General features: G+C 40.6%; 5 protein-coding genes across 8 annotated transcripts; 1 reads left to right on the top strand and 4 right to left on the bottom strand.

Annotated features, from left to right (window-relative positions):
- Window positions 1-76,529: 76,529 nt before the first annotated feature.
- On the bottom strand, window positions 76,530-193,790 carry LOC132993633 (uncharacterized). The gene is given in 15 exon segments (XM_061063568.1): window positions 76,530-76,599; window positions 76,755-76,762; window positions 77,480-77,609; window positions 91,365-91,459; window positions 184,491-184,613; window positions 185,150-185,248; window positions 185,363-185,400; window positions 187,938-188,022; window positions 188,025-188,072; window positions 189,294-189,319; window positions 192,384-192,514; window positions 192,668-192,721; window positions 193,396-193,428; window positions 193,430-193,518; window positions 193,782-193,790. Coding segments are annotated over 15 exon segments (1,038 nt in total).
- Window positions 193,791-194,676: 886 nt separating this feature from the next.
- colec11 (collectin sub-family member 11) lies at window positions 194,677-198,723 on the bottom strand. 2 transcript variants are annotated; one of them, XM_061063368.1, is made up of 7 exons: window positions 198,613-198,723; window positions 197,909-198,052; window positions 197,728-197,799; window positions 197,011-197,082; window positions 196,873-196,926; window positions 196,686-196,781; window positions 194,677-196,554 (listed from the first exon to the last, which is right to left on the bottom strand). In XM_061063368.1, exons 2-7 carry the CDS (start codon window positions 198,021-198,023, stop codon window positions 196,145-196,147), a joined length of 819 nt encoding a protein of 272 aa, XP_060919351.1. In that variant the 5' UTR covers window positions 198,024-198,052; window positions 198,613-198,723; the 3' UTR covers window positions 194,677-196,144. The 2 variants fall into 2 exon arrangements, with proteins under 2 accessions (XP_060919351.1, XP_060919353.1); XM_061063370.1 differs by having other exon boundaries at window positions 194,677-196,536.
- A 1,994-nt stretch (window positions 198,724-200,717) lies between these two features.
- Window positions 200,718-234,264, top strand: myo6b (myosin VIb). Of its 3 annotated transcripts, none has more exons than XM_061062658.1 (33): window positions 200,718-200,885; window positions 205,278-205,421; window positions 207,849-207,918; window positions 208,031-208,104; window positions 208,543-208,672; window positions 209,346-209,451; window positions 209,781-209,836; window positions 209,952-210,049; window positions 210,146-210,310; window positions 210,828-210,908; window positions 212,228-212,408; window positions 212,900-213,044; window positions 214,450-214,607; window positions 214,936-215,027; window positions 215,473-215,545; window positions 216,901-217,028; window positions 218,055-218,150; window positions 218,714-218,884; window positions 219,808-219,846; window positions 220,068-220,161; window positions 220,741-220,871; window positions 221,093-221,170; window positions 221,286-221,415; window positions 222,513-222,603; window positions 223,721-223,871; window positions 225,312-225,520; window positions 225,639-225,717; window positions 227,994-228,154; window positions 228,286-228,336; window positions 230,275-230,378; window positions 231,248-231,382; window positions 232,299-232,517; window positions 232,910-234,264. In XM_061062658.1, the coding sequence occupies exons 2-33, from the start codon at window positions 205,305-205,307 to the stop codon at window positions 233,107-233,109; spliced, it is 3,813 nt and encodes a 1,270-aa protein (XP_060918641.1). In that variant the 5' UTR covers window positions 200,718-200,885; window positions 205,278-205,304; the 3' UTR covers window positions 233,110-234,264. The 3 variants fall into 3 exon arrangements, with proteins under 3 accessions (XP_060918641.1, XP_060918640.1, XP_060918642.1); XM_061062657.1 differs by having other exon boundaries at window positions 200,719-200,885; window positions 205,275-205,421; XM_061062659.1 differs by lacking the exon at window positions 228,286-228,336 and having other exon boundaries at window positions 200,719-200,885; window positions 205,275-205,421.
- A 514-nt stretch (window positions 234,265-234,778) lies between these two features.
- On the bottom strand, window positions 234,779-266,132 carry impg1b (interphotoreceptor matrix proteoglycan 1b). Its single transcript, XM_061063567.1, has 21 exons — window positions 265,314-266,132; window positions 257,545-257,760; window positions 256,359-256,525; window positions 256,204-256,232; window positions 255,915-255,949; window positions 255,750-255,796; window positions 255,498-255,638; window positions 253,731-253,789; window positions 253,236-253,423; window positions 252,782-253,141; window positions 248,570-248,725; window positions 247,499-247,642; window positions 247,070-247,225; window positions 246,211-246,968; window positions 245,696-245,785; window positions 238,397-238,616; window positions 237,691-237,901; window positions 236,820-237,005; window positions 236,506-236,683; window positions 235,888-235,971; window positions 234,779-235,372 (listed from the first exon to the last, which is right to left on the bottom strand). Exons 1-21 carry the CDS (start codon window positions 265,378-265,380, stop codon window positions 235,289-235,291), a joined length of 3,576 nt encoding a protein of 1,191 aa, XP_060919550.1. The 5' UTR covers window positions 265,381-266,132; the 3' UTR covers window positions 234,779-235,288.
- A 13,936-nt stretch (window positions 266,133-280,068) lies between these two features.
- Window positions 280,069-283,094, bottom strand: htr1b (5-hydroxytryptamine (serotonin) receptor 1B). Its single transcript, XM_061063412.1, has one exon. It carries the CDS (start codon window positions 282,220-282,222, stop codon window positions 281,101-281,103), a length of 1,122 nt encoding a protein of 373 aa, XP_060919395.1. The 5' UTR covers window positions 282,223-283,094; the 3' UTR covers window positions 280,069-281,100.
- Between the last annotated feature and the right edge of the window lie 5,264 nt (window positions 283,095-288,358).

Genomic DNA, 288,358 nt, shown 5'->3' with positions numbered 1-288,358 from the left:
ATATTGCTCATTTGCAGAATCAAACATGCCACGGCACATGCACATAAATAGTCGCCGGGGTCAGGTCACCGCGTAGCATTACTGACACACATTTGGAACACATGTTTGTTCTCCATATAAGCCACACATCAGCCCTTTGACAAGTGAAATGGTGGAATAAAACATATGGGACAGTATCAAGGGTTCATGTGGAGGACAGGGAATTACAGGCTTCCTTCCCCTCTCACACACTCCCTCTCTCTTTGACACACACACACACACACCCGAGAGGGATCCATAGACTGCAAAAAAAAAAATCCCCAAATCCCACACTCCAACAAGCCAATGCAAAAAGCCAATCCGTAATTAAATTTAAGCTAATGAAAAAAGTTTTGCAGTTGTACTTGTAAGGAATGCATTGGGAAACAGCAGGGAGATGTGAAGGAAGGGCCATAGAACAGCTGGAATCAAGAGCATTTTGGGTTCAGTTCAAAGGAATGAAAGTTACATCCGTCTGATTGAATTTTTAATGCATTTCCTCGGGTGATAGGCCTTGGTGTTGTCATCCACAAGCCACAAAATTCAAGAGAGAAAACAATGCTAAGGTCATACTTATGATGTTTGTTCCTGTGTGAATAGATTAGACTCCTTAATTGACTGGCTAAGACCTGTGTTTAGTCCCACAGAGTTCCACCATCAGCAGATCCACACCTGTGACAGGCTCATTAAAAACTTCATTCAGCTCTTCAGCAGGCACCCTGTTGAGTCGCTTTAAAGCAACACGCTCATCGGAATGATAGGTGGCAAATACAGTAGCTGGGGGAAAATTGGACTTGAAAAAGAAAGTCTGTCTCTCCATTTTTTTTAAAGCCTTCCTCTTAATAACCTGTTTTCCCTTTGTACTTTCAAACAAAATGGCTTCTATAGTTGTACACGGTGCCTTTGAAGCTAAGCCGTGACTGGCATACATGGATGTCTTCCTGTTGGGCCTTAATTTGATGCTCGCGCACTGCAGGAAACTCCCTCATGTGTTTGTTGTCTCCTTTTGAAAATAGTAGACTCTCACTTGAGTTAAAGCAAACTGCATTAATTTTTCATGTACCTGTCCTTAGGATCGGCGCTGCTCTTTGAAACCGCGAAAAAGATGATACGTCCCAGATCCTGTGAACCTGAGTTTGCAACTGATGTGTGACCTTGTAACTCTGCTTATCAATGAGCGAAGTGGCTCTCGAGTAGGTAGTGTGTACGATGTCGACAGCAGCAAAAATGAATTCAGTAAAGTGTATTACTCCAGTGATGAGAAATGTTCTGGTAAATTATGACACAAAGCATAATTCATGTGATAAAAAGAGGGAAATATTGCAAAGATGGAGCAGATTATTGGTTTGAAGGCTCGTACCTCCAGGCTATGAATATCTGAACTACCTAGTGTAAGAGATAATAAGCACCATCTTAATGGTTTATGAATCTCATTTGATTTATGGTTATTAACCATAGGAGAATTATAGGGGTGCTGTATTGATGGACAGGGGGTAATTCAGGATAGAGCTCATGTGATTGAAATGGCCCAACCTGCCAGCTTATAGACAGACAGTCATGGTAAGTGCCTGTAAATCGCACAATAACCTGACCTACAAAACTTCATGCTTTTAGTCCTATTCCTGACAATCTTTCCACTGGTTTATACAAGAAACTTTTCCAGACTAACAAGTAGCTTCAAGCCACTCATCACTTCTTTGATTTTTTTTTTTATTGTGAGTGACTCCAGAAGTAGAAGTTAAAAGGAAGGGGGGAGGAAGAGAAGGTTTTATCCAGGGGACCAACACCATTCCTCGTCCTGCACACGCCTCCAAGCAAGCACATCCCCTCGTCGATCCCCTTCCCATCCTAAATTTTTTTTAAGAACAGGCATCAATAAAAGAACTGTGGTGCAGATTGGAGAAGGCATGAGCAGATTTTCAATGGGATTTCGGGAGAATGCACAAGGGGCAGAAATCTTTTGCTTTTGTCTGCTGTTCAAATGGGTCTGATGAGCCTGAAGCTGCAGGCTCTGCTTGTCATAGAGGTCCTGATCTCTTGTGAGAATTGATTTCCATCATTTGGGGGGAGCTGTACAGACTGAGGGGATATTCCTGCCTGGGAGAGCAAGATAAGGGCCAAATGAACTGAGACGGACTTACTGTACAAGAAAAAGCCTGGAAACCCAAAAGAGGAGAAAAAAAACAAAAAAACAAAAAAAAATATGTTAAATTGTTGCACAGCCCATTTTTAAATGTTTATTTCAAAGAGTTGGAAGCCCTGTCCTGTTGTGACGTTTTCTCTGCACCAAGCATTTCATCTGATTATGAGTACTTTGCAATCTGCGACAGCATGATTGATGCTCCACTTTCATGAGGGGAATTTTAACAGCACCTCTTCAGCGCTCAATGCGCACCCAATTATGCGTCTGAGCTGGTAACCTTGAATTTATGTCACCATGGCAACAAAACCCCCGGTCATGCATTATGGATTATCATTGAAATTCTACACCCCTACCTAACATAATGAGAGCCCAGGACTTAATCAAATCAGCCCATTCTGTGTGACACAAAGTGAAGAAGGAGCTCTCATTGTGTTGGGGTTGAGGCTGGGAGAAGCCAGCCAAGCAAGCAGGCAAGCAAGCAGGCAGGCAGGCAGGCAGGCGGGCGGGTGGCAGACTGGGCTGTGACGGCCCCAGCAGCTGCAGGGCTAGCAGCCTGATAGATGGCTCCCATATACATCAGTGAACATATAGACAGATGGCCCTCAATGCCTGGAATTTCCAACCCAGGAAGCAGCTGTTCAGCCTAACCTCTGCTGTCCGTCTCACCTTGTTGTCATGGAACATTGAGCAGAGAAGGAGAATGTGGATGGTGACATGGTACGGAGAGCGGCGGAGCACCACCGAGCTCCAGGGTTGGGACAGAGGAAGGGGCAGGGGTAGTAGGGGCTGAGGCATGGCTTGCTGAATTTACATTAGATTGCACTTTCTCATTCTGTCTCCTCTCTCTAAACCCCTCCTCCTAATTTTTTTTACTTGAGTCTTGCTTTCTTACTCATGACCACAGAAACAGAGATGGAAACCAAAATGTATTCAAACCTCCTTTCTCTCTGTCTATCTCATGGATGACATAATTGTTGTAAATCACTGCGCTGGATTATTGCAATCTATTTTTCATCTCCTCCCTGGTATTCTCCCCCCATCACATTTCCAGGCTCAGTCTGAGGTGTTACATAAAATATTGATCGCTCTTGTATATTTCTCTCATTGTATGTAAGCATTTTTACAAGCTGACTGGTGAGCAAAGAAAACCGGTATTGCTGCCCCCCCTCCCTGATTTTACTCTCTGTAAAAACTTTAAGTAGCTCAGCAGATTTTTGTTCCTCTCTCTTCTGCTTCCCTGCATCATCCCTGAACACCACTGAGAAGATTTGAGCAGGGGAATACTAGAGCTGGAATACAGGAACTATAAAAAATAGGATCTTCTCAAGTAATGCATGAGCAGTTGTGGTCAGTGGGATTCTAAAATGGTGACTTATTTTGTGGAGAGTTTTTGTAACCTCTCATCTGATTAACAAACAAGAAACTTGTATATATTGACATAGAGAAATCTGAGCATTAATTTGTCTTAATAATGTTCCAGAAACTGCTAAAAAAGGACACAAATGTAGTTTGAAAATATGTTCCATGGATACATTTTTAAACCTTCCCAGACATTTCTGGGGAAAAATAAGAATGAAGTCTGGCAGGAATTAAAAAAGAAAACATACACATGTTCTAGATTGACTTTGCAATGATTTAATGTTTTTTTTTTTTTTGCCACAACCATATGTCACTGGGAGGAGCATCCCACTAAATGGTTAATTTGCATAGCTTTTCACAGGCTCTTTTCCAAAGCAATCATGACAGTTTTTGGGATGCTCTCACTGGAAAAAAAAAGAAAGAATGGATGTTTATTGAGTCTATAACAACCGCTTTTGGAAGGAAAACAAAGTCTACTGCGAGCACTCAGGCATATCAAATTTATTCTGAGCACAGCAGTGAAAAGGGACAGTCTATCAGGATCAGAATACTAATATGAAATATTCTGTGGTTAAAAAAAAAAAGGAACAAAGGAAAAGTATTGTGAAGTAATAGAAAAAGTTTATGTAAAACAAATGGGAATAGAGTAATTCATCTACACCCCGGGTCCTCTGCAGCTGTCTCATACATCTGCATATTTGCAATAAACATAACAGGGTAATAAATGTTATTTTCTCTGAAGTAAGCGCATCACAAGTGGAGGTGTCATCTAAAATGTATTTGTGATGTGCTTGATGAAGCCTGCTCATCCCTCTGTAATGACACCCCTGCCTCTCTCATGTGTTATGCATCACATCTTGTTACCGTCTTCCTCTGAGCATGGCTGTCATCGTGTGTCTTCTTAGGCCCCTCCGGAAGCATCGCATCAGCCATGGGGATACATGGCAAAGGGAGAGCGGGGAAAGGGGGGAGCGAAGCGTTATTAGATGCCTCTTCAACTTCTCAAACTCCAGAAGGTGTCATTCTCATCTGTATTTGCTGAGACCACTGTTTTTTCTCGCCGCGCCGTGCCAGACAGATTCATTACAGAGCAGAAAGGAGTCAGTGGAATCAGTGGAGTAGTAGGTGTGAGATCCGTTTGTTTGAGTCCATCCTCACATAAATTCATTATTGATGCTGTATTTTTTTGTTATTAGAACATCTCTCCTGCATTATGCATATCAAGTTCATGGAGAGTATCATCGTTTACCAGCTCTGATGAGTATGAGAACATTTTGGACTCTACTTGAACCTCCTGCATTCAGATTGTATAGGAGCCTTTTATAAAGTTTTGTTTCTGTGAAAACAGATTTCTGTTGGCATTATTTCAGTGTAACGGTGACAAAGTGTGTGAGACTCTTCCCTTATTCACCACTTGTCACTTAAATCTTCATTATGTCAAATCACATTATTCTTTACAGTTGTGTATTTTGCTATTATTTAATTTTGCTTGTGTATCATTGCAGCACTCTCTATCCCAGTTTGGTTTGTGTAACCAAGCAGTAATATGCAGTGTTGAAAAATGAAGCCGATGCAGAAGTGCAAAATCCTGTAGATTGTCGAGTGTCCGCTTGAGGCTGGCTGCCAACGCACAGGAAGTCACATACACACCCCATACAAAAAAGCCAGTTTTTACAGCAGAAATTAACATGTTGACAACCTGGTTCAAATAACGAGATTTGTATGATTGGCTCGTGTCTCGATCGGCACACATTGTACAGGGGTGCATACTGTAAACACTTGCCAAAGTTTGATTTAATTAGAACTTAATTTTTTTTATTTCCTTTGAACTTTTGTTGTTTTTGTTCAGTTAACACGTTTGGCTTAATTCACTGTAAAGAAACGCCTCTTGGGAAAATGAAGTCTTTGGCGTTGCCTTCCTACCACCTTCCATGACACAAGAGCTAAACTACATTACAGAAACAGAGGCCTTTTAGTAAATTGTTAAAATAATTACTTTTTTCTTTGCAATACAGATTTCAAAACCTTCACCTAAGACAGAGTAAAAAAACTAAGTATAGACTTATACAAAAGTTATGTAGCTCAATCTTAATTCGGGGGCCTCCATTCATGTGTGATGGTGAATGTGTCTGCAGAGACCTTGTCCTCCACCTCTATTTTAATGATTTGATTGCCTCCGGACCTTTCTGGGTGGGGATTGGATGTTTCCCCGAGCCAATGACAGAGTGCAGGTGAGTTCGGGAGTGGATACAGTTGCACTATTGGATGCCATTCAAACTAGCAACATTGCGGACACTGACGAAGTGGCATAAAAGAGAAAATATGAGCATAGTGAGGCAAAATGCCACGCGGATAAAGCTCGCTCCAAAATAAGGGTGAACCTTGGACTGGCATTCATCCATGGACGCGGAGTTGGCCTGCTTTCTGCTGGACAGGCAGGTGCCAAACAAATGTGTTTACCCTGCACTCGCGTCCCAAAATATCAGCTTTTCCATTACAACAAATGTAAAATTCTAAGGTAGCTGGTTGCGATTATGTTATCAATACCAGCATTGACACAAGTATCAGTACTGATGCTAACATGACACAGGTAGCAATACTGATATATATGCTGATACCAAGACAGGTTTCTTTACAGATACTAATACCCAAATTTCTATTCATACTGATACTGGTAGCCATACGAGTATAGCCCTACTAGTTATGATACTGTCACTGGTATTTGTATCCAAATATTGTATCCGAAAAGTACGAGAGAAAATGTCTTGCAAGATGCTTTGTCCACTCTACATGTTAAATGTAACCATAATCTACAGAAAATCAGGTCAAGCCAAGATGTTCACTCCATATCACGTGAGGAAAATAAATAATCTCTTATAAATTATGCTTCTTAAGTAGTGCATGCATAATTGATTGCAAGAAACATTACCATGGATTGAGGGATAAACTCAGGTTTTCCATAAAGGGAGTGCATTTATGGCACAAATGCTTGCAGACAGCCTGAATTCTCCAGTGGGTCCTTGTTGTGTATATCTATGCATTTGCAACATAAAGACATGGAAAAGCATAGAAAAGAGCATACATCACGGAAAAGTTACTTTTGAGCATCTTCTCCATTAATCATCAACAGGAAGACTGGATCTATATGGAGGGACTGTTGCAAACTAATGACTTTGCCTCTCTTTGTAACCTTCCTCTGACAGCTTTACTATTGGGTTACAAGGAGAGTCACACCAGTGCAGTCCCCACTGCCTCATTTACATAGAATTAATGATGCATGCATATGCAAATAAGCATTTTAAACAATGTTGATTACTGCCTATGTATTCATAGGCCAACAGTCACACATGTCTGACATGCTACTTCTGCATGTAATTTGCACCACGGTAAAGGGCAACTGGTACTGTCTCTCCCGTACGCTCATCATGGCTGCAGGCGAAGTGATAAACGCTTATCTTTGTCTTCACTGATGTTTATTTATTGGTCTGAATTTCTCCTCTAAAAAGTCACCACATCTCTGATCATCCAAACAGAGTAGAATGAGCTTCCATGTCACTTAAGGCTACATGAAGATAAGCATCATTGACATGTTCCAATAAAGGCTACATGTTTTTCCAAGCCTCAAGTTAATCCTTTTCTGGTTCTTTATGTTCAAGCCCACTGTAAAAAAAAAAAAAAAAACACATCAGAATTTGTCAGACACACACACCCACACACCCGTTTAAATCTCCAACAGCCTTTTCTTCTTTAAGACACAATGAGTCAGGATGGGATCATGTTTTCGACCACAGATGTTCACAACTGTCTGAGCCTGTGGATACATCATAGCATTGCTTTTATCCTGCTCCTGGCCTGCTGAGGCCCGCAGAGGCCCATAGACGCCATCCAGACCAGCCCTCTCATTTGGTTGAGGGCTCTTCAGTTATAGGCCAACAACACTGAGAGCCTCTGCATGTCAATTCCTCCCCCTTGTCTTCCTCTTGTCTCTCTCTCTCTCCCCCCCTACGGGTCCACCCTGTGCTTAGACTGTTGCATATCTAATATCTACATGTCGTGCTATGACTTACCACTGCCCCTACAGCAACAGTCAAGAGTGGAGAATACCATAAAAAGAACTGAGAGATAGAGGGAACTTCATCCACACTGATATAAAGTAAATAGTGATGAAAGCGGTAAATGATGACTATTTCTAGACATCTTAAACCATATAACCAAGTCTGAAGATGTGGCATTATTCTAAAATATAAAAGAGATTGATTGTAATGTTTATTATGGGAAAGACTTGGCTTTTTTTCTCATCTTATTTTCTCTTTACAATCAGGGTCACAACCCCTGCTTTTACAAGGTTCCATTTCGACACGTATTACACTTTACTGTGTCAATATTTACGATCTGGTTGTAACCTGCATGCACATTATATCGGGGCTTTTCACAATTTGCATTTATAGACTTATACTAAATGGCCTATTTCACTTCTATATATTCTTTTAAGGGTATCGGTGAAGTTGTAAGACAATGTTTATAGATCATGGGCTCACAAGGTTTTGCAAACATCAATTTTCTTGTGTTGGCTGACACCTATAAAACACAGTATTAGAATCAATATACTAATGTATTTTTCTACATTTAAAAAAAAAATCTTATTTCTTTAGCCTGTCACAAAATGGTAATGAATGCTCAAGGGATGTTTACCCCATTTAGATTTCATAGAACTTGGTGTCTGCATTGATTAATGTGTGCCTAACCTATGTTTTCATTATGAGAAGAGGTGTGTATGTGCATGTTTGTGTGTGTGGGGGTCTATTTGGTTGCTGGATGGGGGGTTATATTTTGGGGTGGTATGATTGAAACCCCCATGCCTCCATGTGGAGGTAATGAACCTGAAGACAAGCAGCAGCTAGCCTGAAATTTCATGCATTGAGAGAGCGTCAGGGCATACATAAGGCTGGCTTGGTCATTTGTTATCGTTAATCTTTACATTTATGGCTGCAAATATGTTATTAGGAGGTGTGTCCTGAGTATTTCGCTTTGATTGGGCTCTGCTCTAAGAAATATTGATCAGTCGAGTTGGGGAAGGGACAGACAGAAGGCCAAAGTGACCGAGACCTTGACTTTGAACATCTGCACAGGCATGACTGTGAATGTCTGGCTCATATTCGGGATCCCCAGTAATTTTCCTTTGTAGGGGAAACAAGGGCACATAAAGCCCATCACATTCAGACCAACCACTAGCTGGCTGGGTGAGTAAGTGACAGCACACATGAAAACCAAGATAGGGTCCGGCAATGACCAGCAGGCTCCTCCGGATTACATTCCAGGAAATCCTATCCATCTTCATTCAAGCATTTCAGTGCTCAGTGGAATGGTATGGTGGGGTGGACCAGATTCAGATTGGCTATGTGTTTGTGTGTGTCCTTGTATGTATGCATAAGTCATTTCCAAGTCACTGCTACCTCAGACCTCACTTTCTATTCCAGTCGGTTTTGGATAGCTCTTAATATGCACACTTGCACCCCTCCACTGGCTGCAGAATTAAGTCCTAATAAGACGACATGATTCCTGTATTAATCATCCATGGAGATTTTTATAGGTAAGTCGCGACTCACCGGGAGTTTAGGGTCAGAGGCAGCAGCCCTTGCTTTATGCCGCATACAGCTCATGTCTACTGCCATCTAGCAACACCAGGGCTCGGATCTCAATCAATTATACTGCAGTCTGAAGCCATAACAGCACTTACTATTTGCCAATTCAAGCAGCAAATCCCATGATAAAACCAACAGCGACCTATCAAACCCAAAAAGAAAAATGTGCAAGTTAGTTTATTAATGAACCACGTCTAGCGTACCTATTTATGCAGCGGCATTGCTCACACCATATCTGTCTTTGTAAGTCAGAAAACAATATGCCATTATTCATATGAAAATTCAGGGATGGAAAATTTCCAATTCATGAAAAAGGTCTGCATAAACATGCAGAGGTACATTTAGGGGCAATGTTGTGGAACTCACTGATCAGTGTCTGATGAAGGTAACATTTCTCTCTGTCTGCGGTTAGACTAATGTGAAGGGGAAGGCCATTTGGCACAGTGCATCGGGTGACATTTGTGTAGATGTAGTGATTTGTGGAGAAAGACGATTGCAATGGAAAATGTGTGAATCAGCAATCCTCTATGTAATGATGTCATGGTTGCAGTCACTGAGCTCCTTATATGCTTGCATGCAGAACGTGCTTGGTAATTGTGGAATGTGTTTAATCAGAGTCCTGAAATGCTTTGTAATGCAGATAAGGTACTACCATGTGTTGTTTCCTTGTGTGAGACAGCACTTTCTCTCAATTTGGGGCTGTATCCCTGAAGTCATCTTAGTGCTTCATGATTACTCATATTTTTTGGGTGCTATTTATACCCACGTGAATGCAGTGGGATACTTTACGATAAGTTGAAAAAGAGTAGAAAAATATGCAAATAATAAACATCATAACAGTTTGTATAAATTAGAAACAACTCAGTTTTGGTCCAGGTATAAATAAAGACTGTTCAGTGGTGCATGTGATGAGCAAAGTACTTTCCAGCCACAGTGACAGCATACTTTGCCTATTTAAAATGAGGATTAAGCTAGGTGTTGACCCGGCAACCAGGGGACTGCAATCCCAATCCCAACCAGCAGCCATATTTCATGCTAATAACTGCTCATTTTATTAATTTGCTATTAAAAGTGGTGGTGTGTGTATACATATATATAAATAAATTATCATGCTAAATGTCATCAAGATTAATGGAAAGACCAACAGACATTGCATTTATGGAAATTGCAATATTACTCTTAGTAAACCGGCGTCCCCTGCTAATGGATTTTCTGCACCTTTATGGCAGAGAGACACGGCACCTAGAGAATAGAGATCAGGTGGGAAATGTGTAGGTCATTATGCATCTGGACTCCCAACCTTCCTCTCTCCTTAGCCCAGTGCCCAGCTTCAGGCTGTAAATTAGAAGGACAAGTTCTGTGCGACGATCACTGTTTATTGCTCTGCTTAAATTCAGTCTGCATTCAGAACGGTATATTATGGGATGCAGCTTTAAAAAAAAGAAAAAAAAAGAAGGCGGCATTTAATATAAATGATCTGGTGTTGATTGTGATGGATATACTATGCAGAGACACCTTGCCTTCAAGGGCATCGAGGGATAAGCTATCATTTTCTTCCTCTTACGCGTGAAGGGAAGAATGACTGAGGGTCCAATGTCATCACAGTGTCTACAACAATTGCACTGTGCAACTCACAGATCCGCACACAAGCTGATATGCAACAGCAAACTGTTTTCCCAGTCCATTATGGTGGATGGTTTGCATGGGTTGAACTGTTTGCGAGGCACTCAATATAAAGGAAACCTTATTGTAAATTATCTTTAGTAGGCCTTTCATTGCGCAAGAGAAAATAACCCTCTTCTCACTCTTTTCATGAGTGTATGACCTTCTGTCACATATTTGCTGAAGCTACAATAAGTTTAAGTCTCTGTAGTGTTTTACCTCCTCTTACCTTTGCTGATATTTCAATAAAAGGAGTCAAAGTGACCCAGCTTTATAAACCTGTGCTCAGCATAATAAGCCTATGTTACGATTAATGAGATACCCAGGGCATTATTTGTTATCTTATATATCTTATTGATTGCATTGTCTTTCATCTTTGCAGGTTCGCACCCTCTCTCCGTCTCTCTGACTCTCTCCACCGACTCTCTTTCCACCCTCTGGCTGTCTGCTTTGCTCTCTCTCCGTCTCGCTCACTCGTTCTTTCCCCTGAGCCCACTGCTCTTGGTTATATAGGAGCTGTTGAAGGTTGAATAGTCTTGGCATGCAAAGTGCAAGCTTGTATAACTACGGTTCCATTACCTGCAGCGTGTGTGTGCTAATAAGTCATCTTAAGTCAATGACCCGTATATATCAAGCTTCTTAAGAGTAGCGATCCAAGATCACTGCCCATGCAGGTCCTCTTAACCGTCTTATTTATAACAGACTTCAAAGGCTCAACTGATTCTCCATCAGGCCTCACACTTTCAGATGTTGGGTAAAAACGCTAACTGGCTGCAGGGGAATTGACAGGCTCACACACACACAAACATATAAATACATGCACACACATGTGCACCCTCCATACAAGCTGTGCCTTAAGTGTTGATTGACCTGGTCTCAGTTCCAGCATATAAGAGTGATGCCTGCAGGAAGCTTGGCGGCCACAATTCTGTTTGATCCCATCCAGCAGTGCAGCTACTGGCAAATTTTAAATGCTGCTCATTTATTGAAGGAAAGCTCGGTTGTTTAATGGAAGCAGAGGGGATTGGAAGTGACACAGCATAAACAGGAACTGTCAAACAATTTAACAGTGTAAACAGCACAGATGAGCCACTGATGAATCTGGCTGTCGGAAGCCATTTAGTGAGGCTAAACCAAGTCGCCTGAAAGGTGGTTTTATCTTTCTGTCCTTCCATCTGTGTTTGGACCTTACACTGAATTACACAGTTTCTTATAAGGGCTTGCATTAAAGCCTGGACTGTGAAATACTGTGTCTGTTATTCAGTGGTGGACCATGTACACAACTTCAGTCAAAGACACTGAAGTATGATTCCAATAAAAGTGAAAGTTGCTCAGTGGGTTAACTGATACTTGAGTTACAGCGCTGGATTATGATATGCAAAAGTATTCAAACTAGTTTAAAAAAATCTCAAAATATTGTTGTATTTTCACAATGCATGGGTGTACATTCTGCTACGTTAAGTTTATTAATAAAACATAATTTCTATATTTTTACAACACATGCTACAGATTTACAGATTGGGAGCTCCGAAACAAAAGTAACAATAATAGGAACAACCAAAAATACCTGACGTTAAGGGAAAACGTCAACCAGGATTTACACAAGAAACATTAAAACAAATCAAAAAAGCCATTTCAGTAAGTAAGGCCTTTTGAACTGTCTAATTGTGCAGCATATTCCTATTTCCTGGTGCCACTGATGCTCCCTGTCTGCAGCGGTGTTAGCACACAATATATATATTAAAAAAATATAAAAAGAAAAGGACCTCTGTGACAACTTCTCTATTCTGATAAATGAACCTCCTGATCTAAGTGACATTTGCTCTATGTTCAACCACTGAGACGTGCAACGTACCGGTACGGCAACACCACTTAGACAAACCCCACCCAGAACCACACAAACTCAGTTTATTGTCTTTTGGATCCGATTTTAGAAAAGAAAAGAAAATCCAGCTGCCTTCATAGGAAAAGTAACTCGTAACGATATTTGTCTTTCAAATGTAGCAGAGTGACAAGTTTCCCCAAATCATAATAATACTAAAGTACAGATACTAAACAATGTGCTACAGTACAGTATTTGAGTAAATGTACTTTGTTACTGTCCACCACTGCTTTTATTACTAACCATAAAGTCTGAACAAGTTAAGCTTAAAGTGTTGTGTATTTGCTCAAACGTTGCTTTTTTAAGTGATCCTCTTAACTGGTGGAGCCTGTGAATTTGGGAATATGCAATGTAAGCACTATTACTATAAGGCTATTAACCTTGACACCATTATGCAAAGTGGAGAAGATTGGCACTAAATAGAAAGAAAAAGACTTATCCAAATTGGAAAATTTAGATTTAGATTTTTGGAAGTTGAGACCTCTAAGAAAGAGGAAGAAAAAGATTTTTTTTGTTGATGGCTGAACAGTTCCATTGAAGAAATGTTTATTAATGCAGTGTGTCTTTGTTTATGATAAATGAGCGCTCCTCTTTCGTGTCGGGGGCCCTTGACCGACAAATAGCAGGCTAATGACAATGGCCAAAACATATGGTAATGGCCCTTCACAATGCCCTGCTATCAGTAACACCTTAAACCTGCAGGGCAGCTATTCATGTGAACTATACAGCCTTCTTCATATTTAGTGTCTATTGTCTATTGTTAGGGATGATTGAGTATCTGATTAGCATTATGTTTGTTGCTGGTTTATTCACTCCGACCCTTTGTGTCTCATTGAATGAGAAGATGTTAGAAACGATTTCAGCACACAAGAACTAGTGTGGGGCAGTTCTGAAAAGGACATTTTTATTAGTTTTGGATCTTTGTAGTATATAGTCAAAGCCATGAGATAGCATTTTCTGATTAGCAAGCCAGCTGCAACTTCAGTATTAAAAAATGAAACCAATGCATTTAGTGCAAGAAACTGCAGGTCCTCTTAAGTCCACTTGAGGCTGGCTCCAAAAGCCAAAGAAACCCTGTTAGAGCCCATTTTTAAAGAAGTTAATGTTTACAGCTTGCTACAAAAAAAAAGCCTGCTTCTGACTGCATCATTGGGCTTCATAATGACTCTTCAGAAACCAACAGGTGAATACCCACTCAGACTACGCCCATGTTTCATTCTATGTTACCTAGTCAGTCATCATGCCTTTTTTTGGATTGGCCAAATGTATGTCTATATTGCCAAAGATTTCTGTGTAAACACAAAAAAATCAAAGCTGTAATACCGCAGTATGGTCTGCAACTGGGTTTCATGGGATCCAAATCTTCCCAAGTGAATTAGGATCATGTTGCCCATACAGCATATATCTCAAACCTGGATTGGATTAACTTTCTAATCTTCGTTTTAATTCCACTTCAAACATCCTAAATCAGACCCACACACATACACATGCATGCGCTACCTCCCCAAACTCATCTACATCCCATGTCCCAGTTGGCAGTGACCAGAATCCTGAATCCCCTCTTAGCTTGTGTGAAATATAGAGTAGTTCTCCTCTCCCCTGTGCTAATCCAGGCCCATCCTTCCCCACAGCACTGGCCTGTGACAGATACAAAGTTACAAAGCTGCTAATCTCAGTGCCCCTGTAGCCCGAGGGTCAGTGGGGAGCTCCTCTGCCTAAGCAGGGCCACACTGGGAGGCCAAGGCGGGAGATAGCTAGGCCTCAGCCCTCAGCGCCAAGCCCCGCCTGTCAGATTAATGCACCTTGAGGGACATGGTGTTTCTTATGGGCCGCAGGCTCGCAGGATCACAGGCTCACAGGCTCACAACACGCGGGACTCTGTACTTATTACAAGAGCGAGCTGGAGATGTGTGCTATCACACTGCTAGCGTCCAATCCACTTTCACGTTCCGCACTGAGAGATTAAGACCAATGGAAAGAGAGAAAACAACACAGTCAGACAGCTCGTCTGAGGCGTGGAGATAAAATGAGTATGTTATGTTTACATGTTTAAGTTTAAGTGTGAATTTAGCTTAAGGGTAACATGTAGCTCACTAGAGAAGAACTCAAATTGTGCATTAGCCGAGAAAGAAAATGCTCCTGTCCCTGCCCTGGAGGATGCAGCAGTGCACTTACATGATGATGGAGAACTAATTCAATAATTAATGGTGATAACCATCATCAGCAGCCCAAATCGATTCTTATCTTTGCCTGTGTTGAGCAATGCTACATTTTTAATGTTCTTGTCATTTTGATTAAGATCATGTCATTGCCTTTGTCCCTACTTATAGCGTGAGTGAGAGACCTCTGAGAGCAGTTTTTGTGTTTAATTAGCCCTGTCCAGCTCAAAGCATCCTCTAAGCCATACACATGCTTGCTTTACAACATGCTTTAACATTTAAAAATTGAATATATGCATATACATAAAATATGAATGTGTGAATATGTGCTTATATTATTGTCAGAGCTGTGATGGTAAAATAAAAGTACATGAAGCAGCACTTAAATTTTCATGATGTTTGTTACAGCTATAGTGGATGAACAACTAGAGCCTGAATAATATGGATTACTTTTAGGCAGTATACTAAATATTCATTTTAGAAAAAACACCAGTTATCATTTAAGAATAGAATAAATAAATGTTTATTGTCGTTTCACACTGTACAAAAATCTTGCTGTACATCTCCTTAAGCCAAAACAATACTAATTGCCCGTGTGTGTATAACCTCATACACACATGCACATGTTATTGTGATATTAAAACAGCTACATTAAAAACAATGAAGAAAATTGCTGGCCAATACAGTGAATTTTTGAGCTTGAATGAAAACACACCTTTTTAAATGGATAGTGTACAATTTTTAGAACAAAATTATTATGCAGATGGAATCTTCAGAAGACTCCTTTATTTGACAAATAACTTAATCAAATAATATTTGATACTATTTGACAAAGTCAACCAGCTCCACTCTGAATCTACATACACTCCACTGTTGTGTGCCGCTATGTGCTGCAGACAGTGCTTAGAATATTGTCAAGGATAGAAATGGAGGATGCTCAGGTGGTCAAACTAATTGATAGAACTATTTGTAAATCACCTCATCATTATTATTCACATTAAAGGTCCAATACAATTTGATTGCCTAACTGTGTAAATTGGTAAACTTTGATGAATATATGGAATGTTTTCTGATGACCCGATCACTTGCAAAGGCATACATTGGTCCAGCTCTAAAAACAAGATCATGTTGTGTGATTGTTTTGGAGTCTATAAGCTATTGAGTCAAACTCTAACAGAAGCGACCAAACCATTTGAAACGCTTTTAATTAACAGTAAAAGGAAAACTTTAGCCTCACTGTGCTAATTCTTAGCTATTAGTTTGGGGGTATTAAAGTGATCATTTGAAGCAGCAAGTTTAAAATGTCATGTCCTTTTGAACTCGTATGTGCCATGAAAGTAGCTCTGGACAGTGTGCAGCCAACAGACCCAGTCAATCAACAACAAATGTAAAAATCTAATAACCTTCTAGGGCATTAATTCCATTTGTTGACCATTGAGATTAGCTTGCAGGTGAACACTCTGAAGATAGATATGGTATTTATCCAGCTAATTCCTTTTTTCAAATCATGCAACAACATTTTAAACTGGCACACACATCATTTCAAACTAACACACATGCACCTGCGCAGGCAACACAGCAGCATCAGTATCCTGTGGTAGATACACCGCAAATGACTAGAACCCTGAGGGCTCAGGCTGCCATGATGAGGAGGGATTAGGAGTGGTGGGTTGTCAGCAGGATGCATTTGTGAGTGAGCTTGTGTCTGTGTGTCTGTCTGTTAGTGTGTAAGTGTGTATGAGAGAGAGAAATCTTGCTGTTTTGGTATCACATGCCTGCTGAATCTGTTAGGGGGAGGCTTTTCTGGCCTAAGGATGTCCTTGCACATGAAATCCTGAAATCTCGCCTGGAATAGATGAGGTATTAGAAAGGGATACACTGGAAAATCAGGTGTAGGTCTCATATTTTGTTAAACGTGGAAAATCTTGGCAAAAAGCAGAACCTATTATTTTCATTGCATATGCAGGTTCTAGCATACTCACAATATTCCAGGACTGCTATTATATCACATCCATATTCAGATATCAATTCCACTACAGCCAACAAGATAAATGATGGAACGCCAGCTACACCAAATGCTTTCCTGTGTCTCAATTGTAACCCTGTTTCATATTCATAAACTCTCCACATGACATTTTCCCACTCTGGTGTTATATCCTGTGTCCACACGGCACTCTGTTTAGAGTGCCTTCTCATCCAAGCTCTAATTCAAAGCCTAAAATTATGGCGGAGTTAAATGTTCTGTTCCTAATGCACTGAAATAATGCTAAATTACAGATGGCTGGTTTTATTTGTGTGAATAAATTTGTGAGCTTAATGGTTTGTAAAACATGTTTTCTACGCATAGTTTACAAAACAGGAAAGGGTGCTAGAATCTGTGTTATCCCATGAAATACAATTACTGTTCATCTAAGCAACGTACAATAATTAAGGGAAGAACAAAAAAAAAAAACAGTCTAGTTTCCCGCTGTGAGTTGTGAAATTATTCTATAAACAGTTATGACTTGATTTTTTATGGTGATCAAAAACCACTGAAGCATTTTAGTGTCTTTTTTTTTCGGCAACAAAACACACTGTGGCTCACACCCAAATGTGCTTGTTGTAGGACATATTGTACCTACGCTCTGAACACTGAGTTAGCTCCAAATTGGGCTATAAATAAATACAAATTCTCCATTTAGGATGATGATAGTAAATTTGAACCATATCTGATCACTCTGTCTGAAAATGATATCTACTCCTAACAGATGGGAAAACACTGCCCACAATTAGGCAGCACATGGCCAAGATCTGTCCATTTCTGGAAAGTAAAGCTGACATTTTTTCCAGTTATCTGCCAGTATCTGACATTAATCTGGCAATAGAATAAAGCATTTGGCACAGCCTCCAGTGCCAGTACAGTAGTGTGTTTCCTGTCTGCATCATCTCTGTTTGGTAACATATTTTCTTGTTTTCATCAGATTAAAAAACCATATAGAGCTGATTTTGATGTCAATTTCAAGAAACCTGTTGTCATAATTATTCTTAAAAGCATCTGAACAACTGTTGGTAACAAAGTGCAAAAACCTGCAAGCTTGGACGCTCTGCATAATTTTGTTTGCACGGAGCATGCTCATAAGCCCCATATTGGAATTGTCAATTATTTACATAAAGAATGATACGAAAATTATCTCTCAATTTATCAGCGTTACAATGTGTGACATGCTAAATGTGCACCGTTGTTGACAGTGACAGTACAGAACATGGGGGACGGCTGGTAAGCAGACTTGATCAAGATTGAGCGTAGCAATAATCAAACACCATCGGACACAACACCTGCTAACGCTGCAGAGGTCTCAATTGTTCACCCAATGTGGAAAACAAGACGGGTACTATCTAATCAACAGAGCAGGGGTGGTGTGGTGTTGGCAAAGGGTGAGAGGTTATGCCCCCCGCCCCCTTGCCGCCTCCAGTTGTTTTCCACTCACAGCACACACAACTCCTCTCGCGCCGTAGAACACAGGAAAAGGGGGGGGGGGGGGGGGGGGGGGGGTGTTTCAGGCAACCACAAGGAGTCTTTTATTTTTAGTTAATGATTGAACAAACAATTCTCGCCTCAGAGCCATGCCCTCAGGTGGGCGTGGCTGCAGCCCCTGGCTTTGGGAGCTGCTCTCTAATAAGCATCCTTTCTAAAAAAAAAACTCAATATTTGCTCAGCAACTGGAGGAGGACATGGAGGAGCCGTGAGGGAGCAGGATATTGGTTGGCTATGACAATGCACATGAAGAACAAGAGAAGGGGAGGTGGGATTTAGGGATGGATGGAGCGACAGAGAGGGGGGGAAAGGGGAGGAGTAGGAAGGGGATGAAGGAGTGGTGAGTGGTGATGGTTGGGTAGGGGGCCTTTTCTACCACATATAGCACTACGAGGAACAGATGGGGCCTGATAAATCCTGAAAGGGAGGCATTACCTGCCCAAGTCACCAAGCAGCCACAATTATCACAGGGCTCTGGGTTCATTGTCAATTAGAGTGGCAGTTAAAGCCAGGCAGCAGCTGTGGCAGATGGCTGCAATCCAGAGAGGCTGGGGGAGCCGGGACAGAGGCCAGCCCCCAGGCTCTCTCCATCTCTCCTCCTACTTTTTCTCTCCATCTCTCTGAAAGAGAGGGGTCTCTACTTTCTTAGTGCATGTGGCAGTGTGAGAAGGAAATGTGTTGTGAGAGCTAGAGACACCACTCATTAGAGAGATTGCAAGAAAACAGTGTTGTTGACATGGATTTTTTTATTTTTTTTTTATGTGCAGTGCCTGAAATAAATCTTGTATCAACCGAACAGCATTTTTTGTGATGTAGTCAGCAAATAGCGCATAAATTCTTTGAGCGAGCAATTAGTAATTCCAATTTTTGCGGTTCTAGCAAATGTCTTGGCTGACATTGGTGACCGCAAACAGTTATTTATGAAGGTGAGCTCATGATCAATAGTAAAAGAGAAAAAGAAAAAAAAAGGCTGTCCCACCAAACAGGAGAATATACTGACTTTGACAGCTGGGGTATTACATTAACTACACACAATCATATGGTTTCAGTTGCTGATTATTGCGAGTTTGCTCCTTCACACTGCCAGGATTGGAATAATTGAACTGATTACAATTCAGAATACTGTCCTGATGGAGAAAGTGGGACACTCTCTGGGGTGTAGGTTAAGGCTATCGGTTTAGGTGCTTGTGTTCCATCAGTGGGCCTGCCATCTTTTTGGGGGAGTCTATGGGCAACTGAAGGGCAGCCCTTTGCTGAGTTTGTCCCGTGATCTTCCAAGTAGTCTCCCCCTGCCTCCCAGCCTGAGCCAAGGCTCACCAGCAGGCTTCACTTTCAGCAAGTACCACCATTCATCACCAGGCAGGGGTGCTGGAGGAGGAGGGAGGGGGTTAGGGGGTGTGCAGCAGGGGGCCAGTAAGGGGGCAGTGTGTGCCCCTCACCCCTCCTCTTTTCTTCTCTACAGGCTGCTGAGAATACAGGCCTCTGCCACAGACAGCAGCCACACTCCTCTCTTACATCCTCACAATGGAGCTCCAAATTTATTCAGGGGAGGAGAGACCTGCTCCCTTCTATTGCTCCCCTGCTCCTTCACCCTTGTCTCTTGCCCCCTCCTTTTCTGTTTTTTCTCTCGCTGTTGCCCTCTTCCCTTGACTCTCCTCCCTCATACCCTTTCCCCCCCTTCTCCCTCCTCTATGCCATGGTCCCTTTCGTCCTTTTCTCCCCAATGGGGCATCATCCCTCCTACTTTGTTCCGCCAGTCCCAGGCCCAGCGTCTGGGCTGTCCTGATAGCAGAGAAGAAGTAGCAGCCTATCCATCTGCCTGCCCCGGGCCTGCCAATGAAGAAAGAGGTGCAGAGGTCCTCATTCATAACAATGGCCATTAACAATGCTAACAGCTCTGCGGTTGCTGCTATGGAGGCTGGGGAGCAAGAGGTTGCAGCGAATGGGACCGGGGGCTGCACAGCCTGGAACTGCAGGGGCCAGACAGTAAAGTGTGAGCAGGGGTCCTGGGAGGGCCTGTCGCCGGGCAGAGTTGGAGATCGCAGAGATCCGATAGGTTTACGGGACAGACGGCACTCCGAAGCATGTTGTTAGGGCGTTAAGCAAGCCCTCTGAGTCTCCCAGGCCTGTAAAGAAATATTGATTTTTCTTTTTTTTTTTGCCTGTGGTCAGACAGCATGTGAAGTCCTGTCCATGTGAAGCTAGCAGCTTTTTCAGATTGCCTTGTAGCTTCACACACACTTGTTTAGGAGTCAGCGAGTCAGCAGTGTTTGTTTCAGATGCCGGGGATGGTTTTCATTTTTAAAACATTTTGAAAAATGAAAAAACTCAAATTTTAAGCAAAACCTTCTTCTACTGAACTCATAACTTGAAAAGTGATACAAGTGCAGTCTGCATAGCAACATAGCAACACCACAGAAAAATGTACATTCTACCTCAGCAAAAATACAGCAACAATGTGGGGGAACCTACTGACAGCCACACAATAGCTGTAATGATGCCCAAGTAGGCCAAATTTACCTCTGGTACTTCCCCAGCTTCCCTCCTGAGTTTTGACACATTTTCACATTTATCAGGAATGCCTATCTGTCTCCAGTAACAACAAAAGGCACCCCCTCCAAAGAAGCACACGGCATGGAGCCTCCTGTGAAATGGTTACAGTAGGCCCTCCCTCACTGTGCCTCTCATCCCTCCAATCAAACTGTCAAAAAAAGCACAGGGTCCTTTGTATTGAGCTCTTTTAATTAGATTTGGATGGATTTCAAATCTTCTCTTGTTTCCTGGAATGATTCTGAGTGAAAGAAGAAGCCCCTACAACAAGATTAAGCACTAATCATTCCTTTAGTTACAGCTTCTGAAAATGTGTCCATCTGCCCATACATTCAAACAACCAGTGGAGCTTTTGCTTTGGATGTGTAAATGTCTTTGGTTTAGACACAGAATTGATTCATTCTTCATTTTTGAAAAACTCTATACTCTATATATGTGCAGACATAGAGAACATACAGTAGGTATAGTGTATTCTTTCAACATCTCCTATAAGCCACTTGTGTGCAGGCAGTCTAGACTGTTGTGGGTGCAGCTTAATTTGATTAATCGGCCGTGTATCATTCTCCAATCCCTCCTACATGCAGTGTGGTATAGGTATGCACTTGATCCTCACAATCTGCTTTCATCAATACAATTGGATTTGTCCACAGGGCAGTGAAACATACTGTACATCATCAATGATTCTGATCAATATGATCCCGTTATGGCAACTTATTCTAGGTGGCACAATCAATACCGCACATCGTCAACATTGCTGTCTTCCAGACTTATAGTCCTCACTATCGAGTATGGACTTCAGCAATCTCTTTCCAATACCTTTAGTGGACATGGCAAACAGGCTGGAAGTATGATAGCTTGTGAAGGTATGGACAGTTCTCAGCAATGGACCAAGCAAAGCTTAAAGATTTTTCCCTCACAGTGTGTTTTAACTGTTTTCTTTAGCAGCAAACACAGCGGGTAAACAATGATGATGATGTGATGGCTCGTGAGGAAATTGCTTGGAAAAACCTGACACAGACTATGCATAATTTGCTGACAAAATTGTCAATGAGTTAATGATCATGGAGAATTGGCAGAGCGTTTCTGCTTTTCAATCCATCTCTAATGCTTTCATTTCTATTGGCAGGCACTGATCTCTCTCCTCTCTGTGACAACAAAGACCTGGTACAAACACTGAAATGTCTGCAGATCACAGAATGAACCCAGACTGAAATTAAATAGTTTTACTTGCTGTGAGGCCCTTGTTTGAATCTGCCTCCAACACCATTTTGGGTGAAAGTTTCCATTTGATTCCAGTTAGTCATCTCAGTAATGTCCAGCATTGCTTCGGCTTTATGACCCTTTGCTCTTTTGTTGAAACTAATATTACAGGAATATCATGTTGGTTGATAGTTTATGAAACTTTAGGTAGTTAAATACAAATATTATAATTGATAATTTAAATAATTCAAAAGTACCAAAAAGGAAATAACCCCATAAGCCATTTTCCCCATCAGCTGATAGAAAAACTAGGGCTTCTGTAAGTGTGGATTCAGACTGAAAATATTTTCTGCATTAGGACAGCACAGAAACCTGTGTTAGTGGGGGCATGTTTTTTAAGGAACCAGTGCGACAATCAAATACAATCCAACAAGTCCACTTGGAGTATAAGATTTATGTGTTAAGGCTTAAAGACACGGAAACACTGCCCAACTGTTGGTAACACACAACTTGGATTTTAGTAGAAACATATCACCGTTACTATTCTAATTTCCGATGCTATTGGATTCAACATGGTTGATTTGGGTCGAGATATTCTGCTGGTTTATTTGGACTGAGCAAATTTGCTTGTCTGAAAAATGTTAGTGTTATTATTTTGGTGTTAACCCTTTATCTTTTTATAGCACAATGGTTTGTTTGTGCTCAGCTGAAATGCTTTATCCTGCCTTTGGCTTTTGAAACAGCCAACTTCCAGTCAATTTCAGTAGAGAACAGAAAGTAATCCCTGTGTAATTTGGGAGAGTTTGAAAATGAGATGTTGGCTTATTAAAAGGTTTGTAGTGATTTCTTGTTTTATGCTCAAAGTCTGATGATACAGCCACTACAACATGTACCTCTACTACTACATGTACCTCTACTACTAATATTACCACTACTACTACTACTACTATTACTACTACTACTATATGTACCGCTACTAGTACTACTATTACTACTACTACTACTACTACTACTATATGTACCTCTACTACTACTACTATTACTACTACTACAACATGTACCGCTACTACTACTACTATTACTACTACTACTACTACTACTACTACTACTATATGTACCTCTACTACTACTACTACTACTACTACCACTACTACTATATGTACCTCTACTACTACTACTACTATATGTACCTCTACTACTACTACTACTACTACTACTACCACTACTACTATATGTACCTCTACTACTACTACTACTACTACTATATGTACCTCTACTACTACTACTACTACTACAACTGTATGTACCTCTACTATTACTACTACTACTACTATATGTACCTCTACTACTACTACTACTACTATATGTACCTCTACTACTACTACTACTACTATATGTACCTCTACTACTACTACTACTACTACTACTATATGTACCTCTACTACTACTACTACTACATGTACCTCTACTACTACTACTACTACTACTATATGTACCTCTACTACTACTACTACTACATGTACCTCTACTACTACTACTATTAGTACTACTACTACTACTATTAGTACTATTACTATATGTACCTCTACTACTACTACTACTACTACTACATGTACCTCTACTACTACTACTACTACTACTACTACTACTATATGTACTGCTACTACAACATGTACCGCTACTACTACTACGACTACTCTTACTGCTACTATTACTACTACTACTATATGTACCTCTACTACTACTACTACTACTACTACTATTACTACTACTACTACTATTACTACTACTACTATTAGTACTACTACTATATGTACCTCTACTACTACTACTACATGTACCTCTACTACTACTACTACTACTACTACTACAACATGTACCTCTACTACTACTACTATTAGTACTACTACTACTACTACTATTAGTACTATTACTATATGTACCTCTACTACTACTACTACTACTACATGTACCTCTACTACTACTACTACAACATGTACCTCTACTACTACTACTATTACTACATGTACCTCTACTACTACTACTACTATTACGACTACTACAACATGTACCTCTACTACTACTACTACTACTACTACTACATGTACCTCTACTACTACTACTACTACTATTACTACATGTACCTCTACTACTACTACTACTACTACTACTACTACTACTACTACTACTACTACTACTATTAGTACTATTACTATATGTACCTCTACTACTACTACTACTACTACATGTACCTCTACTACTACTACTACAACATGTACCTCTACTACTACTACTACTATTACTACATGTACCTCTACTACTACTACTACTATTACGACTACTACAACATGTACCTCTACTACTACTACTACTACTACTACTACATGTACCTCTACTACTACTACTACTACTATTACTACATGTACCTCTACTACTACTACTACTACTACTACTACTACTATTACTACTACTACAGCATGTATCTCTACTACTACTACTACTACTACATGTACCTCTACTACTACTACTACTACTATTACTACATGTACCTCTACTACTACTACTAATACTATTACTACTACTACTACATGTACCTCTACTACTATTACTACTACTACAACATGTACCTCTACTACTACTACTACTACTGCTACTACTACTACATGTACCTCTACTACTACTACTACTACTACTACTACTAATACAACATGTACCTCTACTACTATTACTACTACTACAGCATGTATCTCTACTACTACTACTACTACTACTACTACTACTACTACTACTACTAATACAACATGTACCTCTACTACTACTACTACTACTACAGCATGTATCTCTACTACTACTACTACTACATGTACCTCTACTACTACTACTACTACAACATGTACCTCTACTACTACTATTACTACTACTACTACATGTACCTCTACTACTACTACTACTACTACTACTACTACTCCTACTACAATGGAGAAACGAGAGGGAAATGTTCATCCAGATTTCTGCTATATAATATTGAAGTTGACTGAGTAAGTTGTCAGAACTTGTCCTGCAGGCTAACTGAAAAAAAAGTGCCTTCCTGAGAAGCCATCTGTGTTTCCTGATGAATTGATTGATGCTACATGGATCCTGTCTGTTCTGTTTTTCGTCCCCCTTCTTTTAAAACTTTAACAGTGAAAAAATGCCCGGTAGAAAGAACTCTGAATCTACCACTTAGAGAACAACTGTGAGACCTTTGATTCAATGAGAACTTTCACTCTATCTTTCGATTTACTACTACTTTCTATCCTGTTAATACTGTCGGCTCTCTAAAAGTAGTATTAGCAGAATCCAAAAGGGTGAGAAGGAAGTTTTGGAAAAATAGAAACAAACAAAAAACATAACTGTGTATCACTGTCTTTCCTCTGCTGCCCTTTAAAAACATCATCATGCATCATGAAGTCAAGTTGTGTGAGGTACTTATCACCAGTCAGTGTATACAGTAGATAGAGGTTAGCGTGGCCCTGGTTTTGGGAATCATCTGGATCTGATACAGTGCACTGTATCCACATAGATATGGATGTTGTATGGTTAAAAAGCAAAGTGCCAAAGAAAATGGCTGACTGATGATATGGTAAAGTGGTGAAATCATTCTAAATGTAGAAAACACTTAACTGGTATTGTTTTTTCTAATTGGCTAAAGGTACCCTTCCACAGTGGATCTACAGGATCTACTGTTTAACACTGACTATTAATAAGAACCTCATACAACCTCACTTAAAAAATCCAAACATCCTTAAGTACATATCATATTGTATATAAATTTCAACTATTTCTTTCCTCATTTAGTTACATAGCCTCACGGGATTCCTGAAGAAAATTAAAAGTTTCCATCTGTCTGATGCTCAGAGTCAATATGCATTCATTTTGTATAGTGTGTAATACTCTAGCGGCTGGTTCGTTCATGCACCTGACTGCTTATTCAGAGCCCAACATCCTCAAAGGTAACTTGTGAGATTCATTATTCAAAAGCATAGAAGCAAATTATTTTCTTATTTGCAATAGCTAAGGGCAGTATTTTCTCCTTAGCTGGGCTTGCCAACAGAATCCAAATCAGAGCCCTGAGGTATACAAAAGCTGGGATTTTCTGTCAGAAGTGGAACAATGTTTTAGGACAGGCTGCACCCTATAGTGCTAACCCTCTGCTATCAGAGCAGGCGGAGGATAATCTACAAAGACATTCTGGCTCCTTATAAAAAAAGGAAGGTTGGCAGGAGAAATGTTATTGCTTTTAGATTATTATGGCAGCTGATATTTGTGGAACATCAGGGTCTTTAAGGAAAAATCAATACTTCCCAATATAGCGCTGCAAGCCTGCTTCTTTACACCCCCCTATCTTGACCCCTCCTACTTCCTTCTAACCCTATGTGCAGAAAAAATATGGTTCTACAAGAATAAACAAGTGCTACTAAATTGCATAACCACATCAAATTGTATTGATATATTGACATTCACAAATTTATTCTAGTCCTTTTTGCAAATCCTCATAAATTGGCTGTAAGCCATTTTTTTTTTTTTTTTAGGTCAGACGGTGACTTATTGCTGGTATCGAAACTGCAGGGCTGACCCTTTCACATAGAACATGAATTCAGCAGACAAGTGCACAGACACAGCTAAAAAGGCTCTTTAATTCCTGCCTGTTTGTCCTTCCACTCTTTGCCCTCTTATAATGTGTTCATCTTCTCAGCATACATAATTTAATTCACTGTCACATTAAAAATGAGAGAAAAAAAAAACATGTAAAAACAGTGACCCTGCTGGAAAAAGGTGCAGCATTTTTCACTTTCACAAATTTAAGGTGCAGGACTGTTCTTGTCTGTTTTTTTTTTCTCTTTTGTGCCCCTTGCCCACAAAATGTCAGTGCACTCCCCCAGACACCTCCAAAAATCTGCTACAAGTAATTTTTTTAACATTATGTGAAAATGAGAATTCCTGTCATTCCCCCCCCCCCCCCCCCCCAAATCAATCCCTGCATTGGATTTTGTGCAGCGGCTGACACTACTCAATAACTGTAAGCTCTTGATACATGTCATAAAGCATGAACTCTGTCTGCTGATAATGAAGCAGGTGACTGCTGTATGGCTTCAGAATGGTCTCAAATGCACAGTTTAATGACTGTGTATGTGTGTGTGTGTCATCCTTGTGTGGCTCCTTCGCAAGGCTCCTGTCAGGTCCGTAATTGACAGTCTAAGTGGGGCAGCCGAGAGGCCAGGCCCTGTTAATTTATTTTCTCAGACTCTCCATCCATATTTATGAGCCCCTGCTGTTTTGTCTATCACCGCCGATCAAACTTACTGTGTAATTGTACTCGCTAAAGCAAGAGAGCCACGTGCGAGTGGTCACTCTGCCCTGCCACATTCACATTAGTCGTTATTATTTCATTAATTCACATCCTCGGACCAGGACTGGAGAGGCGGAGCGGAATAGAGGGAGACAGAGAAAGATGCCAGTGGTGGCCGTGATTAGAGATCAGGAATAGAATAAGCTGCCAGAATCAGGTCATTATGCCAGCACCCTCTGATCTGGCTGAAACTAATTGCTGTGGCTCCTGTGGGTGTGGGTCCCATCTCCTTTTTGCCCTAATAGCTGTGTCTATCACGGTGTGACACAAGCTCATTCATCATTAGTGTAATGACATTCTAAACACAATATACTCTAAGCTTATAGGGAGAATACAACATTATTTCAAGCAATAATAATCAGTGCTATGCATCATCTCGCTTTAATAGAAGATCACCTGCTTTGCATTAAGTCCAATGTATTGTGTTAAATTGCATTATATTTATCTCAACAGGGAAATTCATTGATGGCTGCAAGCTGCACACAGGGCATGTTGCTGTTTACCTCCAGTCATCCACCTTTAATGAATTTAATTTGTTTACAAAGTAACCTCAAGGAAATATTTGCTAGCGAGACCTTGATGTTTGCGGTGTGAGATGGGGGGCATACCTGTATCGTCAGGGGTAATAGTGTAATTATGTGCTATTTTGATCCTGCAAACATACATTCATTTCCATTCATTATGACTTGTTATGTTTTCATCAAAACAACACTGCAGCCTGATGTAAGCATACATAATGGGGATTACAGTAAGAGGCCCCCGGTGTCGGCCAGCTCCAGTTTCTATCTGAAGCTTTGACAACATCAGTTCAGACGAGAAGTTAACACACGTTTGTTCTCACTTCCAGCAAAGTTTTACATCGTGGGATTAAGTGAGATTACTTTTTGTGTGATATCATACTGCTCTGCTGTATTAAATAAGTATTATGAATTTGTTATGTTTTTTTTTGTGCCGGGTCCAGAGACTCAACAATGCATACTTAAAAAGCAGCACTTAATGTGCGCTGGATAAATCATTAAAGTCGCTCGTTTACTTGAGCTCAAAAGCTTTAATTTGCATGTTGTTTTCACATATTCATCCTCACTCTTTCCCCCCCCGTTTTCTCTTTCAGAATCTCTGATTGAGTGCATTTGCTAATGGCTGCGGTGTGAGTTATAAACTACAAATGAATTCTCTTCAGTCCAAATGGAACTTTAGTCTGATATGGGCTCCCAGCATGCATTGATGATTATAGAAACCCTGCCCGTGAAATTGTCTTTGTAATTGTCTCACTGCTCATGGTAAGCTAGATACTTCCCTAATAAACCAAACTGAGGAGCCATCGAAGGCACTTAGATAAACCTTGCAGAGGAAAATTGCTCCCATAAATGTTTTCACTTCTACATTTTACAAACTATCCCCCATTTCATTTGGTTGCTTTTACCAATATATGGAGTGTATCAGTCTTTATTTTCACGTGATCTGCCGGAACTCAAATCACACACCAAACATTACCAACTAAAAGGCAAGAACTACAGAAAACCTTTCCTGCAATCTGTTTCTTTTGTGTTTTAAACTAGCTCTAAAAGGTGTTGATTCTTCAGCTCGAAAAGGCAATGTGGTAACCATTATTGTGTGCGACAACAATGCAAAGCGGTTCTGTGGTTGTCATCAGACAATTAAAGTCAACCAGGCCTGTAATTTCCGCGTCTATAGCCAAACATATAGTGTTTACAGTCTGTTTACCACATATAACACATATCTGTTGTCCTCTCAGGGCACCAGTTCCAGCCTCCATTGAAAATCATCTGTCCTATAAGTCTGGGACCAGACTCCAGTCACGCTGCATTCACTGCCCCATAGTAAAGAAGCAAATTATTATCAATTTGTCTCCTTGCCTAATTAAGTTATTTAATGTTAGTTTTCAACTGCTTCCTTTTACGTCATTACTTTTAAAGACAATGAGGAGAGGGATAAAGGAAAGACATAAAGAAATTAATTAAGGTGGAGGAAGTAACTTTAGAACAGTGGAACGTGCCCCCAGGTGAAAACATGTCATTGGATTGACTTCTCCGAGAACAGAGGTTGAACCTGCGTGCCTTGATTAATCAATGTGCCGTGTTTTCTCCCCTACTTGAACCCAAGGCCGAGCCATATTTCACAGTAACAAATTGAGCGGGGGGGAGGGGGGGAGGGGGGGGGGGACTGACACAGGTCTGACCATAAAACCAAAGGTAATTATGAACCACTGGAAGACGTTCTATGAAAGACAGTGGGTCAGACACATTCAATAAACCCGACGGAGGCTCCACAGAGACAAACAGAACCGCTGCAGACCAAGCAGAGAGACCACAGGAATACAGCGGTTGAAAGAGAGACCAGGCAGTTTTCCCCCGGATCTATTACGAATTCAGTGTGTCGCAAGTGTGCAAATTTTGATAAATAACACCTTCGCATCAGGGTGGTAATTTGATTTCCTGTGCGGTAATCTAAACTAATTGACACGAGAATTGAGAAGGCAACACACTGATGTTAAATCTTCCTGGCGCAACGTTCACAGCGAGATGCCTCCAAAGTGTCAGGATGGTGCAAATACATAACCGCCTGTCTCCTGTGTGATGCCTGTCGGTTTGGTTGAGACAGCCTTCCTCACTCATACAATAACATGCCATCTTCTTACTATGAAGACCTCTCATGCTTCTTGATATGTCTGTCTCCTTTCTGGATTCTTGAGCGTGCGTCATTATGGCAACGCAGATGAGCAACAAAAGAACATTGTGGATAATCTTGCAAGAAAATGAAGCCTCAGTAGAGATAGAGTAGCAGGAAAGGGAGACCTATCTGTTAGTCATTTTGCCTAAATGCCTTCTCTGCAGTACACCACTGGTTAGACGTCTCTTTTTTATTACACCACTGTTATGAAATCTGCCAAGGAGCATCTCTTCTGGCTTTGTGCTTAATGTAGCTCGAACAGCAAATGGTCAGACATCAATTCTTCTGCCTCCCCCTCATTACAGAGAGATGCATAGAAAGAGGGAGTACAGAGTGACTTTTCTTTCCAAGCAAGTATTTTGATGTTTATATGCAGAGGAGAAGAGAGAAAACTGCAGATTGCACTGTAAGCATTTCAGGACAATGATGAAAAAAAAAAAACAGCCACTGTTAAATCTATATTTAGATGTATGGGGTGTAGCAGCACAGATCCTGTTCCATGGGACTCAGTTGCCATATTAATGCCTGCAATTTAATCATCTACAGATCGAGGAAATTGGGAAGTGTCAACATAAAAGAATAAATAGTAATAATAAAAGATGAAGGGGAAGATGAAGGACACCACAATTGCTGTTGTGATGCATAAAAGAGAAAAGACAAATTAAAAGCCTGGGATAAGTTTGTCTTCTATTAATCAAAACCACAATTGTCACTGCAGCAGGAAGTCTCTACACATGCTGGCAGTAATTAAAAAAAAATATATACAAATATCAATCCAACTTCAACGTAAAGCATCATCGCGTTTGTATTCAAGGTTTAACTTCACATTGGTTTACATGTTGAGGTTCGTATGTTAACAAAAAAAAGATGTTGGCAGTTTGATTTTCCAAAATCATGTTATTGGTCAGACTGAGCCGGTTATATCACCAGCGCAGGGTAGCGTGAGAGGCCGCTGTGGCAGTGGAGCAGACCTTCCAGATGGCATCCGCAGCATATGTGGCATGACCTTCTGCAGCGCGGGTACACGGGGGCACCGAGTCACTGTGCAAACAGCAGGCGGGGTCCTCAGATGTGTGTGGCCCCCCCTGGGACACGGCGGCAGAATGAGATGCCCATCACTCTGTGGCTCTGCAGATGCTCCTCACAACTGCCAGGCTTTCGGCTTCATTAGGCCTAGATCAGATACATACAGAGGAGTGCAGCCTGAGGCTATCGCTGCAGCCTCCCTGCGATGCTCACACACACACACACACACACACACACACACACACACATGCATACATACAGGCAATGTCACATTTGGAATCATTTCCAAAAGGAGCCAATTTCATCAGTGGAAAGACGTGATGGTGAGGGATTGCGGCCTTTTTTCAGTTTGGTGTTTTGAACATGTGCAGGGGAGAGGAGATAAAAACCCTTGTGACATGAAGGAGTCAGTGAAAGCACATGAATACAGAAATATTTTAATGAACACAGAGAGGAAATTTGTTTCAAGTTTGACCAAATGATGATGGAAACCAGTGATTAGGGGATGTCGTTCATGTTCACATAGCTTCTTTTAAAAATGTCTCATGGAGTCTTTTTAAAATGAAAAAGACTAACAAGACGCTTGTTCAGACAGCGACAAATAAACAGAAAATGTCTGGTATCAAGAGGTTTTACTCTTGTTCATTTTCCTATTTACAGGGAAGCCAGCTGGATTGATAAAGAGCAACACACACCCTTAGTGAAAAAGGAACACTTCCCTGCGAGCTTTTGGACTTTTATTCATCACCATGCGAGACATTCCCCACCATGCAATGTGTAATTAGTGTGTAATCCCCTGCCTTTTTAAAATGAGACCAAAAAATGATGATGCGGGACCATAATGAGATATTAATTCAGAACACTGCAGATAGGCATTTATTTTCTTTTTTTCCCCTCCCCACCTCAATAAAGCAAAGCTGTATAAGTTATTACAAAGCTTTAATGTAGATATGGTTATTACAGCAATTTGTATGGGCAACCAGAGTTTCATTTCCGCTTCTGTCTGTCTTTTTCTCATTAAAACCTCAATCCCTATCCGTCAGTTGTCTGTTTATTTGGAGTTTCTTTTTGTGAAAGTGGCATCAAGATGATAGTACAGAAGGGAGAGCAGAGATACAAATATTGCGCACATTTCTTGCCAAAAAAATGCACTTTCTTACCCAGCGTAGCTCCCAGAATGTTGTCATGTGTGTCCAATCTCAAGCACTTGGCTCAATCATGTAAAATATGTCCCAGGTGACGGAAGCAGGTGGTCCGCAATTTAAACCCCACTACCCACCCACCCCCACCCCCCCCCCCCCCCCCCACCACCCCCCCCAGTGGCAACATGGTTCCACCCCTGTGAGGTTGTGAATGCATGTATGAGTGTGTCGTCTTCAGTCTGCGATTCTATCCAGTGATTTTAAGATTGAATATTTGAGAAATTACTCCGATGAGCTGACTGAAGATTGAAGGGTTGAGCAGTTACAAATGAAAAACGGCTGCTGAGAACAAGACCGTCTTCCAAATTTGATTAAGATGAAGGGCTGTATTTGAATAATTGTGTTAAAAAATTTGGCCAATCTCTCAAAAAGCCAGAAACAATTTGTCCTTTTGAGAATTCTTCTTGGGAAATTGGCTTGACAGTCATCACTTTTAATGTGAAATGCAGTTTTTTTAACCTAATTGCCCCAAGCACAGTGTTTATACTTTTTTAATAATCACGCACACTCAAAAAAAAAAAACCTTAAAAATTGGAATCATTTAAATCTACATCACATTTTAAATTTATATCAAGAGCCTTTGGACTGCTTTAGCAGATGTTCCTGCTAAATTCTATCTGATATGCATTGGTTTTTCAGCAGGACATTTCAAGCCCATGAAAAGACATTTCCACCTTCCAACACTGATTTGGTGTTTGCACGTGTTGAAATATATTTGTCACCAGAACTGTTTCATATCTCACATTAGAAGGGGCAAAGGTACTCTCAGATTGCATTTTTGGCACCGTGTCAGGAGTGTAATTGACCATGTGTGTTTGTGTGCATGTGTGTTTGTGTGTTTTGGGGTAGAGTGTGAGAGAGTGAGGAGGGTTAAGGGGAGTTGGGTCATCCTGTTGCCTGGTAACAAGCCTCAGATTGACAAAGGAAGAGCAATTTAGGACTACTTTCCCCAGAAATCAATACAACAGGCCTGATGTGATGATGTGAGATTAGCCAAGGGAGAGAAGCCAATGTATTTGGCAGGGGTTACTTCATAACCAAGAGAAGAAGGTGTGGAGGAGATTGCATCTGAAACATTGAATATCAAGATATAAGGTCTGGGCACCTTGCTGCTGAAACTCACTAAAATGAGACTTTTCTAGCCCTTGTCTCCCTCAGGTAATGGGAACTTTAGCAAAGTGAACACTCATGGGGAGGGGAGAATCTGATTGTAGCTTTCTTCTTTAATACCGTCTGTCAGACTGTCGCTAATATTGCCCAGGGCGAGGGGATACAGTGCAGGGCTGTAATATTGGAAAAGATTGGAGTGAGATAGAAATAGTTGATGAATAAAACTTTAGGACAGCTGTAGACATGAGAATCTTTCTTTACATGAAACCTGTTAGCTGACTCCTGATGAGATGAGGAAAATACATTCCCTGAACATGGATTTTTGGAGTTTTTTTTAACCTGAAATTACAAAAATTGAAAACACTTAACCCCTTAAAAGTGTAATATTTTATTTATTTAACAGGGACACGTGCATGAAAGTGTCTAGCCTTAGCTAATTTGCAACCCCTGTACCTGAACAGAACACAGTGCAACTTATAACAACTTCACAATACTAAACTTCTTCCAGAGACATTTTGCTCACTTCTGAACAGAAGTTAGATACAAAAAGGATCAGCAGCAAGCTAAAACAGTTGAAACTACATCAATCACCTTTTAAAGTTCTGTGAGCTGATGGAGTTTGTCAAGCCTGACAACAAGCCATCATCACGGCTAACAGCAGCTACCAGAGTGTGGAAAACATCAGCAAAGTGTTTGTTACTACAGACGTATGGACAGCTCTCACCACAGACAAATGTAACCATTACTTGTCTCTTTGCTCAGAACTGGGATTTGAAGACCGCTGTACTACACACAGTACTAATAAGTAACACACAGCAGTAAACAAAGTGGACCACCAGGAGGTCTGTATCCAATGATATTTTACAGTAAAAGAAATATTAAACCAGTGAGAACCTGAGTACTCTTCGTAAAGGAATTGATAGGACTCTAGCAAAAATGCCTTTCCCTACCAACAACAACAACTACCAACGTGGCTCTGTTTTGCTCTCTACCAGCTTTCAGAAAGAAAACACGTGGCCGTAAAGCTTGTAACATGCTACACATCCTTTAAAAGCTAGGGGTGTCGATGTGCGTTTAGCACAAAGTGTTCTTTTATCAGAGCATTCAAGCGTCAAACAGTTGTGTGCTGTGGCTGGATACATGACTGGTGACAATGTTAAGACTGCACCAGAAATGCGTCTCGCTAAACTTGTTACCCTCTATATAGGAGAGGGGAACTGTAGAGTTGGGTGGTGAATATCTTCGGGGTCATCACAATAAACATCCTAGATATTATGCCTAGTGCTTTGAACCAGTGTTGATAAAAGATAGCAAAAATTACTTTCAGGATGTTTATCTATACAGATAGAAAGCAGATTGCTAATCAACAGCTTTTTGGATACATGTAGTTTTTCATTGAGTACAGGAACTCAGAGAAAGGGTCTTTATGTTGACCACCCTTGAAGTTGGCTCTACGCAGGTTTTCACAGATATCCCGTGGACGTGCAAACAGCTTGTCCAAAGACATCCAGGTTAGGTGAACTGGAAAGGCTAAATTTGCCCTAGGTGTGAATATAAGTGTGAACTTGTTTGTCCATCTATATGCCTAAGCAGTGTGAGGTCTTGGTAACCTGTAAATCTCCTCGGATGCATGCTGGGAGAGGCTAGATGAGGCTGCTGTGACCCTTAAACGAATATGTAGCCAGTGATAAACAGATGACACATTTTTTGTTCAACACTCTTGTACACCTTTCTGCAATCAATGCACGTCAAAATGTTTTGGCAGGGATGAAAATGGGTTATGCCAGACAAAGAAATCCCTTTTTGAATGATTGTAAAACGCTGAGTTCAAAAAGTACTTGTAAAGAAAACAGTGGTTCAAGTTCTTTTAGGAATGCAAACTGTGCTGGAAGGGTGCAAGGTTACATTTTGGTAACAGGCAAAAAACAATAAAAATTATATTTAATGGAAAAAATGTTTGGCCTTGACAGATCCCAAATTAAACCCTAATTAAACTACTCCTATAGAACACATAAGTGGAGGATTAAGCCTTGCCTCGGAGTAAAAGTGACTGAGAAAAGGGCATGAAACAGAGACAGAGAGGTACTCACACTGACCAGAGTGGAGAGAACAGATAAGCAGGTAGAGAGAAAGAAATAGCAGCGACCAGATCACACACAATGGCTAATCTGGGTGACTGGAAGAAGAGATGAAGGATTAGAAAGAGAAACATTCACACAGGCTTCTCTCAGACTATAGCCCGGTGTAACCAGACCCCTGTGAGGCTGGACAGTGGAAACTCTTGATGGGCAGGAATGCAGAGCCCAAGAACACAGAGAGCAGATTGATAGGCACCGAGAAAGGGGAGGAATGTATCAACTCTCGGGCACAGTGGGAACAGAACGGCAGCGCAGGATCACTTTGACCTGTGCTGACACCTCTGTCATCACACGTCCTGTGTCTCAGGCCAGGGAAAAGAGGAGGTAATAGGACGAAGGAAGAACTTGAGGAGGGAAGCAGAGAAGGAGGAAGGGGGCAGAGGTGAAGGGAGGTGGGTGTCCTCAGCCTGACAGCAGGAGGCAGAATGTGTCCAGATCCCCAAGGAAAAGCATGTTGTGCATGCAGTGTGCACTGCAGGGAATCTATACCAGCCTTTGATTGTGAAAGGAGCCTATGCAGACAGACAACACACACAAGCAAACTCTATTTGACTCTAAAGAGGATGGTGCAAAATCTAATTCTTTTTAAATTAAAACGAGATTGGGCCTGTTTAAAACCGACCTTCAAAGATCTTTAACATTTTATCTATGCAGTGCAGACAAAATGTGAATAAAGAGCAAGGTGATGTATTACTTCAAGAGACCGTCACATCAGCTAATCATCTGCTAGCGATTTCATCCAGATTTGTAATCTGCTTTCATATCAAGTCCATAATCAATTCATTGATCAGCGCCTGGGACGAAGTCGGGCAGAAACAGAGTCACCCTGGAGAAATGAACTCTGTAGTCTTTCTGCTTGTCTTCTCTACACAATGATGAGGCAATCAGCACTAATAAGATCGTTCTCTCTCTTCTCTGGCTCTCTCTAACACTGCCCGCCATTTACCAATGTCTGCATCATTAGTCTGCCTGGGTCAGTCCACCTGGACTGATGGCTCTGTGTCAGGACCTGCCGCATTAGATCGCCGCTCAGGTGCTATAACTCACCTCCGTATGGGCAAGGGGTCAATAAAGAGATGAGGCCTGCTGGCCATTAGCTGCTAAGAGAAAGACAGTGAGGTTGTGTCAGGGTCAGCAAGGGTCATAGTTGTTAAGCAGAGTGTTGAAGGAGGGAAGGAAGTCAGGAAGAGGTGTTGGTATTGAAATGAAAGGAATGGAACAAGGTATAAGGTGTGAATTGGTTCATAATGAGGTTTGTGCAGGTTGTCTGAAAGGAAAGGAGGGTGTGAGCTCCGTTGATTTTGGTGCAAAGAGTTGACGAAATAGGGAAGCATTGCTTCAGGCCACCTGGGTGGACATATTATCCAGACTTCACAACTGGTGCTAGTGGATCTAAGAAGTTGTAATAAGGCAGTGTAGCTATTTTTAAGAATTGTATCATGCTCACAGGGGTGAATTACATATTAAAAGCTTTGAATGTCTATATTCGTTGTGTTACACTGAAAACTTGCTTCAAAAACTCTCAACACAGAAAGCATGCTATTTCCTCAGCAACATCTGCTTTATTTATTCATTTTAATACCCAACATTTTACACAACACTGTATGTACTGGGAGGTGTAGAGCAATTGCTACACTCTGAAAATGAGTTTACTTAGTTCATAGTTTACTTTCCTCTTTTTAATAGAAAATTATAGTGGATCATCTTACCTGACAAAATTGTGTTTTTAAGGCAGTAGGGTCAGTTTTAAAGCTAGTATGGGATAGCATACAAATCAAAGCTCACTAGGAAATTGTTCAAAAGTGGACCTTCTTGACAGCAAAGTAATATTTATATTGTCAATAGTAAGTGTATTAGCCACAGGAGAGGCTGGTTAGCTCAACCTTTCATTGAGAAACCGGTCGCTTGTGCTACACTACATACATCGCTGCAGACAGGGCCATAAACAATCTGGAAACATTTTTAGACTTTTAGAGCTGTATTTTTCTGTCACTAAGTTACTTTTCTAGCACTATTACATACAACATAAACCTTCTTGCTGAAAAATTATCAGCTTTTCAGGTCTTTGGGCTTACAAGGAGGCAACAAAAACTACCAAAATACAGCGACTACAACATACCATTTAATGTTGATAGACCAGGATACTTTGATGGACCGGAGTACACAGATTAAACACCTCTTCACATAGAGACTCAACACGTCTAAAATACAGAGGGTAAACTGGACTTCAGTGCACAACTATCATCAGCTCACATTCACCTGCAGTCTGCATCAGTCACCTGCCAGAGTTCCCTGAATGCTTGTGTTTTATGGACCTTCTTCAAGTTTGCAGAAATTTAACTGGGACACCATAAAGGCTGAATGGAAATTTCTCTTCAAAGTAAGTTTTCGGCACGCAATATTATAATTACTCAAAACACACTATGTGTTCGTTGTCGAAAAGGATAACCGGGACAGAACAACAAAATCTTCAGCTATTATTGGCTGTCAGCCGATAATCTTTAAAACATATGATGCTTAAATTCACCTTAAACTGGAACGTAATCAAAATACACAATATAATCATTCTAATTGGTAAAATTCATGTTTACTACACAGTAGACCCAGCGCACAGCAGGCAGAGGAAGACGGTTCGCATAAGGAGTACTAAAACATAGTTGCTTGCTGATGGCAAAGAGCAGAATTTTCTAAAATATAGCACACAGTTACATCATTGATTTTTAGATTGGTTGTCCTTAAAGTTGGCTAAATAACGTGGTACAAATGGCCCCGTCTGCAGAAGTTTACAGCCATAGCTTCAGTTCTGCAACGCCGGCTGCTTTATTCAGCCGACCAGCAGCTCCGGTCGCTTATACACTTACATCGACAAGACCTCATACAACCCCACTTCATAAAAAAAGATTTGTTTGAAGGAATCATCAAAAGTCACATTCAGGGAACACACATTTTAGTACGAAAACTGATCCAGGGAAAAGTTGCCAAACAGAAATGCAGAACTGCTGGTATATGAATATTCATCCTCTGAGAACCTATATGTTCATTTAGAATGGCAATCTATGGCATGGTTGACATATTTAACTCTCCATCCCATAACCAGTACCAACATAGATGTTTAAATGATTGTAGGATTACAGTATTTTGGTTGTATCTGCAGTGTGATCTCATCCCAGTTTTCAAAAAAAATGAAGCAGGCTGGAGCCAAAGGTTAGGAAAACCGATGTTATATGTATTACTAATTTACCATTAACAATGAAAGAATTACAAGCCACTGCTACTTCTTGCTAATTTAGGATTTTTCTAAGTTAGCAGTAGAAGGGAGAGTTGAGACTCAACCTATCTGAGATCATATCACAATGCAAGCATGACCCAGAAAACAGTCCAATCACGACATGTTTTAGGTGGTTGCATCCCATGTGTTAGCGTGCATTTTCCTCATCAGATACAAGTTGCACATAAAGCCTGTAAGTGGTATTGTGGTCCTTGCTGGTCTCATTGTTATGTGGCTCATTCAACACATACACATAGATTGAGATAAATACAGTAACATACAACATCTGATTTCACCGTGCTCTGTTTACTGTCAATTCCCATAAACAAATGACATCATGTATTAGTTGCTGACTGATCATTTTTACCTTTCCTCTTCTGTCTCCTGCAGATCTTTCATGTTTAAAAAAGAAAGAAAAAAAAGGAAAGACCATTAAATAATCGAGTGACTCAGTCTTGGCTGGCAATTGCAGCGACTCAAATATCTGTTAACAGACTGCTTCCTGGCAGAGTTACATCAGCTCTGGCACCAGCCAGGCACACAGAGAGAGCCATTAGTCAGCACGATTCTCTCTCAGGCTACAGCTCCTGCACCGCATCCGGCGATGGGTTCACAGATCAGCTGATAACTCATAGTTAGTGTCATTTATTGTAATCTGGGTCACTTACAGAATCATATTGGAGGCTACGGCTATATTATCTATTGCCAAGTTTGGATATAGAGTCCAGGCCCCTCTTGTCTAAGAAAGCCGTCCTAATAGAAGCGCTGTTTGTGGATGTATGCTAAGAATGACTTGCTTTGTTTTATTAACCCCTGTTCATGCATGCATGTGGTTTTATACATGTGTGTTTACAAACACTATATATGCAAACCACACTGTATGTCACTCCTGTAACATGACAGTTGCACAGTGTTTTCAGTGTTTTGCAGGCAGGGCCTCTTCCTTGATAGAGCCTATTATTCTATAGTAAATTGCTTAATGCTGGCATTGAAGGCGAGGTGACAGGGAGAATGCAAGGAATGAATCCTCTGCTTGTAATCTGAGGCGGGATGTGTCACGCTCCGGAGTGTTATCACCAACACAGCATGGGATGAATTCCGCCATTTTCTCTCCACAGGGCCATGACAGAGCTCTCCTTTCTAGCAGGCCCCGAGGGGGGGAGGAAGAAGGAAAAGGACCCCAGAGAAGAGAGCACAAAGAAAGAGGAACGGATTGACTAGGCGCTGTTGATAAACTTTGAGAATAGTGCTCTGTTGGAAATGGCTCAGGGTCCCCATCGTGAAAGAAGGAAGAAGAAAAAGTGTGGAGAAAAACTCGCAGACTGAGGGGTTTCCTTTGGCTCATTCAGAAGCAGCTGAGTGAAGGGGACCAGTTTGGGAACAAGTGCCGTTTCACTTTTTGGGCTGTGTTTCAAATTGTGTTCAAAATCAATACGACTGTAGCCTGTAAAGGGCTCATAATGTAGATGCATTTTTTGCATGCATTCTCAATAGTTATTTTGCCTCTAGGAACCTAACCAATAATTTCCTCCTTGGTTTATTTACATATTCATAGAACCTGTCAGAACTGTGTTTCCTTAAATGAGTCATCAAAAATGTCGCCATCAATCAAACACAATTTGGTGTTCTGATCCTTCACGAGAACTTGACCGGTCCTCGTAATTCAACTTCCCAAGTAATGCTTCAATAATGACTTCTCCTAATTATAATTGCCAAGGAGTGTTATGCATTCTTTTTCGATAGCAATTCTCTAATTAGCATATTTTCATTATCCTGGAAAATTAATAATTTAGAGGGTCTGTAGTAGACATGAATTATTAGACTTTGGTACAGTGATGGATTTAAAGGGGCGCTACACTCAATTTGTGTCGCAATCCCTCCCAGGGTGACATGAATAATTAGAGGAAAAGCTGTCCTCCTGTGAGGCTTTGGGTGGATGGAAGTGAATGTTGCTTAAGGGAGTGAATGAAATCTTTAAAAATACTCGACACTTTACGTTGTCTATTGACCATTCTGCGCTTTTAAGTTTGCGTTAATCAGAGCAAGTTACAGATATGAGAAACATAAAAAGAAATATGCAGTGTCTTATCTTCTGTGTACTTTCATCTTAAAGTCTTATTTGTTCTCTTTTGTTATTTTTTTGTTTTTTTTCCGAGTTAAACTGATGATTTCTTAAATTATGTAATCATGTTTCAGGGCATGCAGAAATTAAATATGAGGTGAAAAACGTGTTTCTTCCCCTCTCTCTCACTACCCTTCTCCGTCTGTCCCTCCAGGTGTCACTTCCAATCCCTCTTGCTCTTTTCCTGATTGTCACTTCCACTTTCCAACTCCCACTTTCTTGACCATTTCTTTCTGGTCCGGTTCTAAACAGACTCTGTCAGGGTGAGATGAAAATAAAATGATTTATGTTGTCCCCCTCCCCACTTGTTCAAAGTAATGAGATTCCATATTTCAACTCGCTTGACAGATGGATTGGAAATTAAAAGCCTTAGATAAGTAATGCCTTTTTGATGTTGGACTGTGAATAACTCACACGGGCTGATTGATTTCAAAACTCTCGTGACAAAGTGCACATGCTGTACAGCGGACAACATGCCCATACCACTACATGTCACACATTAGGTAATGTGGAGGCTCTGTCTCACAGAAAGCACTTTCGAGGAAGCCTTATTTTCATTCATTGAAGTACATTAGAATAGTATTGGGTCGATATTTATAGGAGTGATTGTTGCCAAACCGAGGGGAGAGGCAATGCATTATGTAGGAGTAGGCGTTTCGCCTGGAATAGTAGTGCAGCATTAGTCTAACTTCCATGTTAGATACTGTACTTTCCATCTTTAAAGGCGCATACAGTTTGATTCAGAGCTTTTACTGCAGTGCGACAGCTCTATATTTTACAAATGAAGCACTAAACATCTGATGTCAATATCAGGAAGTGATTTTGCACACATTTTCCAAGAACTTTAACATTCTTCTGTAAGAGCTTTTCTCTCTTTAACGTCTCCTCTGCTGTGATTGGAACAGATTCAATAAGGGAAATCAATAAGGGATGATGGCTTTAACTCGCTTGCTTTAAATGTATTTCAATGGCCTTCCTCATGAAAGGAGTAAAAGCTCCTATGATTTTATGCATTTAGCCTGCGGTATTCAGCTAAGCTATGCACATTATTCCATTTCTGCATATGACCTTTGCTTGCTCTAAATCTGCTCTTGTTCTCCACAGAAGCCGGCACTAGTAGGCTTTCATTACATCAGCACCTGCAGTCAATTTGTGAGAACAGACAGCTGTCTATTGCCTCGCAGGAGACGGAGTGAGAATATCGAACCGACTCATTCCACAGAGAGACAACACCACCGACATAACAGTGATTCATCAAAAAAAGTGCTTGACGGGCAGAGTCGTCCCTCCACTTTCTATTTTTCATCAAACATTTCAGCCGCAAAAAGTAATTCCTGATATGAAGCAGAGGAGCGCGGCTATCTGAATGAATGGTATTAATGGTAATCCAAGCTGTCACCTGCTGCTGAAAGACAGAATTTTAAAACATGTGACTGAGTGATTGATTATGCCAATGTGTTTCCTAGAGGTCATATCGATTGGGGTTGTATGAGGTAAACTCCTTTTTTACTTCCTGACCAAACTGTCACTTTACTGAACCCACACCACACATCTCCATACTTACACTCAGAAAAGACCTGAAAAGAACTAAAACAAGTTGGTACAGTGATTTATAATACAGCAAGTTTTGAACAAGTAATCTGATTGGACAAGAGATGTTCAATAGTTGCTGACATACAGTGCAATATCACAGGGACTTTCAAATATATATTATCACAGGCGCTTTGAATACCTTTATTAACAATATAGAAAGTTTGTTATCAAAGAATCACACAATCTATCAGTATGAGTGTGTCTGTACACTGAGCTGTGGATTCCTGTGGGTCTGTGACTCTTTCCGACACTCCACCTGGTTCCCACCTGTCTTCTGCTTTTCAAACTTTGGATAGTTTGCTTATACAGATTAATACCTGTTGCCAAACCTGTGGCTTCAGGCACCAAGTCCCCTGTCTCTTGCTACATGGTACCAATGTTGATCTTTAGTGAGTGTGTATGTGTGTGTGTGTGTGTGTGTGTGTGTGTGTGTGTGTGTGTGTGTGTGTGTGTGTGTGTGTGTGTGTGTGTGTGTGTGTGTCTATGTTACTCCTGCTCTACACTCTTATGTTCTCTGGGTTCGGTCCGCTTAGCTTGAGCCCAAAGATTATAAGAGAGACTCTTACGGGTTCTTAAGAAAAAATAACATATGACCTCAAGACTGAGAGAATCGAACCTCTAGGATGCGGTCATCTCAGGGGAAGTGCGTACCAAACCAGCCTTCAGTTTTGAAAAGAAGCCAGTAGGCCAACTCGGTACTGTTTGATAGGATGGATGAGGCTAAGAGATGGAAGTGGCCTCATCTCCACTGGCGATATTATTCATTACAGATTGCGACACAACGTAAGGCTGTACAGCTATCAGTGTCATTATTGTCTCATGTTTAACAGCTTTACCAGGTGAAGAAAGTCAGCATATTCGTTATGTCTCAGGTCTGCATACAAATATAGTCGATAAATAAATCCATTGCCTAAAAGTTGTCTTCTTCCTTGCCGATCTACGAAGGATCCTTACAAAACTATCTCAACTAACATCTAATACATAATCCTTTCCAAAGTTGCCATTCAGCCAAGGCCCATAGACTTCACGGCAACAGTTGAGTACACAAACTGTACATACTCCACATGCAAACAGTTGGCTGACGACGCTTGCAGAGTCATATTTGCAAAATCTGGTAATATTACAGTACCTTGTCCGTCGACATGGTTGTTTGGTTTTTCACAAGGTTTCTGCTGGCTCTGCAGCCTCTGTCTGTCAACAGATGCTTATTGTCTAAGAGGGGTAGGCGAAGCAGCACTGTGTGTGTTTTAGGACAGTGCAGTTGCATGCAGAGATCTTCGGAGGGTGCCAAACACGTCGATTTCTACACATTGTTGCTTTAACTTACTTAGCAACATTCTAGTTCCAGTCAAGTTGCTGTTCTAGTTGTGTTGGCCGAGAAAATCTAGAGATAAATGTATCAAATGTTACTACAACCGCAATACTACACTCAAGGTTCTTCTGTGGTAAAACACTTTTATTAGCTTCTTTCAATCGCAGCCATGCTGGTATTCAGTACAAAGGCATTCCCACTTGTGTGATATTGCTTCATGGTATGCAGCTGTGTTTTTGTAAAGATAGGTGGAATCATAGACGATCACACTTTGCAGTTAAGGTTTGAATTCAGCAACTGATAACGTGTATCTATTTTTCGATTTAAAAAAAAAACAAGCAAATGACTGCTGTTAGACATAGCTCACCTTTGTAGTGCCACAGGTGCATAATTCCTACACTGGACCATGTTGTATATGGGCTTTTATGAGAGCTACAAATAGTCTGCTTGGAGTAAAAACAACAACGGATATACACAGCTCTCCAGAAATAGACACAAAAAAGTCAACAAGCCAGTGAAAGTTTTGTAGGTCTCCCTCAAAAAATGAGACGGTTCCACAAATAATCCATCACGAAGACAAATACATACGAATAAATAAATGAAGTTGTAGAGTCCAAGATTTGCCTGCCAAGCTTATTCCTTGTGTCTGTGAGAACCAGTGGGCTCTCTCATTAGGCACAGGGACGACATCTAGTTATTCATTATCTGCTCCATGCAAAACCCTGCTATTAAAACTCTAAAAGCCATTAGAGAAATCCATAATGAAACCCACAAGCAGCAGCAGGTGCACGTGGGGGGCTGGCTCTCGGAGATGACACAAACAACATTGCAACATGACAGTTTGTAGCCCATTAGCATCACCACCTCTGCTGCTAGGACCATTCTAAGTGCAGTTTAATGTCAGGTGGTTTTAAGTAGCTGGGTTTTGAGGCAAGACTCCCTGCTACTCACTTCATTTGACATGCAGTGCAAGTCAGGAAGGTGCTGGTTGTTGGCATGGCATGGCGATGTTAGTCAAACATGGTGTGACAGTATTGACTGCAGCCTGTTTACTGAAAGGAGTCCAGAACAGGATCAGCTAAACATACATTATGGTAGATCGATACTGGCTGAAGAACTGAGCAATGAGCTTGATATTAGTCTGGCTTCACTACCAGCCAACACTCGGCCACTTAAGACTTCCCTTTCCTGCAGCTTTTTTCCCATCTCTACACGGCCCAATAACTGCTGGAGGGGGAATTATTCTTCTAAGGTACCACGGATTGATCTGGTGTGAATCTGGTCTGAGGCTAAATAAGCAACCATCTAGAGCGCAGCCAATATAAATACAAAAAATCAGCAAATGCAAAACAGAGAGCAGGAAGGAGAGAGAGAGAGAGAGGAAAATGTGTATTTGGTCTCCTGGGTCTTGGCTCCTCATCATTATAACCTTAGTCATACTTCATACTTCCTTCCCTTTTATCTTTGACACACTCCATCTGTTTCTCATCACGTTAAAACCCCAATATAAATACAGTACCAGGCCTGTGTATGCACAGGGCACTTTGTGTTCAACATACAGTTCTACTCACACTATGTCTGAACTAAAACTTCCAATCATATATTTTTAAGGGGGTTTAGAGCTTAACATTGTCAAGCAAGCAATCCCCAAGGACTACAGCACAAATAAAGAAAAATTAGAATCTGGGTTATACAATGTACAGGAGCATTAAATCCACATACAAACTGACTGACAGTCATACACCACAGGTAACTCCCCAGTCTGCAACCCTTCCATGTCAGAACACAATGGTCACATTGACCTCCTAGGAGAGCACAGTTCAAGACCAACTGACCCCTAAGTTCCCCATCAAACACGGAAGCAAAACAAGTGTGTTTCACGCCGGGGTCGCTGAGAAAGCCGCCCTGCCTTTAGCCCCCACAACCTGCAAAGGTGTGTGGGTGGACGGAGGAGTGATCCTTTGGGGGGGGGGGGGGGGGGGGGGGGGGGGGGGGGCTACAGATGAAGTATGTCCTGGGTGCCTGTGATTGCCCTACCACGGTGAACCTCATCTGTACCTCATCCCTTCTTCCAGGGTATGCAACCATGAAGTCAATCAGCACGACACCAGGGCATCAATCACTCAAGCTCCCTTTGGGGTGACCTGCTTGCTCCTAGAAAGCATACAGAGAAAAAAACTCATATATTCCAGAAAAAGGGTGGCATGGGGTAGCTTTTTCCTGCCTGTTTCAAATAGGCTGCACAATGCAAGTCATCAGGGTTGCATTTATCACATTAGTGATACCTTTTTAATGTCATTGCTGCACATATTGCATTATTTGATGAGAGTATTTTGAAATAAGAACACTACTTTCTGTCTGGATCCTCATATTATATTCCTATTTCACATTGTGCTAAAGGAGAGAAAATCTGTCCCTATCCCTGTCCCCCCCCCCCCCCTTCTTGATTATCCTGTGAGCAGTTTTGCATCCTCCTACAAACAAATCTCCTGCACCAAAGGGCCCTGGCCCCATTAATAATTCCCTCTCTAATCTCCCCCTTCCATCTGATCAGGTCTTTTCTTCACAGCCCCTCTCCATTTCTCACCTGCCCAGAAACTCCATCAACACCTCCTCCTCTCCCTCTGTGCAGGGTTCACCGCTTTTGATGTCCTGTTGTTAGCTTAAAATGAGCTTTAACAACTGTATAATCTGAAATAACACTGCCTCGGCCAATACCTGGAAAGGAGGTGGGTGAAAAGAAGAAGAGAAGACGAAGGAGAAGAAAGAGCGTGTGCTGAGCTAATGGATGTTCCCTGGATGTGTAATGTAATAATTTTGGGTGAAAAGGAGCAGGAGAGTGTATGGAGGAGGAAGGGAAAAATGAAATGGATGGATGAGTAGGGAATAGATGAATAGAGGTGAAGGGAAAGAGTGAGAAAGGAAAGAGGGGAAAGCAGATGGAGCCTGAAAGAGGTCGGGCTGATTTAATCTATTTGCAGGGCCTGTGGTTGTTCCTCTCAGTCCACTCTGACAGGCAGGAGGGATTTGGCAGGCCGATCAAAATTATAATCTCATACTCTTCTCACATCACATTGGCAGATGGCACGCATGTGGTCGCTCTGCTAAGTTCTTCCTGCCAGTGATGCCATTGAGTATGCGATAATAGTTGATGACCTCTTTCTGTTAAGTGCTTGACTTGATTTCGTCTCGCTCTCAAAGTGTATTTCTCGCCTTGGTTCTGCAGTCTGAAAGAGCCGATTTTAAATTATTCTCTATCTGAATTGTTGATGTACCCGGAGTTAAAATGTATCTCTGTGAGCTTGCATGCTTGGCTGGAAGTTCCTCTGATGTTTAATTCATAATCATTACGCAACTCAGCGCTGGACTAGCCTTTGCTCGACCTCAGTAATCTTTGAGGATTTCATTATTAGAGATAGCAATCTCCAATGCTGCGTAGGAGAAAAAAAAAGAAAAAAGAAAAAAAGGGACCACGCTCTAATTCACTCTTCCATGACTCATCATTACACTCTAGAGCCTCAGCAAGTAGCCGCACCACCTCCTCGCCAGCCTCATCACGACTAATTCCCCCATTTCCTTCTTCCCTTTACCTTGCATTAAGTAGCCGGCCCCACTCCCTCTCTCTGTTCAAACCCTTGGTGTTGGATGTCACTAACAGCACTTACTGCTCCTGCAATACTGCAAAGAAGCCTGCAGCTGCCTCGCCAACAGTCCCTGGTGTGGTCAGAGTAGGAGGCCTATTGTGGCCGAGCCATTGATCGAGAGGAGTAATGGATCTGGCAAAGGCTGATAATGCATGATGTAATTGTCAGAGGAGTTTAATTATATGCTTATTACATGAGGCACTGAGTATTCACGCTCCCTGCCTATTTACTGCACACGCTCCGTGAAGGCCATAAGGAAAAAGGAGATGGGGGGAAAGAAATCATGTGTCATTTAGAAGTATGATTAAAAGGTCTTATATGCTGCCCTTTGCATTTTAGCCATTGGACAACAAATTAACTGTAAGCTTTAATAATAATAATACAAATTACAAACAATTCTTCATGGATATCACACCACTGTATAATTGTGGGTTCTGAGATTCTTGATAGCACACACAGGTATTTCAAGTTTACCTATTGACATTGAGGAGTGTGAGGGTCCCAGTTAATCTAAAATTTCTATCATGGCACGCAGCCCTGCTATCCTTCCTATCCGCTCATCCCTCCAGGCCATGCTGAACCGTAATGGTGGCCTCATCGCATGTCTGAGTGCATACGCTACACTGAGCAATGCTTTTCAATTACCTGCGCTGGAGCCCTAGATGAAAATACATAGCACATATTTCTGAGGCAAAATGCTTAGGTCAGACGCGCTGAGAAATAAAATATACCTTATGTCATTTAATTTGACAGTTGTCCTTTCCCGGCTACTGAATAGAGGTCGTCACATGTAAAGCTGTGGTAGCAGAGCTGTGTACAGTGTAGTGGATGTCTGCAGTCAATGCAGATGTGTAATATGAAGCATGTCAGTGCATGCTGGGGTTAAACTTAAAACACTTCGTGAATCCACACATAGAAGCCTCGGCTGGTGAGAAAAACAACACAGCTCTTATCACATCATCAACACCTGTGTGGAGAAACCACACAGTGCAGTTTCTGTATCCTCTACATGAAACACAGGAAGACTGGATCCTCATCATTAGCAACAAATATGAAGCAATCACAAACTTCCTAACCCTATCAGAGCATATGTGGAAAGGACACAGAGGGATTTAAGGCTGTTAGGTAACATAGTAAGACAAGACGTGCTAACTAGCATGCCAGGAAAAAAAAATATAAACAGTCTAGACAGATTTATGGTAGAAAGGAGGAAGGAGTGAAGAACACGGAGAACAAATAAACCAGATATTAGAAGGAACACTAACAAGCACGTTGGCTGTCCAAATAGTCTTTAAGTGTTTGTGAAACATGCTACTTCAACAGTGAATCTCAACAGGCCATATTTAGAAAAAATCCGTCATGGGACAGCAGCTTACTTCACTGTTTATGGTCTCATCTGAAAATGACCCCCCACTGATTCATAATGTGTGAGACAGAAATGTGTCAGCGCTGCACTAAGTCATGCCCGGCAACGCTCAGGCCAGTTTTACAGGGGGTTCACTTCGCTACATAAATCCCATTAATCATGTTTTTTTTTTGGGGGGGGGGATAAAAAAGAAAGGGTGGGAGGGAAGAAGAGAGGAGAGGGAGGGGTTGGAAATCTGGTGTCCACCCATGTCGGAGGCTGCATTAATGAGCTTCAAGTAGGGAACAGAGGCTGAGGCCAGGTCTGTAATGGTGTCCGCCTGGAATAGATGAGTTTGTGTTTTTGTATCTGTATGTGTGTATGTGTGTGTGTGTGTGTGTGTGTGTGTGTGTGTGTGTGTGTGTGTGTGTGTTTAAGAGAGAGCGAGAGGGGGGCAGAAAGTGAGTTAGAATACACGGGGTTGTTTGTAAGGGGTGAAACAGGAAACCTCTGATCTCTCACACACAAATCATAGAAGAGATCACTGGCTCTGACTGCTGCAGTCCGCTCTATGCATGTGTCTCTCTGCACACCATCCAGCTGGGCTGGCACTGCTGTTTACGAGGTTGGCAAAGACCCAGCTATGCAGCGTTGTAGTCACTGTGTTTCTGATACGGAATCACAGGGGCTCCGACGAAGATACACATACGCCTGATTGCACATACAAACTTTGGAAAACAGAGATAAAAAACACAGTGAGGTGTTTGAACTGAAACATAACATCCAGTCAACTTGTGAACATTAGTTTGGAGGTTACACTCCAGCCCTATTTGCAGCATTTAGCAATTAGGTGGAAATGCTCCGATCAAATATGGAACAACAAACACTAGCAGTTATCTTTTTATAATCTCATGTATGGAAATGAGTGTTTGATTTTCTCCTCATGCAAATTAGATTTTCAATTAACTAAAAAAAAAAAACTGGGGCTTGGCAGAGCGTTGCACGTTTGTCTATTGTGTCCTCCCCACACAGAAATAAATTATGAATACCTAAATAGCATTTCACATTTGAGATAATTATGGTGCCGAGAGTGAGAGCGAGAGAGCGAGAGAGAGAGAGAGAGAGGGGGCATCTTTAAACATGCAAATAAAATATACCACATTTGTTTTCTCTTGCAGAGATCAATCATAATTGGGCAGGTACACACAATCACAGGGGTAATTTGATGACCCACTTCATTTTTTGGATCACACAACCCAAATCTCTGTGCTCCTCTCCCATGTGTGCTGCTCTGAGTGTACTATGCATTTGCCGAATAGAAAGTCTGATTATCAAAGCCGCTCTGTGCTGACAGCACAGCACACAGACGCTTTCATTGTATTTTCCTGTTCACTACTTCAATAAGTTAACCCCAACTTTTTTTTTTCTTTTCTTCTGTAAGGAAGAGCACCCTGATTCACTTTTCAGCTTCTCTGGTTCTATTTGGGAGTCTTTCTGCTTTTTTCCAATAGTGGAGGAGTAATTGAATTGAGTTGCACTCTGATCTCTAGTCATTCCGAAATCGCAGTGTCTGAGTTCAAAAGATAAGGGGTTACACTGCAGAGCAGCTCCTTATGCACTTTTAATGAATGTTCCAACTGTGAGATGAAAGAAGCACCAGACAAAGCATTAACAATGGATAGTAAAAAACATACAGAGAACAAATGTACAGTGCATTATATAAACACACAAAGAGAGACCCACCCACCAACCCACTGACTCACACACACAGACAGTTCATATTCCATGATTGCCGGGACAATTAGGCTGTACAAGGGTTGACATAAACATTAAAGAGCCTTGTATCTGTCCTCCCTTAGGGCTGCTGGGTTGTGACTCGGGACTGGCCTTATGTAAGTTGCCTCCCTTGCCTTCTTCACACTCCCTGTGGGCTTTGTGAACAGTAAAGAGTTTGCTGTCTCTAATGTAATCTTAGAGACTCTGGGGGAAAAAGACCAGAGCTCTAAAAAAAAAAAAAAGAAAAAAAAAAAGAGAAATGGGACGAGGTCATTCAAAGTCATGTCGGAAAAGGGAACATCAAGAACTCCTACGACCAAAGGCTCACAAAGCGGTGAAAGGCTGAAACATACTGTATGTCGCCCATGTGTACAGTGCATGCCTGTCAACACATGTTTGCACATGCCTGTGCGCACATCTTGTACATGGCAGAGTTGCTAACAGGAGGAGGCGTCTCTGTGGTTTTAGAAGCGCTAAAAGCAAAATGACCAGGCGAAAAGATGACCCTAAGAGTGCTGAAGTCAGCTTCAGGGATGTCTGTGTTTAGTGTACAGTATAACAGTCGACACTGACCACTTCAGTGAGTCAAACACTTAGAGATATGAGTGTATGTGTGTGTACACTGCAAATCGAGAGTGCTGAGATTGATGCGAGCACCTTTGAGAGCTGCTGGGTGTGTTTACCAGTGGATTTCCACTGTACCGGGGGCTAATTCTGCAGGCCTCTACACACTCACATGTATCAATCTTCTCTGACCTGGCCTGGAGCCCTCATCCTCCCAGAGGAAGTAACTCTCTCCTTCTTCCTCCCTCTCTGTCTACCTCACTCGTTCTCTTTCCCTTCTCCTTTTCTCTCACAGCCTCTCTTTATTTCCCCTCCTTCTCTTATTTCCCATTTCCTTTGACTCACTCTCCTTCTCGCTCTCCCTCTTACCCTCCATCTCTCTCTCTCTCTCTATCTGACCTCATCCCTCCACTAAATCTCTCTGCTGTCAAGCGATGCACCAGGAACGCGGAAGTTGTGAACTTGTGAGGAGTGGGATCAATAAAGCAAGGACAGGCTGAACGATCTACCCAGAGACAATGCGATGTTTTGTGCCGGGGGATTGGGCACCGAGGGCCATAAATTCTGCCATCCGGGCTGTCTGCTGGGCAGAAAAGAGCACCGGTCGTCATCATCATCGTCCTCGTCACATGGGGGAGCAGAGGAGTCACAGTAAACAGTTACGTCAGCCATCCCATCACTGCCAGTGGAAGTGATAAATCCATATTAGCGGGAGTGATGAAAGAGACTTTGATGCATGCTCATAACCAAGTGGCGTCAGTGAAATATGAGTGGGCTGTGTCATATATGTCAGGACAACATACTGGAGATGGGGTTTTGTCTGAAGGAGGGACACACACTGGTAGGGATGAGCTGTTGATGATAAGTGTGATTGGCGATGGAGCGGAAGCGTAATCTGCAACCTCGGAGAACTTGAACGCATCTTTGACCTTTTATATGACTCTCTGTGATGATCCATGTTATTGTAGATGCAGGCTGATCTACTGACGGATGACAGAAATGTAAAATCACAAAACACACAAGTAGTCACAAATAAAAGTCTTGTTAAAAAAATGGAGCAACTTTTTTTCGGGGATATTTTGTGTGTTTGTGTGTGTGTGGGGGGGGGGAGGGGGGTGAAGAGAACCCTCACAAAATATTTTATTTATATTCCATACATAAATAGTAGGCTGTTTGGTCCCGTCCCAGCAGTCTTCATATTTCCTGGTGACATTATCAGCTGTCTCCATCGTGTGCAGCGCGGGAAATAAATTGCATTTTTGCTGTTGGTTCTGTGGCTGCAGACTGCAGGAGGAGCATTATAATATAAAACATGAATAAACAAAATCACTCATGAGCAAATGTGCAGGAGCATGGGGAGGTAATCTCCTTTAGGCATGGTCCTTGAAATTAACTCAAAGAATCTGCACATGAAACGTGTTAAGAAGATTAATCAAATATTTCTCCTCGCCTTCACACCAACCAACTCCTGCTTCCATTCAAAGTTCGCCTTCTTCTCTTTTTTTTAAACTCCAACATTATGGTAATGACTTATTATTGTGCTTACTTTAGGAAGATTGCTTGGCCACAGGTGAATTGGAGTGAGGCAAAGGATAATGCTATATGTGTGAAATTGTCATATCATCTATTTTCTAATGTGGCTTAGGCATGAGGGTGCCAAATGTGAGCGATGTGCATGGCTGTATAGTGTGCACAGGTGCAGCAAGCTTGAAAAGCCTAAGAGGCTGAACTTGGCAGATAATACTTTAGAGTGAAAAAAAAAAAAAGGGTTTTGAATCACAAAGTACTTTTCTTGTGTCAAGCGCCAGATCAACCTCATTGCATATCCCATAATGCATCTGTGTCCTAGTGGGTGAGATTTGTAAGATAAACATCGTTCCCTGTATCTTGCACCTCTGCACAGTGCTACATCAATTACAGCATATGATGTGATCTATGTTCAGGAGCTAAAGTTAAAGAATACACGATCAGATGCCACTCATACATCCTTCAGCTAAAATGGCTGTCAGACATGAGCGCAGGTAAATCACTCATCTGTCCACATAATCATGCAAATTTGGATTATCCCTCATGTCCCACACAGCTCTTGTCACTCATTTATGCGTGTCTTCTTCGTACCTAATCGCCCACATCGTGTTGGACAAACGCTGTTCAAAAACATACAATGTGTGTTTCCTGCTACAGTATCAAGGGAATTTCAGTCTGCTGGTCTGAGATGCAATCATCACATCTGGATGGATTGCTATAAGAGGAGGCGCAGACATTCCTGACAACCTGCTCTTGATTTTTCTTCTAGGGTTGCCACCAGACTTTTAAACTAAAAAAGAAAAACTAGTTAAAAAATTATGCCCGAAAGCTGTTTCTATACCGTGGAAACGCAGATAGAAGTCTTACAGTAGGTACCCAATGTTGAGAAACGCCTTAGGGATGTTCAAACCCCAAATTTTAATTCAGACTAATTTTTAAAGATAAAACACTTAGAAAACAGTTAACACTGAGCACAATATATATTGGCTAAACACGATATCACAGCGTCGGCAGGTAAACAATGTCATATTGAATTGTGGTTAGAGGTGCTAGCAGTGCCAGCCTTTGGTTTTCCTTGCATGTTAAATATGGTTAAGCGATGCTTTGGTTGAGTTGTTGTATGCAGGTTTAACCTCACACAGTCCATATGCAACCTTATTTCCATTTTCAATATCAAAATACTGCAAAATCACGATGCTATCTGTCCAATGTGGTTGTTACATGCAGGTTACATGCCAACAAATCTCAATCACTATCTTTGAGATTTATACTGAAGTGAAATCAAATGATAGCGAGCTATGATTTTGTCTATCAATGGCATAATCCCCATTGAAATCAGCATTAATTACCCAATGTTTATGCTAGCATGGTATATACAGTTCTTAAGGTATTGTCCCTTTATTGTATTGGGCAAAGATAACATTTATATATACTATTATTTTTGTCAGAAAAATTGTCAGTTTCATATTTGAATATATATTTGAAGGCTTACCAATACAACACACTGAAAGGTACTCCATAACAGCTACCTCACAAGCATCAAAGCTATAAATAAAAGTATGAAAATCCATCTAAAAGAAGCAGCCAGTGTGACAAAACAAGCCTCTTTCGCCTTCACTTTCATACACAATCTTGGCAGTGACAGAATTTTGAAAAGCAAAGTCAAACCCAGACCTTGGAATATGTTATGCTTTGGTTTCAGCAGCGACTATGGATATTGGTATGGATATAGGAGAGGAAGAGCGAGGGTGGGGTTGAGTTTGTGAATGTCCCTAGTGACCAGAGAGAGTGCATGCCTGATCACTCCGTGGCCTGGTCTGGTCTGCGATGACTGATGAGTTGGCAGTGGACCTTGGAGGTTTGGGTGATAGCCTTTCAGTGTGTGATTCACGGGGAGCGCACGGTGCACTGACATCCCCTCGCACTGTGATTGAGTTCACAATCCTGTGCCATTCCTCCCCAAGTATATATGGCTCCCAAATAAATAAATGGCAGAATCATGAGATCCCAACAGACTGTAACCAGCTGTAACAGTCCAGGATAAATCCACTATGGAGCGGACAAGATTAGCCATAAAAGTACCTTTTTTTTGTTTACTATGTCTACTCATACTTCTGCATACTTGTAATAATTCTGAAAGTTTGATATGATCAACATTGAGGTAGATAAGCTGTGGTTCCAGCAGCCTCTTGGCTAAGCTAAGCGTGAAGACTGGAAACCTTAAAAAATATACCACCAGCTTTAAAGGTTTTATTCATGGATAACCTCTATTTGTTTAATTTCTACAAAAGATGTTTAAAGAAATGTGAAAAACAACAACAAAACAACAAAATAGTGGATTTATGGAAACGTATGTGTCAAAATGAAACATCCAGGACATGAAAAAACTAGATTAAGCAAATCAAGTATCATGCAACAAGTAACAACAACAAGGAAAACACTATGCTAACAAACATCCCAACATATAAGGCAAACAACCTCCTTAAATCCACAAATTGTTGTTTCAGAAAAAACTTTTTGAACATTCAAAATCTTAATTAAATGAGGTAATGAGGGGCCTTACAGGTGCCAGTATGATGACTCTACCTAAAGAGTCAGGGCAAGCTGTTTCTGTTTACTTTTAGTCTTAATGCTAAGCTAGGCTTAGAATCTTTAGGATGAAATGTCATACAAAACTTGAGATGTAAGAATGCTATCAATCTTGTCCCCATAATGGTAAATGCCATGTTGTCCCTAAACGGATAGAACTAGGCCACGCTATTCCTTCAAACTCATCTAAAAATGTAAATATGCCCTCGTTAATCAAAGCTGTCAACTTTTGCTTTTGAACAGCTTGTACTCGTTAGTGCACTCTTGACCTCACCATGGCTGATGTCAGCATCCTCGTTATCCGTCTCATCGCCATCTTCTCTCCTCCCTCTATTGTATTAATACTCGGTGAACTCCTTGAATCACTCAGGTTCTTTAAGAGCCTCGACAGGCTGATTGTCTCCTCTGCTCCTTGGCGCACAGACCTCTGGCAGAGCATTTGATATCATGCAAAAGAGGATTTGCACAAATAACTCCATAATCTCCAACTGCCAGTAACAGGGTGACGTAATTGTTGCTGTTAGTGAATAACGAGGCAGAATGAAGGTGAGTCACTCCTCAGTGAGAATGGGGTCTTAGCCAAAGTCTTTAAGCAGATAAGCCTGTTTGGACTAATGAATGGGCAGAATCGGAGATGTCATCCGAGATTTTCCTCTTCCTTGTGAAAACAGCAACCGGACATATTGATGAAGGGCAAACAAGTGCACCAGTATAAAACTGTTAGGGTCAATAAAGGATAAGAGGATCTACAGTTTCACAATTCATATAATGTTAAATCTTGTTAAAAAAAGATCATCTTGCACCTTTATTATGAACACGAGGCACATAAAAAAAAAGACAACTGTCTTTGAAGTAGACAATAAAGACTTCCGGCTTGCATGACTAGCCAGCCGCTGTTGTACTACTATCAAAGCTTTACTATCAGCACAGCAACATTTGTTTTCCACCACAGCACTCTTATTAAGGGTGAAATTAGCTGTGCTTGAAAAGATTGAGAGCTGCATACTGAACTCTTCATAATGCCTCAGCCGTGAACAGAGATAGGGATCAGGGGGAAAGCAGGATACGCCGTCTGTCCAGACCTCAGATGTTCAATGTGAGAGCTGCTCGTCTTATCAGTCCCCTGAAATGCCCCTCTAATTGGGGACATGTTTCTATGAAATGTGTATAAATTGACGGTAATTGCTTTTGTATGCATGGAAATGCTAATTTTCCTCTATAATAGCTATCAAGAGAAACATACAAACTAGTTCAGTGGGTTCCTGTATCATGGACAAGAGAACAATAAATAAATGCAGGCCATGTGCAAAGTCCTAATGTAAAGCAAATGCAAATTTGCAACAGAACTACAATAGCTCATCCTTTCGAGTGCTCCTATGGTAATTACTAACTAAAACATACACGACTGCGGCCTCGCCATCTCTTGTTTTCTCTCCAGAGAATAGGACGCGGACATGAAACGTGGCATCAGAACACTTTTCTGAGGCAATGCACCCACTTGAGATGCTGACTGCTTGTGATAACTCCTGGGTTCAACGTCCCATAGGCAGAGCTTTGGAATAATCCATTCTCCATACAGATTTCTCCCACGGAAGCTGCTTTATCCCATTATCACAGGCATTATACAAATGTATACCGCTGTAATCCACACACTTAGAGCCCGATGCTTTCTGAAACAGCCGTGTTGTTGATGACAAACAGCTTGTGAAGCATATAGCACAAACACAGTCACGTTGGTACAAGTCAGATCATTCACTAGAGGTACACTATGTTCACAAATTTGACTTTGGTTGTTAGTGTTCATGCACAGTATGTGTACGTGTGTATACACATGTGTTGGTGCAGTTGACTGCACCAAGCAAACTATTTTCTGAGGGAGATGCCGCGTGTAGAAAAACTTGGTCTTGGCCGTATGGGGGTGTTTAACATATCCAAGGTTTCCAGCAGAGACATACAGAGACACAAGCGGGTCACGGGGGATGCTGATAGCTCTGTGAACTCAGCAGGTGGTTGAGCTCAAGATGTGATAACTAGATGTTCTCGATGACAACAGTGGTGGAGCTGGGCTGTCCCTAATGTACTGTATTTGCCTAATAACACAGCAGGCAGCAGAGGTCTGGGTGTGATGAGGAAGAACCCCCCCCCAATCACAAACAGAGAAGAAGACATACAGACATGCCCCATATACCCTCCAGGCCATGTGACCCATGAAGGACAAAGAACGAAGAAAAAACTGTTTCTGTATATCAAAGAAAGAGAGGGAAGACGAAAGAAAGACATAGAACGACAGAAAATCCCTCGTGAAGGTAATCCAGCAAATTATATTTTTCAGCCACTGTACACAAAAGAAGGTGCCTACCAGACAGGCTTTCGGTGTGGCTTGTTAAGGTGAAGCTTGCCAACTGATGGTGGAGATTTATGCTTCATTGGCTTGCACAGTGCTGGGGGAGACATCATCCACTGGCAGATGTGCACAGCTCACCAGTCTCTGCCACCTCTGTAATTGACATCTGCATGTAAGAGAATGGCAGCGGCATCAGTCTGTGCCATGTTTCTGGGAAATAAGGCAGAGAATAAGCAGAGCACATCCTGAGAGGTTTGAATCAACTGTCTCCGTAATGCCTGTGAGTGCTCTGGCATTAATGGAACATATTATGCTTCAAATTATGGAATCATATACAGCAGCTGTTGATCCAATTTGGATGTGGTGCTACAGCTTAAACAAGTCCCTCCAGGGAAGATGTCTAGGTTTGGTTTATGCGGCAAGATTGTGATCTGTTCAGCTGGCGTCCATCGTGCATTTCATGGCTTTATGCAAAAAGCCCTCCATTACTTTCCAAAAGGATAAAGACATGCCTCTGATGATGGAAGTGCACAACTAACTACAATGGAATGATCAATAGAACAAGCAATCTGCAGAGAACAAGCCATTACATTCCAGTGATTAAATCCATACAAGTGCATCCTGTTATTGGTTCAAATCTCGGGCTATTGGGTTCACCCAGACGTAACAACTGTCACAGAGCGGGCTGATGACTTAATATTTCTTTTCCTTTTTTTATGCAATTCTATTCTCCAATGATTAAAGCCCTCTGTTTACATAAAAACATATACCCAGACACACATTCAACAAAATTCCCAGTACTATATATTTTAAAAGCAGCTGCAAAAAAAACATACTGTTTTTCCTATCTTGAATAATTGCATATACACTGGACAAAATGAACTTCTACCTTCCACATGGATTAAGTACAGCCACCGTAACTAATCAGATTTCAATGGCGGAGAGAATTCATCGAGATTTACTGTGGGCACCCCTCCATTTGGGGTTAATGAGTGTCTTCCACAGCCTCCTCATAGCCATTTCATACCTCGGGGATTTGAATAATTCCCATTGATAGTTTCAAAATCTCAAATGAGACAGGATTAATCAAAAGCACAAAAAGTAAAGCTGATGAGGGTGAAGCGGCGTATGAGGATGAGGATGTCCAAATCAGGAGGAAGGTGACTAGTTATACACAGTGGGTAACATATTCACATTATTTTAATAGCTGGTGGGGGTCTGTGACTAAAACAGAGTAAGGCGCTTCAGTATAATGATATTTAGAGCTCAAAGTGGGCTTCCCAGCTTTAATCAAAGGACATTTCTCCACACTATAGCTGTCATTTTCAATAAAAAGTGAAGCTAGCCCATGGTATCACCTTTTTTTCCTGCTAAGGTTCAAACATGGGAAATTCATTATGGTGATACTTAATTGGAGACTGGCTGTTCTGCTCTCACAATTCAGAGTCAGATGTAAAAGAAGCCATTTGTCTTTGTAAAAATCAGTGTTGACGAAATAACACTTGAGAAACTACTTTAAGTAAAGACAAGCTGTGACAAATTAAAGGTCATTCATATCATAATGAAAACATTTGGGTGATTTTACCGACATGCTGTATCTGCAATCGTTTTGCATGTACATTATTCTTTGTAAGGTCCAAGCGTTTCAGACTACTCAGAATAACCATCGATGTCTATTTCCCTACAAGCGTTCATTCATCTTAGACAAGTCAATTTCATTATTCACAGCAGGGCTGTTGAAAAGCATGTAGAAGTTGAGCGCTTGCAGGGTGGTAGCCCTATGTGGTATGGGCATTGGTATTTAAGTTCCCTGGGATAAATCATTTATGTCAATTCAGTTACTGATGAGGCATGAATACATATGGCGAATTCTGTTCAGAGTCTTCAGACGTGATTTATTTTAATTGTCACACTGGGACCTGCTATTACACTGCTGCAGAATGGGTCACTGCATTAGAAAATTAAAGCAGAGGCTCTAATTTGAAATCTATTTGTAAATTCTGGCCTGTGGGATAAAGATGTGCTGAGCGCATATAAATGCCCTCCCATAGTGGCGTGAACTTCCTCTAGACTGGCGAACAGTCACCTGGGTACGTCACTCCCTCCCAGGCGCACCCCCGCCGCTGTGCTCAGTCTGAGGAAACTCAAATTAAGCTGCAGCAAAGGCACACGTCTTACATGAATGAGCATATGTGTGCGCTGTCTGGGGTGTGAGGTCAGCAAGTGTGTAGCATGCTGGAGGCTACTTATGTTCTGAGTTTCATGGCCCCCATTTCCATGGATCATTTAATACTTTCCCTCATCCACTATTGGGGATATATCAGTGGAAGTTACAGCTTGCAGTTGGCAGTGATCCTTAAACAACTTGGGACTCATGCAATTAAAAAGTGCCAAACTACTGTGAGTCTGACTCTGTATTTACCCCTGTTATTTAAAACGGTTACTTCTTGATGTGACAGTAGTTGTCAAGAACAGTTATCATCTGAACTGCTTACTGTTTGTCAAAGTCTAACCTTCCAACTGTGTAGTTTCAGACTGTTCCCAAAAGGTATGCTCCCTGGTGGCTTGTCATATCAGCTGGCAGACAGCCACGGACCCCCAAAAACCCTGCCTGACAGGTTAGAGAGCACAGAGTGGCTTAGGAAACTGCTCTTTCACATGGCCTTTTGTCTTTTGTTGTCATCAGTGTCTCCTCTGCTTTGATTTTTTTCATACAGTATGGGAACACAATACTCCAGACTCACTGTACTTGCTTTAAGGGTGACACAGAGGTCATGGTTTTTGTTTAGACAGTCTGGAAACTTCTCCCTGCTATCTCTGGCAACTTGACGGCATCACTGCTCAAGCTAAGATCAATCAGAATACAACCCTAACTGGCAATAATACAATGAAAACCCAGACAGTTCTATTAGGGTAAATATGCAGAGGTGTTTAGGAAACCCAGTACATTGTGATTGCGATAAAATATTGGGACACTGTTGATGATTCTGCTACAATACAATAAAGAGCATCATTTAGAGTATATTTTTCACAGTCAAATATACACTGAATCAAACTATGTTCATTCATAGCTGTATGCAGATTTAAGGAATATACAGCATCTTAGTTTTGCTTATTGTGAGCACAGTGCTCGTGCTGTAAATCCATAACTCAGTAACAACCAAGCGGCGACCACCGTTTCGCCAATAAAGAAGTGTAAAAAACTGCAGTTCCTGGAGGCTTGAGGCTAGTGCTGGGTGATAAATCGATTTATTTAGTTTAATTCAAATTTATAGTTTTGGACGATTTTGAAAAATGTAAATCTATTTTCACTTTAACATGGATAATTACGGTAAACAACCTCCGCTGCTTCTCTGGGCTCCCGTAGACCATAGTAACACCCCCTCCCCCGGAAATGTATCTCCCAAACTAGTGAGTGAAAATGTCAACATGGCAGCATGCGCGAATAAAAGTGAGAAGTTTGTTTCCCAAAAAAAGGCCCTGTCTCCTCAGTCGTCTGGCAGTAGTTCGGTTTTGCAGCGTCCCAACTCGAGCAAACCGCTGTCCGATGAAAAGTCTGTCTAAAGCCTGTCGCAACTAAAGGCAGCAGTACAAACAGAGACATGCAGCCGAGTAGGAGAAGTGTGTGGCCCAGCGAGCACAAGACCGCCACAGTCCTAAAGCACCTGCTTCATTCAGGAGAAATCCCGGAGTTTTGCAAGTATTTGACATCCATAATGTGGAAGAATGACTGGAGCATACTAACAGTATCCTTAATAGCATCTGGATTGCGTGATGGGAAAGAAATGTCTTACAGGCTCAATTTAACACTTAATTGAGAATCGACACACCTTCAGCTTCTACTACTGTAACTTTTTTGAATGAAAAAAACTACATCAAGCCTTAATTATGAGCAGGTTTTACGTGCAAGAGTGAAAGGTCCATCACAGCACCTGCAAGAGAAAAAAAACATGGTTTCCTTTACTCTGTGAAGACTTTGATTATCATGTTTTAAAACAGATCTCTGTATCTTTTCTTTTCTAAAGCAGAAATCACTGGCTTCCAAATGGGCCTTTTTTTTGATAACGATCAATCATGAGCAGAGTGAGCGGTGGGTCTGAAATAATGAGATCCTATTTCCCTTTCATTCTACCTTTGCCTTGCAATAGTAAAGTCAAGTTTAAGTAGAGAGAGGGAGGATGATAGATTAGTTGAGAGGGTTCCTGACAAGAGGGGGTAGAAAGAGATAAAGAGAAAAAGAAACCAGGGAACGGCAGCTGTTCCATCAAGCTTGGATAAAAGTGCTGCGTAATGTGCCCCCCTTTTGAAATGCCGCGGTACCTCTAGATCCCCCATCGACATCTCAGCAAGCAAAGGAGGAAGTACAAATGAGATCATGACAATTGGAAAAATTCCCTGGAATGTCATTCAAATCTAAAAATAAAAAGCGAGGCAAATCAATTATCCAGTCTGTGGCCTATAAAACAGACTGTTTGAAAGCGCACCAAGCTCAAGAAACACAGCTCTGAAATAAGCATGTCAGGGCTTCTGAGGACTATAGGAATGATGGGCGTGCAAATGTGTGTAAATCTGCCAAAAGACATTTCACTTTGTGTGCTATGTCCCCTCATAAACTCGTAAATCAGCACGCAAAGCGTCATAATTTACATATACACACATTTCTGCTGTTGATATTTCAGTTCCTTGATGTCAAACGTTGTATCTTCCATCAAAAATCTCAAACATCTGATAACATCAAATTGTGTGGGAATGGACTGTCCAATGTGGAACACGTCCAAATAATGTAAATGTCCTGATCTGTACCTGTAGTTGTTGTGGAAATCAGAAGAACTGGGTTAAAAAAGACCAAAGTTGCAAGCCTGATCATTTATTAACTTCAAGCAGGTTAAAGATTATAGGGAAAGATGTATTTCTTCTAATTAACTTGTGAAACTTTGAACATTCAACTGTCTACTTATCTAATACACGGCCATAGAAAGCAATTTTTTGATTTAACATGGCATAAAAATCAGAAACCAGTGGAAGACTTCAAGTAAGTCTACACTATCTAAAGGTAATTAAATCCACCTTCATTGTGAAATTAACTGTACTTTTCTATGACGGGGGGGCATTGTTCTCAGCCAGGGTCCAAAATGACCTAAGTATGCTACAATTACTCAAGTCTCTGTACAAGTACTGTACTATACCTACACATTTCTACCAGATGTGTCTATATTCTTCTACCCTACTTCAATAAGGAGACATACTGTATAGTGTACTTTGACTGTACTACATTTATTGAAAGGTGATGGAAATACGTTTAGTAAACTTACAGTATGTGTTGGAGTGATAAGAGCAAACTTCCATTGGTGGCTAACTTCATTTATTTTCTTTTTTCCCACATTTAGTGAGTTGCCTGTACTACATATCAACCCTGATATAAGCACAATTTACTTAAGAGCTAATTTGTTTTTCCAATATGAGTACATCTAAAAAAAAGGTGTACTTATTAGCTTTAGCTCGAGAGTAGCATAGAACAAGGTAATGGTATCGAGTCACACTATGTTGCAGGTTATTATTGTGATGACAGTAGTCTTTGAGAGTTACAATCATTGTCTCAGAAACTCTTATTCTACAGTGTTTGGGGGATTTATATACTCACATTTTGTTATAGCATTGTCTCAAAATGAAAAAAGAAAAAGCTGTAGACCTGCTTCTTACGAAACAAGCATTGAGAATTCATAAGTCTGCCTCCTACTCTGGGTGAAATGAGAAATATTACAACAACAACAACCACTTCTTTGACTTGAAATAGGATTTGAATCATGTGAATAAATGTGTTTGGATTTCTATGCTAAGGTGGTTCCACATTTCAAATGCTGTGATTGCTTCTCAGGCGGTGTATAATACAGAAGTCGCAGATGTCCCAACCTGGAAGCCATGTTGCCTGCATGATAATCAGTAATCCACTTTGCTCTGGCTCTGGCCTGGCCACTGACCCCTGCTGACCTCCTTGGAATTGATTTTGCGCTTGAACCCAAAGCAGGCACAAATTAAGCCAAGATATCAGCAAGAGTGAAGAAGAAAGGCAAGTGACTGAGAAAGAGAGAGGAGTGGAGGAGAAAACAAAAGAGACAGGAGAGAAGAGAACAGCTTTATTTGGGGGTTCTACTGAAAGAAAGTATTTAGCTATGGGAAAGATAGATGTACATTGATATAACATCTGTAGGAAAGCAGGCAAAATGACAAGAGCCTTGTGAAAAGCTTAATAGCCTAATTTCCTTCACAGCCCGGCAGAAGTATCTGTCTGATGCTGACAGCTGATGAAAATGCACCAGGATTTGATTTTCTCCCAAGTGCAGAACAAGTTAAGACCTATCTCTCGCTCTGTAAGGTCCCGCAGGCGATATTGTGTGTGAGTGTGTGCTAGAGAGAAAGACAAAATTTCTGGCCGTGTCTGCTTCCTCCTCAGGGCTAATGACAAATTTAGTGATAATCGTCATGTTTTAATTGATGTTTCCGCACCAACGACTCAAACCACCGGTGGATTACATCAGGGGGATGAAAAGATATGAGTAGTTTGTGTGTCTGCATGGCCCGCAGTTCTTTTTATTGCACAGGCTCACATCCGATCTGTCCATCGCTCAAGGCTTTAATGTACAGCCCACCTCTGGGACAGCGCAGCCTGCTCACAGCCGCCGCATGAGGTAGATGGTACATGCTGTCCCATCTCCACGCCGCCTCTGTTGGACTGCGTCAAAAGCAGCGCTGTACGTGTGGCAAGCTGCTTGATTGCCCGGCGGCCCCCCAGCGAGACGCGCTATGGAGAGGACTAATGTATTTATAACCCCTCTCATATGTGCACAGGGAACAAATTAGAGACAAATGAGGCAGGATTCCTCCACTCGCCCCGGAAAGCCATGAAATTAGGACAGCATTGTTTACAAGTAGCACCAGATCTCAGCAGCAAACTGATGCAAAGTTCAATATGCTTCTATAAGTACAGTCCATTGTGTATTATTGTACCATCTTACTATGCAGTGTTCCCCATTAATTAACTGGACTGTGGCGGCCCGCCATATCTGTCACTCCGCAGCTAAACTGCTCACCTGTTGTCTTGAAAAACTGCAATTTAACATTAGATCAGACCTTTTTTCAAGACTTTCTCTTCCTCATTATGTCAAAAACGTGCATTTAAAGATTAAGGTGGGTCCGTGGACCGCACTTGAGAGGGAGAGAGAGAGAGAGCTATACGTGCGAGCGAGAGTCCGTGAACGTGCCATTGCGCATGTAAGTGGACGTACTGTACAAGAAACAAAAAGTTAAATTGATCATTACTCTACAGTTTACATTTTAACCTGTGAACTACATGGCTGACTGCAGTCTCTGTTAACAGACTGATGGCAGTGGTCCTCTGTACGTCACCCTCCCTGCTTATTAAAAAGTATATAAACTGGTCATAAACCAGGTCTGAACGTTTTGATTTTGAAATGTTCTTAAATCGTCTGAGCTGCTGTTAATACTCTAAATATTTATTATACTGAACATTACAATTAATTAATAAAATGTGCTTTTGCGCAGCAAATTGTATGACGTCATCAAATAGAAGCATGATGTGGAGGAATGATCCAAATGTGGAAAAGAGGCTGGAGAGGAGCGATAATCATAACTGAAAGTGGAGTAGGAACAGTATGCCTGCTGGAGGGTCTCTATGGGCCAAGCCTAAAGCCATTTAACTTCCATGGGCATTGGATTTTATGTTTTGACAATTTGTGCACGACAAGAGCACACAATTGTTAGAAGATACTAGTTTTTTCATACATTTAACCTCAAAATGTATGCATCTAACTTTAAAATGTACAATTTTTTCTCCTGGGGGTGCATGCCCCCGGACCCCCCTAGAGGGTTCGGTATCCCCCCACCATAGTCTTATGAAATCCTGTGTGAAACACTGGTGATGCAATCATTGTACCATGTTTGGTCTGACATGATATGTACAGTCTGATATATTCTGCTTATCAGCAGTAAATAAATACATTTTACTGGAACGGTACCCTAGACGAGTTTAAAGGTATATAACATTTCAACATACCTTTAATTCTTCTTGCTTGCTTTCAGTTTTACTGCGCCCAAATGGCTTACCTTGTATCCAAGTTCTCGTAGAGGCTTTCATCATCTCATCTGGAATATGAAGATATAATGATTTACTTTATTTAATATTCTGTAAGCGTTCAAAATTGATTTTAACCATCAAGGTGTTACATTTTCTTTAGTTTTTTAAATATATTTAATTGAAATTGCTACCTTATTGTGTATGCCATGACAAAGTTCAATGCAAATAAAAAAGTCATATCAGGAATGCTTAGTCCAGGCGTCACATCCTTTTTTCTGAAGTAAATTTTTATAGTGCTGAAACTATCATCCTTGTTGTATCATAAAAACCCTCTTCAAAGTGACAGAGAATGTCACATTTTCAATAGTTCACTTCCAGACACACAGTGTCTGCTCAGCAACAAACAACAAACTCTCTATATATGTAAATCAGATCAATAGGATATCCATACAAACGGCCTGCAGCTGTGTGTTGCCATCAAGCAGCTCACCTAATGTAATAAGGAACATCAATAGTTGATTTTCAAACCTAGTGGTGCAGAGAAAGAAAACGAGGATGATGAGATTAGCGCAGCTTGGCTCCAACGGCGAGCTTCATTTTATAAACAGTCACAATTAACAGAGACTGTCATTATGCAGGGGACAATGAGATGAGTTGGGGAGAACAGATTAATAACTTCACTGCGTGAGTCAAACTATGCTGCACTACTAAGACATGCTCGTATTTGTTTCTCAGAGTCAACGCTGACATTTGGACGTTTGAATATGATAATTAATCATGATCAGCTGAACGCTCACAGGCAGACAGAAGGTGGTGTGCAGTGGCTTACACATCTATTGTATGTTGCTCTTCAGACAGGTGGAATAATGCAGTTTGACAATCACCCGCACTATATGATAATAATAAATTAGCAGGTGTGCTCTACAGAAAAAATGAATCCATTAAGGGTACATCCTGGGCTGAGTTCCCTGAGGTGGATTAAGTATGGTTTTAACTAATTACATTTTGCAGGGAACAGACATAGTTTTCATGGATTTAGTATTTTCAGTTGAAGATTTATTCAGAAACACTAAAGCCAATATGAGGTAACGCTGTTAAAGGAAGAATGTGCAACATTTTACAGATAAATACAGCAGAAATCAAGTATACTATCTAAATGTCTCTCTGAGTCATGACTGTCTACAATGAGTGACAAGCCCGAGTCCCGCTGGCTGTGTTGTTGTCAGAGCCGTGTTTACATCATGTTTACATGGACGGGACGGCCCTGCGTATAAAGCTGTTTCAGTCAAAGACTGGAGAAAAGAAGAATAACATACTCACTGCTTATTCGGATGTGAAGTAAGTGTCTTTAGCTTACAGTCATTCCATGTCAATTTATGTGCAATATGAAGCTATGAGTTAACCAAAGTGTGCTAACATTAGCCTGCTAACACAACATTGCAGGGCCACAGGCAATTTCAGCTCGAGCAAAGGACAATTCTGTCCTCGCCTGGCACTTAATGGTGCATTCTTATTCATAACTCATTCGTGCGAACGCGAGTGGAGAGGGGTCGGAGGTCTGCCGCTGGAGGAGAGCGGAGGCTTCACAATAGCCGAGGTGTCGCCAAACAGCAGTTTGTTTTGGATTAATGCTGGTGCTCAAGGGTGACATCTACTGGATCAAAAGTCACACATTCTTCCTTTAAAGACTTTATTTTGTTTCATTTTGAATTAAAGGAATTAATTGTAGTTCATTTTCTTCAACCAGTGTTAATCTTGGTCCCTGATTTGGACTTAGTGTTGGTCCTCTCCCACATATCCGAAACTTATTTACATTTGAGTTTTGTGGAAGGCAAGGACACACTTCTGTTGATTGTATTTAGGCAAACAAGGTTTCTCTTGTATGCTCCTCCTCGTGAAAGGTCCACACGGAAAGGCAATATACCAAATCGCATTAAATTAAAAGAATATATTAGTAATCTATATCAACCATGTACACAAAAAGTATTATGCTTTTAACTCACATACCTGCAGTTTTTGTGAGGAAAGATCACAAGGTTTCTCTGGTATATCTGCTGTCTGCACCTGTGTACCATCATGAGTACAGTCACTAAATACATCTATTCTAGTGTTGGTAGCTACATGGCAGAACCAAAACACACAGAGATCAGCAAACATTTCCCACTCTTAACAAGAAATAAAATATCCACTATTAAGATTAGCATTTTAATGCAATAATTGTACGTGTTTTAAGTGACGTTACTCCATGAGGTGAAAAGAAACGTGTACCTTCCAACGAGAGGTCCAGGCACATCCGGAGAAGGCCTCAGGCAAAGTGCAGATACTGCAGTTCATAAAATATATGTTGATTTTCCTTACATGGGTAAGTGTTCAATCTTAACACAAAAACCGACACACTTAGTTTCATCGTTTTATAAAAGCATGCGAAATGTAAACAAAAGTTAAGGAACAAAGCTGATACCGGAAATGCCAACGTCACACCTTCAAAATAAAAGTCGGTGTTTTGAACTTCAAAGAATTTGCTCATGTATGCATTTATCATAAAATAACGAAAAACACCCACTTCCTGACCAATACAACTTTTACTACTTTTTGGTTGAGACACATTTTCGAGGAATTTAAGTGTTATTTACTTCAACATTAGTCTATGAATGTAGAGATTTTAACTCGTATGCTGCAGCTGTCTCTTTTGAATACTGTTATCATGTAGGCCAAAAAAAATAGGGAACGCAGGCCTACTGTTTCATGCGTCTACCAAACTGTACATGTTCACATTCATACACCGTCCAGGCAATAGCTTTCTTCACAAAAAGACATCTCTTTTCTTTTGTATAATAGCCTACATAACTGAAGTTTAAACATTGTGGGTTCCTTTTATAGCTTTCTAATAAATATAGTAAGATAAAATATATATATAGTTACAGTGAAGTAAAATAAAAGCATGTGTTTTCACAAACTCTGATGCTCAGCATAAAAAATACATTTGGCTTATCAATGTATTATCTCTTTTAAATCCATGATCTATGTCATTTTAAGGTATTTATGAAGCTGCCATCTATGTTGTACAAAACCACCAAAGGCTCTCACTGTTCAAGTGCTTAATTAGTCTACCTTTCCTTTTATGATCATGTTCAACTTCCACTTCTTGCTTCGACTCTCCCACACGTTGAGACAAAGTGAGAGGAGAAGCAGAGTGTACACTCATAATCCTCAGCTTCCTGCATAGCCAGGGGCTGTGTTTGGAGTGTTTTTACTAGAGAAGGGTGTCTGAAGGAGATGAAGCTCTCAGGCCTTCTCTCTCACTTTCTCTCTCTCTCTCTCGGCTACATTGGATTAGTCAGTGCATGGTGAATCAGCCGTTTGTCACTGACACAGTAAAGGCCTACCAGTGGATTTTATAGGCACCAGGTGAACCAGTAAAAAACTCAGCTACGGTATCCTTAGGCCAATAGAGAGGCAATTTATCTAACAGCAAGTGCATGAAAAAAGCTCTGTTAAACATCTTACCTGAGGGGTGTTTCAGGGTTTTCTGTATCTTATTTCCGATTTCCCAACAATTCCACTCCCGCCAGTTACATGTATTAAAAAATTACCCTTAAGAGGAAAAACACATGCATTTTATGAAAGATATTAGAAAATGAACTCCGCCAGAAGAGATGGAGAGCTAACTTCATTTAAAAGTAAATGTGTGTTTACATGGATGTGAGTTAGCAGCCTGGCAGGTTGTAGAAGCATTGTCTGCTCTAATTGTGTTTGGTAATGTGTTTCTGAAGCGCTGTTATTGCTATTCATGGTATTCAAGCAGGAGCAAATGGCTCTTCCTGCCCATGGACACATAATTGAGGAGCCCCAAGGAAGATTAACGCTGTGCAGGAATAAAACAGCGCTGCGAGAAAAAGACAGTTGGCTAGAGGATGAAGCAACAGCCAAAAAAGAAGATGAAAAAAAATAGGGGAAGAAAAAGCGGGGCAGCGAGAGACAAAATATGTTTGGAAAGTGTTCAACCACATGTCTCCAATTCATAATTAACTTTTTAGAACCTTCACAAAGCTACAGGAGTGGGGCTCATGCCAGCCGAGCTATTCCTTTTCACTGGCAGATGTGACTGGGCTGTGTTTTATTGTGTTTATTTACATGTTTTCTCAGTGCCAACCGTACATGAGGTAGTCAGAGGAAACACATGTTGCCAGTGGGCCAACAGACACACACTTTGTCTGCAGGAGGAAAGCAGCAGTCCTTAAATGAGACACTTGTTTAGTAGATGACTTGCAGCTCCCTTGGACAGGAAAATCAAATGTTTTTTTTTTTTTTTGCCTTTTGTATTTGAAGGCAGCGCTGGAAAAGCTGAATGTTGGTATTTCCATATTAATTGCAACACCTTAGGCAGCCATCAGGTAAGTTAGGTACACAACTAATAAAATGTTGATTGTGCAAATTAGATGTTGTGGATCCCTCGCTGAGTCAGGCAATCATCACCCACCCCTGCACATGGTTAAAAAATCATTGGGTTGCTGGTTAATGATGTTGACTCATGGGCTTGATCATCGCTTGCCGCTTTGTGAAGAGGCAGTGGTGAGTCATGGACCAACAGAGGCAATCAGTAGCTCTGAAACACTTTCTGCATTCTTATAAATGTTGCATTTTATTTTGTCTTTAAAAAAAAAGGAAGAAAAACTGATGATATCTCTCCTGTCTTGAAGAAACTGTTCTAATCACTGACCGGTGGCTTTTGAGTGACGGGCACATGGCCCCTCGTTAATCCTTCCCCTTTTTTCTTTGCAATAAATTATGCATCAGAAAAAGCTTTTTCCACCTGAATGGATGTGTCCCCTAATCCCTGGCTCCTAAAACCTGCTTAATCTGAACTAAGTCATTAAAACAGTAAAGGGATATCACAAAGGACTTTTCAAGCCAATTGGCTTAACGGTAACGTGATTAGATCATTGATCTCTTGGCAAAGCCATGGGCTTCCAGGTGCGAAATGACTATTTAATGAAATCAGAGAAATCTCGTTACTAGAAAATTACTGATCAAAGTTAAGACCAGGTGACTCGGGGTGGCATTGGTATCCATGTATCTGGGTGAAGGTATTTATTCTCCAGATCCCCTCTTGACATTACCAAGAATGCATGCAGCTGGAATGAAAGATCATGTTCTTAATCCCTTACCGGCCACTATCCATTTCTCTATGCATCTTTAACAGGGATTGCTGCTTGAAGCTTTGATAGTGATCACCATTGATAATACACAAAAAGGAAGTGGACTAATATTATTACACCCTGATTAATGCAAGTACCATCTTACCAGCCCCCTACAATAGGGTGTTTTTGTCCTGTAGTCTCCTGAATCAAGATTACACCTTTGATGTTATAAGCTTGATGGTTAATACCAAATATACACCTTGCTGGATTGTAGCTATCAAGCATCAATAAGCTCTGAAAATCTCTGGAACCTCACTTGAACATGCGGATGACAAGGAGCTAGCATAGTGCTAGAGATTTATCCGCACCACCCCCCTCACCTGATGTGTGAAAACACCTGACATTGCTGAGAGGATTATGGCTGTCCTCTCCTATCGCTTGAAATAAATAATTATATCGCAGAAGACCTCTTTTCTAATTAATGAGAAGAGATGAAATATCACTTAATTTCAAATTTAATTATGAGCCATAATATTTCCTTCATTGGACTGCCTGCTAATGCAGGTCCCTGATGCTGATGAATGCGCGGTGCATTAAAAACACGCACATTTACAGGTCCCTGGACCGCATGTGAGATTTCCCATGATCAGAGCGTTGTGTGGGAGGTGAAAATACCAGGAGGGCCACAAACACACACACACACACACACACACACACAACCATTGTCATAATAAACAGACTACCATCAGGGCTACACAAGATAGAAAGGTTAATAAACATTTGGTAATGAAAATTAATGACACAAATCATACACAGGCCCTGACACACTTTTCCCTGTTTAATTGCAATGGCTGAGACACACTCATTTTAATTACCCATACTGCAGCATTGATGTCCTTCAGTGTCAGGCCTCAAAGTTTCTCCTGTGCGTATCACTACAGATGAGCATTTAAGGCCATTATCATAACCATGACAAAGGTATTGACTTCTACCCTCAAATGAGTTTTGCTTATGCAATAAGAATTGTCATTAATTGGGGTAATGAGGCTTGCATACTGACTTTCATCACTACTTTTGGTCTCAATCATATAGTGATGATGTTGCATAAAGGGGATTGGCTGAAGGCCCAGCTGTGGTCATTAGTAATGTATGGTTGTCATTTACACCTACTTTAAATGGAGAACACTTCGAACAGCTTCTCTACAATCCTGCAAAAAAAAAAAACCGGATGAGATACCTCGGGGAACTATTTGTTGAGCTTCATGACAGTGGCTGCTGTTTTTTTTTTTTTCACAGAAACAAGATAGAAAATGACTCTTAGAGGACTGTAAATGCTTTCCTTTATTAAACAGCACAAATTGACATTTGCACCTTACTCAGCAAGGTTACAATATGTCAATCAGCGATCAATATAACTGACAAATGCGCTTTAAAATGAATTAGCAGCCACACGCGCATCGAAAATAGATGAATATTGTGTGAGTTAGAATTCCACAAAGGCTGAAGCTAAATTGTTTACCAACGACTGTCTGGTTTCATCTCATGGGAGCTAGTGCACAACTTGCCGATTTAGCACTTTGCTGCAAAATCATAATAAAGAAAATAACATGAGGGCCTGCTGCTGGCTACAATTTGATGATGGGTTTTGAATAATGCAAATATGATAAATTAGCTAACACATAGCATTCTAGTAATTAATTATAATTAATCATGTTGAAGTTTTCAGAGGTGTAGTCAGTGATAATGTTGTCTGTTTGATGTATTGCCCATATGAAGCCCAGCGTGTGGATCAACCCTCTGTCTCTGGGCAGAAGACTGGTCCTCAGAACCATGGTTTGTGTTTGTGTGTGTATCATTGAATGCGTCCTCCTCATTCCACTCCACAGATGGGATTTCATTTTAATTGACAGTTACCTATATCCATTCGTCAAGATGACAAGCTTAGGGAGGGGGACTGTCGAGGAGCACCCTGACTGTACTCAGCAAGGTATGGCGGTGGAAGCGTTCCATTTCCGTCTAATCCTGTGTTTGTCTATATGTCTTTCTCAAGTTTTTCTGACGGGCTCCAGATAGGTCGATCTCAACATCAAACTGCAGCGTTGTGTGTTTTCTGGAGTGTGTACGTGTGCGCTTGTGTGCGCTTGTTGTTTGTGAGCAAAGGGTGCATAGCCCGTCGATCCATTGATCTCAAGCTTCCTCTGTGAAGTCTGGCCTTTGTCTGCCAGATCTACCTCTCCTGCCGTCTTTCTTTTCCGCTGTCATTCCCTGACACACGGCTCTGACACATCCTGAATGTTGCACCGGTGGGAAAATAACACATATCTCTGACCTCTTGAACTCTTTCTTCTCCCAAAGCCCTGGAGAAAGAATGCTTTAGCTGCCCACGCCTCTTTAAATGTCTACCAAGGGACATGGCTATTGAGACAAGGGGGGTAGAGAGACATTTCAAGACAGGTATAGATCTTCAGCTGGTGTCAGGTATGGGTATCGAGCAAAACACCCCAGGATTTACTGCATGCACACTTCATGTACTGTGCATGGACTGCAGAGAGCGCAGAGTAATGGGCAGTGTTGTCAGCAGTTCTCTGCCTGAGCTCTGTTCAGTGTTAAATCACAGACTGTGTACAAAGCTGGTCAATGTTTTTCCGGGCCGCTGCGCTCACTGTTTACTGTATCGTGCGTAAGATCCCAAACAAATTGACATGCGGAACACCTTTATTAAATGAACAAGCAAGGAACCAAGAGATTGAGTTAAATGGAAATGCTTAGTTAACATAAATAGCCTCAGATGATGGGCTGTCACATGTCATATCGGCCCCTCATGAGGCCCGCTCACTATTCTGCTCACACAGTAGGTGACAAATAGCCCAACACACCCAGCATCAGGCGATCCGAGCTCTAAAAAGGAGTTTTTTGGATTGAGGGGGGGGGGATAAGTGGGGGTAGGGAGGCGGGGGTTAGGGGTTCTGAACGGTAACACGATGTTGTCTTTGGATCGGCCCAAGGAAGCGATGTCACAGATCACTCACAGAGCCGGTGTTGTATACATTAAGCAAGGAAGGGGCGGGGATTGGTGGAGGCCTCTCCACAGCAACAGAGGACAGCCTATGGAAAATGCCCCTGCTACCTAGCCAAGACGGTGATGTCATCAGAGTGGAGCATGCATTTCCACACGCTGTCTCCTGTGCTGCATGTGTGTGCGTGTGCGGTGGGAGGTATAAATGAACACACGCGTATACACCTCCTACATGCTGCATCACCTTCAGGCCGTCCTCAGCTGTACCACATTGATGTTGCCTCTTGAATGATTCCCTCATGTATATTGAATGAACTGCACAACAAGCTCATGTTCATGGGTGATTTATCTTAAGCAGGTGTGATAATGTCAATATATTGATTAATCAAGCCATGATTGAGGACCATATGCTCTGCTGATGATTAATATTGATAACTACCTGCCGCCCAGCACTTGACAATACAGATTAAATCGCACACAGCCATGTTACAAAACGCAAGGTTGAGCGTGTGTGTGTGTTTAAGAACGTCTTACCATGTGTAACTGGTGACCTGAGGGATTACATCTCCCCCGTAAAGCTCCGGCTCTCATTGTGCACCAGCAATAGTGTATTGTGTCACCGTGGGCAGCATCTTAAAGAAGTTTGAAAATGTGTGCAGCTTGCTCTTTATTCCCCTCTTTCTAATCCGTTTTTGGCACACAATGGCGCTTTACTCAACAATAGTCAAAGCAGTGAAAAGGGACAACTGCAAGCGTGGCCGCAGCCTCTGAGTGCTGATTTCATGCGTAGAAAAAAGAAAAAAGTGTGTTTGTTCATTTGCACATGTGTGTGTGTGTGTGTGTGTGTGTGTACAGGTCCACTACTTGAAAGGGCCAGTAAGTTAGCAAGAGACACTGTTACCGTTCCCTGCGCCCTTTGCACACAGCAGAAGAAGTACACTCGTCGTCAGTGTTGGCAACATGTTAATCGAGTTAGAGGGAGTGTTTGAATGGCAGCATGCGTGACGGGTTTGTGTTTAACAATATATCTCTTTAAGTCTCTGCTCCCTGTGTTTTCACAGCTGCCGAAACTTGGCATGGGACAAGTGACAAAAGGAAGAAGTAGGCATCAGTGCATTGGCAACCAGGCCGTGAAAGAAAAAAAAAAAAAAAAAACTTTTGGTAATCCACAAGCTGTCAGGCTGCATTTTTAAATGTACCCACTTTGCAGAGTGTTTTATAAAAGATCTAAAGGTCTAAAGCAGCAGCTTATCAGGATAGAAAGGCCAGAATGTTGAACAAAACAAATTTATTCACATTACTTTTGCCTTAATCAGGTATTAATGTGGCACATCCAAGTGTTCAAACTCTAAATCTGACAGCACTTTGATGCCGGATCAGTCCCTCATTAGTCGGAGCGAGTCATACTGAGGTATGTGAGTGGGTGTCTTGTTTCCAGCAGCTGTGACACAGTTCCCTTTTTCCAGCACTCGGCCCCGGACAAGTCGAGCTGTGGCTGAGCTGATTTGTTGCGCTGCATTACGCTGACAGATCGACTGATTGTTGACAAACAGCTCAGCTCAATGCCAGCGCCACCACGGTCATCTCCACTCGACTGCCTGACTGTTTGCTGTTGTGCGGTGATTTGCTGGAGCTCCCCCAGATGACAACCTTGCTTCATCCCTCACTTTCATTGCGCCATAAAAGGCTCCTCTGCGGTGCTGGATGCTGCTGTTTACTTGTTAGTCTTTGTCATCATTACGGTGTCAGAGACAGGATAACCAGAATGAGAGAAGGGGTGTGAGGAGAGGACAGTCAGAGGGTGGAGGGGAGGGGGGGGGGGGGGGGGGGGAGAGACTGTGTAACCATAGCTGGGCCAGGAGTCACCCAGGTCCGCAGGAATCAGATCATATGCCCATTCATCTTCATACACCTGAATCCCCAATGGCAACTGAGCACTTGGTGACCCAGGGGGGAGGGGGAGACACAGACCAGTGGCCAGACTGACACGCATCTGATAAAGCTAAATCTTCATTGAGAAGCAGCTAAGGGGCTACAATAGCCTGTTTTTGTTAGACACACAAAAAAAACCCTCTTCTGTCTGGATTTGTGTTCGCATTAAAACCGGGAGTCATTCAGTAAGTTATAAAAAGATTTAAACTGAATAAGCTCTCGGAGTTACAAGGATTCTTTGATGTAGAAAATGATTTGTATGCTCTGTGATCACACAGCAAACACCACAGGGTGTTTTTGAGATTTGCAAGTTACCAAATGTCTGTGTATATTTGTGTCTCTCTGTTTGTATGTGTGTGTATTTAAAGCCTGCTACTGATTTTTCTTTTTTTTTCTCCGCACCTGAAATAGAGGCTTCACCTGTGGATGAACCTGAGCTCAGCTTTGTGTTTTTTTCTTTTTTTTTCGGGTTGAGTGGGTTGCAAACTTAACCCGAGTTTCACATATTGCCCTGACTGTGGATCCTTCGGGTCCTGCAGCAGTCTCCTCTGATACTGGGATAGCGGGGGGGCTCTGATCTCATCGTGCCGGGAAGGACGGGATGATGTAATGCTGCTCATGCGGCACCGGGACGCACTTATCAGATGCTCTACAGAGGAGAGAGGCTGAGGAAGTAACGCAACAATAACACCCTCACTCTGATTTTACGAGGCTTCATCATCTTTATCAGAAGCATGATTACTGTAACAACCATCATCATTCTCTGTTTATAAAATACAACTGGTGTACATCTCTTTACATTACCTCACTTCCTATAAATGGACATAAAGGGGTTATTTCACTGTTGAATAAGGATAATGCTGGTTTTAAAATGTATATTGCACCCTTTTTTTACATTTACAACTATCTTCAAAATACCCGCACTACAGCAATATAGAAACGCGACAAATGTGTTGTGATAATGCAGAGCACATCCTCCAGAGATTCCGTGCATGCAAAGCCATCTAAAGTTAAGAATGATGTGTTGGACAGTTTAATGGCGATTCACATATTCCATCCAGTTCACCTTCTACTGAAATGTATAAATTACCAAATTAATTGATTGCTTTTTACAGCAACCTACAAAAGAGCCCATCCATTTACATTACCTTCATCTTTCCCCTTGCTGCCGAACGAGACAGTCACCTCCAGAGAATCATACGACTCCAGTCCTGTATAACACTGGGGTGAGAATATTATGCTGTGGATTTTATGCTAGGCAATTAAAGAGATCACTGTTTTATGTCCTAGGCTGGGATGGACCTTCCCTGATTCACAACCCTACACACTAAAGTGGAATAGCCTTGTTCTACTCTTGACTCCTCGAGTTTAATTGCCCTTTGTGTCCGGCTTATTTCTTTTCTAACAGCTCTAATATATGATACACTGAGTGCAGATATTAAAGGGCTATAGATGCACTGAAGCAAAGTATCGCACCTGTCAAAGAGTGATGATGAGTGAGACTGCATCACCTGCCTCTGCCCTCTTACCTCACCTCCTTTTCGCATGGTCTTGGCATAGTTTACCAGCATGACTGAACTTAGCAACCGCAGCAAACGCCCCGGCTCCAGCTTGTCCTGTCCGGCCCTCCTCTCCGAGGTGAAGCATGTGTCAGGGGGCCTGAGATGAAGCCAGAACGCGGGAGATGAGTCAGATGAACACTTGTCAGGTGATGTCATCTCCAGCGAGCGCTGATGACCGGCCCCAGCTGTTTGGGTGCACTGATGCACACTCTGCAGCACCTGTCTGACGGCGTTTCAGCTCACACAACTGCAGCAGAGAACAGGCCTGCTACACATAGCGCTTTCATAACTCCCTGGTGATGAAGTCAACGGAGGTCATACAGGGCAGACAGCACATCTTCAACAGAGCATGGTCCCATACACAAGTGTGGTTAAGAGCTAAAGCAGATGGAGAATATAACTGTCTTTGAGAACAAAGTGTCAATAGGTGTATTTACTTGAAGGCTAAATGTAACCCTCTATTATTCAGTTAGTTCTGCGTTGTTTGGCTCATTCGTATGAAGATGAAAGGGTCATAATCAAAGGCTTGTACTCATGGTGTTTTAATGACATGATTGCCTTTCATGATCAACATAGACTATGAGGTCTACACATGTGCATGGGAACAGTATAGTCTGTGAAAGTCCAGAGTTCATAACTTGTCTCCTGCCTGCAGTTAATTTAAAGACCAAAGCCTTGGTAGCTTTAGGAAATCATAACATTTCAACTTTTTACATCCATAACATCCAGAGGCCGATGCCTTATGAAGAGATCATGATCCACGCTACATACAGCAAACTACAGCTAAATAGATTCTAAACGACACTGTATAGTCTTTGTGAGGCCCATTCAAGTATTTTCAGAGTTTCCATTACTTAACAAAAACATCACACTTATGATATCTGTGTTAACACATAATTATTATTCCATCTATCTTGATCGAAACCTCCTCACTCACTTCAGCTATTCTCTTCATGCTAAGGTTTCACGTTGTTGAAATGTCTGCTGAATTATCAGCCACAACTTTGACTGCAATCTCTCAAACTCTTAGAACTAAAAGAAGTCTGACATATTTCTTTCAAAGTCATACAAATATCCCCCCTTTAAAATACTAGCGTTGCACACATACATGGTGTTAAACAAGAGATTTTAGCAATGAGTCACAGGTGTTAGTACTGCCTGGATGATACCACCATGAGCACTTCTGATGACATCATATATCTGACACATCCTGATAGGTCATCTGCGTTACGCAAAGATTTAGTCATACATCCACGTCGTCCCTAGAAAAACTTACATTCAATAAAATAAAGTAGACAAAGTTGATTGTTATGCATTGATATTTTGTACTTGCCTGCCTCAGGGGGGGAAATAGAAATGCAAATACTTGCTGTGAAATAAGAAAATGTATTTGCAAACACTGGATAAAGATTGAATCCCCTGGATTGAACTACACATGTAGACATATTTCACAACGCACCTGCATACACGATGCATCCACAAACACGCAGCTGACTAATATACGCTACTTCAAAGCAGCCGAACCTCTCTCATAGTAAATCAAGAACTGTTTCACTGTAATAGCTGTACTTTGTAATAGCCATTGCAGTGGAATAACTCTGATTTAATCTAGCAAGCAATCAATACTTTCTGACTGCTATGATTGATGAGTATTAAGTAGGACTATTAACAGGGAGAAAAAAAAGTGTCCCAGCCTGATTCCCACTGCCTGCCGCTCAGTCAAAGTGCTAATGTGAAAAGGAATAATTTGTCTGCTAATTCACAAATAGGCTTAGAACTGTGGACATACTTTCTTAATGAATATGTGAATTACTTGTGCATTGATTTCTATTGTGTGGGAAAATGGGAAATGTATAAAGAACTGTCTGCACCGGCGCCTGCAGACACACTTCATTGACGTTTCACTTGGAGACTGCGAGAAATATTGCATATGCTGAAACCAGCAGATTGTGTATTTAAAGCCTCTGGTGGATCAAGGTCGCGGCAGTGACCCTTTTAGTAGTAGCCTGTCATACATTTAGCAGAGCAAGGGATCATTTCAAACTGTCCTCCATCACATTATGACAGATCTTAATTGACTACCGATACAGCTTTGCTGAGTTGACGGAAAAAATCGGATTTTAATCTAATCACTGCAATATACCTGATTGGCTCCAAGCAACACTCTGGCATATTAAAACATTTGCATTGCAGAAATGGGTCAGAGAGCTTGTGAACAGCTAAATCCTACACATTGTATATCAGGTTCCCAAATGAATTCATTATGGCTTTTATATCTATAGACACTGTCTGAGCAAAATCTGTCCTTATGTGCACATTTAATGTATGCTAAAGGTTTGGATGTCTGACTTTTTTTTTTTTTACAATGTTCTTATAGTAAGTCTCCATCACTTTAGGGTTTCTTTAAATGAGTCCCCACTGCTGGAAAACATCTTTCATACTCTTTGTAATGCAAACATTTGGGGAATGAGAAAGTTTAACAGTTTAAAGCATTGAACTTCGGTTACCCTCTGTCTATATGCTTTCCTCCAGCAGCCTCTCTTCAATGTGTCCTTTTTTTTTCTTGCTTTTCCCTCGCACACCGAGACAATTTTCAGTCAGTCAGTCAGTCTTCCCAGGTTTATCACTGAACCACATCATTAAGAAGTGCCCCATGGATCCCTGTCTCAACTGCATGTCGACTAGCTGCCGCCAGCTCCCTGGATAAAAAGCCCAAGGCTGAGCAAACTGACATTCCCCTGCACAAAGGTAAATGATGGCACAGAGGATGGTGGTCCAGAGTCCCCTCAGTGGTCTTGTGGGAGAAGACAGAGAAGGAGAATGATGATAGATTGCATGGAGAGTGGGCTGAGTGGATGGATCAGGCCTCTCGTACCCAAAGAGCACCATCTGCTGTCAGTTTGGGTGACTCATTCAACTGCGCTGACATGTGCATGTAAAGGAGCACGCTGAGAACACATCAGACTGCCGTCAGCCGGGCTGGTGATGGGCTGAATATGAAGGAGAGAAACAGAGAGGGGAGGGGGTGTGGATAGGGGAGCGCTGTGGAAAGAGACAGGTGGGGTACTAAAAGCACCATCTCTTTTATCTTCACAGAGAAATTTTGCATTCAACCAAACAAACAACTCAGATTTTTCAATAATATATGTTTGCTTTATTTTTTTCTTGTTTTTCTCCGATCATGTTTTTCCATCAAGCTTGCTTTAAGTTCATTGTTGCAGCAGAGAAATTTCAAAGAATGATGCGAACAGCGAAAGCTACTGTAAAAAAAAATATTGTATCTTGTACTTGAAAGCAAAATGAGACCATTATAATGCACTTTAACATTAATATTCACCATAAGTTTTAAGCCCAAGCTCTTAACATTTCCCCTTGTGTACAATAAAACTCTACAGATATCTTTCCTTAGCAGTTTCTGCTTATCTTATGCTCCTTATATTTCATCTGAAATGTGAAAGTGAAATAACAGGATAGCTACAGAGCGAGAAGCTGCTCTAGTGCTGGTATCAAATGGCCGTGTCCGGGCCCTCCTATAACAATGAGCTAAAAAAAAAAAGCGAAAGTACTTCTGACTGCTGCATTCGCCGGACAACTCCAACAGCTTTGAACGTTGGAGAGGGAAGAATAGAAAGAGATTGCCTTATGTGATTATTAAGACTCACAATAACATAAAAAAAAACATAATGCCTGCCTGCTGGATATCTCTTGTTGAACATACAGGAGAATCCTTATGTCATATTGCCATGTTTGCGTTTATAAGTTATATTCAGCGTATCTGTCAATCACTATCATTTTATTGCTTCCTTGATAATGACCAATTAAATGTAAACAGTGAAGATCCACAATTAAATCTGGCCATATTTTAAGTTGAAAAAGAACATGTCAGATGATCTGTTAGCTTTTGTTAAGAATAGCTAGCATAAGCATTCATCCTTTTCCTAGCATACTGTTCGTTAGCTGGATTTTTTTTATTTTTTTTTAACGTGTAGAGTAATCTAGGAATTAAATTTTCTACTGTTAGGTGTGAAAAAACTTAATCCTTGTATTAGCTTTCTGCCCCTCCCTTAGCTAGCTGTGGTTGAATGCTAACATTAGCTGTCATCTGGCAGGTTGCGGATTAATTGATAAAGCATGGACTCTATAAAACATTGACTTATTCTCAGTGATGTCACACATTGATTTTTTTTTTGTGAAACAGAGTTTTGAAGTTGAATGAAGGTCACCACATTGGAAATGCTATCTGTAAAAAGTTGTAGTAAGCTAGGCCTTCAGACTGGCAAACCACTACAACACTGTTACTGTCACTACAACACGCCCACCTGTCAGTCAAATCAGCAACGCCCCTAAATATTTGAATTCATGAATAACTCAAAGACAAAACAAATGAGTCATAGATAAATTCACATTTTCACATGTATGTTAATGGGGATTCTGGGCCTTTGGAGCAAGCCCCAAGTGGACACTCAAGGAACTGCAGCTTTTTGCACTTTGGGCTTCTTTTGTCAAAACTGAATTATGTCGCTTTGAATATGGTCACTTTAATTCTACTTTAATTCAATATTATCTTTAACTTGCTGTCTGTTTGTTTCTATCATTTTTTCTCATTCTGTCTCTTCCGCCATCCAACTTTTTCTTCCCAAACAGTCGCAGCAGATGGTGGTTCACTAATAAGACTGGCTCTGCTAGAGGTTTCTGGTTGTTAAAAAGGATGTTTTTTCTTGCCACTGTTGCTCAGTGCTTGCTCATGGTGGATAAATGTTGAGTTGCTCTAAATAACATAACAAAGATGTTATTTTTGTAATGTCATGAGACTGCTTCTGTTGTGATTTGGAGCTAAATAGTAAAACTTGTTTGATTGGTTTCTCATCACCCGCAAAAAATTACCTGTTTTTTTTCAATTTTATATATATATATATAAAAAATCCTACCGAGGTGCCACAATTCAATATTTCTTGAATGAGGTGTTAGGTCAGATTCAAACACAGGGTCTTGTGATCTCAGATTTCATTTCAGGAGGTCCAGAGGAGCCTAATTGTCAATAAGCAGCAGCTCCATTGACACCTGTGACACAGCGCTGCATGGTTCAACTCCTACAGCTCCTTTGCTCTGCCCACTGGAGAGAGCCACGATTACACCACTGTCTCCTGCAGTGACGAAGCATGCCAATACTAAAAAGGTTGCAATTTATGAGAGGCCGTGACATCAAAGCGCTGATCAATGGCTTCCATAGGCCCAAACAGAGCGCTGCGATTGATTCTATAGGTGATATTGTTACTGGAGATCTGCGGACGTGCTGCAAGTGTCAAGAGGGGACACACGCTCGAGTTCAAAACAGGCAATTCTATAGGATTTGCGTCAGTCAGACGAGGTGGTTGGACAGTGATGGGGGACCCCGCTGACCCCACAGGATGATGCACGCTTGTCAGTGTGAGACAGGTTTAAAGTGCAGACTACAGGGAGAATATTATATTATGGTGAATAGCCGGGCAATCAAACAGCCTCTCTGGGCTATAAGACCGTTTTATTACGGACAATGACGGCGGTTTAAGGCCGTGCACGATGGGATGGATGGATGTATAGGATTCTGATGAGATGATCCAGACAGATCTACCCAAGGGGAGGTGGAGTACATTAGTGAACATCAATGCCAGAGGAGAGGCGCTTACTGCGAAGATCCCCACAAACTGTTTAATGCACACATACAGGATCAGTCTCCTGAGAGTGAGACTGCCCTAAGGAACATGGAATCTTTTCCTGCATCAAATATATTGAAAAAATATATAGCATACATATATAAACATTTAAAAATAAGGAGAAGCTGGTCTAATTTATAATGGATATTTTTGAGGTTGACCATGGAAAACAATGTTGGCAGCATGATGGCATTTTGTTCCTTTTTTGTCCGGTGTTTTTAATAAAAGATAATGTAGGAGCATTACTTCCTAGTATATTCCAGTAAATTACATACAAGGATGTACACACACACATACACACACACACACACACACACACACACACACACACACATACACAGGTGCAAACACAAAATGCACCCTCCACAGAGCATACACAACCACTACGTTTGCGATCAGGAGATGTCGTTAGAGTAGGGTCCATGTCTGTACAAAAAAACAGTGACAGAAACACTGAAGCCATGTCTGGAATGGACAGGAGGACTCCGGGGCATCATGAATAAATGATTACACTCAAAAAGCAAGCGTTCCTTTGTTTTCGATGTATTTGTTTGATGCTGGCAGAAGCACAAGGCTGTGGGTGCAGGGCTGGCTAGCAAGCAAATAAATAAATAAGTATCATGTTCAGAAAGTGCAAGCTGTTGTTAAGTCTGTGCGACTTACAAGCAGGGTCCAGTGTTGAATTACTTTAGCTCTGCACATTTAGGTCTGTTAGCCTTTCTCTGAGGACTCACTTTGTTTTTCTCTTTGTTTTTTGTTTTTTTGCAATTGTCCATGACCATTTTCTCAGATTTATTTTATTATTGAACATTTGGTGCATGAATCAAAAGAATCAGGCGTGTTACACCTAAAAATATAACAATACATTTGATTACCTTGACAGCTAACGCTCTGACCCATCAGCAAGATAGGAAATCTCTCATCTTTTGATAAATTACAGCGCTATTATAAATAAATAAACAAGACTGATGGTGTGGAATAAATCCAATTTACCATGCAGAAGATAATCAATACATTAACCTGGAATCCCATGCTAAAGCACCTTTAGCCGACAGTACAGTATGTGCTTGTTGACTTTAATTGCAACAGTGTAGGATGCAGAAGCCGTGGGCAGACAATTGATAGTAGCCATTAGCAAATGATTAGGTGGACAGAGATGAACTCTCCCACATTGATCTGGCTGGCTTACATTTCCGACTTTTGCAGGGGAATAAATAAATTCACAAGCAAATCTATAATGCATGACTTTATATTCATAATTTCCACCGGAGACGCTTCTTCGCTGCCTGCTTTCTGTCGTCTACACAGCCAGGCTGGCAGCTCGCTGAAGTGAGGCATCCATGGTGTCTGCTTTGTGCCAAATCATAAGTGTTTATTCAGCCAAACACAGCATTTTAAAATGTATCGCTGTGAGATTTATAATGAGACTGAGATGGTGAAGTGAAACCACAGGTTTCCCTTCGTACTGCTTTCCAGACACGGCCGAGCCTGTGACATATCAAAGATGTTCTTTATCGTTCCCAATTATTGAGATATATTGTCATTTGAGCCAGCTGAAGCACCAGGTCTAATTTGTTTACTTCAAGTGCTTTGGAAGCAGCTTTAATGTTTTGAATGAGATCCATTCCCTGTGGGTTGTCTCCTGCCCTGAAAACAAATGACAGATTGCAGAGGAGAAGGCCTTACTTTTCTACAATAACAGACACATAAGACCCTTTTCTTCCCATTGAGACGCTGCACACTGCCAAGTACCTTACTTCACTGTCTCAACATGGCTGCTATTCTTCAAAATCCTGCATTTGTTTTACCACATAAGGTCTCAATCAATACAGGATGTTTGTGCTAAAAAGTAAGACGGTGGCTGAATTACACTGCTCGTACGTTCACCTTCAGATTCTCAACATTAACTCACCAGTGCGCTGTGTTTTCGTTGTTGGTCCATGTTCCAGGGCACATGGGTAGGCAGTAATCAAATAGAGGGGGTCTCAGCGTATGGCGTCCTCAAACCTAATTTGGCTGCTCGCAGCTCTGACCTCTTGATCTTTGACATTCCAACCCCACCAGCTAAGGTACCGAATCATTTATTTACTTTGTCAAGACATAAGCCAGATGAGGGGATCTCAGCCCTTATGGCAAGAATCTCTGGAACTCAAAACACAAATAAAAGCTGAGTTAAAATGTAAACAGCAGAGGCTATTTAATAGACGACCTCACAATAACAGTCTGGCTCTTTTGGGCCATAATCAGTATTGATTTCCAAAGAAACATCTTTGCTTTTTTAAACCAGTAATTTTGTGGATTCCCATTGAGCAAGACCAATGAAATCAATGATTTGGGCAATGAGTTGCGGTGGCAGCCAATACTCGTCAATAAGAATTGTTGAACTGCAGAGAGAACTGAGTCCATTGGGGCTAATATACATATCAATACCAGAGCTATTTCTTTTGCATGTTCACAAAGAATCTGTTGTGTTCAACAAACTGCATTAATCGACGATCATTCTGAGGTCAGAGGTGAAACACTGAGAGAAGAAACCATGAGGAAGAGAGAGCACTTATGACCTCAATGACAAAAAAAGCAGCAGAGTCCTCTCTCTCTCTCTCTCGCTTCCCATCATCCTCTCATTCTCTTCACATTGCCTCTGCCTTTGCTAGATTCTAACCATGTCCCCAGAGGATTATGCAACAGTGGCTTGCTACATATCTTTTTTTTTCCAGGGCTATACTTGTGCAGCTCCACTTACCCTTTACACAAACTCTCAAGGCACACCCAACATTAAAAAAAAGGACTTTTTAGAGTTAACAGCGCCTCTCTACAAACTATTCATCTCCAGCACTCTTGTTCTCCTGCTGAGCTCTCTCTACTTCTTCAACAGTCAGCCCTGCAGCAAATCCACATGTGCTGCTCAACATGTCCCCCCCCCCCCCCCACACACACACACACACACACACACACACACACACACCCCGCCTCTCCCTCCAGCCCCTGTATATCCTAAAATAGACCCAACGCTGGGCCTCTCTGAATGTTCGTCTGTTTCCTTCCTCCCATCTTGTCCACGCCTGTTAGAGGGTTACAGCTGCTCTCTTGCTGACCACAGTTTCCATTGCTCATCACTGTTTAACTCCCAGACCCCTTCTGGAGTCCATTACCAAGGCTAACTTTCCCAGATTTATCACCGCTATGACCTGCGGCAGCCAAAACAACAGCAGGGTGAATGTGCTGAATGCTGAATGGGCTCTTCTTACTAAGTACAAACTCAAAGGAAATCCAAAGCTGTGAAGAAATGAGGCTTTTTCGTTTATTAAAAGTATAGTTCAAGGAGTCTTCCTTTACACAGTCTGTCTGAGTCTACGCAGTGTTGTCTGTGTTTTTGTCAAAGAATGACTTGCAATACTTGAGAGCTGCAGCAAAGATGTCTTTGATGATGGGATCGCTGCCATTTATTTCTTTTAACTTCATCCATGGTTCTTTTGAGCTATATTTAAAAGTGTTTGAAACTTACTTGAATCAAAAATGGAAGAAGAAGAGGAAGAAATATGTTCCCAACATAAGCCCTAAGACGCCCAATTCCAGTGTGAAGTTCCCAGAGAGCCATGAGCTTGTCACATCCCTTTAATGTTACTGAAAGGACAAGAATTCAAACCACATTGCCATATTGCAAAGGGCTCATCAGCACTACTTCATCTTGGGTTGGTTGACACTTCAGTAGTCACAGCACAACAACAAATGGAACCCCTATATGCAATGCACACTGGGTGAGTCACTACTAGTGATGGTCAATAGATCTCACTGACCTACACCACAGTCTCTGATTGTTTTCTTCGCAAACTAACTTGTATTATGCATAATGCATTTCCAATATCATGGATTCTTCCAAAAGTTAAAAACACAGTTAGGGAAGAGGAGAGAGAGACGGAGCAGATTTATGCTGTTAGATTATGTATCCCCTGAAAAAGAGCTTTTGGGGGAAACAATGAGTCTTGAGATGCAACGCTACAGTATTTCTGTTTTACATGATAGGCTTATTCATCACACTAATGACTCATGTGATGGTTAGCAAAGCAAGAGGAATCAGGAGTAAACAAGTGCAGACGATAAGCTGAGGATAAGGCCGTCTCAGACTCAATCTGAGAAGAAGAAGAAGAGGGGACGTTATGTTGGAGGAGTTACTGTGACACACTGATAAAAGTCCAGCCTTTCAATTTACATCTTTGTTTGCTCCGTCTTAATCGGCTTGTTTGCATGTTTGTTTGCTTGTTTGCCTTCTTCATTTGATGACGTGCTTTATAATATGGTAAAAAGCTAGTTGTGCCTCTAAGTAATTACACTGTAATTGATGAGCTAATAGACGTGTAAATTATGCAGCAGTGTGTCGGCAGAATAGAAAGAGTGGAGTGTGTTGTATAATTACAAACTCCAGCTGCCACGCTCCTGTACAGGAGTCATAAATTAAGCACACAAAATTTGAATAACTAAGATTGGAGCTCTTTTTTTTGTGTGTGTGCGTGCGTCTGCTTGTGTGTGCTTGTGTGTGTGTGTGTGTGTGTGTGTGTGTGTGTGTGTGTGTGTGTGTGTGTGTGCGCGCGCCATATATGGATGGTAAATCCATGTGTTTTCTATATGCTCACGGTGTCTTTTGCAAACTCGTGGCTCACCTTTACAAGGTGCAAAACCATGTGGTACAATGCGGTGAAGTTGATAAAGCATGTGGTTGTCATGGGTTAGGAGTTCAATTCCCAGTGGGGTCACAAAAATGCACTCACATTACTGTAAGGGTCTTTTGGTGGAGCCATCTGCAAACAGCAGGGCGGCCTATTTAACTGCTTTTGCTGCACAAGTCGGTTTTAGGATCGTCTTTTTTTAATAATATTTGTGCAATAATGATGCTTTGACTCTAACTGTATGTCTACAGTGATTTAAATCAAAGTCGTTTTTCATGATCTGCAGTCATATGTTAGCATTAGGTACTTTTCATTCAGGAGCAGCTCGAGGCACGTTTAAAGAGGCTACGCAATTATTGAAGCAATTCATCATATTTCTGAATGAAACCAAAACCCCCCCTTTTTTTTTTGCAGAGAGATTAACATTTGCAGCCAGCCGTACTCTCAAAGAAGAAGCGGGTTCCACTGTTTGTGTTTACAATATTCAGCTCAAACCTGTTGGAGGCAGTGAAATAAAGAGGCCCGCTGGCATCAGAGGAGTCATCAGTACAGGCTGACAGCTTGTAGAGCTCTCACACTATCTGTTACTCCTACTGTCCTGGTCCTCCTCTGTGCTCCTGTACGTAATTACAGCGGTTAATCTTCTGCCTCTCCCCTGTCTCCTGCCCACTCTCTGCCTTCCTTATTAGCCCTTCCCTTTGCCCACCTGAGATTTTTTTTGTCTTCTTCCTCTCAGATTTTTCCCCCCCTCCTAGCAGCAGAGTAGTCCAATCAGAGTTGCCATTGTTTATTGTGATAAGTTGGGATAATGAACAAATGACCTGCCACCTGGAGCACTTAGAGCCTGGTGTTAAACTCGGGTTATAAAAACCTCTTCCAGCTCTATTGATTTACTGGCAACATTTGATTGTACCCACGGGGCAGAAGGGGGGGGCTGCAAGGCTGCACAGAGCTCTTACTGTTTTACAGTCCTTATTACACCAAACAAATAAATCTCCTGACCATTAATTCACTGCCTGTGCCCTCACTCTGCAGACTGATAGGCCAAAAATCAGAACGGATTCAGGGCTGCGTGGCGGACTCAGCCAGATAACTAGGTAGTTAGAGGCACTGTTTCTTCTCTACGTGCCCCCTTCCATATTGGATTAGCAGACCGCAGACAACTTTGAGTGTTCTCGGAAGATTTTTACGACCGTTCTGGATAAATACATGAGGAAATGATTTGAGTTGGGCTGTCCTGTTCTTGCAAACAACAGTCATTATTTCAATATCCTGTGAGGTTCTTTTACGATGCCCCCACTGTGTTTTCTTTTTTTTGGGTTGCTTCTCCTCTTTACACAGAACAGGGATGTGGCACCTCATAGTTAAAGAAGTCAGCCGTACAGCGAGTCAGACCAGGTTGATTTTAACAACGAGAGGCAACTGTAAACACTCAGGGGGCCCCGACAAATGGAACTGAGAGGAGTTACACGCTAAAGGCCGAATTAGCCATAAGTTCAGCCTGGACAGTAATCTGAGAATGAGGCAATACTCTTGTAAAACATTCATAAATTGCAGTCCAATATATCTGCTCCACCAATTAATGAACTAACCTTCGTGTTTTTGCCCTCCCTTGCCCTTTAAATACACACACACACACACACACACACACACACACACACACACACACACACACACACACACACACACAAACTGCACATGCTGTACAACCCCAACACAACCTCTCTAGGCCTCAAAGTATACAGTACTGTGCCAGAATGATGAATACACACAGAAGATGAAAGATTCTCTGATTAGTTCTTGCCAACATGTTTACCATAGCTTGAATCACAACCATATCCACTGATTGTAGACTTATGTAATGCAGGTTTAAATACACTTTCCATCCTACCCACTGGTTTCCCTGTGGAAACTAGGGCATAATTGTGAGCACATGTACATCAAAACACACACACACACACGCACGCACACACACTCCTCACAGTGATGTCACCTTCAAACGAAAGACCAAAAAACTGCCAAAACCGCGCAAAACTCCACGACTGGCTCAGATTTAAAAGCTCGGCTTGCACACACACACACACACACACACACACACACACAAACACACTTAAATAAATACATTTGCAAACACACATGCATGCATTTACCTCCTAACATACACAGCCTTCATATCTAGGAAGGGGTCCCATTCGGTTCTGATTTCTTCATCATCCAAGAGAGAGCTGTGCTGCAGGACAGAGACGCCTGCTTATCATGCAGGACTCAGCGGCCACAACATGAAGGTGGCTTTGAAGACTTAAGCTCCACCGGATACACACAGGCTTTCTACACCTGGAAGGTATAGAAGATGCTGGCTCAAAGATATACCTCTGACTCCAACTGAAGGAGAAATCTGTTTTCCCTTGTGGCCAAACATGGCATGTAAATATTCATACACATACATCAGTGCAGTTATGATCAGTGCAAACATTTAGAGACAGCATAATCCATCGCAACCTTTCAGGGAACTCGGTCCAGATCAAAAGTAGCAGAAGTAGGTCTGCTCCTCCTCCGCCGTCACTACACACCACTTGGGACTGCTGCCATTACGATGTGCTTAGTCAGGGCACTCTAGTCACTGGATAAAAGACAAGACCACCAGACAGCTAACCAGCTAATCTCCCGAATATTCTGTTAATCTGACAGGCCGTGTTGAATAATGAATATGTACATTATCACAGAGGGAGGTATCACAGGGGACGTGGGGGGGGGGGGGATTGCTCGCCATGTGGAAGGGAAGGTGGACACGACATGTATGTTATCAGCGTGATTTCTAATGAGTTAATTCACAGGTGAGTATGGGTAATTATGACACAGATGGAGCCGTATCTTGATCAAGGACATACTGTACTTTTGAATTTACAAGTGATGAGGCTTTTAGTGCCCGGCTCAGAGCATTAAATGTTGAAAAAAGAAAAGAAAAAAAAAGCAACCTCTGATCGATTTGTGTGTGTGCTTGTGTAGGTGCATATGTTCAGGCCATTAATGTAGCTCTGAACCTGCCAACTGTCTAATCACCAATCTAGAACAATATGACCCATGAATGATAAATGAAAGCATGCAGGCCGCTATGACAAAAGACCTCGTCTTGTCAGCTGTAGCAGCAGTGAACGGCTCTCTCTGTGATTTACGTCAGCTCTTTCTATGGTTGAAATTAAATGCACATTTGATTGTTTACTTATTGATTATTGGGATTCTTTTCTGAGCTCCGTGACTTTTTACAGCCCCACATTTGACTGACAGGCTTTTGTAAAGTTCAAACTGAACACAAGACAACTAGGTGTCAACATCCACAACCTATTTTCATACATTTCTTTTCTCATCCCAGTGCCCCCTCCCCTGCCTGATTGGCCCTCATTTCATTCCATTTCCTACTGGGAGTTGGGCCCTACCTTACCTTTCAACCACGACACGCTACCTGTCACCGCGCAGAACACACACACACACACCTACACATCCCTGAGCGTGGTGCAAGAGGCATGTGACATCTGTTCTCTCTCCGGTGGGCTCCTCATGTCCTCGACCTCATCCACATCGTTTCTGAGCACCTGGGAGAAGAAAAGAGGAGGGGGTGTATGACAAGGAGACATACTAAAGAAAAAGGGGATGAAAGGGAATAGGTTTTGTGTGTGTGTGTGTGTGTGTGTGTGTGTGTGTGTGTGTGTGTGTGTGTGTGTGTGTGTGTGTGTGTGTGTGTGTGTGTGTGTGCCCGCGTTTGTTAGAGGCAGAGCAGTCAACCACATCATCAGTCAAGACTGCCACCATCCTTCCTCCAGCCATCACTAAGTTTTCCCTCCCTGACCTTGACCTGAGTTTGGTGCTTTTTGACAGTGCAGGTCCTTGTTGACACCAGCTGTGCCTACACACTGTGCCAGATGCACACAATGTAAGCTACAGCGAGGTGGGAGTGACATTATGTTCTATAGTCTACATGCACGGTGAAGAATATAGCGCTGCAGCTCAGTGACCTCAGTGCCGCAGATAGTCTGATATGAGCTTAAAAAAAGGAACAGCTTTGCAGACTTTTAGTGGTTTGAAAAGTGAGGGGCATGAAAAGCCAAAGCTAAAAACCATCAGAGCAGGGAAAAGTAAATGCACCCACCCTCCCAAAGAGCTACTATGTTGGTGCCCTCTAGCAACATAACTGCTTGAGTCATACTGCTTAGCAGCAAGCAGCGACCATTAGGGTTCACCACTGAAGTCAGCGCAGAATTGCCTTCAGCTGCAGCTCCAGTAATTGTTGGTAGCTGCTGGCCCAAAAAAAACTCTCTGTAGCAGTCTGCGCTAAAGGCAGGAGGAAACATTGTGATGTGCAATCAATGACATTATTGAAATGACAATACGATGTGCCAACAAGCTATAACATACAAGTTCCTACGTGTTTCTACTGTAGTTTTACAGAATACAAGACTGACAAATTGTCTTTTTTGAGTCTATAATAACAGAAAGTTAAATCTCCTCCTATTACCACCAAGCCAGCTAAGCCATGTCATGTATCCAGGGCTCCATCTGATTGGCCATCGTTTTGCATGCTAAGTTAAGGTGCATATGTACATGAACCATGATTTTATATTTAATGTGTTTGAATAACTGTTTTGGGATTTCTTTAGTGCACATGGTTAGCTCAAAATGACAATGAAAATGCAACTTACTGTACAGCCCTAAATCGCCCAATTAGCATCACAAAGTTCGGTGCTCAAAAGTTATTGCCGCTCTTCTAACTTGTGTTAAGACATTTCTACATCTGAGAACCAAAACAATTAGCTAAGAGATGCAAAAACACTCTTCAAACCTGATAGGGCTTGCAGATTGGACCATCATTCTCTGAGTTTTTCTCTTCCAGTAGCACATTATAATTTGAGCCTTTGTGCAAGATTTATATTTAAATGTAAATTAACATTTACAGCATATACATGTTTATTCTAGATGTAATTCCCGTACAAGCTGGTTTATTCAAACCTCATCTAATGTATTCTCCTTAATTCCATACGTCGTCGTCTATGCCATATTTCCGTGTTGTGAGTAAGTGAAATTGCCTGGAGCAGAGCATGTGTCTGCTTAGCACATTGACTCAGCAGGGTCACGAGTTCATTGGCTCAGGTTCAGCTCCCTAACAGCCTTTTCAAATCATTAAGTAATGAAGTGGGTGCCATTCAAATATAAATGTATCCACAAGCCAGGATCCTTTCATGTTTCAAACCATAAATACTCTTGGATTTTCCTCTGGGCCAATATACCTATCAAAGCCATTTCCAACATCTGTTATCCCTGCTGAAAAAAAAAAAAAAAAGGTGCAGGACACCGGGCCAACTGCTGTAACTGTGCAGCAAAGTGTTCTATAATGCATGGGATACACGACAGTTATGCTTAGTTTTTCTTAATTTGTTAATTGATTATTGCCTTATCTGTCAACGATCCTGGCTCAAAACCCTTGTGACTGCTGGGGTTGAGTTTGAAGTGGCAAAAATAACACAAAAACATGCGCACACACACACACACACACACACACGCACGCACGCATGCACACACGCAGGCAGTGAGATAAGCAAACCTCCAGATCTGAGTCTCTTGATACTTGCTGATTATTGTGAGTGCAGCCACCACTGACCTTGGCACAGCAAGCTCCATCCCTTTCCATCCATCTCCCCCATGCCTCTCTCAGTGGAGTGGCCCCTGGCCCGCAGCTTATTGGGGGGGCCTGGAGCCAGCTTCCCATCTCAGACAGGCCCTAATCTGGGAGGCAAATGATAAGGCTGAGGTTTACAGGATGGGCTTTGCACACTCACCAAAATTTGCATTTAAAGGCCCTCAAGTAATCTTTATAGGCTTATTTAAATCTCAGCAAGACACCGGCAGGAGAGATGTAGTGGGGAATTCTGCACATCCACCTCCAGTGCTCCTTCTTTCCCATGGTACACCAAATCCCCACCATAAATGAGCCAGGATGTGGATCGCTTTGGAGTTGTCACAGCAGCCCGTCTCTACATTATCAATGGCATTTCATTGAAAGATAATTTTTTTTTATCCACATCCACATAAAAAACGCCATGTGGGACAAAAGCTCCAACTGTCTCTGTAAAGCAGCTTGTGAAGGCCATTTTTTTCCCCCCACCAGAACACAAACACAGCTATTGACATACTGTACAACTGGCAGAGCTGGAATAGATTTTTCTTTTGCTTACTTTTTTGTTAGGGTTGTTTAACATGAGTGGGTTTGAATATGTATTTTTATTTTTTTTTAAACATTCTTTGTTCATGTGATGATAAAAAGTACAAAAGAAACATTTGCATGTGCTTTAAGCTCTCTGCTTCAGTACGGCCACCTAAGCAAGACAGTATTACAGTATGTGTGTGTGTTCTTTATGTGTTATTTTAAAGCCTCTTTCACATTTTCTCCTGTGTTACGTTCGACTTTCAATATTTTCTAAAACTACTCAGAATTATTCATTAGCTGCAAAATCCAAAAATGGAAAAAAACAATGATTAAATCAGCAAACAGTGGCTGGCACTCTGCTAGAATCTACTCTGTCCTACTTCTTGTTTATGTTTATTTACCACCAGCTACAGCTATAGTACTGAAGGTACTGTTTTTCTGTCAGCATATTAACTAGTTTACCGGCATCACATCCTGCAGTATGTATACCATAACAGCACAATGCTTCTGCTCAGCCAATTCGCGTCAGCGTCAGGGGGGTTATTTTCAGTGTGGAATTGTATGGTGCATCCTACACATCCAGAAGGGATTTGAAAGATTAATCCTCACCTATCCAACTGAATGTATGTAATTTGGTTTGACAAACACCAGCCCTACAGGGACGTTTTCTTCATTAATACTTGACAATGTGCCTTGCGTCTCAGGCCTGAGGAGATGTAGTGGTGTGACGGACGAGAGCTTTAAAGTGACCCAGATTCAATCTTTCTTCCTTTACTTGCAAGCTTTTAACACTTAGCATGGCACCTGTGATACAAAATTCAGTCGAGAAAGCAACAAAGACTGGGTGTTAACCGCCAATACAACCGTCCACACAGATGAGGCAGGATCTGATGATCCTCTCAGGCCGCCACTGCACTGAAATATTAAAGAAGCCTGAGAAATGTTTAGGAGACGATTGTGAGGACCTTAAAATATGACAACCTTATGTACTGTACAAGCTAACAGTATGAAACAGTTATTAATATGGCAATGTTTTAATCTACAGTTAGATATGTTTATTTTTCATTGTAGATCATTTGCATAGGAAGTATTGATCCACAAAGATTTGACATTTCATGTTCTCTGCTCTAAGATATCGAAAAGTGCTCCCTGCGCTCAGCTACAGCTGCAACTTAACTTAACATTTATACATTATTCATGTTTTTTTTTGTTGTAACAATTAAAACATATATCAGAAACATCACTCAAAAACAGGTTAGCTCTTGTGATACTGGAAAGTTAATTAACCGCTAGAGGGAAACTAGCTTGTTTTTATCCAATAAATGAACACACATTTGTTTGGAGTTGCTTTTACCCTGGCTTAGCTTCAAATGTTTGTCACTAAAAGTGATTTTTATTGACTTTTGATTGATATTTCATGAACACCTACGCACTTAATCATATTGATGATGGTGATTATGATTTTGATGATGACGATGGTTTTGTTGAATATTGATGATGTAACATTAAAGATGGTTTCCATGCTGATTAGAAGTCTCAAGAACAGATGTTGATGTGTTTTTTGCCTCTGTCCATTGCCCGTCAACATCTGAATGTCCAATCAAACTTAAAGTTGCTTGTTTGCACTTACTGACGCTGTTTCCTCCTCTCTAGAGCCTTACTTGTGTTGTACTTACTCTCTGATTTATGTCGCTTTGGCTAAAAGCGTCTGCTAAGTGAATCGCAGAATTGTAGTAGAATTGTGATATTTCTCTCTCTTAAACATCCTGATCGGTTGAATCACTTTTAACACGTTTTAGTATGTTAAGGTAGTTTTTATTTTCTCTTGTGTTTTTTTCTCGTAAGAGCACTTTTTTAGTTGAGTGCAATTATTGATGTCACCATATTGCTGCTTGCAAAGAAAATCTACCTAGAGGTACATATAAAGCAACCTGAACCTGAAGCTAACATAAGCTAAGTGGCTGCTAGCTGTGGACTTACATTTACAAAACTGACACAGAAGTAATCTATCTTTTCTTCCTACCATGAGCAAGAAAGCAAGCTAGCTTTTTTTATAAAAAAAAAATGTTACACAAAGGCCTTAAATAATGGTGTAGGTTTTGTCATTGTCAAACAGCTATTGGAAATAAAGTTCATAAAGAAGTACTTTAGGTGTCTTTACTCCACCAAAGTGTAAAATACATATTTACAAAAACTCACACTGTATATATTTCAAACCATCAATAAGACAACATTTAGGCACAGGGAGGAGCTACATTTGATATCATATTCAATATTCTGCATGATTTCCTCTTTTGCATAACCCGATTCACAGCCTGAAGACAGGTCAAATCAAGCTCATGCATATAAAAGCTGTTGCCCCTAGGCAAAGATTTAACCAGCCTGGATGAGTCCCCGGGCTGAGTGTAGTGAACAAAAAACACCCTTGCTGCCGTTCTAGCTCTGAGATATATGAGCAGATGCAAGGAAAGAAATCTGGACATGAGCCTCGCCCCCCCTCCCAACCTCTTCATCCCCATCTCTGAAACTAACCGTTATAGCTTAGCTTCCCCAGTCACACACTGAGGATCCTGCTCGCTCTTCCATGCCGTGGCCACTTCCTGCTGGCTCTAAACAATGCAGACTCCATTTGGGCCGCCGTAATGGCTGACTGCTTGACATAACCCTTGTCAGTGAGAGCTGAGATAGGTGACACTTGACAGATGTGTAATTGCTGGAAGAGCTCACTGACAGGTGGATGAGCTTAAAGACACCTGATATGCTTCTGAGGCTGTTGACGCAGGATGGGATTACACCTTTGAGCCTCGCCGGATTCCCAAGGTGTTGGTAGTTTTTTCTTCCCCGTGTGCTTCCAGATAGAAAAAAAAAAAATGCTCGGGTAATATATTCAAGTGAAATTGGTTTGATTTGTTTGAGCCAAGATATGAGCCAAGCGTGACAGTGAGAAAGGTTAAGTCTCCTGCAATAACCCTCATTTAATAGATCCAGATGTATATTCGCTGTGAGGTAACGTATGGCTCTGGCATCATCTAGGGCTGCTTGTAAAGCCTGCGGTTGAGGTGTGATAGCTTTCCCCCCTCGGGTCAGCCCAGGTGAGGTGGGTACTAGAAGCCCGAGATAACACTCCACCCCTATAAAAGACAGGAAGTGAGATAAACATTCACTCCTTGATTAGGATTCGGGGTGTGGGCTGCCAAGTGGGAGGCGGTGCAGTCATAGGGGTGGAACAGTGAGATCTGGATGAGGGCGTGTGTGTGTGTGTGTGTGTGTGTGTGTGTGTGTGTGGGTGTGTGTGTGTGTGTGTGGGAAGAGAGCGGGTTGTGTTTTATGTGTGGGACTGTAATGCAAATCAATGATCTCCTCCAGTGCAAAGCAGAACAGCACAATGCCTGCACACCTGTCCATCATTCAACATCTCCTGTTCCACCTCTTGAAGCTGGGTGCAAGAAAAAAAAAAAAAATCACTTTAACTCACAGTCGAAGGGGTTGAAAGCAGGGGAGGGGGGCGCAGAGGAGTCGTGCTTAGAAGCCCAGACATTCACTTTTCTTTTTCCTTTTTCCGAGAAGACCACGTTATTAGAACTACAGTTACTAAATTGAGAAGAGGGAGACCGATGCTTTTGGATGTGACCTCAATTGCACCGGCACACTATCTCTACCAAAGTCTCATTTCACCAAGAAAGAGAAGAAGAGAAATTGACAATATCTTTTGTACCATCATGCATAGACAGAGTATAGAGATTTAGCGATGATATAGGGGTGGGGGGGGGGGGGGGGGGGGGGGTTGGTGGCTGTAGCTGCACCCAAGAAGCTCAGCTCAGTTCACTTGGGGTATTTTCACTTATAATTGGGCTAGCTTTCATCTTGCCTGCCAAAAGGCGTAGCAGCGAAGAAGAGCACCAAGAGGGAGCTATCACTTCCCCTATTTCCTGGCCCCAGACAAAGGCATCCAGGCAGGCAGCCTGCTGAAGATGATGTATTTCTGATCAAAGAGCCTGGAGTTGTCAGCAGCTAGGGCCTAGCGCAGCAACCTGATTGCTCCTGGATAGATTTGTCCCTTTGATCAGAGCAGACTCTGACTGCAGGCACTGTTTATGCAAAGAAAAGACGGCAGAGCAAAATCTACCCGGTGTTATGTGGAAACAGGCGTTGGGACTGGGGGAAGGACTTTAGCTTGGGGATATGTTGATTCGCACAATAATACAAGATGATATCTGTTATAATTACAGCTAATGAGATAACATTGCAAAAAAAAAAAAAAAAAAGCTTTCCTGCAACTTGTTGCTGTGATGGTTTTGCGCTGACAGCAAAAAAAAATCTCACTTGTATGTTACCCTTGATCTGATAAAAGAATATGTCTAATTACAACAACATACATGAGATATACGAGTGTGATAATGTAATGGACTTGAGCAAGCGGTACTTTATACAAAATGATCAGCTAGTCACACTATGCAAACATATTACACATAATGCAAATAACCGCCGGCTATGAATCTATGTGGACTTGGAAAGGCACATCATTTTTCAATAATATATTGCTTTGAATTCTCATGGCTAGTGTTAAGATTAGTAGTATAAATGTGCTACAAAGAAATATTAATGCCGTCAGTCTGCGTGAGTGTGTACCGACAAATCCCACCGTGACCTCGGCCATGTTTTGTCTGAAGAGACCTGTCTTGCGCAGGGGTTACATGAGTTCAAACACGAGAATGTCAAACACACTTGACTTTAAAAGAGTCCAGGAAGGTTATGATGGCGTGAGATAATACTGGGAGACCCAGACAGCAGAGCAACATAGAAAACAGGGGGTTTCGGGTTTGCTTTTCTTCACCTTCAATGTTGAGGCTACAACTCCTAAGATGTTGAAAGGGGTCGTCTCAATTTACTACTTGCTATTTTTATAGATCATTTTTAATGGCAGAAACATGCATTGCCTCTGAGTAACAAAGCTTGAATGGAATAAAATTAAGTGCTAAGTTTATTGTAGGAAGAGTGATATCAGAATTGTTTACATCCCTGAAAATATCTCCATAAATACATATTTAATTACAGCTGTCGAAATATTTCTTCAAAGACGAAGAAATAAAAGGCGATTGTCAAACAACATTTGCCTTGTTTTTCCTCTCCCTCACTCGTGCATATTAGATAAGTTCAGGTCAGAGCTTTCAGGGACATCAGCCTTTGCTGTTTCCCTGTCTCTCCTGTCATGTTAAACATTAAAAAGGTACAGCTCAGCACACCTCCCACTGAGACACGTCAAAGTCAAGGTTAACTTATGGATGCAAAATACCTCATCTGGAGTTTCAAATTCCTTATATCCCCTTTGTCTTTATTTTTGTTTAGCTTTTGACAGGTGCTACTTAAAGGGGTTTCAGGCACGCGTGTACACGCTGTTTAAGTCGGCGAAAAGAGCACCGAGTGGTTATGTAAGCTGTGATTAGCATATCTGACGGCTGCATTTGGGTCAAACAGTGATGGGTAATTCAGGTCATTTCTGACAGCTGATGAAAACAGAAATCATCATGGCGGGCGGTGGGCGTAATTATGTATTTATGAGTGCAAGAGGACCTTGGGGGTAGCGAGCAGAAGAGACGAGCGTACACACAGAAGTGCCTGAGTGCTGCTTGCTACTGTAATGACAGCTCATTTCCCTGTGTGGATGTTTTTCTCAGCTCGGCGCCGAGCTTTTGTTAATCCCACCAGTTTACTGTACCTGCCAGACCCGGCCTTTTATGGACTATACAGGAGGGTTAAGTGTTATATTATTAAGGGATGAATGCTCTGCTGAGACCCCGGCCAAGGAGAAGGAAAGTGTGTAGGTCGCACCCAAAGGGCCCTACATGGCAGCTTGTTTGTGTTGTGAGAAACACTACTGGGGTTTAGACACACTTAAAGATGCATTTGATGTTGAATTACTGTATATAGGGTTCATGAATACATACATACATCAACTTCAAGCACTCAATAGATATTTCCCTTAATGCAGTATCTAATTGTTGTATATCCTTGGAAATACATATACTTAAAAACTGCCTATAAATGTAGAGATCTTACTCATAAAATCTAGTTTATGCCCTGAAGTATTCTCAAGTTCTCTGTAGTACTGGAATACCAAACACAAAGGCAGAATGAATAAAGGCAAATGCAAATAACCCTGGAGTTAAATCAAAGCCAATCTTCAAATCAAACCCCCAGCAACGCTCCCTCTCCTCTCTCCGTCAGTCCGCTGTGACATTTGTGATACGGGCAACACTTTCAATCTATAGCTGCCTACTCCATTGGCCGTGTAAAGTTTAATGAGCACCTTTTGTGGAGTGATATGAATAATGTATACATTACAGAGCTTTAAAGCGCCCATGGTGCATCTGTCTCCAGGATGGACGGACGCCACGGGAAGGACCGGTGAAAATTAAAAAGCCTGAGGGTAAAGAAGAGAGAGAGAGAGAGAGAGAGAGAAAAGCATAAAGTTGAAGGCAGTCCCATTAATTTGAATGTGCCACTTTTAATGCAAAGCAGAAGTCATCAGAACAACCCCCCCCCCCCATCTCTACAACCTACCTCTTGTCTGTTGCTCATCTGTGTTAACTCGCTTTTCACATTTTTACACAAACTGAATGCACAGCGAGGACTTTCTTTGCAAAATTCTTGAGACTGCAGCAGTAGATGGGAGTAAAAAAAACAAGTCAGTATAAAGCATACAATCCTGATCCAGCACTCCTGTAGATGGCACTGATCTGTGATGTATAAAGGAAGATGGAGATGCACTGTACCCTGAATGACAAGCGCACTATTGTAAAGGAAAAACACTCCAGCAGGGCACATTAAACGCAAAACACAAGAAGAGCAGAAGGACAGTAATTACTTCAAAGTTTACAGAACGCGAGGGAAAAAAAAAATTATTTCACATAAACTCAAATTCAATGTCCTATGAGTTTCCACTTATATAAGAACGGAGTCTATTCAGTTGCAAGCATAAAAGCAGGTTGATTTTTTTCATGCACTTGTCGCTCATATTTTCCTCAGAACATACTCTTATTGAAGGAGAAGTACCCGAGCCCGAGTCAGCCATAGCTCTTCCTCTGCTCATCCAGACCACTCTGTCACAAACCCCTCAGCTCAGACAAAATTAGAAATCTCCGCCACCCCCACACCCCCCTCAAACCCTCCTCCCATCCCCCCAAATTCAAAAGATTGGTGGGCCTCTATCTTCTTGGAGATCTGTTCCCTGTTGAATAAGCAATGGAGCGTTCCCACTTCACTTGTCCATGCCGGGCTGGCCTAAGCGACCCCTTCCCTCCCTCACCCTCTTTCTCTAACCCCAGTTTCCATCTCCACATATTGACCCCCCCCCCCCTCCTAGTACCACCTCCCATCCCTATTCCATCCTCCCACCTCCTCCCTCGACCCTCGCTCTTAGCCGACATGGACACACAAAAGAGGGCTCCGGCTTAGTGGCCTTGTGATGGATGCATTTTCATAGGCCAATCTCTGTTATCTTGGTGAAACAGGTCTCAGCCTCCATTCTCTCAGGGCTTTACAGTTCTCTCTCTGCCACTCACCCCGCCCACTCTTTCCAGTCCCTTATATTTTTCCACCTCCCTCCCTTTCTCCCTCCCTCCCTCCATCCATCCATCCATCCCTCCGTCCTCCTCCACCATTTCCCGAAGGTCACTCATTAATACTCCTGAGCATTGATGCTGACCCAGTGACCCTGAGCTTGAAAGCCCGGCTCGCCCATATTGAGCAAACCAAGCCCTCCTCGTCCCGTGCATTCTCACCCGGGCCGGAGTGGAGCGGATGGCCTGGACCCCAACGGCTCAACCCTTTTCAAGGTCAAGGACTGGGTGACATCGTGGCCTTCTAAACAAAAGGAGGCCCTTCCTCTTCGCATCCCCGCGGACGCCCCCTGGCTTGTCCCTCTTTGGATTGATTGGCTATGCACCAACATCTCCAAGTCAATCAATTGTATTCATTTAATGCAGATGCTCCAAAGTTGTGATTTTTTTAACAACGGGTTTCAAGTCTCCCTGAAAACAGAAAATCTGACTTTTAATGGTTTCACCCATCACAATACGGATGAAAACAAGTAGTCTCAAATGTTGCACTTCATTATCTTTAAATTTACATTTTGAGAAAATTGGATGCCGCTTGCTTTCCTTTTTAATGAATTTACCTCGTACCTTTTTCAGTGTTATCTCTTTATTTATTCGTAAATGATTGAAAGTAAGAAAGGTGCAAATTATATGCAAAGCTTGTGACAGACCTTCATGGCAGCTTTTTTTCAAAGAGAAGATATACAACACTACAATGCATTGCGATGTGAAAGTAAGCATCAAAAGATGAAACTTCTTGGCTTCAATCTCACAATACAGCAACCTTGATTCAACCCCCACATACTGTAGGAATTGTGGTGTTAAAAATCCCCCCTTACAACAAGCTCCTTCATTTTCTGCTCACTCTGCACTCTGCAGCCTCCTCATTTCCCAGCCGTGGAGTTTCACTAGGCCTTGATGTATCATATATCTCTCTGTTTTTCCTGCGTGGCTCTTTTTTGGCCTAAGGTCAGGGGGTGAAATAAAGCAGACCCCATTTTGAAGCTGACAGGGTCTCCAAAGCCTGAACCCGAGGGCAGTCCCCCCCCCCCCACACACACACACCCATTCTCCCCAAAGCCCCGGCCTGACAGGGGCCACGTCCGACAAAGGTGCAGTTTGTTACAAGCTTCTGAGGGGAAAAAAAAGAAACACAACAGGGAGGGTTATTTGGTGTTCCTTTGACCCCTTAAGCCCTCTGAGATGAAAAGGCTTTCAATTTTTACCAGACGAGGAAGACCACTTCAGCACAGAACACCAGTATGAGCTTCAAAGCTCAGCAGAAATTTTAATCAGAGACAAATTACTGTATATTGTGTGGTGTACTGTGCTCTGACGCCACAGTCTGAGGGGGCAAAAGGGCAAAAATAGTGCAGCTTTAGACGAACGAGAAATGGTGTAGTATTCCTGCAGGCGAGTGAAGAGTGAGTGAAGATTGCATGGTCACTGTCTTTTTAAATCCAGAAAAATCCACTATGAGATTATGTCAGAGCAGTTAGCTGTGAAAGGTACTGGAGGTAAAAGCCTGATGGACATGCATGTATCTGCCATCTTAAATCATGCAAGCTGAAGGCCAATATCAATAGCACAATGCTGCTTAAAACAGCATTCTGCCTAATAAAAACATATCTATCATTTACAACATCCGCCAAAGAGAAAAAAAAAGCCCATGAGTGCACTGCGCCTTATGCCATTTACTAAACATTTTATCAAATTTTACAAAGCCTGCTTAATATTTAAAGCCTCGGTCATGCAGCCTAATGGTGCAGGGCAGGAATAAGCTATTCAGGGGTCAATTGTTTTATTAAGATTAATGAGGGGGAGCAAGAGGGTACGTCATATCTGCACTGCTTTTCCCTCTTTCTCTGAGCACCAGTCAGGCATATTAAACCAAGTGAGTAAGGTTTGCCACTTAGCTTATCTGCGTAAGTGGCTTATGGATGTATTTGTCTGGGACATCGAAGGTACATTTTTTTCATCAATTCATTTTTCATCAAGTGATGAACTTACTTCCCCCACTGAATATATCAAGAAAGGCTTCAATCCACTGATATGAAGCACAAAGCATGTTAGATTAGCATATGAAAAAGGCATATTAGGCACTTTCTGATACAATTACATAGTCTGTATAAGTTTCCTATATGCTTCTCTATTCTCAAATACACTGATTCATTTAAAAAAAAAAATAAGTTATTTCTATCCTAACAAGGCTTAAAAATAAAGAACAACAAGGCCAAATGTGTGTCTTTCAGAAACTATCAAAAATGCTCCAAGGTTGGGGTGCCAGTGGCCAATTAGTTACTTTGTGCGCCCCGTGTACAGAGGTTGTTGTCCTCGAAGCAGGCAGCCTGGGTTTGAATACAGCCTGCTGCTCCTTTCCCACATATCATTCCACTCTCTCGCTCTCTCTCTCTCTCTCTCCCTGATTTCCAACTCTATCCACTGTCCCATCTCTCAAATAAGTACACTTTTAATTGATCGTTGATTTTTTTCCCAACGTGTGGTTTAAAAATGCTCACAACAAAATTTTAAAAAAGGCCCACAAGCAGGACACAACAACAGAAAATACATGTGCAAGACCGCAAATTAAACACTTGATACGGTTTGCTAGTCACAAACTGTCATCTTTAATGAACGCAGCAGCTCAAAGTCCCATGACTCCGATTGGACCGTCTTTTGTCCAAGACATGTCCACTTTGATGCGTCAGGAAACGGAGCAGATGGAAGTGCAGAGTAGGCGGTGACAACTCAAAAGCTGGTGGGCGTTCATCTCTGTGGACGTTTACACTCCGTCAGCCATATACGCCCCAAACCACCCTGATGTCAGCGCTGTAATCGCTTTGACACTTTGAAATTGCTTATGCTGTTTGGACAGCGACCTAAGCTGTATGGAAAGAGGGGACACTCTGGTTACGTCCATCTTTGCGACTGTTCCTACTGGCCAACATGACTTTTGTTTATGAAAATGGGAGGCACCAGTTTAATAGACCTGATGTGTTCCCCTGTGGTAAAAAAAAAAAAAATCACATTAAATGTTACTCAAATCCCTGCTTCATCGAATGGAAATAGAAGTGTTAAAAAAGGAATGTTTTTGAATGTGCAGTGTCTCTTTTTGCACTCTGATCTAACGTGATCTGGCATTGGGAATGTTTTTGGTTGGAGCTGAATGACAGGGCTTGTTGTGAGAACTGTTTTTATTCTGGGGTTGCAGTTAAACTTAGCTTGAAAAAGCTGCTGTGGGAGTATTTACATGAGGCTATCAAGTATCTATTGCCAAAGAAGATTATTAATTTATTTTCAGGCCACAAATAGACTGAAAGCAGAAGCTTAATTCCTGCTGCTGGGATAGTGGTCGGATCACAGGTTGGAAAACAAAGATGTCACATGACAGCAGGTCCACAGGGGTCACTTCATTTCCACTGGACTGCCCGTCTTTTCTTTAGGCCGAGCATAATGTGAACAGTGTTTCAGGCGGCCATCTTCAAGCCTCCATCTTCACAACATGCAAGCCTTTCATGTGTCTGTCTCCCTCTCCGTCCTCTCCAGCACGCCTGCATGCACCCTGACACGTTGACAAGCTGGGAGCGAGTCAATGTTGTGGTTGACCCGCGAGGCCAGGCCAGAGAGGTCTGGTTCTCAGAGTGAGAGGTAGACAACAAAGTGCAGTGAACTAAAATGCCCCCAGCCAACCTTTAGTCCTGGTCAACATCTGCAGGCAGGTGGAGCCTGGAAGAAGGAAACTCTACCCTCAGCTCTCCAGACCACAACGATTGTGCTAAACATGACAGCTCCTGTTAAACCTGGCTACATCAGTTTGAAATCTGTTGAAAGGCTATTTTCATTCCTTTATGTATCAACTAGAACTAATGTGTATGCCATTATCTTTTGTCATGTAGTTTCTGATCATTTTTGAGCATTTATGAGTGCTACAACACCCACAATGTTTCGTACAAGAAATCGCTCCAGTTGCTTCACAAATGATTAAGAATATGAAAAATCTAAATAAAAAAAGACTTGCACATCGCTCAGTGGTTGCTGGATCCAAAAAACACGATTAGTTAAGGAAAGCAAAACAAGATCCACACACGAAGAAGCTCCCGTTTAAAGGATTTATTAAGTCAGGTTTTGAGCCATGTGAGGACACACAAGTTATAAACTTCATTATCCTTTTTTCACAAATAAAAAATAGAAATAAGCAGATTGTTGCCATGTTAAATTGGAAATATGAGTATTTAGAAATCTTTTAAAAAAACATATATCCTTTCTTTAATTCTTTTTAAAAAGGATATTCTATGCTATATTTTCTGAACTAAATACACAAACTTTATTCAAAGAAGAAGATGGTTCACTGGAACACTGTTTGGAGCTAAAAAGCTACCAGGAGAGTTACAGTTTCACTGTTACGGGCCCTCCACCATAACTTCTCGCGTAGCATTTTATCTTCAACCAGTGCTCCAGGGACAACATTTTCCTCTGAGGACAGATTTGTATAGAGTTATGAACATATACCACAGAGTCTGGACTCTTCTCCAACTTTCACATTTCTTTACCAAAACTACATAGTGCGCCTTTAATGTAATTCAGATGTTAAGTTAAGTCGATGATATTCAACAGGATGTTTGGTTGACCCTTTACATTTCTGATTCCAGGTAACGTTCATACAAAGGAGTTGATGAGAATAATTTTGTATTGTTGGAAGTGGAATAACATTAAGAATTCAATTTATCTCCATGGTGTTGAGATATGTGTTGAAAGAAAAAAAAAAAAAAAAAGTTTGGCACACCAACATACCTCTTCACCCGAATGAATCCAGGTGTTTACATAATGAAATTAATATTGGTATAGTGACTGTCTGCAATGATTATAATTATTTTATGTTTTTCTACTTATGGCTGCCAATAAACTTGAGTTCCAAAACTTGAAAATACAAATTCCCTATATGCATGTTCGTCATCTACACAGTGCTTGAGATTACAGCCTTCGATGTGGACAGGAGGAAAAAGGGACAAAATATTACAGAGAATCGCTCCATATCTGCTGGGGAAGAAGGTAGGTGAAAGATTTCAAAATCAATATTTAGAAGCAGATTTCAAAACTGAGGACGACAGTGGTGCGTGTGAGTGTGAGCTCATGTAGTGTTGAAGATAGTTTTGTTTGTTTGTCTAATTGAATGGTTGCCATGCAGTTTATTTTGGTTTCATGTGCTGTAGTCAAAGTGAGATATCCACTAATGACAATCTTATACAACTAAGCTAAATGGAATTTGTGATGCAATGTTAAAATGATTTTAAATGTCTTGATCAATAGACAGCAATGATAATAAGATTTCACGATTGAAAAGCAGGCCTTAGGCATTTCTTTCAAAGGCATAAAATAAATCTCATCAAATGCTCTCTTTTCGATGTTCAGGTTTTCATGCAAAGAGCGAGCATATCACACAACTCCTGGCTGCTGTTTGCTACAGCTGTTTGGCTTTGGAAACATCAGCGAGTGAAACAATAAACTCAACCACGGCTTGAGATAATATGTAAATGATCAATATTTCTAATTGCAGAGCAGAAACGATTGCCATGATTATGTTGACTCTCTAATGAGTCCACCTGTTGGCTTCATGCAGAAAACAATTTTCCACTTGAAGAAACATAGCGTATGTAAACTCACATAAAATGTAAAATCCATGCTCTGGCAGCTGCAGCCTACAATTATGCAGCGGTCGGGGATAACTTGAATACCAATCTGACAAAAACTGACAGACACGGGATGATGTTTATTTTATGCACAGCGAGAAAAGTTATACAGAACATCAGTAAAAGCCAGAGAATCCATTTTATTACTATGAATTTATTGAAATTTCAATCTCAAGCTCCTACAGAGAGATTCAAACTGAAGGAACTGATTTTATGAGACACGTTTGGAAGACTGTTGGGAACATCAAAAAAAAAAAACCTGAAGTTTGATACTTGGTTTATAAAGTCGGTGAAACATCAAAACATACATTACTATACACCTACTGTAACTGCACTGCTCACTTCAAAGGCTTGTCCTGAAATTCAGGAGGACAGTTATCGATTGGATCCCCCGATGAATCAGTAATTGATAACTGGACACGCTTCAGAATGCACTTTTATGTCTTCTCACTTTGAAGCTCTCTTCTCCCCTCCATCTTGGGGGATATTATTCGATGCAAGAGCCTCCTAAATGTTTGAAACGCTCCCCTCCTCCAGCTCGGTTTCACCAATATTTCCAAGACTTGTCTCCCTTCATTTTCACATGGGGAATCATTGTTCAGAATGTAAATGTAAATGAGCATTAGGCACGACAAAAGCTACCCTTCTTTCTTTTTGGATGAGTGGGAACAGGGCAGGCTCAGGTCAGGTGGAGTGAAAGAAGAACCCCGTACTCTCTGTCTCCTCCTTTTTTACTGTCTTTGCACACCCCGCCAAACCATCTTTCTCAATATCCCACTGAGGCCTCTCTAACCCTCAACATCTGTCCCACTTTAGCACTGCGTTGCTAGAGAGCCAGCATGAAGTATGATGGGCACACTGCTGCACTGTTTTTGGGGTTTCGGCAACTGCTTCCAGACATCTCAGAAGTGCTGTCATGAGCAATTTTGTGCATTTACTCGTACTATTGATTTGTCTGCAATTCACCGCAACTAATCACAGGTGTGTTTGCATTATCTTTGTGCCAGCATTTGTAAGGGTAAAACACACACATGAGGACCTCGTTGTTTGTCAGTGAAACATGTTGAATTACAAGAGCTGTTTTCTTATTCATCTCATACTGGGAAAAGCTCTGATTCTTGACATTCTGTTTTCTATCCTTTTCACAGCTGGTGAAAAAAAAAACTGGAGGTCGATTTATAGAGCCGTATTTTTTCCAAACAGTCGACTGAATCACCCATAGGGGACATAAAGGGAAACACCCTTGGTACACAAGCTACTCTGTGGTGCCATGTCAGACATCATAAACTCATGTAAGTCAAAAACAGGATGCTATATATTTTGTGAAGGATGTTTGGGGCAGCAACAACATTATAATTGCATGCCAGTTTTTCCCTATGGGAGAAAATACCTTTCCCCATATGTGGCGGTGATAAAGTATAGGTTTCTGCTGTCTGCCAAGAAAAGGTATATCTGCCCTCTAACTAGACAAGGGGGAGCAGAGGGGAGAGAGAGGCAGACAGACAGGTAGAGAAAGACAGGAAAAAAAGAAGAAGAATCCGTACAGTTAGAAGGTCTGAGGTGATGAGGGACAGCAGGGAGCTCCATTTACATTGTAGCTGCAGAATAAAAAGCAGCTTTGGTTTGTCAGTTTTCTGACTAGCATCATGAACCGGGAGATGCCCATGGCTGCTCGTTCTACCCCAACGCAGTTCAATACCTGCCATCCTTACCCTTCCAAGAGAGGAGTACACACACACGCAGGGTCCCTCTGGTGTGTTTTTTGTTTCTGTTTGTGAGCATTTGTTCCGAATCAGGCACCTGGCATCTTTTGGGAGAGCGCGCTTCACCGATGAGGCCCCCTCTGGACTGTCATATGTTTGGATGCAGACCAATACCCATCACGGAGAACTGATCAAAAGCAAAAAGGGATTGTGCAACCCTTGAACTTCACAGTGCAATATGCATCCCTGTTGCTTATTATATTCACACACACACACACACACACACACACACACACACACACACACACACACACACACACAGGCAGGAGATCACAGCGTGCAACCACATGAACATCTCTCCGCTCATCAAGTATTCCAGAAAGCAATTTTTCCTCTTGTTTTCACGTAGAATTGAAATTCACGGCAGGTTAAATTGCATCCCTCTCTCTCTCCTAGACTGCTGTAATACCACATAGTAGGTATAATCAAAGTAATTACAACAACACACAGGTGTTCCGATGCCGCACGCCACTGAACACAGCACAAAAAAGTGACAGCAGATGGATAGGATAAACAACCTTAAAAAAAAAAAAGGAGATTAATCCAAATCAAGTCTTATTATGGCTACTTTATCGACAGGCAGTAAGTGCACAAACAAATGGTGTTTTTTGTCATCTGGTGGTTAATATGAACGTTTGATGCTTTGCTGTTCACATCGCTTTGTTGACATTTTTCAATCATGATCATCTAAATCAGGTAGAATGAATCATAGAGGGAAGACATCAGGTTTAAGCTCTGCAACAGGGAAAAGAGATGTAAAGTATCAGCAACACCAGTCCCGCACTATTGCAATTGTACATGCGTGTCTTTTTTTTTCTCTTTTAACAATAAAACTGCTAAAATGTACCACTGAGAGTTTAGAAATGCTGTTTCATTTTAGCTTTTTGATATATCTTAGGCTGTGATCGGAGATGAGATATGCAATCACATTAAAAGCTCCCCATCTGCATCTTCACATCTTATGTGTGTATGTGTGTGTGTGTGTGTGTGTGTGTGTGTGTGTGGGGGGGGGGGTAGAGAATAGAGAGAGAGAGAAAAGGGGAGAAAAGGTGCAATTACCAAGAGCGTAGTCTGAAGGATCAACTTCACTTCAAAGAGGGGCCGGGCCCCTGTGTCCTGTGCTCCACACAGCCCCGAGTATAGCAGTGTTGTGCGGGTAGGTAAACATGAGCAGATCACAAGACTGTTAATAGCAGCCAGATCTGAAGAGGTCTCCACCTTGTGCCTTCTTGCCTGCCTCTTAGATTCTCCGACAAGCCCTTGCCTGGAAGGATCAGATTCACTCTGCACACTCAGCTACTTACTCTGTGTGAGTTTCTGTGTATGTGAGCTTTTTTTTTTTTTTTTTTTTTTCATGAAGAGCACAAGCACACAACTCTTTCTAATAGCATGCAAAACCAACAGCTGCCATGCAAATGCTTGAAATATCTGCACTTTACATTTCCCCATCAAAGTGGTAATTATGCTCACTTTATTTATTTTTTAAGCAGCATAGTTTCTTACGAAAATGCAAAACCTATGTATTTGTTGTGTCACTGAATGATTACAGTGTTCACTGCGAAACACGCTGCAGAGAATTATCTTGTTCCAGTTTGCAGCCGGCTCAGTCACTAGACTTTCATTCATCTTTTTTTTGTCAAAAAAACCAAAACAAAAAAACGATGATACTCTGCTCCCCTCCCTCCCCTCTAAAACTGGCTGCACCAATCCGGGGCGACGTCTACTGTATGTGAAGTGCATTTAACGCCCACTAATCTGTCATCACTGGATAAATAAGATAAGGAGAGCAGCCATTCCACAGAAGTTGACGGCTAAACAGGATTAAATGGCTGCATTTGTGAAATTGCAAAAAAAAAAAAAAAAAATGAAATTCAGTGTTTTTCAAGGGTTAGGACAGAGTAGACCTCCTTAAGTACAACATTTTTTCTTTTCCCTCAAACAACTGTGATTGCAAGGTTGCATATTCCATGGGCTTTTTCTAACCACATGACCAGGCTTTAATCCCGCATGTCAGGACGCATTCACCCTGTCGAAGTGTCATTGAACAAGACACCGGGTCCCTACCAGCTCCGGGTGAGGTGGGGGGGTTTAGCTGGATCTGACCCCGCACTCTGACCTCCCCCAGAGGGACGAAGCAAAAAAAAAGAAGAAGAAGAGCCTTTCTCCCTGGGGGGATCAATAAAGAATTACATTAACATACATGATGTATATCAAAGTAAATCCTCAGACCAGCGTGCCTTCTGCATTGCTAATTCTGAGTCTGAGCGTCTGAGGCGGCACTGCTTTTTTTGAACAGCTATTTAAAAGGAAATCGACTAGAAAGGGTGACATCTGTTGGCTCTTAGTGGTAACTGCAACTGAAGGGATCTTGGTGGACAAGATGAGGAGGCAGCCGGGTGTTATTGCACCAAGGTTTGAAACAGTTGCCCTGCAAGAAGAGAGCAGAAAACACTTAAAGAGACACGAGGGGGGCAAAACTCCAGAGTCATGAACCGAGATGAAAAAAATATGCCTTCAGGCTAACCTCACAGCTGAAGCGGAATCTCCCTGAGTGCTTTTAGTGTGCGTTTCTCCTCGGATGTCGTTTGTTAAGAGAGCAAAGCCTCCTTCATGCCTGTGTGAAACTTAATTCCCCTGTCTGTCCTTGAGCAGTAAACTCTCACCCTCTCCGCTGGGCAGCCGAGAGTGACCCCTCTGTTAAAAAACACACACTCCTCCTCCTCCTCCTCCTTCTCTTCTCCTCTTCGTCTCCCACAACGCCAGATGTTACTTCTCGTCTGTGATTTATCGCACAGTTTAGATAAGGGTAAACAAATAGTCATCACAGTCATAACTGCAAACACACCGCTTTTCAGTTGGGGGGCTTATCGCAGGTCACACAGCGCACAAAGTTAGCCGACGTTAGGAGGGAGGCTGGAGAAGAAAATGACAAAATTGCATTTTTTTTTTTCTCCGAGCATAAACACACACAAAGTCCTCCTGCCCACACACACACACAGACGAACACACGCACAAATATAACCCTGAGCCCTGACCTGTAGGAATGTGTGCTCTCTGTGGAGGACGATTAGCCGGCCAGCCTCTTAGCTCCTCCAACACAGAAAGCTCATTGTGATAAAGCCCAGTCAATGTTTGCTGACACACGTTATCTCCCTGTCCCCACTCTCTCTCTCTCTCTCTCTCTCTCTCGCTCTCTCTCTCTGGGCCTCCGGTCGAATCGAGCTGCCACAGCTCTTTACAACGATTTAGGGAGCCATTTGTTTTTCAAGGAGCTGTTTACACAATGGCCGCCTACCACACAGGGGACAGAGGCAGAGGGACAGGAGAGGGAGTCGTTTGAAATATAAATCACACCCGAGTTTCAAGCTTTTATCAGCAACAGCTCGGCCTTTTTTTGTTTTTATGATCTTCTTTTTGCATTTTTCATCACACAGTTTTGTCAGCAGGTATGTGGTAACTATAGAAGAAAAGAGGGAAAAGAAACACTTATCTTAGTGTGTGTGTGTGTGTGTGTGTGTGTGTGTGTGTGTGTGTGTGTGTGTGTGTGTGTGTGCGTGTGTGTGTGTGTGTGTGTGCGTGTGTGCGTGTAGAGGAGGGGAGGTGATAAAAGAGAATATTCTTCAAAAAGGATCAATAGTTGTTATTCAGACCTGCATGGGTCCCTCCGTAGGAAGCTCTGACACTGTCCTAAGAGTCTGCCGGCAGTATTGATTTTAATTTATTTTTAACTTAGTGATGGATATGGGACGTGTCACCAGAGAGAGGCATTGGTCAAATAATTACCAGCATCTATTCATTAATTGGGAGGCAAAAGAGATAGACCACTCAATATTCATTAAGGTCTGCAAAGACTTTGCAAATGTGCTGCCTGACACGAGGATGTCACAGAAATATGTCGATCACCTAATCACACAATGCAAATCTGTGCCTTTGGATGGAAGTGGACACCGCTTACTGTTTTTCTTTCCTTTCGAATGGTATGTTGTACAAACTGCGTAAAGATTACACATTTTATTATTGTTATACCTTTAATTTAAAAATAGTTATTTATTATATGCTCTTAGCATTTAAGCTGTTTTGTTAATGCTTTGTTCAAATCTTAAGATATACGTGTATAAAACCATATAGGTGCATATACACATGTTTATGCTGCAATTACAGGCAAATTAAATTTTGTTATATTTTAGATGTAACGAAAGATAAAGAATCATCTCAACATCTAACAATGTATTAATCTATCTGACAAACCATCCATCCATCTATCTATTCATCATGTTATCCGCCCTTTTCTAAACTACAATTCCCTGATATTTACAGTATATTAATTAATATTAAACTTCCATTAAATACAACATCTTACAAAATGATTTGTTCCACAGTTATGCTGATGATACACAGTTATACCTACATTTTAAATAACAACCATCCCAATTGCCTCATCCCCTCAGAAACGGTACGGAAGCGATCAAAAGCTGGATGTCAAGAAAAAAATCAAAGTGTTGGTTATTCATAGCAGATAGCCAGAAGCCAGGTTTTACAGGAGCTATAGGGGATTTATCCCCTTAAAGGATACGAGTATCGAGAAAATGTGACTGTCTTTACACCTGTCTCAGCAAAAACTTTATCAAAAGTCTCCAGCTTGTTGAAAGTCCAGCAGCAAGAATTTAACTAGTTCTAAATGTGGAGATCATTCAGTATCAATCCTGTTTTAACTCACCTTCACTGGATCCTTGTTAGTTTTAGAATTGATTTTAAGATTTTACTGATTGCATATAAGGCACAGAAAGGTCTTGCCCTTGGCGTTATCACAAAACTTTTAACTTTTAGTCAGCCAGCTCACACCTTAGTTGTTCACAAGTCCAGGCTCAAGACAAAATGTGACAGATTTTTCTGTTAGAGCGCCTTTCCTATGAAGCCAGAGAAAATGAGGCTGGCACAGTTTCATTGTTACACACGTCTGTAGTTCTTTAGGGTGTCAGTAATGCCTCTCCCTCCTGTTGATATGTTTTTCACCTCTGAAGAATTCTTGTTTCTCCAAGTTACAAGTTCTTACGAGTTGATAGAAAGCATTCAAACATTTGATCAAGGATATAGGTGACACCCCAAGATTTAAATATGCACTCTAGTTTGGCTCGTGTGAAATCAGTGTGGTAAGCCACTGTGCCTATTATTCTTGTGGTTCTTTCAAATTTCTAATGTTTATATTTTTTATGACAGATGTTTAGGAGGACAGAAAGTCTAAGTATTTATTTTAGACAGTTTTGTATGGTACATATGCCTTGTTTTTTTCGTTTGCCTTTTACATTAGCAATCATTCTATTCCATTAAGTTTAAACTTTAAATCTCTTCACAGAACAAACTCTTACAAACAGGATTTTATGTCAACCTTTTTTCTCTAATATTTGAACCAACACCTGTTTCTAATTCTCACTGCTGATGTGACTAATAAAAATGATAATGTTTTATTTTCCATTATCATGAAAGGGTACTGTACATATACATTATTTTTATTATTATTATTATCATGGTCATTGTCATCATCATTATTATAATAATTATTATTATCACATTTAATATATAAATGAAATGATTAATGACTGAAGTCAGTAAAAATCTATAGCAGCATTTTCAAAATCTTTTTCCTTGTTCTGGTCAAACATGGTGAAAAAGAGACTCACACCTTGTGTTCGGTCAGTAGGTACCAGGAAGACAGAGGCAGAGAAGGCAGAAACAGGATATTTAAATGGGATGTTTTCTGAGAAGCTTACACATTTCTTTCTAAGCTAATCCTTTCAAAATCCACTTTATGAAATTCAATCCCAAATAATGAGCTGCAATTACACTCAAACACTCTATGAGGTACATCTAATTAAAGAGCGTGTGAAAAGTGATCATATGACAATGTTTCGGACCACAACCTTGGAAGTTTCTGGCCTCCGCAGGCTGTGAGTGTCTGTGTTCAGCAGATGGGAGGTGCGGCTGTTGTTTGCTGTTACAGAATCAGCAGTCTTGTCATACATATGCTGCATAAATATATCATCAAAACCCCCTCGTAACCTGAAATAATTCGCTTGATTGGCTCAGCGAGTGCAAGTTCCTTTGGTGTTGCATCAAGTCAAACTGACCAAAGTGGCCTATGGGTGCTTGCAGACAGGCGCCCGTGGTTCTTGAGTACAATCACAACACTAATTATCCTGCATGCAAGCTACTGCTGGGCTCTGCCCTTTGAGAGAAGCAATCAAACAGCTGACGAAAGGCTGAATAATCAAACCGCACTCGATGTGCTGGGCATAGCATGTGTGTGTGTGTGTGTGTGTGTGTGTGTGTGTGTGTGTGTGTGCATGTGTGTGCGCGTGTGTGTTTGTGTGTGTGCATTTATTCAATCAAGTAGGTGTCACTAGCATGAACGGAATACTTCAAGTTATATCAGGATTAAAAAAGAAAATTAAAAAAGAAAACACACAAAGTTGTAATTTTAAGTTCAAGGGGATTTATGAAAAAGTGTTAAATTATGTGTGTGTGTGTTAAGAAAGAGTGTGTGAGATCTTACTGTGTGTATTTTTGAAGTTAGAGTTATCTATGTGTTTACATCTGTGTGTGTACATTTGATATGTGGTGTTATTTCAGGGTTATTGTTGTCATCCATTGTTTGTGTGTGTGTCTCACATTTCACATTCAATCTCTCATTGCGCTTTTCTCCCGGTGAAAAAGGGAGTTCCTCTGTGTCGTTATTACATTACTTGTCGAGATTCCTTTTAGGTGAGAGAGCGAAAACATTGGAAGATTGTTATGATCAGTTAAACAGAAGAACATCATCCTGCCTGCCTTTAATTAAGTTTGGTGATAAAAAAGTGTCTAACTAACTTTTCCAGTGAAATGGAGAAATGTAGAGTTTATTCTTCAGTTTGTGTTCGTTTTGGGATTGCGCTGAGAGAAAAAGCCAAAAAGGCAGCGCATCCGTGTGAACAACCAAATCAGCGACCTCCAGGAGCTCCTATCTCGCCTTGTGTTGCATCATAAGCAATGCTACAGTCTCCTTTTTCCCAGCAAATCTCAGGCCAAGGTCGTGGTTAAGTTATGATTGCAGTATGATGCACTCGGCGAAGACATGCAATAAAGAGGTCTCTGCTGAACCATAAAACTGTCGAGATACATCACAGAAGTGTCAGATGCACCACGCACAACATCACAACAAAGAAGAAAAAAACTCGCGTTCTGTCTCCCACTCTCATCACCTCCTCAACTTGACACAGGCTGAATATTTCATTAAATGAATATGTGTTGGAGGGCAAAGAAACTTCATTGATTTGAAGCCCCTGGGTTCTTCCTTAGTGCCATGTACAGTAATGATCAATTATTTGGCCTCAGACTGGCGCTTCTTAGAAGATTCTTTCCCCCCCTAACAGCTAGACAGTATGAAGCCTGTTCTCACCACGCTAAGCCACCAAAGAGAATCCATTGATTTAATCCTCGCCTGTTCAACTGCAGCTCTTCTTTATCTTTGCATTAATGCTCCAATCATGCACCAAACTGGAGAGAGTCAGGTTCTGTCTGGAGACCAAGGATAACAGCTGGATTTCAATGTAGCACACATACTGTACTCTAAGTACAGACAGTGCTGTGTAGCTGTAAGAATAAGCACATTTGAAAAGAGAAGCCTTGTATATTTATATGTAGAGAACCTTGCATATAGTATTAACCACTCAAAGATCTTTCTACATTTTTACGTTGTTACACTTTGGGCTAGTTTTTTTTCCATTTGACCGACAAACAACAGCATCCAAGACGCAAACTTGAGTTGAATGCAAAAGTCAAACCTCAATGTTTGGTGTCAGGTGATCTTACACAGTTAAGGGGTTCACAGAAAAGCACTCAAAGCTTTTCAGATTGTTACTAGAAGACAAATCATGTATCCCACGTCATTTTAACCCACCCTCACTTTATGATTCTAGAATATTATGTGCTGGTCTATAAAATACAACCACAACTAAATAATGTAATGATGGCCAATCATGCCTTATTTCCCATCATGCATTGCGCTGGGCTGAGCAGCTAGTCAACTTTGCTTATGTTCCAAACATGCTTATGTAACTTATCAGTTGTGTTTGTTATGTGTCAAATGTGCAATATGTAGAACTAAAATCTCTAAACGTATTCAAATTTCACTAAAATTGTTACATATTTGTTTTTGTTGATTACCTCAAATATTTCCAAGAGTTATCACAGCCAGAGAAGTCCTTCATTTTACCGTTGTCGCCATGACAGCTCTGACAGACACGACATGTTTATAGTTGCCGTGGAAACACGTTGAAAACACCGGATGTTTTGTCAAAGACATAAGGAAGCGGGAGCTGCTACTGAAAGCTGCCGTACTGTCGCTGTTTGTGCTGCTGTGATGAACATGTGATGTAAATTATACTTGGATATATCGTCAGTGAACAGATTCTCTTCCTCAGGTCTGTTATGTTCGTTTATCTTGCAGTCAACACAGAGTTTGTTTTCATCGGGGGTGGGGGTTGGAGTAGCAGAGAGAACCACTCCCATGATTCCCCGCCACCCTCGACGTCATCTTTTGTTATTGTTTTGAATGAGGAGGCAAAAATTTGCATCCTAAATATGTTGTTTTATGCAGTAAGGGGGATTTCTGTGTTGGTGTATAGTTGTATTTTGTAACCCCAGCTCTATTTTGCATGTGTCTTTTGGAAACGTTGCCACCACTGTCATTTAGAAGGGCTGACTTGCTTTTTGTATCTTTTTTTGGGGTGATTTCTATGTTATATTTACATTTTCGGTTGTAACTTGAAATATAAAGGAAAAGTTCAAGTGCTGTGGATATCTGTGCAATGCTCTGAATATGTTTGTTAGACCTCTAAGAGTGAAGAAAAGACTGATAAGCGTCAAGCTGATTTCTGCTGCTGTTCATTAAATGTTACCACATAGGGTGTCTTTTTCCTACTTTAAAATCTAACATAACTCGGAAAAAATGTGCCATTTCACTTCACTAACACCTGCCATGCTCTCATTTCAGGCTGATTAAGATACTTATCAAACTTATTTTCCAGGAAAAAAACATCAGCGAGCAGTTGAGGATTATTATTTTTTTTGCCAAGGTTCCTACTGTGACCAAATTTTGACACATTTCCACACTCGGTTTGAAGCACATCGATAAATTACACTTCACCACAGGGGCCATGAAGCAAACTGCACTCCGGTCCAATTTTTAAGCCTCACTATAACCTCCCTTCCTCCTCCTCCTCCTCCTCCTCCCTCTCCACCTCTTTCTGCTCCTCAATCCACTCGCCCAATGGAGGGAGGCAGCCTAAATGCACCATCAGCACTGAGGTTTGGCTGCGCTGCTACAAGGGTATTATGTTCCAAATTCTCTCCAGCTGGAGTGTGGAGTGACTCGCCCATCTCCTTCTTTAACCAAAATCACACAAAAAAAAATTACTCTGGCTTCTTTTTCCTGTCCATCCACACTTTTTCCTTTCTCTATCTCCACAATCCAATGTTTAAACAACCGCAGGAGAAGTAGCGTCAAACACTTGTTAGGCATCAGAAAAGGCCTTCTTACATTGGTTGAGTGGGGGGTGGGGGTGTGTGGGAAGAGAAAAAACAGAGAAAAAAGTGAGGAAAGGGGGAGGGGGGGTTGAGTGGGAAAGAATAGTGGAGAGGGAGAGAGAGCTGCTGGGGCAGGTGAAAGCCGTCCGCATACAAGTTGGCGATTAGGGGAAAGTGGCCCTGTGTGAGGCAAGAGGAACATCTGTGCCTATTACCGCAGCACACAAAAGACTAGGAGAGGGGGGGCAGGGGGAAAGACCATGGTCTCCAACATGAACAGGGCCTCACCAAACACCACAGGCTGAATTGCAAGGCCCAATTTGAGGCTTTCAGCGCTGCTCGTCATTAGCATATGAAAAAGCCAGGCAGGAGCTAGCTCAGTGAGGTCGGAGCAGGAGAGTGACTTAAGAGCTTGAAGGAGGTAGAAGCATCATCCCACACACACACACACACACACACACACACACACACACCAAAAGCCCTTAAGCACCTTTCAGAGGGAGGTCTGTTGAATGGAACAGGTTGTGGATTCATATATAGAATTTGGCTGTTGAAGATTATGGATGATTATGTAAGAATAAAAAAATGATGGAAAAATGGAATGGAGTTTGGTAGAGAAATGGCTTCAATCTCTGTTGCTATTTCACCGCTGATCAATGAAATGTTGGCACAAAAAAAAGGCACATAATCAACGATTTTCAGATGCCATCAAATCCAAGTTATCATGTCAACTGTATACCTCAAGCATCTAACCACCAACTCAGTTTCTCTGGAGAGGAAAAAAATAAACGCAAAGGCTTTGATGCATGCACTGCATCCATATGCATCGTTGCGTACCGTATCTCAGAATGGCAAATGAATGTTCGATTTGACTCCAACATTTTGAAGAACTGTATCTCCCAGAGTGTCAACCTGGTTGGAAAACACCGCTAATGGATGGTAAAAGCATGAAAAATAAAACACTCATTCTGGTGAGCGGCCGCATCAAACTTGTATACTGGATTGCACTCCTTTTTTTTTTTTCCAGAATTGAGAACACTTGGGAAGGAGATGTATTACTTATTTAAATGCCACGAGGCATATATCTGTTTGCTTAAATATTCCAATTTATTCCAAGACAGTAAGTGCCTTGCTGGAGTGAATTATGGATGGTAAATCAAGACGCTGAGTTATTAGTTATGACACCATAAGGTTCTGTCTTAGTCGATATGTCTCTGCTCGAGATTGGAATTTAACTGTTCAAGCTAATGAGCAATCCGGATTTGAGGGCCACAACTACACCTCATCTACGAGCAAAGAGAGCCACAGTGATATGCTATAAACACAGGAATCAAAACTTGGCATCAGCATAATAAAAAAACCCAGAGGTCTTTTTTTTCTGCTGTCAGCTTTTTAAATTGATTTAACAGACCGGTTTCACAGCAAAGCAACAGAGAAGAATTTGTTATGAAAGGATTCACTGTTAACTAAGACCACTGTGGTTTCATTCGCCCATAAGGAAGGTCAAACCAGCAGCAGCCGTGCAGTGTGTTAGCATGCAGCAGAGACATATGGGTGGACTTCAGGCTTCTTCACACCCTGGAAGTTCTTTTGAAAAATTACCTTCCTTTTTTTTTTTTTTTTTTGCCACAAGGCCGGTGCCCAGTAAGTCTCTCTGTGGGACTCATCTGTGAGAACAAACACGGTGCCTCTAACAGCCCCGAGCGACGCAGTCTGTGTTGAAAAAAGAGAGAGAAAAAAAGTGTTCAATATTTTGAGGTATTGTATTAAATGAATATAGCCTTAGGTTTTACTTTAAGCACCTAAACATTCATTTGGGTTCTAGGTCACTGTGCACACATTGTACGCTTTAATTGAGAACTTTTAATTTGCAAACTTCAGATTGTGTGCTTGAAGGCTAAAAAATACCTGATTTACTTCATCTGAAAATCAATCTATAATACTGACCTATGTTTTTGAGAAAAGTTATAAAATATGTTGACAACATTTAAACGGTAAAACATAAATCTGTATTTTAAAGTTTCTTTTCAAACATATCTATAAGTTTAAATCATTTCTGCAGCATCTTAAGAACTGTAACAGAAGTATGCCTGATCTTTGGGTTGGGTTTCATATAAAGTTTACAGAAGCCCAATTAGTTCAGTGACATGTGATCAGTGACAACGATGTATTGATGTGAAGCTGATAAGAAAGGTTGCATCTGAAGATCAATAATGTCACAGTGGCACGTTGAAAGCTTTCCTATCTCGTAGGCTCCTTCAAACAAGGCGGCCAAATTTGTCCTACTACGGAGGATCCATCTGGTGCATCCTTCATGGCCTAGCACAAACCCCGATATTCACTCCATGGCAATACAAACGAGTGGACTCTCAAGCTGCCAAGTAATAATTTTAAAAAGTAAAAGTAATTAATTTTGTTTCTACCTGAGTTGTCTACGCAGGCTACAAGGCTTGGGTCCTTAGATAGATAAGTAGATGCTACCCCCGAATTGGGACACAGCTATAGACTGTATTAAACAGATTGACGACATGACAGCTTCTCAAAAGTGAACCCAACACCTCGTTAGTTGGTGAAGTTGTGCCAGAAAATCCTCTGCTTCAAAAGTGAACCCATAACATTTAGAGCTCTCCCTATTGACTGGCTGCAGTACAGGTTATAGGCCCCGCCTTCTCCATGGGACATGGTTCACACTATAAAATGAAAATACACGTAAAACAGTGTATCTTAAATATTTTTTCTGCAGTTAAATTAAGTTCTTATCGTGCTGGTTTACATTCGAGAGTCTATCTGAGAAGTTAAGTTCTAACTCTTAATAAGATTTTTTTTTTTTAAGATTATAAATCCATGATTGACAGCTCTGTAGACAAATGCGTCTCCTGCAACGCTGTATGCACCACATTAATAGATTAGACTAGAAATGGCACAAGGAAATATAATGATAAACACTAACACAAGAGTCATTTAACTTTCTATAACTGTGAGTGTCTGCATTAAAGCAACACAAAGATCAGTTCTGTTTTGGACAGCAATGTACAGAGGTATATTTAAACTCTTATTGTTAAGTTAAGTGTGTGGTTTGGTTAGCTGAAAGGGAGGGGCGTCAATACCACAGCTCCAACAGCTGATCTCAGCCTGGCTCCAAGTGAGCTGAAGCAGTGTGGATTATGGTAAAAGGGCTGCATAAGAAAGTTATTAATCTGCCTCCTGCTGTTTATTTCTAACAACATTGATCCAACGACCGCAAAACGAACCCTCATGTTGCAATATTTTGTTGTTAAGGATGACATCACAGATCCATAGTTGCACAGCTGGAGTACAGTGGTAACCTGTGCAGTACCATTACACAGTAGCTGATGAAACTCCAAAATCCAGCATAATTGCTCTCAGTTGTAACGTTAGAAATCACTTTGCTATCACAAATATAGGCAGCATTAACGGATGGGAACACAATGGGTTACATTCAGTGGGAAATGAGCAGGAAGAGCTGACCTTTTTTCTTCCACGTAAGTACATTTTCTTGATCTTGAGCTAGATGTGTAAAGACGTAACAATACATTATGCATGTCGGAGAAGTAATTTGGCCCTATCTGATGAAATCCTGCATTAGTGAACATTAAAGCAGGTAGGTTCAAAGGCAGGTCTTCACGCAACTATGACCATGCATGCTGAAAGGACCAACAAGCAGGCATGAGCTTCCCTGTTACTGCTACTGGAATTACAGTATGTGGATTTTTTTTCATCATTAGGCTGTTTTTGTTAGGAGGCCAAGAGGTGACAGAGGTGAAACGGTGAAGCAGAGGTTTGATCTGAATATTAAAATCGGCCCATTTCATTTTTTGAGCGACTGCTTTCAAAGGGTTTCAGGATTTCAGGGCACATAAATGTTTGATATGCTGCTGGAGTGATGCATGTGGGCTGCATTGTGCTTGGGAAGCACGCAGGCTGAAGGTCATCAGATCTAATTGTCAGATGGACCAAGTCTTGATTGCTGCAACAAATCCCCACAAGGTCCACAGGAAGCCCGATATAAGGAACCTGCAGGGTGTGTTGTCAGCACAATTTCATGTTTACTGGAAAAAAAGCTAAACAGAGGGCAATCAGGTCAAGTATTCTAACATGAAATACAATGGAAACATGTCACTTTTTCTCTAAAACGACCGTGAATAAGTGCATGCTTTGACTGAATATATACGTATATATATATATATATACGTATATATATATATGTGTGTGTTTGTTTCCACACTTGTAGAAGAAAATAGTTATTTGCATCCTTTGCAAATAGCGATCAATGCATTCTAGCAGTGCACTAACCTCTCCATCAGTGCAGCAAAGCATGCACTTTTTTCCTCAGCATGATGTAAATGTTCTGTGGTGCACACTTAATGTGATGTCATTGTACTATTGACATCCAGCGATGGACCGGTGGCCGAGGCTGATTTGTTTAATATCTAGTCGAGAGAATTCTATTGACTTTCCCTTTTCCTCATCTGCTGGCAAGATGAAAACATATCTTCCCACCCAGAAGCTTTGACCTAATATGCCTTTCCAATGTTTTCTAGAAGGACATGCTATATTGCATACGTGTGTGTGTGTGGGGGTGTGTGTGTTTGTGTGCACTGCATGTTTATATATGGGTGTGTTTAGCTCTGTTCAGGACTTATATCGATATAAACCCAGCTTAATCCTTTCACTCTGATGGCTTCAATGACAGCGGCACACCATCAGATAAGAGGTCATTGAACTGCAGCAGCCACCTCTTCATTCAGAATAAATGGGGTGCACCAAGAGTGCACCTTACTATGTGCTGTATTGCTCTGGTCATAATGAAAATGTAATGCATTTTGGGTTCCAGCTGCCATCGCTACTGCACTACACAGAGCTGATTCTGTTGATATTACTCTTATAACTTGGCCAATTTGTTCCCACAAACGATGCACACACAAAAGGAGACATTACAGCACTCTGTGTGTATGAATTTACTCTCCAGGTTTCTTTTTTTTTTTAAATAGATTTCAATTCAACATATTTGTGAGGCTCTTCGCTTAATCTGGGCTGCATTTTGAGTGCACATTTCAATTGCATTGGTTTTGTTTTCGGGGTTTTCATCCTGAGATTGAAAAATGAAGTGTACCATCTAAATTTGAAATATCAACCTTGAGGCCAATATGAGTCATGCATCATCAAAGTCCAAGTCAGCCTAATGCTCTTTCTGATATCTTGGCACAGCATGACCATATGGAGCTGGGGATGTTTCCTCTTGCTAACCAGTCAAGTTGAAAGGAGAGAGAGAGAGAGAGAGAGAGAGAATTCTGTCTGAAAACCATCTAATATCCATACGGATGTTGCTTCTTTTTTTTTTTTTTTTTTACCCCGTCTCCAATCCCACCACAGGGACACGAAAACCAGAGAGCACAGACAACCTTGATTGAGGCGCAGCTGAAACATGCTAATGCCCTGATTTTGTTTTCATTGGGAGGGCTCCCTGGCTGTGGCATATCATTTGATTCTTGCATGCATCAAATCACTCCGTGTGAACTGTCACAACATGTGTTTCCTTCTGCTGACGCCTCGACGAGCACCTCTCTTTGAGCAATCACCTGGGGACAACACAGGGTGTTTATTTTGGCAGGAATCCCATCATGCATTCATGCCCATTTCCTTTGGTCCGAGTAGCAGCTCTGCATGTCATCATAAACTAGACTGAAAATAGAATATGCACACATACAGAAACCTAAGCTGTGCACAAACAGAACGATTTGAAGATCCCCACAAGCTTTAAGGAGCCACAGAGCCAGAGCAATTTGCAGTAAACTAATTATAATCCAATTTTCTAATCTCTCCCTCGTTTTCGCTGCTATTTTGCACCTCTTTCTCGTGCTCTCTGCAGTCTCACTAGTTTAAGACCTGGCCCATTAAAACAACCAGCGCTTTAATGGCAGCATGTTAAAAGGAAGATTCTCCTTTGCCTTTTCTTCATTTAAATTCAATTATCGCTGAGAACAGTTAGACAGCAAGGGAATAATAATAATGAGGGGTGTGCACAGGATGAAGGTGTGCAATGGCCACATCTTTTGTTCTGTTTTTTTGGATTGGCAAGATAATGACGAGGGGCTGCCGCGAGGGGGGCCCGGGAAAAGTGGAGCTCGCCACGCAGGTTATCTTTCATAGTGTACAGGATAATCACAGAGTGGTGAAAGCCGGGGAGCAGCGGAGACATATCTTCTTGGAGATCAAGGTCAAAACAACTCAAAGGAAGGTGGAAATTCAGTTTCAAAAACACTCACAGCTGCCTGAAACATATTGATCTCGCTCCTCTTCCCCTACCTCCAAAGTCATTTCTCTGATAGACTCGGGTAGAAATACATTATTTTCTTGTCATAGGCACCACAATGGATCACTGTTAAGAATACACTGCACTTATAGAGAGAGGGAGAGAGAGAGAGGGAGGAATGTTAAGAGCATGGCGGGCTATATTTTGAAATAACAATTCAGAGAGTGACCTCTGCTTCCCATCACTCTGCTCACACTTTCACGTTGCACAAGCTGAAATTTCCATCAATCTCAAACACATGACTACAAATTAAGACCATCAAGAAGTGGACATGTGAGAGCGGTGATAAGCCAGGTGAGCTCAGAAAGCGACAATTTGTCAAGCGTGGAATTGCTATAATTAGGGTTTAGGGTATAGATAAATGTTACGTGTCCAGTCTGGACTCCGGTCTGGCTTTAAAAATGCATAGCTGCTTTATACACAGAATCACTGTGCAGAAACTTTACACAGACAGATCAATAACAACGCCGAGCTCTGAGTCCTCCAAGGCATTGCAGTAAGCTCAGCCACTGATGTATCTGAGCCAAGTGGCCTTTGCAACAAAGGAATCGCAACTCCCTCTTATGCCTTTGATTTATGCCCTTGGAAGTTGGCACATATTCCCACCAAAGAGTGTCTAACTATCTGATAGAAGTGCTAGATGTCGTGCAAAATTGTTATCCTTAATTCTCAGACAGTTTGGGATCAAAGTCAATTAGACAGGCCTTTAGTGAGCAGATAATTTTGCATTTGATTTTAAGTCTGTCAAACTCTAAACTCAAAAAGTCGATGTCAATGCTAAGCTAGAAGTGACGGACTGTGACAATGTTTCTGAGGAGCCACATTAAACTACTTCATATGTAGTTAGGAATTTAAAGCTCCTATGAGGAGTTTTTAGTTGGTTATGAAACAGACAGATATTAATACTGATGGCTCGTTATAGACCATGGAAGCAAAAGACACCATCAGGAAGAGGACTGAATATTTCTAAGTAGTTATTTTGAATGCTGCAGCAGGGTAGGTGTCAGACAAGACCTTTAACAGCACGCTAAACATGCATTATTTTTGAACAGAAAAGATTCTTTCTGACATTCACAGTGAATGTTTAGCCCTTTTCAGACTGCTTTTTTTCCATAAAAGTGCCGTAACTGAGCTCAGCCGTCATTAAGTCTGGGTCTCCCAGTCTGCTATCACATTGCGTTTCGGGGTTGCAGAAGCTCTACATAGAAACGCAGTCAGACATGCATGCACACACAGCGCTGTGTTCCCTGCTGGCTCCGCAGCAACAGTCTTGCCTCGGTTTCTACCTCTGAAGACGTTACAGAGGGGGGGGATCACTTTGTCCCCCCATTACGTCTCCACAACATTCAGATTGAAGGCAAAACATCACAGGGGCGTAAATATTGCGACTTGAAACAGCAGTCTGAATAGGGCTTTTGACTGTTAAAAGACAACAGGATATACATTTTTGTCAGAAAACACAATTTTTCACATGTACAGGACAGGATCAGCATGGATAGAAATGCACAACTTGACCATAGGGGGTGCCAAAATCAACACAAACTGATAAACTAACTGTTTGCAATCTATAGGCATTTATTATCTTGTTAATATTCAATTCAACATAAAATAACAGTCTGCTGGATGTTGACTAAGTCATTTTGTCATCGTAATATATACTTCAATGTTACTACTTAAAGCTCTTGTGTGGAACTTTAGGTTTATGTTGATTTTGATGACCCCTGTGGTCAAAGTGGTACCCTCTTATCTCTTTGCAGAACTTGACCCGAGCAGTGTTTCCTGACAAAAAAAAAAAAGTGAATGTATCAGCAATCCTGCAGATTTACTTTAGAAGATTTCAAATAAGGTTGTTTTATAAAGCCAGTTGTTAATGGACTAGACTTGACACCCACCCCTGTTGGCAGTGATTGAAGGCATGAAGACTGGCATTATAGAAATATTGCATTTTGTCGCTTATAGTCTTGTTTGCTTTAGTAGGTCATGAAAAGGTATCAGTAATATTTTCTGTCTGTTTCCAAACCTGCCAAAACTCCTCATAGGATCTTTAAATCTTTTTTTTGTAATTCAATTATTTTATTTGCTTTCTTTCCTCCTCTGTCCTCTGCAATACTACTAAATAAACTAATTTAACTCTTTATTTTCTACCTGGCCGATATATTAAAGAGTTACCAAATAGGACAGCCAGATGTATAGTAAGGAATTTACCTCTGTTTTTCCTCTTAAAATCATTTATTCTAGTGTGTGTTATTTAACTCATCTCAGGCCGAATGTCTGCTGGATGTTGTTCAGACAGTGTCCCTCCTCGAGTCCTCCACCTCTCCTTCTTTGTTCTGAGCCACAATCCTTCTTTTATTATCCAGGCAGCAGCGTAAGGTCCTGACCCCACTTCCACATTGCAGTTTCCTCCATGTTTGAAGCCCGCCTCCCCCTCTCTTGGATTATCGTAATACTCTATGCACTTGCTTTGATCTAATAACTATGTGCAACTTGTAGTCGGCGATGAATTCGGTGGAGCAATGACCTGACAGACGAGAGAGCGCAACAGACAGCGTGTGTCAAATGTATTTTTACGTGTTTGGATTTGTCATACAAGAATCTATTCTTACAGGGATTTGTCTGAATACAATGCTTTTTGTGTTGTCTTATTTTTAAACACGTGTATGAATATAATAGTCACTTCTTCTTACAGTATGTCGAGTGACTTCCAGTGAATACCACAATCTACATATTGCTGCCATTAATAACCTTGAATATATTGAGTGAGCAGCAACTTAAAAATAAACAATGCTAATAATTAATGCAGCCTGGTTTACTTTCATCTGTCTAAATGTATGGATTCTATCATTTAATCAATTTGTCAAAGTCAAATTTAGAAGTATGTGGAGACGTGTACTGTATATATACAGTATCTGTTATTATCTTCTGCCAGTTTAATTTATCGACTGAGGATTTAATTGATTTACTGACACTACCCTCAAAGTCACCTCATCTGAAATGTTCCACAAGAACAGTGGTGCTGCAGTAGAGTAGCTTTTCCAACTAATTAGCTGTTGTTAATCAGATGAAAATTTATCTAATCATCTGTTTATGAGATAAACCTCTCACACAAATGTCACAGCTGATGTGAAGCAAAACAACAAAGCAGATACTGACGACTGGAATGATACCATTGAGTAATACTGGCATGAGTTATCATGGACATAACCAGCAGTTACATTCAATGCATGCGATGGCCATTGTCCTTATGCTCTGCTGGGACTAAAATGTTCTGGAAATGAATTGTGTACCAGGATGAAAATTGTACACAGAGGGCCAGATTTACTAAAGGTTTGCGTGTCTTAAAACGTGTGCAAACTTGATACCACCAGCAAAAAAAGTGCTATCTGATCTACTAACGGCGCGCAGTGAGGATTGCGTCTTTCAAATGAGCAAAAAAACACCCATTGACCATTTAGTATGTTTGCCTTAATGAATATGCAATATGGGGCGTTTCTGCCCTAACGTGCAAAATACTGGGAGGAGAAAATGCAAACAAGTTAATTTAGTACACGCATTGAGATTTACCGAGCCTGACAAAAATTGAGGTGATTGTGTGTCTGTATTAAACACCTTTGAAAAGAACGTGCTAACCCAGGAGACCAGCGTTACGCACAACAGGCTGCTGTTATTGAAGTTAGGAGGAGACATAGGCAAAATAAAATAAGGCATAAAGATCACGTTATTCCCCACAAGTGTTTACATGTTTCAAATGACAGAAAAATAAATGGCATGCATTTATTTTTTAATTTGATTGAATATTCCAATCGTTAAGGAAGAGAAACACCATGATTAAACTATAAGCTATTGTTGCCATAGCCTACAGCCAAACAAAACTGAACATTCACAGCCTCTGCACTCTACAGAATTTCAACATTGATATTTATTTCTTCTTATTTCCCTCTTTTCGCCAACATTACATTTTAAACTGGGGATTTAATTTTTCTCGGGTCGCACGTCTCTCCCCCAGCTCGCCCCCTCTGGTGCGCTCCTCTCCATAATGCGCGCGTCACCTCCCTCTAAAGCCCGCTGCTGCTACTCTGTAGGACGCTTGGATTGGGGGACCTCACCACTGCTTGTACCCCCGTCTTCGATACCTTTTTCCAGGGCATTTATGTCCGATCAGACACAGTGCTGGCCAGCTGTCTGGTGCGCAACAACGGCCCGAGTGTAGAGCGCCAGTAACTACCACAGAGGAGACAGCTCGCACCTCCTGCGCAATGTATGACACTTCATTCTTAAGATTAAGGGAAGAAAAGATAGGTAGCACAACATTGACGGCAGTCAGTATAGAAACCATCTTATAAGTCATCGTTATCAAACAAAAACAATCGTCACAACCATCATCATCATCAATGATATTGAGACCATCATCATTAAGTTAGTAGGTATTCATGAAAGAGCTGGGTCTTTAGCTTTTTCTTAAAGGTGCAGAGGGACTCTGCAGATTGAATGGAGTTTGGAAGTTCATTCCACCACCGGGGGGCGAGAGAGGAGAAGAGTTTAGTCAGAGACTTAGGACCCTGTTGGGAAGGTTGGATCAGACGCCTTTCATTGGCAGAGCGTAGTGGGCGGGAGGGAGTGGAGACCTGGATGAGAGAGTTAAAGTAAGGAGGAGCCGTTTTTGTCGCTGTTTTGTAAGCGAGCAGCAGAGTTTTACATTTGATGCGAGCAGTAACTGGCAGCCAGTGTAAGGAGATGAACAGCGGAGTGACATGTGCCCTTTTAGGAAGGTTGAAGACCAGTCATGCTGCTGCATTTTGTATCATCTACAGGGGTTTGATAGTGCATATAGGAAGACCTGCCAGTAGAGAGTTGCAATAGTCAATGCGTGATATCACAAGAGCCTGTACCAGGAGCTGTGTAGCATGTTCTGACAGGTAAGGTCTGATCTTCCTGATGTTGTACAGGGCAAATCGACATGACCGGGCAATCGCGGCTACTTGAACCTTATAACTTAGCTGGTCATCAATCATGACACCCAGGTTCTGGGCAGACTTTGTGGGCATGAATTTGGTTGTTCCAAGCTGGATATTGATCTGTGGTTGCATAGAGGGACTGGCTGGGATGACAAGGAGCTCAGTCTTTGAAAGATTGAGTTGAAGGTGACGTTCATTCATCCATTTAGAGATATCAGCAAGGCATGGCGAGATGAGATTTATCATCAACTAATAATACAATAGAAAGTTTAAATCTGGAGGGACATCCGGCCACATTTAGAGGTAAGGAATCTTTTCTGATTACCCATTAGCTAAAGAAGCTTATGTTAGCACTCAACCACTTCTTAGCTAAGGTATCTGTTAGCTCCTGTAGCATTGAAGCATTACCTAATACATTAGAAAGGCATACACTACTTGCTAACATTAAGGTTAGCTCCTGCAGTGTTAGCACTTGAAGTGTTAGCAAGAAAATTAGACTGAATTCCCCTGATATCAGGTGACACCATCACATTTTACTGTTAGCTAGGAAGTAAGCTGTTGTCTGTTGTTAGCTAATGAGTTATCTTTAAAAATCAACCGTGTCCCTTCTTATTATCGCTATTTACAACTTTGTATTTGCTGGTGTATTGAGAAGCAGTGAAATTAAATGTAAGACTTCCCATTATTGTACAAATAGAACAACTAGTTGCAACATAGAATTCTGCTAGATAACATTTCAATAGCTTTTGAGCAGCACCCTGTATGAATACGGTCAATCGACATCCTTCTCAATCTGAGCATCGACATGGATACTGTGAGCCAACAACATATCACTCTCCTCAAGGTTGAGGCCTTTTTTTCTCGATAGTGTGGAAAAGAAATAAATTGCTTATGGCCAAAGCCCTGACTTCAAACAGCACAGCTGACAAGGAAGTCAATAAATGGGTCACATCAGGCAATGCTGGGAGCAGGCAAGGCCAGGCTATTCTCAGATCAGAACCCCCGACCGAATGCGAGGTATTCTAGGTGACTGAGTTCACGTTGATGAAACTCACCAATGTTGGGATCTGACAGGGCAGTTCTACAGAGATTTGGACATGTCAGTCATTAATACGAGGCATGTAGCTTCTTTGGCTTAGTGGGGACCTGCATGAGACGGTGACACAAGCATGCATTCTTTGACACTTTCTCCCTGGCTTCAAAAAGACTCATGTGCAGGTATGCACCTCACCTACACATACACCAACATGCAGCTTTCCTCAGTGGAATAATTATGTGCCACCCCCGGCTGTCGAGCTCGGTCAGTGTCTCGTTAGCGCAGGTATCGGCTGGGTCGTAGCTGTAAGCATCAGGAAAGGTCAGAGTGGCACTGTCTGCGCTGTCACACTGAGCACAGGCTGGACTGACACAGCAGGGTCTGCCCCGTCTGTCGATTCAGGCCTGATCCATGCTGACTGAGGTTTTACACAAACACTTCAAAAAGGAGCCAATCTGTTTGGTTACATCTTGTCAGCCGTAAACACTATCTTAGAGTGAAGAAATACAATTTAAAAGCAAAAACATATTTTTAAGTAAGAGTTTATACAAGTTCAGCCCGTCAATGTCCAGAAGACAAACATGTAGACATATTTTCATATGCCCCTGCTGGCAGCAGGACATCAAATGTCAATGCTTTAGAAAAGATTATGATTTTCTGCTCCGAATAAACCACTTTCAAAATGTCAAAATACTAGGACAAGGTTTTGTTAGGCTAGGGTTTATATGGATAAACAGAATTTGCATATGAATGCAGAATCTATAGTCAAGTGACACCATCTTTGGTGGCAGAATCACACTTGTTTCTATAAGCATGAATTTACTTTTTCAGATTCAGATAAGGATCATAGTTTGGTGTAAAGTGACTTTTTTTTGTTTATGTGTGAGTTTGCATGCTCACTTGTATCCTACTAAAGGGGTTTTTACTTTCCCTGTTTGTGTATTCTGCATGTAAACATTGCATCCTGCTTTCAGAAATGTGAATAAGCCCTTTTCCGTGGTTTTTGAGAAACCCGAATAACTTTCCTGGAATGTCTTATGAAACTCTAATGTAAACCAGGATACTGTAGCGTGTAAACACCTCATTCATGATTCTGATCAGTTTCTGATGGGACAGAGCTCAGGGACTGACATTGTTAGAAATGAAGACACAACTGCAGACAGAAAAACTGGGAAACTGGCTTGATGATGGATACTGAGCATGAAAAAAAATATTTTTCCATGTTCATGAAAACATTACGTCCACAATATGATCAAAACCAGGATGCTAACAACCATGGAAAAGCAGTAAATGTTTTGGAACTTTTTGACACTTAAGTTAGGGAATTATCATGATGTCCCAAATTTGGAAGTCAGTAGGCAAAAAGGAAACAAATAACAGTCTCCCATGTTAGAGCGAAGTCAGCTGTAAAGATTTGAGCTAGTTTTTTAACGTGTTCATCAGCTTTTTGCTGTAAATCTCTACCTATTTCATTTTTTTTAGGACAAGTTTACAACGATAGATCCTTTGTACGGTACATTCTTCACAATATTTCTCTCCTACGGCATTTTTTTAAAGTTCACAACCGTTATATTTAAAGATCATTTCACAAGCTCAGTATCCTTTAACCCTTTTTGGAGAGATACCATATAATTGTGTTATTATAGTTCTTCTCCAAATCAGGAAATAAAAAGTGATATGGATGTTATTATGGCTCATTTTCAAAGAGTGTCCCTCATGTAGATAAAGTGCTCCGATCAGCTGATATTGCATGATTCACACTGCTGTGCTCCCACTGTCTCGTTTCTCTCCTTCACACATCGCCTTGCATAAGCAGCTCCGAATGTGTTTGAGTTCTTTTTTTTTTTTTTTTTCAAACGGTGATGATAACAGTATTCTGGTTGGGGAGTGGATGAAGGCTGACAGGTGGAGAGACACAAACAGGAAACCTTGCTGATGCCCTGTCTGCCAAAGCCCTCTGATACACGTCCAAAACTCTGACGGAGGCTGAGACAAAAAATAGATAGACCCAATTTATTTCCCTCTGTTGCTACAGCCTTTCATTTTTGTGACTGCCCTGTGTGCTTATCAACTGCAGAACTATTAGCCACGTCAAATCAATGTGTTCTTTGCTCTCTCTCTCTCTCTCTCTCTTGCCTAGCCTCTTTTTTCTCTCTCCTCACCTCCTGTCCCCCTCTCTCTCTCTCTCTCTCTCTCTCTCTCTCTCTCTCTCTCTTTCTCTCTCTCTCTCTCCCTCTCTCTGCCAGACAGGTCAGATATTAGAAACCTGTATTATCAGGTCTTCCCAGGATGCTGGTGGAAAAGTTGATTTGCAACGCTCGATTGAATCTACTTATCCTTCATCCCTTTCCAACCCCCAGCCAGCTGCCCCGGCAGACAGGAGCCCAATGGCCTATCTTCTCAGAGGTGCCAAGGAATAAAAATATCTATCTAGAGAAAGAGGGGGAGGAAAGGAAAGGGAGGGAGAAACGAAGAGAGGGACAGAGTCTCTGCCCACATGTCACAGCTTTGGACAGCTCTGGGTGGGAGGGGTGTGGATGTATTCCTCGCCTCTTCCCAACCAAACACAAGCCTTGTCCCCTTCCCAAACCTTTATCTGCCAGCATTATACATCCATTTATCAGACAGCAAACAAAACTTGTCAAATCCCCCAACCCTGAATCCCACCAGCTTCAGCCAGACACACACACACACAGACACACACACACACACACACACACACACATCTTTAAGACCTAAAGCTAAATTAGTTAAATCCCTGAAAGAAAGCGAGCAGAGCAAAGGTCACAGAGGAAATTCATTAAACGACTTTAACTTCTGCTAATTGAAGCTAGCTTGTGATAAAGAGAAAATGGAGGAAAGGATTATTTATCTGTTGACTGGGCTGACAGGGCTGAGTGGCCGTCAGTTGCACAAAGAGAGCCATTACGGCTTTATCTTCTTAAATACAGGGAAAAGTGAGTCTTGGCTGCAGACGGACAGAGGGATGAAGGGATGACGGAGGAGAACGGAGCGAGTGGGGGGGCTGAGTGATGAGGAGAATGTGGAACTGTGGCTGTTCCCAACGGGGGGGGGGGGGGGGGGGGTATATACAGATTGGCAGCAGAGGGGGAAAAGCTCCAGAAAAGAAGGCGATGGCAGGGTGTGTGTGTGTGTGTGTGTGTGTGTGTGTGTGCTCAATTTGTGAATGCAATTACTGTCGACCTCCCAAGTCTGACTACTGAATCGAATCAACACTGTGGTGGCAACTCGAGTGCCTGATTTCATTCAGTGTGCCCTTCATTCACGAGACAAAACAGACAATTAGAGTAATGACGATGGCAGGTGTCCACACATAAAGAGGTGTCACCCAAAAAAACTTGCCTGTGAGTGCGACGGCTTCGACAGGCGAGAAACACCGAGCTGTGGAGAAATGACTGACTCGGAGATTTGTGTTCCGCAGCAGCGACACAGCCAAAGATCTAAGAGGACAGCTGTCAATGCAGACACAGATGTCAGCAGGATAGAAAACTACATTTCGGACAAGGCTTAGTGAAGTTTAGCTCTTTGACTTTAATTTCAGACACAGTTCCTGCCCCTGACATATTCTCCCTGTGCAGAGATCATTGAGCTATTGCCTGGTTGCACCTGCAATTAAAGCCCCCAAAACAAACCCCATCACCGCCACAGTGTCTTTTTGACTTACCTGCAGACGCTTTCTGACACCTGAGCCAAATGATGTTTGACTTTTGGGCTCTGGAAACTTTTAATGGAGTTCATTCTGCAATCAACCTGGCCGGCAGAGCCAAGTGAACTCTGACTTTGTTGTATTGATCTCCTTCAATGTGTTTACTGGCTGAGGTCACCAGAATCCCTGCTCAGGGCCTGTAAAGGGGTCAATAATGTCAATACAGTAAATTAGGTAATTCTGCTGTAAAACATCCCTGGATGGTCAATTTCCATTTTAGCAAACTTTATATGCGTGACATACAATTACGTCCACATGTCAACGTGTCATGCTGTCAGCTGCTTTTCACGGGACAGAGAGATTGGATCTGGACCAGACGGTGTGTATAACTAAAGGGGGGGATCTGTGAGTAAACAAATCACCTTTTTGTCAAGTCCAATGATAAATCAGTCCCCTATTGAAGATGGAGGATTAATGGCATTTAACCCTTTACTGCCTGGCCTCTGAAGAGATAAGGGTCAATACAGGAAGAGGTGTTGCTAGGCAGAAACAGTAGATTTCTGCTCTGTTGTCAGGTGAACTTAGTAATGCATTGGTCACATTAAGAGGGAAAAAATGTACAAAAAATCACAGCTAAAGAGCCTATGAAAGAGTATACATACAAAGGCAGACTTCTACAGTTCCATGTGTTTTAAATCAATTCATAAGCAATAGTCATATAATTAGGAAAAGTATTCAAACTAAGTCAGCCTTGAATCAAGTTTGGTGTCTTTTATATAATCTTAGGATTTAGATTGCTTTTAGATTGTTTTGATTGTGATAATAGAGAACCACATAAAAAAAGGTTATAGCTATGGAATGTAACGAAGGGCCACAGCCAATTGGAGATATTTGTTGGTGTTATGGGTACACAAGGAGTTTTGTACTTTCAAAAAACGTAAGGACTTGTAGAGGACACATTTTGAAAAGGAGATGTCAGAATTGGAGCAGCAAAGGCCTACGACTTTTAGATTGTTGGTCAACTCAAGTTCCTTAATGGTACTCAAAAGTTTGCTTTATTTCTTATCTGATTTAGCTTCTTTTTTTCCCCACTTCACATCTTAAAATGTGTAATAGCACCTTTTTTTGTTTGATATCTAAAATGTGGAGTCAAGGCAGAGAGAACCATGCAAACTCCCTCCAGATCCACAGAAGGCATGATTCTACTTTTTCAAAACCTGATCAAAATTTAGGTTGACAAAATGTATGTTTAGCAGGGTAGTGCCTTCAGTTACCTACCTAGAGTTCTGAGAACTTACGGTGAATGTGTAACTGGGGCTGTGGATGGGAGTATCGAAAGTCCTCACTGCAATCAGCAATCTGTTTTATTTTTTTAGGCAACACAAAAGGTTTCTTTTTTTACTTTTAGGGAAAGAAGGATGATTAAACCATGAATCCGGATCTCAAGACATGACATTACTCAACAGCAATTTATAGAGTCTGGAAAAAAGAAAAAAACAACACTCCAGGGAACACATTATGTGGGCACCAGAGGAATAACAAAGAGGTAGAGTAAGCGTAATAAATATGAAAACGCACCGAAGAGAAATATTCCTCCATGTGCCACAGTTGAATTTACATAAAACTTGCAGCATGTAATAATGGTAACACAGATCCAGACATAACTTCTGCCACTTTTTTTGGGGGGGGGGGGAAATAAAGACTACTGATAAGGAGGATAGGATTCTTTGTAGCTGAACGAATCGTAGAGTGTCATCTGTGATGGAGAGACTAGAGGGTTCTGAATTACACATATGCCATTTTTCATCGCCTCTCTGCAAGATACTTCAAAATTCGACACCAGGATATAAAAAGATGGTAAAAAAAAATATTGCCACAATTTGAGGAAATAACTACTCCTTTAGTTCTGCTCAAGGTGGACACAAAAGGTTGAGCCTGTGGTAACCATTGGAAAAGCTAGGAGTAGGGCTTGTATAATCATTGGGAATGGACGGGGGGGCGGACAGAAGCATCAAGCTCCTGCAAAGCACTCCAGACAGACACACATCACACCGGGCCTTCTGAGACAGGAGTCCTGGGCAGGGCCTATTGCTCGGTACCACAGGGGAAATAAAGTGCCTAAAATAGGCACGAGGGCAGGAAATGGATTTTATTGGAGAACTAATCAAGGGGGCCGTTTTAGTGGGGCACAATTTAGATTTTGATTGGATTCCTACTGACATTGGGGTTATCAATGTGTCTCATACTGGGAGGTGTAATTTGATCTTTGATGTCCACGCGGTGGTCTTGATGTATGTCCTGCTGCATGGGCAATGACTGCTGTGCATGTGTTTGCTGCAGCAGCATGTGTGTGTGTGTGTGTGTGTAGGGGGATGCCAGTGTGAATGGGCTCTGTCTGTGGGTAGATGTCAAAAGCAGGGGGTGCAGATTATTGGCTATTGTGGCCAAAACAACCGCTCTCTTTGGTTGGAGTGCCCCTCTAGTCATAAAACAAATACATAGAAATGGTATCTTATTAATTTTAATAGCACTGAAGAAAAAAGAAACAAGCATCGGGGTGTTTTTAGCAATGAAGTCTTCCTCCTTGTCTCAGCATGTATTTGTTACAGGACTTAAAAAAAAAGGACCACTGGCTGAGCTGAGGAAGAACTGTGCTGATGTACTCCTTTCCGTGTGTCATTTGGGACATTTACTCTCCTTACTAAATCATGTTCACTTCAGATGGTCAGATATGTCCACCAATCAAATCACTGAAAAATTAATTTCTACATAAACCTGTCAGGACCAAATGATTTCCTCAATCACTAAGTGGCAAGTGTTTATGCACTCATGTTTGTCTTTGCTTTGGATAATTATCACATCAGAAACGAGCAGATATGTTTGTAGCATTAACCCACTCTGGCTTTAAACAGAACTTCTGAAAAACAGCATGAAGCTGGTTGATCTTAGAAATCAATAATGAATCACATTAATTGTTGCATTAATAAATGATGGGTTGAATCTTAGTTGCAATGACGTCTTTTCACCGCTGATTGTGCCTATTTGCAATTTTATTCCATCACTGACGCTCAAAGAGAACGGACTTTCTGACAGGCTGAGTGATGATTGTATAATAGCATTAATAGGAGCTGTTTTCTATTTCAAAACACACACAATGTATGTGAATGTTTTCAAAATAAGAGCGTTTTGAGTCAGCCTTTTTATTTATGCAGTAAAAGGAGCTGAGATTTTTTATGTCTGGCTTTAGTACCAAGAGGCTGTAAAACTGTTTACTTTCATTTATTTTATTCAATTTATTTACTAATTTTTTCATCAAGCAATACGCTTTATGCCAAGCACCAATTATGTCAAAAATTAAAAAACTAAACTTAATGTTGTTATCATAAAGCAGGATAGATAAAGATCAGTTCGATATGAAAGGGAAGACAATATTTACCCTTATCTGTTCGGAGGGAAGACGCAGAAGATTTCTTACAGCTTTGCATTAACAGCATAATCTGTCTGTGTAACTTAAATCTCTATAAAGAGTTAAAGGTATAATGTGTAGAATTGTATTACAATGTTTACATTAAAATATCTTAATTGGTGCAAAATTGACTATAACTTCTGTTTTTTTTGTTAAGTCCTTACATTTCCTCAAATATGTCCAATAATGATCAAAGCCAGATAAGTCAATAATTTTATAATTGTAAGGGGTTTGTTGGTTTGTCTTGTTATGTCAGCCGCCATGATAGACTCAACATGTTTATTGTTGCTATGGAAACACCGGATGTTACGTCAAAGACCGCTGCATAAGGAAGCAGCGAATGCTACTGAAAGCTACCGTTCTGTTGCTGTCTTTGCTGCTGTGATAAAAACGTAAACATATTCTCTTTCTCAGGTCTGTTTCCCCCCTTTCGTCTTGACTCCGGTCAACTTAGAGTTTGTTTTCATCGGAGGTGGGGGGAGAAGAGAGAACTCCCATGATTCCCCGCCAGCCTGGACATCATCTTTTGTCATTGTTTTGATTGAGAGCCCCCTGGTGGTGGAATCTACATACTGTGCATTTAATTTCTCCATGATTAAAAAATAAAAAGGAATTTGTTGGTGATCAATATTTCTCTACTTTTGTTACTGGGTATCTTTTCCATCCTTTAGTGATGTTCCAGAAATGACCAAATGCAGCTTATACCCCTCCCACCAACCAAAAAATAGTAGTTCATGCTACCTCAGTAATGGGCTGCTGCATCCTCATCACGAATCAATATTTCAGCCAAAACTAGCCCATCTTGGCAGTTTGAGACAATAATTAAAAAACAGAATAAGCAATGAATTGGCAGCTTGCAACAATGTAAATGAACATCTGTGAGCAGTGTGCACTGACTTTGCTTTCATTTAAAAACTGGCTTCAAAACTTCACTTGTCAGTTCTGCATTTCTACTATCAGGTGTCTGAAGATTGTTTTTTAAATTTAATTTGACATCTGGTGTGCTGACTGGCAATATCTGAACCCAATTTAACTTGCATAATTACGGCACGCAGTGAGCGTTCAGTAAAGGAGGACTGGACGGTAACTGGAATGGGGATGTAGTGAATCTTATCTGGTCCATATGTCTATGATATTGATGGTGTAAAAATAGATTGGAATAAAAGGATGTGATGACACACAAGTAAACCATGATATGTGTTAAGTTTAGAGAGATTTTTTCTTTGCTTTTTTTTTTTTGAATATGTAAAATTTCAGCCTTGAAGTTTTGACATTGAGGAGTGCTCATAATTTCCTGTTAGGCTAAGATGAAGAGCAGCGGCCTCCTTTAACAGGCAACACTCTAATCCCATTTAAGTTGCAGCCAACACAGAGCAGTGCCAAAATATCATCAAAACCAGGCGGCTTTGAAGCAGGGGCCAAGACTTTAAAGACAGAGGAATGTGGTAGAGGGGGCGTGTGCCAGGTGGATACCACAGTGTAATTAGGCCTGAATCGAATTATAAAGCAGCATGTAAAATCTAATGTCACTTATTAACAGCATATTTTAAGTGTGTTACTGTTACCAAGAGTGCAGATACTCGAGGAATGATACAGAGAAACCACAATAAAAGTACAAAGGGTCGAACGGTCCTCTGGACATGAAAAGAAAAAAATAATTTTAGTGATCCATATGAGCGAGAAACACGTGCTCCGAAGAAGGTGTCAACAATTCAGACCAAACTGGGTAATGACTTTGGAGATTTGAAAAGGAGGAGACTGGCGTAGCCAGGCGTCAAGTCTTCAAAAGAACACGCTGACCCAAACTTCTTTTCATGGCTTGACAGCTCATTCCCGAGTCCACATGAAATCTATGCAACTATTTTCATGGAGTGGGATGTTTGCGAGATTAAAAGCACTTCAACGCAACATGCAGTGTTTGCATGTGAATAGAAGCCATACAGGGAATGTCACATCACTTATCTTTTGCATAAAACTGCGGTGTTCCTCTTGTCAGCTGCAAATAAGCCCATTGTATCCTGCTGATAAAAGGCAATCAAACAAAGTATATAATTGCGAAGTCAAGCATTAATAGCCTGTATAACTACCGCCTAATGCTGAAATAATTAAGAATGTCTCTTACTGGGGACTGGCAATGCAATTATCACCTTGATGACTATGCCATACAAAGACATTCAGAGGAGGGACGCGGAGAAGCAAATAACTAAAATGACGGGATAATACAATTAGAACGTGGCAGAGAGGGGAAGGCAACAAAGGGGAGACAGCCTGAAGGCTTTCTCCAACAGGGTTGCCATGTCTACACACTTCATTTGTATCCTTATAATGTCGCACAATTATACAAGATAATCATCTAAAGCTGTGCGGAAAGCCTGTGCAGCTCTTGCATAACTATTTTAGCATCTTTATTTCCTCCATCACCTTGGAAACATTCAAAGTTAACTCCAACAGACATTTAAAAAGTGAGCAGGTGTCAAGCACATTTTTGATTCACTACATCTCAACGACAGCCAAAACGCCCTGAAGCAGTGGCGTTATATCCATAGCAGGAAGTGCCATTTTTTAATAACACCTGTATACTAAAGCGTGCAAAGCAATATGTGATACATACAATAGTGGACAAAGTCATCAAAATCATCTATAGGAAAAAAAAGGGGCAAATGTTCTATTCCTCATTTTGCATTATTAAAGGCGGAGATCAAATGAAATATTCAACAGATGATATGCTGCTTTAATATTCATAGAAATGAACTTTATATTAGAGAACACATTTTTATGGGAAGTAGACTGGAGGCCACTGATTAAATTTCATTGTTTGATCACTATGCAAGGACATTACGGGGTATTACGAGGTCCAGTCCGTGCCCCCCTTCAGCAAACATTTAGGGGCAGCCTGCGAGCGCCACACCACTTCAGCAGAGCACATCACAAGTTTGCTACACTTACATGAGTTGCAAAGCATTTTAAAAAAGGCTTGTATTTGAATGCGGCTCCTTAAACCTCCTTGCATACATAAAAACAGTCGATGTGTGGGAAATCAGTAAGTCTGAGCAAGTCTCAAAAAGTAGTCATGCATATTCATGAGTGTACTGACGACGATTTCACCTACGGCGATCAGGATTCTGTAAATAGGAATAAATCAGAAAGGTCCCCATAGTGCAGTTTCTGTTCTTTTATACACCAGAGTGGCCCGTGTGTTGTTTTGATTTTATTATGTGTTGTTGTGTTTACATAAGAGTATTAAAGAGTTAATTAAGTTTAAACTGAGAGCAAACAGAAGCTCTGGTTCATAACTATCAGGAGAGCTTTCAGATGCTGATCTATGATTCAGGACCGTTTATCCCTTTGTGTGTCTCTTTTTCAAACACAAATACACGCACACAAAAAAAAAAAACGCACCCTGGTCTGAGAATCGAAGACAAGGGGGACAGGGGTCCCTGCTGTGACTCTTAACAAGATGGCATTCTCAGAGGTTGCGTAGGTTGCCAGAGTTCGTGTCTACTTTTAAGGGACGTGAAACTCTACTCACGCTTTCTAACAGTTATCTAATTGGATTAGGCCTCAAAGGAGGCCCCTCTTTTCATCCCTGCCCTTTGTCCATTCGCCTCACCGTCGAATAGAGCTTAGAAGGCTCCAGACACCGAGGAGGACAGGCGATGGATTAGATGAGGTATTCTGACCAATTAAGACGAGGCCAGGTGTCATGCTGATTGCAGGAAAATTGAGACCTCGGCCGACATGCGTCTAATTCCCCGCTCGCTTCCCCACAACCACTCATTTCCCTGCTTCCTTTTTTCTCCCTCCCCTCCTCCTCTCCCTTTCCTCCTCAGCCAAGTAAGGTAACCTGAGCCGCCTTCCTTTGACCCTTCTCTTCCGTGGAGAGCTAATCAGACCCACCTGGAGCTCCCCGGGGCTCTGTTAGCTGCTGTCTCATCTAGCAACAGCTGATCCAGGAAGGAATCCCCGGGGCAAACGCCACAGGCCGGGCACCCAACACACAATGAGTCAGGATCAACGGAGGAGATTTTCCAGCTGATAGTTCATTGAACCTGGAGCAGAATCACCACCAAGCAAGGATAAGGAAGTGTGTGTGGAGTGAGTGTACCTGTTCCAACTAAAGATTGTTATGTCCAACCTCTTTGGGATTACAAGTCCCTAGTGTATTCACTCAGCAGAAATACAGCGTTTAGAAACTCTTTTGAGAATATAAATTACATTTGGCAGTATAATTTATCTATGTAAAATGTGTAAGTAAATTAGTTATCAGAAAAGGCAATAAAGATGAAAAGAACCTACTTCTTGAGAAACCTTATTTGATACTAAATGTCACCTGCTCAGCACAAAACAGAATACAGGCGGACACATTTAGCTTAGCAGAGTTAGCTTTAACGTTAAGCTTTTCCTGTCAGATGTTTATAAGAGACAAGAGCTGAGCTGAAAGTTCAGTGAATGTTGTCGTAACATTCTCAGGTGACCAGAAGCAAGACTCTAGATTAACGCTTATGCTACTGCTGCTGGATATAGAAAAAGGCAACTGCTTGCTCACTCGCGAGCCGAATCAGCCTAAGTGCAGATGTCAGTGTCAACAGCTTGTTTCCACAGCTTGTACACGACCCCCCCCCCCCAAAAAAAGTTATTGTATTTACATTAACACAGTGTATTTGCGCAAGTGTTTCATTTTAGAGATGCTAGTTGAGAATATTTTTCTCACCTTTAACCTCATTAATGTGTTCACAATGAAACGATAATATGAAAAAAAAATTGGATTCAGAAAATGTCTTTTTAACCCCCTTTAATAATTAACAAAACATTTCTTTTTTCATTTTAAGACATGTACAGTATGTGTATGCACATATACACATTAGATGCAGTAATAATAACAATAACATAAGGATTCTCACAAAGGCATTAGGCTCCCTCTCAGAGCTGTGAACTATCGTAAACAAAAGTCCTACACAAAACATACATAACATATAAACATTTTAGAGTAAATAGAAAAGGTTGTCAGACTTTGTAATGAAAACAGATAAACAGTAAGAGTGTAGTGTAATGCCTTTAACATAGAAGTGTTAGTGAGTTAACTATAGCAGATGGAGCTGGAATAATTACCAAGTTTTACTACATTCATGCTGCAGTGTTCCAGAGGGAATGCATGTGAAGTGCAGGTGTGCTGAACTAAGCAGCTACAAACCAGGTCAAATATTTAAACAAGTGGTTAGTCTCTCAGCTGATTAAAGATCAGATATTTTCTTTATTCTAATGAGTGTTAACTAGGTCTGAGTATATCTGCAAAATGATACACGCTAAAACAACAGCTTTTCAAGTGCTACTGAACCACGGCCACACCATTGCTTTTTTTCACTATGGCACTGCACTACTTACTGACGTTACTGGTGCTGCTTCTGTCTTTAACGGTCCAACACATTCCTGACTACCTGAAAATGCTGTCGGATGTTACAGTATGGACAAAGAAATGACTGCATATATGTCAGCACCGTAAACACCGTCATTTCTTGGAAAAGAAAGTCTTGCTTTGAAGTCTTTTAAAGCTAACTGCTCGTTTCAAATGCATTTCAGAGGAATTCTAGGTGTATCATCTAGCAGACGATAATTGCCAGGGGGTTCCAAGACTGCCCCTGTCCTTTAATTTCATTTTACTTTATTTCATTATTTGAACCATTAAACTGATAGTAGTAATCAGACAACATTTTATTTAGTTTATTACAAGTTGAAAGGTAAATAATTAACACACCATGTCATATAAAAGTATAACATTAAGGATGCTAGGAATTATGGCTGTACGATATATCGTTTCAGCATCGTCATAGCGATGTGAAGAGAAAAAAAATCCATCTGGAGCCGAAAAAAATATATTTGAGCCTTTCAATTAAGTTTATGTAGCCTCATTCATTTATATTTTTTACCACATTATGCGACAACTCGCATGGTTAGAGCACCTGTCATCTCACCTGATGTTATCAGGGTCGGGCAGAGCGACGTGCAGCGTGAGTGGACGAGCGACTGAGAGAGAGGGAGCTGTGAATGTGAGCGGAGCATAGCAGGGATTTTGACAGTTTGCTTATAGTTAATATCACATAAGGGGCTATACTTAACACTTAAGGGCAGCGTTTCGATCTTCTGATATCCCATTTTATTGTTTATTTCACGTCCTCCTTCCCACGCCTTACGATTTCATGAGCTGCCATAAAACTTGAAACAGTCAAAGTTTAATGTCGAAGTAATCCGTTGCTTAAAGCTTGCTTTGCTTCCTGCAGAAATCGCCCTTTTTCTCTTTCCAAGGCGGACCATCTTCACAAAATGCGTTGTGCTTGCTCTAGAAATGTCTCTAAACATCACTTTTCATTGATTCACATCTCTGGCAACAGATTACTCAAGCCTACAAAAAAGGCAAAACACAGGAGGAGGACAAACTCTGTGAGCCTATTGCGCGTCTGCTCAGTCTGTATGTATGTGTGCGCTCCCGCTGTGTGTCTCTCTCGCGCGCAGGCTGGAGGGGCGCAGCACGTTAACATATTCAATAAATATCCCCGTAATATTATTTGGTCACGGAGGGAAACTTAAATGATGGAACCTCAGTGCATGAGCACGTTATTAAAAAGTCTGACCTGATGTGAGAAGAATGACTTGCAGGAAATAGAATAGAATAGAATGGAATAGAATATTATAGATCAATATCAAGAATTAACAGATATCAACATGATTAAGACTCTTAATATGTCTGCCTCTGTCTCTCAATGCCTCCGTGAACGCAATTGAGAGACAGAGGCAGACAGGTGAGAGTCTGTAATCATCATTTCAGGGAGACTTCAGCTAAACGGAGTGAAGCAGTAAACAGTAAAAAAATATTGCAATATATATAGCAGGAAACAAAAATATTTGCAATGTCATTTTTTTCCCAATATCGTGCAGCCCTACTAGGAATTGAGCCAAACATGAAGATAGCCTTATTGGGGGGGGGGGGGAAAAGCCTAACTGTCCAATTGTCTCCATAGGACAAACGGTAAAACTCTGTATTATTTCATGTGAAATATGCAGCATTGCACTGACACATCCATATAGAAATCAAAAAGAATGATTCATATAAAGTTTGCTTTACACACTTTCTGTTAGCCTCCTGTGCTGACACAGGCAAAGAGCTCCCTGACATCATAGTCAAACAACTGTCACGTGCAAACGACCTCATACTCTATAAAACATGTAACACTCATTCCCTTAACTATTCATCAAAAAAAGCAATAATAACAACAGCTTTTCGTCACATTATTTGGAGCATTAAATTATTCTAATATAGCCAAAGGCCAACTGAAATGGAATGGGGAACATGCAGATCTAGTCCATTATGCATTGTTAAACATTGATCTATGGTTTAATATTGGCTCCCCAACAGCACTGACAATGTGTTATTACCTTGACGGAGAGCCGTAATGTGCGCTGACGTGCCGGTGATTATTTAAATAAGCCGCGACAATAAATACGTCTCCGCATGATCTGGAATATGAGCCTGGCAGAGGAAATGTGCAGACGGAGAAGAAGTACATTTCAAGTTTGGAGCTGATGTTGAGAGAGAAAATATCAGCGAGGTGTATCAGAAAATCATTGTTATAGTGATAATAGACTCCAGAACAAAGCTCGAGTATAATATAACAGGAAATGATATGAATGATTTAAGACTTAAACATGTCAGAGCAAAGAACATTTTGATTATCTTTGTTGTCAACATAGAAATAACTAGTCCTATATGCCCACAGCCTAAGGAGTTAGTGAATATGTAGGGCTGCTTATACATTGTTTAATCCCCACAGCTGTGCAGCAGTGCCTCTGTCTCTTTCTCTATGTGCAGAAGTTTCTTGTAAATAGTTGCCCAACGATTCTAAATCAACATCAGATTGTTGCTGGAAGTTTCAAAAAGTGGTTGTGGACTGGAAATGTGTCTTGGAGCAGTTGGCGTCCACATCCACCGGGGACGCACACATTTCAGTTCAACCAAGGCTGCAAAAAACTATTCCTTTTGACAGAGACACAATAAGTAGCAAAGCATCAGCTAAAACAAACATAAAAGCCTCTTGCCAAACACCAACTGTTATGAAAGGCAGCCGGTAGCGAGCATACTGGCATCCGCGGCAATTAGAGGAGAGGGGTTAGCGCGGACTCCGCCTCCCCCAGACTCGCACGCCCGCTCCCACACCTGTTTTTCTGCTCCCGGTACAAACCAGAGAAAGAGAGAGAGAGGCTGGTTACTTTGTCACAGTGCCACCTTAGACCGGCATCGTCTAATGAGATTAGATGGTTCACTAATGAGCTCTACAGTCAGGAGAGTCAACTGTGAAGTGAAGGTCAGAAATTTCATCACCCAAATGTGCTGTTGGATTTCAAGAGTCATTAACTAATAACAAACAAATGATTTGAAGGAATGGTATTTTTGTTGGCCTCCTGAGACTTTCTCTCCCCTCTCTCCGTTTTTAATGAGCTTCTAAAGTCTGGAAGTGAAATATAAACACAGAGTTGCTGCACTTCTCTAATGGAATTGATTTGGAACAATGTGTCAAATGCTTTTTCTATAGGAAGCCGCTATGTACAAAAAAACATTCTGGACATTATGTTCATCAAGATTATTCAAGTCATAGCTTAAAGAGATGTTGGAGAGTACCAGCATCAGGCACGAAGAATGACACACTGAACACAAGACTTTGGGCACAAATATTCTTGTTTTAGGTAAAGGAAACTACACTTATTGGTTAAGTTAAGGGAAAGATCTTGGCAACTTTAAGCTACAGTAGGCATTGTCATTTTTCATTATAATTTTCGATAACATAAATGATAACTGAAAAAAACACCCCAGTGAAATGCTTCTTCTAAATCAACGTTTGCATCTGAGCCGCCACTCCTTTGTGTATTCCTTTTAAAATCAGACAACCAATCAGGGTTAGCTTGCACGTAATTAGCCAATCAAAGCCACTCTGTATAAATTTGAATCATCCAGCTTCTGAGTGATTTGTTTTCGGCAGCTCTGTGCAGCACACACCGGTTGCTACTTTTTAAACTTTTTTGGGTGTATATTGTGACAAGCGGTTATGTTATGCCTTCTTTCTCTTGTGTTACAGGTACATGCAATAGGTAAGCATGGCTGTCCAATCAGCCTGACTGGGAGCATCTGGTCCCAGCGCTCCCAGTCACTATAAAAGCTGCCAACTTAGAAACTTTCTGCATGTTCTGTGTTTGGTTACTTCATGTTCTTTTTTCATCTAACACATGCACATTACACTCTTTGCACCCACTCACTTCCACAATTGACTCTACTGACATCCACATCTCATCTCTAAACATATTAACCATCCTTTTTTGTGGTTTTCATTTACTTTTCGATCCAAAATGAGATATCTTTTCCCGTGGTTAAGTTAATGTGGTAGCCTTCGGACTACCACAGGTTCGGTTCTGTATGATCTTTTTTAAAGCTAAAAGAAAGTAAAGAACCCTTAGCTGAAAACAGTATAAAATGCTAAAATTAACGTGAACTATTTGTAAAGCTGCCCATTTGTAACAACTCGAAATGCGCCGAAATGATTGTGTTTATTTGACAACTCACACTGCAGCCTACTTTCCCTGCAGACTTTTTGAATACTCTTAATACTTCCTATGAAGCAGTGGTTCTCAACTTGTCCACCACCAACTCATTCATGAAAATCATTACCCAAATTTCTGATATTTTTTTCAACCCATCAGTTTTATTAAAAAAAATAATACAGTTTGGATCTCCGATGGTACGAAACATGTAACAGAATAAAGAGAAGGAACAAAACCAGAATGTTTTAAGATCGCTTCAAAGACATTTTTTTTTCCAGTCACATGTTCGCCACCTACTGAAAACACCACCATGACCCACTTTTGTGTCCTGACCCACCAGTTGAGAACCAATGCTATAAAGTGAATGATTTGCTTCTGTCAGATTTGTGCCGGCCACTTAATTACAGGTTGTAAAAAGTTACTTTAACAGACAACCCAAAAATATTTTGTAAGTACAGTGTGGCATAAAGATGTTAAACGTTACCTGTCAACTGACAAGGCACATTTCTGTAATGTTTTGTGCAGAATTAAATCCAATTACACAAGTAAGCATATTGTATTCATTGAAGTCCTTTGATAGGATCGCCCTTCACACTCTGCTGAAAAAGACTGCAAGCTTTCTGCATTACTTGTGTTTTTTTTTTTCTAACTGCGATCTTTCTTTGACGTCCCAGCGGTGAGGTAAGCATCAGGGCAAGGAGGCACCTTTCGTAATGTGCTGACATCAAGTCATACATGTTTAACCAGGTAATTGAAGGCTGTAAAATAATGATCCATATCGCCTTTTAAGACAAGGTATTAATCTCCAGCATCCTTTTTGCCCCTTTTCTCTGCCACTCCGTTCAGCGAGGGTTAGAACAGATTGACCTCCCTTCAAATAAAATTAATTGTTTTTGGTGTTTATTTTATTTGCCACAGAGAAAAAAATGCAAAGCCTGTGAAATGTTTATCCACATGTCAGCATTTCTCGTTATTGGCACACAACTAAATGTTTGCATTTTTTTTTTATTCCGGGAGGATTTCTTATTACGTGTAAAATCTCTGTTAACCAATGATAAATAAATTTCATTTCAGCAATATCAGGAAGATGTAATCAATGTGCAATTTGCTTAAGTGCACAGAACTATCATTTTTGTTAGCTCTGCATATTTACTGAAGAAATATTGCATGCCAGAGTGTATTAAGACAAGGAGCATGCCATGCATCTTTTGTATCAGACCTGAGAGTTCCTTGTCACCACTATCTCCTGTAATCTGTTTAATACTGTTTATGTCTGTCCAAATTGAACATGTGGTATGGAATGACTAATGTCAGACTCATAATTTAGTCATAACACTCTGGATGTACCCTATAGGGGCCATCTATGGATGCTCAGTCCACGAGTGCACTGCATGAATAGTGATCCATTCACCCCTCACCTTTAAAAGCCCTTATGGCAAGCCCCATTCAGCTGCTAGCGCTCTATCAGGCCCAGACCATCCTTCAGATAAAACAATAAAGATCCAATGTGGACATGTGTGTGTGTGTGTGTGTGTGGTGGGGGGGTGTAGGAGCTAGTTCCTATGTGGGGATGATCTCACTGACCCATGTGCTGAAGGAGAAAGAAAAAGAGAGCGCTGGAGGTGATGACTTCTCCACTCACTTAGAGAACTTTGACTTATGAGGTGCGCTGCATTTAGCCAAGCTAATGCAAGTGAGGGCTGTGCCATTAACCTCGGGAAGAGAGGCAGGCCCAGGCAGTATGATGCATTCAGATTGGCAGAGGACAATATTTCACCATGACAGGCATTACCAATGAATAATTAAGTGTTTAATATAATGATCTTGAGAGAGAGAGAGAAGACAGGAAGAGAGAGACAGAGACAGAGAGGAGAGAAAATGGTAATTCCACAATTCATTGCCCTTAAAACCTATCTGGCATTATTACCCAGCAGCATTGCATGGGGGAGAGGGGCTTTTGTTGAAACAAATAGGTTTTTGATGGCTCCGCCAGAGTAGTAACGGTTATTAGGTTTGAGAACTCTTTCATGATGGAAGTGGTATCCTGCCGAGCGGAGATCATGAAATTTTAAGTGGGGAATTTACAGCAGAAAGAACTGCGGGACAGTGAGGCCGTCTGGGCCATGCCTGGGGACACATGTGTTTTGGTGAGGCACAATGTCGGTCTAATGTCACAGCAAATAAATAGTTAACAAGCTGGAGATAGTTGTGCTCGTTGGAAGTGCAGCCTGGCTCATGAAAAATATCTCTTGTCTTTTTTTTTCTCTTTTTTTTTCCAAGAGGAAGTTGGGTTTAGATAGAAGTGATGAGTCAATTGGGAGAGCTGAAACATCCACAACAGGGAAAACTCTTTCTTTAACAAAATCATGTCAAGTAGCAGAGTCTGCCAAAGAGGTTGTTCAATCAACTGCCAAAAAACACAAAAAACTTAAAATAGGCAGATCAAAAACAAAACTGCTAAGTTTTCTCCAGTGTGGCTAACATCGTGTCAATGAAGTGCAGATATCTAACTCTGCACATTTGTTTCAAAAGAAAAACTACAAAACATTTAGAGTTTTATGTAAATATTGTATTACAAGGGGAGTGACCAGAGATCAGGGACCACTTTCAAACATCCTTTAACTCCAACTTTAAAGCTGATTCTGAACAATGCGGTATTACGACTGTAACTGATACATAAAGTAAAAGTATTTGTTTCCAACATTAACAAATTCACATTTCAGAGATATTTTCCTCAAATTTGTTCAAAACAGACTTTTGGACAAGATACGGACAATGCAGCACATGGTATAGCATGGCTGTCTCTATTTTTGGGCTTTACGTTTAATCAGTCATTTCAGGTTGTTTGTGATGCTTTAAAAATGTGTTTTTGCCATTTAGAATAGTTTGTTTTGGGGATGGATGGGTGGTACTTTAGAATATCATGACCAGTATTTCTGTTAAAGGCAGAATATGCGATTTTTTGATCCAGTAGATGTCGCCCTTGAGCACCAGCATGAAACCAAAACAACTCGTGCTGCATTGTTGTGTTAGCATGCTAATGCTAGCGATCTTTATTATGCTCGTATCTTCACGCTGCATGTAAATTTACCCGAAATGACCGTGATCTAAAAACGTAGTTAAGCAGTGAGTACAGTATGTTATTCTTCTTTTCTCTAGTCCCTCAATTAAACAACTTTTATACGCCGGGGGATGACTCACAGAGTTATTTTCAGAGGATATACTTGATTTCTGCTACATTTAAGTGTGAAAAATCGCATATTCTGCCTTTAAAGGGCAGTTTGTCAAAAACTAGCACTGTTTATTGGTTGTGAAATAAACGCGTTCTATTGCTATCCAGTGAGCAAACTTTTTTTCAAACAACATTAGGGTATATGTTGTTGTACCATCAAGTAAAAAAAAAGTATGTAAATCATGACAGAGCAGTGGCCTTTCACAAAAATAAAGCACAAAATGCATTTTTAATCAAGACCCCTTTTTAACATAACGTTTACCTTATCTGGCTGTAATTAAAGTATTCCCCCATATAATCAAACATCCATTCTGACACAGACCTTTCTCTTGTTACACATCTATGTAAGGATAGGAATTTTATTCACCAAGTGTCAGGTTGTTTGTGATTGTTGTTTTTAGTTTTCATTCTGGTTGAAGCCACTGATTAAATTCCAGAAGATGAGTATTAAAATGTCGTTAACAAAAGCAGATTTATTGGAAGGATAACCCCTTGAGATGCACCATCTCGTTTTCAAGGAGGGTCCCTTACACAGAGATAAAGCCTTATTGACGATTGTGCTATTTAGACAAAAAAATATGAATACACATTTGTTTAGAATCATATCTCCTGTGTAACACAGATTTATTTGCAATTTCCACCAACTGACTAACACTTTCCTCAACTTCTTGCAAAAACAAATATAACCAAGTGGCCAAACTTCTCAATCAATGTCGTCCTCTAAAAGTGAGCAAAGGACTGCATTCACACATTGGCATGATTCACAGTCCACCCACGCTCTCCAAACACAGTCTTACATGTCTCCAAATGCCCAACCGAGAGCTAATTTCACTCCTCACACTGGTGACCTTTGGCATCATATATATGTAGTGCTCGCTGCCTGCATGACAGATTCCCATGCATATTCATACCTACATATGGCCCGCCAAAATGAAGCCTGTCTACTCGCTGCAGTTTCTGCAGAGCACATGAGGCAGTTCATTACTGAACGTTCTCAAACGGGTCCAGTTGAACCCCAAGGATTTGCCTGTGTGTGTCTGTGAGGGGCTAATGGTGGGATCATTTTTGGTTGTATGTGCATGTGTGTGTGGGAGGGGGATGTATCCATGTGTGTTTGGATGGGATGGGGGTTGCAAGGGAGAGTGGGATTGTGTTGTAAAAGGGGGGGGGGGATAAGTGTGTTTGTGTGTCTGTGTGTGGTGGAAGTGACGGCTGTGGTGGGAAGTGTGCAAGTAAATGGTGGGGGTGGTACATGTCTGCGATTGTGCATGTGCTTGTGTCTTTGAGCGCTGTGTGGGAGTGTGTTTGTGCGCGCTGTGGCACACGCTCACAGGCTTCACTTGTTTGTGAGGTGAGAAGAGAGAAAAGTGGAGTCCCTCAGCATGCCTCCACCTCCTCTTGCTCCATCTGCCCATTTCGCTCAGTTCTCCATAAATTAAAAACGCTCTACATCTGCTTTGGGGTACATAGTTAGTTGTGTGCATTCGGTGGTTCCTCTGTTTATGAAAAATTAAACACTTTTCTTGCATTTGATTATTCCCCAACTCCCGAAAGCCCCTCTGCAGCAAACAGACAGAGGCCTCATGCTTCACCCCAACATAGGGAGACGACCAGGGTCTGCATCTACGGGAGTGAGGAACATCTCAAGCAAAGTGAAAAAAAAAAAGAAGGAGTAATTAACATCTGTTCATGGTAATAGTAAACACATGTGTGAGGCTGGCATGACGGTCTGCTTTTACAGCAGTATTTTAATACAGCTTTATAAAACAAGACAACAGAATCAAGTGTGCTGCATGTGTTTGCACATTTCTTTGAGCTGTTGTTTAACTTGCATGTTAAAAAAAAAAGAATGCAAAAGAACATATCGAGTCATTACATCGAATGGAGGCCTGCAAAAACACGCACAACTGCTAAAATGAAAGTCCTTCCGACGCTTTTTCACTTCAACTGTCAATTTTTATGGCCCCTATGTGGTGCACACCTCCCAAATGTGCACTTGTTTCCTTCCCTAAATGGATTCAGTGACAAAAGGACTGCCCTTATGAAAGACGCTTTCCAGTAATTCAGAGCATCTGTATGCGTGACGATGTGTAGCGGCAGATGAATAGACATTTTAGGGGACAGTGCAGTTAATTGGGACAAAAGGGACCGCAGGATGCCCCCTCACAGCAGCCAGCCCGGGGTGGAATAATGAGTGTAATCAGAGGTTGTGGTCACAATGTCGGCCTATACAGAACACCCAGGCCACTGGGGAGGACCTGTGTTTGTCTTTGACATCAACACACGGGGCTGCAGGGCAGTCATATTTGGCCATGGTTTGGTAACTGTGAGCCTTGCAGCAGAACAGGTGTAGCAGGCCGACGAGGCCATCAATCTCTCACTGGCTTGTCTCGGTAGGATTCAGGGTTAATTATCGTCAAATAAGCTATTAAGGAGAAAGATGAAGGTGCAGAGGATGAGGGGATGCTAACCTTGGCAAGAGGGGGACAGCTGGGTGGAAGAGTTGGGTTAACTTGGTTTTGATTGTGTTGCCAAGTTACGGTTCACGTGTGTGTGTACTGACAATTCACAGCTTTCAGGTGACGTCACACACTGATGGAACCGCCCACCTGGTGGGCAAAAAAAATACTTTCTACAGCTGCATGCGACAGAAAATGTATCAGTCCCACTTGCCGTCTACTGTGTGTTTTTTTTTTTTCAGTTTTACTTTATTATTTAGAAATGACAGACAGTTGTTGGTGAATGTGATGCACTAACCAACGTGGAAACAGGCCAGGGTTGGGCTTCTACAGAATTTAATTGTTCCTGTGAGGGAACAAAAGAACCGACTTCTCCTAATCCTGACATAAAATATTGTGTTAACTTGAGCAAAGTATTCCTGCCTTTGAACTAACATTACTGCCCCAGAACACTGACTGAAAGTGACAGCTGACAGTGAGCCTGATACTATTGTTAGGTAACTTTAACTGGCTAACGTTAGCTAATTATCACTCACCGTTGCTTTGATGATGAAGACATGTCTTGCCTTTCACTTTCCAAACGGCATCCTTATTGACCCAGCCACATCAAGAATACATAAAGCTGTATGTACTTTTGTAGACTTTCATATTACAGTGGTGTAAGGGGAAGGATTCTCCTCTTTATATAAGCAAACATCAATGAAGTGATGTTCTGGTGTTCTGGTTTAAAGCGTGACCATGTTAACTGGCAAGTTTCAGACAAATGGGAGTGCAAGTGTCCTAACAGATGCCTCTCTGTTCAGTATTTGTATTATCATAATGTAAAAAAATACTAAAACGGCATTTATTAAGACACTTTCCGTCTCACAACCAGGTGCATCCGGTTTAAAGTTGCCAGTTAACATAGTTACTTTTTAAGACGTAACACCGGCAATGACTTTGCCGTTTTTAGCGATTGAAATAGTGTCCAGTGTGCTGTATATGGGTGCCAAGTGCCCAAAACTTGCAGTTCATCTTAATATCTCTGTTTTTCTGTGGTTTTCAGGTGATGTTCCCAAGCGTCGTATTGAAGAGATGGAAAATTAAAAAGCCTGTGCTGCAGTTCTACAGTGTTTTCGATGGTGGCTGCTTTCTGCCCTCCAGCCCTCCGCGCTGGTCAAGTGACTGAAAGCTATGAATATATAACTCCTTTTTGTCCTAAAAAATGACACCAGCTATGAATTACAAATAAAGAATATTATGAGTCACTGGTATTTGTACATTCAATGCTTGTTCATATTTTGAAGTTAGTGTAGTTCTAGCTACAAGCTAATTTAAGAATACTAACTAAACTGGGTAATGCTTTTAAAATAAAACAAGTATTTAAGCTGGTCCTGCATTACATAATATGGATTCAAGTAGAAGGAAACAAGTATCTGCACACAAGCACACATTACTTTAGATTGTATGATTGTTTGAGACTTTGTCTTTCCTTTGGTGATTCGAAAATGAATGACTGTGTTAACCAAAACAGATATTTAGTAGTTTACCTGAATGTTGAATGTTTTGTAATTTGTGGCGTGTTTAACTAGTATTGTAAAATAAAATTCTAAATGTTTCCCCGTTCACTTTTACGTTAAAGCCCGATGAAGTCAGTCAAATATAAAAATGTCATTCTATGGTTTAAAAGGTCAATATTTGTTAATATTAGTTTGGTCAGTTGCTCACTACTAAATGATTCAACTCAACAGTAACTGGGTGTAAATCATCAACTGCTAATCACTTTGTATGACACAGACTGTGTGGAGTGATTCATATGACTTATAAGGATATGCTTTAACTTCCAAAGAGCTGTTCTAACAGGATCTGGTAAGGCTGCAGGATCCAGTATATAGTGATAGACTTTAAAATAATTTGACCGCTGTGCTCTAGTTATCAAGAGGGAACACATTCTCAGGTAAAAAGTAATGACCGGAAGCATCAAAGGTTTGAGTCTATGTTAGAATTATATAGATTCATACCTATATAAAACACCTTCATAAAGAGCTCCTTTTTATTGCAGTGCCCCTTTAGTCTTACAGGTATCCATCTCATCTTGGAATACTTCCTAATGCATAAATGGAAAATGCCATTAAGGTTTCTTTTCATGCCCTTAACATATTAATTGGCGTTGCAGGGAATGTCAGAGCATACAGTAAATTGTATCCAGTGAAGTCAGCGACACCTGACCTATTGAAAATTTTACAGTGTGCTTATACCTTCATTTATCTACTCAATGTGCCCATGAATATTTAAGGTTGACAATTAAACCCCAGCTGACCTGCAGGATGGAGCCGGACCAGCGCTGTCAATGTGAGGCAGCATAAATGCACCCACGCAATCACACTCATCAAAAACCCCAAAATGCAACTGACCCCCCTCGCCCCCCAATGTCCCCACCTCACATTGATACACACACAAAAATTACGCATAGGCACACATGCTCTGTCACAATGTCACTCGGTCACAGTGACATGGCCTGTGTGTGACAGGTGCATCACATATGTGTCATGTTTATTGGGGCATCCACAGCCGTGGTTTGCGTTTGGTGTATGTAAATGTTTGGGCAGGGTCACAGTTAATGCATGTCAGTATCCTGCTTCACCTTGGTTTGGTAATGCAGAGATGAATGTGTGTGGGGGTAGGAACGCTAAAACTGAATACTGAACACTATGATAGCATGAAAAGTGCACCGTACTGTGTCTTACACTAACATGGGTTTGCAGAAAAACACATTTGCAAAAAAATACAACCTAAAATTATTTATATTGAGGCATGAAAGTGGATGTGTAAAAGCGCTTTAAATCAGTTTTTTGTAAAACAATGGATCACATGTTAACTAGTATGTGAAAGCATAGACTTCAATGTGACTAGAAATTATCTCCTGACAACGAAGCCTCCTATGCTCAAAAAACATTTGATCATTTATTTTGATCATCATTTTAGCTAACGTTAGTTATTGGTTGACACTTGCCCCTTTTATCAAGCGAAGCTTAGACCAAAGCATACATCTGTTTTTCAGTGTGATCGGGCATTTTTGGTTTGCTCTACAACCCTAAAGCAGGCAACATACACGTCACCAAGTTCAGACAAACAAAATCCACAGGTAAAAAATGTACATTAAGTAGCTGAAAAGACCAATGGTTCCCCTACAGAAGGTGGACGAGACACAGAATGGCTAAAAGTGGAATAATCATGGACTTAAATTTTAGTTGTTAAACAGTAAGTTAATATGGCTTTGTGTAAGATGTGTTAAAATGCAATCCTCTGCTAATGAATCTACCATACAATCATTAAGGTTGATTCTTTTAAATATAAGCTTGTTCCTGTTGCTGCCAGAAGGCTCAGAAACCACTTCATTCAAGGTTATGAATAGAAAATGAAGTTGTGTAATCTTTAATGACAGGAGAATTATTTGGTGAAAATATTGGATATAATCGCTTCATGATAAGAAGTGTTTGCAAAACATCAAATTATTAACTGCTCCGCAATGCAGTGAAAATTGAAAGAGACACATCACTACAGTAATAATGTATAGAGTTCAACCAATGCCTTCCTGATGTCAAACTCTAGAGCTATATCTGATGTGATCTCCCTCTTACAGCATGCCATATTCCCTGACAGATATCCATATATACAGCCTAAATGTAATGGCCATTACATTATGCTAGACTGATCCGGCTGATTCAAGATGTTTCTTCCCAGAGAGCCATGCTGTCACCTTATTTCCATCTGCAGCCTTGTATTAGTGCATTTGTCCCTTTAATATGGGATATAGAGTGGTCTTGGTTTTTAATGACGTAAATAATGCAGCAATTCCATTGAAATTAAGCAGCCTTATACAGATGTCGTCCTGCCTTCTTTCATATCCAGCGTGAGCCACGGTGTCTATAGGTCAGATTACATTTTCAAATGGTATGAAATATAAATGAACTAAAGCTTTCTACCCCTTAATCACTTCCTTATATTTTTATCACAGTGGCCGTGAGGATGGAGAGGGAATGACTTCCCATTCTAATCATATCGTCATACCCTGAGGTTAGGACTTCCATTTTGCATACCAGAAGAAAATGGCATTGAAAGCGAGCCGTGATATACCGTTAGTGTTAAATATATGTAAAAATTATTCCACTTATCCATGCTTCAGTGGTGCATTATGTCAAACGTAAACCCATCAATCAAAAGAATCATTTAGGACAAGCCAGATATAAAAAAAGTTGCTCAAAGTTCTTCTAGTCCATCAACAAGTCTTTCAAACTTTCATGGATTGACTGATTCTAGCCAGGCATGAACTCTATTACCTTTCAAGCATCCCAAGCATCCATGATGCAGCAATTTGGTACAAAAACATTTTTCTCCAAATTGTCTCACACTTTGATACCCAATCCTGATTCTTTTTCAAACCAAAGTTTCCATTTATGAAAAATGTCTGGTTAGGGATCTATCATTACAGCAATCACTCGCTCACAGTTGTATCATTTTATGTCGAACACACATCTCATCTAGAAGCCTGTGGGCGCTACCACAGCCGGTATTTCCAAATACACTATTATTTTGCACAAACGGCGATCTCCACAGGCAATCTGCATCTAGCTGTGTCGTGTGTTTGCCAAGGGAATTGAAATCAAGACACCTGTCGGTGGGCAGGGATTTTTTTTCCCCCCTCTACTATACAAAAACCAGCCAGGCATATCAAAGCAGCCGAGTGAAAATGTCTCCTTGTGGAGTAGGGGGAAGTTAGGTTGTAAAATCGGAGAGGTGATGTGGTTGTCTGGCTTTAGGGACTAATATAACACTCCTTATTGTTGCCTCCATCATCACTGACATCTGGGACAGTAATCATAGCTTAAATGGAATCGCCACAATGATGACAGCTTTGTGAGTTTATCATTTTCTCTAAATACCTCTACAATGCATTATCGTGTTTTAAAATGTATCAGAAACAGGCTATCAATACTGTGGACTAAAAGTAAAGGATTATACATTGCTCAAAAAATAGACATAACACCTTTCTGATGACCCAGTGGATTTGAAAATACCATGTTTATGTATTCTCTTTCCCATTTTGTGCATAAATAACGTTTAAAAATCCTACATTGTGACAACTGATAGGGTCTCTTCTAGCTATTTCTATCTCTTTATCTTTATCTTTTCCCCTCATTCAAGTCCGTTAAAGCAGAAGGGTGACATTCAGGTTTGAGTTACCTGCAGTCTGGACCGCTCTGTTGTCTAAATGTGTCCCCAGAGGATTGTTTCAAATGTGTGGTTGCCTGTCCTGGGGGAAATAACAGCAGTTGTGAATGCTATATTGACGTTGTTCTTTGCCCCTGTGTCTTCACTGTGAGATCAGGATCCACTGTACAGCCAAGGAAACATAATGTCAAAGGGTCAGAGAATTGAATCCATGGAAACTGAAAAAGTAGATCGTCTGAAGACAACATGAAGAAAAATAGCTTTATGGATTAATAGCACGTTTCTCCAAAACAACTTTAAGAGAGAGATATTTTAAAAAATTAACAATTCCAATTGAGAAGCTCAAGACACCAAAAATATATTTATATCATCATGGGAGTTAGTAGTCTCAATTTTTATACAGAAAAAACTATGCATTGTTTTATTGGTAACTATACAACCTCATACTCTAATAAAGAACAATTAAAGTATTTTTATATTAAAAGAAATTAATATATTTCTTAATATATTTTCATTGTCAAAGAATTGAAATGAAAACAACATATTTATTCAAAAACCCAGTAAGTACATTTTATTTATAATAATTAGTTAACAGGTAAATAATCTAATTTGATCTAAATAACTCAAAATAATCGTTATTAAGAATTGTCTCTTCCCGTAGTTGTTACGGTACAATATGTGTGCTCTCAGTCAGGAAGCTGTTGTTTGTTTGTTTGTGTGCTGATTCAGAGCTGATGTCATAATGATGATTTGTTGAAGGCTTATAATCAGTTATTAAAATCACCTATTTAAAATGTCTTGCCCGTTTTGACACACTGTTTGCCTGATGCAGGTCTAATACTGAAGTGTTGCCATTAAATGTGTGTTTGCAAGTCAGACAGTGTGCGGGGGTTTACCTGTACGTTTTTGATGGACACATTACTCTCCTACGCACCTGTCCAATAAAATAGAGGTACAAAGGATTTTTCTATTTATAAAAAATAGAGAATCATAGATTTATATTGTGATAAAATTGTATCCTGAACCTTGTATCGTTATACGTATCTTATTGTGAGTTGATTTTATGGTGAGTTGTGTTACATTCTACTTTATCCCCTTTAGCTCTCTTTTCCTTGTCATCTAAAACAAAGTTCTTTCCTACTGCTCTGAATCTTTCATAGCTCTATATTTAATATAAATAGTGTAACTGAACTCTACCATAGTATTTTATTTCACTCTAAAATGTGCCACATTACTGGAGATAAACATGCGCAAACTGCTATTTCTGGGTCTTTAATTAGACAACTACAAACTATGCAAACTGTGCAATGTTATTTGTTCACTTGGTGCAAACCGTTACAACTGAGGCGTGTTGTAGTGCACTATGAGTCAAGTCAACAGGTAAGACCTGAGTGTATTCTCCCTGATTTACACTTCCTACATTACATTCTACTAATTCTTGATGAGAGTCGTATGCAAATTCAACCGCTCTTATCTCAGAGACTTCATTAATCTGCAGTTGTGTCCATGCCAGCCTACTCCTTGATCAGCTTGGGCTTCATTAGTTGAACCTTTTTCCAGGAAATATTCAATCTTAACGTGAGCCAGGTCAAGCAGGACCACACGGCCAGGGAATGTGATTCTAATCATGTCGAGGAGGACAACATACACCCATACTTGCTTAATTGGCTCATATAGTCATGTTAAGCAGGTGCTGATAACATCTTGCATGCACTGTTTTTTTCATAAGTGTGCGGCTCCTCCACCATCACCCTCCTCGGGCTCAAGAGAAGCAAAGAGGGCATGTAAATGGATAGTTGGGCTTGAGATATCCTCTGAGTAATTTCACCCTGTACGTTTGAGGCTTCATTTGGAGAACCCTTCCCCCAGTCTCCCCACTCAACACAGACACTATTATATAAAAAACATTATCAATATTCACCAGAAATTACTAAGAAGAGCATGAGAGCATCGCCATATCCAGATGGATGCCCCTTAAATCTGTCTTCAATTAGTCTCCACTAACTTACATCTTCCAGTTGAATTCTGATTAGCTGATCTGGCAATTTGCTGAGCCCAGCTGGAGAGCACTTGGTCCCTCTCTTGAGTGCAACCTAGCTGCCTTTGAGTATTGTGAACCTTTGATCAGTGCCCCCTTATTACCTGTAAAAGCCACTACCATTAAATTTTGTATCGCCTCATCTCCTTGTACATAATGCTTTCCCCTCTTCTATCTCAAAGATCATAGGCTCATGTAATAGAAAAAATATATATATCTGGTGTTATATAAAAGTAAAGCAGATCATAATACCTTTTCGTTAATATATCTCAATCTCCCCTGTGTGATTATGAACCTGTGTCCTGTGTTCCATCTCAGTAGCTAGCTACTTCCCTCTTGTGGCCAACCAGGACACTGAGATGCCTGAGACGCTCACTGAGGTCAACATGTTCACTTTCCTCCTTCCTGCATTTTTTAAAGCAGGAAGAAGAAGATTAGAAATGTGTATAACACAAGAACACTCCATTGACATTCATCTTACCCCCCCCCCCCCCCCCCCCCCCCTTCGTCCCTGCAGGAAGTGGATCACCAGGGGAGCTAAATCCTGCCCATTATCATATAGAGTCTTTATTTAAATCCCATTCACTTTGCCATCCATTTAGAAGAGTAATGCCACCAGGTTACAGCAATGGCATTGCGCGAGGCCCTGATTGAGCTCCAATTTGATCATTTTATCTGATTGCGAGGTAAACAGCATCATGATTGATAAGATCTCATTACAATAGGAAAGTGAGAGTTTAATTTCCTGTACATGTTCCATCTTTATTAATGTCAGAGGCAGCGGGTCGTCAATTGCATTACAGGCCTCGGTTCTCTGGCTATAGGCATCCGGTTTGACATAAACAAGGCCGGCAAGCCAGCTTAAAGGGATTACATTTGGCACGATCCTCCAGCCAATCTAGGTTTGGTTCTGACATTGATAGGGCAAGTACCGGTGTAAATTCTTTACAACTTTGAGCGTAAAAAGAAATTGAAAACATTGAGTGTTTTCCCGTTTAATTAATCCACATTATTGTTGTCTGAGCGAGTATCTGCCTGATGTGTCGAAACGGCTGCCAAAGTGGCAAGACACCAGCTGGTGTAGAATCAGCAGAACTGTTTGTCTGTCAAGAAGGGAAACTACAGACAGAGACAGCGACTATCACACTCTGACAACTTCCCGTCCAGTGAAGGAACAAGTGCAGAGAGAAAAAAAACAAAAACTTCAATAATAAACCTGTCAACACTCCAATCTGAATACCCAGGAGTCACAACTGTCTCGACTCTCCTCCCTTGGCGATAGTCATCATCACGGACACTCTCCTGAGAGACAGCATCCCATCTATCAGTCAGTCACACACACATTCACACACACAACCCCCTCATCACATCATCTCTATTTGTCCCATTATATCCTTAACACGCTCTAAAATACCTCTGCTTCTCCAGGAAGGCAACTGTGCAGGGTTGAGGGCTGTTAAGGTGTGTGTGTGTGTGTGTGTGTGTGTGTGTGTGTGTGCCGTCAGTGGCTTCATTACCAGCGTCGGCTATTGCCTGTGCCTGTCGCTAAGACTCTGAGACAGCCTTGTTTGTTTGTTTCCCCATCGCTGTAATCCTCAGCTGAGGTTTGACGTGCAGCACCGAGCGTTGGCTGTGTTACCCGAGGGCCTCTGGGAGCTGGGGCGCCGTGGCATGTACCAAGAAAAAGGGAGAGAGAGAGAGGCACAGGAGACTTGCACCCCCTGCACCTGATCATTACCATGCTAAATTTATATTGATTGCTGTAGCTTAAGAGCTAAATGTGAGTTATTCCCCCAACGCAGGTCCCTGTAAAGGATCTGTGGTGGTGTGCTGCTGGGTAATCCTGAGAAACCACAACATGTGCTCTGTGTTTGGTCATACATTCGACAGAACATTATATACTGCCAGAGGGCATTAATGCAAACCTCATCACCCCTTCTAGCAATGCCTTCTTCAGGTGGGTTTGCACCAAAAGCAAAGAAATATTATCCTTATGTTGGAGTAGGAGCTCATAATCATGGATGTTTTTAAACCAAAAGAAAAGTAGATATTCATCCCTCCAAATGTCAGTAAATGATTCTCTGATTGAAACCAGATAGTGTTCCATTTCAGTAGAGGAGCAGAAGTTTATTTTTTGATTGTGAGCGTCAGATTCCCTGTAACAAGTAAACAAAACAGAGGCAGAAACTTGTGATGTATTTTTTGTGATTAAGGGCTCTTTGGTTTGCCAAAATGACAAGATCATTATGCTGATTTGTAAAAAAGCAAAAACAATATTCTGCAGATCTAGAAAACAACTTTAAAAATGCTGTTTGTTGGATCCATCGCATCTGATGCATCCCAAGAAATCTCAGTGATTGACATTAAGCAAGTTTTGCAGCTTTAGGGGACCTTTTTGAAGTTGAAATGAACTCGGGGGTTGAATGGTGATGCAGTGGTTCGCCCTTTAGCCTCACACAGCAAGAAGGTTCCTGCTTTTAATCCGAACAGTGCTTTTCTGTGTGGACTTTGCATGTTCTTCCAGTGCATGCATGGGTGTTCTCCCACAGTTCAAAAACATGCTTGTTAAGTTAGGTTGACTGGTTATCTGTTTCTATGGCTGTGTTCACACTGCAAGCCTCAATACTCAATCCTTATTTCTTGATTACTGATTTTCTTGTTGGGCTGTTTGAATTGCTTTTTTAAATGTTGACTGTATCATACTGTGGTGGGAGTCAACATATGAAAGTGGCACAAATCTGATTTGAAAAGATCAGATTTTATGTGTCTTATGCTGTTCACACAGTCATAAAAAAATCAGATTCAGGTCAGTTTTGGCCTCAGAGTGAAAGCAGTCTATTTGTCAGGCCTGTGAATGACTGGCAACTGGTCCAGGGAGTACCCTGCCTCTTACCCAATGACAGCTGGGATCAACTCAAGCCCCCTTGTGACCCCGATAAGCCGTAAAGATATTGGATGGATGGATGAAATTACCTCGCACAAATAAGCTAACAACTCATTTTACATGTTCACTTCACAGAATTTGCGTCTCTACTCGGAAACAGGAAATTTGGTTTGCTTTTGTTCTGAACACAACTTATATAAAAGCTCTTGGATTTCTCATTACTTCCAACCCTGCTTGCAGAGACTTAAATAGGGACGGGGCAGACAAGAAGAAGCAGTAGTAGTAGTGGGTAATTAGATGGTTCTTGAAGTAATTCCCATCCCTTCCCACCCTCCCTCTGCTGGATAAAGTTGTGTATTTGCGCTGTCTCTCTGCTCCTGCAGGCCAGCTTTCATCACACATATGCATATGTGCTTGCCCTTGACATTATCATCAGCAGATTTGTGCTAAGGGGCCCCGAGGTAAGGTTGAAATACTGCTGAGGCTTCTGAGAGAGTGGCCCGCTTTAGAGCGAGTGTCCAAGGGCTAAATACGCACCCAGAGACAGAGGCAGAGGAAGGGAAAAGGCTCAGTAACTGAACCTAACAGAGCAGCCCTCAGGGGACAGCAGTAATTAAACAGTGATTAAATTAAGGGGCAATGCGGGCAAAACGCAGACTGATTGACACTCTGCTGGCTCCTCTCTCTCTCTTCATCTCTTTCTCTCTCTCTCTCTCTCTCTCTCTCTCTGCGGGTTTAGCTTTGTCGTGGAGCATTGCTTTTCATTGACCTCCAATTACTCACCCACTCTGAATTCTTCAAGGTCCAATTTTCAAAACTATTCTCTTAACTGTGTTAAGAGCATGGATCGCTGCACATTTGTTTCTTAGAAGGCTGAGCTGCAGGACTGGAGCCACAGAAGTTGGGTAAAGGAGAAAGAACAAACACTTAAAGCATCGCGCCTTTGTGCTTCCAATCCTATCAATGTTTACTTCAGATAAACTCACAAACTACAACTGCTTCAGCATTGCACCCAGAGTGCTATCAGTCTTTACAACAGATAGATTCACAAAAGTACAATCACAAGAAGCTGCTGGTGATTTAGAAACCTTGCTTTTTTTTTTTTTTCAAGCTTGTGGCCGGGCAGCTTTAGAAGTGCCTTATCAAATACTCTCCTAGGGGGGGGGAATACTATAAATTACCTTTGGCGACTCCTTAAACCCAGAGCAAATAGACAGACAGAGGAGCTGAGCAACAGCAATAAAACCAGCTTTAACAAAACAATCAGAAAAACCAAGACGCTGAAATTGCCTTCCTCCAAATCTACGATTCTTTGCACGTTCTCGGCTTACCCTGTTTGCCACAGTGCACCGGGTCCTCAGGCCTCTTGTATAGATTTTTATAAAGCGGGTCTTGTGCTTATGAAAATACGTACTGAGGGTCCTTAAACAATCTGTTAAGTCTTCTGATCGTGAAGAAGGTCCTCTTAGTGTGTAATACAAATTCAAATAGCTCTATGGAGATGGATTACGGGGCAGACAAAGAACAGGGGCCCACTTTAGAGGATGAGTTCAAGATGACAGGTATTGATTAAGTGTTCAATGAGAGCACGCCTATGAAAAAGCCAGCCACCACACAGCTCATGAAAGAATCATATAGCTCATACACCACACGCGCGGCAAACATACAGGCGTGGAGGGGAGGCGGGCGCACATTCAAGCTTGTCGTATCGCAGGCCAAACAGTTGGCAACCTGCTCGCTTTTCTGCGCTTAAAAGTCATTAAAAAATGATAGCAAACTTTCCTTATGTATTTGAAACCCTATAAGCACCTTTCTATGAAAAACTATTGAAGGAAACAGACATCAACAGCAGGCAGATAAGTGGGTTTATGTGGCTTTCCCGAGAAAGACAGAAGTGATTCCTTATGCCAGAATCCATTACTCTTTGGTTTGAGCAGTGCAGTTTGACACCACACATTGCTTTACTCCTGACACCACTATTGGAGGGGGGGGGGAAAAAAGGAAGGATGTTCTCAAAGATAACATGTGAATTTAATTTCTTGGCGAAACAGCGGAATCTAAAAGACTTAGCCCTCCCGAGCATAAATTGTGCAGGTTGTCAGGGTTTGTGATGATGCCGTGCGAAGACAGCCGTAATCGCAACCACGCTTGCCATCCTGACCCACCTCATCATCCTTGACATTTAGCACAGAGCTGTTTCTCTTTCTTTCCCTCTCTCCCTCTCTTCTTTACAGTAAACAAATATGTTTTCACCCTGATTTGTATCAGTGGAAGAAGAGGACATGGAATGACAAAGTGGGGAAACTGCTAAGAGAGTTGGAGAAAGACTGGGAGATAAAAACAAGGAAGAAGGGAGAGGGAAAGTAAAGTTAGGAGTGAGGAAAAGAAAAGATCCCCAAAAAAAAAGGAAAAAGAGGGAGAGAAAGCAGACATGTTTTGAAAGCAAGCTTGCCAGACTACCACCTTACAGGGGGTATCTGAGACTAATCTCTAAGGAAAGCTGTCAGGTCTCTGCAGACTATGTTCTGATGGAAAGTACGCAATAAATGCTTCTTTAAGCCATCATAAATATGCAGCTCTGCCTCACAAACCTGGGTCCAAGCTCATTATCCTCTGTCTGTACTGGCAGGTTTGCATGCCAAGTTTCAGGCAGGATCACTAAAAGCCCCTCAACGTTGGCCTCAGTGGGAAATGTGGCTCACTCGCGGGACTAGAAGGCAGCCTCGTCGAATCAGATAAGTATTTTTTTTTTCTGCAGATACATAAGCTGAGTTGGGGAAGAAAAAAAAAATCCACACTTGACATCTGAGGTTTGGTTAATTTTCCATATGCACTCAAACAAGCCGTAATTGTTCAATGAGCAGTAAGACTTTCAGAGTGAAAACCCAAACATTAAGAATGTATGGTTTCTATTTTGTCCATAATGTATGGAGCTATATGTGGTATCAAGGTGGATCATATTAATAATCAAAGAGAATGGAAACAGCTCCAGTTCAATGAAATGTGTCAGAAAAGAGCACTTTACTGACCCATCACCCAAATCCTTTCAATATACAATTTGAGATCTATGAATAGCATTGACAAAAGGCACATTTGACTTGATTACCTCTTGACATTTCCCTTCGTCAGTGAAGGCAGCAGTAGATAAGGCAATCACAGCGTTGACACAGTGTAAATATATAAATATGCTCATTTATCCTGGTCTCCAGATGAAGACATAAGGGCATAAGAACGCATGAATGGACAACGTCTCTGAACAGCCTCCCTGCTTTCCCTGCCTGTCTGTCTGTAGACTCTGACAGTACAGCAGCGTGCCCTTCATTATCACTGGGTAATGCTCATCACAACGGCCGTGGCTTTTCTCCATAAAAACCCCCAAGTCTCACTCACAATGAGAAATAGGGGAGATAAGGTGCGGGAGACCATTTCTCTTGACATTCTCGACGGCAAACTCATCAGTCATGCTGTCAAAGGCACTGGTCCTGGCTAGTTTGGGATTTATGAGAAATAATGATGGGTCGAAAATAGCCGGTGAGGGGCTTTTGCTTTTACCTTTGGTTTGGGAGTGTTGTGTATTGAGGCACGCTCTGCATAAAACCCAATTTCTTTTGTCAGTGACCCTTGCACTGATTTCACATCCAATCTCAGCATGTTTGGGAGGTTTGGCTGAGCCCTGTTTGAGTTGGCGCTGACATTTCCGCCTCACATGATAAAGGACCACGGCTGTATTAAGTTTATTTGAAAGAAAGCACATCACCATGAGCATTAGGAATGGGAGCCGCTGCCTTCTGGGTATTATTCAAGGGAGGGTCAAGGCCTCTAGTGCTATTAATCTCACTTTGATTCATCTTAAGGAAACCACACAGCTCTGACTTCAAAAGAACTTTAACATGAACCTGTCTTCCCTGGGACCATATCTAAAAAAGAGACAACAACAAAACAGTAATAGCATGTGTCAAACCCACACATTTTCTCTTCAAACTAGTGACAGGCACGGCTGTGACAGATACTCCCAGAGCGATTCTCTTTGTAAATATTCTGGGACACACTAGCATTCACATTGCAGCAGTTATTGTGACGTTTCAAGGGGTCTACAAACTTAATGTAAATTATTCATTCCAAAGTCATTTGAAAGTGGATTGTAATACTGTTGCAAGGGCAGCATGGCTGAAGCATGTAGCACAACTTCACAACTATAGATAATAGTCAGTAGGACTTTTAATGGGATCCCTATGGGACCATACTGCAGGGATGTCCTCAAGCACCAAATTATTAGTCAATTTCAGATTATCAAGTTTATTAATTACTATTCTTAATATATCTAATGAAAGTGCCAGGAGATATGGCCTAACTACCTAAAAGCTGCAAATGAAATGCTCGACATACAATTAGTTTAATTTTATTAACGAAATATTTGATTGGCTTGATGTAGAGCTCGCCTCCCGCTTGAAAGTTCATGATCCAGAATGAAGGCGCACCTGCTGAAATTACTCAAAGTGCAACGTTGCGTATAACCAAAGTGTTGTGAAATTACTGGACAAGAGAGTTTGGGGCAATTTTGATTCAAGTATGCGAATGAGACCCCTTAAAGCTCGAGGGTGCTTGGATCTGTGTGGAAATTAAGCCATGAGATTGTAGCCGAGGGGATGGGGGATTGACAGCGACATTAGCCCCTCAGCACCTCTGCTATATCACAGTGTGGCTCTGTATAAAAAGATGGACAGGAATAGCAAATTAAATCTTCTTAAGGGGAGCAAGGGATGTACACTCAGGTTGGTTTGAACTGCAGGATTGTACAAGAGCAGGGCATGAAGGGTGGTGTTTTTAGTGGAATAAAATGAAGTGGCTATGAAGTGTTTTGGTTAATGGGCCTACTCCAACCAACTTCCTACTGAAGGCAATGTCATGTTTTTATCCATTTCAAATGCAGCCCTATTCTTAAAACAAGTTCAAAGGTCTTGTTTCATTCTTTGCCATTAATTGGGATACATTTATTCAATTCACTACATGACTAACATCAAGAGACACTAAAGAGTTACTCAGTGGTAACAGAGTGAGAAAACACTCGTAGCTCTTACACGAGTTGCCTTTAGTTGTGGCTTTTGTTGACGGTTTTCTCTCTAACTGTTTTTTTTTTCCTTTCCAGGTTCAGTGACACCACATTGCAGTGCCACAAAGACTAACCTTAATGTAGACAAAGCCAAGTCGGCAAATCTTTGCACAAGCAACACGCATGAACGCACACACTTTTAACAGTAGGAGGTACACAGAGGGAGCAAGGCGTTTTTCAATGCATTTAGATGAGACCTTTAACAAAGGTCCCTAATGCAGATATCAATGAAGCAAGGGACTAGGCTATCGGAGTGAAATTGGCTGACGGAGGGATGTCACCTCTGTGCATGAAAAATGATGGATCCCATTTGTAAACTTCTCTTCTACCCATACTGCCCCTCCTCTACTGCTCCTCTCCCTGCACATGGACACACACTTTACCCTCCTTCACCACCTCCTCCGCCATTGGTTATTAAACAAGGAAGCAAACCTATGACTTTGCTGGCAAATAACAAGTGGTCTGGTAAAATTGGCACTTTACAGGCCATTTCATCTGACTGTCAGAGAGCCCACAGAGGACCTGTGAGTTCTCAGTGATGACAGAATAGATTAACATCATGGACTTTGTTTTTCATCTGCCTTTCATTTTCCATTCTATTCTCCCCAGACATCAACAACATGAAACCAATATCCATGAACCTGCAAACACAGCTTTCATAGTATTAGATTTAGTGTTTTTGTGTTTTTGATTGGACAATCTAGTGATATGACCCTCCTTGTAAAAATGATGTGGAAGCAAGTTATTACAAATGATATTCACATTTTTTTAGCAAGGTGACAAACGTGAGAGGTTGTAAGAGTTATAGCTGAAGCAAAACAGTAAGTCAGGCGTTGTTGTTTAAAAAGCAAGAAAAGGGAAGAGATCAGAGTAAATGGGTCAAACTCCAGAATTTCCCCCAGACATCTGTTGAGGTCGTATGTGTAGCTTAACCCAAAGTCAACATTGTTTTTTATGAAAGATAAAAAAGTAGCATAACTTTAAGTAGTGTAACGTAAAATAGAGTAAAATAACATACAATGACTTAACATACTGTGACTTAATGTACCATATTTACATTCCCACATCTAAGGCATTATTGGAACAACCACCCCCACACAACCAAATGCAGCATTACTTAACACATTGTATCTTAAAGATGAATAGCTAAAAACTGATGACATTGTAGCATGACTGAACTACCTAACATAGGATGAATTAACTTAGCGGTTTGGCTTCACTTGAAATTGAACATAGCCAGACTTTATGTAGTGTAACTTAACTTACCAGAACTTGATGTAAAAAGAACATTATGTAGAACTTAATCTAACAGCATACCTTAACATAGAGAGTTATTGTAGCCTAACTCAACCTATGCTAACTTAATGTAGCCTCACTTAGCATAGCCAAACTTTAGTGTAATTTATCATAACATAACCTAGTGTAGCATAACTTATTGTAGATCAGCTTAATATTGCATAACTATGTTGCATACCTGTATGTAGCTTAATTTATCATAGCATAATTTATGGCGTAACTTACCACAGCGTCACTGAATGTAGCATCACTTAACCTAGCCTAACTTAACATGGGGTGACTTAATGTAGTGTTACTTAATGTAGTACAGCTTAATTTGATGTAGCCTCACTTCTGATATTGTTTTGGTCCAAACCACCAAACCAAATTATCTGTAACCCAGTTTGTATGGTATACTAGTTGCACTACAACTGTCTGGGCTGACTGGGAGTCACAGACAGCCAGAGTATTCAGCTGTTCAGTCTTAAGGATGTGTTGTTTTCGTCTCACTAAGTCCAATGTTGTGCTTAACTGAGAGGCAAGGCTAAATATGATAAGAGCCGCACTTTTTGCACCCTTGTAAATAGAATTATGTTTCATATAAACTTCTTGCTCTCTGGAAGTTTGGGTCAAAGGTCTGAATGCAAACATCCACCCAAACGATATAACGCAGGTCATACATAATAGATGAGAATACAGGAATACAAAGCTTGCAGAAATCAAGCTCAGCATATAAAGCATGATAAGCAACATAATATGCATACAGAGCATTTCTAAGGAAACAATGATATATTGCTAATCATCCTAGAATGAATTACTGCAATGTTTATAAGCGGTGTGTTGAGTCAAAGGTGTAGAGGTTAATACAGGCAAACAGGCATCTCTGCAGGAAAATGAAAACTTCCCAGTGGAGTGGGATGGCCGGTCTAAATGCTGACATTGTGGTTTCAGTGATGGAGTGACTTTGGGAAGGTTTGTGGTCTGCCAGTGTTCAAAGCTGTGCCTTGAGGGTAAGGGGTAAATTTGCTAAGTTAATCACATAATGAGGCCAATTAAACATGGGAGAAGCCAGGTGAAATGGGAGCTGCCACAGAGCCTCCAACAAATGAGGCTATCTGGACAGGGGCTGGGCAACCCAGATTCAGTGCCAAAGATCCTCTACTAAGTATTCACTTCAACATTTATACAGTACGTCTTATAAATGTATGTACATTATACTGGATAATGCCTCAGGATTGGGTGAATTAATTTAGCAGAAATGTGTACATTAATGTCCAGGGGAGCCTGGATTAGGGCTGCGACCAACGATTATTTTCATTATACATTAATGTGTAGATTATTTCTGCAGGCAATTGAGCATGTTTACTCATTGAAAACTGACAGATAATGTGAAAAATGTCCAATAAGTGTTTCATTAATTTTTTAGCACAAGTCTGGATCATTCTGATGATGTTCAGGAGTGATGCACAGTGTGGAACTTAACCCTTTAACCTCACCTGACTCATTTCACCTGAACTTTAACTGAAATTAATCAAATATTTCTAAACATTGTACCTCTTGTGGTAGCCTGCCAGCAGTAGAAATGTTTGATTATAACTGCTGGAATATGTTGTTGACTAGAGAATCGGAGTGTTTGAGACCTCTCGGGGGGGTCTTAAGGAGGATAAATCACTTCGGCAGCAATTAGGCTTCCCTGAGGGCTTCCCACATACCTATACCTCCAAGGTACAGTAGGTCTGACGTTCAGTATCCTGAGGGTTATACACTGAACAAGATGAATGGCCAAGAAACAGTATACTATGGGCAATACTTTTACACATATGATAAGAATGCTAAAAGTGTAAAAATCTTGCAGTGTCTCCCCCTTCTAAACAGTCTCTACCACATGTGGAGTTTGAAGGGAGTTTAAATTCTAAACGCAGGCAATGACAAGCAAAGCATTGAATATCTTGCTTGGAAGCTTAAGGGCCACCGTAGATGAAAAGCTGCATCACTGTCATGGACCCAACACAAAGCAATAAGGAACTGCAGAGAGAGCAGTGCATTAAAACAAGAATACACAAGGAGACATTAGGACAGTAATGAAAGAAGATTTCATCGCCATCAAGGGTTTATAAAAGGCCCAGCAATCTGCCCACCACGATTCCGCTAATCTGGATGTAGAGGATTTGTGCAGAGTAAGATGGACAAGCGAAATTAAGGCAGGCACATTTTTTTACCAGATCATATTGCCATGATTTGTTAATAAAATGCAAAGCGACAGGCTAGATATGAGACAGCGACTAAAGCATGCCCATGATTTAGACTTAATCCGTCATTATCCCGCCTTTGAAGTGACCTCGCTGTGCGTGTTCCCACTGTGACCCAGAAGCGCACTCACAGCTTCTTCATTAGCCGGGATGAAATAGAGCCACAGCTAACATGACTTTGATGTCCCGTCCTGTCCAAACACAAACACACACACACACACACACACACACACACACACACACACACACACACACACACACACACACTGGACACCTAAATACATACACATGCACACATCACAGATATCCTTATCACTGACTACAGCGAGGCATGGAAAAACATTATGGTTTTTAATCAATTATGGCTCCCACCTTTGGGGCAGCACATCCATTACATATGATAGGAACAGCTAAGAGACAATATTCCAACTGCGTGCTGAGATTGAAATGAAAGAAATTGTATGGTTAGAGGGTAGGCAAAGACTGCAATTTTGAGAAAGCTGAACATCCCTTCCTGGATTTACATATGTGCACACAAAACACCTTAACAGCATGTGATATTCCTGATAAAATTGATGTGTAGCCAGTGATTTATTATCCTTCGATCACTGAGAAGAAATCAAGCACAGAGCTCCTTAAGAGGTCCACACATGCTGCCAGAAAATGATAGCTGTTATAAAAGTTTATCATGGCAATGAAATGGAACAAATCAATCAAAAAGGCACAGGTCGCCGCCGTTCAAAACGGTGCCAATCAGTATCAGTAGGAGGTTAAAAAAAAGATTAAACACATGCAGAACATGCATGCAGCACGACTAATCTTTGTTAAAAAGCAATCAGAATAGATATATTGTAATTGAAAGAGACAAGTGGGGGATTATTCATTAATTGTGAACAGGTAGTTTCATTTAATTTTCAGGGGATGTTCGACAAAGTATGTCAGATGTGCTTATTATTAACTATTATTCACTGGTATCAAAATCACACATCTGTCCAATGAGCTTCTGACTTAACAACAGCAAACTCAGCTCATGTTTAAGTGATTTACTAAATCCACTTTTAATGATATATTACATACAGAACCAAATGAGTTCTGAGATGCAATACACAGTCATTTTGTGTGACACCATTTTCTACTTGTTCTATATCCTTTCCAATGTTATTTTACAGATCTTGAATGTACAGTATAACTTTTTAGTATGTAAAGGCTGACATTTTGAAACATCTGGTAATATCAATGGTAAGTAAGAATGCATCTCAAATGGACAAGAGTTTTTATTCTAACACAAAACTTGCTGAGGGCACAAAATGTCAGGATACAAAAATACTCATTGCCAATCACAAAACTCTTACTGGAGTAAAAATTAGGCAAGAAGAGTCTTTGCATTCATGCAGTCCTAAACTAGTCTTCTTTTGGGGGTGTTAAAAAAATCATCACTTTTCTTTTTGTCATTTTTCCCTTTGACCAGCACAGGGATAATGTCAGTAATTCCAATAGAAGCTAGAATGAAATGGGACGCACCATATTGGTTTGTAAATCAAAACCCTGAAAAAAAATAATGCAAATGAGTGTGTATTATAAAGTATATTAAAGCTTTCCTATTTAAACAACTGTGATCCTTAAAAGAAAGAACCCATCTGTGTATTTGGCATACAGTCTACTAGTCTACTCCCTTACAAAAAAAAAAGCTGTGAGCACCCATGCGGTTAGCTGCACAACACACCACGTCTGCTGCACTGTGTAGCAGTAGAGTCCTTTCCCCAGGCAATGGCCCATCAGGCCAGACAAGGGGGCTGGGTGTTAAAGTGTGAGCCGGGTACACAGAGTAACAACAGGGCCATCTGCCCTGGGAATGCGCACATCCATCTTTCTAAGGACAGCCAGTCTGGGAGCAGATAAAGGAGAACAAGAGGGGGAGAGAGAGACCGAGGGGACACGAGAGGAGGGAGGCAGACAAGGAAGCAGGAAAAAGGAAAGTGGAAAAAGAAATTGTGCATGGACACGTGTGGCGAGAGGACAAGGTGAGAGAAAAGTGAAGGGGGGTAGTTGGTATCAGTAATCTAGACTGGTGGAACCATCTGCAGATAGTGATGGCTGAGCAAATTACACAAGCATAATAAGCTCTTTTTTCTTCTTTCATACAGCTGTGATTTTCCAGGTGCTAAAAAAAAGCCTAGAGGGGACATAATCACCTACAATTCATATTAGCTGTAGTTTGTCAGGGAAAAGACGGCATGTTACCGAGGGATAAACATTTCCCATAAATCACAGCTTTAAGACACATTAGGAACCAAGAATATTTGTTTTAATCTAATAGTCACACTTGTGTTCAAAACAAATTACAGTGCACTGTATTTTATCAAGCGTGACATCAGGAAGGTCAGTCAAGAGGACAGCAGTAAGCCTCGGCTCCCATCGTCATCCCGCTCCATAACCATCTGGATGCGACTCCAAACACTGGAGTCAGCAATCTGGGTGCGGTGATATCATCTCGCACTCTCCATTTGTTTTTATTTTTAGCCCATTTCCTCATCACTGTATAATCAGTATATATGGTTCCATTGATATAGCACTCCTTTTTTTCCCCCCTCTCCCTCTCTGTCTGTCTGACTCCACATTACCTTATCACACTGAGAGCTTTTAGCTGTGCTTCCAGCCATTAGATTCAGACAGTGGGTAGCTTGAGAGAGAGAGAGAGAGAGAGAGAGAGAGAGAGAAAGGAGAAAGTGGCCTCCTGGTGGCTCAGGGTGATGTCAGTGGTGAAATAGGTCTTTTTATAACACCACCTGTCCATCTCATGTGCATGCAGGCTCAATATGGGTCTCAAGGCATGCCGAGCCTCTCTATAAAATGACCTTCAGCAATTTTCATTTCACTTATATAGCATTTGAAAGTTCACAGACACTTTGTTTGATTCTGCCTGTGGAGTGTCCTTTAAAACTTCCAAAGCAGACACTCTCATACTTTGTGCAAGCCACTGAACCTGTAATTGCTCAACGGCAGGAAGTAAGTATTACAAGTGGTAGCATATCAGACATATTTATATATGAAACTATAGAAAGAGAGATTAAGTAAAGTAAAGCTTCTTTGACTTTTCACTAACCAGTGTATCACAATCATAACTTCAGAATCCTGTTTAAATCAGTAAAAGCTATGACTGGCCCGCCACATGGCCAGTCTGTCGAATCCTCGCCATAGAAAAGTGAACAATTTCTCCTTTATTCACTAACAAAATTGCAAATATTCATCAACATTTAACACTGAATTCAGGGAGCAGAAAGATTCAATAGTCACTAGACCACTTCAGTTAAATCTCTTTGGCAACTTTAGAGCATACTACTGCACTTTAAATCATCCACCTGCGTTCCTATTGGTCTCTGAAAGCTGTGATTCAGACGGTTGGTCCAGATATTTTAACTGCTCACTGTCATCTGGGGTTTTCCCCGCCTTTCTTAAAGATACAACAGTTTACCCCCTTATAATAAACTGTGTCCACTCAGGATTTCCAACCATTTACCCTCGCAGTTGACTCTGGGCTGTACACTCATTCTTCTTGACCTCAGCTCATCCTTTGATACAGTGGACTACATTGTCTTAATCAGCTGTCTGGAGTACACTGTTGGCATCAGCGGTGTGGTGAAGAGTTGTACGGTATAACGAAATGTGTACTTGTCGGTACTTTTATTCAAAACGGTTTTGTACGACCTTTGTTACTTTTCATAGATCAAATGTTGCTCTAGCGGAAGTGACTGATAAGAGTATGATCAAGCCTGAGAGTAATAAAAATTATTATCCGTATCTCCCCTAGGCAGCAGGATGAGCAAGGTAGTCAAGTGAGAACTTTAATGGTCAAGTAGACACCAGCCATTTATTTATGTTTATACACCGTGAGCCTCCGCCACGAGAGAGAAGCATTGCCTCTGCCTTAACATTATCCACAACCGACGACAACAACAAGGAGTCCTCTTCCATGACAGGCTGCCTACGTCTCCATGGGACTACTTTTCCTACTGAGCCGACGCTGTTGGCGAACCTACTGACTTATCGAACCTGTATGCTGAAGGTTCTACAAAACAGAGTTGTAGCAGCAAGCAGACAATTCAAACCTCACCAAGCGTCTCACCCAGAACTCTCCATGAGGTACAAAACACCACAGGTGTGCATTGAAGCTAGCTGGCTAGCCCGCTAGTAGGATGGTGATTAGCTGCTAAATTATGTTAAATGTGATATGTAATGTTAGCGTTAGCATAGCGTCAGTAATGGTGTGTCACTAACACTATAATGAGAATATTTGTCTTTGTATCAATGATATGCTATTACAGAATCACACTATCATCATCAGAGCTGAGTACATTTAAATATAGGTTCTAATGAGAGTTGACTCACTTTTTGAGTCAGCTTTACATATTCAAACACTCAATTTAAGATAGTTATTACTTCTTGCATCTAAAGAATGTTTTCCAAATAACTTTTTTGAATAGTTCATTCACCTGGGTAAAGGTCAAAAAGGCAAATTTCCGCTATGAATATACTTTCCATCAACTATTAATCCAAGTGCTGCACTCCACTATATAATCAATCATTTATAATCACTGCAATTGTATCCAAGCAAGAGAGCAGAATTAGTATAAGGCCATTATTTCCAGACTACTCGCTGGAACTGTGGCTGAAACACTTTGGCTCTCAGAGCAGAATAACTGATTTAACATCACATCGAGAACAATTGTTCAGCCGCTTACTGAAGCGTTTCAGCTGGTCAGAGTGCCAGCCGTGTGAGATGCGTGACGCGTTATTGACAGATGGCCAGGCTCCTGCCCTCCACAGGAGACTTCTTAACCAAACAACTACTGGATACACCAAGGTGATCTTCACGTCGATATCAATCAATTATTCACATATTTGTGCTGGCTCGCGAAAAGCAGCTTAACTGCGCTTCATGAGTGCCAGACCGACATGCATTTTGTAGGAGGCCGCCAGGCTATTACCCTGTGTTTGATCCTGCAGTTGTGGTGAACTTAGTTTCACAGTGACACAGAGCTGCAATTAAGTGGGTCAGTGATTCTTATTGTCTGCGTTAAAGCCATACGCTTTTATGGAAGAATACATCATGTGAACCAGTTTCATATTTGAAGCAACACACAGAGAAGCTTGTTTTATTCATTTTCAAATTTCTTTTGACTCAAAAGCGAGGTCAAGCCTTAAACTTTTCCTGCATATTAAGTGCACTTGAGCTGAATACATAACTAGGGAGGAATGTTTTTGTGTGGGCGCCTCAGTTACAGTACACGCTGGAAAGTAAGAGAAGCTGTAGTTATACAGTACAAGCAGCTGTGTCTGGTGGCTTTGGCAGCACTTGAGGGAGATCTAGTTTACTATTCCTTGTTTAGTCAGCCTCTCTGGACTTTTTCCTTGAAGTGCTTCATATGAAGTAAAGCAAATCTACCCTGTGTTTAATACGAGGATCTTTGGTTTGCTTTAGTACATACCATCACATGCTCTCTTTCTTCATCTCCCTCCCTTGTGTTTTCGCAAGAAGAAATATTAAAACTGCCCTGAGGTCAGCGGCAACAGCCCTCGTTCCCGCCATCACTGTGCCCTTGTGTTTTTCACAGCCACCACTATGAGGGGCCATGATTCATTCTTTTGATCCACTCCAATATCATTAAGTTATTAGTTGATTTCAGCGGATTTAATCAGCATAGTAATTCCCCTCCATGGAAAGATAAGTCTCTCTCAAGAGCAGTTACGCCGTCCACTACGCCTGCTGATTAGACACAAGCCCCCCAAAATAATTCATCAGAAAACTGCAAAAAATAATTTATCAAAAGTGCTTCTCACAAAACCCGCTCAGGACCTTTGCTTCTTAATAATTAAACTCCGCAATTAGGCATCTTACCATGCACTCAGTGTGGGGCTCCATGCAATATTCATAACCGTACATAATTATGCAATATATTCACCGAAATAAGAGGCCATATATTCACGGTGGGGCTGTCAAGAGGCAAGACATTTTTATTTGGCTTATAACACCGTTTCATCTTATACATGAGCAGCTAGATGCTGGAGACAGAAGAGAAAGAGGACGTCTGGTCCTCGACGGTCCAACACAGGCTAACACTGTATTCTGTGGCTTTTGGATTCAAGAGGAAAGAGAGCAGAGAAAAATGCAGGAAGGGTGAGAGAGAGAGAGAGAGAGAGAGATAGATCAGTACTGAAGGTTGATGCTCTCATCATAGGAAACACTACACACAAGTGAGACTTGTACACCACAACAAGTCTCTCTGCTGGACACACAGAAATACACACCTTAGTGGAATCTTGCATTGACTACAATCATCACAAGATGTAGAAAGAAAAGAACTGGCATTCAATTAGAAGGGAGTGCAGATGGGGTGCTGTCTCGGGATGTATTGTATGATAAATTATACATAATGCTCGCCCCAGCATGGTACAGAACTAAAGAAGAAAAATAGTCCCGAAGCCCTTGATGGTGCCTGAAGCAAATAAGCAACAGCAGCGGTCTACAGTGGACACACTGTGGACAAGGTTGGCTTTCATCTTGCGATGCGGTTCAAAGCTACGAGCTGCGCAGAGAACAAACTGGCAATCAAAGCTAATGTGTAACTGGGCAGTGGTGCACTTCACAGAGCTGTCGTCTCGAGTGCAGCAGAGATCACACACAGATGCCTCTCTCACATCACAATGGCTGATTTTCGACACACGAGTCTTTTGGAACTTGTTATTTTTCACCATGTAAATGTAGAAAAAAAAAGAGCGGCTCGCTGCTGGGAGCTGTAGCCTTTTTGAAAGCCTCACATGATGTGTTTAAGATGAACGAGAAGAAAAGCATACTGTCTCTTGCTACTTTGCTATATGTAACAAAAGCTGCTCAGTCTCCTTAAGAGTAGCCATTCTCAAGGATACGCTCCCCGTCTGTTTGTATAAGAAATACATATACGGCATCATAAGAGGAATTTTACTGGTCTAACATCTATAGAATATGAGATGACTGTCTTGTTGTAAATATCATGAGGGGATTACATAAGCATTTAATATCCACACCCAGCATTTGTAGTGCTAACAAGTTGTTATAATATGCTAAAATACCAAGAACCAGCTGTGTGCATTAACACCCCTGTGCTCTATATGCAGCTTATCACACTCGGCATTATGTTTTATGTATTTGAGATTACAAGTTGAATCAATGAGACGTTTGATGATACCATTTGTATAGGACACACCTTTTCAATGACTGTGGTGTGGAACAAAGACTGTAAAAAAAAAAGATAGGAGAAAGGAAAATTACACATTTATATTTCAAAATAAAAGCATCAAGCATAAACACTTATTATTCTTTGTGATAAACAAACCAGCATGTTTTTCTGTCCCTATCACATGCTGCACTGATAACAATGACCTTTTAGGGTATGACACAATTTTACTGTCGGTATAATGCAGATGTGATTAACATAAATAAGACTTAAAGTCAAATAGGCGTAAAGGTCGTCACTCAGGACTGGTGTCGGGTCCGCAAGGTGATTTACAACAACTTAATTTGACGGTGCGGAGTAATTTATCTGTGACAGAGCACGTTGTGCGACTCTCTGCATGTCGCGCTCACATACAAGCGACAATATGCCATGACTGCACACATCTCATATCTACCCAATCAGTCAAGATGCTTTACAACTTCTGTCAGAGGCCCTAACAGTTCTCATAAATTACAAGGCCATTGTACACGATGCCAATAACTTTTGAAGGAGAACCTCAGCCGAATAGAACCGGGTAGAATAGTATCTCTTTCTTCTATACATGGAAGTCAAGATGGAATACCCCTGGTGAAGTATAAGAAGGAGACACTGCAAGTACTTTGATAGTTGATTTGCTTTTAGGAAAAAGGCCTCGATCTTTTCCCCCATCTTACAGACTCCTTTCAAGGATAAAGACGACCCAGACATTGACATTCTGATGCAAAGCAGGTGGCAGATTCTGTTAGAGATCACTTGCATTTCGCTTCACATCTCACTTCCCTCCGAGGCAGCAGATGCACTGACAGCTAGGGAATATGCGGCATGAATGATGCACAGCCATTCATAAACAGCAACAACAGCATGATGCCATAGGGACAGAAAAATGAAGACGTGATTCTTGAATGTGCGAGCAATAATATACTGCGATATGTTCCAGATGCCCCCCGCAATGTCCATGTATATTCTGCGGGGAAATCAGGGCAAGAACTGGAGTGTGCATCTCCACCTCTGGTGCAATCGATATGAAGATAATTGACAGAGAATACATGTATATGCCTGAAAAACATGCACATTGCACATGCAACAAAAACATTTGCTGCCTGTAAGATAACTGTGCTCATATGTTACATGTACATGTAGGTGTATTGGTGTACGTTTCTGATGGTATAGGTGCCACGTGTGCAAGGGATGGAGCCTGCTGTGAGCGCAGGATGCAGTGATTTTCCTGGTGTAAGACTGACAGGGTGAGGCACCGATTGAAGGGCAGACTGTGATAACCACATGCAGCGATTCACATCCTGTTCCATTTAGTCACCTTAGGAATTTTCACAGGGAAAAATTGAAGATGCTGGGAAGGCACTGGACGGGCCTCACAGCCAAAGCCTGTGTTTTGTAGGCAATTAGAATGAAATTGCCTGAACTAGCTGAAAGGCACATTCTGCCAACAAAAGAGAATGTCAACTTTACATCATTGCTTTGGTTTGCGTTTAACACTATGTTATCTTCTCCCCCACCCCCCCATAATCAAATGAATGCAGCTTTTATTTTGTATTTCTTCACATGTTTTTCTCTAGATCAATCAAGTAAGAGCCAGGCCATGCAGCTCTACTTAGAAGATTTCCATAGTAACAAGGGACATGGGACCCTCCCATTCTGTCTGAGACGTTCCAAGTTACAAACGAGCGGTGAATAATCTCCGGCCGTAGTATGGCACACCTTGATGTGCAGGTGCCTTTAATACTAGAATAAGTCATTTGAGATTGGGGAGGCAGAAAAACCCACTCAACCAGATGGTCTCCATAAAGCACGGCGTAAAGCTCTCCCAGATGTTGAGAGGTGGTTGCGGATCCGGTGACATGCAATGTGAGGGAGGAACTGGTAATGCAGAGTGTATTAGTGGTCTCTTTATGGGTGCATTAGGTGCTGTGGAGGGGAACAAGGGGGGGGGGGGGGGGGGGCCGCCAATGCTGCTGCTGCTGCCAGTGAGCTACTACCGGGCTTTATGCTTTGATGAACCTACCCTTGAAAAAGCGGGACATCCGTGACCGTAGTGTGCGAAGAACGGGGCACAGCTCCCTCTCCTTAGGCTCCTGGAAAGCATAAATCAGTTTCTCATATCATCATCTAGTCATACTCAATGCATATGCAGCTCTAATCGGTAAATCTGTCAGCTTCCTCCCCTTTTAGTGATATATCAGATTCGTAATACTCTCCCACATAAACAGTAAATCTCTGACAAAGCCTATCTCTTTTTAGATTCAAAGACGAGGCTGCATGAAGCAGAGAACTTCACTTGAAAACAGATAGAGAGCGGAGAAGCAGTTCAGTTTAGGACGTCTCTCTATTGAAAGCTTTGGTGCATTCCAAAGTGTCATCTCTCTTCATAGCATTAAACAGTGGCCCAGACAAGAAGTCAGAATACATTCCCCCACTTCATTGTCCCTGCTGAAGACTAGCAGAACATCGCCGCCTGATTAATGGCTGTACACTGTCTAATGAACAGTAATTGAATGGTATAATGCAGAAGGTCCTTAAAAGCCCAGAGGAGTCATCTTCCTCTACCTAGCTCTGTGGAGATTCAAGGCAGTGACATTGTCTACAGTTGATTATAGTTGACCTTGCATGGGAAGAATAAGGCCTTTGAAATGGCTAAACTAAGCTTTGGGGAATAGGAGCAGGGAAAAACAAGTGAAAGACAAATGAAATGGACTTGCATTGGAAAAGGAAAGGAATGGATCAATGCAGCGGTCAATAACCATTCGATTTTTTATCACAAAATTCTTAAGAAGAGGAAGACGATTGATCAAACATCCCTGGACGTATTGGCATTTCTAACAATATTAATTAAGAAAAAATGCTTAGCTGACTGGTTGATAAATCAGCCAATATTGTTAAATCAAAACAAATGATAGTTGTAAACACAAAACCACAGCAGTGAGTACAAATCTACCCTTGTCCGCATTTCCTCAAAGTGTATGACATCTACAACATAGACGGACCCCCCCCCCCCCCCCCCCCCCCCAAACCCCACCCTCCTCATGAAATCAATCAGCTCCTTAACAGAGTGCACTCTAAAGGAAACACCAACCTTCAGAGAGCCCAACAAAAGTCAGTCAAGTGATTATAAGAAATGCTTTGATAAATGTGCATCAGGCTCCAGCCCGCCATCCTCTCGCTCTCTTCCAGTGAGATAGCCTGCCTTCACTCCCAGCGGACATCTCCACTTGGCAGAGATGCTGAATCTCGTTATTCTTTATTTGGCCTGGACCACACAGGTCAATACCGCATGCAGGCAACCACCTCACCGGTGTACTGTTTCTAAATGTATTCACTATTTAAATTCAATACAATAAATCATTTAAAGCTTGGGCTGAAAATGTAATCATGTAATTGAATTTGGTCATCAATATCTACCATATACATGCACATACACAGAGTACACGGGGCATTTCACGAGCACATTTGAGCAAAGGAGTGGGAGGAAATCAGTCCCAACTCAGCTCAAAGTATGAGTCATAGCAGCGCAGTTATCCCTCATTATTATTCACAGTGCTCTAAATGATGAGGGTGCTGTAGACAATGAGACAGCGATGGTCTGTTTGGCCTCAGAGGGAAAAGAGGGGAGCATTTGTCAATGATGGGAAGACTATAAGTTTGTAAAGTGTCACCTGCAGCCTCATTATTACAGGTCTGATGACAACTTTAACAAAAGAAACCTAGAGTCCTCTAGGTATGAACGTAGAAACTAATTTGCTGCAAAGCTAAATTTCGGTGAGGTAGAAGATGTTTTGCTGTACAAAAGTTTAACTTTCTATAGTCACGGATAACTTGACATTTTAAATGTAGCGCTTATATAAATAATACGTCAGTATAAACTGGATTTCACATTGGAGCTGTGTTCTGGGATGCTACCTTCTCCTTGTGTCACTCTTCATTAGCAGACAAATCAGAAACTACCCGGCAGGATGTTTATGACAAAAAAGTAGCTGAGTCTGTCCCAGGGATTATTATTATTATTTTCCATTATCTAATTGTGTGTCCCTTCAATCCATAGCCAATCTGAATCAGCAACATTCATGTATGACTAAAAGCAATAAGTAATGAATTAAGCTATTGATGAGGTCTTTAGCCCGGGTCATAACTGGCCCCCAGAAGTCAATAATTACCCCGATAAGAATATCTTTATTGCAAAAGTGCATACGGCAGCAAAACCATCACCACACCAAAACATTCCCCTATGGTGTAATTGCCACTGCTTGAAATTATAGTTTTCATTAAAACAAAATGTTCAAGGTTATTGATTGCTTAAATAAGACTCAATATCTTCTCATTTCAAAGCCGCATGAAATTGCTTGGAATAGTAATATCAGCCAACTATTGTGTGCATTCATCACAGTTACACTGCTCCACATGGCTGTCCCTCGGGGATTATCAGGGCAAAATAAGTGTATTTAAATGAGTGTAATTTCTGGGGAGCACAGATCCATGCAAAAACATCTGTAGACACATCCCAGTCATACTTCATCACTCGGAATATATGTAATAACCAGACTATATTGCAGTGCAGACATTGGATACGACCGCATGCTGTTATGGAGCTCTACTCTAATCACAAATACACACTTGGATGTATTTTTTCAAGCTGGAAGCTGTGATATATTCAGCATCTGTGGCCTCGGCTAAGCTCTGTAAACTCATAGCACATAGAGTTGTACCTCAGGCGCAGGTGTCTTTAATCCTGCGTCTTCACTACCAGCTCTGTGTCCTGTGCCTTTCACTGCCTTCCCTTGCCTCCAAGAAAAGCTGGGCTGGTTAACACACAGCAAACAATTCACGGAGAGAACCATGGAGACAGAAAAGCAGGTTACACACACAGAGGATGTAAGTATAGTTGCTTGAAGCATTTAACGCTCTTGCAATTATGGAAAATGGTGATTACAATAATTGCAGCTTAGACCATTTTTTTATGCGACCTTATCCCTGGCAAATGAAAAAATTGGACTTAATAATAAAGTAAAATGGACTAAACATGAAGTATTATCTACATGGAACTCATAATAAGGGTATTTACATCCTTCCTGGAACCTGCAGACAATGACCTCTGCAGACACAAGCCGTCTGAATCATGGAGGGAGGCCTTGCAGGGACTCGCACAGCAACTCTCCTCCTCCTCATCGACTGTCTTGGCCTCAACCTGCAGGCGGGGAGAAAACAAGATCCCCCCCCTGGCTTAGACTGTACTGTACTGCTGTATTGATTTTGCTAAATATTTATATATTTATGTAACTCGTTCTGCTGAGCAGTCATGAGCCGTATTCTGGCAGAAAAAAAAAATATTAGGAGGAGTGGGAGTTTATTCTCAATTCTTTTTGAAGCTGAAAAACACACAGAGAGCTTAGTGGGAGGAAGACGGGGAGAGGATGTTGTGGCAGCAGACACCTTTTTCCATCTAACCCATACATTTTACATCAAAAGTTAACTTTTTTTTGTGGCGCTCATCAACTTTTAGATTCAACTTTTGCTCTTCACTGACAAACAAGAGCAGTAAGAGGCATGTATTAAAGGAAAGGAATCAGCACATGGCCAGGTGGATATGTTTGTCTATGGCAAAGTTGAATATAGTGTTTTTAGACTTCTTACTTCCTTTAGGTAAACAGGATCATGCTTTTAAAAGATTGTATGCCAATGACCTCATGAGGCTGCAGTGCTGTATTGGAGCTTGTGTTTTACCAGATCAATCGTCAGGTCCACCTTCAACTGGCTGTCTTCTGGTACTCCATCCGCTCCCTCCATCTCACTTCTTTTGTTTTGTGCATTGAACACGCCGCCCTCCGCGAAAAGTGATTAATCACAATTACCTCATCTGCTGGCAGTCACAGCCGTGTTCTTCTGCACACTCATTCCCTCTCTCTCTCTCGCTCTCCATGCCCTTCCATCCCTCACTGCACTCCTGTCCACTCCCTTTGCTTCCCCCTGTCCAACTTCACGAGAGATCAATGTTGCTGTCAAGCCATTTATTTATTTAGAGCGGTCCCACAGACGAAAGGGCCACAGAAAGCCACAGCTGCCCTGACACAAATATGGCCAGCCAGCGTGAACTTCCAGTCCGGGGTGAGCTCCTGACAGTGACAGGTTGCTCTTGATGCATGTGGGGGGAATTGCTTATACAGCAATGTTACATTGTTGTTGTTCCCTGTAAACAAACTCATTTTGTTGTCCTCCTTTTTCTTGGCTACTGGATCTGATACAGGCTGGATTGTGAATAATTAAACACACTGTTGCGCTTGAATCTGAGAGACTTCATTTAAATATTAGATAACAAAGCATGGTAGATTAATCAGAGACGGAATAAACGAACAATGTATAGAAAATGGATGAGGCTGATGGGTTCAGCTCAAAGGCAAATATACAGCTACAAATCATCTAGACTACGTGAAGTTTTTTCAGTCTAGCATTACTTTTGAATGCCTTTCTAGATACGTTTGTGAACACTACTCAGGAAAAAAAAACATTCAGAAAAAGTCTAAGATTTGTGAGCATCACCTTTTTTTCGAGTGCCGTTAGCGTTGGGTTTTGTGGGTAGAAATAATATTAGATATGATATAGGGCTGTCTTGTTGGAGAAAAAATCCCCTGCAGTGATTTTATTTGGTTAAAGATGGCTTTAAAAGAAGCACCAGGGTATTGTATTTTTAAAGTTCTTTATTTTTCAAGATTTTAGTGTCAATATGACTAGGCTAAGTGGAACTATCTTCTGAAACAAATTTTCTTTAACAGTTATCTAAAAGCCTTGGGAACACAAAGCCTTGAGCTACTTCCTGACTGTTGAGTGACAGCTGCCTGTTCCTTCACTGTTGAGCTCATTTTGCAAATGATACTAAAAACAGCAGCTGCAGGTTATAGGTAGTTGATGGGCCTTCTAATGAATACATTACTCCATTTTAACAGGGACCCTTTAGCCCAGATTTAGTATATTTCTAACCTGTTGTTACACTAGGATTACAGCCAAGGCTGGCAACGTTATATTTAGTTTTCTTCCTAAACAGCTGCCATTGTTTTTTTTTTTAATAACAAAGAATTAAACTATTCAGCTCCGGAAGAGAACAAACATTTGGTTGGGAAACTTAGGCCCTGTGTCCACCAAGCATTTTTTTTCTGAGCGCCAGCGTCTTTTTTCAATTGTTTTTTTTTACGGAGGAGAGAGCATTTGCAGCAGAAAGTGGACGCCTGCAGAAGAGCCAAGGGCCCAGCGTCATTTTTCCGACCACTTTTTTGTACGGACGTTTCCGAGCGCTCAAGCTGAAAATCTTTCAACTTTTCAGAAAGGCACTGTTGACGTCACCTGCGCTCTTTTTGTGTATGTTTTGTCGCCTACGGATCGTGTCTTGTACCCACATCCTCTTTGCTCCATGTCTGATCTAAATTAAAAACATAAAGCAAAAAGTCACGGAGCAGTGTCAGTCATACAGCGGCCGTTGTCAACAGACTGTTGTCATAGAGACAAAATGGACGAGCATCGCTTTTCTTCTCAGCGCACAAACACTTTGTGCAAGTGCAAGTGCACAGCCAGCGCTTTTCTACCTGGAAAAAACGCTATGAGGACCTGCTGCCTTAGACTCTTAACTCTTCTTTTTATTCTACATTTATTTAACATTCAATAATCCTACACTGAAAACTTAAAAAAGAAACAGCATCAAAATAGAAAAAAACGTAATCATAGCAATCGACAGCTCAGTATTAAAATGTTGCTATAGCTGTGGAATCATATCATGTAATGTTCGATGTGGTATATTATGAGTTTTTAAGTGAAGTATTAGTGAACACAGATGGCCAAAATAAAACAACTTTTGAAAAAACTGTGAGCAACATTACTGTGTATCAATGATTAATAGAGCGTCATTTTAAAGCAGCGCAAATGCCTTAATGTTCAAACCCATCAATCCAAAGCCGTATTTTGTCACTTTTATGTTCCTCTATGGGCATCATCTGTGATTAATAACGTATTACCATTTTTTATCCACACATGAGGAGCAAATTAGAGCATTTTGTTTTCCCCCCACGTTGTTAACAAGGCTTTCTGGATTAATATTCAACAAAATGGCCTGATTGAATTCATCTATGATTTAAGCCCCCTTGATTTGTGTTTGAAGTCTTGTTCTGTTTAATATTCACAATGGTTTGTTTTTTTCTCACAGAGCAAAGGGGGGCTGTGTGTCTGGTTGGACTTAAAAGAACAGGTTGAGAATCCGAAGGAAGCTCCTTCACCTGCCAAATGCTAGTTTTGTTTATGAAAAAACATGCTTTAATTCAGATCTACTTTGAACACCTAAAGGAATGCATAACTGTGCATCCATTTTTATGTGTGCTAACATTTGTCATCAAGAGCCAACAGGTTTCTTCATGTTGGCATAGTGAAAAAGGAGGTGTTGTGGTGGTGGTGGGGTGGGGGGGGGGGGGTTGCACTATGACAAAGGTGGGGACAGGAGAGATAGTTATTTCTATAGAATTGCTCTGCTTACCCCCTGTTGAGAAGAGAACCGGGTTCCTGGACACCTGCCTCTGTTGTTTGGTTCTCTCCGGCTTGGCTGAGTCTTTTTTTTCACGCAGCCCCTGGCTGTGTGCTCAAGGTCCTCTCTAAAGCCTGTGTGAGCAAACTACATGAAGAGACAAAAGAGAGCAGAAAACACAGGCACAGATTAAGGCACATTGCCTCAGATTTCTCTGTGATTCATCATCGACTTTTTGCTGTTGTTTTGTAAAGCGGAAGACGAAACAAAAAAAAGACAAAACACAGCAGGGCAAAAACTTGTTCTCCTCTTTTTTCTTTTTTATCCTTTTTTTACATTTTCCTTTGACCTCAATTTTTCATGAGCTGATATGCTTTGTAGCTCCCCTGCGACTCCTACTGTATTGAATTCATCTGGTTCCAATACATCCTGTGCACAACCTATCAATCACCAGGGAGCGTGGCAAACTAATCATTTATTGATGAAATGGGGCAGCCATGAATTTCTAACTGCATTTGTCTTATTTATCAAGCCAGATCAAACAATGAAAATCCAAACAAGCTTAAAGGGAAAAGGGAGGGAGTCACAGGGAATAAGTTATTCTTCAGCAGTAGACAGCAGAAGGTTATTGATGAAGAGGGGAGGAAGGAGAGAGGGTTGGGACTTAGTTGCAGAGAGGAGGAGAGAGAGCAGTGGGGAGAGTTCAGAGTGATGTTCAGACAGCAGGGTACACATCTGAATTAATGCTTCCACAAAAGGCAATTTTCTCCTCACAGGCTCCTCATCCCCTCTGTAGGTAGCGAGGTGAGGTATGTCTCCCTCACAAAGAATGAGAGACACAGACACAGGGAGCGCGAGAGAGCAGACTTAATGTTTCTTTTCAGTTACAGCGCTCCTTACTGCGGCTGCCTGGCTGGATCCCTGGGCTGGCTTGGGGGATACTGTAGTGATCTCAGGCTTCCACCAGAATACACTTCTGGCAGTGGTGTTTGCAAGCTCACTAACATGGACTCTGGGGAGAAGCCGAATTGTTTCTTCACTTGTTTGCTTTCTTTAATGCAGAGGCAAAGTCTGTTGATATTCTTTTGAATTTCTACAGCCGTTGGTGGGCCGAGGGAGAGAAATAAAACAACAAAAGGAGAGTGAAGTTTGCCGTGTATATTCAGCGAAAACGGAAGAGTTGAAACAGAGTTCACACTCTAGCGCTGTAGTGGCCACATAACCACACAAGATCAAAGGGAAAAAGGCACTGTCGCAGCGGTAAGCTGTTAATTCAGTTTTCCTAACCTCATTCGTGTGTGACTGATGCAAAACAACTTCACGGTAAAGTTCAGAATCAAAATACATCTGGGCAATCAAAAATTGAACAGCTTGTTTGGCATATTTACAGCCTGCTGGTGAGATGTAAATAGATCTTATTTAAATCAACATAGTTAAATCAAGGCTGTCTCACTTGGGGAGGTGAAATCAGAGGACGAGGGGCGCCTCAGAGCTGGGAGAGTACAGTACAAGGAGCAACAGCAGTGGAAACATGTCGGTGGAAAAGCTTAGGTCATCCCAGCTCTCGTTCTGCATTACATATCTACAGTTCCATGTCCTGTGGGAGCAGCCAACTGTGTGTATCTGGAGGCCTCAGAGAGAGAGAGAGAGAGAGAGAGAGAGTGTTACAGTTAGTATGAAGGGGGCTCAGGGGGACCGAGCAGCAAGTAATCTGTGGCCCTCTCAAGTGGCAGGGAACAGGAGTCAACAAGAGGACAGCAAGATATGATAGCAAAGGGAAAACTGGGGTCCCAACCAATTGGACCGACCAGCCTCTAGCAATGCGGGATGTGGTATCAGTAGAAGCCACTCCTAGGGCCGGGTCCTCAGTGAGCAGACAAGCTGGCAGCATTGAGTGGAGGGGGGTAGAGTTTTCCACGGGGCATTGCTACTTCCTCCCACCAGTGACATCATGCAGAAACAGTAGGGGAGAGTGGAGCAGCAGCAAGTCATCAATGATGTCAGGGAGTGCAGATTTTAAAGGTTTAGTCAGCCTTTCTGGACACATTTGGAGCACAACTGCACTGCTCATCATTATTGCGGCAATATGAAAGTACTTTGCTATGATGCGCATCATTATTCCCTTTCTTTCTCACTCTCTTTTAATTCCTCTCCATCCAATTAATCTCCTCTTCATGCTATAGCTACCTCAAGAGTTTCTACCTCATCATGCCTGTGAACAGCTAACTCAGCAACACACGCTCGCTTCCGCTGGGAACGCGGTGTGCTGTAGAGTTTCAATACACTCCACAGAGCCGTCAGTTAAGACTTCAGCGGCTGCTCTACACCAGATGTCCCATTCAGCAGCGCAGAAACGCTCCGCTGCCGGTGCAGACCAGAAAGGACAGACACCATTTCCAATGCAGCCGGGTTGCAAGATCAAGGTTACATTTTACACAGCCCGAGTGGGCATCTTTAAAGGATCATTTTACAGGCGTTTCAAACCAGACTGCTGTTGTTTTGTGAGGTCAAACTGAAATTAATGACGGACATGACCCTATAAATGTATGTATAATCAGTAAGCTAAAAAGCTGACAGATCAAGATAGAGTGGGCAATTTTTGTCACATGCATCTTCTACCTCTGAAAGGTCCTTATTAACTGGTCAAATCATGTTTACAAATTCATGAGGGACCAGACGAAGAGGCAGGGGCGGTGGGGGGGGGATTTGTGGCAGCATCATGTCCATTGAATGAGTATTACTACCATGAGCAGATGGATGCAAAACACAGCCATAGCTCTGTCTCTGTCTCCACCTTATGGTAATATGTGAAATGGCAAAGAAGACATTGATTCAAGTTTTTTCTACCTAAGACTGAAACTCATGTACAAGCTTTATGGCTCTTACATATTATGTTTTTATTTCAAAGATGTCAAAGAGATTTTTTATTTTATTTTTTAAATCTGACTTAAAATCAGGCCACTGTGAGGTTATCAAAATGTTTGACACTTTTTGATACCGCATGTTTTTAAAACGATACACCCTCCAGTATTTGAATGGCCAATCCAAAAATGTATCAACCTAAAAAAAAAAATACAGTTCAATCATGTTTTTCACCAAATGCTGCTGCCAGAGACACAAAAAGAGCACTGTCTGAACTGCACAAATACACAGGCGAAATTTCGGTTCCAAAAAAGTTGCCAATATGTGAAGAAGTTTGCTTGTGCAATTTTTGTTGAGGTGGTATCAAACACATATCGATATAGTCTGATTAACTAGAATCGTATCAAGGTTTAAAAAACTGATATTGTTACACTCCTAGGCTTCTGCATTTTAAATGATTCCATAACATTACTTGTAAATATTCTACACATTTCCGACTTCAGCAATATCAATATACCGGCAATATCAACCGCAGATGTAGCAAGAGATAAGGAATTTTTCTCCATCTGAAAAATCATTGACATCTGCTACAGTACTGTCATCTTTCATGGTTAGAAGAATCAGATGTCAGACACATCTCTCACTGGGGGGCCCCCATCGCTACCTCAACCTGCTGAGTGGGCATGTTCTCATCTTCACTGTGTAATATGGTGTTCGGCTCGAGACCCACAGCAGCGTAATCCTCATATGGATTCAACGCACTTCACTGTCTACTTAATCACAATACAAATTGTCCCGGTTCTGGTTTGAATAAGATTTTTTTTTTTTTTGTGAAGTCCCCCTGGTGCATATGATCTGTCTATGAGGCTCACTGCACTTGATCAAGTGGGCCGGCCTGTCTCTGTGGGGACTACCCATCAAAGTAAAAAGCAAAGGTAACTCAATGCCTACTGCAGACAGTGATGGATGATAGCGCGGTTTCATAAGGAATTGCACCCCCACAATAAGTCTTGCACATGGGAAATGTTAATTGAAATGCTGCGTGTGCAAAGATATGCCGTTCCACTGTGATACTACCAAGGTGTTGCAGCAATGAACAAGAAGGACGCTCCCATGCTGCAAAAAAAGTCAGCAACCAGATGGTAAAATGCGCCCAACTCTGATGCACAAGTAATCGCCACATCCTTTGCTTACTGTGGCTTATAGTTTGAATGTCTCCAGTAACTCCTAGAAATATTTAAAGACTTGTTTCAGTGATCAAAAATTAGGTTTCATACCATTAGAGATTGTTGTTTTCCTTGGTCATGTCCCTGCCATGTGTCTCATATGGGAGGGCTTTAAACTTTTCTGTGATATAATGCTGGTTGTACAGTAGTTCAGTCGGATCACTCACAGGACGTCCATGTAAAGTGCAGAGCCTGGAAACACAAGGAGGACAATATTTCTGTTATGATTCATGACATTTTTTATACAAAAATGTAAAATATGTGTTAGTTTCTGTCTTTCAAGAAAAGAACAACAGGGTAAACTGGCTGCACTCCATGTTGCACATTACTTATTAAAAAGGGTTAACATTTTACAGAGACAAAGGATTACCTGTTACACAGCAAGTGTGGAGACGCACTTTCTCTTTCACCGTGGATAAAACATTTTCCAAGCTTCTCAGAGTACACTTTGGTATCCTTATTCCAACTGGAGGAGCCAAAACATATCCAATGATAAAGCCACTGAAAAACAAAAAAGAATGAGACAAAAACATGAACACTCTTCTAGTTGATAAGGAAACAGGGAAATAAGACATCACTTCTTCAACCGCATTTGTAACAGCAAATACCTTTTTTGTGCTTAATATTTACACTTTTCTTATAATTTACACTCACTTAATTGTGCAATTCTCATCAGTTTGTCTCCAGAGAGCAAAAACTACCAGCTCACTGTGATAAACTTATCATAACTTAACATTTCAAAACCAAGGGTCATTAGATGTAGGCCTGTATGGAAAAGTGATAAATAAAAAAATAGGTTTTTAGGCTGGCTCAAGCTCTTAAGCTATATGTGACAAAAGGACGTTTTCAGGGTGTTATTTAGATTACTTAGCAGTCACATTTGAAGGCATTTGTGTTGCATTATCAAACTTTAAAGCCTTGATATAGCTCTATTACATGTAGTATTATCAGCATACAGTAATATAATAGCTAAAATATTTAAGACTCAGTCATGCCTGCTATGTCCTCATAACGATTTTTGAATAAAAAATGACCTTTAAAAAAGCTAGTAACAGGAAGGTTTGAAAAGAAGTGTTTAGTTACATGAAAACAAAACTGGGCCTTCAAACTGTAACAGGAGACTGTGAACCCAAAGTTTGACTTCATTTTGGGTATTGAGTTAGTGAAATGTAGACTTATCTTAAATATTAAAGAATTTAAATATCCAACCAACAAAAGGCGAAAACACCGCAATAAACTCTACTTATAATGTACTGTAGCTTTCGTAAATGTGGCCAGAGCCAAGATAAAGCAGTCACCGGCTACATAAAGTCCACAAACATATCAAGACAGTCCATTATTACTGTATTGAGCACATCTTACACTTACAGCCTGTTACCTACTCCAGCGTTTTGAACTGCTTCCTGGCTGCATCCATACACGCTGCCATGCTTCAGTTCGTCCAAACACTGTACTTTGTGGCCCTCATCCTTCTGACGGCACCAGTAGTAGACTAGGCTACTTAACTTAAGTATGATGAAAACGTTTTGGTGATGTTAAAGATATCGTTGCTGTGGGATATTTCTGCATCCTCCAGCCCTTGCCTTGGATCAGAGCCTGGACTGCCTGGACACGTTTCGTCTATGGTGCCGGAAAATGGGGTAGGCCTACGTTTTTAAATGGAAGATATCGTTACAAAAAAGTATTGGCTCTAAAAAGTGGTACATGGTTGGTGTAGACATGGATGGTGTTTGGTACAGGCTATTGAGTTTCTCATTTCCATGCCTACTGTAGCCATATCTTCCATTTACAGGCGTTTTTCTCCCACCACAGATTATCTGCCTGTCCACTGTTAGACAGAGATGTCCAAATTGTTTACCTCAAAGGTAACCAGAGATTGCACCAACAATGGCATCTAATTGGTTTATGCCAGACAACTCCTGGTCAATTAAATGCATAATTCATCTCAGCATTAATTATTCATTTCTTAAGGGACCAGGGCTGTGTGCTTTATTAGGGGAACTGAATCATGCATATTCAAATTGCTCCTCTTTAAGGGACTGAATAGGATATTATCTCAGCTGGGATGCCCATCCCAAAAAACAATAACAGCCACAATGTAAGACAACTTCTATTAATCACACAACTAAACCATAGAGGATGTATGGAGATGAAAACAACACATTAACCTTATGTAGCCCATGTGATGTCTTGTTTTTGTCATTCAGTGTACATCGCTCCATCCTATTGTTTATTATTTGAAACTCTTTGTGTTTTTAAATAAACATTATTTTTGAATAATAAAAACATCAAAACAATCTGTTTGAATACATTTAATTCAGTATTGTGTTTACTCAGCATATTCAGATTGGATTTATGGATTTTAGTATTATAAATATAGAATAATCTACAATTTTGTCTAAATAAATCTGCTGTAAAAAAAATCAACAAAATGCAACAAATTTTTTTAGATCTCACAAATGTACTGAATGCATTTCCTTCCTCCTTTAACCTTTAATAAAGCCATTTTTATTTAGAGTATCCTCCCTTTGCTGCACATCTTCATTTATAGCCGTCAAATAGTGTGACAGCACCAGAAACACAAAACAAATACATGGGACACATTGTATTAGAGTTTGTTTTTTCACAGACACCCAGCAGCACTAATTCACCATAAGCACGTATTGGGGGAAATGGAAAAGAAAAACTTTATTTGAACAGGCAGAAACATTGAGCAGAAACAGACACATTGGTAAACAGCCAACTGCTAGACTGGATGGACCAACAGAGTGTCATAGTGCTACCAGAGATTGAAAACATCACATATGACCTTTAAGTTAATACTTGAGAGCATTTAAAAAACGTTCCAATGTACATCGGGAGGCCTTACCTATTATCAGTGAGTTATGGTATGGAATTAAAGATATACAGAGATAAGACTCTGCTACAGTGTGTTACAACATAGTTGAGAGAATAACCTTACATACTCAGTGTTTATATTATACATGTACCCTTTAGAAAAGATTAATAATCAACAGAGGTCCAAGCATAAAACCTTGAGCAGAACCAGACTTGTTATTGGACAGCCATGTGAGACAGTGTGTGTTATAGTGCTCTCAGAGATCGAGAACATCCGGTGACCTGCAAGTCAGACATTCCATATTGTATGTATCTATCTGGTCTTTATTTCAGATACTTGCATTATGTGAAGACAACTTTTAAACAGAATATTTTTAAAAGTAGGGAAAGCCCAAGGTGTATGTACAAAGAGTGCATGATGGCTGAATCTTTAACAGCTTTGATTTCAGAGTCAAAACAGAGTGTGCTACAGAAGCATTGATATTTTATTATTAACCCTTTTCCTTTATTTATGACAAATGAAATACTCATAGTAAATAAAATACCTAGGGAGGGAACAGACAAACCCAGTTTCTTTTTTTAATCCCAGTGTTACAGTGCAGTTTAGTTTTAATCCACTGGGTGGGGCTGTCTCACTGATGGATATGGTTTAGCCTTTTAGCCTTCAGTTGCTGCACTACGAGTGTCTGCTCATAGGCATAAAATATAGGCAGATACTGTCTCTCCTTTTCTAATTAATTGTGAATCTATTTTACAACAAGTGACACATAACATATTTTAAAACTATGAATATAGTACCTAACTTCTCTGATTGGCTGCACCCATAAAACCAAAAGTTCTTCAATTTCATCTTTTATTCGCAAACTACAGCGCTCTATATGGGCTTATTATTCTTGTTTAATGACAGCACTGCTGCAAATAAGTGCTCAGTGAATAGTTTGTATAACATAGCAAAAGCCCAATACATTAGCTGGCATGCTGTGTGAATGAAATGAAGCAGAGTGTGACATTAAGTGGGTTCTTAAAATAAGGAACATTCCCCTAAAAGAACAAATAGGCCTACTCCAGATGTTTTATGAGCTAAGAAATAAATAGATTATTGGGGGAAAATAGAAAATACACTAGGTTAAAGAACTTATAGATGGATAGATAACTCATTGTCTGTCCCAACAAGGGTCAAACCATTGAGCATGCCATTTTGTCATCCTATTTACAGAGAAAAGAAACAGAATATATCGAACTTCTTTGTTAAATTTTCCCATTTTTATGCAGTATGTTTAACATAGACTGAACTCAGACACTGTCCTTGTCAAATTCACAAACAAAGTACATGGTAGGGCTGCACGCCACATCCGTCCACTCCCCAGAAGCCACCATCTCAACACAGTCCTCGTCGTCATAGGCATTGTTGGGCTCTCCTTTCCTCCATTTGCTGAAAGTGGTCATGGGAGAGAGGTCGGCGTAGGTGAACACGCCCTCACGTTGCTGGTCATGGATCCCAATGTAGACCCTGCTTAGACCCGCTTCGGTAATGTACCCGCCGATGGCTGCGTTGGCTCCCTCATCTTTGGGCATGGCCATATGCCCTCCCCTCGTCCGACAGTAGATCTCAGCGTCGGCGTAGCGTTTCTCCTCCTTCACCAACAGATACACCTTACTGTCTGTCTCTTTTATGCCAGCAACAGCTGCAGGGGAGGGCAGTGCTGAAAAATGAGCACTTGTATTTCTATAAACTTCACTTTGACATTCCCACCATGTGCAATTTTATGATTATAGCAAGTGACATCAAAAGTACAGAGACAGAATGTTGCTTAGGTGAATGCTGAGATCTTACCATTTTTTAAGAATTTCAGTTCAGAAGAGAGCTGGTCCACAATAATGTCCATTTCTCCGATCATCTTCCTCAGTGGTGTGCACTCACACGGAACACCTGAAATGTGGAGGATTCACACACATACCACCAAATATTTTTGTATAATCCTGCAATAATTTATTCTACAATCTGAATCAAATGATCTCACCTGGATCTCCATTAGGGCCCCTTGGACCTGGATCACCCATGTAGCCCTTCACCCCTGAGATTTGATATGTAATTATTCATAAACATCACATAGGAACATACTGTAATATACTGCATGTTTCTGCATTTTTTAAATTACCTTTCATTCCACTTGGGCCCACTTTTCCATAACGTCCCATTATGCCTTTCTGACCTTTAAAACCAGGTTGACCTGAAAAAAGTATATTATAGGGATTGTTTTTGTTAATGTGTGATCTACTTAAAAAAGGCACTGAGGCGGCTGTGGCTCAGTAGAATTGGTCGTCTCTCAACCGGAAGGTCGGGGGTTCGATCTCCAGCTCCTGCAGCAACATGTCCGATGTGTCCTTGGGTAAGACACTTAACCCCAAATTGCTCCTGCTGCTTCGTCAGCGGTGTATGAATGTGTATGAATGGTATTGGTTACTTCTGATAGTATCGCATTTACCCATAATCTCTGTTTTTGTGTCTGAACAAATTAAAATATACCACATTAGCTTCCAGTATTCACCTTGGAAGATTAAATACAATTCTGAGTCTATGTAAGCTCCATAAAAAGTATGTCAACAGCCTCCACTCCTCATTAGGTTCTTCAGTAAACACTCGTTCACAGCAGTGGATTCCTCATATCATCTCTCCGCCAACCTCTCACCCCAACGTAAACACTAAGCCATCTCTGGATGGCCCGCTGGTGATGTAACAGCACATTATCAGCTCAAGAAATGTGATCTTTACCCCAGTTCTTTTAGTTTCAGGTTAGCGATAGTGCAGAGCGCGGGAATGCATACATTTGAGTGTGATGAATGTTTTTCAGTGCATAAGTATCAAAAACTTGTACCTGTCTCTCCAGCAGGTCCTACTCTTCCTGGACGCCCTGGTACTCCTTTTTGTCCCTTTTCTCCTGGCTCTCCTTTTTTTTTTTTGCAGAAGATAGTAGAGGAAAAAAAAAAGACATCATGAAGAAAGGGTCCCATTTTTCTTTCCTTTCTATGGTGTGTTTAAGAAAGATTGCAGAATGCCTTTAAGTCCAGGGACCAGGATCTGAACAGTGCAGGAGTCCTCTGTGAATTGCTGCCCATATGATGTCAGCACAGACATTAGTATCATGGGCAGTAACAGCTGCTTTCCTACCATCCTTCACATGGGCTGAGTGGTATGCTTTACTGGAGAATCAAAGAAGATAAGAATATTCCGAATCATTTAAAAACAGTTCAATTTGACCCAGATGTCTGTTCTCTATTATTTTATATAAGAAACAAAGTGGTGGCTTCAGAAGTTCAAGTTTGTTTCAGCAGCAGAGAAGTATTACAGGTCAATTCTGTTCTATATTTTTTGTACATTCAGCAGACAATACATTTGTTTTTTGCAATTTAACCGTTGCCCAATACAGTGAGTGAACATCCTGTTTTGATAAAAACCAATAAAAGCAACATTGTGCCAAAAAAAAGACAACTTTTTATGCTGAAAAACTTCTGGTAGATGCACACCTACACCACACATCGAAGCAATAAATCCAAGTTAAAGAGAAAAATAATCTTTATCTGAGAATTCATACAGAACTTCTAGATGGATTACTGCTTGATTCAAAGGACGCAACATCCATCAGACTATAGATCAGGTTATATATTTCCGTTATAAACTTAGCAACACTGATATTAAAAAAATAAACCCCCTTAAAAAAACACTGAGAAGATAAGAGTATTCCAAAATCCGGATGGCCTACCAGTAGAGTTGTTTCAGGAATGAAGTAGAGCAATATTCGCCAGCTCGCATGGACTTGTAGGAGATTTGAACGCTGGTGGTCCTACAGAAACATTTCATGTTCCTCCACTGGCTCCACAGAATGTGTGTGATAGGAAATTTGTAAACAGTTTGCTGATAAAGTCTAAAGCAGCTCGGGCCTCACAGATAATTGGCTGGGAAAATAGTGAAGTGATTGACAGAGGAGGTGCCGGATAAATGCACTGACCCAACTTCAAACTCAGTCCAAGAATTAGAAAAGTTATTTAATGTGTCGACTTGTAATGGAATTGAATGAATAAAACAAACATTTTGATAACTGTATAGATTTATTCTAGGTATTTGTTTTGATGCATAGCCCTCCTGTACTTTACCACAACTATGAAAAATGATTGTATTGAATGAACTTCAATGGGCAAAATTGGCTAAAGAAATTCAGCCTAGATGATAATATAGCTTCAACTGCAAGCGATGGTTTATATAATATGATCGCAAATGACTTAATTCTCTTAAGGTATTCTGAAAATAGAAATGTGTAAAGCCTATTTCTGTATTCATACATAAATAAATTATGCAAGTTTAACCTAAATATTTAAATGAAAGGACGTAACTGTAAAATTTGATAAAATGTTGGCACATGCCTCTTCAAAAATCTTACCAAGACTTGAATCAAATTTTTTATCATAATTTGAATTAGGTGTGGTTAAATGCTTAGAAACGGCGCAGAGTCTGCCCTCAAGCCAAAGCTTCATTCTCCAACATTAAATGTACTTTATTTAATGCAAGAGTTATCGTATCAATCATGTTCATTTCATCTAAGGCTTGACTGCAAGATTTGTGTAATTCAATTTGTCAAAGAGCTCATCAAGTGAAGCATTAAGGATTTTACTTGACTACAATATTGATGCATGCTTGCACAGCATTTTTGCTGCCATCATTTCCCTGGAGTACACTGGTTCCTGATGATGATCATCTCTCCAGAGCATCTTGTCTATTCTCTTTTGCTCTGCCCTCATGTAAGCAAGTTAATTGGTTTGGGATTTGGTTCCTGATAAATAGATCTGTGTGTCCTCTTTGTAGCCACATGAGGGAGCCATTGTCCATAGAAGAGCAGTGCTTTGAGTACTGGTTTAGATTTTAAAAACTGAGCATTTACTGGTACATTCTCATTAAATAACATCAATTACAATAAATGAGAGTATGGAATGCACAATAAGTATTTTAAGATTTAGACATAAAAGTTTGCAGGATCTAAAAACACTAATACTATTTTCTGCATTAGTGGCTAATAAATATAACCATTTTTCAAAATATATTCTTTATACTGTATCCCATGTTTGCTTTATGGGTTATTTATGACGTCATGCAAATACTAACTGGGGCTTTAACTTGTTAACAAAAAATGTCATGTTAATGTTTACATGCTGTCATCTAGAGTCAGTAAACAGATACGGTCCAATACAGGAGTGTCAGATATCCTAATTAGATTTACAAACCCAGTGGCAGCTTTCAATGGAGGATTGGATGTCTCCTTCAAAAATCCCCCCAAAAGCTTCGGATTACCTGTCTATAAAGTATTCATGACTCTCAAGGCAACATTTGCTGTCTTTTCACTACAGCCAGAAACAAAGCGTACGGGTACTTAATGTAACCTTCAACTAGTTTTATGCTAAAATAAAATAAAAAGTATGGGTTGTAAAAGAAAAAGGTCTTTAAACTGACATACTGAATAATATTTAAACATTCCATGAAAAAAAAAAAAAAGTAACAACTGGGTCCAAGCAAAGTTTTATCAAAAACATTTCTTATCATTTTTTCTGTCTTTTTTTAAGATAGTTAGGCTACATGCTCTCTCTTTTTTAAGGATTCAATTAATTCATTAATTCTTCATGTAGTTAGCAGATGGATACATGACGTATTGGGATATATATTTTTTAGATACAAATTAATACCTCTCCTCTGCTGCACTACAGAGGGTAATAGCCATTAAAAACTACCTGACATGAGTACGAGCAGTACTTCAACGCACCTTCGTCAATACAGTAGCCTACGGTCGCAGTGACGTCACTCGGGCTCACCGGAGCGCGAGCACAGACTGTCATCCAGGCAGCTTGACGCTCCGGTGGCCTTTCCTTCCCCGGGAAGAGAAAGAGCGAGGAAGTTGGACTACTGCTACAGCTACACATCTGTATGAGGGACTTAAAACTCACAAGTGTCGCCCTGAACATACATTTCACAGTTTAAAGGATACGAGTCGTAAGTACCGCATCTTTTGACCAACTTTTGCATTTGTTTTTTTGACCGAACAGCCAGTCAGGTTCAGAGATAGCTCTAAGTGCTTTGCAACAGTGAGTGTTGTTTCTGTTGTATACTGTGTGTATGACTTAATATAATTTAATTAATAACAAGCCTTACCTGCATAGTGCACCTGCTCCTGCTAGACTCCCAAAGGAGTTATAATGACCTTTTTTTAAGTGGTTACATTTAGGGGCTACTTGTACAAAAGAGGTCGATAAGGTCTAAATGTATTTATTAAGGATGTTGTTTAGAACATAGGTTACTCGCAAGATTACAGTATGATGGTAAATATTGTTGATTTTTTTGCCTTCATGAAATCATAAAAGCTTTACTTTCGTTTGTTTATAGAAGCTACATTATGTTTGTACTTTATTCAAGGGAATAAAGTCATGTATTGGCCTTACATAGTCATGTAAGGCCAATTCTATTTTGTTTTCACTGTGTTTCTCTTTTGGTTGCTTAATTCTACCTTATCTGACATGTATTTACACCTTAGCTAAATACGCCTCTTTAAAACCAAATATCTATTCATCCTGTAGGCTATGTATAATACATTTTCCATGTCCCATTCGCCTGGCTGAGAACAGGAAACGAGGCAGGAAACAGGAGGCGTGCTTTTTGTGTCCCCCTTTAACTCTTTAACTGGTGTCCAGTCAAGTTTAATTTTTCCTTTTCTCTGTTGCGTCTGTGTTTCTGTGGATATGTGTCAGGATCTCTTCTGCTTCACAAATGATCACTGACTTGTATTTGCTAAGCTTGGCTCTCACCTCTCGCCTCCCATTCTGGATTAGGGTCAGACACTAAGAGGATTGAGGCCTGCAGAGTCGAAGATACTCATCATGAGGGACAGGTCTTTGTTTGCCTACACTCGGTTATGCCTCTGTAGACTTTTAGGTTGAAGAACATTTCCCTAAGAGATTAAACAGATTGTTTGGCTGTCTCTGAAAGTAGAAGGAGAATCCCAAAGCGCCTGGTGCATTGAGCTGGGCTGTGTATAAGAAAGACAGATGTGTAGAACTGAGTTTGTTACAGACTAACGTGACAAAAAGCATGAACTTTGTCTTCATTGTAAAGTTCCAGTTTTACTCAAGATGTGTAGTTATTAAGGCTTTTGAATTGCATGTTGTTTTGAACCCTGTGGCCTTGCAATAGTTATACTCTGAAGAAGGGAACCACAGATGAACAGAATTTATCAGTCATCTAACAAAGGCATACAGTTGTTATGATACCAGCATTTTAAACTTTGATATACTTGTAAAAATATACTTGTAAAAAAAACACACATCTGCAGCACAAAAAAACAACCATAATCACCCATATTGGATAATTTCTTGCTTTTAATGACCAAAAAATTTAAGCAAACTTCTGCAAACTCTTTAAATAGTCACCTTCTCTACCCTCTGTCTATTTGTGAGAGACATACATTTGGTAACATAACTTTAGGATCTTCATGAAATGCCAAAAGGACATGAGAAATGTCAGTATTTGTTGACAAATGTTTGACCGACAACCGCTGCTCTCTTTCAATCTTTGGTTCTTTTCAATACTATATCTCGTATAAAATTCAGAGGTTGTATCATTTTAAAACATATGCTATCAAAGTAAAAGTAAGTTAAATATATCGGACAGGGAGATTGATCTATTCCTCCTCCTTTCCATTTAAGTTAATGCTTATTTTGAAATGTGTTTTAAAATTAGCATGCTGGGTCAACCCTACAGTTATAAAAAAAGAACTATTCAAATGATCACCACTGGTACTTTGCATATAGCATTAAATTAGTGTACACAAATGAATGCTGCAGAATCCCATTTATATATCAACCTTCAGTGACTGGTTTACAAACCCCTGTGTGTAAACAAGACATGATCTGCATTCTAAATAAAAGGTTCAAGAAGCCTTAAGTATATTACTGAAGTAATTGTAAATAATAATGTAATAAATGTGCAATTCTAGCTCAAAAAGATTGCATTTGTAAGTAGTCATGAATATTTCTTCTCAGTGAATTGTTATGTTGTCCCTGTTAAGGCCTCAATGGCAGGTCTTTGATGGGTCACATACCCCCCTGTTCTATTGTCAGCCCACACAGGGCGAAGATTTTTTGCTCCAATATTTTATAGGCCATGTAACCATAAACTGAGACAACTGCATCCCTTATATTACATTCATTGTTCATGGAGAAAATGATAACATCCAGCCCTGATTTGCATTTGGAATGAGCTCCAGTGAAGTAATTTACTTTAGATAAGATAGATGGCATTTGTTTGTTTCTGTATACTTATATATTATATATGTTAGATGCAATGTGATTGCATTTGATTAATTGTTTTTTTTAAAGAATGCAGTGGGAACAATAGATTTCCAACAACTTTCACTTTTATCTACATTTTTTAATAAGTTATCCATTTTAGCCTGCACTTCTCCGAGTGACTGGAAATATGTTGTGTATTGTGTATTGGCCAAATGTAGGTTTATGGACCATATCACATGATCTTCAAGATGTAGCAGTAAAAGTCTGGTCTGATTGCTCTCACTTGTACTTTTATCAGTGTAAGTGCAAACATGAAAGGTATCTTTTGTTCAGCGAAAAAGGAAATGGGTTGTCTTGGCTTGCAAATAAGTTCTTATGGAACACCACAGAATCACGTATTTAGAAAAGCTCTTCAATGTATTGTTTCGTTACAACTTATCTGTAGATATAGTGATCATAAATGTTAAATGATGGAACATCATGCATAAGACACGCATTAACTACGGTAGGTTCAAAAGAGACCATCTCTTGTCTTTTTTTCTGTGTTGGATAAGCCATTGCCCATTAAATTGATGTTCCTGTTAAACTTTAGTCCTTTTGGAACGCTGCATCAGCAACTTGCAGCACCTATCCTTTCCTTGACCCAAATCCCTAAAGCTAATTGGATACTCAAGCATACCAATCCGAACGTTTTACTTGCAGAACCCTTTACATGTTGTATTAAATGCCAAAGAACTGTTAACATGTAAAAACACATTTGACTGAAGATGCCCTAAAACAAAAGATTCAGACGGAACTTGCTTGTTCTTCACAGTTGGTAATGTTTTTGTCTTCCAAATTATACCCAGACGGTTGGTGACTTAGGATTCTTAAATCAACTTAAGGCTTTGAAATTGGCTTATTTTGGGCTTTAGTTGTGTAACACAGTTTTTGGTTCATCTTCTTTAGCTCGTACACTGAACAGTCCGGACATACTCCGACAGACCTGAGATCTTTTGTCTTCCTGGGTAGTTTATGTCAGGTCACTGGGGGTTGTGTCGTCTCGCTAGAGATTGCAAGAATCCCTCAGGTGACAACTCCAGTCTAGGCCCAGTTGAAAATCTGCTCTTACAAGATCAGGAGGTGAAGTAACAAATTAATGAAATGCGAAGCAGACAGCAGCAGTGGGTCCTAATCAAATCTTGCAGATGGCAGAGTAATGCCAAAGTAGAAAAGGAAATGAATTAGTTGTTACAGCACATTTCTCTCTTTGCTAAGACTGATTCCAAAATCTAGACTTGAGCGTCGATCTATACTGAGTATTTGCTCTGATACCACAGGGCCATTAAACACATATAATTGGTGAAAAACCACTGATTACTTACATTTTGCTAGGTTTGATCATTGATTGTAAATAAAGATGGGGAATGCTTCTTCACTTCCTCCTATTGTACAAAAAATGAAGCCAAACTACCGCCTGTGATGGGTACTGATATATTGCACTGGTTACTTCACTTGGAAGTAGAGTTGAATGTTAGAGACCAACCAATGGATCATAAAAATTGATTTTACTATAATTAAAGAAGCCATGTAATGTGTATTTTAATTTTACAGTATGAGCCATGTCCCAACAATTAACATGGAGGAGGCTTATGACCTATTCTGCATGCAGTCAGTAGTGGAGCTCCAAATGTTTTGGTTTCAATTTCGGGGATCTGTTATGTTGTCCATCTTTTTATACTGTCTATGTCTTTGACTAACATTATACCCTGAACTAGCACTGCACTGCAGTTGTTTCTCACAACCTGAATCATTTGATATTCGAGGGGGCTAATACATTGTTTCAGGTGATTAGTGCATTAACTGGCATACTTGCAGAACACTAGTGTAGAGAGTAATACAGGGTATAATCTTTCCTCTGTTGTTACATCACTGAACTTCAACTTTTGTTTGTCAGTTGTGATGGAAAGAGGAACTGTGTAACTATACGAACCTTGGGGAGCAGGCAATGGGACCAGTTTGTTTGAAGTACACCAGTGAAAATGCAAAACTGTGTACACTAGTTTGCATACATATTTTATAAAACATGTATGCTTTCTTCACCTTTTTCGTCTCCTAGTAGTGTGGTCGTGCTGACCGGAGGTAAACCATGGAGGATGGGAAGCCAGTTTGGGCGCCCCACCCCACCGACGGGTTCCAGCTGGGCATGATCATTGACATAGGAGCCGACACGCTTACCATAGAGCCACTGAACCAGAAGGGCAAGGTGGGTCATCGCACTCACACACACACTTAGACGCACACTCACCCTAGCTTTCCACTTACAGGCAAAGTGAGTCCAACTTGAATAATGGGTGAAGGTCTCGTGCTTGTTCTCCTTTCCTTTGGGTCTGCAAATTCATGGGAGAATTGCACATTCATTAACTGGGTCACATACTTACCATCTTGTTTGCCCAAAAAATCCCAGGAGGGTCCATGCAACAGACACAAATAATAAGTGCACAAGACTTTGTGAAGACTTCTAATGTGAGAAATGAAAGAGCATGTTTTCTGTAATTTCCTCTTACTTGTTTTAAAGTGTGATTTCAGGTAGAAAGGCGTCAGTTTAACAATGTGTAAAATTCGAGAAACATGAGAGACCGCATGTTCAGAGGCATGAATAAATAAAGAGAGCAGCAGCAGGTGTGCTGATAGTGTTGCCTGGCGGGAGAGCTTCTCATTAGGAGGTAAAAGCCACCTGTTACACCTGAGCCGTCGCATGTCCCCAACAGCAAGCAGGCCTCTGATGTTTACAACTAAGTGTACTCTGAATTTGTTTAGTTTGAAGGGTTTTTATGGCAGATAACATATAGACCTTTCTCACCTGTGACATTTTGGCTTGCTACAGAAGTAAAAATGGACAGGTGTCATTCAAATAAAGGACAATGGTATGTAACGGACTCAGTCAATCATGGCAGTATTGCAGTCATCCAGCATGCACAATACCCGGACCCTGAGGCAGGAGCAACTAAATCCAACCATCATTCTTTTTGAATAATTCATTTGAGTATTTTTCCCTATGTTTGACCCATTGATACACACCAATATTTTGTCCATTAAAGAAGCATATTAAAGTGTTCCAGTAAGCAATACCATTGACTCTGCATGCACAATAACAGCTAAACGAAATGTATCCATTCATAATGTCAAACAGAACACCTGAGGTGTCTATTACCAGGTCTGATATCTTCTGGTTCCTCTAAATCATGTGTTTCAAACAGCTTTGTGTGTTTCTGGTTTTAAAAAAAAAAGTCAATTATTAGTATGAATTCCTTGCACTTTCCTAGAAAAAATCTTTATCATATGGGTTAGAGTTGTCTGAAGTTAAGAATCTAGCGATATGATCCATATCACTCTACAGGGGTTACAATTAAATATATTGTTTTATTGTAAGCAGCAGGCTATATTCCGATTTAACAAATCCAAATACGATAAAAAATGAAATTGGAACTCCTTCATTCTGATCTCAGCATGTCACCAGTTGCGTGCTGAATCAAAGTTGCATTGAAAATGAGCAATTATCTCAAGCTACTGACAGACAACTGCATACTATTAACACTCTGCACCACTCTAAATGACTCATGAAGATACACATTTATAGCTACACTTCACTGAGTTTAAAGTGAATCTCATTTCAAGTAGTTGTGAGCTTGGAATGAACATGTTTGTTGTTAAGAGGCATAAACTTAGCCTCATTCACTATGTGGATGAAAGGCTCATTGAGAGCCTGTTTTTACTGCAGTGTGGAGCTCATTAGTGCCTCAGCACAACACAACCCTCAGCATGGCCGCCTCTTCTTCTTTGTCATTTCTATTGGTTCGACATCTCTCACATTATTATTATTATTATTGTGTCCAGAAATGAGCCCTGGCACACAAAGCTTTTTCTGTTTATGCTGCCAGCCTCTTTGTGGTAATAAATCATGCATCACAGCACACACTGAGACAAAATTACACATGCAAGCATTTGTCTTATGTGGGGAGTTTATGAATGACTAAACAAATGATCAACATTTGAAAAATCAGCTTCATTGATGTCACTTGGTTTGTTTTTAGAGGCACCATTTATCTATTTACTGTACTGGGCCTGTTTAAATGCCAGCAGTAGAATTTGGTTAATTCTAATACGTCATTGAATTTATTGGTTCCTACAAGTTCAGCTCAGACATTGTACCGCACACACCCACCTCATACACTTACTCACTCAGGTGTTCAGATCCAGTTGCTCCCCCACCAAATTATTCATTACCCTGCCATGTCTGCCCTTGTTTCTCTCACAGCCGGCTTGTTCCATTGACTTTATTTCCATTAACTCAGTCTCCTAAAACAATAGTCTGAGAATATCAGTAGCTAACTTAGGCTGGGAACATGTCACACCAAACATTTACATGACTGTGATCTTTAAGCATGATGAATGAGTCATGTTTGTGCATGCTTGCTTAGCTTTTATGATGTCTAATTTGTTTACCTGTTTTTTGACGCTAATCAACCTCTGTTTTGTCTCATAAGCTTTTTAGCGAACATGTGGCAAACAATGATTTATCCTGTATATAAAGTTGGCAAGGATAAGAAGAGAGAAATTGTCACTTGGCACATGTTTGTTTGTCCAGAATATGTCATGCTCTGACTTCATAATGAAAACTCTTGTGTTACAGACCTTTCTCGCTCCGATGAGCCAAGTCTTTCCAGCAGAAGATGATGTAAACAAACTTGTAGATGACAACTGTAAGTGGACTTACGTTTCAGTTATGACAAAACAAATTTAAGGCTTTTTTGTAGCAAGGGCCATTTTCTAAAACATAACTAAATTTTGTCTTGTTATTTTTTCTGTTTTCAGGTTCACTGATGTACTTGAATGAAGCCACTCTTCTCAACAACGTCAGAGTGCGGTACAATAAAGACCACATCTATGTAAGTTTTCTTTATCTGAATTACTCTGCATTCTCACAACTCTAAATCCTTTAGTTAGCTGCTGTTGCAGTCGTTAAACGTCACATTTATCCGTTTGCATAATAAGGAGAAACAGCAACAGGTTTTAGGACAGACGGAGAGAGGATACTTGTCCTCTTCTCCCTGGGGGGAAAGTAGCAGGTGGTAAAGAGGGAAGGCAGGTTAGAAAAGGGTCACAAAGTCAGAGTTGCAAACCCAATCCTGATCCCAACACTCACTAAGGAAATAAGGGACAGCTGGTAGATGAGAAAAGCAAGACAGGGCGACATGTTAAGGTGTGTCACTTAGACTTGACTCGTTTTCCTCTCTGTTGTCTCCTATTAGTTAATAATTTATGTGTTTTTTGATATTCTGTTAATGTAATGACACTAATCATACCTGTATGTATGTCTCTTGCAGACTTATGTGGCCAACATCTTGATAGCTGTGAATCCTTACAATGACATCCCCAAACTCTATGGAGCTGAATCTCTAAAGTCGTACAGGGGGAAGTCCCTCGGAACTCTGCCCCCTCATGTGTACGCCATCGGTAAGAGCCCATACCTTCTAATCACTGATGAATAATACTGCAATCTCTAATTAGAAACTGAACTTAAAAAGAGTATCGGTTATACTTGGAACATAATGAAAAGTAACAAGAAGGGCGCCACATGGCCTAGTAGTAAGGTCGTGCCTCATGTATGGAAGATGTAGTCCTCCAAGCCGGCGACCCGGGTTCAAGTCCGACCCACAGCGACAAAGAATGAAGTATACATACTCAACAACACCAACATCATCAGTTAGTTTATAAAGGGCAATGTGTCCTTACATTGTCACAGTATTCCAGTAGCTGGTGTTCTAATGTGGATCCAATTGTTACATACAAGAGAAACTTGTTGCATATTGTGGATACCTTTTTTCCATGTTAGAAAAAAAGAAAAATCTCAAATTAGAAATATAGAGTCATTTAATGTGTTATCTTTTAGGAGTGATTTTCTCTGAATGCTGCTGTGACTGTGTTTGTTCCTGATTGTTGTCTTTGCTTCGTTCAAAGACTCGGTAGGCTGTGAAACTTAATTGCCCTTCTGGGATTAATTTAAAAGTTGTCTGAATCAGAATCGGAATCAAATTGGCATCCTTTGAAGCAGCTCAACCACTACATTTTTGCAAAGCTTTATTAAACATAATATGACCATCATATGATAATATTTTTTATGTTTTAGCTGACAAAGCGTACAGGGACATGAAGGTCCTCAAGATGAGCCAATCCATCATCGTCTCTGGTGAATCTGGTGCTGGAAAGACTGAAAACACCAAGTTTGTTCTAAGGTATGAGCAACACATGATTTAGGCTGTGTCCATGCTTTTTACTTCCTGTCCTTCATCTTCACTTGATACTGTGAGTTCACATGACATAAAGTCGTGTTCAAATTGGTCAAAATAGCCTTTAGTTCTTCATTATTGTCAATGCAAAGAATACATCTGTTGAGCAGCTGCAGCAGCTCTGCAAGCGAAAGCTTCTGTTGAAGTCTTTACTGATTGACTTGTTGATTTGGTTTTGGTGAGTGTGTTTGAAGTGATTTAATCCTCTTGTGATTTACTTTATATACTTATCATTGTTGATGTCATTGGTATCTAATATCCTCCCCATCCTGCAGATATCTCACCACAACGTATGGAAGTGGCCAAGATATTGACGAGAGAATTGTAGAAGGTACTCTTTTACATTTATAAGACATGAAAAACATCAAATACTATTAATAAAGATATACATTAATGTTGTGGGTTTAGTTTAATCCTGATTGTTTTTGTTCCATTTCAAATCTTAGCCAATCCCCTCCTTGAAGCCTTTGGGAATGCAAAAACAGTCCGGAATAATAACAGCAGTCGCTTCGGGAAGTTTGTAGAAATCCACTTCAATGAAAAGGTAATCAGGGATCACTGATTAAATTCTGGATTGGTCTATAAGCAGCTGTGTGTCCAGCAAGATTTGTAAAACATGATTCTTCTCCTTTGACACCAGAATGCAGTTGTGGGAGGATTTGTGTCGCATTACCTGCTGGAGAAATCAAGGATTTGCATGCAAAGTAACGACGAACGGAACTACCACATCTTCTACAGGCTGTGTGCAGGGGCGTCCGATGACATAAAGAAGAGGCTGCACCTGGACTCTCCAGACAGCTTCAGGGTCAGTGGGCTTAGAGAGATGCAGTCTCAGATGCAGAAATCAGCATTTTGAAGCTAATTTCACTTGGGGTTATTTTGTTCTGTGAAAGCCCACTGGATGTCACATTCATTTATTTTTATATTTCAGTCCTCCCAGAGGGGAATTTCAATCCCCTCTTTAACAAAATATTTTACAATTGAAATCCTTCTTTCAAATACAATCATAAACCCAGCATGGGCAAAATCAGAGAGCATAAAGGTGTTTTCCCCGGCCCTTGTTTTCTCCACACCGAGTGGAACAACAAGCAGCTCAAGCTGTTCCTTTAGATGTTTATCATGCTGTCATTACGTATCAGGTCCCTGAGGTGACACTCACATCAACAGAGGCAATTACTTCATGTGATTCACCACTAGTCAGCTGTGGAGCAATATCAGAAGACAGCAAAGTGAATCTTATAGATGCTGAAAAAATAGATTTTAATGTATTAAAATACTAATTATGTTTGAATGTTATTAAAGCTAATTCTTCTCTATTACAGTACCTGAACCGGGGATGCACCAGATACTTTGCCAGTAAAGACTCTGATAAACAGATCATGCAGAACAGGAAGAGTCCAGAGGTAATGTGATGATCGGTCTTCACTCAATCTCAATCAATCTTTATTTGTATACCGCCAATTCACAACAAATGTAATCTCAACACACTTTACGAAAAGCAGCTATAAAACCGTACTCTGTCACTCCAATGCAGTACATTCTTTATCTGGACACACAACATGTAACATTAGTATGAGAACATTAAAATGTCAAGGAGCAAAGGCAGTGACATGGTGTTAATTCTTTCATCTGCCTTTGTACTGAAAGTTTCTAGATTGAATTGATTGATTGATTATTTTTAGATGTTCCAGTCCTGCTTTTTACCTGTTCTTTTTAAACTAGAAGTATCTCATTGGTCCATTTCCTGTCATTGTTTTTGAGTGGTTATTTTAGAATTTGAAAATGTAAACATTATCTTATGTAGATCCTGTTTAAAAACGGAAAGATCTTTGGTATTGATCACGGTGTGCTCATAGAATCAATAAACAGCACCTAAGTAGTGGAAGTTTATGTAAGCTGTGTGGTTGTTAAGAACGTTACGAGTTAATATGTTGCTAATGAAATCATTGTACGTCTGCCTGTCCTTCCACATGTCTGTTATGTAGGACAATAAGGTGAATCTCCCTTCTCTTAACACAGCTTTGTGCTTCCTGCCCTGATCCTGTTTGTTTCCTGACGTAAACTCTGACACGCTCAGGTTTACGTGCTGCTGTGTGTAGTCCAAACAGGAAATCAGAGTGCATGCTTCCTTTTTTCCCCGCATGTGTCTGTAGAGCTTGTGTCGGGTTGGGCCTGTTTGATGCTTGAATAGAAATGTACTAAGTATGTTTGCTTATTCAGGTCGTATGATGCAAGGCTGCATAATTATTCTATAATTCCCCGGGTTAATGAAGCAGAGTGGGCGTTTGCTCCAGCAACAATTGTAGTAAGAAGATCAACTTTATTAACAAATTAGACCGATGAAGGCCACAAGCTGAAACGACCTCTATAATTCCTCGGGTTCACAGTTAATATTTGTTTATAAGACATCGCCCAGTAGAGGGACCCTTGAGTGATCTTCTCTCTAACTGTATATTCTACATAAATAATTAATTATGCAGCCCTTGTTCATTACACATCTATACTGCTATTGCCACGTTCTTCTGATGTCTTCATCCCTGAGTTATCCCTAGGTTCAGGGTGTATAAAGACAAACTGTAGCAGAGCAGCCATAGTTGGTAGCATGCTGTGCTTGCAGTGTGATGGTGGAGGTTCTTTGAACACATTCATGTTGAATATTTTTGAAGTCTATCAAAGTTAAGTGTGGGCTAAATCATTAAAAACGTTCTCTCATGTGCTGTAGCATCTGAAGGCGGGCGCTCTGAAGGATCCTCTTCTGGACGACCAAGGAGACTTCAACAGGATGTGTGGGGCCATGAAGAAGATCGGTCTGGATGACACTGAGAAGCTGGACCTGTTCAGGGTGGTCGCTGGTGTTCTGCATCTTGGCAACATTGACTTTGAGGAAACAGGGAGCTCCTCAGGTCAGTACGATGCTGTAACAACTAATCATTTTAAATCTTTTTGTACTATTTCTGGATAACACTTTGACTGTGTTACCTTATTGTTCCGTTGTTATGTGTTTCCTCCATATTTTTTTTTCTGTTTGTGATGCTTTTTTACATGTAGCATGTATACGTTTATCTTTGAATGCGCACAACAAGTCCTCAGTTTGTTTGGTTTGGTTTTCATTAGATGGGAACACAGAATTTCAAAGATGTGTGTTACAGAATTTGATCAATATTAAATATTGAAGAACAGATTTTCTCTCCTTTGATATCAGTATTATGAAGTCTCCAACGGAGAAAAAAACTGCTACAGAGATAGATTTCTCTGTCTCCCTGTTTCTGGCTTATCATTTTTCTTTCTGTCTCTACAGTCAAAGTCTCTGTTCAATAAGTAAACCTGCACAGTGGAAAATAAATGATCTTTCACTTCTTAAGAACTAAATGTTATATGATGGGGAATGTTTCAGGTGGTTGTGTCCTGAAGAATCAGTCCGGTCAGACTCTGGAGTACTGCGCTGATCTGCTCGGCCTGGACAAGGATGATTTGCATGTCAGTCTCACAACCAGAGTCATGCTCACAACAGCAGGGGGCGCCAAAGGAACAGTTATCAAGTAAGCATTGAATTCACTGATCTCTGTGCAACTTCTTTTAAAAAAATGTTTTTGTTGAGACAAAACGATCCTCTTACTTTACTCAGTGGTCACAGTTGTTGTTGGCGGGATAATTTAATCTTGTAACAGTTGCAGAGAGTTGATGCAATGTCTTAAACTACCTAATAATACTGGACAGAGATAAACCAAGTATAATTTAACTGATGTAAGCAGAAACAAAGCTGTTGTTGTTTACATTAAGAGGAAACATTTAGAGATCTCTTTTGTGTAAAATTATGAGATTGAATACTATCATTTAAAATAACCTTTTTTTCTACGACCTTAAGCTTTATACTATTTCTTGAGGGGATATTTTTCATAGTTACACTTCATTGCATGAAATGTGGTGCAGAATTGTCACTGTCCCTATGTTTTGGTGGTGATGGAGCCAGGTTTGATAGATTAATATTTAAGGAGGGCCAGATGCCGGCCTGGCCTGGAAGTGTTTTCTCCACATTAATAATGCAACCCGTATCTAAGGAGGCAGGCGAGCATGGCTGCTGTACAGTAAAGGGCCCCAGCGTCTGGGGAGCAGGTGGAGCGAAGGGGCGAAGGGGGGGGGGGGGGGGGGGGTGCTGGCATTGTCATTAGGCCCAGACAGATCCACCCCTACCCCTGTGAGGCTGAGGGTTACAGAGGAGGTGGTGGAGACGATAGCATCAGGAATGAGTCCCTATCAAGTTTGAACATGTAAACACTGCAATGGATAAAAATACCTCTTACTTCGATAAAATGTAAGGATCACATGTTTTTAAAAATACTAAATCTAAGACTGACTAAGGTCATAATGAGGTGGAGAAAATACAGCCTATTGTCAGGCTGAATGGGGTGCCTAACTTTTGCATTGGTGGTCTGGTCTGTTTTGCATTAGATTACTTTTTTTTTCTTTTTTAAGGAGAACTGGTCGCTATGAATATCAAAAGAAAAAAGTCAATAAGGATCATTCATATCAAACAACGGACCTTTTATTTTAAATTCACCTTTCTCCCAGCTGAGACAGCGAGGCTGAACTCTGGGTCTCTTTGGAACTGCACTTTGTCCTTACGCTCAACCCCTCTGAATGATTAAAATTGAAGGTGTGTCAAAGCGCCTTAAGGGAATCACGTAGAGTTCAGGGTTCACATTTTAGTTTTAATACCTCATCTTTGACCCTAATTTAAAAAGGATGGCACAGCTTTACAAAAGAGGTCAGAGGGGGAATGACACTATGCGGCAAAAAAAAGTCACATCAACACAGCCAAAGTTTTGCTGCCGCATGAAAAATGGGCTGATTGGAATAAAAATAAAAAGAGGGAGGTTTGACAAGAGGCTAGCTTGTCCCAGTTTCGGACCGTCTCTCACTGCCCCACTTTGTGTTTCCCTCCAGGGTGCCTCTGAAGGTGGAACAAGCAAACAATGCCCGTGATGCCCTGGCCAAGGCAGTGTACAGTCGCCTCTTTGATCATGTGGTGAAAAGAGTCAATCAGTGTTTCCCCTTCAAGACCTCCTCCAACTTCATCGGGGTGTTGGACATAGCTGGGTTTGGTAATGAAATGCAGTTAGTGTTAAAAAAAATGTTCATGTTCCAGTTAAACTTAATTAAATAGACTTAGCATGAGTATAAATATGAAAATATCCTACATCTGTTTTTTTATAATTCCTTCTTATAAAGAGACACTTGTCTGTGCGGCTTGTTTCGTAATATAAGTATCCAAATGCATACACTCACTTCATTACCAGTGCTCTTACTTGAGAATTAATTTCCCCAGGCTGCCGTGTAATTAAGCACAGGCTTTGCAAAAAAATCTTCATTTTAGAAAATTAATTGAAATATGTTTTTTTTTCTGCTTCTCCTATTTTTTCCTCCTTGTAGAGTATTTTGAACATAACAGCTTTGAGCAGTTCTGTATCAATTACTGCAACGAGAAACTGCAGCAGTTCTTCAATGAGCGTATCCTGAAAGAGGTGGGTGAGCAGCATGTGGATGCAAATGATTTCTTTCATTTTGAATCCTTGGAAACCTGCCATGTCATGTGAGTCCAAACTTTTCTGACTCTTTCATAACAAGACAGGAGGAAGAGATTGGCTACTCCGTCTTACCATCTCCGGTTTCTTACTTATATTTTCCCCTCGTCTCTCCTGCTCTTTCTCATTAGAATGCTAATTTCTCAAGGGACACGATGAGGCTTGTTTCTCTCCTGTGATCTCTTAACGTTATTCTGCTCCAAGGTCTCCAATTAATGCAACACGATTCTGGTTAAAGCCTCTTTCTAATTATCTGAATTGTCTGTTTTTCAGTTTGAAATCTTGTGTTTGTTTTTTAACTAAGATGATTGTCTGAAACCACTTGGACAATTATGAAGCAGTTGTACATCAGGGAAGTTTGAAACATTTTTCCATGTCTGTGCAGGAGCAAGAGCTGTACCAAAAGGAGGGGCTGGGAGTGAATGAGGTGCATTATGTTGACAACCAGGATTGCATAGGTAAGTCTCTTTGTGAGTCCTCCTGCTAGCACCCTGTTGACCCTCAAACTCAGTAAGTTTTTTAAATGTCACTACTTTCAAAAGTTTCTCTGAAAAAGTAAAACTTCAAGAACAAATCTTGGCATTGCCTTCTAAAAAAAATAAGGAAGGGGAAAATAATATGTGACTTTAATTTATCTCATGTTAAAGCTAATGAGATGTCTGCTTTCCTCTGACCAGACTTAAAGGTAGACATGTAGGAGTTTGTGTTCATGTGCTGGTATAATAGTTGACCTTTGGAAACAGGATAGTCCAATCACACCCAGGGACATCATTAAGATGAAGTGTTGCCTTTGAAGACTTGTGTTGCAAAACACAAAATGACGGACAGCGTGTGCCCCTCTGTAGCGCCTACACACACACCAAAAGCATTTGAGTTCGGTTCAAATGGAACATCAGCTCACCCACATTCATTTGGGCTGTTCCTTCTGCTCGGGGCCACACGTCAGAGCAACGAGACTACACCTGTCAGGGGGACAAAAATACCAACTTCTCATTATTGCAGACACAAGCATATCCATGTGTCTGAAGGGAGCAAGCCTAATGAGGTTTTGTGGGTTTTATGGCCTTTCTTTGTGCAAAGAGAATCCAGAGAAATAATAACCCCTTGTTTGGGTCGTCTGTCCTCAAGTGTTTCCTAGCATTAATAGGATGAAGTAGTCAGAGTATCAAGGTGAGGCAGTTTGATTTGTATTTCAAAGGCTGCGATTATTCCGGTGTGAGGTTAACTGACAGCCATGAATATCATTTATGACTTGCAAATGACCATTTGGGTTGGCCATTAATTCACTCATCAATCTTCAGGATTTATGCACAGGTGCTTGTTCATGCAGATTATTTTTTTCAGGAGGTCCTTGGCTATTAGACTGTATTGCAAACACAGGATGCAATATGAATAATTCAGATGTTTGGCTAAATGAGGATCCTGATGAACATGTTTTTTGTGCTTGAATATTCAGAACCAGAAACAGTAAACAGGAGGAATTTCCAATGAGTGTCAAAGTCAGAAGCAGTTTCTGTGTGTGTGTTTAAAAAAAAACGTCTCTGTGAAAGGCCACTGTGATTCCCTCCTTACCGCTAAAAACCTAAACAGAGATTCAAATATTTTATTGTTATTCCCAAACATGCCCTGACGCATTCAATGAAACGTACACGTGTAAATATAACTAGTTCTGACATGTTGAGAAGAAGTATTTCACATTTTGGCACAAACCTGTGACATCTTTTGGGGATATACTTTTAATACTAGTGCTTCACCGCACTCCACCATGAATCACAATAATGTTGCTTATACATACATGATGTTCTGTTTTTAGACCTGGTGGAAGCAAAGCTGGTGGGAGTCCTGGATATTTTGGATGAAGAGAACCGTCTTCCTCAGCCCAGCGACCAACACTTTGCTTTGGCTGTTCACAGCAAACATAAAGACCACTTCAGACTAACGGTCAGACCTCTTAAGCTGTGCTCTCTTTCCCTCTCCCTCCCTCCCTTCCTCTCTCTTCTTTCACCCTGCATCTCATTTTCGAAACCAATTCAAAGGCGTTGCAGGCATCTCTCTGCTTCTGTCATTGTTTTCTCTCCAGTATTCTGCTATTATTCTCCCTCTTTGTGCACTGAGGCCCTTCTAAAAGGGATGAGGCAACAATACACTTTAGTTTTTTTTTATCATTGTGATCATTTTTTACCGTGCCTGTGTGTAACAGTAGTTTGGTGAATGACACACAGTCCCTCCCTCTGTCTCTGCCATTGTCATTATTGTTCCTCTCTCTGCCTGTGTCTCTGCAAGCATGAAATCCTTTTAGAAGTGCAGCCTTGACACCAATTCAAGTTTAAGATTAGAGGTGGCTGGCTGCAGCTTTACTCTACTGCAGGAGGAGTTATAGCTCAAATAAAAGGTTGTTTTGTCCATTTAATATGGTGAAAAACATTCATCTTAAGCTAAAGTGCCTGAATATGCTGTGATATGGCATTTTTTATTTACAGTTTCCACTCTTTAAATATGATTTATTATGGTTCCTGATGAAGCTAAAGGAGTCTGGAAATGTTAGGTGCTATTGTTTTTTTTGTACCCTGAACAATAATGTTAGTCATGGATTTTTTTTTTTTTTTATCAATTGGCCCATGTGAGATGAATGTGGCATTAAAACATAAATAAGTAAATGTGTTTGGTTGTTATTCCTCCTGTGTATCAATGCAAGTAAACATGGTAAATTACTACAAATAACCCATCCACAGCCTGTGAGATTTTGTCTGTATTTATGACATAATTTCAAGCTTTTCCGCTGGATTTCTCTGCAAGTCATTGATCCGAATGTTTCACTCTCCAGTCCAGCTATCCTCATTCAATAGTGGTGTGGATAAACACGATTCAGCTGTAGAGATGGTGATGGATTGGATGAGAGTGAAATCAATATATATGTGTTTTAGCACTGTCATTAAATCTGATTTGCTTTCTTCCCGTCCCACTTAGGTTCCAAGGAAGTCGAAGTTGACCATTCACAGGAATCTGCGGGATGACGAAGGCTTTATCATCAGGCACTTTGCTGGAGCGGTCTGCTATGAAACGGTACTTTATAACACAGATTTCATTATACAGAGCTGTTAGAGCAGGGTGGTATTAGAGATTAGAGCTTTTTTTTTTTTTTTTTTTACCAAAATGCATCTGTCAATATTGTTTCCTATATAGCTGGCTGTTCAAATAAGATGGGGGAGAATCTAGCAGCTAAAGCAAACTAAATCTTAATCACAGATATGCAGCCTTGAACTGTTTATTCTGTTAAGCATTCTTTAAAGTATCTGTAACATTTCAGAATGTCTGTCATCCTTTAAAGTGTTGCATTACTTAGTAAACACTTCAAATGTGTTAAATGATTTACTGATCATCAAGCTATTTGGTGTCATTTTATCATCTTCTATTAATCAACTACCAGATTTATTGATAACTAATTACAGCTCCAATACATTTCACTTATTGTACAATGATACCAGCAGTATGGCTCACACATGCTTTAATTATGTGATTTGAATGCAGAAGGGACTGAGGCATCCATTTGTTTTTTTGCATTTTCTTACATTAATAAAAATGTTGCCCCTGCCTACATGTGTTTTTTTACATGTGTGTGTCCATAGACTCGTTTTGTGGAGAAGAACAATGACGCCCTGCACATGTCCTTGGAGAGTTTAGTGAGTGAATCCAAAGACAAATTTGTTCGGGAGCTGTTTGAGAACTCCAACACTGCCAAGGACTCCAAACAGAAAGCAGGCAAACTCAGCTTCATCAGCGTTGGCAACAAGTTCAAGGTCAGGGCGTCTGTCAAAGTCTGTTTTTGTATGCTCATGAAATATCCCTGAATTCAGTACGATTAAATATGACTAAAAAAGTGAGTTCAAATTTCAACAGAGGTTTTTAATTTCAGTATTGTCACAACTATAAGAAAATATTTAATGATTTTCCTGCTAATTTGTTCCAACTTTATTTCCCCACAGGCAAACACTTAATAATGGATGTTATAGTAGATTCTCATGTACTTCATTGTAAGACAGATGTATAAACAATTTGGATAGCTCTATTTAATATTAGATCATTTTCCCAACTGAACTGTTGTAGGACTCATTGTACAGTGTGCATTCCAAATAAAATAAAAAAAGAAATTCTCACAAAAAAAAACAATAACAAGAGGTCCGCAAGCAGATTTCCCATATTGAACTAGCTTCTTGTTAATGTGTTCATGTAACATGTTCATGCTAAACTGTATGTGTATACATAAACATTCACAGACACCTTGTTTTTAACTCTTTGAAGACAGATTTTTTTATTGGTTATTTAATTCCTTGGCATGCAAAAATGTCCCTAAGTTCCCCAAGACTCTGCTGCCAGTCCTCTTCAGTTCAACAGTTATATGCTCATTTTGGAAAACTATGAATTATATTCACGTTTAAACAGTATCACCAGGTGACTATGGTCCCATAGAGTAGATTTAGTGAATAAAACAAATCACATAATAATCATACTTCACCCAGAAGCCTTTGTTTCGTATATAAAGCACCTTGGATTTCCTTGTTTAAGGTGTCTCTGTCCTTGCTCGACTGAACTGTTTCCCTCTTTACTCACCTGTGACAAAGATGTATGACACGACAACCTAATCTTAGATCTATCTGGGTTATCTTCTTCACAAACATTAACAACAAACCATGAAATGCTTCCTTCTGTCCTAAACACACAGACTCAACTGAACCTGCTGCTGGAAAAACTTCGAAGTACTGTGAGTAATATTTTGTTATTTGTAACTTCAACTTCACATTTTTTAGAAAACTTCTTTGCTTTCATGCTCACACTCAAGCTAAAATGACTAACCTTTTAAAGTACAGAGAAGCATTGGAATATATTTTTGCTGCAGAACTATTACAAACCAAAGGAAAGAGAGCAGGCAAAGATTGAGAAGTTCTGTGGTGAGACTAGTCATTTTATATTTCTTTCTTGCAGGGCTCAAGTTTTATTCGCTGTGTCAAACCCAACCTGAAGATGGTCAGCCATCAATTTGAAGGAGCTTTGATTCTCTCGCAGCTGCAGTGCTCAGGTAGGACTCAGTGTACTGTGACTCAATTGTGAGTGAAACTCATGGTCAAACACACTGTTCTTATTTAAATAAACAATATTTCAGTGTGGGTTTGTCCTTGTTCAGCACACTGAGCCTGTCACTGTGAAGACTTTAAGATTCCTGAATCATTTAGATGTTTTTGTTGCACCTGCACTTGAGTCATGGGCTATTATGGAAGTAGAAGTGTTTGTGTTGCTATACAGTGATTAATTAATAATCTTCCAGTCCATGCACACAGCTTATTAAAGCAGAAGTTAGTATGGTGCTGCAACACACGTTTCAAAGTAATTACATCAAAGTAACATTTGGCTTTCATGAAGGCTATGGTAATTTTTTCACTTCTATAGACACGATCTAAGCTCATTTTCGTACACACAAATGAATACAATAGCCTTTGGTTAGGTACATGTAAGACATGAAGCAGAAGATTCAGTGTATGCTGTTTGGAGACAGATTATCTCTTTAAATGTAAAATGTTCCTCTGATAAATGAAGTGCACATTTATCAGTGAGTTGTAACACCTCAATCATATTCTCTCCGTCTGTTTCTCGTAATTAGGCATGGTGTCAGTGTTGGACCTGATGCAGGGGGGTTTCCCCTCCAGAGCCCCCTTCCATGAACTCTATAACATGTATAAACAGTACATGCCTGACAAGCTCACACGCCTGAATCCACGACTCTTCTGCAAGGTAGGCTTACATAAATGTATTTTTTTTCTTCTTCGCTGGATAAATAGGAAATCTGTTAAATGACTAAAACAATCTAAACCAATTACTGTAGTTGTTTAAAAAAGCCTTGAGCCACATTGTCCTATTTAAGAAATTATGAGCTAACAAACAGTTTTGTGCTCTACATTTGTAACCACATTTACAATGCTGTGTGACTAAAGGTAATATGTGTTCCTCTGTAGGCTTTGTTCAAAGCTCTGGGCCTAAACGACAATGACTTCAAGTTTGGATTGACACGAGTGTTCTTTCGCCCTGGAAAGGTACAAACAAGTCAATGAATGACACATGTGATGTAGAACTCAATATATCATGAACATCTTTCAAACTAAGAGCATCAAAGTTTGATTAGTGTTTTTCTCTCTGTTTGTAAATCAGTTTGCAGAGTTCGACCAGATCATGAAGTCTGATCCAGACCACCTGGCAGAGCTGCTTAAGAAAGTCAACACATGGCTGTTGTGTAGCCGTTGGAAGAAGGTTCAGTGGTGCAGCTTGTCTGTCATCAAACGTAGGTTAAAGGAGTATAAATGAAATTATTGAGATCCTTCTGACAGCCAACATCAATTCATTAAATGTTTTAGAATAGATCATTTAACACTCTTACATGTAACATTGTCTCTGCATGGCTTCCCAAACAGATGGAGACATTAAGTCATTTCATAACTTATTTTTTCATTTTAGCTATTTCTGAAAAGAAAGAGTCCAATCTGCCCTTACAATGAAAAATAAGCTTCATCAAATGAGACTACATCAACCGGATTCAAAATCAGTTATTGAATAAATGTTAGCAGCATAACTTACTTGTGTTGGCAAACTTTTCTCACTTTGCAGAGGTCGACTTTGTCATTTCCTGACAGTTTATAAAACAACTCTGATAGCTTTACTAAATCATATTTCACACTTTCCCATTCATTCTGAATATTGAAAGCAGCAGCCTGCAGCAGTATGGAGAAGTACTCTAAAACCAGTTCCTCAAACCATTACATTGTGTGCCAAGTTATTGATTTCCACCACATAACAAAGTGCAGGCTTCTGCTTATTTGTGTAAAAGCATCACATGAAACTACATTAGAGTTAGAACAGAACCTCTGTGTGATTTGTTGACCTGTAACCTGAGGAAATGTACGTCTCCACCTTATTATCACAGTGGTGTATCTGATTTCTATTATCACTTTACTTGTCAATGTGTAGTAGCCATTATCGCCGTCAACACAAAGCTGTATCATAATTTTTTAGGTGCATGTTTATGCAGATCATATATGAATTTTAAAAATCAATTTCTACATTTCCATCATATTTGAATAAAAGAGGACATTATTGAACTTCTCGGTATTTGCAGATGAGCATCTCAATGCATCAGAGAACAATGAAGTATGCTGTGCAAATGCAAATTATTTATTTTAGATTTTTGCATTTCCTTTAATCGAGAGACTAAGTTTGAGTAGAAACAACATAAGGGGTTAGAGAAATAGGGAACAGCAATGTTAGAAGTCCCAGAGCACATTCAATCAGGGGGGAAGTTTCAGTTCATGTTCAGAACTTGAACCCCCCTGAAGACGACTTTAAGATCTCATTAAGTCTTTGTGTGAATCTTTTTCTATACAGTTCGCAACAAGATGAGTTACAGAGCTTCGGCTTGCATCAAGATTCAAAAGACCGTCCGCATGTGGTTGTGTAAGAAGAAGCATAAGCCCCGGTGAGTCTCTGCCTAGCATTTGTCCTTAACTAACACAAAGACACACACACACAGACAGACAAACACACACACACACACACACACACACACACACACACACACACACACAGACACACACACATACAGAGAGAGACACACACATGCATGATTTTACACCTTCTTCCTCTCTGTCTGTGCCCTCTGCTCTCGTATCTTTTCATATCACCCTGCACGCTTTGCGTTCTTTCTCTTTAAACTGATTCATGCTTGGTTGGTTTTGATGGCTTTCTCGCATTGTGAATTTAGAAGTTCAAATCCATCTCGAAAGTCATCTGTGGAGAAATGATGTCTCACTGTACTGCTCGGGAAAATACAGCGTGTCTTTCTGTATTGAAGTTGCATTTGGAAAAATGGCTCTGGTAAAAGCAGCCATCTGTGTCAGACACTTTGAGTGACAGAATGTGTGTGGATGAAAGAGGAAACGTTTGATACCAACAGACACACATGATCATCTTATGTACTTCAATATGGAGACTGTTATTTTTTAAGATTTATATATCCATCTTTCATGACAACTAAGGAAGGATAACGCTGCATAAGATATCTTTATATGTTTGAAATCTATTGAAAAAAGTTTAATTGTCCAGGTTTCAATGAAACGCTCATTATAGGGTATAGCATGGCAATCACAGGGTGATTCAGAGCTGTAAAGGAGCACCCAAACTTCTCTCACCAACTTTATAGAGCGGCAGGAATAGAAGGGATGAGGGACAAATGAGAACATTTTGAACACAATAGAGCTTTCTTGCAAAGTTTTTGCCAACTGTGATCCAAAAACTCACCTGGCAGCATTTTTACATGTCAATTTGGATACAAAGATCCTCAAGCTAACGGCTAAGAGCAATGTTAAAAGATGGCTGGTGAAAGTTTGTAAACTCAAATCACATTTGAGCAGAACACTATAATGTGTGCCCCTGTGTTTAAGATAAGTCCTCAAAGATGTCTACAGGATGTTATTTTACATGAATAGATTTTTAATGGAAATAAATGTAGTCATTTTAAGTTGTAGAAAACTCCTTATGGTCTAATTTGTTCCTGGAATATTTGTGTAAGACTGTATTTTTCCTGTCTCTCGTAGTATCGACGGTATGGTGAAGGTTCGTGGCCTGAAGAAGCACATGGAGCGATTCAACGAGGTGGTGAACGGGCTAAAGGAGGGCAAGCAGGAGATGGCCAAAAAGGTCCAGGAGCTGGCTGCCTCCATAGATGCTCTGTCAGCAAAGATAAAGGTGAGTCATCAGGCCTGACTGTGTTCACCTCTGTCTACCTGTACAGCCATAGGATTATTTCTCTATTGATTTTTTTAAGCTGCTTAGCCATCAGTTTGCTTTTTTTGAGCATGGTTTATGGTTATGGAAAGAGTATACTTAAGACGTTTTTTTTTTTTTTATGTTTGAATCTGAGGAAGATCTTCACAGCACAAACATTCCTTTAAACAAGTCAGCATAGGATTTATATGTTTCTCTTCTACAATCACACCTGTAGCTCCCTGCCAGTAACAGGCTGTCCTGTTGTTCACTGTGGCTTTTCTGCAGCGGGCCCACCCTTCTCTCTCTCTCTCTCTCTCAATCTCACAGAATCAATATTTTCAATCACCACAGGATAAAAAGCTGCTTGAAGAAAAACAAACCTCTCTCTGACAACATAATGTAGTGGAGCTGTTTTTGCTAAATTATCCAACATGCTTAGTGAAATTCCTGCTCTCCCTCCCTGTGCAATAAACAGTCACCACAAACACTTCCACCAGGCATCTATGCACTAAATGTACTAATTCACTGTTTGTGTCTGACAAATTGTTTGCTGTATATCATCACCTGAATGCAATCAACTGGTTGTAGATAGGTTCCTCAAGGTTTCCTGATTGATGATGATGATGCACATGCGACTCCTGACCCTGCCAATCAGCCTCTCTTTCTTCCTTATGCCCCTCTGTTAGCCTATTAGCATCCCAACTGTGGACACTCATGGCGTTCTGAGTGCTTAGAAATTGCTCCTGGCGTGACATCTCCTCTTGAATAATGCATGAGGTGACAACGGCTGTCATTCAGACTTCAAGACGTCGGGGACAAGGCCTTGTCATGTCACCTCTCTGTGTCAGACTCCTTCTGGTGAATCTTCACTATCTGGTGACCTCTTCTCCTCTCGTTGATTGTGTGTAAAGTGGGCAGTTGAACATTTTGGCTGCCATGTACAAGTGACAGATACTGTGCCAGTCATTATTTTTGCCTGGTTACCACATGGATAGGTTGTGCCATGGTCGTGGTTTCAAAACACTACACACAGTGTTTTGAAAAACGTCCATACATTAAGACACATTATTCATAACTGAAAGCCTGTGTGTGTTAATTGCTAAACATTGCCACTGAAACATCACACTCGGTTAACAATCTCCTGAACTTTGGAGACACATGTAACCAATCAGATCACACAGAAGTCGGAGCTTGAATACGGGAGTTAGGTTTGCTTTTTTGTGTGCACAACAATCGGGAACAATTTTGAAGTAGGAGGAAGAGGAGCAAGATGAGAAAGAGGCTGAGGAGAAGGAGGGTAGTCATTTCAAAAACTTTTTTTATTCAATAGTGAAAAACTGTAGGATTATAATTCATTGATCAGTATTTCTGTTTTAAGTGACCATCACCGGCCACTCTGGTGTTCCTCTTTTTCACTAGTCTACATTGATGACCTGGAAAGAGATTGACACTGAGTACCAGGGGCTGGTGAAACGCTCCGAGCAGCTGCTCTCCTCGATGCAAAAGAAGAAGCAGGAGCAGGAAGAGAGCGAGAGGCTGAAACACATCGAGGAGGAAATGGAGAAAGAGAGGAAGAGGAGGGACAAAGAGGAGCAGAGGCGCAAACAGGAGGAAGAGGACAGGAGGCTGTAAGTTGGAGCCGGGGAACATTATGAGGAAAGATTTAGGCATGTGCTTTGTTTAAAGTATGAAAAGTGAGTTGTTTGTTATTTGTTTCAGTTAAGTGATTTTCTTCTTACATTTCAGGAAAGCAGAGATGGAGATCAAGAGAAAGCTGGAGGAGGAGGATAGAAAGAAGAGGGAGGGGGAAGAGAAAGTGATCCAGGTTTGGAGCCTCCCAAAATGTAGTTTTTTGATTGTTGTTTCACTTCACTGCAACAAAATAAAATCAGCCAGGCAGAAATTCAAGAAAGCCCTCAAGAAAACCCAACCATTATTAGTTTGAATCTCATGTTGTATACACACTTACCCTCTTTTCAAAGATGTTCTACTGTTGATACATTTAATTTTTAGTTGTAAATATATTAGAAACAGATGGCATTGTTCTTAGTCTTTTGTTTAACCCTAATGAGGTAACTGACCACTCCACCCCTGCAGTGTTTTAGTGCTCATACCCTGATATTTTAATTACATTCAAGCAAGATAGCTCCCCAGACTTAATCCTAATCCTAGACTAAGTGGGACCTTCATTCAGTCATTTTCAACAGTATCAAGGTCTATGTTGTTGCTGGAAGAATACTACATTTCTCATTTTTTTATATTTAAAGTTAAACAAATAGGGCTAAAACCACTTGTCAGGAAATAAATGGATCAGTTTGATCAGTAGGTGCAACAATTATTAATTATTTAATTGTTTAAATAATATTTTGAAGAAGTTAAAGCAGCCAACATTGTGTGTTTCCACCTTCAGGATTATGTGTTGTTTCTCTGACTTTCTTAAGGGTTTGGCAAGCACTAAGTTATTCAAGCAACTTTGTCTGACCTACGACCTTTTAGAAAACACTAAAGCAACTGAATCATTGAGAATGTTATTCCATAATAAAATACATTGATTAAGGGTCAGAATTTTTAGTTGCTCCCCAAGACAACAAACAAAACAAATGTTTGGTGGTGTCACATAAGAAGTCGCTCGACAAGCACACATGGCCCTTAGGTTTTCTCTTAAATATTTAAAAATACAAAAAAGAACTCACAACAGCATCATAGTATGTAAATATGAATGTCCTGTTTCTTAAAGTTGATTTTTGCACAACAAAATCCTGATCCTATAGTAGGATCGTATAGCTTCCACTTCCTGCTTAGTTTCTCATTTCTAAACATACTTATCTGTATGTGCATTATCTTTTGTTTTCATATCAAGCCTCCTACTCTCATCTTCACCGAGACACCTTTATCCACCTCTGTCTTATTACCTTTCATCACCCTCTACTCATCCACCTGTGACATGCACAACACACCTTCTGTTTATCTTTAGCCTTTTTTATTCACCCATGACCTGTTAGACAGTTGCATTTGTACCTTTCTTTCTAGCAGTTAGACAGTGGACACCAGGCTGTCACAGGCCACATGTCCCAGTAGACTCTTTGTTTGTGTATCCACAGCTTTGAGGCTGAGAGCTGCAGCAGTAAACTTTCTAAGGTTTTCTGCTGTGAGTTCCACTGCATTTTATTCTGTTGTTTTGCGTCAAAAGTCAAGTTCTGCACTTTCTTACTCTCTTTAACCCTTTCAACCTCACTTTACTTTTTCTACAACATCTAGATTTCAACACTGGAGTATTTATATTTTTAGAGGGTAACACCACTAATTACAGGTTTTCACTGTATAAATCCTCTCACTCAAAACAGTTTAACGAATGCTTGTGAGCACAAACAACTCTCTCTTTTGTGTCTGGGGGGAAATATAGTTAAATGAACTGGGAGAGAGTAAGGCTCAGCTTTAAATACCTGCTTCAGAGCTTGTGTAATAAAGCTATTTTGAGCAGGATCAACAGGTGTCTATAAGACACAGCACAAATAAAACTACAGCACAAAGGAGCTGAACATTCAAACTGACGTCATTACAGTTTAAAGTATTGGTTCTCATGCTTCCCCCACGTATCACAGCTGCAGATTTGACTGTCCGGCATTATGAATAATGTATTCTCAACTGGAGGCCATTCATATTTAAAGCTCCTATGAGAAAAGCACCCGCTGTTGACTTCATTAGTGGCTTTCAGTAAGGAGATGGAGATTATATACTATGTATACTGATAGATATGTAACTCAATTCATCTCATTCTATGTATTATCAGCAGAAAGCTTATATGTCCACGTTTAAACCATGCAGTTTGAATCAGGTTCAGCTCTTGAAAGAGTGTCCCTCCTGATAGTTCAAAATGTGTTTGTTTATTTACCGGTTGTGTACAGATTGATGACCAATGAAGCTCGTTTAGAAGCACTTCCACCTGGCTTAATAGGTTTAAGCAGGTTTGGGTGCCCAGAAGAGCCCTCATTGTTATGAAGGGTTTGGCACACAGGGCTGCATCATTATTAAGACATGATCCAGCTTTTTGTCGATTTTACAACACATTAAGAGGAGAAGTGTTTTGTTGTGTGCTTACAGGCCGAGTTGGATATTCAGCTGGCTCTGGAGCGCGAGGAGCAGGTCCAGCGCAGCGCAATACTGGAGCAGGAGAGACGAGACAGAGAGTTAGCGATGAGGATCGCTCAGAGCGAGGCGGAGCTCATCACAGAGGAGGGGCAAATAGATGCCAGCCTGCGCAGGTAATGTGCATTTTAGCACAATATTGAATGATTGTGAGCACCGCACAGACAGAACAATAAAGAAAAAATGTCATTTTGGCCTCAGCATGTGTGTGTAACTGCATTTCATCCGTTGCTGTGTTTTCTCCCAGTGATGACTCTCTTTCAGATCTTCCTATCTCTTCATCCTCAGCCAGAGCCATGTAAGATACCAGCAGGGATTTCTGTATCCGAGTAAACCTATCACCAACAATAATCACCCACTCCCTCCCTCGCTGTCTGTCCTAATCTCTGTCGTAGACCTAAATGTCTGAGCTCCTTTAATTAAATTCAGCATGATACCAGCAATGCAAAGCCAACAGCGAGATTCTATTATCGAAACAAATCAAATTTTGATGCATGGTTTACTTTGGCATGAATCATTAGAAAAGTCAGTTCGAGGATAATTATGTGTGATCATTGGTTACTGAGAAATGAGGATGGTGAAACATAAATGAGCGTTGGATCAGAATGTGCAGTATGTGATCTTTTGTTTCTCAGATCTTAATTGGCTCTGCGTGAGCAGTTACGTCTGAAGTCTTTGCAGTGCTGACGCAAAGCACAACCTATGTGCTTCCCCTCACCCATACATGGAGTTTTTATCCAACCTGTTCATATACCACCATGACAATAACTGTAACATTCAGATTTTTCACTTTGATGTTAGACATTTTAAAGGTACCAAGTTTTCTCTATGTAATCTCCTGTGTTATAAATGAGTTTAACTCTATTATCTGTGTCTATATAGAGACAAAAAATAATTGACAAAGTGAAGGGAAAAGGGTAGAAGTAGTGTACGCTCAGCAGAAATATGCTTTACGATTCTCCCTGAATACAGCAACATAAGCATCCCTGTCACAGCTTCCCAGTTTATTCTCATTGGTCTTGAACTTGGCAGAATAGTCTGCCCTGAATATCCACAAACTCATACAAGAGTTAAAAGCCAGGAGAAAGCCTGCTTGCACCTTGCAGGTCCGTTGAGCTCTAAATTACATCTGAGCCAATATCCCATTATCTTGTCAGTGTTGACTCAGGCATGCCGTGGCCTCGTTGCATGTCTGATTCAATCCCTGTCAGCTGACTGCTGGAAACTAAAGGGAGATCTGTTACAAGAGAGAAAGTCCAAATGCAGCGTGTGTTACATGTGCACGCCACAGAGCTCCAAACTCATGAAAAACACATGTGCCGTAACAGTAAACACTCTGGCAGGCTTTGCTGGCCTACAGTAGAAGCTGGAGGATCATCTCCATCTTTCTTCCACCATCCATTTCCTGCACACACCCCTGCCAAAAAACAAAATCCTGAAAGAAAGATACACTTTCACTTCTTTTTTTTCCCCCTGGCTGCAACACACTGGCTCATGTCTCTGCTGGAATGACGATAATCCCGAATCAGTTTCATCTCTCCAGCCAGTATGAATTATAAATGGTAATGGTAATCTGGCTAATGATTCGTACATCAGTAATCCTCTGCCCTGAAACATTAGCAACTATGCCGACTGTAAATAGAGGAGCTAAGTCCTGAGTATTAAAGCATTAGCAGCCTCAACTCAGCAGGGAAGCTGGAGACACGCCTGACATGTACTCAGACTTCTTCCAGCAGTCATTTAAGAAGCTGTAATCTTTGCACTATAACTTTGATTTATATACCGACGAACTGCATCATTTCACCTTTGTTTTAAAAGAAGACTGTAAAAAATAACACTCAGATCAATGCTGTTATCCGGAGAGATGTGACATTAGAAGCTCTTTGCATCTTTATGGCCAAGTTCTGCTCGTCAGCTCTCCCGCTGAGCTGCTTCTGATGTGGATTTAATTGGCTGAGACAACGACGGGCAGGGCTGTCAAAGCAACTGTTTTCATTTCTCAATACAGCGAGCATTTTAAATTCTGTCAAACTTAACATGTTCATATTTTGTCTGCCCTTGAAATTGCACAGCACACGAACTCATCATAGAAAAATCATAGAACCAGCAGAGTTACACTCAGGTCATCCCACTTAATCACTGTCTTAGCTGTCTGTACACTTTTCTTTACTCTCTCTCTCTCTCTCTCTCTCTCTCTCTCTCTCTCTCTCACATGTTCATCTGTTCTGTGCCACAGGGGTCCTCAGGTGCAGGCAACCAAAGCTGCTGCCGGTGTGAAAAAGTACGACCTCAGCAAGTGGAAGTATGCTGAGCTGCGAGATGTCATCAACACTTCCTGTGGTGAGAAAACACACCCATGTTCAGCGAGATGCCGCTCTTATCAACTTCACTGAGGTGGTTTGCACTGACCCAGCCTTTACAAGAAGATCCAGTGGTAGATCTCTTAGTGAAACGATATGTTTCTTAATTGTTAACAACAGTTTTTGGCACTCTAAAACACATGGTACCTTTTCTAAACGTGCAAGCCGAAGTGACTGTAGTGCAGCAGAGCCTGCAGCTATACAGAGTGTGGACACGGTATTTCTTGCCCGGGAAAGTCAAAAGACCGGTCAGAGGATGGTCCCACAGCTGCTTCAGCTCATCAGCATGTATTTAGCCGTGTTGAGAGGAAATGATCATCATTCTAGAGGTTGCCAGACTCTTGCCCTTCCCAGTGATTCCCGGGCCAACCCTCCCTCCAATCAGCATGAAATGCAGATGCCTTTCTGCTCCTTTATAATTGTCTCTGTGTACACTACTCTGATCAGTGTGAGGGACTCTGATATCCCCCCTGTGGGAATCCAAAGACAGACATCTGGTTAATTTGTGGAACCCAGTAGCTTTGGTTGTACTGGTGGCTGAGTTTGAGGTCTGACTGATTATAGCCTTATGTTCAATAGAAGCTTTGTATGTTTTGAATGTTTCCTTTGTGTTTATTGGTTGTGGAGAAAACACAGTGTGAGCTCCTAAACTCCTCATTAAATTGTGTTCACTTTTAAACTAAAGGACAAGTTCAACGAAACTAAACATGCTGTAAACTTCTCTCCAACACGCTTTAGTCCCTAATGTTGCCTTCATTGACAATGGCATTTTAGTGTTTTTTTTCCCCAGTGTCTTTATGTTATATTGATGTAGAGTTATGTTTGACTGCTGTCATTTTATGTGGACAGACATTGAGCTGCTGGCAGCCTGCAGAGAGGAGTTCCACCGGCGCCTGAAGGTCTATCACGCGTGGAAGTCCAAGAACAAGAAACGCACTGACGATGGAAGCGATCAAAGGGCTCCTAAATCTGTCACTGACTACGGTAGGTGGAGAAATAATTCCCCTGTATTATCCCCTTACTCTGAACTATTGTTTTTTATGCTTCACCTGTGAAGATGAACACAAATCTGTACATTCACAACATCTCATATGTGCACACCTCACCTCAGGAACATAAGGTCACAGGGGGAAAGTAAATAGTTTCCATGCTTTCTTCTCACGCTGTCATTGGTAGAAATTGTGAACCTGCACATAAATAACCTTCCTGTGTTTCTAACATGCGACTAGCTGACTAAAGACCAAGGCTCTAAAACCCTAACCCTGTCTGGTCTTACTCTTAAATATTTCTTCTAATTAGTAAATTAGAAGAAATATAACTGCCAGACATGCTTTGCCAGGTTTCAAAAAGATGCTGGTATGACAGCTCCACACTTTAGTCATTGCACAGCAACAACACAAACATGTTATTTGGCTGCCTGAGAGCGTACCAGTGCTCTTCATTTCCTTCCTTTTTCATCTTGAAAACAAAAATCCAACATGATGGGGAAAGGGAGCACTGTTGCTTCTGCTTTCACTATATTTACCCCTCTTTCTCTTTTGATAAGATAACTTCTGAAAGGCACACAGGCGTTCTTCTATGTGGATCTTGTTCTTGGCTTTCACTGATGCAGCTGGGGTCTCCACAAGGCCATTTCATAAGAGACTGAGAGCTGCTTTTACCAGTTTTTTTTCTCTTTATGTCATATTTGTGTATTTCCTGCATTCTCTTTAATCTTGTATGTTTTGAGAGCTTTATACTTTGTTTCCTTCCTCACTCTGTGTCATCTCTGCTGTTACAAAAGAGTAAAACAAAACATGAGGTATAAAAGGTTATGTTATTTCAGGTGCTTTGTTGGAGAGAACAATTTGCATGTTTAACACAAATACATATTCAGTAATCATGCTCTGTCCTCCTGCAGCTGAACAGAACCCGGCTCCTCCCGTAACAGCTCAGCATCAGGAAGTGGCCATGAACCGCCAGCAGCGATATTTCCGCATTCCTTTCATCCGACCGGCCGACCAGTACAAAGACCCCCAGAACAAAAAGAAGGGCTGGTGGTACGCCCACTTCGACGGGCCCTGGATAGCCCGACAGATGGAGCTTCACCCGGACAAACGGCCGATCGTTTTAGTCGCAGGTCAGTCAGCAGTCTTTCATTTTGATCATGTAAATCAAAAAGAGAGCATCACTGGAAAGTTTATTGAAACTTACCTTCATCTTGATTTATTATACTGTCCATTATTTCTTTCTTGTGTTGTACTTTTTTTGTGATGATGGTTCTGTAATCATTTACTCCAGTGGTCTACAATCTTTTTGTAACTCGATAGCTAACTCGATACAGTTTATAGGCCACATTTTGTGCAACCAACCAAATATTTTTATTCGGCCTTTAGGATTGTTGAAACTGTAGAATTTTGAGAGACCGAAATGGTTAGTTTCTGGAATTTGTGAAAATGCAAAAATTGCATTAGAACATGCAACAAATTTGTCCTCCCACTAAAACTTTATCGCTGTTTTTCCACCACTCAGGAAAAGACGATATGGAGATGTGCGAGCTCAGTCTGGAGGAGACGGGTCTGACCAGGAAAAGAGGGGCGGAGATCCTGCCCAGGCAGTTTGAAGAAATCTGGGAACGCTGTGACGGAATCCAGTACCTCAAGAGAGCCATCGAGAACAAGCAGGCCCGGCCCACGCACGCCACCGCCATGCTTCAGAGTCTCCTCAAGTGACCCAGAACGGAGAGATAAACGCGTGCATGTCCTGAAACATGACACTGATACACAGACTCACAAACCTGCACGTTCAGAGGCAGCACTGTGTACCTGCGGTTTGTGGGATGGAGGGAAAGATGCTCTGTATACAACCTTACTGTAGTCACTCAGTGTTTCACTGAGGCTTGTCCTTTTTCATTTCCTGTATTTTGTTTATTTTGACTTTTTATATCTGGATTTTGGTGTGTTACACCGGTTTGGTGTAGAATAAGCATTTGTGTGACGTCTCTTTCTGAATCTATTCTTGAATGTATGAATCCACCAGGAGGCCTTACACTGCAACAAACTGCACTACACCACAGAAGTCTTAACTATTTTCTCGCCCTTCTAGCTGTTAATATTAAACCTAAATGCTCCACAACTGGGACAAAGAGTTAGACTTTCAAAGAAAATATGAAGATCTACTTTTAAATGCAATGTTTAAAGTCTTCTGGTCATGAATTCTCTGATTACTATAATTCAATTAATTAAATCTAATTTACGGCTTAAAGAACTAAAGACATGTTTTATTATACATTTATAAATGTATGAGACTGTCTGTTCTGCTCAGAGTAATCACAGAATCAACGTCTTGTAATGTTTATAATTTAATAACTTTTTCATGTCTGAACTTTATAAAAGTAAGAAATCCATATTCATAAATATGTTTGCTACATGACACATGCCACATGGTTTATAACAATTTCTATTAACCCATCCGTTACTTTGCTGCTTCATTAACACCTCTGTTCACTGTTAAAATCCTCCAATAGTGAACTTGTTTTTTGTATTTGTTATGCAAAAAGGAAATGTAGACGTTTTCATGTTTGCAGTTTTGTGGGTTTGGGGTTCTTTTACAGAAAAACAATGTAATGTGTGTGTGTGTGTGTGTGTGTGTCTGTGTTATGTGTGTCATGTAATATTCTATCGAGCAAATAAATGTCATGACCGCCCCTGTTTTAGGTTTGTCACTGGACTTCCATACAGTCCTTTTATGTAAGCTCACAATGATTTACAGACAGTTACAGTAGCCAACTGTGAGTTATTATTCACTTTAAAACCTTCCCTCTTGGATCTGGTTGTTTGTTTGCCTTTACACCTGAATACAGTAGAAAAATAAAGAAAACGCCCGGATGTTTGTGGTTGTTGTTTTTTTAGCTACAGATGACAAGTGAGAGTTCATCATGACACAATAGTAGGAAAGCCTCTTGCGGTCAATGCTCTGTCAATGGATCTGACATTTGAAAGGTAGTAACTAACGAGATTAGATTTGAGATTAATGAAACAATAAAAGATAATGTACTTCTGATGTCATCATTGATCTGAGGCACGTTCCCATTAAGTGATTGTCTGGATTAAAGCCGACTGAACTCTTCTTTTGTACTTTTGGCTTTCAGTTAAAAACACTAACACATCAAAAGTAGCATCTTTGCTGAATATTTCGCTTCATGCTAAAGGCTTGTTATCCATTACATACACAGTTATAATAAGTAACCCCCATTCAACAGAAGGAAGATGTAAGCACTCCGTACTTTCAGCCTTTCAATCAGCCATAACTACTTTTTTCATTTGTCACAACAGGCTCAATAAATCAGCCATGACAACCTTAAAGCAGCCAAAAACAAAGAAAACTTCACGGTTTTGATGCAAAAAAAATACTTTTTATTCTTTGCCTTGAAATGCAAAATGTGTAAAAAACAAATGAGACATGATTGGTGGGACGAGGTGTTTCAAATGAGACGGACTGATGGAAATACAGCTCAGCATCTAACCAGCTCATACATTCATTCTCGTTTTGGGACACAACAGTGGTTCAGAATGGCATTAAAATAAACAACATTTTAAAGTCTAAGCTCGAGATACCACCATGTGTATCGGTTTGTAAATAATAAATACCTCATTGTGAGGAAAGAAGAACCTTTGCCAGCCCTATACAGGAAATGTTCCTATCGTTCAACATATAGAATAAAAGTTAGGTTCCACTTAGCATTCATAGCTTTCTGTCTAAAGAGACACTTTCATCACTATGAAGAATTAATCTCAACACTTTAATCACCATTTCTCTGCTCTACTCTCGCATGCCTCCGTTTACAGTTAAACAGTCATTTCAGTCTTTGTTTTTGTGCTTCGTCACCCTGGCCTTTGCTCCAAGGTGTCATCAGACATCCGTGACTTCACAACATTCGTTCTCAGACGCCCTTATGAACCAGCATGTCCTGTATTCATTTGGCCGACGACAAGTCTAAAGAAAACAGAAGACGGAGAGAGAGAAAAAAAGAAGTCACTTCAGATTTCAACATAAAGTCACCAAATGCAATTGTTACTCTAGATATACACAAAGATGCATTGCATTGGATAAATTAATCAAATACTCAAAGACAAACATGATTTGTTTTGTTGCAGAATCAATGATCAAATCCCCAAAAAAAGGTCAGATATTGTCAGCGTTAAAATAGATTGATGTTAAAACTATGGGATTTGGTTTGACTGAAAAAAAATTAGAAGGGCTACAAACTCATGTTTTACCTCTGTAAACACCATAGATCTGCAAAATATTCAACGAAAGAGTCAATAAATATAATATCAGCAACACTCTGTGACATTCAGATGAAATGCACATTGAATGTCTTTCATTGTTTGAGTATTTCTCAAACTATATTTTAACTCTTTTTACAAAGATCCACATTTTTCTCTTTTACTTTTTGCAACATGATGTTTTGGGGATTCAGGGGGTCAGCGTATTTCTTTGCTGCTCACCTCATTGTGTGGTATACAGTGATGGAAGTCCACCATTTCTGAGACTAACTTTTCTGATCTTGTTGTGTAGAGCTGTCTGGGGATCTGTGGAGACAGAGAGGAGACCACTCTTTACTTTGTGCTTCATAAATATCTTATAGAACCATCAGGCACTTCAACCAGATGAGCAGATGCAGTATGAGTAAAAGGAGGCAATATAGCAATACAAGTGTCTGCCAGAGAGAAAGATCTATTACAGAACATCATGCCTGCAGCTGCTAATACAGAAGTGGTTGTTAAAACTATGCATCCTTCTTAGACTTTGTACAAAGCTTCTTTAAAGTTGTAAACTAGATGTCTTTGTAATTACAGAAGGTATCAGAGGACATTGATCGACATTTAAATTCTATTATAACTATCCTGAACAGTTTTAAACATTCTTTAAATAACGCTAAAAGATACATCAGACATGTGGTGCACAACAAAGATTTAACGTGAGGAGGATGAAAGAAACACAAACTTTGCTGCAATGAAAACGGGACAATCATTTGCAGAGAGTTTGTTAGAGTTATTGGTTATAACTGAGGATAAAGGTCCAGGTTAGTAGTTAAGTAACTTGTCCTATGCAGCACTTTGTACCTCGATACTCAGATGTATATTTTCAATAGTGGCAAAATGTTCCTGTTCAGACTGTTGGGAAGAAGCAGAACTTGAAGAACATGGATATGTGGATACTTGACTTAAGGCACCATCATCATTCTCAAATACTGGGTTCACCCTCAAAGTATTCTCAAAGGCATAAGGTGAAAGGGTGTTCCTACAATGTAAAGGAGATGAGGTGGTAAATAATAATGCTGACAATGCAAATCATCATAAATCACTAAAACAAAGCAACACCTTGTAAAAAAAATCAAATGTTTACAGGTTTAAAATGTAAAAGGGCTCGTACTTACACCAGGGTTAAGGTCTTTTTGGGTTTTATACATTTCTTGTTTATGAATATCAAAAGGCCAATGATAGCACAAACAAGGCAGAGACTTCCCACGAGGCAGGTTACAATAAGCGAAGGGTCAACTGGCATTGACACCATCTCGTTGCAGCGTTCTCCATGGTAGTGCCAGTATTTACCTAAAGGGCACCTGAAAGAGAGTCGAGGAAAATGACAGCTTAGTTAGAGGAAAGAGGACACCCTGTGTGTGTACAAGATGACATTCACCACTTTGATTACGTGGCCTAGAGGAAATGCTTTTCAAATGTCTGGATGACTTCTACTTCTGAAATATGTCAATACCTTTCCCTTATGTTATAGTAATACATATGACATTAAAAACCAATGAAATGTTGCAGCTTATGAGTTCATTTTTTTCCATTCTGTCCCATACAAATAAAAAATGTTCCTTATTACTTACTATCTGACCTCACATGTTTCCACAACACCCTTTTTTTTTACATGATTATATCTAACCAGGGAATCAAGATTAACTGTTGATGATATACTTTGAAGTTAGCCTTGTTTCTGTAAAGTATGTACTACATCTACAGTATATGCCCCAGTTAAGATTTTCACAATGAGTATTGAGTGAGAACATAGTTAATGCAATTACAACAGCAGTCAGCTAAAATCTTGACTGTCCTTGAATGCATCACCAAGGAAGATATTTTAATTTATCTCTACTTGTGCTTGCAATTGTATTCAAAAGACTGTTAAGATATGGAGTGATTTTACAATCCAGGTATAGGTCTACACTTTCACTTTGGATGAAAAGCCTTAACAAAAGCTGAGTCATCGTTTGTGTCTTTTTTGGTTGGTCAGCATTTGCGTACCTGCAGCTGACTCCGTGCCCGGGGATTATTTCACACAGGCCTCCGTTCAGACAGTAGTCTGGCTGCAGAATGCAGGTGCTCTGACAGGGCAGGCCGTCCACGGTGCTGTACCCCGGATCGCACAGACACTCTGCCTCATCAGTCCGACGGTTCAACACGCAGCGTGAGAACTCATTGCAAGCCAGGAACTTACAGGGGTCTGCTCCGTCAGCTGAAAACAACACAGAGGAGAGAGGAGATGGGAAGTAGGAGATAAGAGAAGAGAAGAGGTGTAGAAAGAAATACAGACCAGGGAGGTGATAGCTAATTAACATTTATGCAGCGTCAACCTGTCTCTCGCTCTCTGCATATTCAGAGGAGAAATTAAATGTCATTTTGATTGATGTGGACCAGGGTGTCTGCTTTAAATAAGGTGGGCATAATGAGGTCAAATACAGTCCAGAACTCCTCCCAGCAAAAAGATGCAGCAGATCAATCCTTCCCCAGTCAAAAAAAAAAGACAGCCGAGTGAGGATGCGTGTTGTGGACAGGCGCTCTGACCTTGCATGAATGAGTATGACAGTGCAAGAACACTTCATTGATTTTCTTTTTCTGCATGAGGAGTCAGCACCCTCACGACAGGGACAAGATTTTAATTCGTAATGCAACTTTTGAAAACAAATAAAGACAAACATTCAAATGTTTCTGTACAACAAGGACATCTCACCTGGCTCAATTTCCAAGTAGCGACTGTCAATCTCGATGTCCAGACGTTTGGATGCCGCACTGCAGAAGTCTTCGAGCACACAGTGAACAGCTTCTGTGACATTGTAAGGTACAGGTTTGTCTAGTTTCATCCGGCTGTTTACCACAACACTCCCGTTACGAAAGTTAAGAATTTCCAGGTGCTTGAATCCAGTCAAATTAGATTGTAGATATGGCAGAAGCTGTTGGGAAAGGAGAGGGGAAAAAAGATGAATTTGTAAATAGCTTGTTTTTTTTTTGTAATATCCAAATTTCCAGTAGATTTACTCAAAAAAGGAGGAACAAGGAAAATTGAATTTCCTGGAAATTGGAGATCAATTTATCTGTTAGGGTTAAAAGGGGATAATTTTAGTCCTGGGTGCACAACGATTTCCACTCAGATCTTTAGGTTAATGAAACGATGTTAGTGACTATAGTGTCAGTAAAGATCTGTGTTCTCCTGAGAGGAAGAGCAGGGCAGCGGAGATCATTTACTTCCACAATCACAGGACTGAGGTTGTCTTAGCCAGGCTCATCTTGCATTATTCAGGTCAGATTTCACAGTGGGAAAGCTATGAACAGTTCACAATTAAATTTTGAGTCGTTGCATGAAATCCTGCCATTACTGTGTTCATTGTGTTATTACATCCAGAACAAAATAAGGGTTGGGTTCGTAAGAGCACAGAACACAGTGTTATTTCAAGTCACTGAGAGCCTGAGAATGCATAATGAAGAGATTTGCCAGACATCAAAGCTTTCTCATGTCCAAAACAAACCTCTTCTATATACTGCTGGGTGAAGGCTTTTTCCTTAAAATACAATAAAATATAGACTTATACAAAGGTAATTCCACTCAGAAATTAAGAAGTAGAAGACTCTGTAGCATAAAGTCAGTATAGCTGCATATGGCATCAACTGCTTCTTCACTGAGCTAGGCAAGCACATTATTTGCAGGGTTTGTTTATTCTTAAAAAAGGACATTTTAGAATAACAGGGGAACTGATGTGGTTCTCAGGCAGCTGGCTAGCTGGTGAGCTAGCCTAGCCTTTCATGGTGAGCTAAAATACTAACTTGCGCGATTTACTTTACTGAAGTAACTTAGTCGTACCAAAAAGTCAGAGGCAAAATTGAAACCCTTTTGACTTTCTTTAGAGAAACCAACCAAGCCAATATTTCTAAAACATATAAGATATAAAAGATAGCTTGCCTAGCTTAGTGGAGTAGTAGCAGTTGCTTCAATCTCTTAGCCTGTGATTCCAGTGGAGTTACATGATATGGTTAAACGCATTAAACATTCAATTGGTTACTTTTTTTATTAAGTTCAAAAGACGGTTTAGTTCAGAGGTGACAACATTCTTTAAGGTTAAAGGTGGTGGATATTTGTAGTCATTAAAAGGCCTAAACTTAAGCTTGATCATATTCTTTGTTTTATCTGACGTTTAGCTGAGAGAATGCAAAAATGTCACTCTAAATGCTCTCTGCCATTGTAAGGATCACCAACACCTGGTTTAAAAAAATATTATCCCATTAAAAAACAAATTAACTCCTTTTTTCTTAATTGTCCACGGTGTTTCACCAAAAAATATCCAAACCCAAACTTCTAGGGCAACTGTGGAACCAATCTATTGTGACTATAGACTTAGACTGATGACGGTTGGAGATATTGAGACTGGAAGGAAGTCAACCAGCTCAAGTAATGGGCCTGCATCAATGTTCATCGATCCGAACTGCTCTCCTTCCAGCCACTTCACGTTCACTGCTGACAGGCCAAACATCCAACAGCCGCAGTGTGAGAGGGAGAGATTACGCTGCTTTAGCAGGGCTGACTGTTGAGCGGGAGATAAGAGGCCTAAGAAGCTCTGCTCTGATCGGGTTACTTCACTTATCATTGGCAGACAGTTTAAAGGGCCCTAGTTCCCAATAGCTAATAGTTTCTGAGAAAAGTGGGGAAAACGATTGGATCCAATATCCTGTACAAATGGGCAACAGCCTGCAGTACAACTTGACACTGGGCTGGCTGGTGGGTCATCCATTTCTATTAATGCAGAATGTCAAGTATTACATTTACACCGTAGATTGGATACCAGTCAGTACCCCTATTGCCTTCCTTACAAGGTCAAATCCAAATTATTTCACAACAAACCTCAGTGCAGTCCATATTGTGGACTTACAGACAAACAGTAGAGTTTGCATCCTTTATACACTTGACTTTGAAAAAGAAATGTAGACAGCACAGCACAAACACAACATCATTTCAGTCTCTGGCACAATCACATAGGCTACTCAGAGGTTACACATGTATCTACTGGTTCTTATTAAAATAAAAAATAATAATAGACCATCCCTTTACTAAAGTACAAAAAAAAAAAAAACTCACAAAAAGTGGGCTGCAATGAAAATATTTTTACAGTTAAAAATGTAGCACATACAATCATTACAACCTCCATATCCAATTTTAGTGGTTGCTTCACAAACCAGTAGGTACAGGAGTAATGGAGGAATGTAGCAAAGGCAAACGGGTAACTGCATGCCACTGTAAGCTAATGGCTCATATATATGAATACATATATATGAGGGACAGCAAATGAAGCCTAACGAAGCACAAATGGGGTCCCATATCCAGCAAAACATAACATCATGCTCTTTTAAATGGGCTGTAGAGAATCTGATACTTTAAATCAATCAGACTTGGACGTATTTGACATGTCAGTTGAAAAGTGTACCATCACTAACTTTAGAGCCCATTTAAAGGATGATATGTTGACTATTCCTTATGGAATAGTAACAATCAACATTATATGGTAAATACTCACCAGTTCAAACGTCTGATCACAATAGTTTTGCCAGGAAGCTAAATACATCGATTAATATGGAGCACTGCAGAAACCATGTTTTGAGCAACCATTAAAGATTGGAGATGGAGTGTTAATCTATTTATGCCTTGTAGTTTTCTGTAATAAACATCTGTGCATGTAATTTGTGTCTATATACCCAGTACTTAAATTTGTATTCACTGATGCAATGCAGTCATTGGTCATTCCTATATCTGACTTGAAAAACGTCTAAAATTGACTTCAGAAAATGTGCTTAAGAAACCACAACCCAGACATCAAAGTCAAAACATAAATAAAACAAACCTAAACTTTTCAGATACAATAATGCAGTATATATAAACATTGCATAAAAAGTAAGGACATTTGTGCTTGGTAGATTATTTCTTTGTTGTAACAATGATTCTTGGCAATAATTCTTATACCGTTGGAAAGCCTATTTATTTCCCTTTGGAACATGCATTTGTGGGATGAGCAGCAGAGCTGAGTATGTGGGTTGCGCCCATGAAAAACTTGCCAAATCTTCTCTGCCAATGCCAAACAGCTTATTCTGCTGGTTCATGTTTGTTGTCGTTTAGTGGATTGGATGATTGAAGTATGAAGAAACAAGACATATTATCAATTCAACAATTCATTAATTTAACAAACAGGAGCCTCAGTAGCGTGTGGAAGAACCATACACAGCCACAACAGCCTGGCACCTCCTCCTCATGCTGGTCACCAGCCTGGTCAAACACTGCTGTGGGATGGCATCCCATTCTTCAACCAGCATTTGTCACACAACAGCCAATGTGGTTGTGTTGGTCATTCACACTAACAGCCCCAACCCCCAAGCTGATCCCACAAGTGTTCAATGGGGTTGAGGGCTGCAGGCAGGCTATTCTATCCTCTCCACTCTCAAATTCTGGAGGTAGCCTGTGATAAACCCTACTCTGTTTGGCATTGGCAGAGAAGATTTGGCAAGTTTTTCATGGGCGCAACCCACATACTCAGCTCTGCTGCTAATCTCACAGAGGCATGTTCCTTACCAATGTGGCACCATTTAAACGGGAAATAAACAGGCTTTCCAACGATATAAGATTTATTGCCAAGAAGCATTGTTACGACAAAGAAATAGTCTACCAAACACAAATTTCCTTACATTTTGTGCGATGTTTATAGAATTCCATGTTTTCACTCATAAATAAAACTAAGCCCACCTGTCCGAGTAACTCACACATCTTCTGCTTGGCAATGCAATAAACACATTTTAATTTATATCAATGTAACCCCCCATATTAAGGATTAGGTCTTTATGTAACTTAGAGCTCAGGGCAACAGTTAGCAAGCCAAGAAATGTGTCTTTACCCAGTCTTTACATGCTTATTAATGCAATTTTAAAACCTTGACGTTAAGAAAAATAAATGTAACTTATTTTCATAACTAATGGGACCAAATTATACATTCTAGCAATGACTACAAGGCTGTGCATTGGATGTATACACATATGCTTACAATAAAAATACCTCAACTCAACTGTAATCTTTTTTTATTTCATAGTCTTATACATCAGGACATACACATTATGTATGTCTACAATACCAACACATTGACATTTCTGCCACATACACACAGATGTCAACACAACCCTGACTGATGTTGGACTTTGTAACCATGTATAGTACATTGGGTGTTATCCTGGAACTGACAAGAATCACTTAAAGCTTCTTAAACCATTTCACAAATTTCTGAGTCATACAATGACTAAGGCAGACACAGGTCTCATTATTCAGACTACCCTGGGCTAGTTTGAACTCTATCATGTAAAAAAAAAAGCACAGTTTTTATCAACTCAAAAAACTTAAAGATGTATAAAGTCATCCTGCTCCAAATTAATCTAATTATTATTTCACACATTGCAAGTTTTTCTTTAAGGCTTCAAACATAGTACAAACAAAACCCATAGTCAATATTTCAACACGTGTGCAATGTACTGTGGGCCTGATTTACTAAGATCCCAATTAAAGTGTACTAAATTGCGTGTTCGTGTCAACACATTGCACGTTTGGTTGGTGGCCGTTTAGCGGGTGATCTACTAAGAAAATTTGCGTGAATGGCACCAGGTGCAAACCTTGTGGCGGCGGTACTATTAAAGTTTTCTGCGTGTTCTACTGGTTTAAGTCATGGAGAGTTTGGACGGAAAGCAGGATGACTGCAAGCGCAAAATAGGTATCAGTGGAAGAGGCATTAAACGTAGAGTATTTTCGAGTTATAGCAGATAAAACTGAATATTACAAAAATAAAATGTGGCTTATAAGAAAACCTCGGCATTAAACAGGGCCTCTCTTTTCTTCCCTCCATCTTTTGAAGATGAATTGTCATACATTGCGCAGAAGGTGCGAGCTGTCTCCTCTGTGGCGCTCCGGCGCGACACTCGGCACATTGTTGCGCACAAGACAGGTGGCCAGTGCTGTGTCTGATCGGACATAAATGCTCTGGCAAGTGGTATCGAAGATGGGGGTACAAACAGTGGTGAGGTCCCCCCATTCAAGCGTAGCAGCAGCGGGCTGTAGAGGGAGGCGCACTATGGAGAGGAGTGCACCGGAGGGCACGAGCTGGGGGAGAGATGCGCAGAAATCCCCAGTTTAAAATATAATGTTTGCGAAATGAGGGAAATAGGAAGAAATAAGTGTCAATGTTGAAATTCTTTAGAATGCAGAGGCTGTGGATGTTCAGTTTTTTTGGCTAAAAATAGGCAACAATATATAATAGTTTAATCATGGTGTTTCCTGCTCTCATTCCAAACATATTAACATGTGTGGGGAATAACGCGATCTGTATGCCTTCTTGGATTGCGCTTGTGTCTCCTCCTAACTTAAATAACAGCAGCCTGTTGTGCGTAACACTGGTATCCTGGGTTAGCACGTTCTTTTCAAAGGTGTTTAATACAGACACCGGCACAATCACCGCAAATTTTGCCAGGCTTGGTAAATCGCAATGCGTGTACTAACTTAACTTCTTTGCATTTTCTCCTCCCAGTATTTTGCACGCTAGAGCAGAAACGCCCCATATTGCATATTCATTAAGGCAAACATACTAAATGGACAATGCATGTTGTTTTGCTCATATGAAAGATGTAATCCTCACTGTGTGCCGTTAGTAGATCAGATAACACATTTTCTGCTGGTGGTATCAAGTTTGCACACGTTTTAAGACACACAAACCTTTAGTAAATCAGGCCCTGTATGTACAAATTAGCTGAGCTGAGCTTGAACACAGGAAACAATTCACCTGTCCACAGGTAACAAAATTTACCCACCGGCACCTCTAAAGCTTGCTAGGGTTGAGTTATTCCCATTTTGTCTATCCTTATCAACTGTGGTATTTAATGTGTGTTTATTTCCTAGCTGGGCAATTTCTGGAGGGTTTTTATCACTGTAAGTTAGCTGGCAACTAGCATTAATGATATCAGAGACAAAACAAAGTATCAGAGGTGCTGGTAGGCAGATTTTGTAACGCCGGGCTAGCTTTTTCAACTAGTTTCTGGTCTTAATGCTAAGCTAACTGAAAATTGCTGCACGCCACAGCTACATTATTGAAATGACACCTATGAGTGTATTAACAATACTAACACCACAATGAGTGTCAATAAGAAATGCAAGGTGACCTTTCTGTACGTATTTGCATACAAGGTCCATGAAAAAGACGCAAGTTGGCACAGACGGACACAAATTTGCCAGAGGTGAAGATCCTTCAGACAGCCTACTAGCTGAAATGTTTCAACTTCTCCTTGCAAGGGTGCAAGCTAATATGAAAAAGACAAACACTAAAATAACAGAGCCTAACTTCTGAGATCATAACGACGTTTAGCAGACAGGCACAAAGCAACCACTGAAATGGTCTGTTGCTACTTTTAAGCTAAAGTACAGTTGGAATGTTAGCTGTTTGCTGTAATTAAAAAATGAACAGCCAAAATGTTCCAGGGATGACATTTTGTGAGAAATCCTTTACTCTACACAAGCAAGACATAATGTACTATTTATTTAAATGTTTTGCATGTTCACTTGTGTTGGTTCAGTCTATTAACAACTACCCTCATCGCAGAGAGGCTATGTATTATTTTTATAACTCAGAACTTTAGACAAATGCTTTGCAGACACAAATTTGCCCCTGACACCCTGAAAGAGCCAACGTTTTAGCACAATTCGAAAGTTTAAGGCAATACAGACAAGAACAAACAAAATTAGAACTACAAGACTCAATGATAAACTCATTAGAAGATGCAGGAAGTTTAACGTTAATGTCTAATATAGGGACAAAAGCAAAGCTGACGACTAAAGTTGAGAATTTAAGCAATGTTAGGTGCTTTCCCATTGTTAGATACTGCATTTCAGAAAAGGTTAGACAAGAAATCGAAAGATCATGCACTCTCTGAGGCATTGGAGATGTAGTTCCAATATGGAAAAAAATACCGGTATGGAGGCTAAAGTTGTCTGTCTCCCAAACCCAGATTTACTGGAAGCTCCAGGGTTTTGAGATTTTCTGGACCCAGAGTGCTGTGTCTGAGTGAAACAAAATAATTTGACCATCTTTTTCCATGGTAAGACAATGCTTCCTCTGTAATTTAACCATTTAAATCGTACAATTTTGATCTCAAATTTGGCCCTTGCTCAAAGAATTATAAAATGTATTTTAAAAAAATGGTTACTTCTTCAGAAAAATATAAAATACTTGTAATTTACCATGAATTTGAATTTTATAAAGCTGCAGTGAGGACAAGGCTTATTGCAAAAGAGCATCCTCACTTTATCAGGACAACAAGATTTAGATGAAGCACCAACTTATTTACTCTCATTAAAACATTATTTAAACCCATGCTATTTAGAATTTATTGCACAGAACACAGATTTCAGTTTGTGTGACAAAAACAATATGAGAATGAAGCATGCAAAATCATGATATCTAGCATAAAAGCTTGTGTACCTACCAGCTCAAGAAAGGTATTCTCCAGGGATTTATACTCTGGGGAGCTCTTGTTGAACAGGTCTTCAGAAAACATCATGTTAGTCACCCTCAAGCTAAAGAAAACCACTAACTCTTTGGTCTTCTCCACTGTGGTCACCAGAGGGGTGCTGGCTAGTCTCATGGCTGGTGTAGCTGTGGATCCATACGGTCGTTCATCAGACTCCGAGGGGTATCCGCTGCCGCTGCCTTCTTCTGGAGATATGGTCACTTCCGCCTCAGTGTTGTTTGGACTTGACAATACATCCTCTTGAGTGTAAGAGTTCTCCGAAGGTAGGTCAATGGAGACTGGTGTCACTCCACTATGCCATACCTCCTCTTGGGTGTAAGAGTTGTCCGAAGGCAGGTCAAATGAGACTGGTGTCACCCCACTGTTCCCTACATCCTCTTGATTGTTTGCGTTCACAAGAGGCAACTCTATTGAAGCCGAAGTCACTCCACTGTGCCCTCCACTTGACTCGTCTCTGTCTTCAGGGGTTTCACCGCTCTCTGTAGGGGGTTCCAAAAGCACCTCATCTATATCTGGTTCAATGCCTTGGACAGCATGCTCATGATACGATGGTGTGGAGACTGTGACTGGTGCTTCTATGACAGTTATCTCGGTAACTGTGGGATCTGTAAACTCTGGCAGGTCATTGGCTATCTCAGCAGGATTTTCCTCATTGACCACATCAGCAAGCACAGGTACTTCTAAAATAAAAAAAAACATATCAGAAAAGAGATCTTATAACCAAACTGCATTCATCTACTTTAAACTAAAAGTTTAATCCAGAAGTCAGACAACAAGATTGATAGATTGGAAAATTAAGTAGAATTTTAAATGCCTGGGACAGTTTCCTCAGGAGATGAAGTTGTCGAGATTGGGACTGCCGCTTCAGTGACAGATATCTGTGTTACTGTGGCAACCGTAGATTCTGGCAATTCATTGGTGTCCTCAGCAGAATGTTCGCCTCTTTCATCTTCAGCTAGCTCAGGTAAGTCTGACAAATAAATAATAACAAAAAACATATTTTAAATCTAATTGTAATATTTAAAGCAAGAGGCAGGAAGTTATTAGCCTAGCTTAGCATAGGATAAAAAACACATGCACTGATATTCAAACCTTGTAATTGTTTTTCTGGTTGCAACTAATCATTAAATGAAAAACTGCTGGTACATTGTGCATCAGTTTTGTTAGTTTTTTACATTTTCCCAAAACTATTTTTGAGAATATTTCGTATTTTTTAAAACTCAAGTAGTAGAAATAAAAATGCCTTGAATAGTTTGTTCACGAAACGGTGTAGTGTAGACTTCTACGACAGACAGCTCAGAAACTGTGGCAGCCGTAGTATCTGGCAAAGTGTTGGTATCCTCAGCAGAATGCTCTTCGTTTGAACCCTCATCTAGCTCAGGTAAATCTATAAAAAAAAAGGAGAAGATAATATTTTAACAGCTTAATACAGGTAATCTAATTGTAATAGGTATAAATGCAACTAAGACAATTATACTGTTGACACTTAAAACTTGAGTTTCCCCATCTTCTGGCCTTCTATTTTAACTTTTTATTTTTTTTATTTTTTACAAAAGTCAGATCAGAAGATACTACTCTCCTGTTACATAGGTATAGAGCTAAAGAAAGGTACAATTAGTCTAGCGTAGCATTAACACTGGAAGTAAAGTAAAAAAATAAGCAAAATAGCTAGCTTGAGTCTCTCATCTCTAGCACAGTATTAAGCATGTTTGATCTCATTTGATTAGGTCACACACAAATCGGGAATTGAAAAAATTGTGGTTTTTCAGGGATCTCTACTGTTACAATTCTTTAGCTGGCAATAGCCAAGTGCAATAATAGTCTTTCCATCTCAGTGATGTTACAAGATAACTACTGTCTGTGCCAGTTACGTGACTAATTGTCCTTCATTGACTTCCCCTTTTGACATGACAGTAAGGTGAGCAATAGAGGTACGTGTAGGTGAATGATTAAACTTCAGATGTACCAGACTAGCTTTTTTCCCTTGTTAGGGTGGATTAATCTTCTAAGCTAACTCTGGCAAACAAAAAAAAGCACAAGATAAAGTATGTCCTTAAATGATTTAAGGTTCTTATTATAATCTGTTGCCATACTGGCTGACTGACTGTTGTGTTTTAAGCTGCTTCAACTCCTGCTAGTAGACTTCCTGATGTTCCTTATTTGAACCTTATTGTTTTAAAAGACTGCAACTGTTCATTTAATTACTAGCTTAAAGAACATAGCGCATCATTTTATACGCATTTCCCCCAAATTAGTTTTGGGCAGCTTAACACAGCTTTTATACTTTTGGAATTCGAAGTAAAATTTGAAATGCCTTGGACAGCTTGCTCAGGAGATGATGTGGTGTAGACTGGGACTGTTACTTCAATGACAGACATCTCAGTAACTGTGGGATCTGTAAACTCTGGCAGGTCATTGGAGACCTCAGCAGGATTGTCCTCATTGACCCTATCCTCCAGTTCAGGAACACCTGAAGAAAAAAACATAATAAAGTGATTAAACAGTGGCCATTTTTCCTGAATGTTAACCCCTTGACACACAATTTTGCTCTTTTATTCTCCTGTATGCTTAGGTTCACTCATTTGCAAACTGCAGATACGATGATTGATTGAACCCTCATGCTGGGGGCGTCAGTAGCTAAGTCTGTAGGGACTTGACCAGATGGTCACTGGTTGAAGCTGGAGAGCTGCCATGGTACTTTCCGTTTACTGCAGAGGTGCTCTTGAGCAAGGCACAGAATCACCAAAAGCTCTGGTGCGCTCCCTGTGCAGCAGCCATACTCTGACATCTCTCTACTGATGCCTGTCCACAGGTCCTGGTTGTGCTTCTATATGCTTTGAGCCTAAGTGTGTGAGAAGCATGTCTCTAAATAACACAGTGAAAAACCAGAATGTCCCTCAGTGATTAATAAAGTACATAAAATAAAATAAAAATTAGTAAAAATTAAGTTTAAAAAAAAATAGGATTAGTGCTGAAGACATGAAGCAAAAAAAAACAAAACACATTGTTAAAAGTTTATGGTTCATTTATTTCTAAAAGGCATTTTAAAAAATCCATCTACATAGTGCAAGTTCAAGGATGGATATTTACACCCCTGTTATGCCTTGTCTGGAGCACAGTTGCTGAACACTCCAGCCCGACAGGCCTGAATGACTACCGCCCTGTAGCACTCACACCTATCATAATGAAGTGCTTTGAGCGACTGGTCCTAGCACACCTGAAAAACTGCCTCCCACCCACACTGGACCCATACCAGTTTGCCTACCGCAGCAATAGGAGTACAGAGGATGCAGTTTCCACTGCGCTGCACTCTGTGTTCACACATCTGGACAATAACAACACATACGCACGAATGCTGTTTGTTTGCTGTTTTAGCTCAGCAACACTGTCATCCCCTCCAAGTTAAACACTAAACTCGGAGACCTGGGCTTCAACACCTCCCTCCGTCACTGGATAATGGACTTTCTGACCAACAGACCCTAGTATGTTAGGTCAGGACACACCTGCTCCACCACCATCACACTCAACACAGGCGTACCACAGGGCTGTGTGCTGAGCCCATTCCTCTACTCCCTCTTCACCCACGACTGCAGACCTGTACATGGATCCAACACCATCATCAAGTTTGCGGACGATACGGCGGTGATTGGCCTCATCAGCAACAACGATGACACAGCCTACAGGGAGGAGGTACAGCATCTGGCCGCCTGGTGTGCTGACAACAACCTGCTTCTCAACACCAGCAAGGCGAAGGAGCTCATCGTGGACTTCAGGGGAGAAAGAGGAAGCACGCACAACCGCATCCACATCAATGGGATGGCTGTTGAACGTGTCTCCAGCTTCAAGTTCCTGGGGACCCACATCACAGAGGACCTCTCCTGGTCCACTAACACCTCCAGTCTGGTTAAGAAGGCTCATCAACGCCTCTTTTTCCTGAGGACACTGAAGAGACACCACCTGTCTTCAGCTGTACTGAGGAACTTCTACCGCTGTGTGATCGAGAGCATCCTGACCAGCAGTGTCACAGTCTGGTACGGAAACTGCTCTGTCACAGACCGTAAGGCGCTACAGCGGGTGGTAAAAACCGCCCAGCGCATCAGAAAGTGTCCACTTCCTGCCATTGAGGATGTCCAAAGAAAACGCTGTCTGCGGCAAGCTCACGGCATCCTTCCCACCCTGCCCACAGACTGTTTACCCTCCTGCCCTCCGGTAGGCGCTTCAGAAGCCTCCGGACCAGAACCAGCAGACTGAGGAACAGCTTTTTCCCCAGAGCTGTTTCTCTACTGAACTCTGCCCCCCGAACTCTGTCTCTCTGTCTCTCTCTCGCCCTCCCTCCCAAACTCCACCCCCCGCTGACCCCCCTTCCCCTGCACATCACCTCACACCCATCATCCCCCCACCACTCCTCCTGGTCATACACACACATCTCTCATCCACCTGTATTATTGTATTATAGTATGTTAATATCACCTCAATAAATTATCGACCTGTAAAATATGTCCATATTCTGTATATTATCTGTAATCTAGTATAGCATGCTCACTGCACCTTAATCTGTACATTATAATCTGAAGAATATACTTATATTTATAGCATTTATTTATATTTATAGCATCCCATTAATCCAGCCATATATACCCAATAATTCACTTTTTTTAGTCTACATCTGTAAATTTTGTAATTACTGTACATGGCACAGATTCTTGCACTTTCTGCTTATTTGCACTTCTGGTGAGATGCCAAACCTCATTTCGTTACTCTATACTTGTATATGTGTAATGACAATAAAGTTGAATCTCATCTCAAGAGACAGGAGGCGATTAGCTTAGCATAGCAAAGACTTGAACAATAAGGAATCTTAATTCGAGCAAAAAGAAAAAAATCCTCCTAGCAGCTCTAAAGCCCAACAGGTAGCAAGTTTTAATCGTGTATGTTTTAACAGTACACAAATGGAACTGTAAAAAGAAGAGGATACATGTTTTCTGCCAGATCTAGCCTATGCTGTGACCATTTCTTTGCTAGCACTAGCCAAGTATAGTTGTTGGTCATGGCAACTCAGGAGGTTGCTAGCTAATGTCTGAACCAGTAGCACAAATACATTCCCCATTTAAAGTAAACTTGACATTTGAACATGACTGTATTGTGAGCATTGGAGGCGCTAGTAGGTGGTTGATTGAACTGTGGATGCACAAGGCTAGCTTTTTACCCTGCTAAGGTGATGTTGCATATAAAGAGACATAGTGTGTCCTCTATTGTCAAACTACTATTAAAAGCAGGTTCAAGGCTCTAATTATGGACTCCAAAATTATGGAACGATCTGCCTCAGCACGTTAAACAGGCCTCTTCTCTGTCTGTTCTTTTCCCTGGCCTTTCACACACAGTAAGACATCGACTTTATTTATTTATTTGATTTCTTGTTTGCGTGCCTTTTTATTTTACTTATGTTTTATGTCTTTTAAATGTATGCTGTATTTCACATGTAGTTTTCTTTTATCTCATGTGCGCTGTTATGTATTTTTATTTATTCTTCTGTACAGCCCTTTGGTCAACTGTGGTTGTTTTAAAGCGCTTAAATAAAGTTGGATTGGAGTGGATATGATCTGATGAACTGTCTGGTTGTAGAATATATTTCTTCTACAGTTTATCTTTATTTTCATTTCATAATGAAAAGGGCTGAAACTCTTCATGAAATCATTGGGCTGTTAAAGTGTGCATCAATTCATACACAAACACATTTGCAAACTATGGAAACCCCGCAAGAATTTAAAAAATAAATTCTGCAGGCTTGAAGATAGTTGGGTTCACAGCACAAGTTTTGTAATGACTGGACCAACAGCAGACCACTGCTTGTTAATGGGTTTTAATATAATACATTGCCTCAACAGGGAGCCTCTCACAAATCAAACCACCAGGTCTAATTGCAACTGCAATGAGAGGGGAGTTTTCTGTCAAGGCGAAGAAGTGTAGGTATGTGTCAGAAATGAAGAAATAGGTCACTCTTTATATGGACAGCCTTGCATACGTTACATACTCACTGTCCAGTAACTTTGAAGACATTCTAATTCAATGTTTGATCCAGCAAAAGACCCATCAATGTGCCAGACTTCCTGACAAGCTTCAACTGTTTCCATAAATCCTTTCTTTATCTTTACAGCACTATACATCTTATGATGGAAATTCAATCAGTTGTTATTCTTCCCTCCTCCCTCTATATATTCCTTTCTGTTTGTCTGTTTTTGTATTTTCCTGATTTAATCCAATTACTTTAAAATAATTAGTAATCTCATATTTGTTTTGGCATAATCCTTAAGTAGGCTAAAATCTCCCTTTTCTTCCTTGTTTTCCAGATTGTAATATTTTATGATTACAGTAAAAACCCCTTCCAGATTTTTCTGTATGCTGTGTCCATTAACTGTACAGCAATGAGCTCATCCTCCTGCAGCTTTCCTGCCAAAATTTGGATCAAGACCTACAAACCACAGCGTGATGGCAAGATGTGGGTTAAGTTGCAGTTCAGTCAACCTACCGTCTTTCAGCTGTTCCTCAGGTTCAGCCTCAGCCGCATCATCAAGTTTGGTGTCTGGTGTTGTGACGCCACTCGGCTCCTCTGCACTATCTTCTGTGGATTCCTCTACAGAGGCCATTAGAGTCTCATCAGTGGCCGCAGGTGTAGTTTCAGGGACAATGTTTGGGATGAAAGGCACAAAGGTGTGTGTTTCTGGTTCACTTGTAAAAGCACCCGAGTAGTTTTCTATTGCAGCCACTGTGGGGAGGAAACTTTGAGTGGGAGTATTGTCCTCTGTGTGCGCTGATGTGGTGTAGTCCCCAGATACAATGCTGTCAATAGGATTTATGCCAAGCTCAGCAACTGGATAAATTGTTGTAACTGGAAAGAGGTTTAAAAGATTCATACAGCTTTAAAATGTTATTCTTAGCACCAACAGTTTGAATTAATTGGAATGTGAGTATATCATGCTTACCAGCCTCAAAGCTGAGTGTCCTTATGTCCAGCGGGAGTGACGGTTCCTCTCTTAAGGCCCTCACTATGATGTACTTCAGTTTAGGAGCATTAACGTCCTCATCTATGTCTGGCTCCTCAAGAACCTCAGCATCATCAGTGAGCTCCGTGTCTCCATTAAAGACTACTCGCACTGTCACATCGTCAGAGCTGATCAACAACACAACAAATCATGTCAGAACCCATCAAAACAAACAAACAGGCTTAACTTAAAATTCATGTCTGGGAAGCCAGAAATATCTGAGTCATGTCCCAAATGAGGACATTTTTGGGGGGATGGTACAGTTGGTACAACTGCAGAGATTATGGTAATAAGAGGCTTAAATGAAAACCACTTAGGGGGAAAAGTACAAGAAATGTATGTCTTATCTTATTAGCTGAAATGTTTGGTCAAAATAAATCATCATCACCAAGCACTATATTAAAGCTAACCCTTGTAGATCTTAATTCAACCTACCGAAACCCCAGAACTTGAATCTCTTTGAATCCTGGAACTTTTTCAAAGACACGAAGCATCTAAACAGAAGAAGAAGAGAGTCAGAGTTAAATTGTAATCAAAGAAACAAGCATTTATACAGGTGAAAATATGACGTTTTTTCATGTTTTTTGAATGTTATGAACTGTATGCATTTGGTTTACTTCTACCTTTGTTTGTTAATTCAATTCAAATAACTTTATTTATCCATTAGGAACTCCATTTGTGTAAAAGAGCATCAGTGCGCATACAGCTAGACACAAAAACAACAACAAAAACACACACATACAAGTGGCTGTATTAAAAGCATGATAAATAGGTCATAAATAATGATAATGTTATGGGCGGTAGCTAAACTGTAACCACCTCAGAGCAAGTTTTTTTTAAAGTGGAAAATTGGAATTGAGTTTTTATTTTTAAGGTAAGGTAAGATAACTTTATTGGTAACCGTAGGTAGATTTGGTTTGCAGCGAGTGAGTCAGCCTCCTTCTACACACAAACAACATGACGGGACAAAACATGATAAAGTGACAACAGTGCTCAATACTAAAGAGAAAAAAACCTAAGTAAAAAACAACGTAAAGTAACCCTCCGTAGGAATAAGAAAAAGAAAATAAGACTATACCATCAATCAAGTAAAGTAAAAAAAGATAAGAATAAGAATTTACTACCGATCAATAAAAAATGGTGAGTTCAAGATGAAGATATGACAAGATTATTATTATTTGTGGGATTGAATGCCTTTTTTTTTGTACAGGACAGTGGACAGGGTTGAAAATCAGAGAGAGAGAGAGTGGGGAATGACGTGCTGTAAAGGAGCCACAGGTGGAACCTGCACCAAATACGCCCTCTTGGGGGTCTATAGCCTCTGTACATGGGGCGCGAACCAACAGCAAGGCCATTGGTGCCCCTGCACTCTTGAATTCTGTAGAAAAGAAATGTCAAACTCCTGCAGTAATTGTTAAGCGCTGTGGCCAAAGTCTTCGTGAATGCTTCTTAGCGGGAGATAATCTATATGATTAGGTCTTACTATTTCAGGCTTGTGGTCATTAACTTAAGTCCCTTTACTGACAACGTAAAGCTGTTAAATCAATCAGGGTGAGTTATTACTCCTAACAATACAACCCTATGGAAGCTGGCACTCTGATCTCTTTGTAAAACATCTTGCATAATGGCAAACTCCTGCTGGGAGAAAGATCTGTCAAGTTTGAAGGGTAGACTACAGGCAGAGAGGGACATTCTGTTTGAGAAGAGGTTAAAGATTAATGACAAAATAGCCGTTGAAATGTAGCCTATTTGAAATAACTGAATCTGAAATCATCATCATTTGAATTTCTGTAAGCTTAGATTGGGTTTGAACTGGGCATGACAATTCTTGATTAAATCTTTCACAAAGAATTCAACAATCCATTTGTAGGAAAAGTCCTTTCACTCTTAACACCTGAGCATCGTCCATGGGCCAAGTATTGACGGCTGTGGGTGATTACTGTTGGCAGCAGGTGTTGAGTGTCGAACACAGTTGTCTATTTTCAGCTGCAGTACAGTACAGACTGTTGATGATCTAATTTTTTTCAGTGGCAAGCTTTGAGCGTTGCGAGGAGATTTCAAGCCTGGTGTTAATAAAAACTAGCAAACGCTTCAGAGCTGCCATTTAGCATTGTATTCATAGCTTAAAGAACAATGGCAAAACATACATATGTTTAATATAGCCATTTGCTGTAGGTCTGTGTACCCACACTTGGCTTTTACCTTGTCTGTGAGCTCTCGTGTTATTTCACTGGTATGTAGAGCCTCTGGGTCACTCAACACGTCGTTGTATGCCGGGTCAACGACGGTGACACTGAACTCCACAATGTACTCAAAATTCTCCTTTTTCAAGTCTTCTTGGATCTGGCAAAGAAAATCAAATGTACACTGTTATCAAACCAGAACTACATCCTTTAATAAAATAAATATTGAGAACAATAATACGTGATTGTGACGGTTTTTAGGTTATCTTACCACTTCGGCCTCAGTTGGTAGCAGAAGCAGATGGGGCGTCCACGTGCCTGTGTCACAAAGTCAGCAGTTTATTTGTGTTTTTATTATAATGAAACATAGTCTTAGCTCTTAAGTTCAGCATATTAGTTTTATTGAATGGTACTGATGTAATAGTGTCAAACTCACAATCCCTGTTTGGATCTGGAGTTCCAGCGTCAAATCTGGGAATAATAGAGCACATTTGGTATGACAACAGTTAAACAAGGAGGTCATCAATATTTCTTGTGATTACATGTTCTTTGCCTAATATCCCATAGTTATATTCCTTATTCTTATTAGAGTGCCAAAGGTTAAGGTTGGAAACATCTTTTGAACTTTGCGGTTCTAAGGTGTATTTGAAAAGAGTAGACACACAGCAAACACACATGGGAGTCTCACATTAAACACAACATTTAAGAAGCACAGTTTGACATACCCTTCAATTTCAGCTGTCATGGCAACTCTCTGGAAATGACAAACACAATATTAACTGTTACAGATGGGCGATAAAACAGCTCTGCAGTTTGAACAGTGTACAAATGGACTTGACGGTGAGGTTTTTTCTTTTGGCTGCATTGGTGCCAGACTCACCCTGGCCACCATATCAAGATGCTCCTGAGCGCTGCTGAAGTTCTTTGCCAGGTCATCCATGCAGAGGTTTTCATGCTGGCAGGTGTAAACCCAGGATCTGTACTCTTCTGAGTCAGGGACTCGGTCGAAGAAGATCCGAAATGCCTCCCAAATTGCCTCCTGACAAACTGAAAAAATAATATATTAAATAGCAAATATTTTAGAAGAAAATACATCATGCTTTGTTTAAAAATCACATAGAGAAGAAGACCCAGTATGGAGATATCAAACAGCTGAAGATAAAGAGGATTGTTGGTTTAGATCTTGACATCTCTGCATGTGGCCAGTTAGCAGTGATTTATCTATAAGATAAGCTGATTCCTCACAGAGACGCATTTCAGTGCAGCTTGACATAACAGTATAAAAATCTCAAAATGCTACAATAAATTACAAAACACATTAAACTTGATGCGATTGTGACGGCTGAATGAGGTTTTAGTGTCAGATCCAGTAAATGTCAAGCTGTATATTTAAGTTTGTTGTATGTCGTGTCATTTTTGTGAATATTAAAATCATGAGCACAAAGACCCCCTGAAGCCACAATATGTTTTATGGGCCTCTGTGGCCGAAACAAGCTCCACATTGTCCAATATCAGGATGCCTGTGGGAAATTTATTCTCTGACAAACTCATTTGTGGAGCGATGCGATTACCTCCAACACACCAAATTAATCTGCCGCCTTTTAAAATCATATGCCACAGCAGCTGTAGTGGAACAATTGGAATTACTACGCTATTATAAGAGCCGGAGTGGAAATCTTTCCCTCTGAAATTCATCAGCAATCCATCTCTCATGGACAAAGGGTATTTGCATATAACTTGATTATATGAAGTGTCCCTGAAGTCTGTAAACCAGCTTCATGGCATCATGCAGCAGCATCTTGTCAACATCACCAGGTCCTAAATGAAGACCATATATATAAAGCAACATGTACGGGTGTGATCCATAATTGATAAGATTAGATAATCACACAACTTTTAGAGAATTTATCTATCCCTTTATTCTCTTTGCAAAAATGTACACCTGCAAAACACATCAGAGCAGACAGTAATCTATCAAACTGCAAAGAAATCTGTTTGATTAAATGTGTTGTTCTCATTTGACACACAGACCAGCTTCTTCATTTCAAAGTGAAAATTCCTTCTACCTCTGAGTTTGTAGTAGGTCCGATGGCTGCTGATGACTTCTTTCATCGTCTCCTGCGGACACACTGTGACACCTGTATGGAAGATTGTTGACCTTTTCGTCCGATGCCTGCCCTGCTCTGCTCTGACATCTGTGGTGTGTCTGATTGGTCTGGGGGCTTCTAGAAAGTGTCGGTACTTCACATCCCTGAGTCCAGAAAAGTCTTTGTCATGAGGATCTGAAAGATAAGTCAGTGAGGTTAGACGATGTATAAAAATGTACATTATGCTTTTATAGAACTGTACATTTGAGCAGTTCATAACAAGAAGCTGACTTTTGTTGCCTATCATTAAAAAGGTTGGTTACCACACAAAGCCTAACACTCTTTGTAAGTACAGCAGTTGGTGACATTCTGAACTTAAGGTCGCTAAATAGTTCATATACGAGTTTGTCAACTGTTCCCTTTGCAATGGCAATGTTGACATTTTTGAGAATTAATTTGAATACTGCAAACACAGACATCTTGATAATAATTATACACACAAGTTTGTGTCAGTATATTTGTCACATGCATAGACTGTAATGGTCACATGTCAGCACGAGAAAACTGCAGGCCTTGGCGATGTCATAATGATGTCACTAGGGTTGACTCACAGAGTGCCTACAGACGTAAATATTTGAATAGCCAGCTTGTCTCGTGGACTCAGGTTTGGGGTCGTGTAGAAAAATGTAGTGGTCCTAATAAGATCATATAGAGTTGCATTATGGGTAATGTAGGATGCTATACATCAGTACACCACAGGTATACATGTCAAGTAATGTTCCCTCATTTAAACTATGCAAGAGTATTACTAAAAGACGGGGATACTGCCTTGTGTCAGTCTTACGTTTGTTTCCAAGGTAGCCAACAGTATCAGTATCATAATCATTAGCTTTGGCAACTATTCCTGGTGTCCAACACACAGTCACAAACAGCTTGATTAACAAAATACATAAAGAAGAGAAAAAAAGTCCATCTATTTAACAGAAATTAGGCAATAATCACCACTAGGTGTACATATGTAGCGTCATAATCACATAGTCATAATCAGACTTGTGTTTTATTTCTGCATATGATATACATATATACCCATACCAAAAATGCATACACATATGCACACAACACATATTTGATAAACATTAACCATTGTCTGAATCCCCTTTCATAATGTTTCTATTATCTAAATTCACAACTAATTTCTGGCCCAATTTTCAAAGACAGAGTATATATTTGATTATGGTCGATTGAATACTTGAATACTGCACTTTTTTTCAAATGAATTTCTTACATTGAAAAATGTAATAACAAAACAGTAATCAAGCTGTGACAAACCAAAGCATTTACAGTAGAACTCATCTAATACAACTGGAGGCAGGAAAAACTCTTCTCACAGATTACCAGGGCTTTTCATGGGCCCCCCTTGAAATCTGATTGGCCGCAACAGATGGCGCTTGAAAATCCTTAACTATGATTGGTTATTTGTTATCAGAGGCAGGACTTGTGTTCAAATCCACTATTGGAGCTTTTTTTTTGCAACAGGCTGTTAGTCGTTTCCTTTACATATAAATGTAGCATTATGTTCTTTTGGTAGCACTTTAGATTGCAAATACATTTTTTGCACATCTATTTCCTAAGATTTGTGTTTGGGAAAGTAGTATCTCCATAAAAATTTGCAACTTAGCCCATGCACAGTCTTAGTTGCAATGAACCTACAGTAAATGCAATATTTAAGTACCCAAACATATACATGTATTTGTGCAAGTTAGAGTGTGTGCAGGAGAATGTGTTCAATTTTACCTTGTTACTCAGAAGAATAAATGATAAGTGGATATATTAAGGGTAAATTAATTATAGACACTGACTTCATGCCACCTCTGCGTAAGTCAGTGCCTGGGTTGGGCAACTCAGGTCAAAAAGTCTGGACCCACCCCTGCAGATGACACACCACCTTTTCTCAATCATTCAAACAATCTTTAGTTGTACAACACCTATTCATAAAAAAAGTTGTTTTTAAAGTAACTTTTAAAAAGAGCAGGTCCAGACCATACTCTGTGTTAAATTATTTACCAAGATCCAACATTAATCCACCATGAGCACAGCACTTTGCAACATTTATCAAAGTTGCAGTGGCAAAGAGACAGAAACCTCGAACAGAATCAGACTCACGATGAACAGCGATCAGCCACAACTGTGTTGGGCTTGGGGTTTGGGATAGAGGGCCCACACCTTAATCAACCATGAAAGGTTGTGATCAAAGTTTTATCTCTCGTTCTTGTTCAATAGATGAGTTGTTTACATCTCATTTGAGTGTTAGTTCAGCCTTTAACTGACACCTTGACCAGAATACAGTGGACTTTTCCAACAATTAATGTATTGCTTTTCCTCATTAGACAACCAATTTAACCTATTGTTCAGTCACTTACTGATGAAGGAGCTTCATATATCGGTGTGTCATCTGCATACTTAGCTATTTGGGCTTTTTCTAAAACAACGTACAGCTCATAAGTAACAGCAGAAAACAAAGCTGCTACCTTGAGGTACTTCATGTATGTTTCATTTTTGACATACTGCAATTAAAGAAAACTATCCATTAGGTAGCTACTTTTAATGAAGTAAAAGAAAACCCATAAGGTCTTCACTTTTCTAATAATAAAGAGTTAAATTAGGTTTTTTATCCAAAAAATTAACACAACTGCATTCTTTTAATCTACTGTAAACAAGATATATCATATCAGCCCATTTCAAATTGTACTGTCTATTTAAGTTTATGGAGAGTTGTAATACGTCTGTTAACTTACTTCTATTTTTTTTATATGTCAATTTATTGTTTTGCACCAAAATACAAAGACAGTTCATTGTAAACCTATACGGCATTAACCCAGATTCTTGCTGTTAGTGAACTGCTTCTTGCAGTGACGCTGCCTTTGTTAGTCTTTTCAGTGAAAAGTATTAAGTAAGAAGGAGAACTCAATAGTAGGTTGAGACTCTTTTAAAGGTGCATTGAGTTATTTGAGCCTCTGAGGTCATCATAGTGTGAAAATGTCTTAGGTTGCTACTTTGTGAGGGATATCATATTGAACGCTGTGAAAGTGCACAGATGTGTCGAAAAGAGTAAATGAGTAACAGTCTCTTTTCTCTAAGGAATGGTCTATGAGATACGCTTGGGTGACCTGCATCACTGAAGCTGCTCAGTGGCAAACAGTGTAAGGATGTGTTCGTACATTGGATTGTCTGGAAGTTGCAGAAGTACACGCACACGGATTTCAGCTGTAAAGTTCTGTGCATGCACGACAAACCATGAAGGGATTAAAATCAGGTACAGCTGACAAAAACAATCAAATCACATGTAATTATTCCTGGAGAAACTTGGACACAGCCAGGTGATTTCCCCAGATTATATAACTGGAAGGCTGCACACATCCTGAGTAAAACAGCCTTAATTTTCTGATTACCGTAGTAAAGAAAACAACCTCAGCCGCCCTTGTGAGGCTTTACTGGAAGGTAATTCCACACCATTACCCAAGCCAGTTTGCCCGTGAACACTCTCCCTATTGAATAAAGCTGTTTAAGAACAAAGGAACTAATTGTGATGCCAGGTGGCAAACCTCAGGGGACTTTATAAGACAATAAGCCAGGATTTATGAGCCCCAAAATACAGACTTGAGGTCACCCAAATGACAATCAATGCCCTTTCTGGATTAAGAATCCAATGAAGGTTAAAGCAGAAGAAAAGGAAAGCGTGAGTGTAGTAGATCACCTAAGCTCTGTTAAATCAGACTATGAACTTTTAACCAGATATGCTGCATTTCTGTAAAGATAAATTAACAGTATGGATTCTACTGTATCTTGATGACAGAAGTAAAGGTGTGCGGTGTAAGCTAAGTCATGGCTGGTATGATGTTAGAACATTACAGGAGTCCAGGGAGTGTGTATTTGTATCTTCTATGATTGGCCACTATTACATACAAGTAAAGCAAGCTGCAGTAGAAAAACACATGATCCAGTATATACATTTATAGTTTTTTGGATGTAAAACATAAGTGAAAGTTTAGTTTTGCTTGTTATTTTCATAATAGTTTTTGATTCATTAAAATATATTGCTACATCTACCAACAGACTGAGCATTAGATATGACTGTAATTGTGGTCAAGGTCAGCCAGCTTCCTGTAAGCCTTGTTTCCTTATTTAGCCTAAAATTTCCCTGAGGCCTAAGCTTTAGGTTTTTTTTGTATACTTAATTTTCTAAATGATACACACGATGTTCAAACTACAGTTGCGTTGTGGCAACTCAGTTTGAAGCACAAACATAAATCATTGAAGATTGCAGAGAATATTTACGGTGGACTACAAGCGCAAACAAATTGCAATCATACTGCAGTGGCCCACAAGATTTCTCATAGGACAAAGACCTGCCAATTCATTAACACATAAAGCAAACAAATAAATCAAGTAAAACATGCTGCAAAGTAAATGATACATTAAAAGATGCAAAGTGTAGAGCATGAACCCAGAAAAAGCTGCACATATAGGCATCTAGGCCTTCAATGAGAGCACAAAGTGGAACTGCTTTTTGGTAAAGCATAGAAACTTTACAAAGCAGATTTGGGTTGCTCATGAGGTCATGAAGATTTTAATATCTGCAGGTTCAGACAAGGTCTGCTCGGTACAACTGCACTACCCCTTAAACCAGAGGTCAGTTTGAGGACAAAGAATAGGAGGAAAATGTTTCTCTTCGATTTGCTGCCCAGGGCTGACCCAGCTGTACCCCCATTCAGACCTTCAGAGGTGGGCACTGACTGATGCCCAACAAACCTGTCACTCCTTTGCTATTCATCCATGGGGGGGTGAGTTCTTGTGCCACTTTAAATCTGCAGGTTACTGAGGAACTGTTACACTGAAGTCACTCTATCATCAAACTCCCCCATCATCATTCTAATCACAAATATCAGTGTAGAAGCGTTTTGGGACAAGTTTAAGACTTTGTGTTTTTCTTATTTGTCAGTGGGGGTCGGAGCATAGAAACAGTAAGCTTCAACGTAATCCACCAGTTTGTTGGGTTATGGTTAGTAAAATTGTCAATCATTCAGTGCCTGTCCCCTCTCTCTATAGCCAGTAAAAAAAAATAATGCTGTTCCACTAAGTACCCTCCTCAGGTCTCTAACTTCCTTTCTAATTACTAAATATGCAGCATTTTTCAGGGCCATTTCTTTCTAGGTGTGTGTCATTTTGACTTAGCAGTATTATGTATTTGTAGCTTTCACTGATTGAGTTGTTTTGGCATTCAGCAGTAATTTTTCCTTTGGAAAATCATTTTGTTTGATGTATTTTGTTTGCCATTTGTCTAAAGTAAGGTTCAACACTTGACACTTTGACCTTTCACAAGCTAAGGCTAGCAGTCTTAATTAGCTAGCCAAACAGTCATTCATGTGATATGGTCAAAACCAAAGTCCTAGTAAACAGTGGTTTAAAAGGCCAAACACTGGAGATGATGGCTATGAGGAGGACAGTGCTAAAAATGTTTGGCTCAGCAGCATCCCTGTTTCAGGTCAATGTAGCAGCAGAAGCATATCTCGTCTGAAACTCTCCTTCAGTACATAAGAACTCGCCATAATGCCATGACAACAAGGAGAAAGGAGTATTAATAACCTAAACATTAAATTAAAAAATAAAGTTACAGTAACTAAGGACTTTCTTTCATGAGAATTGACTAGAAAACAAACTGCATGCTTTTCCGTAGTCAGTGCTCATGTCGGGTGGGACCTAAATGCAGAATAACAAATACAATGTATCGAGGCTTGATTTTTCTTTGTACTGTGAGTGATCAGCTTGGTCTGGATCAGTGAACCTCTAGTAGATCTAATTAGCTAAGTAGCCAATCAGGATATTAATAAACCTTTTTGGAAGAGAAAAACGTTGATGTTACTCATTTGAAATGTATTTTGTTGCTTTTGTGATCAGAAAAGCATTAAATTGGATTAGACAGAGTAGCAAAACAATAGATCGCAAAGATAACTACTATTCTAATTTTCATTTAATTTGTTTGGTCGATGAAAATACAACATTTCAAGACTGGTCATATTGTTGTAGCACAGATGTTCTATATCGAGCCTGCTGACATGAAAGCCTGCAGGTCAACTGAAGACAATCTTACACAAGGTTAAAAATCTTTACCTGGGGAAACCCTGACATAACATAGAAATTTGTAATGAATAAAGCTTAACGCTGATTATGTTTCCTAAAGCTTGTTTATCCCCTTATATTTGGTGTGTGCTTTTAATGCTGCAATAAAAAATAGCGTAGCACTTGCACAGTGTACTGTAAAAACCACATTGTGAGTTTTGGTAATAATTATAATCTTTGTTGTGCTAGAGTTGCTGCGGATTCCAATAAACGAACAAACTACCTCTGAGAAGGGTTTACTGGTTTGTTTAGACAGATGAGGAACGAGTGTGCTTAACCATGTAACAGTATTACAAGTCGTAGTTTGTGGTGGCTGTTGCATTTTATGATGACGTGGTGTGCAGATGCGAAATGTTTGAAATGTATATACAGAGAAAGTATATTTGTACACAGGCCTCATTGATTTATGGCAGAGACCGTGTTAATAACTGAATTACACATAGATAATTACCTCTACAATGAACCATATTGTTTTCTTCAATCCAAGTTTAGCCTGCCACCAAAAACATGCAAAGAATGTGTGGGCGTAGATATTGTATCCTGTAGCTTTATTGGCCAATGTACTCCCAGTTCATCATGAGTCAGGCAGATCTATTCACCTGGCCTTTCTCCCACTGACAAACATTTCAGCAGGTAAGAAAGTGGCTCACAATATCACCAAATCATGTGTGTTTTCCATTTATAGACACACCTCCCAGACACACATATAGTAATTCTATTCTAGTCTATTCCAGTAAAACATTTGAATGGGCTTTTGAGGAACCGCATGCTTTAAGCCTGACTTGCACATGGAGAGACACGAGGGGCTGAGTGTGGTGAGGGACTGTTTGATTGGGCCTTAAAGCCCAATGCAGTCGCAAAAAGGCCTCACAGTCGAATTACAAGCCAGAAAAGATTAGCGTCCTGCAACACTGGGAACAGAATGGCTTTTGTTTTCTTCGGGATAATGAGCTCACCCGGGCACATCATCACACTGAACGAGACAACTAGTGCGGATGCAAATGTTATCAGTGCTGAAGTGATGCTATCTTTCTCAGTCACCATGTATTCAATGTCTCTCTGCCTGTTTAATTGATAGTGAATATTCATGACCAAGTGGCTCACTGGCTGCTTGACATTTATCTAAAAAAACTAAAGATCTGTTCAAGTTTGAACAAGCATCCAATAGTTTGCAGAGATTTCTCTAAATAGCCGAGGCAAACTTTAAAACCTTTTGCCCTTGGACAGGATCTCCATCTCTTTAAGTCTAATGTCATTCAGTAAACACCTCATTGATAGAAAACCTGCAGGAAGATTATCAACTATACTAAGCCATGTCGACATTGACCTTTCCTCTTACACTTTCCAAATTTCTTGAGGCAGTTGTTTTACAGAGACATGTACAAATACATTATTGCATTACTATTTCATCGACAGAAATTAAAAAAAAGACCTCTTTGATAGTTTGTTTGAACTGAGTTGTCCAGCCTGCATTCTTTCATCCACACAGCATGTCTCTTGCCAATTGTTTAACAAAGAAAAAAAATCACATATGTTTTCCAAAGACCCAGCTGACTCTACGGGATTCTTACCTTTGATTTGACTTGCTTGGAGGGTAAACAGACACAAAGAGAGGAAAAGTCCTGACTTCAAAAGCATGGTGGGCTAATTTATGTGGGTTTCAAGCCCTGAAGTTGTCATTTGTGAAGACACTCCTGCAAACAAATGTAAAATCCAGAATCTTTATTGCGAGTCCATTAGCAGAGTGTGCAAAAGCCTCCTCATTGGTGCTGACTTTAGCTTGTTAGCACGAAAGAAGGGAGTACAGTCCACTCCTGTGTGTGCTCTGGCTCAGTCGTTCAGCATTAGTTAATTCCTGGATACTGTTGGGAGTCCTGTAAACAACCGAGGGGGCTGCATGGATGGATGAGCAGAGGGAGCAATGGAGGGAGGAGAGGTTAAGGAAGGAGAGATGATGCACCGGTTGAAAGTTTTGGCGCAGGAGATTCCCCTGTACGCTGTCAGTGTGACAAGAGTGACGAGGTTAAAAAAAAAACAAAGCTCCGTTCTGAGTCTAATCTTTTTACCTTCTTCTTGCGGCTTGTAATCCCTGCGTGGCCACGTGGCCATCAGGCCTCATCCTGTTAGCCACCTTCTGGACCCTCATCTGTCGGCTGAACAAACTTGGGGATCTGCCAGCCAGCCAAGTCCAGATAACTACTCCCTGCAGTTTCCCCCTCAACTTGATCACTGACACCAAGCCTCTTTGGGCGTCTGCCTCTACATGTCACTGTCCAACGAGCTAACTCGTCGTGTTTTCTCTGTCAGCTCAGATTCCTCCTTTCTGGGTGGCCACAGAAAATCACTGCCTCTCAGGTCAGCACTTTTTGGGTGGCAAGTAAGGCCAAGTTTGCTGCTCTGTGCAGTAATGTGCATGCAGCTAACCGGTCAAACAATGCACTCCATTCTAAATCCACTGTTAAACAAGTTAATGCCGCTCTTCTGACTTTTTTTTTGTCCTCTTCCTCTGGTCATGTTGCAATGTCTTTCAAATTGGCTGACATATTAACGCCATCTCCTGAGGTGTCTTTTTGATGCAGCCTAATTACAAACTCAATGTAAAAATGTTTTTTGACCCATCCAAAGATATTTTGACGTTCACAAATGTTCTTAACAAAAAAAGCAGAATCGGGAGCTGTAACGCAGCATGTCCTCTTCTTACCCCTCTGCTTTGAGTGCTAAAGGTGATGGTGGTGGCAAAATAAATTCATTGAGACAGTGCAGCGATGTGGGAGGCCTCTCTTGTTTTGGTGTATCAGGGTGGGACGGCTCCATGTTGTAAGTCTCCACCCTCACTGCTTCCTGTAAAGAGGATTAACTGCCCTTGTTGGTTGGTAACAATTTGCTGCTGTAAATAAGCCCCTTCAAGAGCAAGATAATCCAACCAGCCTGTTTGAGTGTAATCTGAATTTTGAACTAATGATTGTCGCTTACTTTGAGTGACATGTTTCAAACCAATATTACAACAGTTTGTATGGACCATTCGGAGACAGAACAATCTGCACATCACAACCACGTTCTCTATTTTATCACCTTTTGCCAGGACTAACATGTAAACTCATAATTGCTTAGTGCTCTTTAGCTGCTCAATTTAACAAGCTATGTTATCCCATATAGCCCCACCGCAGACTTTGAAATAGTCCCAAAATGTTATAGATATGTATGCCGCCATGAGTTTTATTTTTATTTTTTGCATGCCAGTGAGCATGCATTTCAAACTAATGAATTCAATCAGAGTATTTGTCGCAGCTGCTTCTTCTACAGTTTTGGGGAACTCTCGTGATGTAATATGGAGAGTGACAAAGTCCGAGTACAGATGTTGAACAAACAGGATTTTCACCCAGGAGACCAGATTTGTGTTCCATGTGAACCCAAAGGTCATTGTTGTCTTATTATGTAAGCCCAAACTATAATCTTTTTGTGAACCTTACCAAGAATTCTGGGTGCCAAAAACTAATCAAACTGGAGCTAGTCACGTTGACCTTTGGTTTCACACGAGACACAAACAGCCCACTCCTGGGCCAAAGAGCTTTCTGGCAGAAAACCCTACCACCAGGTTGTCTGGTTTTAAGAGGTCATGGTTAGTTCACACAAAAATTGATAACATTCTTGCACATGCTCATGAATCAGATTATTTTTTGTAACTATTTGACAAACTGCCATGAGACTGGTTTGGTTCACCAAAGGGTCACTCACTGGTCCTATCTGCAGTCTGGGTGGTGAAGTTTGGGGTGGTAAAGGCCGAAACAAACTGAAATAGACCAACACCTATAGGTAGAGCTGGTGGGATGTTTATGTTATTATTATATATATATAATTGTTGAGAATATTGAGCTGCTTTCCTCCTTGTTGTGTTTGTATTCACTGATCTATTTGGGAAAGGTTGTTTGGAATAAAAATTAATTTCTTCATCCAAAAAATATGAATTTCCTGGAAATGATGCTTAATTAAGAAGAATGTTGAATGTGCTGTAATCAAGGTGATGGTTCTATTGCAAATAATATTAAGTATTTTTGTGAGACAGTGGGTTCATTCTGTACAGCCTGATCTTATTGTGGTTTGGTAAGATTACAATTTCAAATCATCTTCACATCTATTAATATGCTAAAAATGACTAAACTACTCCCACACCAAAATTTGTTTTGATTTTTACGACATGCAAGACCTTCCAAGGTAGACTAATATGACAAAGCTATGTATCAAAAAAGGTTTAGACTGTGTCCTCTCTTACACTTGAATTTGTTGTGTAATGAGACCTGGTCGTTCAAGGATGAGACCCTGACCCTAATCCTTCTGGATTAGGGTCAAAGTCACAGATCAGGTGTTAGGGAAACTAAGGTCAAGGACTTTTTGCTTTGGTCTGGTAGGATGAAGATCAAATAAAAACAGAAATTCCCCTTTATGTGTTATCATCTAATTTAAGTCTAAAATAACCTTGAGATAATGCATAGTGAAATTTAGGCAGTATTTCTGCATAAAAAATAAAATGTAGTCCTGTAGCTTAGTCTCATGTTATGTTAATAATATATATCTTGAGCCTCACTGTATTTTTGAGTGACTTTGATATTTTCCAAAGATAAACAAACACTTTTCAGACTCAGCCATGATTTTACTCCTACAAGATTGACCTTCTCTCGAAGGCTGATGACTTGAATCATTGTCCAATTAGAGAGGTCAGTTTAAATTATGCAACAAAGGGAAAGTGGTGCTTGCCATCCGTCAGAAGGGGTTATTTCATTAGGAGCAGAGACAGGGTGACTCTGGCCAGCAGAGTCAGGAACAGCAAATCACACCTCTGCTGGTATTTTTATTGTCTGAAGCTATTACACTAAAGATGTGGGGATGTGATTACCTGAAGGCTTTACATTCATGATGTGTCGCAACTTCTTCTTCAATAATATTTAATAACAAACAATTTTGTACACATAATTGTCTTCATACAAATTAAAAGAATCCATATTATAGCGTATAGAATATATATTTGTTTGATCGTGCCTATGTTAAATAAAAGCATGAATCCTTCAATCATTACACTAAAGTTGATTCTTTCTGAATAATGCATTACAAAACCAACACAGGCTTCAACAACAAAAGGCAGCTTTACATTTTGGCATCTGTTCGTAAAAAAACACAAAAAAAACATTTATTTTATTATGAAAAACTCCTTGTAAATGGATAACATTATTAAAAATAGTGTAATACGGCTAGACAACTAGCTTAAATTGTTGAAGCAGGAAAGATGTGCTAGGTTTAGCCTGGTTGATGGCAAGACAAATGTTACTTTAAGCTAACGCTATACTAATTCATTCTTTAAAAAAACAACAAGCTTAATGGTTACAGGCTAGCAAAGAAACAGTTGTCATCCTAACTTTGACTCTGTTATTTGGTATGGTGAGGCTTTGAGGCTTAACTGTATTAAAATGTAGATTTTTTTTTTACATTATCTAAAATTCTTTAAGTATTCGATGAGTTTCCATTATTATGTGTTAGCCTCAAGCTAACAAGTGAACATCCTGGTACATCATAATATCTATATCACAGAACTTGTTTTCGGTTAAACTTTATGCTAGCCAGCCCGAAAAATGTTGAACCATTTTCTCAGCTCTTTGCCTTTCTAGAGCAGCAAGCCAAAACAACTTAAAAGATTTATGACTGTCCAGTCAGCTCCAATGTTTTAACCTTCTCTCAAAGAGCTGAGGAAGTCGAGGGACAGGGCTGTGGTCTAATATTAGTCATGTTCATCTTAGTGGTCCTCTCTGAGAAAATCCACTCGGGGCTGATTATCTGTGTTATCCACTTTACTTGGCCTGCAGCGTCATAATCATTTTTGAGTTTTACATCTACTGTCAAGTTCAAGTGTTTATATGTGAGGGGTGTTTTAGATCTAACATAATCTCTGATAAAGATCTGCTCATATACTGTAGTAGGGTAAAGATTAAGCCCCCTGGAGCTGCAAATGCTCATGTAAAGAAAATAATGGTTTTGTGAAGGGTTCATTCATGAAGTCATAGACAACAGTCGTGATGTGTTCTAGCATTATCCAGTGTGATCTGATGCCATGGTGTATAAATAGTAGACCACTATTAAGTACATGCTTTGTCCACAGATTTTAAGCTTCTTTGCAAGTCTTTTGAAGCTGTTGCATTTCCTGACTTTTAGATGTGCAGGAAAGGACAAATTTAGTTCCATTTTCATGCCTGGTAACCGCTGTTACATCTGCTTCTTCCAAATATTTAGGCGACCTGTGTTGTCATGGTAACAATTAAAGCACTTGTTAACGTTAAGGTTAAAGACCATAGTCAGAGTTTACAACAACAGAAAATTGCAACAAAATGTTTGAGTCAGTAAGTGAACTCCAAACTCTCTTAGCGTGTCCTATGAAAATGTCAAGGTCAAGCATAGGAAGTGGGCTGTAGGGGATCAGTGCCTTTCTTGAGTTGGCTTTAAAGGTTATTTTCCTGGTAATTTAGAGGACTAAATGGCTTGGGCAGGTTTAGATGTTACAATATGCAGTGTACGGTAATTATGCGTCATTGCCAGTCGACTGGGTTAGGGTTAGGGTTGACTGTTGCAAGGAAAGTGGAGGTAAGACCAGTGATTTGGCTTTTGTTTACAAAAAGACCCCAGAAAACAGGAGGTCCATCTCTGAACATTGAACTGTGACAGTCGTAGTGACTTCAGGACGTGGGGGAATGAATGCTGTTCTTTGGCTTGCTCTCTGATTTGTGGCTGTGCAGCTGTTTGGGAAATGGGTTTGGGGCTATGCATGTAGCCTATGTGGGGTTTGCTTCTTGAAAGATAACTGTTTCATTTTGTCAGATTGATTCTCTGACTGACTTACCTACTTCAAAAGAGCACTCTCTTAATCGCTGCTGCTCTTAGTTGCTGTTCTTATGCCCATGTTTTTAACTTTGCCGGCTTTTATTTGTTTGATTTTAGATGTTGCTTATAAGCTCCTGTGTTAAACTGTAACACTTGATGCACAATAATTGAAATAAAAAATATCAAAGTAATAAAAAAGGGTGAGTGTTGTTAACGGTGACTATGCTTCATGGCCTTAGAGCCGTCTGTCTTCATTTCGATTTCAGTGGCTGCTGCTGTAACCTCGAGACTGTGAAGTCAGTAGTGATGTACAGTATTAAAGTGTATCATAGATGGTTTGAGTAAATCCATGAAGTTGTGCACCAGCACCAGTGTGTCCCAGTTTGCATAATCACCAACAGAGGGCAGCATGTTGACCTGTACTTAGCAGGAGGCAAAAACTAGACTGTCTGACATTAAAGGAGGAAGTAAATATGACCAGACCCTGCAAATATAAATAATCATTTTATTTCACAAGCTTTTGTCAAAAACTCATAACCTACTCTTTATTTTAAAACTTGATTAAGGACATGATTTTATTCAGAATACTTAATTCAATGAATTAAGTTCAGTGGATGGATTATTTGCAGTTAAAATGTAAAAGACCATGCTGATTAGCCAGTAACTTAGATAAAGCAGTGCATTACAGTATTCCTCCTTAGTTTAAGTTTCAAAAACATCTCCTGCAAATAAATTAAGAAATCTCTTTCCTGTATGATAAATGTAAACCTCTCTGTGTATGTATTATCACAGTAAGGGTCTTATTTTGTGTTTCTTGTATCTGCTGCCTCATTTGACCAACTACTGGCAATGTTGCAGTCTCCAAAGATCTCCAGAGCGGCAAGTCCACACACAACCGGACAATTCACTCTTACCTTGTGCAATAATAATGTTATATTATGTCTATTAAACCACTTTGTGCAATAACATGTCACACTTTATGTGCTATTTTATCTATTTTTTTGCACATTTTTAATTTTTCTTTTTTATTTAAATTGTGCACTGTGTTCACTTTTGTTTGCAATCTTGGCTCTTTGCTGCTGTAACACTGTACATTTCCCCGTTGTGGGATAAATAAAGGATTATCTTATCTTATCTTATCAATAGATTTGTGAGTTCTTAAGAGTTCTTAATTTCATGGAAAACATCAAAATGTTGCTGCAGTAGAGGGAATCTTATTTTGAGCCCTTATCTTCATTTCTCTCGTCTATCATTCATAGACCTTACATGCTAGGCCATTCGGTATTCCTGAGAAGTTCCTTTCCAGCTCCCCGTTTTCAAAGGACAGAAATACATGCAGCTTTGCACTCTGCTTGATTTAATCATAAAATAGTTTTATTGTAGTTTAAACATTTCCAACAGGTTATCTTTCTACCTATGTTCATTGTGCACAAAAGCATACTCATTTGTATTTTGATATTTTTATAGTGTTCAAGTCTGTTTGGATTTGTCTCAGTTATCACTTATTTCACCTAAAACTTCCCACGTGCATCTTACATAACATGGCAGCTTGTCTCAAAATTCATCTAAAGGCCTCAAGAATCACATCAGCTTATCAGGAAACATTCATTATAATCTTAATATGCCTGTGAAAACAGCAGGGACCGTCAAATCTCCAATCACCCGGGATGTTGAGATAAGCAGTCTTATTATAATATAACACAAGGGCAAAACATACCATGGGACACTTCAACCCTACAGGTAGAGAATAACAATCACAGATGACATTAAATATTGAAAGATTCTGCAGATTTGAAGACAATGACGACATGAAGTTATACATCAGGGACCAATCTACTGAACAGAAAACGACTGAGTGATCTGCATATTATACACGAGAGGGTATATAAGATAGAGTAGTTCTAAGAACTGTTTTAAATTACCCATTTAAGGTGTCTGTTGCAATATGAGCGTCAAAAGGCTCACAGCTTTGTTGGGAATTGTGTCCAAAGCTCTCTAACACGTGGAAGTCTAGAGAGTAATAGCTTACGTCTTTCTTCTCTAAGAGGTGCCGGTGTAGATGCCCAGGAGGGTTTCCTCCAGCTGTCCAAGCTGAAGAAGACTTAAAAGGCTGTGTTCCCATGCTGTTAGGAGGGAGATGAAAATGTGACTCCTTGTATCCAGTGAAACAGAACCTGTTTATCACATTCCCCATGGGCAGGCTTCATTTTATGAAGTAGAATGAAGTAAAGCAGCAGGACAGACAGTGATAGAGGGGAGCACTGGGAGGCTAAAAGAAATTGAAAGAAAACAGGGAATGGAGAAGACATGAGAAGAAAAGAGGTTGAGGAGGAAAAGGCATGATGGTGAAAGGGATGCAGAGTGAGAGGCAGACAAGAGGAAGAAAGGAAAAGATGAAATGAATGTGTAATAAAGTCGAAGAAACAGAACTGTAATGAGCAAGAAAAGAGAGGGAAAAGAGTGGAAGGAGAGAAGGAGGTCCTGTCAATTGACAGCCCATCAGGGATGCATTTCTGTCCCTGCATATTAATCCACCTCTACTCCACGCCCACTGCCACATGACAAAGGCAGCACAGAAAACGTGACTAAATCTTTGAACATGTCCAAACTGCCTCGACCACAAACTAACACATGAAAAACGGTGGTGTTATGGACCATTGAAAGATAAAACTAATATACTGTTGTGATACCCTGATTTCTTTTTTTTTTTTGGTTAATCAAGGTAAACAATGTAGAAGCATGACCTGATCTATGAATGCCATGAAGGATATCTGCTCTCCTGCTCCATGTGTTTATTGGCCTGTTTGGGTGTCATTCTGTTTAGTTTGACAATAAGTGGATCAGACATTTCTAATCATGTGAGCATGGCTTTCTGGGAGTAAAGAGGTCTCGTTTAGTCTCAAGATGCTCAGCTCTCTATCTGCGTTTTAAGTCTAAATGATGAAAAAGCCAAAATGGTGTCTCTCATTTATGGATGTTTAAAGCAAAACACACGTACCTTTTAGAATTAAAAAAAAATGTACCCTATCTTAACCTCTCACTGAACATTTACACCACTTCTCATCATACTGGTTATACACAAACAGACTCGCGCTCCGTGTCTCTGTGTTCACCTTTTGATTTTTGCCATGTACATTTATTTGGCTGTCAAAGCAACTGCTTTCATTTTTTATCTTTGCAATAACCCTGACCTTGCGGTCAAGAGTTTCGAATAGTGACACATAAATATTTAATCAGGTGTCATAGAAGGAGAAAAACGTTAACACCAACTTTCACTTTCATCATTCACCTACATATCCTCCTTTCCTCCTTAAATTATGATTCCAGCGAGGCTGGTAACTCCTCTGACCCACCTTTGGACATCACCCCTGCAGGTAAATTTGGCTGAAATGAGTTTTCTCTGCAGGGGTTTGCTGGCCCCGTTTAGTCATTGAGGACCTGCACCTCCAAACGAGGACAATTTAGGATAGTTTGGCACCTGGTAGAAAGAACGAAGACCTTGGGAATTAGATGAAGTTGACCTGGATAAGTAGCTGTTGATAGATTTATGGACAGTTGGTAAATAAAAACGAATGGCTTTTTATCCAAAACGCTTTAATTTCTGTCTTGGATGAACATGGGAGTAGGTTGTTTGACGTCGTGTTTGAGGTGGGTAGTGAAGTGTCCGGTTTAGTCACAGTCACCATCGTTTGATTTCTGGACTTTATGGGGCTGTTGGTCCCTGCAGCTACACTTGCCTCCATAGATGTTGTATCTTCTGTGTGATCTCACAATGACTGCTTAATTGAATAAGTTCCCAAGAGTCAGTTACCTTTTAAAGATAAAGATAAAGATAAACGTTATTGATCCCCCGTGGGGGAAATTTGTGCATTACAGCAGCTCCAGAAAACAGGGGACGGGAATATAATTATTAAAAATAAAAATAGAAGTTAAAATCAAATCAAACATATTTACATCAGTTAAATAAAAAAATACAATAATGTAAAGTTACACTGTAACTACAAAAAAACTACAGAAAAGGTTTTGTTCTTAAAAAAACACACACAGCGTGTAGCATGAGGTGGTGATGCTGTTAAAGAGTCTGATTAAACAGTCTGACTGCAGATGGGATGAACGACCTGCGGTAGCGCTCTGTCTTGCAGGGTGGGTGTCTCAGTCTGCTGCTGAAGGAGCTGCTCAGGGCCCCCCACAGTGTCATGCAGGGGGTGAGAGGGGTTGTCCATGATGGATGTCAGCTTCACTAACATCCTCCTCTCACCCACCTCCTCTACAGAGTCCAGAGGACAGTCCAAGACAGAACTGGCCCTCCTGACCAGTCTGTTCAGTCTCTTCCTGTCTCTCTCTGTGCTCCCTCCTCCCCAGCAGACCACTGCAAGTGCAGACGCCACCACAGTGTCATAAAAAGTCCGTAGCAGAGTCCTGCACACTCCAAAGGACCTCAGTCGTCTCAGCAGGTGAAGTCGACATTGGCCCTTCTTGTACAGGACGTCGGTGTTGTGTGACCAGTCCAGTTTGTTGTTGAGGTGAACACCCAGGTATTTGTACGTCTCCACCCTCTCTATGTCCAAGCCCTGGATGTTCACCGGTGCAGTCTGGGGTCCTGCGGAAGTCAATCACCATCTCCTTTGTCTTGCTGGCGTTGAGCTGAAGGTGGTTGAGCTCACTCCAGTCGACAAAGTCCATGATGACCTGCCTGTACTCCTGTTCGCTCCCCGTAGACACACACCCCACGATGGCTGTGTCATCGGAGAACTTCTGCAGGTGGCAGCTCCCAGAGTTGTAGCAGAAGTCCGAGGTGTACAGGGTGAAGAGAAAAGGGGAGAGAGCTGTCCCCTGCGGGGACATGGCATAGCTGCAGGAAATCAGTAAAATATGATTCTCATGATTTGATTCTGAATAAATTGACTTCATCAGTCACGAGTGTGTCATCATTACGACTTCCTAACACAGCTCAGTACTTGTTGGGTTTACATTCACTGTGCTCAACCAGTTTCTCAACATAGGGTTTGAGACCCCAGGTGGGGTGCTGGCAAATGGCAATGTGGTAGAATTGAATGCCCCTCAAAAGACGTAGACATCGAAAGACTCCATTTGAATATTGCCATGATCAAGTGGCCATTACAAAATTATGAATTATTTTGTGTTAGCCTTACTCTTACTTTGTCATTTAACAAAAAATTTGTCGGTAAAACAAAAAACAAGAACTTAACGATTCTGGCCGACAAAGACTGACAAAAGCAAGTTGAAGAAATTAAAAAATGACAAGAAGCTTTGGGGTTTATAGACAGGAACAAAAAAATCTAAATTAGACTGAGCCGAGCAAATTTCATGCTAATAGCTTCAGTGACATTTTATGTTGTTATTGCTTGTGAAAATAGGAAATTACAAACATGCTAGTCAAGTTTCCGTCTGAATGCACCTTCTCATGCTTAATGTGAAAAGGTTAATAGACAATATGTAAATTACCCCCGAGGTGAGGAAAAACCCTCATTGATATTCTTCATGGCTCTTGATGAAACAGAAATCCATCTGCATCTGATGATTTTATTCACCATTATATTACTTCATTATTGCAGGAATATCCCTCTGATAAGATGGACCATTGCTGTGGCCACAAATGATGTGTGCCCTGATTTGGAATGTTCTCAACAACTGTCAATTAGAAATGTAATTTTATACCACACTTTCTCAAGATACAGATATATTTGAGGCTTAGTGCTGGAGAAGAGGAAGTAAACATTTTCAGAGAAATTAAATGACCTCTTGTGTAGAACGGCCCTCTTCTCTTTTATAGTGTCTCTACACTCTGCCTGAAAAAGGTTTAGTGTGCTTGACCTCTGAGTGGGGGCATCTCAAGTTCAGCAAATTTGAGCTCCATATCAGACAATGGCTTCTTTCAGACTGAAATAAATACTGATTCCTCCTTACATTTTATAAAAGCAAACAAGACTAAAACCAAAAAACTGTTTATTTCTTTAAATCTAATTTCAATGTCTGGAACCACTTCTGTGGGGGTATAGGTGTCAGACGGAGTGATAAACTATACACCTGAACCAGTCTTTTATTAGTTTCATTAAAAAAAAGATTTTTGATGAGTGATACATTTGACTGGTAAGGCAGCTATGTGTACATGACAAGATTACGAAGAAATTACATGAAGATAGTGCTTTTGTCCACCGGGGGGCACTGAAGTAGAGCCAATCCAAAACTTCCTCTAAGGAGCTCTAATTGCGAATTAAGTTACATTTTTAAAGGAAAACACATTATTTTTAAAGCCGGCTTTGAAAAGGCCTGTTAGTCTGATAAGTAGGCAAGTTTCCACAGACTTTGGCCATGAAGTCGTAGCAATAGCTAGCCAAACCAGAGAGCAACTTTCTGGGCCTGATCCACAAAAGGATCTTGCAGCACATGGGACATGCATACATAAACTAAAATAGGGTTTGAGCACTTGCCATTTTGCCCGTTTTCAAGACAGTGACCTTTGTTTAATGAATAATTTCCTGACCCAACGGATATATTTGTGTAAATAACAATATCAGGTCGGGAGATATGTGATCCAGGCCAGTGTGATGCCCTCTTCTCCCGATCCTCTCTCTGCTGCAGCTGAGAGCACACTTCCATGAGCCCACATGATGCAAACACGCACCAGCACATGCAGAGGCACTCCGTCAGTGTCAGTACTTCACACGGGCAGTAAGGGTATGTATTTACATGGCTATAGCAGGAAAAAGACGCGAGGCCAATATGCACACTAACTGTGGGCACCGTCAACGGGTGTCTTTCTTTCTTTCTTTCTGACTCTATATGGACAGATAATATGACTGAAAACCTCAGCAGTACACACACATCCTTCACCACTGATGATATATTGCTTGTCAAGCCAGATTGGATGTTAAGTGTGATAGATTCACCAGCCCCCCCCCCCCCCCCCCCCCCCCCCCCCCATAGACACATTAATTTCATTATTTTTGATTTTCTATAAGCCAAAGACTGTTTATAATGAATTTTAATCATTCTGAATGGCAGAGAAGAACACATGTAGGTGAGCTGTTGTGGAAGCGAATTCAAAGTGCTGTGAGGCTTTAAAGTAACCCACTTTGTTGATAGAGAGAAATTGCTCGTGGCAAGAGATCAGCTGTACAGAACATGCATGACTGAAAGCTTTGATTTAATACACACACATTCAAAGTGACATTTTCATCCGCACTTGACTGTGTTTAGTGTTTGTGGGCATTAATAAGGCAGTGAATTAGCCCACCTTTTCCTCCAGGTCCCGTTAGAGCTTTATATGATGATGTTTCCAGGTATTGATGCAGGGAGAACATTGGAACTCATTGTTCTAATTGATGGTATAGTGTCCTTCACTATTGATTCTACATTTTCACAATGCATAGGCTGCTATGTCAGGAAATGAACATGCCAACAATGCAGTTGACGGTTTAGTCAGCTGCATTGTAAATGTAAAGGTCAATAATTGAAAAAAAGGCAATGTGAAAACAATACATAAGTGGGTACACTTAGAAAAACATGTTTTTTACAATCAAACTATCTGTTGCCTTTTTATTTGTGTACCAACAAACTTTAAAGAGGCTGTACGAGGGTTGGATTTTTTTTTACAAAAGGGTAACTTTCTTGTTTGGAAAAGGACTGCTTAAACGATATCAGACCCCACCTCTAATTGTTATTCACCCTCCATCTCCTCCCCGCCCCATGTTGCCTAATAGTCGAGTTGCCGACTCGTTTTCTTTCCTGTCAAGGTCAATGGTTATCACCTGAGTAAGGTAATTTATAACAGCAGATGGGCCCTTGTGCCTCCATTTCTCAGGTGATGAATGCTGTGAACCTTCTTCAACCAGAAAGGGTGAATCTATAAAGCATGCTACGTTCAGCAGAGGAATATTTTATAGGTTCATTATCCGTGTGTACACTTTCACAGGCTGTTACGTCAGCGATGTCTTTCACTTCACAGCAGAACTGTGAAAATCATTAATAACAGATTTTTTTTTTTAAAAGGTGGTATAATTTCTATATTTGTTTAAATGATGCATCCCATGTCAACAAAAGCAGAAAGTGAAGTGTGTAAACTCTATTTGTTAAACATCAACAACCTCCCTGCATGAAATATTTATCGGATCCATTACGGGCAAAAGCTGTTCTCTATCATCCTCAGCATGCATTTAGAAGAAGCTGTGTGGCATATTTCAGCATGAGCCCCTGTGCTGTTCTTTATGTGTACTGACATGGAATAAAATTCTTCACCTCCCAGAGTTATAAAGGGAAACAACCCAACTTTGTATAAATGTAAGGGAATACGACAGAATTTGTGGAGTAACAAAATGTAAAAGAAGGGGTTTCAAGATTAGCTGTGTGATATTATACACATTGTCTCAAGTGATGTCACTTGAATCTTCACCAATTTGGGCAAAAGACTACAAGTTTAAAAAAACATAAAAACAGTGTCTTTATGTAGTGTTTGATCTCCAGGGGCTTAGTCGTTCAAACATAAAATTCAACATAAAAGCCGGTTTGTATGAACTAAAAGAGCAGCCCTCTTAAAATAAAGGACCCATAAAATCTAACTACACTTGTTACTTCCAAACAAGTTCATCATAAATATAGAAATATACGAGGGTTGGATTTTCTGAGGTTGTGTCTTTTTTCAATCTGTAATCTTTATCAGCATCATATGACCATAAGTGTTTCACATGTGTTTTATGAGTTGCTCATAAGTGAGAAAATTTCTCTTGAATGCCAATAACAAATAAAGTGTTATACTATCAAACTCTTTCAAACCTCCTGAGGGAAGATAAATGTGTATATTATGTATCATGTTGAAATAGTGTCACCTTTGTCTTTCTTACACATACAGACACTGACACAGAAAATCCTGCCCAGGTCGTGCTTCCAATACCTACGCATGTGCACACATCTTTCATGCATGAAGAGCCCGAATGAACATTCATGTATGGAAAGCCGAAGGGTGTGCGCTTCTGTGTGTGCTTGCATGTGTGTATTCAACGAGAGCCCCTTTTCTGCGCGTGTGAAGTCACTTTCATGACTTCTTGAACTGTGACAGGCTGTTGACCACACAGCCTGTGTCCTCCTCCTCCGCTCGCAGGAAAGCAGCAGCGACAGAAAGGGCAGGGAGACAATGGGGGGATCAGCTCTGAGAGGAGAAGCTCAGCCACAACACATCTCATCTCGTCATTAGAGAGGGGGAGAGACACACAAGAGGAACACATGGAAGAGCATATACATTCATCTAAATGGATGTGTTCTGTCTTTGTCACGTCTGTAAGAGCCTCGGGAGGTTAGTGGAACTAAAAATTCCTCTAATTTCTGGTTGCATTATATGGAATCTTCACAATATTTTTTTTGTCAGAACATCTGCAGAATAATTACTTTTGATTTGGAGACATTTTTGACAGAAATCATGATTCAAAACTCTCACTCAAAGAATTCTGCAAAATAAATACTATAAAGCCTTTATTGCACAGCACCTCTGAATCTGCACATAACAACGTCTTAGAACAATAAACCTTTATTTTCACACAATTCTGACACACCATAAGCATTTTTGTTTTTATAGCTCTGCAGGGCAGCCTCTAACGTCTGTGGCTATGATCATAAGATGGTAACCTTTGTCACACATGAGCGTCACATACTGTAAATACAGATTTAATGGAGCGGCAAACAGAGCCACACACAGCAAGACAAGGTGCTGTTTGTTCTGCTAAATTGAACATTTGATCAGCTTTCAGTTCTGCTAAGTAAATATCAGTCACAGCTTTTTTGTTTGACACTGATATGAATCGTTTTCTTTTTTTGTAGTGTAAATAAAAGAGATAACCACACAGGGGAGCAGCAAGCGGTCCAAGCGCCATAATAAAAATATATCCCACTGTCATCATCTCTCAGGATACACACACATGTTGCCGATCTCTAAAAACAGAACTTCCATGTTTAAAACAATGCAAAGTGGATCACTCGGCACGGCCAGGTTTGTATATTTTTGACTTCACTCTCAGATGTTCGTGATCTCTGTTGCTTAATTATTAATGTGTGTTCAGTGTGGCATGGGAATAATGTGAAATGCACTGGTTTAATTCACTGTACCAGAGAAAAAGGAATTCATACAGAATAGTGTCAAGCCATCACTGAATTAATTATATAGCAGGCTAATTTGTTCACCAAGAGGAGCATTTTGTGTCAAGTTTAAGTGATTTTTGAGGTATATGAAGTTGTTTTTAACCGAATGTCACTCCTGATCTTGACATTTGAATGGACTTTTAAAGTTGCATTAAAGGTCTACTCCTGGGATTGAAGGACTAGAGATGTTTTTTAAATATATTTTGATACAGAATTTAAGGCAGTGAGTCCCAGAAATAATATTGTTTGTATTCTCCATGTACTTTCATTCATTTGTAGCTGTTTATATGAAAAAAACAAACAAACCTGCTTAAATACATTTTAACTGGAGACTTGAGGGATCTTAGTTCACGACCTGCATCCGAAGCATCTGAAGCGCACGAGTTTATGGAAAGCCTTCTTGAAGTCCTCGTTGGACATAGTGTAAATGATCGGGTTGATGAGGGAGTTCAAGTAGCCCAACCAGGTGAAAAAGTCAAATAACTCAGGGTTAAAGCACGTGTCACATGTGGCCACCACCAGCGTGTAAATAAAAAACGGCAGCCAGCAAACGATGTAAGCGCCGAGAATTATCCCCAAAGTCTTAGTCGCTTTTCTCTCCCTGGCTGCTGAAATTCGCTTTTTCTCCAAAAGCGCATCAGACACCGTCACCTTCACCTGGTTCTCGCTCGTTGAGGATCCGGTGTCACTGGACGGAGGGTCCTGTCTCCCGCACTGCAGTGAGGCTGTGGAGGTTACGGATCCAGGGGAGTTGTTGACCAGGTGCGCAGAGGTAAGTCTCTTCCCCACTTTTTTCGGGGACTGCTTCAGGATCCGCTTCCGCGCCTCGACGTAAATCCGTCCGTAGAGGACAATCAGCAGCAGGGTGGGGATGTAGAAAGCCCCGAATGTGGAGTAGATGGTGTAGAAGATGTGATCCGTGTTGACGCTGCAGCTGGTTAGCTCCTCCGCCTTCACTTGCCTCCAGAAGAGCGGCGGAAGGGAGATGGAGATGGCGATGACCCAGGCTGTGGCCACCATACCCGCCGCGCGCCCAGGCGTGCGCTTTTTGGAGTACTCCACCGCGTCCGTGATGGCCCAGTACCTATCCAAAGCGATGACGCACAGGTGGAGGATGGAGGCCGTGCAGCACGTTATGTCCGAGGAAAGCCAGATGTCGCACACGATCTGCCCCAGAGTCCAGGTGTGGATGACGGTGTACAGGACGCAGATCGGCATCACCAGGATAGACACCAGCAGGTCCGTGATGGCCAGAGACGCGATCAGGAAGTTCGCGGGAGTTTGCAGCTTCTTCGACTGGGAGATTGTCGCGATGACAAAAGCGTTGGATAAAGTTGTGGCCAGTGTGAAGACAGAGAGAATCACCGCCAGGCTTATTTGATAGGCGAGACTCTCTGTGCTCACATCCACCGTGGATGCAGCTGTAATAAAACTGTCATTGGTGGTGTTCAACCGCTGGGTTGGCTCCATAACTTTTAGTCACTTTAACTCATATTTAATGTCATCTTCTGTGATGTTTGAATTTATCCTTTCCCTTGATGGACATCACATCATGCACGCCGTTCTGGTGAGATAAATGGGACAATCAGTCTGAAATAAAAGCAAACTGATTTCCCCCATTCCGCCTTTCCTGTTTTACGATCTTCAGAAGACAATTCGTAAAGAAAAAAAATCATGCATCCTGCTTCAAACTTTTCCGTGTTGTAGTCATCTCAAAAGTCTTTCTAATTGGGTTTTACAATCCAAAAGGTTTGTGCGTAAAAGCCTCAGCAGTGCGTCCTGATGGGAGGATGTCACAGATAATCCGCATGTAGGGCACAGGTTCTCCGGAGCTGTGTGTGTGTGTGTGTGTGTGTGTGTTTGTGTGTCTTCTCAGGCCCCCAGCTGTGGATGAATGTTGAGCCAACCCAAAGTCTCAGTTTTTATACAGACTCTGACATCAAACAAGCACCACTGATCACAGCCTTGTTTCCTTCTTTCTCTCTCCATGGAGAGAGCAGGCTATCTGCTGGGTCATAGTGCCCAGTGTTTCTCATTGGTCACATACTGAACACCCAAAAGATTTAGACTTTAAACAAATCTGCTATCACCACTATTACATAATCAGCAATATGCCCGAATGAATTTGTAACAATGCAGTTTAAGAATTAAGGTGGTTTTATCCATTAAAAAACTTTGACAAAACCAACTTCTGGTTACCAAGTTATTGAAAAGGCTGCTAAGTTATATAACTAAGTAATGAAAGTTACTAAGTTATCAATAAAGTAATAAAAAAACGGAATTTTAACACTAAATCAGTGTTTAAACTGCCAACATTGAACTTGAGGTCCCCTTTATTAGCCACACTTCATAAAGGAATTCAGAAATTCAAAGTAAAGATAAGCATTTTATATTTGTTTTATAACACACTATGATGGCAGCTTTGTTTGTATGTTTGATTGTATTTTCTTAACTTGTATTACATCTACTATTAAGACATATTACTGTGAACATTTATTACCTCATCTATATATCCATTTAGGTCTGAAAGGAGAAGCAACATTGAAACCTGCTGGTAAAGACACAATAGTGTGTTATGTTGACTATTGAATGCTGATTTAGGGACACGTTAAGTAAGGTTTTGGATCTTTAGTCAAGCGCTCACAGCTGCTGCAGTTGTAAACATCAGTTTTATATAAATAAATGTTGGTTAAACACACAGCAGATTGGACTGGACTGGACCTTAGAGAACACATACCGGTAGTTAACATTGTTAAGAGTCCTCAAGTTACAAAATGTATCAAAAGGAAACTTCATGAATTGGTCTTGCTGTAATAATGAACAGTTATGATTAGTATTTACTGTTGTACTGCGGTCCAAGGCTGCATTTACAAATGTCTATAAAGTCATAAGAAAGGGTCAAATGTTTCTCATTTTAGAAATGTTAGTACATTACAAAGTATTAAGGATAAGGTTCTCTAGAATTCAGGATTCAGCATATCTAGCACTGCTACAATGTGATCTGGTCATGTGGGTTAGTTGAAGACCTCAAGGTCATCGACTTCTGACCCCAGACTGTTATTACAAGACCTGAGCGTCTTACATACTTCTGAAAATTCTTATTTTTTATTTGATCAGCAGCAGTTCTGAAAGTCTGCTTTTGAAACCAGTAGGTGAATAAAAAGTTGGAGGTTTAAAGTTGACCAAATCATATATTAGTGAGGTTATTAAATAATGCAAACAGACAGGGAGTCCCAGCCCATGCACATATTCACATACATTCTGAGTTTTGGGCCTGCTGTTACATTTTCTCTTCTCATCTCAGGCAGCCACAACAATCCTATCTCTACTTTTGTTATTTCACTCTGCAGAAACTTTTAATTGAAATGGACTTGTCTCTTTTGATTAAACTCAGTATGCTAAAGAATTAGACTTGGTTGTCAGCCCTTGTGGAGCTCAGCTTTCTGTGTTAGCAGCTTATATTCAGGGCTTTACACATTCAACAAGTTTCAATATTTAAGAAAACATCCGTTTTCAAACCCACTTTTTAACTCGACACAGGCGACACGTCTGTTGAATTTCATCTTCTGTACGGTGTTAAGTTATATTATCACTAACAAAGTTAAACTCATTTACTAGATGAGCTGTCATTGAGAGACAATAGAGGCTTAGGTAACATTCATTTGAGATTGTTAAGAATGCATCTTGTTGAACTGTATTCAAACCAGCTGATAAATCGAGTAGATAAACACAGATTTTAAATACTCATTTGTCTGAAAGTCTAAAAAATATCTTGTAACTGTAAGTGTTATTTCTGTGTGATGAACTCAGCCACATGTGTAGTACACTGAAGGAGAAGACGCAGATTTTTACTGATGATGATGATGCACGTTTTGATAATAGTCAAGATGGAGTTAAATTGTAAACTATCTGCAATGTATTTTGTTATTAAGAAAATGCTTCTATAACTGAGTTATTTAAGTTCATGTAGAAATGTCTCGTCTCAAAGTGATCAATCGTTTTCCCTGTTTTATTTTTAAAAAACTACCTTTTCCTCTTGTGTTTTGAAGCTTCACTTATAGGATATGAGCATTTGTAACAAACGCATCACAACAGTCTGATTATATTACATAATTAAGGTATAATTTTATGTGGACAAGCAATGCTAGCTTACAGTTTCCCCTCAGGGCCAATTTAGTGGTAAAATTATCACGATTCGTTTTGGATTCAGAAGTAACATGTTGCAAACTCAGGTAACGAAGAAAGAAATAGAAACTGAGTTATTTCTAAAATGCATGCTTTCTTTTTTGTTAATCACACTATTAGCCTTATTGCAGTATTGAACAATGTTATTGCACATGGCATATATTATCATGCAGGCCCACTGACTTGAATTTTCAACCATCACATACTGTGTTTGAAATAGAAATATTTTTTCATTGAAGTCAGACTATATTAAAAAGCATAGATACACATGTCCTTGGTGATTATTGTCTGTGCTGTCTCCCACTTGAATTCCCCTGCAGGTAGTGACAAACAGCAGTAATTCCTGTGTATCCGAGCTCAGCAGAGAGCGTCGTCAGGCAGGCCTCAGTGAAGCAGACCATCCTGTGAGTCTATGATTGCACCCTTTGACTGACCATGACTGCCTGCACTGCTAATGCAAGAGCACAGGACACAACACAGCCACCATTACCGCCCCACATTCACACAAAAACACATGCTTTTTACTGTTTTCACACCCTCCTGTATACTCCCAAACAAACAGCAGGCTGAGGTTTGGTTGGATTTATCCTCTTGTGTTGTTTCCTGGTTTTTGTTTTCGATGTGAAAAGGCAGAGTGAGTGACCCAGTTCAGTGACAGCATCAGCAGCAGCATGGGCCAATTTCTGTGACTCGGATTCAGTTATCTGGTCTCATCTCTAAATACATGGAGCCCAGCAGTCGCTGCTACATCCAATCTCACAGAGGCCAGAAGGTCCTATTTTTAGTCCCATAATAAAGGCATCCAGCAGGCGTTAAAGTCAGTACATTATAACAAATACAAGCACAGCATGGATTTAGATCTTTCTTCGTTAGATTTATTTGGGAAAAGTTTTTTTTGTTTAAGATACAAGTAAAGTTACATGTTTATAATAAAGATGGATTTGAAAGAACTCCCCATTTAGACTAGATAACTTGTTTTCGTTTAACAACGCAATTTTACTATGAATCTACTTTTCATACAAAGACTAATACATAACTTGAAATGATGCTTACCAATTTGTTGTCATTTGATTTAAAGGATTTTCATGATGAACAAACTGTTTAACTATAATTAAGTTGATGCTTTACACTTTTGATCTTAAATATTGGATCTCTGGTACCGAAAAAGCAATGTGGATTGTGCAATCACTTGTAGGAATAGTTGGAGTTGCAGTATTTTACTACTGCCCTTTGTGATGTCACAAAGGGAAACTCTCCAAACAGCCTTTCTGAGCACACATTTTCTGAATAAGTGGAGCAAGCGAAAGACAGAGAGGATGGATTTTTCATAATTGGGGGGTTTGTGGACAGATTAGGGACACACATTAGTGTTCGAAAAACATGGTAACAAAGTGTATTATGCATATGTGTTAGCAAAAACATACCTATGGACATTTCAATCAAATAGAGAAATATTTGCATTTATTTTGGCTGTATTTCTGGCCATCTGACAAATGTTAGTCCAATATTTCGCTCTTCATTTGTTCCACCAACTCCTCGGGGAACTATCTGGCTCTTATGCTGCTAATTGTCCATTAATTTAAACAAAAAATCACTCATTTGTCTGTCTGCCATATTTAGGCAGGTAGCACATCATCAGACATCATCTTTGTTTGATATCAAACAAACAAGCTCTGACCTGATCTGAAAACTAGGAAGGTCTTGTCAGCTAGGTGGGTGAATCGAAACTTGCTTTGAGTAGATATTGATAGTGGGTCGTTGTCAGGCTTTGTTTGAACTGAGCACTTCAGTTTCATTCTCTGAGCATCAACAGGAGAGGCAGTTGACGTGTGTCACACCCTCTGTTGATTGCAAGCTGAAAATCTGGGGCGGGATTTTCACGAAAATCCAAGCTTAAAAGAGTCTGAATCCGAAACTGCCAGCAGAACAAGCTCTGACGCTTCAGCGTGGCCACAGAGCCCGGGCATCCACGACTACTGCTTTGCCTATTTTCTCTGATCATCTGCTAAACGCAACATGTGCTACAAAGAAATCTCTGTCATTCAACAGGAAAAGACACATCTGTCATAGACAACGAAATCTTAACAACTTGTCTCTGCCTCTTCTACCCACCCTTTTGGCCCCTGGAACTGTCAATCTGCTGTGAATAAAACTGAATTCATCCAATCACTTGCAAAAATGTCAGACATTCAGGCACTTGCCCTTACTGAAACCTGGATCCGCCCAGAAAATGCAGTTACACCAGCTGCTCTTTCTGTTGACACAGTGTTCTCACACACACCCCGCTCTGTTGGACGTGGTACAGGTATCCTCATTTCTAATACCTGGAAATTCAATAAACTCTTCCCACTGAGCAACACTCCTCATATCATACAATCTTGGTTACTGCTCCTATTAAAATGTACATTGCTATCATTTACCGCCCACCAGGGTGTAATCTGAATGATTTTGTTGTGGAACTAGACATGCCACTCTCAGAAATCCCTGATGATGGAACACCACTGATTGTAATGGGAGACATAAATATACACACTGATAAAGCCCAGGCAAAAGACTTCCTTGCTCTCCTATCCTCATTTGACCTCAAGCAGGTCCCAACTCCTCCTACCCACAAAGCTGGCAACACTCTTGATTTAATTCTGACTCGGAACTGCTCGACAGCAAACCTGACCGTCACCCCTCTGCATCTATCAGACCACTTCTTTATTCAATTCACAATCTCCTTGCCGGAACTCCCTCAGGCACACCCATAAATGGTGTCATACCACCAAAACATGCGATCGCTCAAGCCAGCTCAGCTGTCTAACGAGGTAATGGCTGCCTTGCCTGCCCAAAAAGGTCTTTACCGCACTCTCTACAGACGAGGCTACAGACACACTCTGCTCCACACTAGCCTCATCTCTGAACAAGCTCTGCCCTCTGGTGTCCAAACCCGCTCGCAAAACCCACCCTAGCCCATGGCTCACGGAAGTCATAGAGCAGGGCTGAGGTCAGCAGAGAGAAAATGGCAAAAATCCAAACAGTCCGCTGACCTCAATGACTATAAGCAAAGACTTGTCTCATTCTCCTCCAGCCTGAAAACGGCCAAGACAACATATTATCAGAACAAGATATGCAATGCCACAGATGCAAGAAAAATGTTTTCTGCTTTTAACTCACTGCTTCAACCACCTCCTCCTCCACCCTCCGATCTGTTCACACCAGACATGTTTGCCTCGTATTTTACTGAAAAGGTTGCAACCATCAGTAACCAGTTTTCTGAGCCTGACCAACTCAGCCCAAAGGCACCAACCAAAAGTGCCTCACTCGACTCATTCTCCTCTCTGACTGAGGATGAAGTCTCTAAGCTTGTGCTAGACTCTCGGCCCACCACCTGTCCTCTGGACCCAATACCATCAAGCCTCCTGCAGACCATTTCCTC

Source organism: Labrus mixtus, chromosome 18, assembly GCF_963584025.1.
Source record: "Labrus mixtus chromosome 18, fLabMix1.1, whole genome shotgun sequence".
Taxonomy (NCBI): Eukaryota; Metazoa; Chordata; class Actinopteri; order Labriformes; family Labridae; genus Labrus; species Labrus mixtus.
This window is presented reverse-complemented; position numbering and strand designations above follow the sequence as displayed.

Bases quoted from the DNA above. Each gene is read 5' to 3' on its own strand.
- myo6b (XM_061062658.1), top strand. From the start codon at position 205,305: ATGGAGGATGGGAAGCCAGTTTGGGCGCCCCACCCCACCGACGGGTTC. The intron at 208,673-209,345 runs GTAAGAGCCCAT...TTTATGTTTTAG, and splicing joins CCCTCATGTGTACGCCATCG to CTGACAAAGCGTACAGGGAC. The intron at 218,885-219,807 runs GTCAGGGCGTCT...CTAAACACACAG, and splicing joins GCGTTGGCAACAAGTTCAAG to ACTCAACTGAACCTGCTGCT.
- impg1b (XM_061063567.1), bottom strand. From the start codon at position 265,380: ATGCTTTTGAAGTCAGGACTTTTCCTCTCTTTGTGTCTGTTTACCCTC. The intron at 256,233-256,358 runs GTGAGTCTGGCA...TGTCATTTCCAG, and splicing joins ATCTTGATATGGTGGCCAGG to AGAGTTGCCATGACAGCTGA. The intron at 235,972-236,505 runs GTACAAAGTGCT...CTGTCTCCACAG, and splicing joins ATATACATCTGAGTATCGAG to ATCCCCAGACAGCTCTACAC.
- colec11 (XM_061063368.1), bottom strand. From the start codon at position 198,023: ATGGTAGGAAAGCAGCTGTTACTGCCCATGATACTAATGTCTGTGCTG. The intron at 196,927-197,010 runs GTAATTTAAAAA...ATCAAATCTCAG, and splicing joins GGGCCCAAGTGGAATGAAAG to GGGTGAAGGGCTACATGGGT. The intron at 196,555-196,685 runs GTAAGATCTCAG...CTCATTTTTCAG, and splicing joins ACTGAAATTCTTAAAAAATG to CACTGCCCTCCCCTGCAGCT.
- htr1b (XM_061063412.1), bottom strand. From the start codon at position 282,222: ATGGAGCCAACCCAGCGGTTGAACACCACCAATGACAGTTTTATTACA.